We start from the raw sequence: 288,358 nt of genomic DNA, 5'->3' as shown, positions 1-288,358 counted from the left end.
GTTGATTGTGGGGAACATGAAGGTGGGTATTGCAGGTTGTGAGAGCTTGTAGCAAAGTATGCAGGTTTGCTTGGGCTTCAGTTGATTGTGGGGAACATGAAGGTGGGTATTGCAGGTTGTGAGAGCTTGTAGCAAAGTATGCAGGTTTGCTTGGGCTTCAGTTGATTGTGGGGAACATGAAGGTGGGTATTGCAGGTTGTGAGAGCTTGTAGCAAAGTATGCAGGTTTGCTTGGGCTTCAGTTGATTGTGGGGAACATGAAGGTGGGTATTGCAGGTTGTGAGAGCTTGTAGCAAAGTATGCAGGTTTGCTTGGGCTTCAGTTGATTGTGGGGAACATGAAGGTGGGTATTGCAGGTTGTGAGAGCTTGTAGCAAAGTATGCAGGTTTGCTTGGGCTTCAGTTGATTGTGGGGAACATGAAGGTGGGTATTGCAGGTTGTGAGAGCTTGTAGCAAAGTATGCAGGTTTGCTTGGGCTTCAGTTGATTGTGGGGAACATGAAGGTGGGTATTGCAGGTTGTGAGAGCTTGTAGCAAAGTATGCAGGTTTGCTTGGGCTTCAGTTGATTGTGGGGAACATGAAGGTGGGTATTGCAGGTTGTGAGAGCTTGTAGCAAAGTATGCAGGTTTGCTTGGGCTTCAGTTGATTGTGGGGAACATGAAGGTGGGTATTGCAGGTTGTGAGAGCTTGTAGCAAAGTATGCAGGTTTGCTTGGGCTTCAGTTGATTGTGGGGAACATGAAGGTGGGTATTGCAGGTTGTGAGAGCTTGTAGCAAAGTATGCAGGTTTGCTTGGGCTTCAGTTGATTGTGGGGAACATGAAGGTGGGTATTGCAGGTTGTGAGAGCTTGTAGCAAAGTATGCAGGTTTGCTTGGGCTTCAGTTGATTGTGGGGAACATGAAGGTGGGTATTGCAGGTTGTGAGAGCTTGTAGCAAAGTATGCAGGTTTGCTTGGGCTTCAGTTGATTGTGGGGAACATGAAGGTGGGTATTGCAGGTTGTGAGAGCTTGTAGCAAAGTATGCAGGTTTGCTTGGGCTTCAGTTGATTGTGGGGAACATGAAGGTGGGTATTGCAGGTTGTGAGAGCTTGTAGCAAAGTATGCAGGTTTGCTTGGGCTTCAGTTGATTGTGGGGAACATGAAGGTGGGTATTGCAGGTTGTGAGAGCTTGTAGCAAAGTATGCAGGTTTGCTTGGGCTTCAGTTGATTGTGGGGAACATGAAGGTGGGTATTGCAGGTTGTGAGAGCTTGTAGCAAAGTATGCAGGTTTGCTTGGGCTTCAGTTGATTGTGGGGAACATGAAGGTGGGTATTGCAGGTTGTGAGAGCTTGTAGCAAAGTATGCAGGTTTGCTTGGGCTTCAGTTGATTGTGGGGAACATGAAGGTGGGTATTGCAGGTTGTGAGAGCTTGTAGCAAAGTATGCAGGTTTGCTTGGGCTTCAGTTGATTGTGGGGAACATGAAGGTGGGTATTGCAGGTTGTGAGAGCTTGTAGCAAAGTATGCAGGTTTGCTTGGGCTTCAGTTGATTGTGGGGAACATGAAGGTGGGTATTGCAGGTTGTGAGAGCTTGTAGCAAAGTATGCAGGTTTGCTTGGGCTTCAGTTGATTGTGGGGAACATGAAGGTGGGTATTGCAGGTTGTGAGAGCTTGTAGCAAAGTATGCAGGTTTGCTTGGGCTTCAGTTGATTGTGGGGAACATGAAGGTGGGTATTGCAGGTTGTGAGAGCTTGTAGCAAAGTATGCAGGTTTGCTTGGGCTTCAGTTGATTGTGGGGAACATGAAGGTGGGTATTGCAGGTTGTGAGAGCTTGTAGCAAAGTATGCAGGTTTGCTTGGGCTTCAGTTGATTGTGGGGAACATGAAGGTGGGTATTGCAGGTTGTGAGAGCTTGTAGCAAAGTATGCAGGTTTGCTTGGGCTTCAGTTGATTGTGGGGAACATGAAGGTGGGTATTGCAGGTTGTGAGAGCTTGTAGCAAAGTATGCAGGTTTGCTTGGGCTTCAGTTGATTGTGGGGAACATGAAGGTGGGTATTGCAGGTTGTGAGAGCTTGTAGCAAAGTATGCAGGTTTGCTTGGGCTTCAGTTGATTGTGGGGAACATGAAGGTGGGTATTGCAGGTTGTGAGAGCTTGTAGCAAAGTATGCAGGTTTGCTTGGGCTTCAGTTGATTGTGGGGAACATGAAGGTGGGTATTGCAGGTTGTGAGAGCTTGTAGCAAAGTATGCAGGTTTGCTTGGGCTTCAGTTGATTGTGGGGAACATGAAGGTGGGTATTGCAGGTTGTGAGAGCTTGTAGCAAAGTATGCAGGTTTGCTTGGGCTTCAGTTGATTGTGGGGAACATGAAGGTGGGTATTGCAGGTTGTGAGAGCTTGTAGCAAAGTATGCAGGTTTGCTTGGGCTTCAGTTGATTGTGGGGAACATGAAGGTGGGTATTGCAGGTTGTGAGAGCTTGTAGCAAAGTATGCAGGTTTGCTTGGGCTTCAGTTGATTGTGGGGAACATGAAGGTGGGTATTGCAGGTTGTGAGAGCTTGTAGCAAAGTATGCAGGTTTGCTTGGGCTTCAGTTGATTGTGGGGAACATGAAGGTGGGTATTGCAGGTTGTGAGAGCTTGTAGCAAAGTATGCAGGTTTGCTTGGGCTTCAGTTGATTGTGGGGAACATGAAGGTGGGTATTGCAGGTTGTGAGAGCTTGTAGCAAAGTATGCAGGTTTGCTTGGGCTTCAGTTGATTGTGGGGAACATGAAGGTGGGTATTGCAGGTTGTGAGAGCTTGTAGCAAAGTATGCAGGTTTGCTTGGGCTTCAGTTGATTGTGGGGAACATGAAGGTGGGTATTGCAGGTTGTGAGAGCTTGTAGCAAAGTATGCAGGTTTGCTTGGGCTTCAGTTGATTGTGGGGAACATGAAGGTGGGTATTGCAGGTTGTGAGAGCTTGTAGCAAAGTATGCAGGTTTGCTTGGGCTTCAGTTGATTGTGGGGAACATGAAGGTGGGTATTGCAGGTTGTGAGAGCTTGTAGCAAAGTATGCAGGTTTGCTTGGGCTTCAGTTGATTGTGGGGAACATGAAGGTGGGTATTGCAGGTTGTGAGAGCTTGTAGCAAAGTATGCAGGTTTGCTTGGGCTTCAGTTGATTGTGGGGAACATGAAGGTGGGTATTGCAGGTTGTGAGAGCTTGTAGCAAAGTATGCAGGTTTGCTTGGGCTTCAGTTGATTGTGGGGAACATGAAGGTGGGTATTGCAGGTTGTGAGAGCTTGTAGCAAAGTATGCAGGTTTGCTTGGGCTTCAGTTGATTGTGGGGAACATGAAGGTGGGTATTGCAGGTTGTGAGAGCTTGTAGCAAAGTATGCAGGTTTGCTTGGGCTTCAGTTGATTGTGGGGAACATGAAGGTGGGTATTGCAGGTTGTGAGAGCTTGTAGCAAAGTATGCAGGTTTGCTTGGGCTTCAGTTGATTGTGGGGAACATGAAGGTGGGTATTGCAGGTTGTGAGAGCTTGTAGCAAAGTATGCAGGTTTGCTTGGGCTTCAGTTGATTGTGGGGAACATGAAGGTGGGTATTGCAGGTTGTGAGAGCTTGTAGCAAAGTATGCAGGTTTGCTTGGGCTTCAGTTGATTGTGGGGAACATGAAGGTGGGTATTGCAGGTTGTGAGAGCTTGTAGCAAAGTATGCAGGTTTGCTTGGGCTTCAGTTGATTGTGGGGAACATGAAGGTGGGTATTGCAGGTTGTGAGAGCTTGTAGCAAAGTATGCAGGTTTGCTTGGGCTTCAGTTGATTGTGGGGAACATGAAGGTGGGTATTGCAGGTTGTGAGAGCTTGTAGCAAAGTATGCAGGTTTGCTTGGGCTTCAGTTGATTGTGGGGAACATGAAGGTGGGTATTGCAGGTTGTGAGAGCTTGTAGCAAAGTATGCAGGTTTGCTTGGGCTTCAGTTGATTGTGGGGAACATGAAGGTGGGTATTGCAGGTTGTGAGAGCTTGTAGCAAAGTATGCAGGTTTGCTTGGGCTTCAGTTGATTGTGGGGAACATGAAGGTGGGTATTGCAGGTTGTGAGAGCTTGTAGCAAAGTATGCAGGTTTGCTTGGGCTTCAGTTGATTGTGGGGAACATGAAGGTGGGTATTGCAGGTTGTGAGAGCTTGTAGCAAAGTATGCAGGTTTGCTTGGGCTTCAGTTGATTGTGGGGAACATGAAGGTGGGTATTGCAGGTTGTGAGAGCTTGTAGCAAAGTATGCAGGTTTGCTTGGGCTTCAGTTGATTGTGGGGAACATGAAGGTGGGTATTGCAGGTTGTGAGAGCTTGTAGCAAAGTATGCAGGTTTGCTTGGGCTTCAGTTGATTGTGGGGAACATGAAGGTGGGTATTGCAGGTTGTGAGAGCTTGTAGCAAAGTATGCAGGTTTGCTTGGGCTTCAGTTGATTGTGGGGAACATGAAGGTGGGTATTGCAGGTTGTGAGAGCTTGTAGCAAAGTATGCAGGTTTGCTTGGGCTTCAGTTGATTGTGGGGAACATGAAGGTGGGTATTGCAGGTTGTGAGAGCTTGTAGCAAAGTATGCAGGTTTGCTTGGGCTTCAGTTGATTGTGGGGAACATGAAGGTGGGTATTGCAGGTTGTGAGAGCTTGTAGCAAAGTATGCAGGTTTGCTTGGGCTTCAGTTGATTGTGGGGAACATGAAGGTGGGTATTGCAGGTTGTGAGAGCTTGTAGCAAAGTATGCAGGTTTGCTTGGGCTTCAGTTGATTGTGGGGAACATGAAGGTGGGTATTGCAGGTTGTGAGAGCTTGTAGCAAAGTATGCAGGTTTGCTTGGGCTTCAGTTGATTGTGGGGAACATGAAGGTGGGTATTGCAGGTTGTGAGAGCTTGTAGCAAAGTATGCAGGTTTGCTTGGGCTTCAGTTGATTGTGGGGAACATGAAGGTGGGTATTGCAGGTTGTGAGAGCTTGTAGCAAAGTATGCAGGTTTGCTTGGGCTTCAGTTGATTGTGGGGAACATGAAGGTGGGTATTGCAGGTTGTGAGAGCTTGTAGCAAAGTATGCAGGTTTGCTTGGGCTTCAGTTGATTGTGGGGAACATGAAGGTGGGTATTGCAGGTTGTGAGAGCTTGTAGCAAAGTATGCAGGTTTGCTTGGGCTTCAGTTGATTGTGGGGAACATGAAGGTGGGTATTGCAGGTTGTGAGAGCTTGTAGCAAAGTATGCAGGTTTGCTTGGGCTTCAGTTGATTGTGGGGAACATGAAGGTGGGTATTGCAGGTTGTGAGAGCTTGTAGCAAAGTATGCAGGTTTGCTTGGGCTTCAGTTGATTGTGGGGAACATGAAGGTGGGTATTGCAGGTTGTGAGAGCTTGTAGCAAAGTATGCAGGTTTGCTTGGGCTTCAGTTGATTGTGGGGAACATGAAGGTGGGTATTGCAGGTTGTGAGAGCTTGTAGCAAAGTATGCAGGTTTGCTTGGGCTTCAGTTGATTGTGGGGAACATGAAGGTGGGTATTGCAGGTTGTGAGAGCTTGTAGCAAAGTATGCAGGTTTGCTTGGGCTTCAGTTGATTGTGGGGAACATGAAGGTGGGTATTGCAGGTTGTGAGAGCTTGTAGCAAAGTATGCAGGTTTGCTTGGGCTTCAGTTGATTGTGGGGAACATGAAGGTGGGTATTGCAGGTTGTGAGAGCTTGTAGCAAAGTATGCAGGTTTGCTTGGGCTTCAGTTGATTGTGGGGAACATGAAGGTGGGTATTGCAGGTTGTGAGAGCTTGTAGCAAAGTATGCAGGTTTGCTTGGGCTTCAGTTGATTGTGGGGAACATGAAGGTGGGTATTGCAGGTTGTGAGAGCTTGTAGCAAAGTATGCAGGTTTGCTTGGGCTTCAGTTGATTGTGGGGAACATGAAGGTGGGTATTGCAGGTTGTGAGAGCTTGTAGCAAAGTATGCAGGTTTGCTTGGGCTTCAGTTGATTGTGGGGAACATGAAGGTGGGTATTGCAGGTTGTGAGAGCTTGTAGCAAAGTATGCAGGTTTGCTTGGGCTTCAGTTGATTGTGGGGAACATGAAGGTGGGTATTGCAGGTTGTGAGAGCTTGTAGCAAAGTATGCAGGTTTGCTTGGGCTTCAGTTGATTGTGGGGAACATGAAGGTGGGTATTGCAGGTTGTGAGAGCTTGTAGCAAAGTATGCAGGTTTGCTTGGGCTTCAGTTGATTGTGGGGAACATGAAGGTGGGTATTGCAGGTTGTGAGAGCTTGTAGCAAAGTATGCAGGTTTGCTTGGGCTTCAGTTGATTGTGGGGAACATGAAGGTGGGTATTGCAGGTTGTGAGAGCTTGTAGCAAAGTATGCAGGTTTGCTTGGGCTTCAGTTGATTGTGGGGAACATGAAGGTGGGTATTGCAGGTTGTGAGAGCTTGTAGCAAAGTATGCAGGTTTGCTTGGGCTTCAGTTGATTGTGGGGAACATGAAGGTGGGTATTGCAGGTTGTGAGAGCTTGTAGCAAAGTATGCAGGTTTGCTTGGGCTTCAGTTGATTGTGGGGAACATGAAGGTGGGTATTGCAGGTTGTGAGAGCTTGTAGCAAAGTATGCAGGTTTGCTTGGGCTTCAGTTGATTGTGGGGAACATGAAGGTGGGTATTGCAGGTTGTGAGAGCTTGTAGCAAAGTATGCAGGTTTGCTTGGGCTTCAGTTGATTGTGGGGAACATGAAGGTGGGTATTGCAGGTTGTGAGAGCTTGTAGCAAAGTATGCAGGTTTGCTTGGGCTTCAGTTGATTGTGGGGAACATGAAGGTGGGTATTGCAGGTTGTGAGAGCTTGTAGCAAAGTATGCAGGTTTGCTTGGGCTTCAGTTGATTGTGGGGAACATGAAGGTGGGTATTGCAGGTTGTGAGAGCTTGTAGCAAAGTATGCAGGTTTGCTTGGGCTTCAGTTGATTGTGGGGAACATGAAGGTGGGTATTGCAGGTTGTGAGAGCTTGTAGCAAAGTATGCAGGTTTGCTTGGGCTTCAGTTGATTGTGGGGAACATGAAGGTGGGTATTGCAGGTTGTGAGAGCTTGTAGCAAAGTATGCAGGTTTGCTTGGGCTTCAGTTGATTGTGGGGAACATGAAGGTGGGTATTGCAGGTTGTGAGAGCTTGTAGCAAAGTATGCAGGTTTGCTTGGGCTTCAGTTGATTGTGGGGAACATGAAGGTGGGTATTGCAGGTTGTGAGAGCTTGTAGCAAAGTATGCAGGTTTGCTTGGGCTTCAGTTGATTGTGGGGAACATGAAGGTGGGTATTGCAGGTTGTGAGAGCTTGTAGCAAAGTATGCAGGTTTGCTTGGGCTTCAGTTGATTGTGGGGAACATGAAGGTGGGTATTGCAGGTTGTGAGAGCTTGTAGCAAAGTATGCAGGTTTGCTTGGGCTTCAGTTGATTGTGGGGAACATGAAGGTGGGTATTGCAGGTTGTGAGAGCTTGTAGCAAAGTATGCAGGTTTGCTTGGGCTTCAGTTGATTGTGGGGAACATGAAGGTGGGTATTGCAGGTTGTGAGAGCTTGTAGCAAAGTATGCAGGTTTGCTTGGGCTTCAGTTGATTGTGGGGAACATGAAGGTGGGTATTGCAGGTTGTGAGAGCTTGTAGCAAAGTATGCAGGTTTGCTTGGGCTTCAGTTGATTGTGGGGAACATGAAGGTGGGTATTGCAGGTTGTGAGAGCTTGTAGCAAAGTATGCAGGTTTGCTTGGGCTTCAGTTGATTGTGGGGAACATGAAGGTGGGTATTGCAGGTTGTGAGAGCTTGTAGCAAAGTATGCAGGTTTGCTTGGGCTTCAGTTGATTGTGGGGAACATGAAGGTGGGTATTGCAGGTTGTGAGAGCTTGTAGCAAAGTATGCAGGTTTGCTTGGGCTTCAGTTGATTGTGGGGAACATGAAGGTGGGTATTGCAGGTTGTGAGAGCTTGTAGCAAAGTATGCAGGTTTGCTTGGGCTTCAGTTGATTGTGGGGAACATGAAGGTGGGTATTGCAGGTTGTGAGAGCTTGTAGCAAAGTATGCAGGTTTGCTTGGGCTTCAGTTGATTGTGGGAACATGAAGGTGGGTATTGCAGGTTGTGAGAGCTTGTAGCAAAGTATGCAGGTTTGCTTGGGCTTCAGTTGATTGTGGGGAACATGAAGGTGGGTATTGCAGGTTGTGAGAGCTTGTAGCAAAGTATGCAGGTTTGCTTGGGCTTCAGTTGATTGTGGGGAACATGAAGGTGGGTATTGCAGGTTGTGAGAGCTTGTAGCAAAGTATGCAGGTTTGCTTGGGCTTCAGTTGATTGTGGGGAACATGAAGGTGGGTATTGCAGGTTGTGAGAGCTTGTAGCAAAGTATGCAGGTTTGCTTGGGCTTCAGTTGATTGTGGGGAACATGAAGGTGGGTATTGCAGGTTGTGAGAGCTTGTAGCAAAGTATGCAGGTTTGCTTGGGCTTCAGTTGATTGTGGGGAACATGAAGGTGGGTATTGCAGGTTGTGAGAGCTTGTAGCAAAGTATGCAGGTTTGCTTGGGCTTCAGTTGATTGTGGGGAACATGAAGGTGGTATTGCAGGTTGTGAGAGCTTGTAGCAAAGTATGCAGGTTTGCTTGGGCTTCAGTTGATTGTGGGGAACATGAAGGTGGGTATTGCAGGTTGTGAGAGCTTGTAGCAAAGTATGCAGGTTTGCTTGGGCTTCAGTTGATTGTGGGGAACATGAAGGTGGGTATTGCAGGTTGTGAGAGCTTGTAGCAAAGTATGCAGGTTTGCTTGGGCTTCAGTTGATTGTGGGGAACATGAAGGTGGGTATTGCAGGTTGTGAGAGCTTGTAGCAAAGTATGCAGGTTTGCTTGGGCTTCAGTTGATTGTGGGGAACATGAAGGTGGGTATTGCAGGTTGTGAGAGCTTGTAGCAAAGTATGCAGGTTTGCTTGGGCTTCAGTTGATTGTGGGGAACATGAAGGTGGGTATTGCAGGTTGTGAGAGCTTGTAGCAAAGTATGCAGGTTTGCTTGGGCTTCAGTTGATTGTGGGGAACATGAAGGTGGGTATTGCAGGTTGTGAGAGCTTGTAGCAAAGTATGCAGGTTTGCTTGGGCTTCAGTTGATTGTGGGGAACATGAAGGTGGGTATTGCAGGTTGTGAGAGCTTGTAGCAAAGTATGCAGGTTTGCTTGGGCTTCAGTTGATTGTGGGGAACATGAAGGTGGGTATTGCAGGTTGTGAGAGCTTGTAGCAAAGTATGCAGGTTTGCTTGGGCTTCAGTTGATTGTGGGGAACATGAAGGTGGGTATTGCAGGTTGTGAGAGCTTGTAGCAAAGTATGCAGGTTTGCTTGGGCTTCAGTTGATTGTGGGGAACATGAAGGTGGGTATTGCAGGTTGTGAGAGCTTGTAGCAAAGTATGCAGGTTTGCTTGGGCTTCAGTTGATTGTGGGGAACATGAAGGTGGGTATTGCAGGTTGTGAGAGCTTGTAGCAAAGTATGCAGGTTTGCTTGGGCTTCAGTTGATTGTGGGGAACATGAAGGTGGGTATTGCAGGTTGTGAGAGCTTGTAGCAAAGTATGCAGGTTTGCTTGGGCTTCAGTTGATTGTGGGGAACATGAAGGTGGGTATTGCAGGTTGTGAGAGCTTGTAGCAAAGTATGCAGGTTTGCTTGGGCTTCAGTTGATTGTGGGGAACATGAAGGTGGGTATTGCAGGTTGTGAGAGCTTGTAGCAAAGTATGCAGGTTTGCTTGGGCTTCAGTTGATTGTGGGGAACATGAAGGTGGGTATTGCAGGTTGTGAGAGCTTGTAGCAAAGTATGCAGGTTTGCTTGGGCTTCAGTTGATTGTGGGGAACATGAAGGTGGGTATTGCAGGTTGTGAGAGCTTGTAGCAAAGTATGCAGGTTTGCTTGGGCTTCAGTTGATTGTGGGGAACATGAAGGTGGGTATTGCAGGTTGTGAGAGCTTGTAGCAAAGTATGCAGGTTTGCTTGGGCTTCAGTTGATTGTGGGGAACATGAAGGTGGGTATTGCAGGTTGTGAGAGCTTGTAGCAAAGTATGCAGGTTTGCTTGGGCTTCAGTTGATTGTGGGGAACATGAAGGTGGGTATTGCAGGTTGTGAGAGCTTGTAGCAAAGTATGCAGGTTTGCTTGGGCTTCAGTTGATTGTGGGGAACATGAAGGTGGGTATTGCAGGTTGTGAGAGCTTGTAGCAAAGTATGCAGGTTTGCTTGGGCTTCAGTTGATTGTGGGGAACATGAAGGTGGGTATTGCAGGTTGTGAGAGCTTGTAGCAAAGTATGCAGGTTTGCTTGGGCTTCAGTTGATTGTGGGGAACATGAAGGTGGGTATTGCAGGTTGTGAGAGCTTGTAGCAAAGTATGCAGGTTTGCTTGGGCTTCAGTTGATTGTGGGGAACATGAAGGTGGGTATTGCAGGTTGTGAGAGCTTGTAGCAAAGTATGCAGGTTTGCTTGGGCTTCAGTTGATTGTGGGGAACATGAAGGTGGGTATTGCAGGTTGTGAGAGCTTGTAGCAAAGTATGCAGGTTTGCTTGGGCTTCAGTTGATTGTGGGGAACATGAAGGTGGGTATTGCAGGTTGTGAGAGCTTGTAGCAAAGTATGCAGGTTTGCTTGGGCTTCAGTTGATTGTGGGGAACATGAAGGTGGGTATTGCAGGTTGTGAGAGCTTGTAGCAAAGTATGCAGGTTTGCTTGGGCTTCAGTTGATTGTGGGGAACATGAAGGTGGGTATTGCAGGTTGTGAGAGCTTGTAGCAAAGTATGCAGGTTTGCTTGGGCTTCAGTTGATTGTGGGGAACATGAAGGTGGGTATTGCAGGTTGTGAGAGCTTGTAGCAAAGTATGCAGGTTTGCTTGGGCTTCAGTTGATTGTGGGGAACATGAAGGTGGGTATTGCAGGTTGTGAGAGCTTGTAGCAAAGTATGCAGGTTTGCTTGGGCTTCAGTTGATTGTGGGGAACATGAAGGTGGGTATTGCAGGTTGTGAGAGCTTGTAGCAAAGTATGCAGGTTTGCTTGGGCTTCAGTTGATTGTGGGGAACATGAAGGTGGGTATTGCAGGTTGTGAGAGCTTGTAGCAAAGTATGCAGGTTTGCTTGGGCTTCAGTTGATTGTGGGGAACATGAAGGTGGGTATTGCAGGTTGTGAGAGCTTGTAGCAAAGTATGCAGGTTTGCTTGGGCTTCAGTTGATTGTGGGGAACATGAAGGTGGGTATTGCAGGTTGTGAGAGCTTGTAGCAAAGTATGCAGGTTTGCTTGGGCTTCAGTTGATTGTGGGGAACATGAAGGTGGGTATTGCAGGTTGTGAGAGCTTGTAGCAAAGTATGCAGGTTTGCTTGGGCTTCAGTTGATTGTGGGGAACATGAAGGTGGGTATTGCAGGTTGTGAGAGCTTGTAGCAAAGTATGCAGGTTTGCTTGGGCTTCAGTTGATTGTGGGGAACATGAAGGTGGGTATTGCAGGTTGTGAGAGCTTGTAGCAAAGTATGCAGGTTTGCTTGGGCTTCAGTTGATTGTGGGGAACATGAAGGTGGGTATTGCAGGTTGTGAGAGCTTGTAGCAAAGTATGCAGGTTTGCTTGGGCTTCAGTTGATTGTGGGGAACATGAAGGTGGGTATTGCAGGTTGTGAGAGCTTGTAGCAAAGTATGCAGGTTTGCTTGGGCTTCAGTTGATTGTGGGGAACATGAAGGTGGGTATTGCAGGTTGTGAGAGCTTGTAGCAAAGTATGCAGGTTTGCTTGGGCTTCAGTTGATTGTGGGGAACATGAAGGTGGGTATTGCAGGTTGTGAGAGCTTGTAGCAAAGTATGCAGGTTTGCTTGGGCTTCAGTTGATTGTGGGGAACATGAAGGTGGGTATTGCAGGTTGTGAGAGCTTGTAGCAAAGTATGCAGGTTTGCTTGGGCTTCAGTTGATTGTGGGGAACATGAAGGTGGGTATTGCAGGTTGTGAGAGCTTGTAGCAAAGTATGCAGGTTTGCTTGGGCTTCAGTTGATTGTGGGGAACATGAAGGTGGGTATTGCAGGTTGTGAGAGCTTGTAGCAAAGTATGCAGGTTTGCTTGGGCTTCAGTTGATTGTGGGGAACATGAAGGTGGGTATTGCAGGTTGTGAGAGCTTGTAGCAAAGTATGCAGGTTTGCTTGGGCTTCAGTTGATTGTGGGGAACATGAAGGTGGGTATTGCAGGTTGTGAGAGCTTGTAGCAAAGTGATGCAGGTTTGCTTGGGCTTCAGTTGATTGTGGGGAACATGAAGGTGGGTATTGCAGGTTGTGAGAGCTTGTAGCAAAGTATGCAGGTTTGCTTGGGCTTCAGTTGATTGTGGGGAACATGAAGGTGGGTATTGCAGGTTGTGAGAGCTTGTAGCAAAGTATGCAGGTTTGCTTGGGCTTCAGTTGATTGTGGGGAACATGAAGGTGGGTATTGCAGGTTGTGAGAGCTTGTAGCAAAGTATGCAGGTTTGCTTGGGCTTCAGTTGATTGTGGGGAACATGAAGGTGGGTATTGCAGGTTGTGAGAGCTTGTAGCAAAGTATGCAGGTTTGCTTGGGCTTCAGTTGATTGTGGGGAACATGAAGGTGGGTATTGCAGGTTGTGAGAGCTTGTAGCAAAGTATGCAGGTTTGCTTGGGCTTCAGTTGATTGTGGGGAACATGAAGGTGGGTATTGCAGGTTGTGAGAGCTTGTAGCAAAGTATGCAGGTTTGCTTGGGCTTCAGTTGATTGTGGGGAACATGAAGGTGGGTATTGCAGGTTGTGAGAGCTTGTAGCAAAGTATGCAGGTTTGCTTGGGCTTCAGTTGATTGTGGGGAACATGAAGGTGGGTATTGCAGGTTGTGAGAGCTTGTAGCAAAGTATGCAGGTTTGCTTGGGCTTCAGTTGATTGTGGGGAACATGAAGGTGGGTATTGCAGGTTGTGAGAGCTTGTAGCAAAGTATGCAGGTTTGCTTGGGCTTCAGTTGATTGTGGGGAACATGAAGGTGGGTATTGCAGGTTGTGAGAGCTTGTAGCAAAGTATGCAGGTTTGCTTGGGCTTCAGTTGATTGTGGGGAACATGAAGGTGGGTATTGCAGGTTGTGAGAGCTTGTAGCAAAGTATGCAGGTTTGCTTGGGCTTCAGTTGATTGTGGGGAACATGAAGGTGGGTATTGCAGGTTGTGAGAGCTTGTAGCAAAGTATGCAGGTTTGCTTGGGCTTCAGTTGATTGTGGGGAACATGAAGGTGGGTATTGCAGGTTGTGAGAGCTTGTAGCAAAGTATGCAGGGTTTGCTTGGGCTTCAGTTGATTGTGGGGAACATGAAGGTGGGTATTGCAGGTTGTGAGAGCTTGTAGCAAAGTATGCAGGTTTGCTTGGGCTTCAGTTGATTGTGGGGAACATGAAGGTGGGTATTGCAGGTTGTGAGAGCTTGTAGCAAAGTATGCAGGTTTGCTTGGGCTTCAGTTGATTGTGGGGAACATGAAGGTGGGTATTGCAGGTTGTGAGAGCTTGTAGCAAAGTATGCAGGTTTGCTTGGGCTTCAGTTGATTGTGGGGAACATGAAGGTGGGTATTGCAGGTTGTGAGAGCTTGTAGCAAAGTATGCAGGTTTGCTTGGGCTTCAGTTGATTGTGGGGAACATGAAGGTGGGTATTGCAGGTTGTGAGAGCTTGTAGCAAAGTATGCAGGTTTGCTTGGGCTTCAGTTGATTGTGGGGAACATGAAGGTGGGTATTGCAGGTTGTGAGAGCTTGTAGCAAAGTATGCAGGTTTGCTTGGGCTTCAGTTGATTGTGGGGAACATGAAGGTGGGTATTGCAGGTTGTGAGAGCTTGTAGCAAAGTATGCAGGTTTGCTTGGGCTTCAGTTGATTGTGGGGAACATGAAGGTGGGTATTGCAGGTTGTGAGAGCTTGTAGCAAAGTATGCAGGTTTGCTTGGGCTTCAGTTGATTGTGGGGAACATGAAGGTGGGTATTGCAGGTTGTGAGAGCTTGTAGCAAAGTATGCAGGTTTGCTTGGGCTTCAGTTGATTGTGGGGAACATGAAGGTGGGTATTGCAGGTTGTGAGAGCTTGTAGCAAAGTATGCAGGTTTGCTTGGGCTTCAGTTGATTGTGGGGAACATGAAGGTGGGTATTGCAGGTTGTGAGAGCTTGTAGCAAAGTATGCAGGTTTGCTTGGGCTTCAGTTGATTGTGGGGAACATGAAGGTGGGTATTGCAGGTTGTGAGAGCTTGTAGCAAAGTATGCAGGTTTGCTTGGGCTTCAGTTGATTGTGGGGAACATGAAGGTGGGTATTGCAGGTTGTGAGAGCTTGTAGCAAAGTATGCAGGTTTGCTTGGGCTTCAGTTGATTGTGGGGAACATGAAGGTGGGTATTGCAGGTTGTGAGAGCTTGTAGCAAAGTATGCAGGTTTGCTTGGGCTTCAGTTGATTGTGGGGAACATGAAGGTGGGTATTGCAGGTTGTGAGAGCTTGTAGCAAAGTATGCAGGTTTGCTTGGGCTTCAGTTGATTGTGGGGAACATGAAGGTGGGTATTGCAGGTTGTGAGAGCTTGTAGCAAAGTATGCAGGTTTGCTTGGGCTTCAGTTGATTGTGGGGAACATGAAGGTGGGTATTGCAGGTTGTGAGAGCTTGTAGCAAAGTATGCAGGTTTGCTTGGGCTTCAGTTGATTGTGGGGAACATGAAGGTGGGTATTGCAGGTTGTGAGAGCTTGTAGCAAAGTATGCAGGTTTGCTTGGGCTTCAGTTGATTGTGGGGAACATGAAGGTGGGTATTGCAGGTTGTGAGAGCTTGTAGCAAAGTATGCAGGTTTGCTTGGGCTTCAGTTGATTGTGGGGAACATGAAGGTGGGTATTGCAGGTTGTGAGAGCTTGTAGCAAAGTATGCAGGTTTGCTTGGGCTTCAGTTGATTGTGGGGAACATGAAGGTGGGTATTGCAGGTTGTGAGAGCTTGTAGCAAAGTATGCAGGTTTGCTTGGGCTTCAGTTGATTGTGGGGAACATGAAGGTGGGTATTGCAGGTTGTGAGAGCTTGTAGCAAAGTATGCAGGTTTGCTTGGGCTTCAGTTGATTGTGGGGAACATGAAGGTGGGTATTGCAGGTTGTGAGAGCTTGTAGCAAAGTATGCAGGTTTGCTTGGGCTTCAGTTGATTGTGGGGAACATGAAGGTGGGTATTGCAGGTTGTGAGAGCTTGTAGCAAAGTATGCAGGTTTGCTTGGGCTTCAGTTGATTGTGGGGAACATGAAGGTGGGTATTGCAGGTTGTGAGAGCTTGTAGCAAAGTATGCAGGTTTGCTTGGGCTTCAGTTGATTGTGGGGAACATGAAGGTGGGTATTGCAGGTTGTGAGAGCTTGTAGCAAAGTATGCAGGTTTGCTTGGGCTTCAGTTGATTGTGGGGAACATGAAGGTGGGTATTGCAGGTTGTGAGAGCTTGTAGCAAAGTATGCAGGTTTGCTTGGGCTTCAGTTGATTGTGGGGAACATGAAGGTGGGTATTGCAGGTTGTGAGAGCTTGTAGCAAAGTATGCAGGTTTGCTTGGGCTTCAGTTGATTGTGGGGAACATGAAGGTGGGTATTGCAGGTTGTGAGAGCTTGTAGCAAAGTATGCAGGTTTGCTTGGGCTTCAGTTGATTGTGGGGAACATGAAGGTGGGTATTGCAGGTTGTGAGAGCTTGTAGCAAAGTATGCAGGTTTGCTTGGGCTTCAGTTGATTGTGGGGAACATGAAGGTGGGTATTGCAGGTTGTGAGAGCTTGTAGCAAAGTATGCAGGTTTGCTTGGGCTTCAGTTGATTGTGGGGAACATGAAGGTGGGTATTGCAGGTTGTGAGAGCTTGTAGCAAAGTATGCAGGTTTGCTTGGGCTTCAGTTGATTGTGGGGAACATGAAGGTGGGTATTGCAGGTTGTGAGAGCTTGTAGCAAAGTATGCAGGTTTGCTTGGGCTTCAGTTGATTGTGGGGAACATGAAGGTGGGTATTGCAGGTTGTGAGAGCTTGTAGCAAAGTATGCAGGTTTGCTTGGGCTTCAGTTGATTGTGGGGAACATGAAGGTGGGTATTGCAGGTTGTGAGAGCTTGTAGCAAAGTATGCAGGTTTGCTTGGGCTTCAGTTGATTGTGGGGAACATGAAGGTGGGTATTGCAGGTTGTGAGAGCTTGTAGCAAAGTATGCAGGTTTGCTTGGGCTTCAGTTGATTGTGGGGAACATGAAGGTGGGTATTGCAGGTTGTGAGAGCTTGTAGCAAAGTATGCAGGTTTGCTTGGGCTTCAGTTGATTGTGGGGAACATGAAGGTGGGTATTGCAGGTTGTGAGAGCTTGTAGCAAAGTATGCAGGTTTGCTTGGGCTTCAGTTGATTGTGGGGAACATGAAGGTGGGTATTGCAGGTTGTGAGAGCTTGTAGCAAAGTATGCAGGTTTGCTTGGGCTTCAGTTGATTGTGGGGAACATGAAGGTGGGTATTGCAGGTTGTGAGAGCTTGTAGCAAAGTATGCAGGTTTGCTTGGGCTTCAGTTGATTGTGGGGAACATGAAGGTGGGTATTGCAGGTTGTGAGAGCTTGTAGCAAAGTATGCAGGTTTGCTTGGGCTTCAGTTGATTGTGGGGAACATGAAGGTGGGTATTGCAGGTTGTGAGAGCTTGTAGCAAAGTATGCAGGTTTGCTTGGGCTTCAGTTGATTGTGGGGAACATGAAGGTGGGTATTGCAGGTTGTGAGAGCTTGTAGCAAAGTATGCAGGTTTGCTTGGGCTTCAGTTGATTGTGGGGAACATGAAGGTGGGTATTGCAGGTTGTGAGAGCTTGTAGCAAAGTATGCAGGTTTGCTTGGGCTTCAGTTGATTGTGGGGAACATGAAGGTGGGTATTGCAGGTTGTGAGAGCTTATGTTGGGGGCGGGGGGTGAACAACTTGCTAGGTCTTAAAACTATGACAGCTAAAAAGTTATTTGGCGTGCATAGGCAATGTTGTGGACTGTAAACCCCACAAAAGGAATCCATATAAAATGCAAGGAAGCCCAGTACATGCTGATAGCCAAAAAAGGAATACTTTTAATTGTTACAGCACCCCACAGAGGATCTTAATTGACATAAATCAAAATATACCAAATAGGTTCTTCTCACATCTGCTGTATTTGCATTCTTCCTAAGGGGAACAGTGTTTTTATGGGAATACGTCACAGGAGTACACTTGGGTCTGTAATATCATCCGGCTGAGAAGGCCTTCTTAAAACCCACAATATTAATGTTTAGCACATAAACAAATCGAATCATGCACTTTTAGCCGTCCCAATGTATGACCAAGTAAGACATTTATAACCTCACTGCTGTTGCTCTTATTGATCCTTATGCTGCTACACCTTGGGTTTTAAAAGCAAAGAACCTGAAAGGTGAAAAACTGTCACTGAATGGTTTTTGTAACCTCGCATCTCAGCAGCCACAAAAGTTTGTCCCTCACACTTCCAATTTAAAATACTGTTTTTCAACAGTGTATTTATTGTGGTATTACAAATATTTGTATGTTTACAAGATTGCACCCAAAAGCCACAATCAGTCACATTAATACCAACTCCGTCATTTTCTAGGATTCGGCTTTGTACAAGTGTCACAGAAAATGAAGTTGCACGAGCCAAGAATCTCCTAAAAACAAACATGTTGCTTCAGCTGGATGGTAAATGTCACACATTTTAAGGTATCTCAACAGAATGCTATAGATGAACCTTTATTAAGTATATTTTTTGTCTTAAAGGCTCTACACCAATCTGCGAGGATATTGGTCGACAAATGTTATGCTACAATCGCAGAATCCCACTGCCTGAACTGGAAGCAAGAATTGATGTAAGTCTTCCTTTGGAGGTGTTAGATAATTTAATGAGTACTGCACGGATTGCATTTTTATTCTGTTGATAAATCACTCATTAATGGCAAAATATTTTGCTGTAGTTATGGTCTGAAGTACTGTTTTAATACACTTCTAAAATTAATGTCAATCCCACCTTCAGTTGAGCATGTTATTGAATCTAGGCCTATAGACAAAGTACAGTTGGCTTGAAACTTGTATTTTGCTTCAGGTTACATTGTTTACATTTAGATTTGATAGTAGAGACTGCCATAGATAAGACAATAAAAATATCAATTTGGATTTTTTAACATCCTCACTCTTTTTCTTCAGTTGATTGATGCCCAGACCATCCGAGATGTTTGCACAAAATATATTTATGATAAGAGTCCAGCCATTGCTGCTGTAGGTAAGTAAATGCTTTATGTGAAAGGGGATTTAATTAAGTGAAGATAATGCAGATTTTTTTTTTCTGGTTTTATGAAGATACTATCATGGATTATGTGTTTTGGAGATAAGTGATTAGAGTAATTTTGATTTCATGTTGTTTTACTGGCTAAATTCTGAGGTTGTAGGTGTTAAAGACCAACATCGTTGATAACCTACAGAAATCTGTTTAAAGCCCACCTTTGATTTTCTGTGTTTCTCCAGGCCCCATTGGACTACTACCGGATTACGACAGAATCCGTAGTGGAATGTACTGGCTGAGGCAATAGAGAAGATGAGTCTGGTACACATGACCTTGTGTCTACCATGGAGAATTCGCCTTCCTGGGCTACAATTTATAGCTGAACCCTTTTGTACATTTAAAGACAATGTTATAATTTATACAGTCAAATACTGGTGTAGTATTTCCTTTTTTATTATAAAATATAACAGTTTCAACTGCCTCATTTCTTGGCCTTTGTAGCATTCAGCACTTGTTCTTGAGCAGCTTTCTTGGCTTTCACCATTTCAACCAGTTCCTAAGGATAGAAGCAATATACAAAATAAGAAGCCACAAAAAACAAACACTTAAGGTGTAAGAGAAGCAGGGTGACAGGATCATTTTACAAACGTGACCACTTAGTCACACTTTACACATACAAACAAAAGCATCCACAGACCTTGTATCTCTTCATGCAGTCTTTCCTGGAGCGGCCAGGGACAGCGTCTGCTATTTTTTCCCACCTCTCTGGGGTGTTCACAGGGTATGTCTTTAAAGCTTGCTCCAGCAATTTTTGTTCTTCTGTGGTCCAGGGAGTGGAGTCTCCAGGCGCTGTGGGAACGGTAATAACGATTACAGAAATGAACATCTAGCTAGTAAGCTAGTTAAAAAAAAAAAAAACTTAATACAACAATATCATTCCCACCAGTGTCTGTACTATATAAAAACTTACGTTCAAAGCGTTCAGAAGGTACGGCGTTATCTACAGACTGAGGTACAACTTTGTGTTCCTTCTTGAATTTGTCAAATGCTTTCTTATTTATGTCATCCTTTTGGTGGGGATCTGCAATAAGGTTTACATTATTAATATAAAAATAACTATTCTCAGAAGTTATAAATAACAGTGCAAACTAATTATATACATATGTTTTGCATTACCTAGTTTCTGCAGGGACTTTGCTTTATTGATAACATCCTTTGCATTGCGTTTAATTCCAGAGCTGGAGTGTAGGTTCATATAATTGGCAATAACTTCCCACCTGGAAACACAAGCCAAAAATTTGAATCTTACATTCTCTGCTTTTACACATACTGTGTAATTATATATATATATATATATATATATGCATATCTATAAATTACAAATTACACTAATATCATGAAACCTGTAGTTTATTAATGCAATTCTAATACATCTGCTTCTGTACATCACTGCCCTGAATCTAGGATAACAAGGACCGATTAATGTATCAGGAAAAATTAACACCACACTCATAGTAATTCGCAATAGAGGGCATAGGGTAACCTTAAAAGTTTTCTATACTTTTTACCATTCGGTGAATAGTGCTTGTAGAAAAGATATAATTTCAATATAATGAGTGATGTTTGATGACAGAGAAAAAAGTTATTGTAGATTTTTACCAAAGTGGTAAAATTAACATTTTAAAGAAAAGTGATACTGCTTTGTTGCCACAAAACCATAACCGACTAACCTTGCATTAGTCCCAGCTGGAAACAAGTTGACAGCTTTTATCAGTAATTGTAAGTCATCTTCAGACCAGGATTTGCTGCTGCCTCCCCCTCCTGCTGACGCAGACTGATCTGCTCCTTTTGTAGACTGTCGCATGCGAGCCTCTTCCTCCTCTTTCTCTTTTCGCAGTTGGGCATTCACTTCTGTAATCTGTGGACAGATACAGCACATTCTCGTAATTCCAAGTGCACATTCATCGGTTTTAGGAGAACCACATAAAATATGCAATAAGTTTGGCAAAACTGGTCTACTAATGCATGCCTGTGAACCTCTGCCTAGTAAGAGGGGCCTATTAGGTCAATGCCTATAATAAATGCCTTTGTCTCTCTACCATCTATGTCACTCAGCAGGTTGGACATGTGTGCCTGAATGATTGCACATTATTTCTATTTAGTGAAACATAGCTTGCAGCACCGCACAATAGGAAACTGCCGAAGACAATATATTTAACACGCAGATAACAGTCCAAATACCTGTTTTTCTACTGCAAGTTTCCCTTCTTCCTTTGAGCTGGCTGACAAGGTCTCATTCAAGGACTGTAAACTGAAAATGAAATACAATAAAAATTATATGACCTAGTGACATATTTTGATTTACTGCTTGTGTGCCATAAGAACATTGATTAACAAAGAATGAAACTGACAAGGTGGGCCACTGTAAACAATTTGTTTGCTGGGCTACAGCCTGGGTGCAGAATATGAATATAATATGAAGCAACTCTCGGCATAGAAAGCCATAAAAAGGCCAGGATTTATGTGTATTCTTGCCTGAACACAAGTAATTATTTTTTATTTTTTTTAAATTGAAATGCTCATCCCGAATATCCAAAAACTGCTGCCTGTTTTTTGGCCCTTGGGGTCTGAAGGTCCAAGCAACATTAAAAGCTGTGGTCCTGGCATCTTCATATCATCTTCTGCACATTTCACATGGAATTAAGAAAATCTGGATTACCTAGCTAACTCAAGGCGGTCACACAGTTTTTCAATTTCTTCCATCATTTTCACACTTTCGGCTTCATTATCGGAGAAATAACTCCAATTCTAAAAAACAAAACAAAAACAAAAAAAACCGTTATCCTAAAAAGTCATGTGTTTTTCTGTTGATAAAAGATATGTCAATGTAACCTGAAAAAGTGTTTTTTAAACGGTAACAGCAGTTTATCATTCAATTATGATTCTGAGAGGTTGTTGAAGTGAGTAAGGTGTGAAGGCAGTCAGTCGCAGGACTCTAGAGAAGCAGGCACTAGCTTTACAGGACTTTGGCCCTTTAGTGATGCCCTTGGATCTAACATCCACCCAATAAAACAATGAAAAGCACTGCAGCAGCAGACCATTAGAAGTGTTTTGGACATCATTGGCAATCACCAACCTTGCATGATGTCCGCAGCCTCTGCCGTTCCTTCTTTATGGCTTTCTTCTGTATTTCTTTTTCTTTTTTTGCGAGTAGGGCTTGTTGTCTGGCCTCCTCGTCTTCTTTCTCTTTTACTAGCCGTATAGCTTCTAGCTCTGCTTGTTTTTGCTGAAACACAGATTTGCAGATTAATTCATAACTACTCCTCTGGCAACTTTTGACATTTCAGGTCTAATGCATTATTAAAGATATTTTGTGTGAAACAGGCAGCATTTATCCTATTTTATAAGGAGGCCAGATTTAGCTTCAAAGAAAACACCAATCTATTGAAGTAATTTTGAAAACAGAGTCCTCATGAAATTATAGAATTTGCAACTAGAAAGAAATGTTCCATTTTTACCACTTTCTAAAGGTAGAAATGTTACATACACTGCTCATTTATTAAAATTGGAATGGCTTTTTTCTGTAAGTATAATTAGTTTAAAGATCAGTGACAAATGCAGTAGTAAAAACCACAAAAATGAACTCATTCCCCTGCCCTGAACGTGCTTTCTTCCTCCTTAAACACAGACTGCGTAAAACAGAGGAATAATCATACATTCCAGGGGAATTCAGAAGACTCTATACCCTATCTCTCCGCTCACCTTTTCTCTTTCTTCCTGCTCTTTCCGCTTGGCATCAGCTTTGGCTTTCTTTTCTGCTTCTTTCCTAGCCTTCTCTTCTTCTTTAAATTTCTTTATTCTAGGGTCGCTGCTATATGCATTGTCTAGGCGCAAGAACAGATTCACAAAATATATATAAAAATAAAAAACAGATTGCAGACAGACATGCTAAAGTAAATAAGGATAACGCTTGGACATTTTCATTAAAGAAAATTTCAGTTCACTTTGTAGAGCATAATCATTTCATATAGTCACCAAAACAAATACTATTTTGCATCATCTCATACTGTATCTTTCAAAATAGTTACCTACTTCACCTTGTCGAAAGGATAAATACAACGCGAAGAAGTTACAGGCGGTACATTGTTTAACATGGAAATTCGTTTCCTTGCAACATGAAGTATAGTGACACTGATGCAGGAAACAAAGTTATGTTTTCTTTACATAATGAAATTACATTTAAATATGGAGATAGCACAATGAGGATCATGAACAGTCATGTGACATTAAGGACAGTCAAGATTATTCCACTATATCAGGTCCACTATATTCAGGAAGGCAGTGCAATGAATTCACAACACTTTCTGTGATAAAGGGTTTCCTAAAGCTGATCCTAAAACCCTAGGCAGCTATTTGAATTTTACCTTTCACTCGTACATTTCTTTTACGTTACCCGTATCCCTTTTCTGCCCCAAAATAAAAATGGTGTGCGTTTTGAAATCATTTAGTACCCTCTTTCTGAATTAACACTAGTTTATTTTGTCGTTCTCAGAATTGTCGGTAAGCAGAATTGGATGCCACGTGTTTGCGGAAAGTGGCACACGACGTTCGCAGTGAATTTCTTTCAAACACAGCTACTTGCCCATGCTTTAACTTAAGTCAGCAGGGATATGTAATAACATAAAGGTATAACTGGGTATAACTTAACATCTATAACAAACATATATTTGTTAGTTAAACAACCAACATGCAAAAACAGGATACATACCAACTAATGTTCTTATCCTGTTCATCTCTTCTTTTTTCCTCTGTGCTCTGGCTGCCCTGTTCTGTTTCTCAATCCATCGCCTCTCATCACGGCTATATACAATTTAAAAAGTGTATATTATATATATATATTTTATAAAAGTACCAGGATAAAGCACATGGTTCACACACACAAGTATATTGCATGTTAGAAATTGGACAGTTACTAATCATTGCACTTACAAAGAATCAGAACAAAAAAATTGTGGGCATATCACTTAAAGGTGCACTTCCACCTAATGCGATGAATGTAATTCTTTTGTAAGCTAAATAGCGTTAGAAATATCAATACTTATGCTCTTCAATGCCCACATTATAACCATAACTAATTCTTTAATCATTTTCAATGATGCCTTATTCATAATACTTTTCATGGCAAAGAAACTGAAAAGGCACTTTGAACATCTGTTTTTAAATTAGCTTTAATGGAGGGGATGCATTAAACCCCTTAGAAACTTCAATCTACTCAGCTGGGGCACAAGATAAATTTTGCATTTTTAATATTTACTGCACTGAATTGCTACAAATGTTATTAATATTTATTTATCACAACAATTATATGTATCTACAAATAGTTTACATAATGTTCCATAATGGGGACTAAGCATATGAAATGCTAAAACTTACCACTCCGCCTTTTCTTTTTCTTCTTCATCCAAGTATGAAAATTCTCTCCAAGAATCGAAATTATACCTTGAATGAACACAGGTTAAATGTAAATTCAACCAAGAATAAGACTGCTGTGCACAGCATGTAGCCCTAGAACTTAAAATCTCAAGAAGAAATCCTTCTGAGCTTACTTAGAGACTGCATTCCTCACTTAGCTAACCAAAAGGTTAACATTTTCTCACTGGTGGTGCGTATTATACACACACACAACTGGTGTTATAAATCAAAATGGTAAAATCACAGCGCCCATGGACCACCAACCAGTTCCAGACCAATCTATGACTCAACTGGAGCCATGAAAGCATCAGTGACGTATTAACTGCAAAAGTCTGTACATAAAATGAGATATTTCAGGACCTAATTTATGAAGAAAAAAAAATAAAAATAAAACTGAACGTTCATTTTTCACTTCACTCTTTATGAGAGGTTGGTGGGGAACCTTCGTGGAACTAGCCATAGTTTCTAGCTTTTTAGAAAATATAGACTTTTGCGGAGCATCTTTGGACTGAGAGCATAATAAGTGATGCACATCTTAATATCTGTTTGTAAATACAAAGGGTAGATGAACATCACACAATTATGAGGTGTTTTCAAACTCATTAGTTGGAAAAGTATTTTTTGATAGAGCACACATTACAAAAAAGGTAAGGACCAGTGAAATATTATTACAATTTGACTGCTCAACTGGAGAGAAGGTAAATAACACACTGGTTACTCCGTTCACCTTAAAAGCTAATTTTACAGACACTTACCAGAAAGAATAAAAGGCATCCACATCTTCAATAGATGTATTCATATCTCCAAGTTTTGGGACATTTTTCTGGTTTGACCACCTGCAACAGTCAAATATCCAACAACTAGTAAGGAGGAAATATTGCACAGAGTTGCAAATTTCTGGTTTCTCTGTAGTCAAGTAAACTTTAATGTTCTACAGAAACCATAAATGATTAAAAGTTTCTAAATGTAAGAAAGTAAACCTGATATTCTTCCATAGTCATGCACAAGGCTGCTTGCTTTAAGGCAGACCACAATATTATGAAGTTCCAACAGGTATTTCTTGTTGGTTGAATTAATGGTCGAATTCTCCTCAGAAAGAGTTTTCCTTTATTTAGATCATGCGCATAATCGAGACAAGGCACACAACACACAAAAGTCGAAGCGTTGTCTGATTACATGGTTTATATAACCTCTTATCTACTTCTAATAGCATGCATCATTATGATTGGTTACTTTTCAAGCAAGTTACACCTCTTTAAGCTGCATAATTAAGAATGGCCTAGACTTGACCCTTTGCACATATATATATATTATTTTACCAAACGGCAAACTGCTTTCACATGTCCATTAGGAATGTATTTAACATCTCTAATATACTTGAATTCACTAGAACACTTTTTGCTCTTCTGTGCATATCTGCTGTGGACCTCATGGAATTTTTTGCAACTATATACAAGTTTTGTCTGATTGCACATACAAAATCTTCAAAATGCTTTTATTTGGGACTTTGCAACAAAGAAAATATGATTTTCATATGGCGGAACAAAGTCTTTCAAATTAGCCCTTGTTAATCCACTTAAAGGAATATTTTATTATACTTCAACCAGTAAAGCAATAGGAAGGATAATGGATATTCCACAAGTCATGACCACTACACCGTTTTTACCTGCTGTTTCTCTCAAACACAGGTGCAAATGCTTGAAAGAAGTTGTCTTTGCCTTCATTTTTGGAAGGTACAGAGTTGTCAAAAGTTGGATCGATGCTGTTAAACGCTCTCCTCTTCAGTGGGTCAGACAGAATTTCATTTGCTACAGATTGCAAAACAAACAAGTTTTACTATTACTAACAGCTCTACTGTGTTACATATGATACATATAATGCAGCTAGTTCTTTTGACTTTCCTCTCTGTGATTAAAGTATACTAATTACAGCTGCATAGATATCCTAAAACGAGATACCCCACACTGTCACACCCAATTCATACAATTATATTTTATCTCCTGATTAAGCCAGGCCCTACCTTAAAGACTTGGCAATGTTGACAGAACCCCAGCCACAGTTTTTTGTTTAATAGTGCATTTACTTTCTGCTTTGATCCCTCAGCTGGCTAAAAGTAGCTTTGGACCCTGGAGTGGACATACTAGGAGGACAGCCTACTGGAGTCAGGGGCTTTCTTCTGCTGTTGCAGTGGGGTATTGTGTTTTATTTATTTTTAATATCTATTCCTTAACCTTACTTAGGTACTGAACAATTTTATCCAACAGAGGGAAGACTGGTAGTTATTGAAAATACTTTTTTTGTTCTTCCCTTGTGAGTGTATTGCACTTTGTTCCTTGTAGTGGTGTCCTATTACACTTTTTATATTTATTTTCTTCTGTTGTATATGCACCGTGTTAAGTTGCCATCAACGACCACATTCTGAAGGAGTGTGTTGTTTTCACAAAGGGATTTGTTTTATCACATCCCATTGTACACTGGTATGTTGGATATTCAGTAAAATATACTATTTTCTCAATTTCAAATCAGAAAGCAAAATCCTCCAGAGTACAGAAGGGGGAAATACAAAAAATTGCGAGTAGCCTGCATACTGCTCCTGGACACTCACCCTTGGTGATGCATGTGAAGTAGTCATTGTCACCTTCAACAATCTGCTCCCCGGCTGCTTTTCTCTTGTCTGGATGGTGTTTCAGGACCATTGCTTTATCTGTTAATAACCAGTAATTATGTTTAGTTCACATGTAACTGAAAAGACATGCTTGCCTTCGTTCTTGGAAGGTAAATTTCATAAATGCAAGTCATTTGCTATTTTGTTCTGTTTACCAATGCAATAAACATGTCTTTAAACAATTATTGCTACTGATACAGTAGCCTAAAAACACTTGAAGTTATGTTACTGGCTCGAGAAGAACTGGCATCTACATATTTTTACAAATGAATTTCATGAAAAACTAGCATATTCATTTATTTCCTCTTTGCCTTTTCCTCAACACAACCTTACAAGGGCTTGCAGAATCAATCAGCTTCCACAAAAGGAATGAGTGGCTGCATAAAAGAGGATCAATAAATGAGGGAAAAACAAGCAAACGAATACTGCAGAATTGAATTATTTTAGTGTACCTGTAAAGTTCATTTGCGAAAGTTTATTATCACTTACGTGCTGCTTTGATCTGCTTCTGTGTGGCCTTATACCTCAAATTCTTCAGCCCGAGTACAGCATAGTGATCTTGGTTCTGCAAGAATGAAAACACAATTGTAATATTATACCCTTAACCCATCCAAATACTTCATATTACAGCACAGATGGGGTATCTTGGGGTTGCGGAAATACATTAGGAACACAAGAAACAGACTCCCAATGACAGAGGGCAAATGTGCAAATAACAAATAAGTGCAGCTGACATCACGAGGAAGCTCTCATAAATGAAACTTTGCTCACATTGCACGGCAAGCAGGATTGGTGAAGTAACTTCTGGTATGACTACCATTTGAGGAGGTACATGTAACATTTAACTGTATATTGTAACTTTGTACTTTAGAACAGTTTATTAATAGTTTACAGTTGTTCTTACACAAGGAATTTTAACAATAGCACATAATTATGCTAGAATACCAAACGACCTTTAGTTGGCAATAAGTAGCGAACACTATTTCAGATTTCACATAGAGTTAAAGGGAATATGAACCTTCCAGTCCTTGGGATCGAGCGTTTTCAAAAGTGCAAATTCTTCTATCTGAAACTCTTCATCCTCAGACTCTTCAGATGACTCCTTCTCATCCTCTAACTCCTGGAACGAGGCGGAAACGTTCCTGTTTCTTCGTTTGATGAAGGCTTCAAACCATCTTCCCACAGGTTCGACCTGGCATAGTACTGAGGCTGATATAGAAATAACGCTGCTTACTTACAGGAATAAGCAATTCATGTTAACATCAAGCATGCATATATATGTTTGTGTCAGTCGGGTAACATTTGCAGTATATTTAAGAACTTTTCCAATGTGGAATCCATCCTCAGCCTTGCAGTCCACCTAGAGTATTGTTTACAGTTCAGGAGACCCCATCTCCAGAAGAATATTGACATTTTAAAGAGTTCAGAGGAGGGCTATTAAAGAGTTTAACAAAGTATAGGAGGAGAAAGAAGAAGTCATAATCTAAAACTAGAGGCTTAGATGTAATGTAAGAAAGTTTTACTTTACTTCAAACATGCATGGGACAGACAAAGCTATCCTGAATCTAAGATGAGACTAAGGACTGATTAAGGGCCGAGTCTTTACATCCGGAAAAACAGGTAAAGTAGACGGCCCGAATGGGTCTTTTCTGCCTTCAAATTCTATGTCCAAGAAGATTCTATTGTTTTACATCCACTCTTTAGAGATGATTCAACACCTGTAATTATGGGAAACAATATGTAACCTATAGAAGAAATCACTGCGTGTGACAAGCACAAACTCATAAGTGTGCATGAATTAACAGTACACCTGATGGCCCTCTGTTCCATTTGTACTTATGTGTGATTTAAATTATTCCACGGATTGTAACAGTGCTACGGAAACTGTTAGAGCTATATAAATAAATGTCATGAAACATTCTGGTAGGCTGGTTGAAATCTTTACTGCAGGTTTAAAAAAAAATACTGTAATGTATTGAAAATGTGATAATGAATAACACATTAGAATCCAAAAGAATATTACAATTAGAGAAATTAAACAGTGGTCAGATTGCAAGCTGAACATCACTGACAGTATATGTGCTTTAATGGTTTATTTAGAGCTCTCATATTCTGCAACGCTGTACAGGTGGCAGAACACATAACGTGTATTTACAGAATCAAAAGGTGAGGATGGCCTGCTCTGTGGAGCTCAAGATCTAGAAGAACATGACGGCACTATATCCCATTTACTGTACAGCTATCACATTGACCCCTGCTGCATGCGAGTCCAATGGTACTAGTACGGACACAAGTCGGAACCTAAGAGGGGAGGACCCGCTGATCCGTGCCACAGTACCTGCACTCAGGGTCCTGGTGACCACGGTGACATGCTCGGGTTTGGCTTCAAGGAGCATGGTGCAAATCTGCCGGACACCGGGGAGCGCTGCAGGAACCTTTCTCTCCCGGCACTGACGGACAAAGCCGCATGGAAGCAAGAGATACACTTCCGGGTAACAGCCGTGTTCCACAGACAATACTGTCCGGGCGGCAGCAAGTACGCAAATCAAGCGTTCCGTGCGCTGCACTGTGCTAAGATAATAGATGGTGCGTGCTTCCTAGTAACAGTGCGTGGCTTTCCCCTGTAGATTGATACGTGAAATGCATCAAAACCTGTATGCCAACACATTCCTCAGTGTTGTTTGTTATATGGAGAGTTATATACTGGAACAGCGTGAAGAGAGTCCTTTCCAAATGTTTTCTCTGATGAATTGTTTCTTCCCGCTTTACACCGCCGGCAGATGGCAGATGAATATCGATTTCATTGAAATAACTCTTGAATTTAGCTCTATAGACTGAGGGGTCGTCAGTGCGTTGCTCACCTGTAACCTCAGTGGGACTGAAAGAGTACAATTTATTTGCTGATATATATATATATATATATATATATATATATATATATATATATATATATATAATTTGAACATAAAGAAGAAGGCAGAATATATGACTATGGAAAGGCTGTGTAGGTGGATAGATAGACTATTTTCCTTTTACCCAATGCTGGGGCAAGAGACGCGTATAAAGTATAAACACATTTACCAAACCAAACAAGTGACTGATAGGAAACATGATACAGAGTTATAGAATAGAAATAGATTGTAAGCCCAGAGGAGCCTTTTATTTTCAGTCAGTGTTTCTCTGCATGTTACTGCAGCAGGCCGATAGCTGTCAGTTTGTTGGGCTGATTTGAAGGCCTGTGTTTGTTACCTCATTCAAACTGTAAAATGTCAGTTATTGTTACATATGTTTTACTACATTTTCTACTATTGTGCTCAAAATGTAATGCCGGTCTGTCAGAAGTTTGTAGGGAGGGTGACTATGCTGACCTAATGCACAGCAACTATGCTGAACTGAGATTATTCAGCTTTTCTTTTTGGACAAAAGAGTGTTTCCATCACAATTTTCTGTGCAGCGACCAGATATCTCTGGACCCGTAACAGATTTGTTTGGGCTTTGGTGTGGCAGATGGAAGAAGCTACACATAGCATTTTAATGATCCCAACCAGAAAACCAGTCAATAGTACGAAAGGCGAGCAGATCAAATTGAAGGTACCTCGGATAAGTCTGCATCAAGACAGGTCTGAAAGAATGTACTGTGCCTGCATTGTCGAAAACATGGCTGAAGAAACAGCATGAAAAATGATCTGGGACATAAAAAAAACTACTGTGCCAAGTCCATAGAGATGAAATCGGGAGACTGGTAACAGAATGTCAGTGCTTCAGTTAAAGAAAATGATGTGCATGTTACCGAGCATACTGGTGTTTCCTACTATCATCAAATGTTGAAGAAATATACAGAACTAGGAAAACAAATGAAAAAGTATGGCAGTACCTAGAAATTTTACACCAGTTGCAATGGCCCAGTCCTCAACCCGATTGAAATGCTGTGGTGAGACCTTAACGCATCTCAAGAAACCCTTATGGATGTACCGGTACGTCCTGACCTTCTTGCTGCAGCAGGGACACATCCTGGACTCCCCCTGTCAGCATTGCTGGCTTTCTGCTGCCGGATCTCCTGTAACAGCTTTTACTGTAACAAATGTTACTATTTTAAATGCCTCATCACGCCATCGGATATTACCTTCCGGGTTGCGTCACTGCTGACATCACCTGAATGGTCATCGGAGGACAGGATATCCCCTGCAGGGTCTGTCTAGAACATGCTCGGATATCCGATCACTCCAATGAGGCACTGATCATCAGGGCCGGCCCAAGGCAAAATGCCGCCTGGGGCGAATTTTAAAATGCTGCCCCCCCCTTTTTTTACCCTTCCTCTCCCTCTGTCCCTGCCGCCCCCCCCCCCCATATTATCTACCCTTCCTCCCCCCCTTGTACTTACCTTTCAGCAGTCCTGCGGCGAATCTCCCTGTTCAGTCTCGGTGCCGGCTTGTAATGCTGAGCGCCGGAAATCTTCCGGCACTCAGCATTACAAGCCGGCACCGAGACCGAACAGGAAGACTCGCCGCAGAGGAGAGAGGGGCGCCGAGCGGGTACTGACAGCTTGGTAAGCGAAAACCACTCGGCGCCCCTTTCTCTCTCTTTCACTTTAGAAAGAAAGAAAGAAAAAAAAAAGGGCTTGGGGCGGCAAAGTGCCGCCCCTTCAAAAGTGCCGCCTGGAGCGGCTGCCCCACTCGGCTCCATTGTTGGGCCGGCCCTGGGTGTTGGTGCAATAAGGATCTGTGTATAAGTAGCCCTCAAGCAACATTTTGTATTTCTTCATCAACCTCAACTCACGAGCGTGGCTCTGACAGGTAAAGGAAGGTGGGAGTTGTAGTTCAGTGAAGCCCAAGGTCTTGTGCTTCTCATCCTCCGTATGAAGAACAGCAGCTAGTGGAAGAACTCAAGCCCTAGGCAGGATCTATTTAAACAGAGCGTGTGACACAAGGACACAATATACATACACTGGACACAGGGCCGGCCCAAGGCAAAATGCCGCCTGGGGCGAATTTTAAAATGCCGCCCCCCCCCCCCCTTATCTACCCTTCCTCTCCCTCCGTCCCTGCCGCCCCCCCCATTATCTACCCTTCCTCTCCCTCCGTCCCCCCCCCTTGTACTTACCTTTCAGCAGTCCTGCGGCGAGTCTCCCTGTTCGGTCTCGGTGCCGGCTTGTAATGCTGAGCGCCGGAAATCTCGCCGCAGAGGAGAGAGAGAGGGGTGCCGAGCGGGTACTGACAGCTAAGTGGTAAGCGAAAACCACTCGGCGCCCCTTTCTCTCTTTCGCTTTTTTTTTTAAAAAAAGGGCTTGGGGCGGCAAAGTGCCGCCCCTTCAAAAGTGCCGCCTGGAGCGGTTGCCCCACTTGGCTCCATTGTCGGGCCAGCCCTGCTGATCATAGACACTGTGATCTCTATGCAAGTCCCCACAGACTTGCATAGAGATCGCAGGGAGGAGATTGAGAAACAATTACAAAAAAATCACTAAAATAATAATAAAAAAACAATAAAGTGAGCTAAGTTATGTCATTGTGATATCACTGGCATTAATAACATGTTTAAGAGGTCCCTAAGAGGACCTCTAACCATACTGTGCTGATAACAGTGCAATTTTGTTTTTAATACAAATAATAAAATAAAAACATTATAAAAAGATAATAATAAGAAAAGAAAAAACCCTTACATCCCATTGCCCTAACTGCCTAATACAACATCTAAAAGGTATAACCCTCCTGCTCACATTCACAACCCCCAAACCCGTTAAGCCATACGTATAAAAAAAAAAGGGGATGGATATGGCCCTCTATAAAGAAAAATACTAAGCATGTGGGGTATTTCCGTAATCAGGAGATGCAGCTAAACCATTTTGGCTGAGTTTCTCTGCCGTAACACATACCCTGTGCAATAAAATCTAAGCAACACAGAAGTGTTGGTGAAAAAAAAGCGCAGGAAATAATTTCTGCGGCCACCTTTGACAGCAATTGGTGGCCAAATAGCTACATGAAGAGTGCCCAAATACTCCTGATATGATAGTCTGGGTTGTCGGCTTTACAGAAATATATACTTTTGTGGGTATTTTTGGTTTAATTAAAAATTGCAATCCCATCATACCTAATGTAAAAATTCTACGGCTTTGTAAAGAGTGCATCTCAGAGTGGTGTTTGCGCAATCGGGCATTTAAAACTGTAACAGTTTTCCGGTGTTCGCGCCGGCAGCTATTACAGGAGATCAATCAGCGGGATGTGTCCCTGCCGCTGCAAGAAGGTCAGGACGTACCGGTACGTCCATAGGGGTTTCTTGAGATGCGTTTTATGGACCTACTGGTATGTCTATAGGGAACTGAAAGGGTTAAGGAAAGTAAACCAAATTATCACGACTTACACATACTTAACAACTTTCGCTCCAGGTGTCTGGAGCTCATTTCCCAGTGTTTTACAGATTAAACTCGATGCTGCCTGTGCATAGGCAGTATTTTTATAGAGACAGGACACCAAAAAACTGGGACTGTCCCGGCAAATTCGGGACTGTTGGCATTTATGGACTGACAACAATGGCAACGTCCATGATTGCAGATATAGGAAGTTTGCTATATTCCTGTATACAGCGATGTGTTTTCCAGAGGACTTCCTATTTAATAATAACTGGATGCTGACATGCTAAGAACTTTTATCCTGTGTATTGTTCAAAACATCTACTGGAAAAAAAGAGGGAACGAGACAATGTATAAGGCATATTGCTGGGAGGCTGTATTACAGTTGCAGCGATCTTTTTTTTAATAGAAATACCTTTATTACAGAAGATCATTTATCATAAGAAGCAGGACTCTGTAATCGCTGAGTTACGGTAATTATCTACTGCTTTTTCCTAACACCTGTTTCTCTCTTATAAACAATATTTTAATACTAATAACCTTATTGAGAAAGACTGAAATGATTTCAGAATTTATTTTGTGCCGTGACGGAAGTGGCTGAAAATGTACACATCGTGCACAGCAGCTCCACACCAACAAAACGGCCTAAAACACGCTCTAGCGACAACGTAAAACATAAAACGGCAATGCGCTGTCACGTGACCACGTCCCTGGTGACGCAGTTCCGGTGTCTTCCGGAAGGACTTTTTCTTTGCTGTGTAATTGTGGACCGAAGAGTGAACCGGTAGCTTACATCGGAGTTGTGTGCGTTTGACAGCGGTTATCGCAATGCCTGACTACCTGGGAGCGGACCAGAGGAAAACCAAGGAAGAGGAGAAGGAGGATAAGCCTATCCGGGGTGAGCGCCGTTATATGACGGCTCGCGGAAGTAGGCCTGTAAACCTATAGATGAGGATCATTAGAGCAATAATGGAATCTACGAAGTATAGTCCTGATCTGTTACACGAGTATCACTGGGGTATTAATCACTGGGGTATTAATCACTGGGGTATTAATCACTGGGGTATTAATCACTGGGGTATTATCTCATTAGCATACTGACGTATGGCCCTGATTGTTTTTTTTATACATTTCCTTTCATATGCTCTGCCCGTTTTCTGGCCCGTGGTAATGATTAAGCTGCCAGTCCTTGTCATGTTGCAATACCTGGGAACTCGCAGGGTTTTGCCCCATGCTCAGTGTGAACGGGATAACTCTCAGGGTCACACAATCTGGAGCTGCCTCTTCTCTATTCTGTGATCATATAGAAGACTCCCAGTATGTTATGGTTGGTAGTCCTACTTGATTGCAGGTAACAATTAAGTGGATCTTTAAACAATGACAGGTCAAGGTTTCCACGACAACCGGTATTGGAGAGATTTGGGCAAGGCATTTGACAAGTCAATACAAAAAAAAAATCATGATGAAATATTAACCCTTTAATAGCCCAAGTGTGTCAGCTCATTAAAGAAGTTCCGGGTTTGCTTGTTACCCTTTGCTCTTTTCTCTCTGGAACAAAATCAAATTGATTAAAATTAAGTTTAAAGCTGGTGACAGTGATAGGGTAGCCATCGCTGAAGTGACCAAATGACAGGTGCACCCATTGCATCGTATCTCATATGGAACGCTAAAATAGAATTAGCTGTGGGTTTCATTGAAATACCCCGCATCCTATAAAATGCAGCTACTGTGCACAATGTATTTTTCTAAAGCGTATGTATTTCTTTTTTATATAAATATCATGTAATATTTTGTGAAATACGTGATTGTAAAATACATTTCCTCTGTTTACGTTTCAGCGCTGGATGAAGGCGACATCGCGTTGTTAAAAACCTATGTAAGTTGCTGATATAATTCTAACATTTCCAGCTGTGAGATAATTTGGTTATTTTCCTTTGGTCCGTGGTGATTGCTATACTGATTCTGTAAACCAGTTCCTATAAAATGTGTGTTGGCTTTCCTTTAGTTAAAACTAAAATTGATTTGTAAAAGAAAGAAACACTCTGCAGTTGAACTCCCCTGTAATTTTTGGAACATTGTTTTTTTTTTTAAATGTTTTATTTTTTTATTACAGGGACAGAGTACATATTCCCGTCAGATTAAGCAAGTAGAAGATGATATACAGCAGCTTCTTAAGAAAATCAATGAGCTCACAGGTATGCATTATATCAGCCTATTAACCATTTTTACCTAAACATCCAACCACATCTGGACAGTAATATGTTAAATGGAGAGGTGGGTTGTGGGTGTTGTAACAGTGTTACTCGATGTCCATCCTTTATTCCACGTTTAAAAAAAAAAAAAAGTTATCATAGATCCTCCTTTACTATGTTACTTGCTATGCTTTGTTTCCAAACTACTTTAGAATTTTACGGTACTCTTTTATATCACTCAGTGGATTTCTCCCAAGTGACTGACTGATTCTGTGTTATTTCAGGAATTAAAGAATCTGATACTGGACTTGCTCCCCCAGCTTTATGGGACTTGGCTGCCGATAAACAGACTCTTCAGAGTGAGCAACCACTTCAAGTGGCCAGGTATTCCATCCATTAAAACATTTTACTTGGGTCAATTGTATTCTTTGATGCTAGTGAACTCATGCTTTGGATTGAAGAAAGGAAAAATAAATAAATTATATATATATATATATATATATATATATATATATATATATATTCAAACACCAAACTTTATGCGCCTATTGATCTGGTATTCTGCCCCACCGTTTTTTGGCTATGTGAGGTCAAGAATATTCAGTTTACAGACTGGGTGCATTTCGATGTTTAATTAGAATCTTGTCAATGAACAATTAGTTTCATGGCTGCTTTCGGTACACATCATTCTGTTGAGTTCAAAGATTATCAGCATTTACACGTTATGATTATGTTTAATGTATAAACACCCCTTTAACAGGGCACCAGGCCCAGTGAGGGAGGTATTTGTAAAGATTTGGCTCCAATATAGCCTATCTTAGTGACAGAATAAATGGGATGAAATGTTGTTACTTTCACAGCCTGTCTCTTTTCCATACTATCACATGTGACGCCGTCCTGTTATGTTGCATGATGTTTGGGTTTTCATGTGTTCGTAAATGTAATTTAACATGAGGATGGCTTGAAAAACAAAATCGGCATTTGATTTTGTTTTCAAAGCTGTTTGCAGAAGCTGTATTATACTATTGTGTATTTCTCTTCTGACTGAATGAACTGTTAAAGTATTATTTATTTTATTCTCCCCTCTAGATGTACAAAAATAATCAATGCTGACTCGGAGGATCCAAAATACATTATTAATGTGAAACAGTTTGCCAAGTTTGTGGTGGATCTCAGTGATCAGGTTGCTCCTACAGATATAGAAGAGGGCATGAGAGTTGGGTAATTAAAGCAATAATTGAAATTGATATCTCTTTGTTACAGCATATTTGTTCCCATGGGCCATCTCTTTCTTCTTTGTTCTTCTGTGGAATTGTAATAGCTGTGTATACTCGCCAAGAACTTCTGTAATATTGAGTTTACTTTTGTTACTGCAGTGTGGACAGAAACAAGTACCAGATCCACATACCTCTGCCTCCTAAAATTGATCCAACAGTTACTATGATGCAGGTAACGTTTGAGTTTTTTTAATTATAGTTCTTTTGTTTATTGGTGAATGTTATTGCACATAGCTTTCATTGTCTTCTGAGTTGCAGATAGTAAAATGTGTTTCAACTAGGCCTGTGTCCATGTGATTTTTTTTAAAGCCATCAAAATGGTTTAAATGTTTCTGTTCTAACCCCAAATAATTTATTTGGAATCGGTATTATTAAGCTCTATTAGCCCTTAAGTAATCATTCTTTATTGTGTGGATCATGTATTACATGTAATATTGCACATTAACGATGAACTATATTTTGTGTTTTCTAACAGGTGGAAGAGAAGCCTGATGTCACATACAGTGATGTTGGTGGTTGTAAGGAGCAAATTGAAAAACTAAGGGAAGTTGTTGAAACACCACTTCTTCATGTAAGTGACGGGTTCCCTATGTAAATGGGGAGAGTGTGTGAATTAAATAGAACCATGTTTTTTTTTTTTTTTTATTTAGTCATTTCCTTTTAACCTGTGGTAAAATATATCTGCGCTAGAGCATTGTAGTTTGGCTCGGTACTCTATATAGGCGCGGGTGGTCCAGTGTAAACTCTAGTCTGTGAACTTTTATTTATTTATTACACATTATACACTTTTTACTGGTTTATGTTTTTAAAAAAATATCTTTCTACTACAGCCAGAACGATTTGTCAATCTTGGCATTGAGCCTCCAAAAGGAGTACTGTTATTTGGACCCCCTGGAACTGGCAAAACTTTGTGTGCTCGTGCAGTGGCTAACAGAACTGATGCCTGCTTCATCAGGGTCATCGGGTCAGAATTGGTTCAGAAATACGTTGGAGAGGTAAGAAATGAATGGGTAACACTGTCCATACCTCTGCTATACAGTAAATATTAAGCCATTTTACCTTGTGTCCTGTATGAGTCCAAACTTTCTACTTGTTATTTCAGGGAGCGCGTATGGTGCGTGAACTGTTTGAGATGGCCAGGACAAAGAAAGCATGTCTTATTTTCTTTGATGAAATTGATGCAATCGGCGGTACGTTTTATGTCTTCTTCAAAATACATAGAAGCCACACTTTTGAAAGCCCCTAGAAACCTGTGCAAGGCTTTTTTGTGTTGCCTCTTGAACCCTGCACACCTCGTTATTTTTTGTGCATACCAGTATGGTTTGATATGGCAATGTTGGTTTTGTATAATTGGCGTGCAAGTAGGGAAACATCTGTTAATGTAGTCATTGTGCAGGGTGTTTTTATTTTTTTACTTCTCTCTTTTGATCATATGTTGCTTAAAGCCTAACAGTGACTTCACAACCCCTTTTTGTTGTTAGGAGCTCGTTTTGATGATGGCGCTGGGGGTGATAATGAGGTCCAGAGAACCATGCTGGAATTGATCAATCAGTTGGATGGATTTGACCCCAGAGGAAATATTAAAGTACTAATGGCAACAAACAGACCTGACACCTTAGATCCAGCACTCATGAGGCCTGGAAGACTGGATCGAAAAATTGAATTCAGTTTACCTGATCTTGAGGTAAAATGAATGTTTATTTTGAGGGTATATTCCGTGTTTATGTGCAATATCCTGGCAGCTAGCAGCACCTGATCTGGGCATTGGTGGTAAAAGATTGCTCTTTGCAGGAGGGTTCATGATCGATCTGCTACTGCATCTGTCTACGGGCTACAGTACCATCATTCTTACAGGGCTGCTGCCGACTGTAACGGTTCATTAAATGTTAACTTTTTTTTCCCCCCCTCTCTCAATAGGGCCGTACCCATATATTTAAAATTCATGCTCGTTCTATGAGTGTCGAGAGAGATATAAGATTTGAACTGCTGGCTCGACTGTGTCCCAATAGCACAGGTATTTGTATTGTTGATCTGTTAACATGTGTGAATTTCTTGTTCGTGTATTTTACTAATTACCTGAGAATCTGCATAAAATGGGCTGCTTACACATTCTGTTAAACTTTTGGGGTGCTAGAGGAGTGTATAATGCAAGGCACATATATTGCACTTAGTTTATATATGTATTTAGATTAACTTCTTGTTTCTCATTGTAGGTGCTGAAATTCGTAGCGTGTGCACAGAGGCGGGTATGTTTGCTATCAGAGCACGCCGCAAAGTTGCAACAGAGAAAGATTTCTTGGAGGCTGTGAACAAGGTCATTAAGTCGTATGCGAAGTTCAGTGCAACCCCTAGATACATGACATACAATTAGATGATAAAACACGAGGTATAATCTGCATTAAGATGTTCTGTACTCATTGTGAACAACTGTTCCATTGTCTCCCTGACTGTAAGAAGAGAACCCTGTTTAAGTGTAGATTGGAATAAAAAAAATGTTGTAAACTATCGATGTCTTTGTACAGTTTATTTTAATATCCATGTAATTTACACCATTAAGTAATGAAGAAGCCAAGGTCATTCCGAAAACAAATCATTTTATTACTTATGATCTGGGAAAAGAATCGTACATCTTTTTTTCTTTTAAGCATACATCTCCCCTACGAAGGCTGTTTAACTTTTAGCATAAAAATATATGTCTAGAAAAATATACTATCAGCAAATAAAGTACACTAATATTTTGGTAAACATAACATGTGTTATAAATTTTAGCACACATTTAAAACTAGTTTAATCTGAGACATAGTCCCCCCATGTGGTGTGTGACACCACTGTGAAACGAACACAACTTTCCATCACATGTGGCCTCTGTAACAGACCCGTTTATATTTAAATCATACTGTCTTTACCAATTATCCTGAGTACAGGTCTGTCAAATTGACACAAATAATATTAGGCTTACATGAATTTTACTAAAGGCAGAGTACAAACAATGAATAAAGTATACAAAAGAAAAAAGAGCATCTGTCGCTTTCTAAAGTCATTCTCTTTACTGGTCCATATACCTATCCCCTAGAGCTTTAATGATTAAATTAAATTTATATACAATTTTGTTGACAGTATGTGGGACTAGTAATATTTAACTTTTAGGATTTGTATGATTTTAATGTAACCATAATAATAAATGAATCCTTCAAAATATAGGGTGAGGAGACAATTTTTTAAACCAGGTATTTTGCCATCTACCCCCCCCCCCAAAAAAACCACTGAGGCAGATTATTTGAAACACAACATCCCCATAATAATAATTCTACTATGACAACAAAATCACAAGATATATGTAGCTAGACAAATTATGAATTTGATATTTGCCATGTGGTGTGCTTTACATTCTTATGATTTAGGGAACCATTTGTCAGCAATCTGCACAAGACGTGAACTCTAAGAGACGCTGCACCCCAAAACTCTTACAATTCCAGATTTGGCATCTTTAATGACTAGTTGTGTTTATTCAGCTACTAGCTACTGGTGTGTTACTTTTTTCTTCTTCACCATTTAACTTTTTTTGTTTTTTACTTTATACAAAACACCCATGTATCATTAGATCCTGTAGTGTTATGGCGGCTTGACCTGTTTAGTTTCAAAGAATACACTTATCAAGGTTGGCAAACAGCATTGGCCTTTTAAAACCTGTACTGTCCAGCATCATGACATGCTTAAATATACACTTACATATTAACACAAGCTCATAATAAAACACACATTGTATAAACATGAAATATGTAGATGAAAATGTACGTGCCTCAGTAATTCTGACAATACCAAGACTTGACACTGACTGTACAGCCCATGTTACCACATCTTCATGCCTCCGGAACACTTGTCTCCTCGCTGAGACTACATGTTGGAGACAGTGAGTGTATACGTCGCTACCACTCTGTGGACAAGGTAGGGCCTTAAGTACACCTTTCTGTAACAGCTGATAGAGGTCAAAGTCACCAATCCAGATATTTTTGTAGATACCTGTTTTTTTTTAAGGTTAGTACATTTAAAACAAAAACAAGCAGACAAGATTAATACTAGTGAGACTTTTACCAAATTGTCATGAACAGTTTTGCTACCTTTTTCTAGTTTTAGGAACTGGGAATCCAATTGAAAATAATGGTTTTACATTATAAAACACACACTTTGTGACCGCATTGTGCACACTTTGCATAAGACTGAAATGTTATTTCAACTAGTTTTAGTAATATCACATTTGAGAAAAAAATAAAAACTGGCATCATGGAAAATACATTAACAAGGATTCAGATATTGCCAATGCAATGATTTTTATAAAATCTGATTCTAATGTTTCTATTCTCCGCAAAGTCTTCCAACAGTTATGGCTTTTAGGAATATAGCAAAATGGTCTGATTCCTAAACCTCTGCCAACCCTTCAGTCTTCCCTAACTTTAAAAAACGCATCCAAAAATATATCCGCCGTTCTCGATTACACTAGACTCATACACATGCAGTGTAACAAAACATATCTTTTCAAATAATCTCTATAAACCTGTGGTATATATATATATATGTGTAATAAATCAGGGCTCTGAGGTTTGTCTGTACCAACATATACATCTCAGTGCAGTGAGAGGAATCTATAGTAAACACTGGTTTGATTTGTCAATAAGAAATATAAAATTTCAGGGGTAAAAATAAGAAAATAACTATATTAACAGTGCACTATTTATATTCCACTAACTGCTGATATAAAATTCTGTACCATGAGTTCACATCTGTAAGTATATAGTACTATAATTAACATAAGCACCCACGAACAAACGTCAAAACCCACTTAAAACAAACTAAAACTAGAGACAGGCTCATTAAAACCATTTCTAACGCAACAGGTGTAACAGACACTCGACAATTACAACAAATAAACAATTTTATGTATCAGGAAGAGTAAAATGGGTAATTGGCGATTGGTTAAGAAGTCACAGTTTAACGGCATTAAGGCTCATTTTCTATCTTCTTGCCCATAAGGATTATTCTAATTTTTTTAGGATCTAGGTGAGTGAACTGCTAAGGTCTTCAATTCAAATCTTGACTGGTCTTGTCTAAACAGGAGGGGATGAGCACAAGGTGGAACTGGCTTGACCTTATACATGCCCTGTTGGTTTGCCAACTCCAGAATATCTCCATATTATGTTTCCCACTATTTATGAATTGTCTGCTCAGTGGTGTCAGTGTTAAACTCCTGAAGCCTCACTAACACTGGCCCAGGGCACACGAAAAGTAAATCAGGTTAATAATTGGCTCGGGATTAGACGTACACTTACAAAGCCTATTCCAAGGATGGCTAAACTCAGGCCTCAGAACTCTGATGTAACAACATACATTTACGCCATAGGCTCACAATGCCCGTTGCTGAATGGAAATTTACTGCAGCATAAGAGAGCCTCCTTGTGTATTTTAAACCTGTAAGTTTCATCAGATGTGTCTCTCTCCATTCACTGGCACAGATGGTAACGTAGAAGCTGCCATGCCATAAAATCCAATGTCTCACTCAAGTCAGGACACAACTTAATCCACAATAGGATTGAAGTATAGTTTGGCTGCCTGCACAGCTGCTTTGTACCAACATGGCCCATTTACCAGCAGTTCAGTGCCATATTTTCACCACCATGGCCAAATAATAATTTTGTTGCGGCAAGGTGTAGCCGTCAAAAGACTACACGATAAAAGTAAAGGAACGTCCCACATGCCCTTAAATTTTCCTCTGCAAAAAATACAGAAGAGGACTAATAAAGAAACCAACTGGGACATATCTATCACAGCAATAGTGACGCAACATGAAGAATGTTATCATCTACTAAAAATATATAAGACTGCATTATTTCATTTGTTTATCACATACAAAAACCTTTTTTATGAGTAACTGAGCTTGGAATGGATTGTTGAGAGAACCATGGCTAGCCCTTGTTGTATAAGAAAAAGGTTTAAAAAACAGCAGATGAGCAAGTTAACTTGCTAACTACTTTTCCACAAAATCATAAATTGTCTTCAGATGACGCAGGGCACACTAGAATAAAGCAATTTTAACCCTTTGTGCACTAGAGAGCGACCTCCCTCTGGCACTAAAAGGTTTAAAGAGGTTATTGCACTGTTGCCTTAATGCAGAAGAGATCAAGTCTGGCTTTGTGTGTCTGAGGTCAGAACCTGCTCCTCTGAAGATGTGAGAGCTGAGCAGGATACCTTAAACTTGCAGTGGATCACGGCATCATGAACACTGTGGAATACACAGTCTCTCTTGATGGTTTGGTCAAAAAAATTTAGCCTGGTCAAATCTTGCATGACAAGTCCTATAGAAAAAAAAAAAGCCAGAAAATGTGGTTACCATAACAATACCCGATAAAGATAGATGTTGCATTGCTATGAGACCGGACATCAGGCCCGGACTGGCCATCGAGCACACAGGGCCGGATTGATGTAGGGGCTGATGGAGCTGCAGCTCCAGGCCTCTACCTTAAAATAGGCTCAGTCAGGACCGGACTGACTGGGCCTATGCGGCCGCATTACTGCAGGGCATAAGGGGCACCTGCCCCTTAAGCCCGCAGCAACTGCGACCGTGTCCGCCTCTCTAGGAGGCCGGGCAGCCCCCACCAGGGCCGGCCTTAGGGGTGCGCGGCCGCTCAGGGCTTAAATTAAAACATCGGTGGGTTTTTTTTTTGTTTACTTTATTTAACATCCTTCATGTTAAATAAAGTTTGTTTAACTTTATTTAACATGGAGGATGTTAAATAAAGTTAACCCCCCCCGATGTTTTAATTTAAGCCCTGTGCGGCCGCGCACCCCTAAGGCCGGCCCTGGTGGGGGCTGCCCGGCCTCCTAGAGTGGCGGACCTGGTCGCAGTTGCTGCTTACTCCGGCAACAAGGTAAGTAGGGTAAGGGAGGGGGGTTAGATAGAAAGGGGTAGATAGAGGGGATAGATAGTGAGAGGGGGTACATATTGAGAAGTGGGAAAGGGGGTACATAGTGATAAGGGGGAACATAGTTAGAAGGGGCAGATAAGAAGGGGATAGGGAGAGGGGGTAGTGTGAATGCGTACAAGAATGAATGAATAAATGTGTGGATGAATTGTGTGAATGCGTATGAGAATTAATGAATTCATGTGTGGATAAACTGCTTGAATGATTTGTGAGACTGCATGAATGAATATGTGTTAATGATTTGTGTGAATGCGTGAGTAAGTGTTTGTGTCTATCATGAATGTTTAAGTGATTTGGGGAAATGCAAAGCTGGTACATGAAGGGTGGGCTTTAAAAATAAATAAATAAAAATGGGCTGCTCAGTCTTAAATGCCCGGGCCTATTTTTTGTCCCAGTCCGGGCCTGCCGGACATGTAATAAAAGCATCCTTATGAATCCCTGTAGACCTCAAAGCATAGCAGACCTTTATTAGGGGAGCTGTCTACAGCATAACATCCCATAAATATCGTGAGTAAATTGCAGCTGCATTTCTGTGAAGCTGCAATTTTTTTTAGGGAAAAACATCTCTCCACACACCCTATATTGTACATGTTACCTTCATTCATAATGGATGCCTATGCTGATCAAGGACAAAGAGCAAAACTGCCTTTCTATCGCTGCCTTAAGGTAGGAGACCAACAGTCAGCATTCTGGGGCCGCTAAAACAATTCTAAGAAGCATAACTGAAATGGGACACAACCTGCAATTAAGCCGACATTCTTTTTTAACAAATATTATAAATGTAAGCCAGAAATAATCATATCACCCACATTACTACTGTTACATAGTATAGGAACTTGTCAAGCAATTCCTTATTCCTTTGGGCCACTATTCCTTTACTTAATTTTACTATTACAGACAAATTTCATTTTGGTGATGCTTCCAGGGTTACTTACTGATAAATATTTAAATAACAAGCGAGAATGTATAGCAATTTATTTCCATAAAGAAACAGAAGGAATGACTTACCATTGCAACCAGATATGAGGATATCGACACCAATTTCTTTATACTCCTTCATTAGCTGTAGAATCAGCACAAGAACAGTTACTTACTGCTGCCAGAGCAAAAACTGAACATAGAATGTAGGGGCAAGGAAGCAAATTAGGAGCAAAGAAAGGGTTCTGGATAAAAGAAGAATATATAGAACTTTTTCTATCAATGTAGAAATGTGTTATTTTATGTTAAATGTAGACCAGCACAAATTTAAAGGGCGGATTGCATCCAAATGTAAATATGCAGGAAAAAACTATAAATATTAGAGGTTACAGGGAAATTAGTTCAACAATACTCTACCACCCATCTCTGTGGATTGAAAAAGAGACTTGAATAAGTGTTTAATTCTAATTTTTTCCTCTTCACTGTTTAGACAACCAAAATGCAGTGGTTACAGCCCTTTAATAGCCCTTACATTTCTGCCCCTCAGTCATGCTCAGTTCTGGCTTTTTGCATTTGTTATTTTTTAACCTCTCTCCCAAACATGCAGCGTGTTTACTGAACGGTGATATCCAAATTCAAACTTCAATGGTGACTGGCCTTTTTAGTTAGGATTACCAAGCCTTTCTATTCAGAAAGTTGCTAGAGCTCCCATGTTTGCACCAAGAATCTAATACACTTACAGATTTTAGTGTTTTCGCTCCAACAGAGTCTATAAAGTTGACTGGAGTAAAGTCAAGAATGATGGAATGGACATTGATGACTGGGGTCATAAAGTATTCCAGCTCTTCTGATGGGGTGTTATGTGTGTTTCTTTCAGCGGATCCATTTTTCACATTAGCAGACAAATCCGTCATTGGTTCATCATCCATTAGTTCATGTTTTACTGCCATTTCTACATCATTGGTCTGACAAAAGAAAGAGATACAAAATAAAATACATTAAATGTCTCTTCTCAGTATGCCTACTTTACTGACACTGGGTTTAAGCATAAGTGAATTCATTTATTAAAACCAACTGTGGCTTATCTGTGTAATTGTTATGGAGACATGTAAATGTTAACCTCATGTAAGCATAGACCAGTGGCAAGGTATGGCAGGGCCAACATTTATGATCAATTTTCTGTCCTGAACTTCTCTTAGCTGTCCTCACACTTACAAAGATTTGAACCAGTCAGAAATAATGTTACAATTACATTACATATATATATACATATAATGTTATATAATCTGTCAACACCATTAGATAGGTTTCTTTAGGGTACAGAACTGTAAAAGTGTCAGATCCACTTTAATGATTTGGATAAGCAGTTCTGCCAAATTTTTCATTATTTCATATGCTAACCTCTTTTTTGCTACGAACATAACCCACCGTGTTAAAATACTAATCGCTGGTGATATAATAATTTAAATAACCCTGGCAGCAGGTGAACAATGACTTACAAGCTTTAACACAGCTCTCTTCTCAGTGCTCTTTGCTTTTTTCAATTCTTTGGCATGTCTCTTCTGGGCCTTTTTCTTGGCAATCAGTATAGCACCAGGATCAATTCCAGTCTTGAAGAGACAAAAGAACCAGATGTTAACCAATGACAATAATACAGATGTAGTAGTAAACCCATTTTCTCTAAGAATCCCAATAGATAAAAGATTGTATCCAAAAGAAAAAGATTGCTTGTTCAGCTGCTCATCCAATGTCAGATTCATGTTAGACTGTGCCTTCCAAGGCATAATATTAAGGGGAATCACACGGGTTTGAGTGTACCAAGTTTACATGCATACCTTTTTCCTAAGGGCGCTCACGTAAAGTTCACTATTAGCAAAGTAAAGGGATGTGTTTGCCTGAAATATTTTTATCCCGGAGAATTCTTTAATCTATGGATAAAAAACAAAATTTAAAAACAAATGAGACGATTATCATAGATTATCATCAATTCACGTTTTAGGAAGTTAGTAAAGAGAGACAAAAGGAAAGAAGATTGGAGGATGTCAACTTATATGAAATAAAAAAAAAAAAAGCTGGCAGAAAGACATTTCTCCCCTCCGACTGTCTGCATTGTTTACACATCCTGCCATTAAACGTTATAAGAGCCAATAACTTTGACAATTCCATTTATTTGAATACATTTCAAACGTCTCTGTGGGAAAATTGCCTCTTAGGAAACTTTTAGCAACAATAACTGCAATCACTTACTAAGGTAAGGTAATCGCTTACCTCTTCATATTCTTCTACATCACAGTATATGTCTGTGTTTGGAACCTGACCGAGGATTTGGTATCGTGCACTGGAAATAAATAAATAAAAATAACAGCAACAGCTTAACATAATCATTATAAAACAGAAATCTAACACAGTGCTTTACTATGTATCTATACATTCATGAGGTCTGGCAATGAAAACATTTGGTGAATGTTACATTGCCCTGTAATGCTGCTTCTGTCCGTGGTGAAGTGTAGGTTATATTCTAACCAGTGTTAATACCCCTATTTAACCTGTCCTCTCCCAATGCTGCCCATGTATAGTTAATGTATAACGTTACTGAAACCTACTGGTAGTTCTACATGAGATCAAAAGCAGAGCATTGCCCATAAGGTGTCAATTACAACGTTCTATAGCAGTGCTGACCAAGGCAGTGACAAATAGGCTAAACTACCAAAATAATCCATCATCTCATGTATAAAATGTTGATTCAGGTATGATAATTAATGCAGGTGGCTCAAACCATGTTTTTAAAATATCTATTAATAAAATAATATTGAGGACCTAGTACAAGTAAAAAGGTGTATTTGGATCACATGGTGTAGGCTAGGATGTTTATTACAAATAGATACTCAGGAAAAGCGGAAGAGAAACATGCTTATCCCCCACTTGGGATTTACAGGACAGGTGTATATACCCTAATTAGTTATAATCCTTACACACAGGATTCTCATAAGCACTAATCATGATGGACATTCGTATGTAACAAGGAGATCTTCCTACTGAGACCTAAAATGACAACCAATGTAATATATGTACATGCTCTAACAGTTCAGGCATTATTATGTTATTAAAAGAAGTAAAAACCTGTTGTCTCAAACCTTTGTGTACGGTAGATCACTGTTACGATTGCAAACGCCACAGCTACAAGCAAACCATAATCCAGTCCCAGGGTGACAGATGCCAAAAAAGAGACTACCCAAATTACCTGAGTAGTAGAACAAAACCACAAGTTTTCAATAATTCGCAAGCAATAACAATTTATTATTAATATTGCATTCATAAGATTATGTATGGATGAACATCAAAAAGGCCTAACATTATTTAGGAACTCCCCTTATTCAGAACTCCGTACTGTTATGAGAAAATCAGTGCTATTATTGATGATTACTTTTATTTGGACATCCTGTAGTAGAGAGATGGGCACATGTGGCTCTAAAACTCCCATCACAGAGCTGAATCAAGAATTTGGAGAGCCTTGCTCAGGAAATTGAATTAGAGTCCTCCATTGTTGAACTTGAATCTAATTCACACTATATAGTTGCAGGAAAAAAGTATGTGAATCCTTTGTAATTATCGGGATTTCTGCAGGTATTGGGATTTGATTTGATCTGACCTTCCCTTAAAAGTCACAACAATAGACATACAATTATATGTTTTTATGTCTTTTATTGAACATACCGTGTAAACATTCACAGAGCAGGGTGGGAAAAGTACATGAACCACTAGACTAATGACATCTCCTAATGTGAATCTAAAGAGATTTCTGAACCTAATATTAAGAATAGTTGAATTACATTCATCAGTCTACAGAAACACAAACTGTCTATAAATGGAGACAGTTCTACTGTTGCTACTCTCCCAAGAAGTGGGCATTCTGCAAAGATAGCTACCATAGCCCAGCACAGAATATGCCACAAGGTTAAGAAGGATCCTAGAGTTCAGCTAAAGACTTCTCTGTTGACGAACAAGAACAGTGTACATGGCAGGACACCATGAAGAAAGTCACTGCTGTAAAAAAAAACATTATTTCACATCTGAGGGTAATAGAAAAGCACAAGGATGCTCCACTGTGCTCCTGGCATAATAATCTCGAGTTGTTTGGATGGAACACACAGCACTATGTATGAAGAAAAAAGGCACAGCACAACAACATTAAAACCTCATTGCAATTGTAAAATATTGTGGAGGGGACATCATAGCTTCCTCACAGCCTGGACAGCTTGCTATCGTTAATGGAACAACATTCACAAGTTTATCATTTTTGATAAACTTTTGCGGAAGAAAGTAAGGTAAGGTCATCTGCTCACCAATTGAAGTTGGGTGATGCAACAGGACAACGACCAAAAGTACAGTTGTAAAAAAACAGAATGCCATCAACAGAAGAAAAGACGCATTATGGAGTGGCCCAGTCACAGTCGTGAGTTCAACCGGATTGAGATGGTGTGGCATGACCTCAATAGAGTGATTCCCACCAGACACCCCAAAAATATTACTGAACTGAAACAGTTTTTGTAAGGAGAAATGGTCCCATATTCTTCCTGAGTGTTGTGCAGGTCTGATTCACAGATACAGGAAATGTTTCTTTGAGGTTATTGCTGCCAAAGCAGGGTCAATCAGTTTCTAAATCCAAGAGCTCAGATACTTTTTCCAACAGCCCTGTGAATGTTTAGATGGTGCGTTCAATAAAGGCATTCAATATATAATTGTTTAAGTGCTGTTATTTGCTGTTATTATCAGGCTGTCTTTGTCTATATCTATTGAAGATCCGGAATTGAATGACCGACATGTGCAGTAATCCAGGCAATTCCAAAGGGTTAAATTTATTTTATCCTGCAACCGTAGCTATGAAAAGCCAAATGCTGACTATTCTTGCCCAATGCCGCACCTCCCACATTGTAGCCTCCTCTGGCAATAGTGCACATTTATTTACTTTGTGTAAATGAAACTCAACATCTACTTTTAGTTTGTGCTAAACATACTATTAATTGAATAGCCAAGTAATAGAATTAATAGATTAACTTGTTTGTCTCAACATTAATGTGTTGCCACTGCCTGTAACCTCATCAGTAGTGTAAATAGTTAATTGCCAGTACTGATGTATTCATTTTATTAAATTAACTTTGAATATTTAATTGATATTATTGTTAGCACAAATAGAAGAAAAAAATAAGTTTTATTTACACAGAGTGGGTACCTTTGGTACATTTTGTGTTAGAGGGAGTTAATACAAAGTGTCCTATTCTGAGAACCTATAGAATTCTTAACCTCCCATTTTTTTTTTGGGACACTGTAGCCCCCTGGCTGTAGACCCTGTTTCCTTGTGGTAAATTCCTAATTGCCCATGGGGTGCAGTGGTACCCTGCAAACAGCTGACCAGTAACCCGATGCTGCGCTAAGGAAATCATGCTTAGAGGGTTTACAATCTTATGGTAGTACCTGAGGCAAAGGGAGATAAAGTGACTTGCCCAAGGTCACACGGAGTTGGTCTTGAAACCAGGTCACTGGTCACTGTCCAGTGGTTTAGCCGCTGAGCCTCTCCTACCCCCTATGACAATCTGCATGAATAAATGTTAGTTTATGTCAGCTCTGTATCTTCTAAAACACTCAACACTAAAATATTAGAGTGAGAAAATGTTCAGTACACCCAAAAATGTGTTTTGTAATTGTATTAGTAATTTAATATTAATTCATAAATCAGTGGCGAGCAAAAACATATGGACAACCTGGAAATATCCTTTTGAAGGCCATCACTTATAAATAGAATAAAAGATAAAGATATTTTTTGAGAAAGGAAGACATACAGTATTTGAAAATGTTGCATTCATACACATTATATGTATTTACTACAGCAAGAACTAACCAGCTCTATTTTGCTACTTCTCCATAAGTGTGGAATATCAGCAAACTGCTTAAACATCCCCTTCAGGTTCACCATCACAATGGCAGCCAGCACCGTCTACGACAAGGGACATTTGCAAACAAGGTTTTAGTATAAAATGTCAAAAAAATGTATGTTTTGATTTACTTCCCTACTAATAGCGCTTATAAAAGTACTGCAAATCCACCCAATATAACGGTCGATAAACAGTATCACACATTAATCATCGAATCATTTGTGGGACTGATTTGTGGGAACAGCATTTTATTTACATAAACAGTTCTATATTAGAGACATATATTTCACAAGTATTTAACATCTCCATCATTTTTAAAAAAAAATATCTTGAATTTTGAGATAAATTTCAACTTTATCTGAGAAATAAACTGCAATAGCACTGTTTAATAATATCAAATTGTAAATTATCAGGACTGTCCCTCTTGCTGTGGTCTGACTACAGTTCTCACAATACCCCGCAAGCCTCAAAAATCTGCCTCCCCAGAAAGACTCCACTAGTAGCTCGGGATTTGCTTTATAAACCCTAGGTGAACACAAACAGAAGAAAAAACAAAACATTATTAAATAACATTTATCAATGTAGCCATGAGAATTCCCTCTAGCTAGGCCAAGAGTTGACACTTAATCAATAAGCAAAGAACACACCCACAAAGGCTTCCTATTTATATAAATGATGACATAATTTATATAAATTGATAAATTCTCAGGGCAATTTGAGCCAGAATATGGGTTTCAAACTATTTAAGTGTCTGATTTTTTTTAAAACCTACCTGGGGTAAAGGTTCAAAAAGATAACCAAGGACCAGAATGACCAATAGCACCATAATAGATGACAACAGGCCTGCAATCTAAAGAAAAAAAATATATAAATTATTACTAACTTGTATGTCCACAATAGATCTACTAAACATTTTGCTATATGATACATAAGTAAACTAGATGCTCTTGCAGCAAAAATAATCTGACAATGTTGTTCATTTAGTCCATCTGGACAAGCAAATAATTTACATTCTGGCAAAGGAAAAAAAAAGTTTTACTGTACTATGCTACCTGCGTATTTCCTCCAGTGCTCTCCTGTACAAGGCTCCGAGACATTGAACAAGTCACTGCGAATGTTTGGAAAAATGAGCCTACAGAATTGCAGAGCCCCAAAGCAATTAGTTCCTGCAAATAATACACATGAATTGAACACACATATTATAAATATCACATAACATAAATATTAATACTACAAAAAAATGCACTTTGTTTTTTTCATTCATTGTAATAGCAAACACTATGGATCCTTTCGCACCAGGTTATGTCCCCAGAGATTTGGACAAATATAGAAGATAGAAGATGAAAGAGAGACGATATAAGATGAAGAATAAGAAGATGGGGAAGGGGTCAGCAGAGACGATAGGAAACATTTAGAGAGTGTGAGGGAGAGTGAACCAGAATGAGAGCGTGATTGATAGTATAAGAGAGTGTGAGTGAAAGAGCTTGCAAATTTCGCAAGAAAATTCAGAGCTTTTTCCTCATTGTTTTGTGGGCAGTCTGGCCTCATTTTCCTGGCTTCGTATAAATTGCAGAATTTGGTAAATTTGCAATTTGTACAAATCCAAATGCACACGTCTTATGAAAACCCTAAGAACAGGAAGATACCATGCTCCACAGTATAACGTTTGACTTTTAATAATAATTTAATATATATTGCTAAAGTGATAAGTAATTAGAGAGGAATAATTATGCAAATCCAGAGGAAGGAAAGTTAAGATGTGCAACAAGCTGTCTTCTCGTTACAGATATATTACTCGTTATTTTGTGTATGGAACTGTTAAATGTAAGATTTTGGAAAACTAACAGATCTGTTGTTCTGATTTTAACGTAATTATTAATCACACATGGCCGATCAATAACAATAGCAGTATAATTATGTTACTGTCATCTAATTAAATTAGAGCAAAGGGCTCTTCAGTCTTACTGTGGTGACGGATAAGAAAATGAAACAAACCTGTGTTATCTTACCTGATTCCCATTTACTGCGTAGCCATGTTTAAGGGCAAATATTTTGGCCATAGAGATTGTCATGGAGAATCCAACAACAGCAATGGCCACCGCGTCCACAAACACAGCTGAAAAAAGGTTGTAGTCAGGTAAAGCTGGAGGCCGAAACCTGTTGTGGAAACCCATACAGTCACACACAGCTAAAATCTCCTCACAATTTGAAAAGTTCCTTAATAACATAATTATAATAACGGTCAGCGGCACAGTAGTAGAGATAATTTACACATAATAATAAAAAACCTTTTCACTTAGATAGACAGTGTGCTCCTCTATATGTTTACTAATATAACCACTTACCCCGTTGGGATATTTCCAACAACATCTACTCCATAAGTGTCTTTGAGCGTTAATCCAGCTGAGATTCCGGTTGAAATGATTACCTAGAAATAAGCATTACACTTTTATACGTTCCAGTATTAGTAAGGACAGTCCTGAGACTGGCAACTGCATCATTTCTGTTTCGGACCCGGAGCGGTTTGCATTTGCCTTATATTTAATATTAAAAGTGGGTCAATACGATCCGTGGATAGACCTACGGACTTATCGAGGACAACTGGAAAAGCATTGTGCAATTGGTCCTCTCAACCCCACTATGGAAGTTATTAATCTAGTTTTCCTGCATAGCTCTGGAAGGTACCAAGTATGAACTATACTGACCCATCAAAAAATATAAGGAAATATACTTACAACAATAATCTCCATAGGAATTGGGACCGGTAATTTCTTCTTAAATCTATCGTTAATTTCCTTTGCTCCCAGAAGTAACGCAACACATACGAATCCCACAATCAAGGAAGCAATATTTGTCGTTTTGATATTGGAGAGCACAGCAACTAAGCTCTAGAAATCACACAGGCAACACCTTATTAATACTTATTTTATACATAACACTCTGCGGCTCTTTACAAGAAGATATAAGCAGTGCCTCACAGAAAAATGTGGTCTTACAAGAACAAAAATACTATCAACCTGGTTTTTTTTTTTGTAAGAATTGTGAACTATCGTAGTTATGTTTAGACAAAGGCAAAAACAGCAGCTGCTATTTGCAACAATACCAGATGAATCCGACTGGTATAAATACATAATGCACTTTCATAGAAAAAAAACTGGGAAAAGGCAATGCCCCAAATCATGGATATAAAAAACCCCACTTTCTTCATAGAAACCATAAGCTAAACTATAGGAACATCTTTCTTTAATCTAAAGCAAACTTTTAAAATCATGGGTTGGCTGGCACCGTCTTGCCCAAGGACACGTAAAACCAAGTAGTCATAGGCTCTCCCCAGCCCTCTCATAACCAACACACATACTTACACCATACTGAAACACATACTTGCACAAATTCTGTCTTTACGACAGCTCTCGGGAACACTACTATGTGATCCAGGGACAGGCTGGGCCGGGGGCAATGGGGGGAAGTCCTATGCTTCAATTCTGGGTGTTGGGCAGATCCTGTGAGTGAAATCTGGGTGCTAAGGGGGGGGGGCATTAATTAATGAAAGGGTGCTAAGGGGGGCATCACATAAATCACTACTAAAGGGGGGCTGGGCGGTGGCATAAATAGACAATGTGGGGCTAGCCGGGGGCAATATACAAGGGTGCGGGCGCATTAGGGTGACTGCATTGGCCATGTTTTCCAGGACACATATAGCTTTTACATTCTGCTGACCAGCCCAGATAAAATGCTGCCCTGCAGTATGGGGGATGTGTAGACTCGTGGAAGGAACAAAGTAGTCAGATATACATCCCCCATACTGCAGGGCAGCATTTTATCTATGCTGGCGGCATCAATACACAAGGGTAGAAACTGGGGCCATTACACAAAAGGGGCAAAAACACTAAAAGGGGGTCCACGACAAAGCAGTGTGGAAAAGACTTTTTTTTTTTAATTATTATTGTTGTAGCTTAGCCCGTCTGGTGGGTGTCAGAGCATGTCCTGGTGCGTGTCTGGGTGCCAGTGTGACAGGGCCTGTCCTGGTGTGCGTGTTTGGCTGTTGGTGTGGCAGAGCCTGTCCTGGTGTGTGTGTTTGGGTGTCGGTGTGGCAAAGCCTGTCCTGGTGTGTGTGTTTGGGTGTCGGTGTGGCAGAGCCTGTCCTGGTGTGTGTGTTTGGTGTGTCGGTGTGGCAGAGCCTGTCCTGGCGTGTGTGTTTGGTTGTCGGTGTGACAGAGCCTGAACTAGTTTGTGTGTTTGAGTGTCAGTGTGGCAGAGCCTGTCCTGGTGTGTATTTGATTATCTGTTTCTTGGCACTTTACTTTCCATAGGAATAAATTGAACTATAGTCACTTTAAAGGACAAAACTTTCTAGGCCCAGAAATCAGTAAGCAGAAAAGTGAAGGCTTTGTGTTATTTACTGTATTTCAATCTGCATATTTTATTAAAAAGGATTAGTCGTGTTAAATTGTGGCTTCAGGCATCCCGTGTATGATGACTGGCGTACTCTCAGTCCCATAACATTACATCAACATGTGTAAGAAAATCAGGAAAAGATGGGCATGGATGGTGGGCTGATTCAGCGGCGCAATGGGCCACTTGACTAGACTTGCCCCCCCAGGTCGTAGGCTGCCAGCCCTCCCCTGATGTGATCCCACTATTCCCCTGCCTAGTCCGCCCCAGTTGGAAACGGATCCGATTCCCAATATTAAGGCAAAAAATGCTATGCCAGATTATTATATTATATCGGTCAACAACTCCAGGTTCTGTCAACACAAAAAGAAAGAAACAAACAAAAAACTTACGTAGATCACTGAAAGCGGTCCACTGTATCTTGTAGTTTTAATTCCTAGGAGGTATTTTAGTTGCGATGTAAAGACATGGACGGCAGCTGCTGTTGTAAAGCCACGTACCAAAGGCTCTGTCAAATAGATGGCGACAAAGCCAAACCGAAGGATACCTAGACATAGCTTAAAAAAATCCAGTTATTAACGTTGGCTTCTTTTATTTATTTTGAAACCTTAAGAAAATGAAAAACTATGTACTATATAAGTGTGGTGACAGCCCATTGTCTCAGAGAACAGAAACAACAGGTGATAATAAATAATAAACACACTTTGCTACCAAATCACCTCACCTCCACCCCAGTACTTTCTTGCCATCTCATCATGTCCTCTTTTAAGTTCTTCTTTTCTGTGGCTGCCTCACGCTGCGCACTAATTTCACACAGTCATGCGTCAGTAGCGCTGCCGGCTGTTCTTTTCAGTCTCATTGGAAAGCTCAGAATTGGTCAGTTTAAAGCCAATCAAATCCGAATCTTCATTAAAATGAATTGAACTTAATTTGGAACAGTTAGGTTGCCCCTTAATAGGTTAATGCCTTTATAGTAGCACACAGAAGAAGAGGCTTATGCCTCTACTTTACCACTTACAATAAAAAAGTATTTCGACTGGTCGACGTAAGAACACCAGATTTTGATGAAGCCCAACAGTACAACTTGTGGGCAATCAGACACATGAAAATCGTAAAAATCCCGTAACTTGTCTTATGTTAACAGGTGAAACAGATAAAAGATTTAGTACCTGGATGAGGCCAGTCAGCAGTGTGATGGCGACAGCTACTTGCACCCTGAGAGCGTCTCTTTCATAAATCTTCTCTAGTTCTTCAGTGCTGTTTGTTGAATTCATTCCTCCAATTTGGAACCTCTCATCTGGGGCTATTCTTACAGCAACCCCACCAATCATTAAGCTTATGACTGCGAAGGTACCTGCAATACATATTTCATTAATATATACTTCTTATAAAGAGTTTTTTTCTCTCTCGAGATGAACTGGAACCACATATTCATTTTTTTCTACTAGCTATATTTAATTCCTAATTTTATTATTCCTAAAAAAAATCTGTCTTTATTACTATGTACAATATAATGCAAGATCAATAGTCAGTAACAAAATTGCACTTTTTACTCTAATAGCTTGTAGGAACAGGAATATATAAAATATATCTAAAAATGTCCAGGAAGGAAATTTGGGTGCAAAAAATAGCTTTTTTTTGTCTGCATAAATGGAACTTAATTTTCAGGACTGTTATCAGCAACAGTTTATAGTTAACCGGCACATAAGTTGAATATGAGTGGTGCAATTAAACAAATTATGGCTGTATATATAATGTACATGTACTTTACCTGCAACATTTGGTCTAAATGACACATCCGTTCTAATCAGCCGTAAGCGTTCTCCGGGAAATGTGATGGTAATACAAACACAGCCCTGCCCAGCTATCCTTATATTTCCGGCTGAATGTTTTGTGAGCAGCTGCCAGGCAGCATTATCTAGGTGAGGTGCTGTGCAGTTTCACGATAACGCAATCACTTTTTATCTCTCGCGCTCATTCAACCATATTCAATGCTAATTTGTCATATCTGGTACATTGAACAAGTCAATACAGTTAGCCCGATACTATAATTAAGATTCATGTTAATGTTTGCACTTACTCCACACCCTTTGTGTAATATATGGAATACTACTATATATATATATATATATATATATATATATATATATATATATATATATATATATATATATATATATACCGTATATATATATATATATATATATATATATATATATATATGTCATGTCCATTAGACATTGTGAGTAATTTTAGTGCAAGGTGGTTAAAGCAGATAAATTCCCATAGCAACTAATGCAATGACTTTGCCGAGTGTTCCAATGGTAACACAACACAGCAGAACTGTTCTTTATACATTGCCCTCATAGTGAAGTCACTATTGGTTAACAGGTTAAGTATTGTGCTGGAGGCAATAATAGTTTATGAATGTGCATGGTATGTATGAAACCACAGAAATCTTGGTTTTGCAATCTCAACTGTAAAGGGTTTCCAATCAACAGGTACATCAATCAACCAGGGATAAGTATATTTAAGCAGTTTCATGTGGCAATTAAGTTGCCTCTGGAGTGATATTGTTCAGCATTCACCTACACTCCATCGCCCAGCAGAGTTGCAGTAGAGTATATTTTCGGGTCTTTTTACTAAATTGAGAGTTTACAGAAGAATTGCAGTTTCAACTCCCTCACTTCACTATTCATTATGAAGGGTCAACCCCAGTGATCTTATCCATCAGGAAGAACTTGGCTGGCCCAGTATAATGTACAATTAAATCTGTGACATTTCTTCAGTCTCCTCACACTTTGAATTATCCATTATATACGGCCAGCTCAGCCCTTTATAATGAATATTGAAGTAAGGGAGGTAAAACCACAACTCTCCCTTTAGTGAATTAACCTAATTTCCAGATTATAATTATCAGATGACTGAGAACCTGGTGCAACGCTTCAGATTTTTTAATATTTACCTATCGAGATATGTCTTGATGTTCCAAAGAACGTGTAGAGGAATACTGGATAGAAGGAGGAATACAACCCAAAGACCGGGGGCACAGCTGCCAGCAAGGCATAGGCTAAACCTAGGAGACAAAATGCAACACAAAAATAGTCTTTAACACCACATACAGTGTCCATACACCTGATAACGTCTCACACTCCTTGGATGACATCCATACCTTACTAGTTTCTTCAATACCTGGGCAGCATTGCGGCACTTGGTCACACCATTTCCCACCCAGAAAAGTCAGACTTCTAACATATGATGACACTTACTATGGGGGCTTCAATATTTAAGGAGCATGACACTTACCTTGAGGAAGCTGCATGACTCCAGTACTCAACCCTGAAACTATGTCTCCTAAGAGATATTCCTTCACTGGGTAACGTGGCAGCCATTTCAAAATCGGGAGAAAACTATAAAGTTGGGACTTTGCCTTTTTACCAGAGCAGCTGTGAACAAAACATAGGTACATCACACTTATGTTCATATATCAATTAAATACCATGTCTGAAAGATATGACTTAGCATCTGGGTTAGTGTCCCTCCCACCAGGCCACCACACATGTGTCTCATTACAGATGGCCAAACAGGAGATAGTCGAGGACACTTTAAACTGCCCCCTTAATTTCAGTACCAAAGAAACTCCATGTACACAGATATGTAATGGTATTCTAATTTCTTACTGCATTACCAGGGCTTTTCATAAGAGTTCATTTATACCCCATATTTTTCCCCAACTTTTCTCACCGGCAAGAATGTGATATTCTACGAACAATTGATAGCGGTTCGTTCTTCCTCAAATGCAGCTGTTCTTGTAGATATTCCTGGGTATATATTGGTCGCTCAACACAATATCTTTGTCTCTGGCAAAGACATTCATCTTCCCCTGAAACTAATTCCATAGCACATTGCAGTTCTTGGCTGAATATTTAATGCCTCTGTAGAAGATGAAAACAATTGTGGCTGTGATACATGACAGAACCAGAACATTTCATAAATGATTTGATATTTACTCAGCAAGGTTTGGTGCTTATTCTAAAATGTACCACTGCATGTAGTCATAGGTGATTTTGTTTTAAACTAAATGTTAAATCTGAGCTATTCTGCACTTTAACTTTTGTATAGTATTCTCCATGTACATCCACCCCCTACCGATCACGTCATATACAATTGCATGGACACATGGGTTGCACATTCAGATGTCCGGAAGAATGAAGGACGTACTCTCCATTAATGAGACATTTGGCTTTTACAGTGTGCAAGGAACAGTGGACAAAACACACAGTAATTTAACCCCTTAAGGACAATGGGCGGTCCCTAAACCCATTGAAAACAATGCATTTTGAACCAGTACATGTACGGGCTTTGTCATTAAGGGGTTAATAGGGTAATCATATGGACTTGACATCACAGTCAATATGTACATACAGCGCTATTGATATTTCACAATATTTTATTATGGATATCTCAGTCTGCCATTAAAGCAGGAAGTGTCTTCATACTTCTCTGCCATGATGAATAAATTGCTTCCTATCTTGAGAACCAGATAAGTGTTATTACTTAGTAGTGTAAACATTTCTTAACTTTTTCAATGGACTCACTTAAGTTATATGTATATAGCTATAAATCTGACTACGCAGCTTACAATGATATACATGTCATACATGTATGACTCAAGTGTACTTAAATTATATTGATATGTTGAGCAAATACATAACTCTTGAAACTTAAACAAAGAAATATCTTTATAAGGCAAATCTGGCAGAAATAAACAATAAGCATTAAGCAAAGTATTCCTTTGGTTTCTATAGTAATTGCATCACTATTGAATACTGGTCTGTATATCTGGGAAATTCCCATGGTAGGGTACCTGGTGCTCTCCCTCTTCTAGGGGAGCGGTGTCATGAGGGCGCAGGACTAGCTATGCGTGGGAGCCAGACTGGCCACACGTAGGCGTGGGGCTGGGTCATGACATTAATTCTGACTAATTTTTCGTTTCTGGTCCATTCATTTCCAGACAATAAATTCTGCTTCCTGTGCGTTTGCTTTGGGTAGCTTTTAACATTCTGAAACTAAATTTGTTGTCATTCACCCGCATTCAGACTTTCATGCTATTAGCTTGTATCTTCGTCTACTGCCCTAAAAAAAGTCTTCTTTCTTCATCCGCTTCTCTGCGGACAACAGGACTAGGACATTATTTCAATGTAAAAGCTCATGGGTGGTTACTAACTGGGAGGTCATGTTCCTGTCCCGTTGTCTACAGAGAAGCTGACAAAGAACACCTTTTTGGAGCAGTGGAAGAAGACAGAAAAGAGAAGAAAGAACACAGAAGAACAAGACAATCCAAGACACAGGGACAGAGAGAGCATGAGAGAAAATTATTGAGAGTGTGACTTTGTTTGTGATTCATATCAATATCTAGTAGATACATTTATCTAAAAAGCTCCTACTTATATACCTGCAATTTAGTATTAACATTTAAGAAGAGAAAAAGAGTTGGCCCGACCAAAAATATATAAAAAAAAAATTCCTCTTTTTTGACAAATATATATGTATATATACACATTTAAATATACTGTATTTGCTCGATTATAAGATGAGGTTTTTTCAGAGCAAATGCTCTGAAAAATACCCCTCGTCTTCTAATCGGGGTCGTCTTCTAATCAGACCTCAAATAGAGTCTGATTATGAGACTAAGATCCAGATCCCCCGCACCGCTGCAGGGGACCTGGATCCTCCTGTCTCCCCCACACACACACTTACCGGTGCTTCCTGCTGTATTGCCGGGGCAGCGGGTTGACGTCTACGAGATCCGCGTAGACAACGTCCGCTGCAGCCGGAAGGAGGTGTGGCTAGCAGCGGGGGTTGTCTGCGTCCGTCGACGGACGCAGACAAACCCCCGCTGCCAACTCCACCTCCTTCCGGCTGCAGCGGAAGGAGACGTCAACCCGCTGCCCCGGCAATACAGCAGGAAATTGGAAGCACCGGTAAGTGTGCGTGTGTATGTGTGTGTGTGTGTTAAATGGGGGCATAGGGCATTTCTGGAATGCCTTATACCCCTATATGCCACTCTGGCACTTAGGGGGTTAAAAGGCATATTATGGGGCAGAGTGGCATATAGGGAGGTATAAGGCATTTCAGGAGGCAGAGTGGCGTTAAAGGGGCATTTAATAGAGCACTCTGCAGTGGCGGATCTACCGGGGTCGCAGGGGTCGCGACTGCGACCGGGCCCCGGCGGGAGGGGGGCCCAAGCCAAGGGGCCGCCCGAAATCTTTTTTACGTTTTTTTTTTTTTTTAAATAAGGCAGGGGCGTCCAACATGCGGCCCGCGGGCCAAATGCGGCCCGCGAGACCTCGAGGTGCGGCCCGCGTAAGATCGGCAGCCAGGGCAACCGATCTTACACGAGCCGCACCTCAAGCCCTGCTACTTACTTGTGGGAGGGTCTTCTGGACAGCACAGAGGAAGCGGAGTTCACGTGACTTCCTACTTCCTCTGTGCTCTAGCAGAGAAGGCAGAGGGAGGCCGCGCCCCCCTGCTGAAGTCTGTGAGCGGCATCGAGGGAGCTGCAGTACAGGTAAGGGGGTGGGGAGGGTGTTTGAATGAGTGTGTGTGATTGAGGGAATGAATCTGTGAATTAATGATTATATGAATAAATGAGTGTGTGTGTGTGATAGCATGGATGTGTAAGTGCTGGAACCTAGGCATGATGGGACTGTGATTGCTGTTAGCAATCACACTCCTATCATGCCAAGTCAGCCAGTACATGCTGAAACCTGGCCAGCTGCCCCCCTTGTGTAGTGATAATGCCAGCAGTATGGGGTCTGCACTTACAGCCACCCTGAACCAGCATGTACTGGCTGACTTGGCATGATAGGAGTGTGATTGCTAACAGCAATCACAGTCCCATAATGCCTAGGTTCCAGCATTTACTGGATGGATGTGTAAGTGCTGGAACCTAGGCATGATGGGACTGTGATTGCTGTTAGCAATCACACTCCTATCATGCCAAGTCAGCCAGTACATGCTGAAACCTGGCTAGCTGCCCCCCTTGTGTATTGATGCTGCCAGCAGTATGGGGTCTGCACATCACTTACAGCCATCCTGTACTAGCGTGTATTGGCTGACTTGGCATGATAGGAGTGTGATTGCTAACAGCAATCAGAGTCCCATCATGCCTAGGTTCCAGCATTTACTGGATGGATGTGTAAGTGCTGGAACCTAGGCATGATGGGACTGTGACTACTGTTAGCAATCACACTCCTATCATGCCAAGTCAGCCAGTACATGCTGAAACCTAGCTAGCTGTCCCCCTTGTGTAGTGATGCTGCCAGCAGTATGGGGTCTGCACATCACTTACAGCCACCCTGTACCAGCATGTACTGGCTGACTTGGCATGATAGGAGTGTGATTGCTAACAGCAATCACAGCGAGCACAGTCCCATCATGCCTAGGTACCAGCATTTGCTGGTTGCCTAGGCTAACAGCAATCACACTCCTATCATGCCAAGTCATATTGCTAATTTTGTCCAATTGCGTGTTACCTACTTTTATTAAACATGTGAGTTTTTATTATTATTTTTAAAGGTGGGGGTCATTTTCGGTTTTGGCTAAGTGAACCCTGAATGTTTTGGTCCAGAATTTTCATTTTAGTTCATCCCTAGAATAAATCTAGGGAATCCTGAATTTGTAGTCGCAAAACTTTCAAGGCCCAGAAATCAGTGAGAGGAAGAGTAAAGGTTTTGTGTCATTTTACTTTATTTTAATCTGCATATTTTATTAAAGGCCATATTTTTTGTCACAGTGAAAAATGAGTGCGGCCCGCGCACGTATACAATTCTGATGAAGTGGCCCACTGCAGAAAAAACTTGGACACCCCTGGATTATGCCCTTTGTACATGCGCCCCTTTTTCTTTGATTATGATTCAATATGTAAATTGAATTTGTTGAATTAGTTGAAAAAAAATTGTTGGGTAAAAATCATGTTTTTTGGGTGGGGATTCTCGCACCCGGGCCCTGAGGCGTCTAGTTACGCCCCTGGCACTCTGCCTCCTGAAATGCCTTATACCTCCCTATATGCCACTCTGCCCCATAATATGCATTTTAACCCCCTAAATGCCAGAATGGGATATAGGGGTATAAGGCATTTCTGGAGGCAGAGTGGCACATAGGGGGTCAAAAGGCATACCATGGGGCACAGTGGCATATAGAGGGTTAAAAGGCATATCATGGGCCACAGTGCCATATTGGTGTGGCAAGCCTGGGGGCAGATGTGCGTAACTGGGGGACAGGTTGGAAAATACAAGGAAATAAAAACAAAAAAAATATTTTTCTCAATCATAGCTTTTATTTAAAAAAAATAGTTTACATGAATTAACATTTACTGGTAAAACTTTTTTCCTTTAGGGTCGTCTTATATTCAGGCTTTTTCTTTTTTTCTTAAGTTAATATTCAGATTTTGGGGGGTCGTCTTATAATCAGGGTTGTCTTATAATCGAGCAAATACGGTATATATTTTATACTAAAACTCAGCACACAGAACTTGCTGCAAAACACTTTGGTCATAAAGGGATGGACATGGTCAGCAACAATAAGTTGTCACATTTAAACGATGCTCAATTTGCACTAAGGGGCCCAAAGTGTGCCAAGAAAATGTCCCCCACACCATTGCACTACCACCAGCCTGAACCATCGATATAAGGCAGGATGGATCCATGCTTTCATGTTGTTTACGCCAAAGTCTGACTCTGCCATCTGAATGTCGCAGCTGGAATCGAGACTCATCAGATCAGGCGATGTTCTTCCAGTCTTCCATTGTCCAATTTTGGTGAGCCTGTGCGAATTGTAGCTTCAGTTTCTTGTTCTTTGCTGACAGGAGTGGCATCCGGTGTGGTCTTCTGCTGCTGTAGCCCATTTGCTTCAAGGTTTAACGTGTTGCACATTCAGAGATGGTATTCTGCATACCTCGGTTGTAACGAGTGCTTTTTGAGTTACTGTTGCCATCTGTCATCTCGAACCAGTCTGCCCATTCTCCTCTGACCTCTGACATCAACAAGGCATTTTCACTCACACTACTGCTGCTCACTGGATAAAAGATTTTCTCTTTTTCGGACCATTCTCTGTAAACCCTACAGATGGTTGTGCGTGAAAATCCCAGTAGATCAGCAGTTTCTGAAATACTCAGACCAGCCCGTCTGGTACCAACAACCATGCCATGTTCAAAGTCACTTAAATCCCCTTTCTTCCCCGTTCTGATACTCGGTTTGAACTTTAGCAAGTTGTCTTGACCACAACTACATACGTAAATGCTGCCATGTGATTTGCTGATTAGTTATTATTCTTAACAAGCAATTGTACCTAATACAATGGCCAGCGAGTGTATATTCTTAGGGCATTGCACACAGGAAAGTGATAAAAGTATAGAACAGCATGTTATGTATTTTCGCCTAGAATGGCTCATTCTCTGTATTAATACAGGGCAAATGTCATCGACCTCCTTCAACTCTGTTCTGCTGTTTTCCCTGTTTTTCAAGAGATATGTTTCGCAATGCTACTGATGATAAATATGTGCCAAAAGGAAGGCACAGCAATGTTTAATGTGGCTGTTCTCCAGACTGTTAAACATTCTAACATGGCCAAAAGAAGGGAATCCTGGTTCTTATTCAAGTTCTCTTCTTGGCTTTAAATCAAGTCCTGGAGCAAGGTTAAAAAAAACACTGTAAATGGGTAAATGAGGTGCTAAGAACTGGGTGAAATACGGTTAACTTCATTTTTTTCTTAAAATGAAAACTTTACAGTAAAAGAACCCATCAGTCAACACAGAGAAGCTCTATTAACTGTAATTTGAAAATACCATCTCTTACACGGCTCAACAAATTCACTGCATCTGCAAATTGCATCCACAGAAACCTACTACTGTAGCCTAATGTGATATTGCATCACGTTTACTTCATAGTTGCCAACTGTCCTATCTTTCCCGGGCCCGAGGAGCAGAGCCGGTTGGCGTCCCTTCAGACCTCTGCTTTGATGCCCCCACAGCACTGTGTGCCGGCGATTGATGCTGTGCTGAAGCAGAGGTCAGAAGAAACAGACATCGCATTCCCACCACAGGATTGAAGGAAAAATGAGAGGGAAAAGGGAAAGAGATGGGGAGAAAGGGGGCAGATGATAGTGAGAAAGGGGAGAGATAATGAGAAATGTGAGAGAGAATGAGGGAAAGGGAACAGATAATGAGAAGAAAGGAGGAAAGATTTGTTTTCGTAAGTTTTGTCAGAGATCGCCCTCACTTCTCGTTGATTCGTATGAACGCACAAAACAGACATTTTTCGTTAAAAATACAGTCTGTACAAAAACGAATGCACAAGTCTGGTATAGAGTGAGAGAAGGGGGAGTGAGAAAGGGAGAAGGGGGAGTGGGGAAAAGCGAAAGAGAAAAGGGGAAAGCGAGAGGGAATGGGAGGAGCCAGAGAGTGTCCTAAATCCTCTCTTAGGAAAACACGCTCCTCAAGGTAACATAGTAACATAGTAACATAGTTCATAAGGTTGAAAAAAGACCAAAGTCCATCAAGTTCAACCTATATACATATTGTGTCCCTACTGTGTTGATCCAGAGGAAGGCAAAAAACCCTTATGAAGCAGATGCCAATTGCCCCATACCAGGGGGAAAATTCCTTCCCGACTCCAAATATGGCAATCAGAATAAATCCCTGGATCAACGTTCTGTCCCTATTAATCTAATATCCATAACTTGTAATATTATTGCTTTCAAGAAACACGTCCAGCAACCAACCCAAACCTTCTACCTTTCTCAAAGCAGCCTCCAAATTAAATACAACCTGCACAAATATGAATAAGCAAATATCACCTGCAGTCCATTTCTGCTGCTATCGCATGAGCTGCTGTTAAAAAACAGATGCCAAGAAGGAGCTTAAAACACACTGTTTGACAATTTTGGTATTAAAGAAACCTCAGATTACCTCAACCTGTTTAGTAGTATCAATTACACTAGCCAGGTGTACTGTCATAGGGCAGACATATGTAAAATGGTAACAGGGTGTCAATACATACAGTACATCATTTGCCATTTTTAGTACAGAAAGAAAGTCACCTTAGATCAGGGCTCGACAAATCGCCTAGGTCACAGGCGTCCAATGTGCGGCCTGTGGGCCAAATGCGGTCTGCCGGACTTCAATGTGCGGCCCGCGTGAGCTCACGGTGCAGCACGGTGTGTGCAAGCCAGCCACCTAATAAAATGAAAGCCACCAGCGTGCACACACGGCGGTCGTACCACCTCGCCTTGCAGCCGTACCACGTGAACACCAAGGACTGGCTCACCGGGTGGGCTGGGAGACCAATGTTCACGTAGTGCGGCCGCAAGGTAAGGTGGTAAGACCTCCATGTGTGCACGCCTTAATTTTTTTAGGCGCCGGCTTGCACACATCGTGCTGCTGAGTGGCAGTGCCTCAGTGAGGCTCTTCGTCCCGCCGCTTTCAAGACGTGACGCTCAAGAGGGCGGGGCTCACAGAAGAGTTCCTCGTGACGGGGAGAGGATCGTCACGTCGGAGGAGAGCGGGGGAAAAAGAAAAGCGAAAATGTAAATATTTAAAAAAAAATAGGGGTTCGAGGAAAATGGATCTATATTTAAGGGAGTGGGAGGGGGGTTCCCTTGAGACATCATTAATTTTTGTCATTGAAAATAAAACGTTGTTAGTTTAAAAATAAATCCTGGCTCCTAACTTTTTTAGCTGGCCCCCAGATTCAATATAAATTTGTCAAGCCCTGCCTTAGATGGAAAGCAATTGTACGGAACCACCATGAATACAGAAAAATATAAATACTTAAAAGTATTTGTTAACCCCCCACATAACCCATCCTTTTGTGGTGGACACTAATGATTTTTACAAGTTGTTGTTTGGACATTTAGCCACTCCAGGTCATCATAATTTACGCTATCCTCTCCCAACATGCCAAGGTTCCTGAACTTAGTTTCAAACTGTTTAACCAAATGTTTGTGTGTATTGGCAACAATACTATCTCATCAGTCCATCTCTGAAGTCCTCAACACATGGGAAAGACATACTTCTCTTGGGAAAGCCTTAGTTCCAAAGTACCTTAAACCCACCGAAACCAAGAGGCACATGGAAAAATACTGACATCCTCAAAGTGCCCAGAAGGAAGCCAATGTCTTCCCTGTTCCTCTGGGCTATCTGCAATGCCAGCTGCGCTATCGCTAGACTTTGAAGTTTGTTTAGTAAACTGCAGCCTGGTTTAGCAGTACCTGGCACTTCAACCATGCTGGCACCAGGCCTGGACTGGCCATCTAGTACTGGGAAATGTCTGGTGGGCTGCTGGCCAACATCACCCCATACTCACCTGATCTACCACAGGAGCTGCCGTGTGTGGCCGCTGGCTGGACATGCCCAGCTGCATGCTAAGAACATAACACTTGTCCTGTTTATATCCTGATTAACTCAGATTACCCATAGGGTTCTATTCCACCAGAGTACACTAGATATAACTGCCCTCTACACCAGATAGCAGCCACACGCTCTATAATTGACAATGTTCTATGAACTTAAAAACACATTGCGACCACCAAACATGCACAATCAATAAGCAGATTTCTTAAGGCAGCCATGTCTCATTAAAAACAGAGAAACACTGTAACCAAATACATACAGGGGCACTCCAGCTACCATATGCACTTTAATTATGCATGTGACAGCTGCACGGCCCCTTACAATGTTCATGCTGTCCCTTTTGAAAATGCTCACTTTAATATACATTTGACAGTAAATGGTCCCTTTAATGTCTAGTTCTAGATTTTCATGGGGTGATGGCGCGTAATATCTCCGTGTGGATATCCTGCACATCTGCTGGATATGAAACCAACAGATATTTAGGAATGGGAGATTTTTTATGATTTCTGAACATCCGGTACACACGAAAAAGTGCTGGCATCAATAAAGGGAAATCAACAGTACAGAGAAAAGCTGAGTCAGATATGTTGTTCGCTCAGAAAACAAGCACCAAAACAATAACTGTTTTTAAAAAAAATTTATATATATATTGAACTGAGTTGACCATACTCTACAGGTGACAATTCTTGATGAATGGAAACATTGTAAACATGCACATGAGCCAAAGGGGGCATTTACTTTTCTGTCTGTAAACTGAACCATCCCAAATGTAGAGAACACATCGTATTACAGTATCCAGATTTGACATTACATTTATTTATATAGCGCCAGAAGATCCCGTAGCGCTCTAACAATCATTTCTATCACAATTGGTGAATTTAATGAAACAGCTCTAGGAACGTCACATTGAAAGAAAAATCATCATTCCATGGGCAACATCAATACATAAATCGAAGTGGACATTAATGAGGTAATTACTGATATGTAATCTATGGGGAGCCCTGGGCAGAGAAGATAATTATGTAATACCTGTGTGCACCGTTCAGTTCTCTCTCTGGATCACTGATAATGGATGAATATTTTATCTCTAAGAGAGAAGGGTCATTCCGGGTCACTTACCTTTATGACTCCTTGAAGCCTCCCTTCCGTCTTGCGGCAGGACAGTAGCAGATAACTATGGTTACAATTTAACAGCAAGCAGCTCCCACTTCTCACTTGGAGAACTATCAGCTCCTTGAAACGCGAGAAGCTACTGATAGGACATCACTACGCCTGTGTAGCGCAAGTCCCCTTCCCGGTGCATCATGGGAAACGTCGTTCTTTTCGCCAGCAAAAGAAAAGCGCTGTCCGGTCAAAAGAACTTCAATTCCCACAATGCAGCGCTCTCGAGTGAAAGGTTAGCCATACAGTAATAGAGGTGGATCCTCCCATACTGGTAGTGTGACATTTGGTACAGAACTCGCCGAAGCTGTGTCATTGTGACATTTGCGGAAACGGCAGTGTGGGGGCTCTCTAATTTACTAAAATAACATTTTATGTACCCTTTTGAGGTTGGGGTCTAGTTATTGACATGCCACTAAATCATACAAAAATATTGTAATTTATTTAATATTTCTTTAAAATTACATATTTAATATTTATAATGATTGTATTTAAATATTCTGTCGTGAAATACTAATTCTTAATATTTGCGGTTTGGACCCTTAACATAAATTGGATCATTTTCTTAAAATATTTCCCAACTGACCTGCTATGATATTAGCTGCAAATTTCAACAGACTGTTAATGGCTAATAGTCCTTTTTTTAACCTCTGGATTGCCAAAGGGATGTGCAATGATTTTGCAAGGCATTTGCACTTACAGACTCGTGTCGTAGAGAATTCTTTTCAGCAACACAGTAACTGTCCCCGGTTTACGGTTATCTTCTCATACTTTACAATGGCTAATTCAGCTAGATATATGCGTTTCCCGGTGTGTTATTACGACATACAAACCATTAGATATATCGGTAAACTCTATTTACTGTCTCCTGGCCCACTGGGTCGTATCAAACACCAGACAGACTACAGTAAATAAAATCTGAGATATAACATTTCCTGGGAGCAGACATTTTGCTACCCTAGGTGGCTGCACATTGAGATATCGTCAAGGCTACCTCACAAATAATCAACTTCTTACCATTTTTAAGATAATATCTCCCATAAATGAATAAAAAGCTATTACCGGCTTTGTCTCACCGCTTAGATCAGAGACATGTAGTGGTCATTGAACTATAACTCACAAACCTTAATTACCAGCAAGACTGTCTTGACACCAGGCCTATTAATAGTCATTTGCACACTTCTATTGCCAACACCGAAACATTTCAGTGACACACAACTAGTGTTTAACCCGTTCGCTTGCACTGATTGACCTTGAGTACTGGAACCCAGTCTAAAAGTGACATGATACTTTGTGCACAGGGTATTCACAGTGCCTCCTGGTGTTCCGTGTGTATATGAGACACTTTACGTTTGTCTTATGTCCCACTTCTGTCATCCTCTGTTTGAGGAAGTGTGACAAAGCAGATTTAGTGTTCTGTGTACAGACAACAATGCGTAAAATGGGTGTGATCTTTAATATATTTTGTCACCTTCTTCATGAATGACGTGCTATGCCCACAAAGATCTATTGATTTAACCCGAATCGGGGTAACTTCTTCTCCGGTCTTTATAGGGCATTGAGAATAAATCCGGAGTCACAGGGAGAGGCTTTGACACGACTCTGTATCTCAGGGTGGTCTTCTGCACAGCAGCCCTCTGTCTGGTAGTCATTCAAGGAGAATATAGATCTGTGACTCTACAGGTGCAGATAGTGACATTAAAAGTAATGGGGTAAAAAAAAATTGTTCCTAGTCTGACCTTTTTGAGTTACTCTTTACTTTGTTATCTTTAATCTTTGGTTTTGTTGTTACTATGTACTGTCAATGACACTGTGGGCACAAGGTCATCATCTCACAGTCCTGTGCCTAATCGTTTCTTCCCCAGGAGGCTGGAGAAGAGCGATATACGCAGAATAGGAATGTATTTCAGTGTTTTTAAGATGGACCACCAGGTACAAGATGCTAATCTCATTGTACAGCTCTACGGAATTTCATGGCGCTATATAAAACAATAAATAATAATAATAGAGGGAGGGAGTTGATATCACTGTACAACTCAAACAAGAATCAATAATGTTGTATCTTAAGCATACCTGAAGAAGAGACCTAAACAGTATATCCTATATGATTTGTGTACAGAAGGTAAGGATATGATTTGAGATATCCGCGTTCCATATGAAATGGTGTTATCTGTTGGGTGACAGTGGAGGACGGTGTAAAACAGAACTACCTGCCATCATCAACCTTATCTCAAAGCATGTGTAATCACATCAGACATGAACCAAAATGTACTAATTTATATATCCTGCATATATTCATAAAAAAAACCCTGTTTTAAACATTTCACATAGATACGTTTTCTCCATGTGTAAACCTGTTTTAGAAACTTGTCACTGTAAAGGACATTGAATTTTAGGCTCTGCTTTTTTTGCTCTATACTTTGTCCTCCTAAAATGTCATCCGTTTCAGACTTGAGGACAATACAATCTTGTCCTATAAGTTCTTTCCAATAGTGAGAGTACCTTTTATCTAATAAACTGAAATTATAATTTTATCTGTATTCATTTATATTGGAAGCTGTGTGCTGCCTAGCATTCCAGGGCATTTGCTGCCCCATGTTTGAACTGCTTTTAGTTGCTATTTCAGTTGTAGTGGACACTCAATACTGGTGGAGCTGACAGGATAGTACGGTAGTCACATTAAAGGAACATGCCAGCCATCATTTGCATTTTAATGCATATGGTAGCTGAGGAGTCCCCTTTAATGTTTTTGGTGTTTCCCCCTTGCAAATATATGGAGAGATTCTACAGAAAGCCATAGTGGCTTTGGATTTTCCCTACCCCACAACACCTAAGCCTGTTTAATCACAGCTCCAGAGCCGGCTCATGTCAGAGTTTCAGGAGGTCTGATGAGATCCAATGGTAGCCAACAGTGCTACCACGAACAGGGCCACAATATTTAATATTGCAAATATTTATGTTTTATTTTCCAGCCTAAAACTATATTTTAAGAAAAAAATGTTTTTTTTGTATGTGTATTTGTGTATAGAGCATACAATTACGGAGAATGCTTGTTAAGGCACTGGTCCATCCAATCTAGCAATAGAAGCGTCATTCTTGGAGGTGAAATTCCAGTGCAATTAACATATGTTAAAACCCGCTTTGCATTCCCAGAACATAAATTAACCAATTATACTTGATTTAAGAGTTAGTAATGCCCAAATATTCATGGTTTGACGGTTTATGACAGCGACATAAGAGAAGAAAAGCTTTCGCATCTGAATACATCTTTATCAGGCCACAGCTTTGTATTAACCATACAAATCCTTTTCCTAGTTGGTTGCTTTGTACATTTTTTAAAGTAAGTTTTTAATTTATAAATTAGTGTATATATTAAGAAACAGAGTATCAGAGGGTACTATTTTGCCGGTAGTGGTGATTTATAGCCATTAATTTGCATCATGAGAAAAACCATTCCATTCCATGGAATGTTTGCCTAATTGCTCAGTATTTAAAATCTTGGCTTGAAAAATGGACTTGATTGTCATGCTGATTGAACATTCTCAGGGCAACAGCGACATCTAGTGGATATAGTTAGGTATGCTCAGGGCGTATATTTTTTCCTGGTCTTCCAGCACCATTCTTCACCATAGGCAGTAGGCCCTGCACTATACACAGATAGTGTATAAGTGACAAACACATCTGTGTAAATCCATTTTAATCCCACCTTGTAACAAAATACAATGCAGAAATGTTTAAAAAGTGCAAGACACTGTTTGTACTTGAATAACTGAATTCAAATTTTACATTTTGCGCATCATCCATAAGTGGCAGGTTTGATGGTTGAGACAAGTGTGTTATCTCATTAGAAGGTGTCTGCTACAGTGATTTTTAAGAATAGCCAGACTGAGGATTTAATTTTACTGCAGTTCCTAGTATAGAATACACTGGGCACCCTTTTGAACAAGCATGGATACCTACACTGCGACACGTGTGATCAAACCCAAGATAAAAATGCTACACAGCTATGTTTAGGTCAAATAATGAAGAATAAAAAGGTCAAACATTCAGAACAGTTTATTTCTGCCATAACGTCATTATAACAGTTAATCAGCTAAAAGGAGATCCATGACAATGGCGACAGTTGCAGTTAATATGTTCAAGGAGGTCAATGGTATGTACAGATTAGAGTCCACAAGACTGGAGGTCAATTATTGTTCATGTGAGAACTGCATTTAGACATGTAAACATGGCTTTAGTTCGGTTTATCATGGAGTTATGTTTGTGAACTTATAATACAGTAAAACATTTCTAACAAAGCCTGATATCAATGGATCCTTTGCCTTGCTACTGTTGCTGGTGTAGGTACATAAGCAGAATATACACTGACCTGCAATAAAAACAATTCACAAACGGGAACACAATGAAAACAGTCACTGAGTACAATGCGCTCCAAATGCCACAGACACCACGAGGCAGGTACTGTCAGGTATATTCACCTTCAAAAACTAGAACACTTGTTACTTTCAAACTGGTAATTGGTTTGGGAACTATTCACAACTTTTTATTGGGGAGATCTTTTGAGGTCACATAAGCCTAGTCACAAATGTAACATTACTTTCCTAGTAGCATGTCCATGCGACTGCAAGATACACGTGTCTTCAAAAGTGAGTGCACCTTCAGCTTCATTACGTAGATTGTACGTACTACCCAACATGTACATTCAGGAAGCCGAACTACACGCGGGAAATTGTACAGCTACATGACAAGTTGGGGCAATGTTGGCACATGATGTTTGAGAGTACATAAAAGACAAAAACATGATAATTTAATCTTATAAAATATGATACATAGATGAAAAACACCGCACTTAAATATTTCAGTGGCAAAAAGGTTGTTTAAATACTGTAAATACTGCACTTTTAATCATTTTAAAGATTCATCGTCCTTGTGCTCTATGTTGTTTTCATGTTAAACAGAATACATTGCTTAGTTTCAATACTGCCGATTAAACTGATATTACAACAGATCACATTTTCCACGGACACATCAACATTATAACATTTACCGATGAGAAAATAAGTCACTTCTCATTAGTTCACAGTGTGAAAAGTGGTGCATGGTCAGTCTTAGACATGGCTCTTCGTTATTCGAGCCAATTACAGGAAAGTCTTGATACCAGATGCGGTGTTTTGATTGTATAGAATGAAAAGCGACACATCACATGATGAGAAGGGATAGACATATTTTAATTCCTCATGGGTATCGTCTCAGAGACCTTCGTCTTCTGTTGTAGAAATGCCTGAGCCCATGTTGCCGTGAAAAATTCATCATGTAATTTTGTTTGCGTGTGCTGTTGGAAGAAACAAACAGAGGAACTTTTCAAAATAATTGCCAAGACTTCTATGTCTGGGAAAAAAATGGGAACTTTAAGAAATGAAAAATAAAATGGTAGCATGCAAAGTTTATGTTCTGTAAACATAAAAAAGCCCACTCAAAATAATTATTAATTTTAGACATAACAGTCTTTTATCTACTAATGTATAAATCATGGAATATGCACAAAAAAAGAAAAAATCCATTTTAAATGAAACATAATTGCCAAGTTACTTCAGAGAAAGTAAAGTGCTTATGGAGGTGACAAGACACTGAATCCAATGAACTTTTATGAACCATTAATTGAAAATGGAAATTAAAGCTATGTTTTTTTAAATATATATTGGAGTCAATTTTGCATGGACTTTTTATTGGAATTAGAAAATGTGACCCCCATCTTCCTTTCTTCCTCTTCTGCCTGTTTTTGCTGACCATGGACATGCTTGCGAGATAAGCGCCAGTGACATAGAAGTATGCACGCTGACACATGTGCAGGCAGCATACTTAAGGACTTTTGCTGCGTCAGTAAAATCAGCCAGGGGATAAGGAAAATGAGACAGAAGTAAACATCCAGTGAGAAGTTTACTGGGACGGGGCACAGAAAAGAGCTCCAATTTATACCAATGGGAGCGCTTACCCCATTACCATCGATATAAATCACCCAAAAATCATCCAATCACCACTGATATAAATTCAAACACCCAAAAATCATTCAATCACCCAATACTTGAAAAAAGGAGTGGTGCACTGCAGCTCCAGAGCTGTAGCTCTTTAGGATTGTATTTTTTTTTGCTGAAACTATGGAATGAATATTAAAATACTGCATTCTTCTTTGATATGGCAATATGGGAGATTATTTGTTATTTTTTTACATGAAATCTGGAATTAAAGGGACACTCCAGTGTCCCATGAAGCTTCCCCAACAAAGAACGCATATCAAAGTACTTTATAAGTATGCATTCTTAAACAAGTTCAAAATATCACTTGCCCTTAGGAGAAACTATACTTTCAAAATGGCAATGCAAGCGAAAGCATTAAGTTTCCTTAATGTGAATTAAAAGCTGTTTGTGTCAATATTCCAAAAGGTTTCTCCCAATTTATGGCGAGGTTGAATGCCGCTACATGGAACTTTCACTTTAAATCAATGCACACAAACTGAAAGGGGATAGTAAACGTTGAAGCCCACTGCAATAAAATGGAGGCTTACATGGGTACAACGCTCCTATTAAGCCAGGGATTTTTGAGAGGTCCTGATTTTTTCAGATAATTTTTTTAGTCTCGATATTATACTCTTACCTAAAATTAACATTAAGTTAGCTTGACTTGGAGCTAACAGCAGGGAGGGTTTTTTTATTTATTTTTTTTTAAGTGTCAGGACATCAAATCCCAAAGTTCCTCGCTATGGGCTTCAAAATTTACTTATCTTGTTAAATCCAGATTTAAAAGAAAAAACATGTAAATAAACAGTTAGCATTACTGTATCATGTTGCTACATACCTTATGGTACAGTAACACTAAGAACATCAAGTGCTATTTGCAGACCAATGCCAGAAATACATTTTTAAATTGCTGTTAGTGGTTTTTCCACATGTCGGTTTCATGAATTAACAATAATGGTGCACTTTACTGTGAATAAGGATATTGTTAATGTTGGTGTTTAGGGGAAAACAATGTTTCTTAGTATTCCCTGTTCCAGAGAAGAAGGGACCAGAGTGTTTCCAGTCAAGTTATGTCAGTTACTACTTCTAGCGGAGAACCAAAAAGTTTACAAAAAATCAATAGTCAAGTTCTATATATATATGATATGTGATGAAATGTTTAAAAGACCAGTGGGTGCATAGGTCCTAGATGGCTTACTATTTACTTAATATATGTAAACAGTAATATCATCTATGGGAGATCCAAAATTAAGCCCCACTCCTATGCCTTGATTGAAGAAAGAACACCCCTGTATATTTAAGTGATACAAAATAGTACAGCAGTAATACACAATAGTCATGCCCATTTTTGTATATCTGTAAAGAAAACTGAGCTTGCCTGTCTGGTCACTATTGTAGAGAAAACCAAGAAGAGTTTAAACGAGGAAAGATGCTCATTCACTTGCCCAGCAGCTGCCTGTCGTATAGTAGACTGTTAACTAGTGGCCCTACCGGGGCATAAAAAATGGTGGTTCATGCTCGAAAACCCTCCAATGTGGCTAAATTGAAACAATTCTGCCAGGAAGAGTGGCCAGAATTCCTCCACCGAGATGTAAAAGACTCATCGCCAGTCAAATGTTTGATTGTACTGGTTGCTACCTTCGATAAATTAAATAATTTAAAACTGCATTTTGTGTAAACTCGTGTTGCCTGTCCTATATTACAATTAGTTGGATTATCTGAAACAGTGAAATGTGACAAGAAAGCCAAAATACAGGAAATCGAAAAGTGGCAAAAACTTTTTGTGTTTGTATGTATTGTGTTTGTATGACCAAAACAATACTACTGATGAGGAATAGACTGTTTCATCTACAGAGAACTAAAAGTAACCTAGATGTTTCTTAGAGCACTGGATTTCCAGGAAATGTTCATTCCTGACTCATGTCATTCCTACACTCGGTGTCTCTTCAAATACTCATCAAGTACAATGTATTGTAATTGTTCTGTGCAATAGGAAGTTCTAAGCCCACAGCAGATGACCCACATTGGAAATATGAATTTGGTCTTTTTTAGTCATGAAAACAGATCCAACATATGATGACCTTAATGGGACTTTAATCAATTTAATTATATAGATCTTCTGCTATAGCCTAGAATATTGGCTTAATGCCAGCTAGAGGAACCTATTGAGATCTTCTGATTACAACACATGATGCTCAATGATTTGATTTGTGGCCAACATAATCTCATCCATTTCATACACAGAAGTTTTGTCCATTTTCCTCCCCTATCTTTACAAAGGTTACCTGAGCCAATCTACAATATGATAGTGATAAAAAAATGTTAGGAATAATCTTGTAGATCATAAGAACATGAAACTTAGATGGCTACTCCCATAGTATACATAAAATGCAAGAAACCTTTTAATATTGATTCTGCACCTACCTGGATCCTCTCATTGTAATCAAAGCAATACACTAATAAAATATTAATAAGGAATTACTGAAAAAAAGGTTTGCTCTGTTGTGGACCATACCATCATCACAAACACGTGAGGGCCCCTGGATAAGCTCAGTGGATAAGGTAACCCTCAATGTAATACTGCTGATTTTTTGCATTTTACCTAAGCAATGAATTATAAGTCATATAATCATCCCTGTCATATGACCATTGTTTTAAATTTAAATCATAAAACAAAACACTCAATGATTTATGTAGATGAACAAGAGCCCCCAACGAAACATTTCTATATGATGCCCAGGTAACCTCTTCTTAATATATGGAAATTAAATGCTTGCTTTACTTTTTTCAGTTGGGTATTGTAAACAAAGGGGGACAGAAAAGTGCACTTACCTTACTCTAGTGTAGAACCAAGGAAAGCAAATAATGAAATATAACACAAGTTAGAAAATGCCTTTCTATGCATGCAGCACTGTCATTACTCATAAAAGACGGATGAGGTTTAGAGGCAATAAGCGACTTTTCATCTCTTATGAAAACAGAAATTGGAGATAATACTTTTGTTATAATATGTAACACATAACGTTTACTTGCTTTTTATGCCCATGCAATACAGAGATAAAATCACAGCATACAGAAACATCATGAGATGAGGAATGAGGAATAACAGATGTTTGTGGATGAGAGTGAGTTTTATTTACATTTTTATTAATATTTTAAACAAAAGTAGTTTAAACACAAAGCAGCCAAATATATATATATATATGTAACTATTAGGGTACCAACAAATTAAAGCTTTAAATTACTATTTCTGAACTGGCAGCATGTCATGTAGAAACCATTGGCGTCATAGATGAACACACAGATTTCTGGTTTTGTAAATGTCAAATTTTAAGACTTAAATATGTCTTGTGGAACAGTAATGCAATATATTACTCTTGTAATGGTTTCCAGATGCACACGCCAACATTAAGTGAAGTTACTGTGCAGCAGACAAGCGAGTGTGTCTAACAGCAGCTTAGAAAACAGAGAATGTGCAAATGGTACGCACAGACCATTCCAGCAATCTACAAGTGCATATCAACAGATAGTGGTTGCAATATAAAGGGACCTTGTATGTGCATCACATGAAACCTTATAAGCACATAAAGATAAAAAAGAAATATCATAGAGAATTATACACTTTTGGGTTCAATGTATGGGAATATACTACACTAGTTTAGAGTTTATTCATTCTCAAAGGCCATGCCGGCCTGAAAATGTCCCTGAGATGAAATCATTTATTGAAGGGTGTTTTTTGCCAATAGGCTTGAATGACCTACTTCTTAGCATTTTCTACAAGTGTGTCATTAGTTAATCCCTATTTTTAATAAAGTCCTATATCTCTCAGAAAGATGTGTTGTATTGCTTTGTTACAACACACAGTGAACTATCATGCCATAGACTAAATATAGTCCTATAGATTGGATTTATGACCATGGCTGGTACTGAGTATTAAAGAGTACCGAGTAATCTTTTCTATAAGAGCTGTTATGAAAACATTTTGTGGCCACCAATGAATGACTACAATATGAACTTGGTGATGGACTGATAAAGAGCTAATACTTGAAGAATCTTAGGGTAAGCTCATATCCAAAAATCTCTCACAGTACATCATAAGTGAAGGGCTCTGTCTGATATTAAATTCTCAGATGAAATCAAATCTAATTAATTTCATTAAATTCATTTGTCAAGTTATTTCTTCATAATATACAGTAATTATTATGAGATTTATTTGCCATCAGGCTACAAACAGCTTCAGTAAATGGACAACAAACCCTTTGCCTTCTCTTTTTTGTCTAGTTGGGGTTAATAATTTTCCCTTATTAACCATATAACCACAAACCATTTGTTGTTAGTGGGCAAGTAGACCTATATTAGTTACAGTTCTATGGCTAGCGTGGGTCTCTTCCCAAAAGAGAGGAGTAGATTAAGAAATGCCTGACCTTCAGATATTTATAGTGAAGTTTGAAGAAGCACAAAAGACAGTAGGAAGAGATAGGACTGAGAGGTGGGTGTAGAGTTATGAGAAGTAGAGAAAAGCATTATATGAACCAGGTGACCAAAGCTGAGTATGTTGTGACTTGATAATTACATTATGGCAACGCCATGAACACATTGGCTATTTTTACTCAAGGATACGTATACATTTTATATGATGTTTTTCTGTAAATGTATGCTTATAAAAATGACTGATGTGGTTGCCCTAACATATATATATGTGTGGGGCACCTATCCATTTGACATTTAGTTGAAATAATGTCTGTCTGAAATCCTATTATATAGCTTTGTGATGTCACTTAATATTTATATTTAATAGTTATTATAATGGTTTGACTAGACTCCAAGTTTGTACCCTTTTATCACTGACCTTTATGTTGTTTCAATAAGACTGTCGATTCTTACATACCCACATGGTAAGCATAGTGATGGAGAGTGGATGTGTCTTTATAATGACTGAGGCGGTGCAGATACTCACAGTACAACCTCTACATGATCCAAAGCCCATTGATCATGACCTGTTCCACCGTGCCGTGGTTGCCACCAACGTAGTAAGACTCCTTTCACTCGCGCTTCCCTACAACAGAAGACCACAGTGACTCAACTGCAATAATATCACAGTTAACAGAACATTTACTGGCCATATTATGACAATAGGGGAGGCTATACATTTAATAACTGGGCCGCTAGAAAAACAGTTTTTTAATGGAAACTCAGTGTCAATATATGCAAAAATATATATATATTGTGGCTGTTTCTTCTTTATCTCTGGATATGTCGCTCAATTTGTTTTTTATCCTTTTTAATCTTTACTTTTAAAGTTTTGAATAACATGGATGTAAGAGAATAGCACAACAGTTTTGAGTGGGCACAGTTCTGTAAAAGAGTTGACTCAATTATACACCAATGCTGTTGTATAACATCCATAAACAACAAATAAAGAAACAATAATAAAATACAAGCAGCATATAAATATATATATATATCAGCAGGATATAAAACACAAGGTACAAATAAGCGCCTTATGCACACCTTGATGAGTAGGTTTTGCTAAAAGACAATGTTAAGATATTACAATTGATCCATGTTCATATTTTATATTAAATCAAAAGAATCAATTACTTACAGTGGGATGTTGTAAGATACTCGCTGGGCCTGTATAAAGTCTTTTGGCTGGTGCTGGGCAATGACTTGCCATGTGATCCCATTATTGACGCTATATTGTAACAACACAGCCTTATCTACTGTGTTCGAGTCACTGAGGTTGGTATTGCAGCTCTCGGTCTGTGCAATGCTTCCAATTTGAAGGACAAACATAATTTTGCTTTAGAAGGAAAACAAAGGTACAGATGAAAATATAGATTAGCCAACAGAAGCATCTCCAGACTATATAACACCACTACAATTAAAGTATAATAAACAACATGCTATAAGGAGTCACAGAGACTGTTTAAAGTATATCATTAAATGTCTTTAAATGTCTTTCGATAAAAAAGAAGTCTTACTTTTCTGGTTTAGTTTATATATTTTACAAGATTATAAAAGGTTAGTTATTTGTAGACACAGTAGATGTTCAATAGGCAGTTTCATCTTGCATCTGGCAATTCTAGCTTTGCCTTACACTTTGGATACATACAATACACTGACATCCACCATATGATCTAGATACAGATACCTGCTAACACTGGCACTCTTCCAGAGATCAGTCACAAAAACATCACATTATTTCCTTGTGAGACACTTTCTTTTTAATTTATAAAGTTTATAAATGAACTTTACTACCTGCTTTTTATGCTGCCTTCTGTTCTGTTTTTGCAATATTGGCATTTAACTACTGTCAGTACATCTAAGATGAAAAACCTCGTTAGTATGCTATTTTATTCAGACCATGTATGAAATTAGTGCTCTCATACGATAAATTGTCTTTTAATCGTAAGATATGGTGATTGGTGCTTTTTCCATCATACATGTGGATAAAATAGGCTTGATCTAAAGACGCATCTAAACCTTACTTGGTATTAATGTTGGTAGAAATGGTTACCGATCTAACTACATGTCTTAATTTCTAAAAAAAACCAAAACAAAACACTGAATATCAATAGAAACTGACAATTACTATGTGACTCAGGGAAATGTACATATACCGTATTGGCTCGAATATAGGCCGCACTCCCCCCCCCACACTTTAAGTCTTTAAAGTGGGGGTGCGGCCTATATTTGGGGTCTAGCGCCCGACGGGCGGGACATGCAGTGCCGGGCAGGCAGCGGGGTTAGGATACAGATCCCCCACAGCGGTGCAGGGGACCTGCATCCTACTCTAATCCTATCCTAATCCTGTGCTCAGACAGCCTCCCCTGCCAGCACCTCCCACGGGGGGAGTGCCGGCACGGTAGATTGTCCAAGCGCATCGTGCAGACGTTCACCGGCAGCGGCGATGAGCGTGCACGACCTCCGCTGCCGGCACGTCTGGTCGATGTGCTTTAACAATCTCCCTTGCCGGGAATTCCCACGGGGGGAGTCCCGGCAAGGGAGATTTTTATAGCACATCTTGCAGACGTGCCGGCAGTGGAGGTTGTTTCTGCTCGCATCGCTGCTGCCGGTGAACGTCTGCGTGAACAATCTTCCTTGCCGGTACTTCCCACGGCGCAAGTGCCGGCACCGGAAGTTGAAGTGTTATGTGTAGATGTCCCCTGCCGGCCCCGCAAGACCCCGTGGAGTCTGGTGGGGGTTGGGGTGGGGAGACATCTTGGGGACAGAGTGGCAGCATATCTGGGGGGGGGTAGAGTGGCAGCATATCTCGGGGGGGATAGAGTGGCAGCATATCTTGGGGGGGTACATCTTCGGGACAGAGTGGCAGTATATCTCGGGGGGGCAGAAACCTTTTTCATAAAAAAAAGCACCTAACTTTTAGGGTGCGGCCTATATGCGGGTGCGGCCTATATCCGAGCCAATACGGTATTATTTTGTTGATACTGGATACTTATTTATAAATACATCATGGAAAACTTTATCTAGAAAACTTTAGACAGTCTAAAGAAACAGAAAGCAATTCAGCATCTGCAGAGAGAGAGAAGAAACACTAAAGCGGTGATAAACTAACCCCTCCAAATGTATTAACTGCATTTGTTATGAAGAAACATACTGGGATGAGCTAACATCTAACTAAAATTACTTTGTGTTCATTGGGTGCCGTGTTTTTTTTATCTTATAAAATACGCATTGGTTTTAGACAATCAATGATCCTAGGCTGTGATTACAAAGGCTTAACATTTATATAAATCTTGTCTCCGTATCAAGCCCAATATATGCACATTTGAATGTAGGAATCACTGAATCACTAGATATTATTGCTTATTGTATTGCACATTAGTTGATTTGGAAATTATAACCTACACTTGAGTATCTCTTGACTTTTTGTTGCAGTGAAATATTAATTAAGTATAAAAATATGGACACAAATTAACAAATTAACAAACATACCTGGCTCGAGTAAGATCTAGTGGTTTTGTTATGGCTTGTCTGATCTGGCATCCATTGAAATAAAGTGAGTCTCCATGTGCATAGGGAGCCAGCTGTCCACATCCATTTCCTATTACACCTCCTTGAATATTTTCCCAATTTATTTCTGTTACTTTTTCAGATTCAAAATTGTCTTTGATGTAACTTGGGAGGTCATGGTTAAATATGGAGCAGTCATCACCTGAAAACAATTGTTAAACTTAAAAAAATCTTTCATCCAAAGTATTACATTTTAAATATGTACATATGTATTAAGTTTTTATATTTTGGTACTTTATAGCATAGAGCAGGGGCGTCCAACATGCGGCCCGCGGGCCAAATGCGGCCCGCGGAACCTCGAGGTGCGGCCCGCGTGAGATCGGCAGCCAGGATCATAAGAGCCCTGCTGCTTACTTGTGGGAGGGTCCATTCTCTGCTCCAGTCCTGCCTCCTCTGTGGGGAGAACGAGGGAGGCCGCGCCCCCTGCTGAAGTCTGTGAGCGGCATCGACAGCTGTAGAGCAGGTAAGGGGATGGGGTAGGTTGTGTGAATGAGTATGTCTGATTGAGGGAAGGAATCTGTGATGAATGAATTTGTGTGTGTGTGATAGCATGGATGTGTAAGTGCTGGAACCTAGGCATGATGGGACTATGATTGCTGTTAGCAATCACACTCCTATCATGCCAAGTCAGCCAGTACATGCTGAAACCTGGCTAGCTGCCCCCCTTGTGTATTGAGGCTGCCAGCAGTATGGGGTCTGCACTCACAGCCACCCTGTACCAGCATGTATTGGCTGACTTGGGATGATAGGAGTGTGATTGCTAACAGCTAACAGCAATCTGCTAACAGCAATCACAGTCTCATCATGCCTAGGTTCCAGCATTCACTGGTTGCCTGGGTATAAAAAGAGTGTGTTTTCTGTTAGCAATCACACTCCTATCATGCCAAGTCATATTGTTGATTTTTTTTGTCCAATTTTGGTGTGTTACTTTTAATAAAAGTGTGGCTACACACTAAAATTGGAGAAAAAATACAATGCCCAGCCAACCAGTACATGCTGGAATCTGGGTATGCCTGAGATTGCTGTTAACAATCATAATATATAATTTTTTTTGTACAATTTTGGTGTGTAACTTACTTTTATTAAAAGTGTGTGTGTGGGGGGGGTCACTTTCAGTTTTGGCTAAGTGAACCCTGAATTTTTGGTTTTGGTCCAGAATTTTAATTTTAGTGCATCCCTAAAATAAATAGAACTATTTTATCTTTACTTATACAGAATCCTGCTGTAGGCCCAGAAATCCCAGAAATCAGTGAGAGAAAAGTAAAGGTTTTGTGTCATTTACTTTATTTTAATCTGCATATCTTATTAAAGGCCATATTTTCTCTCAGTGAAAAATGTGTGGCCCTCGCACGTATACAATTCTGTTGAAGTGGCCCACTGCAGAAAAAACTTGGACACCCCTGGCATAGAGGAAACAGACTGCTGCAGGTTTCTAGGGACCTAAAAGATTGTATGGGGCCCAATCTAATACTTAGAACCATGGAATTTGCTATTTTTCCTAATATAGAGACTTGGGCCTTAATCAGTCATTGGACTTGCCTTAGATTCAGGAAAGCTTTATGCCTTTCCCATGCATGTTTAAATTGCCTCACTGTATTAGCCTCTACCACTTATAATGATTAAAACAGCCTCACTGAGTATTTTGGACAATATGGTGAATTTACTTGTGTTTACAAGAAGCTGGACCATATTAAAGAGGAACAGCCATATAGAAAACAAGTACATATGTGGGCAGGCTTTAAAAGGACCCCTAAATAACGAATTGTAAGGAGGGCCGACTGCGTGATCTAATAGAGATGCCTGATTCACCAGTATGACAGGACTGGAGTCTCTTTGGACTCATAAGAAAGACCATATGGGACACTTAGTACCTGTGAGCTAAAGAAGATTACTGTGTCCACTAACAAATACATGTAAACTAATGAATGCAGTAAGGGACACAGATTTATCATGTTTTCATATATATAAATGAACCTCGGTATTGCATATTGTAAGTTATGTTAAGTCCTTAATTAGAGCTCTTCTAAGCCTAGAGTCACACTTGTCCCATTGGTGCCAACAGTGACACTGCTATTAAACTACATACTACAAAAGAACTAACCTTGGTAGCCCTCATCACAAATACAAACAGTTCCTGTTGTACAGTATCCATGTCCGCTGCAGAGCTTAGGACAAGCTTCTCCAATATATACATGGTCAACTGCCCAACTCTGCTTTTCCGCCTCATCGCCTTTCTGAATCCAGCGGAACTGTGTTGCACTGTAGGGAAAACAAGGTTAATTAATGCAGCGCACCGAGTACACATTGAACAGTTATATCACCATAAAAAATAACCGAAACATACATTTCACAAAATACACCATAATATGATACAGATTCTGCTAATAAGGAGGACCTACCTTGATGATACGTAATCTGGAAGCTGCAATGTTACTCTTTTCCAAACCGAGCTATTGACAGAGTTATAGATGGTGGCTTCATGGAACTGAAATGGAGAGCAGCCAATACTATTGGTGGAAGAAGGAAGACACTGGGTCTGCACCAACTGCCATGAGTCTGTCCTATTTCAAGCAATACAAAAGGGCAAAATAGTCAACATACCTTATTTTCTCTTCCTTAATTGTGTTAACATTTAGCTTTCTTTAGTTATTTTTTCCATAGTTTGACAAACATAAGTCTAACATCTGATCAGTTGGAAAAAAAGAAAAGTTCAATAAACGATGGAAAGTAATAATCAGCCCCTAGCGTTCAAGCGTTAGCAAGAAATTTATGATCATGTGACACCTGCTAGTTCTAGTCATACATTCCTTTAAAAGCTGATTTTTCTTGTTACATTATTGAACAGTGCAATATTAGCTTCATAAAATCAAATAAAGTGAGTTTCAGGATACATATTTCAAAATTTGATGAAGCCCTTGTGGAGTTAGTATTTTATCCCATAAATAATTTGATTCTGTCTGAAAAGAGACCTTAAAAGAGGTCGTAAAAGCTTATGCCACACTACATAATTTTCTGTAGTGGCAGACTGATGATCTAATATAATTTATTAAGAAATATACAGAAAGCATGCATATTGCTATGGTCCATAGGCTGCAGAAACACACAGAGCACTATGTCCAAGTATGGGTCCTTACAAATTATCTCCAAACATTGTAATAAAGCGCACATACCTGGCATCCTTGCTATATTCAAGCATTACAGAGTGAAGATCTACACATGAGTTGACATCACATCCAACCACAATCTGTAACCAAGAGGTAAAAAATTATGGTAATCAACTCAATTCTGGAGCTAAATTTACACAGAGACATGCTATATGTTCTATGTAGCACGTACATTTGATTGATACCATGTTGTGATGTTTTTCAGGAATTCAAGAAGTAACAACAATTATCATAAACATAAAAAGTAATTCAATATTCTGTAACTTGGATTGCTGAATAATAACACTATAGAAAAAAAAGGGCGGCACAGGGCCAGATTGCCTCTTTACTATATTTTGTCATATTTGTTCCTTCAGCAAAAGTGCTTTCCCAGACACACATTATATATTGGAATATTTGTTTACGTACACAGTTTTCTTCTTGTTCTGGGGCTGGTCTTCATAACACATAGTAAAGTCAATGAGTTGAAGCTACAACTCTCTTGCAATCTAACCCTTTAGTAAAAAAACATAATGACTGAATATGAAGAAGGCATCTTAGAGGTCTTGAAAGCTATTGACTCCATGTTCTGAATATGTTGGCCCCTAAAAGCATCACATAGTTCCAAGAGTTATCTGTACATATTGTAAGATTTCAGTCGATTGTCAGAAAAGCATCTAAAACAAAATTCTACCTTGAACTGCATCATGTAACCTGGCTGGATAATCAGCTCTCTTGAGGACAGTATATTATGCGTCTTGTCTTTCTTTTTGTTGGGCCAGTAAAGGTGAAATGATGGGTTTCCACAGAAGCCAGCAGTTCTTACAGCATTAGGAAAAAAGCTCCAGTGTTCATCATGGGAAGTACCTTCTAATAAGAAAAAAGTGATATATTTTAGGTACAGGTATACATGATGAGATATAGTCACAGTTTTACACATTACAGGCACATTAATGTCTGCTTGGAATGTGCAGTAAATTATTTTAATGGAAAAAAAGGATTTAAATAAAAAATGTTTTTCTGAGAAGCCTACCATCATCAAAGGTGTCTACAAGTTGACTAGGATTGATCTCAGCTCCTCCAATTAAGATATTATCAAGGGCCCACTGAGAACGATCCTGGCCTGTAACGACTAGGCTGTTGCTGACTGTGAATGGCTGCCACCAGCGAAATCGTGTTGTATTAGTCTGTGCATGTTCTGGCAGAAGAATGTAATCATATCGGACTGACATGTATTTTTGGTAATCCAATTCATGAAGCAATGTCCATGTAATTCCTAAGAGAAGAAAGACAAAACAGCTTCAATTCTTGCTGGCTATTATATAATACTACAGAAGAGAGATAAGTACATAAAATATTTCATCTTCTTCCTACAGTATTTATTTCAGTGCAAACTTTCTGAAGCAAGAGTCAGCGGGTATACAATATACACCTGCTGCTCTTGACAGATGTTGAAAAATTGTTGTTACCAAAATAGCCATTAGGACGTAGGCCTTAAAAGCTTTCAGCTGATAGCAGGAAAAGTACAACATACAGTGGCAAAGAAATTTGAACTTGCCTCCATCAATAGAATAATCCAACAGGACGCCTTCTTTTCTGCATGTGGGTCTGCGACATGATGTCATGTTCTCGCTGCCAATTCTTGCCCAATACTGCACAAACCTAGGGGATTAAAATAATGTAATCACATAATCTGTGTTTTCAAACAAGGGCTAGCTACCAAGTTCTTGGCAACTGGGTAGAGTTGACTAAATCTTCCCACATCCTTTGCTTCATCTACGCCTCATGGAGTGAAAACTGTGCAGATCAACTGACAAAAAAAGAAAGATACCTTGAGATTAAAATTTTGCTTCTGTTCCCTAAAATATATCTAACAATAATCACTGCATACAATGGACAGCAGCTTATTAATATAGGTTAGAGAGGTTTGTAGTCAGGCTACTCTAGTGGAGGATGTCTGATTGCCCAAGGGACAACATCACCACCATGAATGAAGCCCATGGAACAGCGCAGCTTAGGTGGAGTGGGCCTTGACAGAGCTAGGTGGTGTGCATAAGGAGTGATTTAATTTGATTGGTTCAAATCTGTTATGGGTGGGGTTACTATCAAGGTATATAAGTGGCAACCATTTTGTAAACGGTCACTTAACTGCTTTTCTAAATCCTGGTTGTTCAGTTATTTGAGCGATTCGGAGAGGCTTTTGCTTTCTTTTTCAGATACGGAGCAAGAAATTGAGGCGATTTTGGAAGGAATTCGGATGGCTACGCGGGAGCGCGGTACCGGATGGCTGAGGGAGCGGCTGGCACCTGTGCTGGATGTCGGGGCGATCCCTTCATCGGGTCAGCCTGTGCGGTGCACGAGGCCTCCGGAACGGCTGAGCCCGGAGAGGTCAACGGGAGGACGGCGTGTTCGAAGTCGCTCGGGAGAACGGCGCGACGAGAGTGGAGGAGGCCGGAGCGGAGCTGGTGTTCGTGGGAGCGGCACTTCACGGGCACCGCGTGGTCTGCAGCAGGTCCTGGCGGAACGGCGGAGGATGGAGGGCGACCTGGCTGGTATCGATCACGGCTACGTCAGCAGGTATGAGGAACCGAGTGCGGCGGGCCCCGGGAGGTCGAGGGGTGCTGTCAGGTCTGCGAGGGGTGAGACAGGTGGCAGTGTGGTTGGTGGTGCGTCTGCCCCTGAGGTACGAAGTGGCGGGAATTCACCGTCGTTCACCTCAGAAGAGGAGGGAGCGGCTTATGCAGCGGTGAGGGTAAGTGGCAGCCCCCGAGCGTTATCTTCAGGCCTTCGGTGCGGGGAAGGTGCTGTTTCTGCGACGGCGCAGCTGGCTGAGGATGATGGGAGTTATGCGATGGGCCATGGGCGGCCTCGTGGTGCTGTCTCCGGACTCACGGCCACTTCGTTGGGCCGGGCACAGCGTATTACACAGGATGCTAGGGTTTTTGAGGAGGCTAGTGGGAGGCAGGTGGGCCGTGTTGGCTGCACTTCTGATTATGGGAGCCAGTCTCAGGATGTTTTTCTGCTCAGGGAGGATGTCGAAGCATTGGTTTCGTCTGGAGGTTTAGGTAGGGGTTTAAGTAGGGCTTATATTAGATCTAGGTCTCCTAGTAGGAGCCCGGGGAGGGATGGTAGGGAGGCGAGTAGTTTTCGGTCCAGTATTTCTGCAGTATTCCGGCAGAGTTCTTTATCTCGTGGGGAATCTCTGTCTGTGCCTCGGCTTTTATCTCCTTTAAGGTCCACCAGTGAGGAAGGAGTTCATCGCCTAGTTCATCAGAGACGTCCAGCTGCGGCGGCTGGGAGTGATGGGAGTACGTCCTTGCCGGAGGAGCTTCGTGAAGGCAGCGGCCAGGATGCAGCCTCGGGGCCATGAGCTACGGCCGGAGGTTCCGGTGGTGAGTCTCGAACATTGGTTGAAACTCAAAAGTTGTTGGATGGATTGAGGGGTTTGTTGGGATCTCTACAGAAGGGGTCTCATGTGGGTTCTGGTTGTGGTCAGGTGTGGTCTGCGGCTAGCTCCGGACTGGGAGTAGTGAGGTGTCAGCGGTGGGTGCTAATTCGTCGGTGGTTAGTGCCGAGCGGGCAGAGTTGACAAGTGGAATTCCTGATTCGGCTAGGCAGAATGCCTATGTTTCTTTTGCTGGTCCCTTAGGGGTCCATCTTAAGCAAGATATAAAGGATAAGATTTGGAAAGGGGAGTTTGTGGAGATATTTTCTCTGTTACCTTTAGAGGAGTTTATTGATTTGAAAGAGGAGGATAAGAAGGATGCTAAGAAAGAGGAGGAGGAAAAGAAAAAGCGCTATAGGAAGATTCCCAAGTCGTTTGGGAATTGGTTGAGGGGTTTTTGTATTTTGGCTAGTGTTAATCGGTTAGAAATCACCTAACTTATGCTCCCCCCTTTTCGGGGAGAAATCACCTAACTTATGCTCCCCCCTTTTCTGCTACTTGGATGGTATCTGGGAGGCTTATAGGACGTATGGGGGTTTAGCATGGTGGAAATACGACGAGCAGTTTAGGCAGTGGTTGTCGGCTAATCCAGGTGGGACCAAATGGACCTGCCATTATGGATGAAGCTTATGATGGCGCAAAAGGCGCAGCCGTTTCAGTCGGGGGCCGGCGTGGGCGGTCACGGTTCCACGTCGGCTGGTAACAAAAAATGTTTCTGCTGGCTGTTTAACAACAGCCATTGTAAGTGGGGGTCAGCTTGCAAGTTCAAGCATGAATGCTCAGGTTGTGGGGGTTCCCATAGTTTCGCGAAATGTTTTAAGAAGGGTAAATCTGGAGGAGTCTCGGGCACTACACAGTCCGGGTCCTGGGCCGCTTCCTCTGGGGCTAACCCCGGTGAGGTTAAACGCGATGCTACCTTGGCTAAGCCGCTACGGTGATCGCGGAGCGGCACAGTTGTTTGAGGGTTTTCGTTATGGTTTTTACATTCCTTACTCTATTCGGCAGTTTCAAAGTTGTAGTCGTAATTTGAAATCGTTTTTGGAGTTTACGGAGGTGGTGAGGGACAAGTTGGCAAAAGAGGTTTCTTTGGGCAGGATGGCAGGTCCTTTTTCTTGTCCCCCTCTGGATAATTTACGTTTGTCACCATTGGGGGTTGTACCTAAGAAGGAAGTTGGGAAGTACAGGTGGATTCATCACCTGTCGTACCCGAAGGGTTTATCGGTGAATGATGATATTGATGAAGTGTTATGTTCCGTCTCCTATGCATCATTTGACCAGGCTGTCGAGTTGGTTAGGAAGGTGGGCCTGAACGCCCTTATGGCTAAGGCGGATATTGAATCGGCTTTTCGTTTGTTACCGATTCACCCTGATTGTCATCATTTGTTGGGTTGTTCCTTCAAAGGTCAATATTTTGTCGACTTGTGTCTCCCTATGGGTTGTTCCACCTCTTGTTCTTATTTTGAGAAGTTCAGTTCGTTCATTGAATGGGTGGTCAAGATGGAGGCGGGGAGTCGGTTTTTGGTACACTATCTTGATGACTTTCTTTGTGTGGGCCCTTACGGCTCGGGTGAATGTGGGTATTTATTACGGATGCTGGAGTGGGTGACCGGGACGTTTGGTGTTCCACTGGCTGCAGACAAGGCCGAAGGTCCCACTACCTGTTTAAGTTTTAAGTAAGGCAGTTACAATCCTTGATTGGCCATTTGAATTTTGCATGTCGGGCAATACCTATGGGCAGGATTTTCATTCAGAGTTTGTCTAGAGCTACTTCGGGCGTAAAGTTTGCGCATCATTTTATACGGCTTTCGGCAGCTATGAGAGCTGATTTGGAGGTTTGGGATGTGTTTTTAGAACATTTCAACGGCAAGGTGTTTTTTCGTAGGGAGTCAGTGTCCGCTGAGGAGCTGGAGCTTTATACCGATGCTTCTGGGAGCATTGGTTTTGGGGCGTACTTCAGGGGCCATTGGTGCGCGGAACGTTGGCCTGATTCCTGGAGGGACAGTTCGCTCATGCGCAATTTAGCGTTTTTGGAGTTCTTTCCTTTGGTGGTTGCCTTGACCTTATGGGGCGATTTGTTTCGAGATAAGAGAGTGGTATTTTTCTCGGATAATATGGCGGTGGTTCACGCAGTTAATCGGCTGTCGGCTTCATCTATGGCTCTGGTTCGGTTATTAAGAAAATTTGTTCTGCTCTGTATGTCTCTTAACCTGGTGTTTCTGGCTGAGCATGTTCCTGGTTTCTTAAATGTTATAGCGGACTCCCTATCTCATTTTCAGTGGGAACAGTTCCGCGAGGTGGCGCTAAGGGGCTCAGGTCTGGTCTGTCTAGACGAGATGTGGCAATTAGGGACGAGTTGCTTGCTGGAGGTGTGAAGGCATCATTGGCACCGGTAACGTGGTCCGCTTATGGTAAGGTCTGGGAGGAATGGGACAGGATGGTTTCCTGTGTTGGTTCTGTTAGTTCGGAGGCGGAACAGCTGGATGTGTTGCTGTGGTTTTTGTTTGATTTGGTCTCGAAAGGGGCTTCACCTGCGGCCCTGGGGCGGAATATGTCGGCTTTGGCGTTTTTGTTCAAACTTAAGGGTTGAAAGGATCATACTAAGGAATTTTTGGTCCGCCAGGCTTTGAAAGGATTTCGGAGGCAGGTTGGTGTTGGGGACACTACTCTTCTGGTTTCTGTTCAGGTGTTGCAGAAAGTGTTGGATGTTTCACCCAAGGTGTGTTACTCGGTTTATGAATCCAGGTTTTTCGGACTGGCATTCATTCTGTGCTTTCCGGATTGGAGAGCTGGTGACTAGGAGTCGGGCAGGAGGTGGCGGACTCCAACGGTCTGATGTGGTAGTCAGTGAGGAGATGGTGTCTATTCGTTTACGGCGGTCCAATACGGATGCGCTTGGCAAAGGATGTAATATCGTACTGTATCCATGGCTTGGGTCAGTGCTGTGTCCAGTTCAGGGTTGTTCTGAATTTTTAGCATGTCGACCTGATGTGGTTGGACCTCTGCTACTGCATGAGGACGGGACAGCTTTGTCCCGGTATAAATTTTTACGGATATTTCGTATTTGTTTGGAACGTGTGGGGCTGGATCCACGACAATTTGGCACTCACTCTTTTCGTATTGGGGCTGCTACGGAAGCAGCCCGTCTGGGTTTTAGTGATGATCTGGTCAAAAAATTGGGGCGTTGGGAGTCAGTAAGGTTTCGGTCGTATATTAGGCCGGAAGGACTGTTATGAGCAGTGATCTGCTGGTTTGTTTAATTTTGTTTTAGTTTTCCAGGTTTGGTGGCATGGATCCTGGGTCATTCATACATCTTCTGGGCTGGTCAGAGAGCCGCAGTTCGTACAACGGGTCAACAACTGGGCTTTCCGGAGGATCGTCTGTTACTACGATGGTTTGGCCTTCGTGGTGCGGGTTGGAATGACGTGTGTGCGGAACTTTGGCGTCTCCTACGGGTGGAACGGGTTCTGGACATTGTTTTGTTTCATGCGGGAGGTAACGATTTTGGTGTGGTTCCCCAGCGGGAATTGGTCTGGCGCATGAAGAGGGATGTGGAGAGGTTAAGGGATTTGGTTCCCGGGGTTTTAATTTTATGGTCGGAAATAGTTCCGAGGTTGCATTGGCGATACGCTCGTGATGCGGTTGTTTGCTCGGTGTAAGGGTAAAGTGAATAAGCTCATGGCGAGCTTTATCAGGCGATGCGGTGGCCTGGTAATACGGCAGTGGGAGTTGGAGTCCCTGTTGCCTGGTTATTTTCGTTAAGATGGTGTCCACTTGACTGATGTGGGCCTGGATTTTCTGAATTTGGGTTTTCAGGACGCGTTAACCCAAGCTTTGTTTTTTCAGTGTGGTGGGGCTCAGACGGCTTGAGGGGGTCAAGGTCTGGCCTGTGGCGGGGATAGTTGAGGATTATTGTTTAGTACGGTGGTTTTTATGGTTTGGTTTACTAATTTGACTTGGTTCAAGTTAGTTTGGTAGGTTTCGAGCTGGCCTGTGGCTCAGAACCTGGGGTGGTGTAGGGGTGTCTCGGTATGCCCCTGCATTGGTGGTTTGGTTAAGTTGGTGGTGGAGGGGTGTCTCGGTATGCCCCTGCATTGGTGGTTTGGTTAAATTGGTGGTGTAGGGGTGTCTTGGTATGCCCCTACATGGTTATAATTTGGTTAAACCGTCTGGTAGGGGTGTCTGGGTATGCCCCTATTGTGGTCAATGTGTTAATGTGGAGGCACCTGGTATGTGTTGGTGCCATTGTTATACGGTTAATGTATTTGTTATGGGAGGTCATTGTCATTGTTAATAAAAGGGAAATCTGTTATTTATGTTCTGATCGTGGTGGCCTGTTTTGACAATGACCTTTAAATATTGTATAAGTTCATAAAGCTGTGGAAATTATATTTGCACCCAATAAAGTGTGTGTGTCATTATTGGGTATGGGGTACAGTCATCCTGGGCACAAACTCAACTATGAGCTTGTCATGCTACTGTGGAGCATGATCCTTTCACCTGTTTTGTAGGCAACAGAGTCCAGAGCTCCTTATATGCATATTATACACTATATACAGACATTGAATTGAAGCATATACCATATAGACAAAAGTATTGGGACACACCTCTTAATTATTGAATTCAGGTGTTTCAATCAGACCCATTGCTACAGGTGTATAAAAATCAAGCACCTGGCCATGCAGTCTGCATTTACAAACATTTGTGAAAAAATGGGTCAATCTGAAGAGCTTGGTGAATTCAAGCATGGCACTGTGATAGGATGCCATCTTTGCAGTAAGACGGTTTGTGAAATAGCATCCCTGCTAGATATTCCACGGTCAACTGGAAGAGGTATTATTGGAAAGCGGAAGCGTTTAGAAACAGCAGTGCTGAGGCGCATGGTGCGTATAAGTCTTTCATACCTGAAGTGTTCCAAACTCCCACTGGCATTAATATCAACACAAAAACTGTGTGGTGGGAGCTTCATGAAATGGGTTTCCATGCCCGAGCAGCTGCATGCAAGCCTCACATCACCAAATACAATTCCACCACTGGACTTTGGAGCAATGGAAATGGAGCAATGGAAAGGTGTTCTGTGGAGTAATGAATCACGCTTCTCTGCTTGGTGTCTGATGGGTGAGTCTGGGTTTGGCGGATGCCAGGAGTACGTTATCTGCTTGACTGCATTGTGCCAACTGTAAAGAAGGGAAATCTTAATGCTTCCGCATACGAAGACATTTTGGACAATGCTATGCTTCCAACTTTGTGGGAATAGTTTGGGGAAGGCCCTTTTCTATTCCAGCAGGACTGTGCCCCAGCGCACAAAGCAGGGTCCATAAAGACATGGTTGGATGAGTTTGGCGTGAAAGAAGTTGACTGGCCTGCAGAGCCCTGACCTCAACCCCATCAAACACCTTTGGGACGAACTGGAACGGAGATTGGGAGCCAGGCCTTCTTGTCCAACATCAGTGCCTGACCTCACAAACGCTCTACTGGATGAATGGAGAAATATTCATACAGAAACATTCCACAATCCTGTGGAAAGCCTTCCCTCAAGTTTGTAATATGCTATAGCTGCAAAGTGGGGGACCAGCTACAGATTAATGTCTATGTATTTAGAATGCAATGCCATAAAAGTCCCTGTTAGTGTAATGGTCAGGTGTGCCAATACTTTTGTCCATATAGTGTAGTTCATTGTTTCCACTTTAAATACATTTGTCAGCTTCATATGATAAGTGAGCCATCTACTAAATCGTTTTTTCAAGCTGTCTTATGTATTTACAATTCAATCATCCAAAATAAGATAAAGATGCCACTCACTTTGCACCTCTGAGATCCAGATCCTGAGTTACAGTTTGCCTCACTGCAGCTGACCCAAAATATAAAGCTGTATCTTCTGCTAAAACCCCACACTCCGTACATGTCTTTCCTCCTTCCGTGGATAGCCAGGAATCTGATTTCATTTCCTCACTGTCAAATCGTTCCTTCAGAAATGTCTGTAACACAGAGCAACATACAATTCAGTCCTGTCTAGATTAGCTTTATTCTAAATATGTCATATTTTTTGTATACTTGTTACGGGTGTCATCAAAAACACACAGAAATACTCAAAGGCAGATAGAAATAGACCACATGCAGATATACATATCCATAAAAAACTATATTGACCTTTCAGCAGGAGCACATACATTGATGTTTAGAAACCAATATTCCTTGGTATACATACCTTCAGAGCTTGTGAGAGGTAACAGTTGGGGCCAGAGTATCCTGGATCACAGATACATTGCTCCTTCAAGCAATCTCCATGTCCCTTACAATTGTCTAAACACCCTGGTCCAATGTAGAAGTTGTCTATTGCCCACTGCATATCTGAATACTTCTGGTAAAACCTAAATCTGACAGAACTGGAAAGAATATCATGTAGAATTATTTAGAGTAAGCATTGCAGAACCAAATTTACATATATGTTAACCTGAGTTAATTAGAAGATACTAATTTGTAAAGCCAATAAGCTTTTGCTGTAATTACAACCAATGGAAACGTGTATTCATTCAAACACAACTAAGATGTTACCTTAAATGTTACACCATGATTATGAGCCTATGATAGTGTTCTTTGGGGCATGAAACACTTTAAACGATTGTCTTTCTATCTGTATACCTCATTTTCAGCAATTTACAGCTTAACAGTCTTATGGTATTTTTGTACTAGATGGTGGTTTTACTGTCCCTGGATTTCTTCTTTGTTAGACCATGTATTATACACAAAATTAAAATGACGATAACCACTTACTTGCCAATAAGGTTATAAGGAAGCGGATAGATGACTCTTTTCCACCCTTTAGCTGGAAAGAAAACGGATGGCTGTGACACACCACCAGAGCACTTTGGATCAGCAGGTAAGCATTGTGGCACTAAGTAACTCCAGCTCACACCAAAATCAGTGGAGTACTCTATATGCACTTGGTTTTGCACAATCTTCTCTGGGTTCCGGCAGCCAACGGCGATCTGATGTGACAATTAACAGGTACAATCACATCTTTGGGTCTAGCAATGACTTACTACAGCAATCTAGCTGTATATGAATTAGTAAAATAAGAAAACATTATTATCAATTTATGGATAGTACACAGCAGGGACAATCAGTAGTTTGATAGTAAGTATTCTTGTTTTGCTTTTTTGTTTTAAAATCTTAGAGAAATTATAGTGCTAATGGGTAATAAAACAATATATTTCACAAAAAGGGAGTTACTATAGAGAGGAATAATCTATTTATTCTCATGGTCTAAGTATTAAGCAGTTATGTACACAAAGTAAACATTCAGGTAAATATTAATGTATCTGTATTAATTTGCACTCTAAATTGATTATATAATTAATGCCTTCTCCTTGTTCCTCCTGTTGTCCTGTGGGCTGGTTGAGGCTTTCTTAAAATGCTAATTATAACTTACAGATGTGATTACAAACACGTACATTTTTTATACTAGTTTAAAAACAAAACTGCAAAACCAAAAAATACATAATACAAGTTTTGGGGACTAACTTTGAACTGCATGATCCAGCCTTCTGCAGGTGTAAGATCGTGAGTAACTGTATTCACTTCTCGCCCATCATGGCTTCCGCAAATCATAACTCCATCTGAAGAATCGCAGAATCTCTCTATACTGCAGTCATCGTGGAACAGCCAGTGTTCGCTTACTTGCAATTAAAAAAGCAATTGCTTGTGAGTGAATACAGTGATTATCAAAAGGAAACCATGCCTAAAGTTCTTCACAATAGACTTGTGCAAAAAATATTGGGATATTTTTTTTTTGCTTCATATTTAGTTTTCAGACAACTAGAGGTGCAGAAACACTTCTTGAATCCATCTGCAATATTCTGGCCTCTAAGAGTACTTCCGCAAAAGGGCGGAGCCACTGTGATCCCAGCATGATCACCACCCTTTGGCAGAAGGGGCCTGGTTAAAGGAGCTGATACCAGGAGTAGGGGACAAAGAAAGAGGAAAGAAGAAAGAAGAACAAGAATAGGCAAGAGAAGAAGCTTAGCTGTGAAAAAAAGATACTGAAGCATTTAGCAGAGAAGGTAGGGAGACACTGAGAGTGAGCATGAGAGAGTGAGTAAGTGTGAGAAAGCATGAGAAAAGTGTGAGTTTGAGTGACAGTGAAAAAGCAACAAAATCTAAACAAATATTTGGAGCCCCTTGTTTTCAGACATTTGTATGAATTAACAAAACTGGCAAATTTTGTTAAAATATAAATTCATACCAATCCACATCCACAAGAATCAACGTTAAAGTACAGTTTAATGTCCCAGAGAGCTTTTCTAAAGTTGATATATACATTATTGACTTTATGCATTATTCAAATTGCACTACAGACCTGAAAAGAGAATTGGTAAACATTTTCACATGACAATTTGGTGGAAGGTTACAGACGGAAGCAATGCAGATTTACTTTAAGTGTTTTTTTTTTTTTATTCACTTACCTTATGAAGAAGCAGCAGCTCTTTGACTCTGACCATTCGTGCCACTGGTGACAGGTTCAAGCAGCCAATCAGGTTTCATCATTGAAATCAATAGGAGTGCTTTCCATGCTTGTGCATGGGGGGAGGTGAGGGGATCTTGTAAGACCCCCATGCCATTCACAGACCCAGAGGTGACTAGCAGTGGACATATAATGTCTTAGCAAATGTGTTCAGCTTGACAGACCTCTTGCACAGCCAATAGCTGGGAGTGGAGAAGGGGCAAATGCATATAAGGGAATTCTGCAGAATCCACCCATGCATTAGCAAAGGGGACACTACCATTTAAAGAGGCCACTCAGCTATCATACGCATTACGGTGGATGGCTGTTGTGTCCTTTTAAAGATACCATGCCACATTGAAAAGAAAAAAGTTATCTCTAATGTTTTGCTTGGCTGTCACATTGATTTAGGGAGATTTGCATGGCCATGTCTCTGTTTAAGAAAGCTTTGTGTTGCCTTCAGAAATATAAATCAGAAAGGCATACCATAAAATGTATTAAACATAGTGTCCCCAGGCACTGTGTAAATTGCACACTTTTTAATATAAATAATATAATATAAATAATATAATTTAAAAAGTAATTTTTGTGATTGATTTGATAATGCCGAGTTGGAGAAATTGTCCCAGAGGAAAATAATGGATTTGTTATGCTTCCCCTGACTCCAGGGGAACTAAGGGGGAACTCCTTCAAATCTTGTGCTGTTTTTGTTTTTTAAAATAGTTCTAGATTTTGCATAATATGTTTTCAGGAATATGCATATAGGCCGTTTGTATGTGTTTTAGCTCTGTTATCTTAGCCCAGTCTACCATTCACAACAGAATGATTCACCCAGCAATGACTTATGAGAGTTTGTGGATGATTGGACTTCATTAGCATTGCCGTAAAGAACCAGCTCACTGCGGTGTTTGACCAGGGAAAGTCCAAAATATCACATGGTTGACAACAATGTCAGCCTCCAGGAGTTAAAGGATGTTTATTGGAAAACAATGAGAAAACCCTAGGTTTTTGTCACTGCTAACCTACATTACTGTATACAACATTGCATTTTATGTTCAAAATATTTTTTTCTGTTACTTTGCTCTTTAATTTATTTTGATAAATTAAATGTGAACAAGAGACATATCCTGCCCACAGTCAAAATAAACTAGAGACACAAAAAGGAGAATTGGTAAACCTGTTTATATGGCAGACCATACTTTAAAAAGTATTCTTGTTAAAAGCATACTGTGGCCTCATCTACAAAGCTTTGTGTGGCCCTCATCCTGATCTAAAGAGCTTGAATGGCTCTCATCCTGATCTAGGGTGCTTGACATTCATACTGATATAGCATCAAGAACTAAAACAATAGCAGGTACAAAACATATTCTAAAATACTCTAAATATTAAAAGCTAATAATAACAGCAAATAATAGTAGTTGGAAGAACACTAATAATGCATTCAACAACTATACCTGAAGTTCTCTCTTCACCAAAAATCTCAAACGATATCCTTCCTGTGGGTCCTGCATCAGCAGGTGTGCGCTCGTGTTGTGGAAGTAGGGCCCCGCTGAATGTATCTAACATTACTGTGCTCTGATCTGCAGAGCCAGATACCAATACGTTGTCAATGGCCCAGTCATTCTGCTCCAACCCATCGTGTTTGGGCTGCCACCAACGGAATCTGGTCCCCACAGTTTTAGCACTAGGTGGCAACAAAATGTTCACAAATCTGAAAAAAACGTGAAGAAAATGTTTATAATGTATTTTAAGAAATAATGTTTAAAATGTGCTTGCTTGTACATAGATACATACCCTGGCTTCCTGTAATCTTCATAGAAAATTTCCATTAGAAGGTGCCAACTAATGCCTCCATTCACAGAAAACTCTAGGAGAACACCTTGGTTTCGGCTGTGAGGGGTTATCAGACAACCATACATGAAATAAAACTGAATAAATTCTGCGCTGGTGAGATTTAGGTCCACAGAGACTAACATACGGGTGCATCCCTGGGGAGAAAAAAGACATTACATTCAGCAACAGCAAAATTTACAAAACACTGCATGTTCTTACATACAGTCATCTATCACTAATTGTTGCTGTGAACTCCAACCACTATTATACTCAACAAACAGCTGGGGGTTGTAGTCTGCAGCAGCTAAAACACTGCATATTGCCTCCCCGGGCTGTTACAGCTCGCATTGAGTTTCTGCCATAAAACTAACACTAACTCCAAATGTCATCGTGTAATCACATATGTATTCACTAATTTACACATGCGTCTTGTATTATTGCACTCATACAACTAAACTAATCACATACAAAGGTTGTGTTTGTATTTTTTTTGCCTGTAGGAACACTACTTCATGAAATGGTTTTCATTATGTTCCTAACCTTTTCCCAACACAAAGAGTTTCCTTCCGGCAACTCTACTTTGTTTATTTAATTTACGGTATATTGCGCCTGAATGCATCAGCTTTCTTGGGATTTTTTACATTTTCTTTTTTAACTTCTTTACAGAAAGTAGTGACTATACACTGTCCTATGTACCCATTTCCACTCACAGGTTGTTCAGTATTCAATTTTTGGAGGTAAATTGTATACCGACACACTGCTTTCTGATCCATAATGATGGGGGTCTTTAGCTGAGCTTGGTAGATTTTATTGGGCCAGCACAGAGAAATATAGACACATGCATTTTCAGGACCTGAGAAATCTCTTCTTCTTTATAAGAGGTCTCCTTCTTCAATTAAAAGCTCATAAAGTTCTACTTCTTTTTCTATGTTTGCCCAATAAAAGGTATCATCTTTAACTACAGACCCACTGTTGGCTAAATCATTTTTCCTTCATATTTATACATGTATATTGTATATTTATTTTAATAGTTATCACTTATATTTTTTTCCTATTTATTTCTAAAAATATTTCCTCAAAAACAGAATGAATATTTATTGACAATGTCAATCAAAAAATCACAGTGACAACAATTAGACTTACCCCACTGAAATGAAGAGCCATCCCTGATGCTACAGCCCCACACACGGTGCTGAGCTTCCCACCATTTACAGTCAGCCAGTTCTGGCTGGCCGGAGCTCGGTTAAACATGTCCTTCAGTTGAGTTGGTAAAAACACCTCTGGCTCATCGCAGTACATGCCACCCCAGTAGTCATCACACCTATAAATCAGCAATATTACATGTCAGCATATGTTTACAGGAATAGGGAGATCAAAAAGAAGACATGGTCTGCAAATATACAACAGTGAGTTATGTGCAAGTCAAAGAGCTCCCAAGAACAGATATTTGTTGTGTATAACTGTTTAATGGTAAGTCTTCATTGCAGTAAAACAGACCATGTAAATAATCTGTTATACTTACACACAGTTCCCTTGTACACATCGTCCATGGCCACTGCACATGTCCACACATCCATCTCCAATGTAAACATTATCAATAGCCCAGGTTTGCTGCTTTTCAAAAGGAGATGGTTGGTTCCATCGGAATCGAGTAGCTTGAGATCTTTGGGGAGAAAATATACATATTGTGATAAGTGAACAACTTAAACTGTGAATACGTTCATGATCTAGGATAGGTTTTGGAGTATGGCCATCATGCAGCCAGGTGTAGCAATCATCTTCTCTTTCAAAAGGAGAGTAATGTATTAACTTTGGGAGTAAGATACCTCCCAGGGAGGTGGGGGCTCTTTATTACCCTGTCCTGAAGAGGAAAGGATGGGTTTAAGACACTGTAGAGCTGAGTTACAAAGGACAATGAAGTCCAGTGAATAGAAGGTGGTAAGTGGCTTAGCTGCCCACTCTGTTAACTGAGGCTACAAAGTGAGCCAGGCAACATGGAAGCATTGTTAGTTATTTTTGTGAATGGTATATTTCATTTATTAAAGCATTTTAAATGGAAGTGGAAGACTGTGTTGTCTGTGTCCCTGTGCCTTAGCGCCTGTCAGACATACCAAAAGGAGACACTGGGAGCCTTAGTGGTTCATCTTATCCCAGGTAGTCTATAATAAACAGTATATTATCATGCAATACTAGATCATTTATCAGTTAGTTATTATATAAAGATGGCTTGAAAATGACACTATAACTGGTATATATTTTTATTTCTATAGGGCCTCTCTTTTACAGAAAGAATACGAATGATCTGATCAGCACTTAACAAGACGTGTTTTATTTCTCAGTGTCATAGATAGCAATTCTTGCAAAATTAGTTTGAGAAATAAAGGAGACCATTTTCTTGTATCTTCCAAATTTAGTTATTTGTTTACTTATAAAGTCTGCTTTTGTTTTAGTTTTAATAAAATAATAATAATAATTAAATATAACGATGAAAGGCAGTATCAGCAGCCTTAAAACTATCATATTAAAGTAAGTTCTGTTTTATTAAAGTTGTACAGGTATATTTATATAGGTAAAACATATTTGTGGAAGAAATATGTATAATATCGCCAAGCTTAGATCAGGTAATACAGGTTTGACCTATTGGTGGCAGTGTTTAGCCTGGTTAAACACAAAAGGAGAATAAAGGAATGTTGAAATATACAGTAAGACAGCAAATAATCTAAACAAGTTTCATACACTAACTCAAATTGAACTAAAAATCAGAGCAACAATTATCTCTACATTATCATATTGCATGATAAAAACTGAAATACAAAGGATTGTAAGATTACAACTTCTAAAATTAACATTTGGGGTAGGATCCTGAAAATAATGCTGTGAACGTCTTGACACCTGCTTGTAAGCAGTGTCAACCAATTGTCCAAAACTTAATAAAATGTATTTTGCCGAGTATGTCCTGTTTGCGTGAAAGGTTTTCTACTGTGACTTATATTGGTCAAATGAAATGATTTTTTACAATTTTACATAATTTACAGTGTTTTGAAGCTGGGTGCCTTTTTGAACCCTCATTAAGAATTTGGACATTTGTTGAAGTGGTTTGCCATAAAGTGTTTCAAGACATGTCCAATGGACCTTTTAAAAGTAGAGGTGGGCAAAAGTAAAGGATAATGTCCTTGTGTGTAGTAGGGCCTTGTACAACTACGGTTCTGTCCCATTGAAAAGATGGCTCTAAATCATCAGAATGTTTACAACATTCCTTCTGTGTTTGAGGCAAAATGGGTTAATAACAAATGGATAGAACTGTCCTATAGAATTGTTACAGCCACTGTCATTAAACAGATTGGTGAGTCAGTACTAGAACCACGAGATGCTAGGTAGGGGATATATTCTACAATTAATGAATGAATGGTTTAGTGTCAAAGACATTTTGAGGAAGAAATGGTTAAACCCATACAGACAATATCTTTGCATTGTTCTGTACAAAATTGTTTAAAATTTCAGTAAACCATCATGCAAAAACTTTCCATTCTATCTTAAAGGAGGAATATCTGTGTTTTGTAAAACTTGTTGTTAAGGAAACACAAATGTCCTCAAATCAACCTGGAGATCTCAATCGTTTGTAAAAGAGGATTATGAGAGGCATCTACGCCCTACTAATTCACTCATATTGAAAGCACTGCTATTTTTGTATCTGTCCTGTTTGTTGTAAAGATAGTTCCGTAAGCAGATGGGATTGTAGAAATAATTGCTCTAAGTGCAGACACAGAACAAACCCAAACCCAATAAACCTAACTCCAGTTGGCAGTTTGTTTAGTAAAACGTTTCCAATTTTTCAAGCTGCTTCCCAGCTTCGTATTTGAAGTAGTGTTTACCTAAACACAACAAGCACTAAATAATTGTTATGGGGTATTTTTCATTTAAAGGGATATAGCAACAACACAATAAGTTTTTCGTACCACAATCCATTATGATATTGAAAACAGGAAGATCTATGTACTTTTATAAATTATTTAGTCAATTAATATACAGACTGGTAAGTCTGTATAAAAAATAAAGCTGATTATTACACAATGAGATCTGGGAGTGGTCTATAGGCTGTTACTATGTGATTTCTTAGACATTGAAAGTGCACTCAAGTTATCTGACTTGCTATATGCCCACCGATCATGTGATTAACTACAGGAATCAAAAAAAAAAAAAAAAAAAATATATATATATACCTGGTGTATGGAGGCAGAGGCAAGGTGAACCTGGTCCACTTGTTAAAGGTGTCAGATACAAGGACCCTCTGAAGCTGATATTTATTGCATTCCACATTGGTTGGTAGGCAGTCTTTAAGAACTGGATTCCATGACAGTCCTAGATCCACCGAATATTCCAATTCAATGGCTATAATAAAAGATATAAAACAAGGTTTTAATTAAACATATTGAAAATGAACGTAACTCACAGTTTTCACTTGCGTTGAAAGACTTTACTTTAGCTGTTGGATGGCAACAACCTAATGACTCTTTTTACTACTATACCGTATAACTTATTTTGCATGATTTTCAAAATCACTTAATTATTGTAAATCTTGGATTTCCTTTATGTGAAATCTGAACTACTTATTTCACATTCCCTTTCCTAATATTACAACCACCTGCCATTGTTGCATTTTTAAAAATTATCTGATAACTGGTGAAAATATGACCAAATTCACATACGGTACATTGAAGTACAAAGACATATACTATGTCCCAAAAATATGTGGACACCTGACCCTCACACCTATATGTGCTGATTGGAAATCCCATTCCAAAAAGGTCCCCTCTTCTTTGTGGTTGTAACAGCATCCACTCTTCTGGGAAGACTTTGGAGTGTGTAGGCAAGTATGTGTGCCCATTTAGCAAAAAGAATGTTTGTGAGGTTAGGTACTTATGTTGGATGGGGAGGTCTGGCTTACAATTGGCATTCCATTTTATCCCAAAAGTACCTAAGTTCCTCCGCACCAAACTCGTCAAACCATATCTTTGTTAACCTTGCTTTATGCACAGAGGCACAGTTATACTGGAACAGGAAAGGGCCATCCTCAAACTGGTGCCACAAAATTGGAAGCGTACAATTGTCTCCGCAAAACATTCTCCTGGCATCCACCAAACCCAGATTAATTTGTCAGACTTCCAGATAGTGAAGCCTACTTCATCAATCCAGAGAACGTTTCCATTACTCCAGTGAGTCCTGTGGTGGTGTGCTAGACATTGATCATAGTGATCTTTGGCTTGTGTGCAACTGCTTGGCTATAGAAACCCATTCTCATGAAACTCACAACGCTTGTGTTGATTTTGCTTTCAGAGGCAGTTTGCAACTCTGTAGTCAGTAATGTTGCAGTAGGCAGGCAATTTTTATGTGATACACACTTCAGCAGCCCTGCTCTGTGACCATGCGTGGTCCACAGTTTCGTGGATGAGCTGTTGTTACTCCTAGACTATAGACTATCCTAGAGGACAGGCGACTTTTAGATGATGTGGGCTTCAGCACTCAGCAGCCCCACTCTGTGACTATGCATAGTCTACCATTTTGTGGCTGAGCTGTTGTTACTCCTAGACTGCATATATACTGTATATATTGTTCTGATCTACAAGCAGTCTTACCATAACATGAGTCAGTAACAGAGCAAGATGCAGCAAAATCCATCTGTATGTATGAGTCCTCATTTACAACAATGTCTGTGGTCACCACATAACGAGTGCTAGCCTTCTCTATGAAGACCAGGGCATCGCCAGTAGATCCACACACTGACATTTTAGTGCCACCTGGATGGAGAAGCCACTTTCGATAGTCTAGACTTGTAAAGTCATCTTCCAAAACGGTGTTTCCAGAGATATTCCCACCAATAAGGATCTGTAGGATAAGAATATATTGTATGACTTGAAAACTTGGGCTGAAAAGCGCAGTTTTGTATGTTTGCTTATCTTACTGAAAACATGCAAAATTATCAGAAAATGATAACAGAAAATCAAGACAAAACAGGTGTATTATGATTCATCACATCATTGTTTCATTTCTACACTTAATTACATGTCTTTTAACATTTCAATGTGTTTTCTCTTTTGTCAGGAGTTAAACGTAGATATGGGCCAAAAAATACAGAACACGTTGAGCATTTGAAATTTCCTCTTTCTTAACCTATTTTTATGAAACTTCTATTATTAAAATTGTCTAGCCTGTCTTTTCTACTCTATTCCATGCATGTAACCTGCTGGCTTCTATTAATTTTTTACTGTGGATGTAGGAAATTGGCTAGTTGAGGGTGAGCAGTAACTTAATTTAAAGTGCTACACATGCACAACCTGAAGATTCTGTGCATTGTCATGTCATGCCTCCTTGATAGAACTCATAGTGGATCTCCGTGTCCCCTCTGCTTGCTATTGACTTCTCTATTACATCCTGCTGCATCATGCTGTGTTAACCTGGCATTCTACATGAATGAAATGCACATCATTGTTTACTAACTGTAGTTAATCTCTTCAAGTAAATACACAAACTGACTTAAATTGAAGTAGTATGAAGTAACTGAAATCAATTGTCTTCTGTGAGACTGTCTGAAGATTTTTTTTATTGTGTGTAAAAAAAACCCCAGTTATTTCTTACTTGATCAATGACCCAAGGGCCGTAGAAATGCCCATTCTCAGATGGCTGCCACCAGCGGAGGCGGGTAGAACCTGAACGTGCCTTCAATGGGATTTCCAGTGCAACATAACGGCCCACATTACTGGAGTTGCTGAAGAGAAACTCCTGCAGAACGCTCCACGACAGCCCTCCATCCAGTGAGTACTGCAGAAGGACAGGCTGACTTCTGGGGTCTGGAACTGCTTTTCCACAGCCTAACCGCATGAAAAACTGCACAAATCTAAAAGGGGTTGATATAACATAATTGAAGCAGTATCCTCAGACAGATATAGCAGCTTTCTACATTTTGTTAAAAAAAATGCCACTTAGCCCACTAAAACACCAAAACACAAGTCAAAACGTTTCGGCTTAACTTTCCGCGTCATTTTTTTTTTCTAATTCATATCATAATAATTATTTTTTTCTAATATTTATTACTATTTTCACTGCCAATTCAAACTCTCCTATGTAAAAATTCACTTCTCAACAGAGACAAATTATTGACGGTACAAGTAGTAGTTATTGTTAGGAGTGACTAGCTTCTCAGAAAAATCATGAAAAGAAAATGTATCTTTCCTGTTGCTAATTTTGCAAGATACCATTCAGTTTACTGTTACTGAGAAACAAATGTGTGTTTAATCTTCTAAAGTGACATAGTTACATAGTTATATAGGCTGAAAAAAGACATGCGTCCATCAAGTTCAGCCTTTCCTATATCTGTTAATTTGTTGCTGTTGATCCAAAAGAAGGAAAAAACATCTGAGGTCCAGAAAGTTTAGGTAACTTTACATTATTCTTCCCTTTTGGACCAATAAAGGGTATCAGATTTCAGTTTATTTAGGGTAATAAATACAAAAAAAAATCTTACCTTGCTAGGGATAAATCCAGGTCTCGAGTCATGAGCATTCTCAAACCTTCTTCATTGAAAAACAGGTTATTTCCACTGGATAAAATTCCACATTTCCTAGAAGGCTTTCCACCGCTGACCAAAAGAAATCTATCAGATTCTAACTGGCCTGAGTGGACAGAGCATACAATAACGGGCGATGTGAGACCTATGGTACATTAATACTGATAAGACTCTTGTCTCAACAACCATATAAAATCCTCAACATTGTTTGCTATGAACATCACGCTAGCATTATTTAAGCAATAAATGTATCTTGGTAAAGCTTGTCCAGGCCTGGATCACTAGAAATATGTTGCAAAAAACCAGAATGTTGCAGAATCTTGTAATACCTTTTTTATTGGACTAACAGTATTTAAAATAATAGACGAGCTTTCGGGAGTCCTCCCTTTATCAAGTCAAAAGCATTTCTGACCAAGAAATATGTTGGAACTAGACAGAATATATTTGGTTAACATACTTTGCAGAATCAGTGTTGAACTAAAATGACTTCCAAGCCTTCAGTACTTATCAACGCAATCAATGATTAACCTAGCACTGGGGTCCAGCTTTAAACACATGAGATGGTGGCCTGGTCCATGTGTAGTTTATATTGCTAACACCAGATCACTCCAGACAAAGCTAAGAAAGGCTAATAAAAATAACATGGAGCAGACATATTAGTACTGTGATAAGAGTGGATTGATAAACAAATTCTTGGAATATACACCATGCAAATTTAAATTACTTTAAAAGCAGTCTCTCCATTACTAACACCTCTGAAAAAAGATAAGTAATTCATAGTAATCAAACATCGTAATAGTAGTAATAGTAATCAAGAAGTCTTGTTTAAGTTATCATTGTAGTAGCTGATATTAACTTCTGATGCATTCGTTTCATAGAAAAACACATACCTTCAAAATCATCCTTTAGAAAGTCTGGGTTCTTAGTGCTGATTTTACATGTTGGACCGGAATAGCCTGGGTCACAGATACATTTGGTCCCATTGATACAACTTCCATGGCCATTACACATCTCTTCGCACTGGGGCCCAATATATACATTATCAATGGCCCATGTGACCGGCTGCATCACGGTTGGGTAAAATCCCTGGTACCACCTAAATCGAACAGAACTGCAAAGACAGAAAATAGAAAAACTTTTAACTAACTCAAAATGACATCACTATTAAGTAAAATCAGCAGAGTATATTAGAGATATAGAGACTTTTAAGGAGTACTTTTTTCTCTCTTAGTTTTTACATTGTTGTCATAAAACAATAAAGACTTACTTTTGAAGAAGAGCCTGTGTTTTTTCCATAGAAAATCAATTTCTGAACTAATGTATTATGTAAAAGACTAAAATAAATCAACAATATATACACTGAATGGAAGCCAACATTATATTAGATATTAGGAAACAAAAGCTATAGTAACATGAAGATATTTGTAATACAGACTGCTGACAAAAAAATAACCTTAAATGTATCAGACCACTGCATTTCATGTTAAACGACTATGGTGTTTATTTACCAAATAAAACATTGTAGATGAGGTGACATGAAATTATAATGAATGCATTATGTAGGACCAACCACCACAAGTTTTTCTTGCAAGAAGGGTCAACCCTATGATATGACATTTTAAATCACAGTTTTATTACTAGTGATACAAAGTATAACCCATAATATGCAAGAGTAATGATAAAAGTATGTTGACTTACCCACAGAGGTGGAGTTTCCCAAAGCTGATAACTTCCCTTCTCCATCCTTGCATGGTCCCAGCATAATATGTGCTACTGGGATGGTGCTCGGTGTTGCACAAGGAGCTGATGTGACTGCTGCTGTAGCACAGAGGGAGAAGCAGGTGCCAAGTAGCACCAAAATCCCGCGAGAATTCCAGCCTCACTGGATCAGCAGAAGAGCTGTCAGTTGTGCACCCTACATTGATCTGAGTAGCATAAAATAATATCTCTCAAGATAATGGAACATACACTGAGCTTACATATAATCAGTGAGATGACTTTCAAAATATTTGAAACACTTCAGTTACTGTGAGTACACCTAGCACCACTTGTATAAAATAACAATAGCAACAGCACTCTTTTTACCTTTGCTCAGACCTTACCAAAATAAATGTAACTAATTAAAATATTGGCCAATTCATATTTTCCTTGATTAGATTGGTTATTTCTAAGGAAAATGTTTTATAGTACAAGGAGAATGCACTGAAAATGCATGTCAAAAGTACTTTGGTACTTTGTGAGAAAGGAATTAAATAAGAGATTTTCTTAAACAAAGCCATATTCGGTTTGAACAATGATAACGTAACCTCTATTTCATGTTCCCCCTAATACGAATACACAAGTCTAGTATTAATAATGACCACATGAGTTACAGAGACTTATAGGAAAGTGATGCAATGATCCAACCTCAAACTGGAGAATGGTGTTCTCATCAACATACAGATCCCTTGTGGTGATGGAATGTTCTCCAACTTCATTTGAAACAAATACCATTGCTGAATCTTCCTCCCTGATAATGAATAGAGAGTTGTTGAATGAATTCAATTTAGCAGGACAAGCAAATGATCACAAACATATAATGAATCTATCAAAATTAATGCATAAACAGTTTTAGAAGTCTCTAAGACCTTTCTTGAAGATAAGTAGCAAACAATACTTACGGTGCTCCCTTTGAAGAGTAGGGGCAATAGAGACCAATATTGCCACCAGGATAGAAAATCCAGTTATCTTCCTTTGGGCCAAGATCAAATGTATCCAGAAGGATTGCAGGATCATTAAAGGCATTCCCGTCAATGACAAAGTCTTCTAAAATCCATATCTCATCTTTTTTACCTATGGAAGATAGCATATATTTGCAACAGAAATGACAATAAAAGAAGTGCCCAAAAATAAGGACGTCCTTCAAAGCTGCTAAATTGAAAAAACCCATCAGCCTTAAGATATATATAATGTATATACCATTATGGTAAGGTTGCCAAAGTCTGAATCTCGTAGCATTGGCTTGTGCTGCATGTGGCAAAGGAACACTGACAAATAATACATCTGTGGTTTGGGTAAAATAGAATTCATCCATCAGGTGCCATGTAATTCCTCCACTGACGGAGTACTGGAGGAGAATCGAGTGGGACCTCTCTGGGGTGCCTGCAACACAAAAACAGTTCATCATTTGGAAGATATTCTATACACTGAAAAATTGTATGATGCATTAACATAATCCATTTTACTTTAAAATAATTCATAGCACTTCGACACATAAGAATCAAACAGCTCTATGTTATGTTAAATGTGGATTGTTCAGTTTGGATTAGTCTGAATAATCAACTATTTTTCTTCAAAGGGATATTTTCTACAAATCCAAACCATTGCGTTTGCATGGTAAATATGGTGTATGTAAGGACACGTTTGTGACCTTTTAAATGACAGCCACAGAGGGATGCACTGTATGTACACCACTCTGTATTACACACTTAGCAATACTAATGAGCTTCTCTTGCAAGATAGGCCGAACTGGCCTTGGAATAATTTACAATGAATGTAGGAAAATCTCAATCTCTCAGATTTAGCTATGCATTCTACAAGGGCAGCTTGGTACTCCTTTCAGAATGTTTTCTTCAGTAGTTAGGGAGTCTGTGAAACAAAATTTCTCAAAACTGACTTGGAATTTTGCACATGCAGAAAAAAAGAATCACAGAAATGATTAGGAATGTACAGCAAATTATTTTAGCACACATCACTTACCTTTTGTAATAAATTTAAATGAGAATTGAATGTATAATGCATGCACACAGTCGAGATCTCTTGAGATAATCATCCGTAATCCTTCCTGGAAATACAGAATACACATTTTTAGCATTTTACATATGAACAGCTTAATCCTATACTGACATTGTGTAGGGATCAGGTTTGGGCTATAAACTCAGTTTATTAGACTTTTCTAATGAATACCTCATTGCTTATCATGTTCATCATGTAACAAGTTACTTTGACATTTCCAAGGTTACAGAAGCATTACCGTTTTGCAACATAAACCGGCAATCATAGTATACAATATATAGTTTAACAATAACGTACCCCTTTAAAGATCAGCACGGTTCCTGATTTCATGGTTTCTCCATTCAGGTTTCCTCTCTCTGCCCCGTACACCTCAGGCCAGAGGTCAATATGAAGGTTACTATTGAAATCATCTTTCAGAATGGAGGGTAAAGGAACAATAGGGACGCAATATGGGCCTCCATAGCCCCGATCACATCTAAAACAAACAACATTTTAATATGGTGATCATACGTGTCACTAGAAATCTGTAGGAAGAGGTTGGAAGCAATTATATATAACCAGTGCTATTGCGGATTACAGTGGATTATGAAGTAATATTTGGACCTAATAGGATTTTAGTTTCTCTTCACTGCTCAGTGCTCTGCTCTCGTCATGTGCACCACCTTCCTGACTTATACACTAACACTATATGCAAACATATACATTCAGTCTAACACTATACGCTGACACTCAAATATAATACTTATAACCCTGTATACTGACACACACTCATTTTAATCAGGCATAGGATTGGACATGGTTCATGTCGGACATTTTTACAGTTGCTGAGCCCACCTGCTGATTAAGGTATCCCAGGCAGCTGCTTTGGCTGCCTAGTACTAAGACTGGCCATGAATATAACATACAATCCTCCATACAGTGTACCTCTAGACTATACCTGGTGCTAACATTAGGTGCTGATCTTCTCCTGTATTTGTATTTAAAATGCAAAGGCAGGAGATTTTTGAATTCTACTCCACATAAATAAATATTTGGTAAAACCCTGTTTGTACATTTTCACATTCCACTTTTGGAAACTTATTCTTTCATAACTTATTATTTCTTATGGAAATATATTCTTCAATAAGACAGCTGGTTGCTTTAATGATTGTGCCACTTTTACCACTCTGTGACAGAAACGCTCTAAATATGACCATTATGGGGCCTTATCACCATAGAAACCACCAGGATGGTTAAATGAATAAGATCATTTTGGTAGCTTTAGTAATAACACGATTTTTCTATACGGCCCACATCACTTTATATTCCTAACTCCTATTATATTTATACCAACAATGATGTTTCTCACTATGAAAATTTTACTAAGCTTAAGAAAGCTTGTTAACATTTCCATAACATCATGAAGAAAGGAAGAAAGGGCTACCTTGTCTTGTTGTTGTAGCCACTGCATCTGTGAAAACTGGGTTAAAAAGTAAAGTATTTTCTTTTACTCACACACAACGGCCTGAATCACATAAGCCGTGGCCTGAACACATCCAAGGACATCCTGATGAAAGTACAACATTATCAATGGCCCAGGCATCACCTCCATGGCCATAATTATTTTGGATCCATCGGAAGCGTGTCCTTGGGGATCTACCACAAATGAACAATAAATAGAAATTGAATAAATACATATACTGTATTATCTGGTCTCTATAAAATATGTTTTGTTGCAAAGTCAAGAACATAAAAAAAAAAACATGCCACTGGTCCAAACCTATTTTGTTTTGGTAAATTACATCATCATGTAAGCAGATAAAGCCAGCAGCAAGTGAACAAAGAAATAGGTTGACCAGAGTGGACAATGGTGGTGAGTAACACAATAAGTTAGGGAGACAGATAAAAATGACCAACAATAAAAAAGTTATATAAGCTTTCAGATCTCAGAGGTATCTTCTACTATTATGACTCCCCTTTCCTTGGGTTAATACATCTACATCCATATTTTTATTCCAGTTAAAATTTGATTTGTTCTCTCTTTGCCAGAAAAGCATTTTAATCATTATGAGCACGGCTCACAAAATGTAATAATATAATGTGCAAAATAGAAGGACTTACACTGTTGAAGGCGGAAGGTAGACAGTAATTCTTCTCCAGCTCTGGAACCTTTCAGGTGAGTACACAGAGCTTTCTGTATAATGCAGACAGCCAATGCTAGGCGGTACACATTCTTCTGTAACTTGTTGCCAGTCTCTTCCGTTATTCAGAGAGTACTGAAGCTGAACCGTGTGAGAGTCACTAGATGACTTACTGCATCCCATGTTCAACTCAAATTGCAGAGAAGAGGAAGCCATTACATGAAAGTCCCATGTCTCAGCATAGTGGGGTTTCCCTATAAAAAAGTACATCGATACATAGATAGTGACTGCAGAAAAGAACAAATTATCTGTCTTTTTTGAATCTTGTTTACTTTTTTGGGATAATATCCATATCCTTTCTTGAACTCCTTTACTGTGTCTAAATGAATGAATGAACCTACATTTTATCTAACTTAAAGTAAAATATTGAAAACTAAAAGCTGAATAGGTACCTGTAGCGTTCCTAGAATAGCTGACTAGGAAAAAATAAGATGACTAATAAGTTAGTGGATTTGTACGATATTTCTTTAAAATTGATATTCGCTCACACATCGCAAAATAGCAAAAATCTACCTACAGCTCAAATGGGAGAATCAAAAATCTAATAATCGTCTTCTTTGCATGCTCTGTAGCTTGCAAATCAAGCAATAAGAGCCTGGAGCTGCCTCTCTAGTCTGCTTATTTTCCCCTAGTCAGGCATTCTAGGAAGGATACAGGTACCTATTCAGTTTTTTGTTTATATCCCTCAGGGAAGTTTTTCTGTCCTTCAATATTTTATTTTGAGTTAAATACAGGTTAAGTTTTATATAATATTAAATTAAACATTTAAGCAGTCATTAGTTCTGAGATTTAATTCCCCCATTCTCTACATGAGGTCCTGGCAGTATTTTGTTCTTATAAATCAATAAATAAAAATGAATTACTAGCTTGAATACCAATCCTATTTAATAATTAAATCAAGTTAGATATTTAGAAAATATTCAATTTCTTGATGTATGTTGCTCAATGCATATGTCTAATATATACCTAGCACCGTGGCTCTATTTAGACTTCACATAAAATATCATTTTTTTGACTTTGACTTTTTTGTGTCCAATACCAGTGGGCCTCTCTTTTGATACCCATGCTGTAAATAAGCTGAACAACAGAACACTTGAGAGAAATGTGGTATAGGGCATATATTAACTTTTTAGCTCAATACTGTCGACTGAATTGTTGCACATGTGTACAGTGTAGCCACGCAGACTTTTACATATCCATGGCAGCAGTCAACTCACTTTTTCTAAACCCTATTTGCCACAGTGCAAACCATTTCTTTACAGAAGCTATAACGTAACAATGAGAAAGATAAATGATTTAACATAGCATAAGCAGTTGCTAATGCCTGATTATTTAATGCGCCCTCCACAACAGAATTATATATATCTATATCACAACTCATACTATATATATATATATATCAAAACTCATACTTTCCTATTATAACTACTTTCTTTATATTGGCTGAATCCCAATATCCCAGGCTTGGATCAATTTGTTGTTATAACACATACCTGTACTTTCACTGAACACAAGGGCAGTATCCCGAGACAGGCAGTCAACATCTACCTGACCACCCTGTATTCTGTACCAGTTGGCTTGCAGATCTACAGAATCGTCAAACTTGTCCTGAAATCCAGAACGTGAACTGTCATTCATCCCAATCAGGACATCATCAAGGGCCCATTGTGCCGACAGTTCTCCTAGAAAAAAGAAAGGCAACAGAGAGTAGTATCACGATATGTCAAATCATTGATGCAAATTACAAATAAATCGGTAATAAATGAACATCATAAGCGGGTCCAGGCATATTATTGTTCAAATAAATTCTGTGCGCCACATAAAACAATACATTCAGGACATGGCAATTTACAGCTGACAAGATGCATATCTCCTATAGGGCAATATGTTCATGAATATTTCAGTACTTTTATTCTTCAGGCTTTTTGAGATAGATCTATTGTCAAGTTCATATATGCAACAACCATACCTAGAATTCTAAAAAGGAAACTCACGCGGTATTGTGTCATATGCTTTCATTTCACAACACAGAGCATTTTTCGCATAATTTTACGCTGATCTCCTTTTTATTTATGGATTCATCTTACCTCTCTGTGGCTGCCACCATCGGAATGCTGTAGCAGGGGTTTTGGCATCTTGGGGTAAGTCTATAGAAATTATTTGTGGCTCTAAATACGACATGAAATCCAGTTCCCGCAGCAGATTCCAACTGATCCCATTGTCATTTGTATATTGGACAACAATGCCTGAGTTTCAGAAAAACATTATTAGACACACACACACACACACATACAATCTGATTGTGTCACATTAAAGCTAGCCTATCGCTAGCCTATCGTAGAATGTCCAGCAGTGCTGTAGCAGAATATTTAGAAATCCATTAAATATGGCCAGGTTTATTGTATATTATTTGCCTTTTTTTTAACCTCTGTAGTAAACGAAGCATACTTAGAATGGACCCAGACAGAGGTAAATGTGCACCTTATAAAAGATATTATTAAAGTTTGCAAAGAAGAAATGTGTTCTACATTTGTAACCTTTTCAGAAAACATTCTACATTGATGTGTTCATCCAGTTTCAAGTAAATCACGGGTGGACAGAAAGGTAACCACCTGGTTTTACACAATAAATAATACAGAAAAGTTAACAGTAAACTAAACTATAGAAAGCTAATGTATTTAATGTTAGATTAACTAGAAAAAATAAAATGCATGTTCATTTCAGAAGTGTGTCCTGTAGATAGTTTTGGGATGAGTGGCGTGCCTTGCTAGAATGGGATTGTTTTTGCTTGAGTTCCTTGATGTTAAGATTGATTTTGGGATATATAACTTGGCATTATATACCTTGACAAGCACAATATTTATCCAGAACTGTTTGGAGGGACAAATAAACATCCAAACCTCAATGACATTGCTACTGCCTAATTGTAAAGTGCAAAACACAAATTCGAATGGTGGTTTTGCCCTAATATCCACAAGTTTTACAGCATCTTGGGCACCCACATCTTCCTTGGGACATTTCCTCAACCAATTAACCTAAACCTTAATCCTGACATCCATCACAGAGCTTTGCGGAATGTTCCCCACAAGAGGATTGAATCAAAATTATATAATTTATATCATAAATATATATTCAACCTTGAAATGGTGTCAATTTTAAAATGATAATCTTCAGTATGCATTAGCAGTGTCCTATTTCAAGAACAAGGTGGTAGGCAGAAATACTATTCTGGAAACCAGAATATTTTGTGTACTAACTGAGATCTTTAGTTTTACTCCTACAAAGTAAAAGTAATTAGTTACTGAATAGAATGCATTGACATGCAATACATTATCCACAGTTAGGGGTGAAAGTCAGTTGTTTTGAAGTCGTTAATAATACATTATTATCCTTGGTTAATGAACAATATAAATCAAAAATATATTGCACTCATTTGTCAATTTACATGTAGGTTTGGTGACCCTTGGGCTTTACTTAATTATGTAGGCACCGTACATCTAATTAGCTTGCCGGATACACAGAAATAGAAACACCTCTATTTACTTTTTCACTCAAAAAAATCACATGGTCACATACGGGACAAGATGTATTATGATATAAAAAAGTGTAGTCATGGTTCAAACTAGACTTGTGCATTCGTCTTCGGGCGAACATGAAAACGAACACGAAGAGTGCGTTTTCGTGTTCGTTCCGAAGACATGAAGAAGAGAAGACAGTGCCGGTAAAACGTAGGCGAAGACGAAGACTCACACACGAAGAATCTTCGCCTTCGTCTACTATTCTCCCCGGTCCCTTCCCCATCTAACTTACCTTATCTTCACGGCATCGCGGGAGTTGACTGAAGTGGAAATCCGCAGGTTCGTCGTCAGGGGTTACAGGGCAGTGTGAGTGAGCCTATTGGTCACCTGCAGGGTCTTCCTCTGGCATCAACCAATTGGTTGATGCCAGAGGAAGACCCTGCAGGTGACCAATAGGGCTCACTCGCACGGCCTTTTTAACTCCTGATTTCCGCTCCCGTTAACCCCTGCGATGCTGCGTTGGATAACGGGAGCAGAAATCCGTAGGGTAAAGGGCTGTGCAAGCGACCAATAGGCTCACTCGCACGGCCCTTTACCACTAGTTGCTAGGCAGAAAAAAAAAATCAACCTGGGACCCTGCTGCAACAGTTAAAAGTCCGTGCCAGCGACCAACAAAGTCGCCGGTACGGACATTTAACTGACACAGCAGGGACACCAGTGGTCTCCCCGCTGTGTCAGTTAAATGTCAGTGCCAGCGACCAACAAAGTCGCCGGTACGGACATTTAACTTAGCATAAATAACTTACTATAACTTCGGACACAATGCTGCCCTCTGTTGGTTTTACATTAAGTAGCATATGCTTGAAATCCAAAGTTATTATGCTACTCAGTGTAAAACCAACAGAGGGCAGCATTCTGTCCGAAGATATATTAGCCATATGTGGCAGTGTGTTCATTTTCATTTATTAATTATTTAAATAAAATATATCCCCATGATCCGCTGGTCTCCCCGCTGCAACAGTTAAATGTCCGCACTCGCGGACATTAATTCTGTCGAACTTGAAAACTCTTTTTTTCTATTTATTTTGGGTTTTTTTTGTATTAAACTGTTAGACGAAAGCATCATGGGAATGTATTTTATTTGAATAAATGCAAATGAGCTCACTGCCACAGATGGCTAATATATGTTCGGACAGAATGCTGCCCTCTGTTGGTTTTACATTAAGTTGCATAATAATGCATTCTGTCTGAACATATATTAGCCATATATGTTCGGACAGAATGCTGCCCTCTGTTGGTTTTACATTAAGTAGCATTGTTCCATATGCTTGAAATCCAGTTATTTATTATGCTACTTAATGTAAAACCAACAGAGGGCAGCATTCTGTCCGAAGACATATGGCTAATATATGTTCGGACAGAATGCTGCCCTCTGTTGGTTTTACATTAAGTAGCATTGTTCCATATGCTTGAAAGAAATCCAGTTATTATGCTACTTAATGTAAAACCAACAGAGGGCAGCATTCTGTCCGAACATATATTAGCCATATGTGGCAGTGTGCTCATTTGCATTTATTCAAATAAAATATATTCCCATGATCCTTTCGTGTAATGGTTTAATACAAAAAAACCCCCAAAATAAATAGAAAAAAAGAGTTTGCAAGTTTGACAGAATTAATGTCTGCGAGTGCGGACATTTAACTGTTGCAGCGGTGAGACCAGCGGATCATGGGGATATATTTTATTTAAATAATTAATAGATGAAAATGAACACACTGCCACATATGGCTAATATATCTTCGGACAGAATGCTGCCCTCTGTTGGTTTTACTCTGAGTAGCATAATATTCTGCCCGAGAATATATTAGCTATATATGGTAGTGAGCTCATTGGTCCCCAGCAGGAGGCCCCCTGCTGGCGACCAATAGAGTTGCAGCAGAGCTGCTGCGGTACGCGTTAACCCTGTATTAACCCCTTAACCGGAAAAAACGAAGAAAAAACGAATATTCGCCCGAAGAGAAGACAGGAACGGGCGAATATTCGCGGAATACGAAGATTTTTTTTTTGACGAAGACGAGCACGAAGACGAACACGAAGAGCCCCCTGGTGCCCAAGTCTAGTTCAAACCAAAGGATGTGTTTCTGGAAAAAAACAAGGGATGTGGCATTGCCCAAGAAAGCAAAGAGGAAAAAGATCAGAAGGTCGACAATTTGTGTGGTCTTAACTGAAACCAATATGGAACAAGTAATATAGAGCAGGGGCGTCCAACATGCGGCCCGCGTGAGATCGGCAGCCAGGATCATAAGATCCCTGCTGCTTACTTGTGGGAGGGTCTATTCACTGCTCCAGTCCTGCTTCCTCTGTGTGGAGAACGAGGGAGGCCGCGCCCCCTGCTGAAGTCTGTGAGCGGCATCGAGAGCTGTAGAGCAGGTAAGGGGGTGGGGTAGGTTGTGTGAATGAGTATGTCTGATTGAGGGAATGAATCTGTGAATGAATGAATTTGTGTGTGTGTGATAGCATGGATGTGTAAGTGCTGGAACCTAGGCATGATGGGACTGTGATTGCTGTTAGCAATCACACTCCTATCATGCCAAGTCAGCCAGTACATGCTGAAACTTGGCTAGCTGCCCCCCTTGTGTATTGAGGCTGCCAGCAGTATGGGGCCTGCACTCACAGCTACCCTGTACCAGCATGTATTGGCTGACTTGGGATGATAGGAGTGTGATTGCTAACAGCTAACAGCAATCACAGTCTCATCATGCCTAGGTTGCCTGGGTATAAAAAGAGTGTGTTTGCTGTTAGCAATCACACTCCTATCATGCCAAGTCATATTGTTGATTTTTTTTGTCCAATTGTGGTGTGTTACTTTTAATAAAAGTGTGGTTAACACTAAAATTGGACAAAAAATACAATGCCCAGCCAACCAGTACATGCTGGAATCTGGGTATGCCTGAGATTGCTGTTAATCATAATATATAATTTTTTTGTACAATTTTGGTGTGTAACTTACTTTTATTAAAAGTGTGTGGGGGGGCACTTTCATTTTCGGCTAAGTGAACCCTGAATTTTTGGTTTTGGTCCAGAATTTTCATTTTAGTGCATCCCTAAAATAAATAGAACTATTTTATTTTTACTTATCCAGAATCCTGAATTTGTAGGCCCAGAAATCCCAGAAATCAGTGAGAGGAAAAGTAAAGGTTTTGTGTCATTTACTTTATTTTAATCTGCATATTTTATTAAAGGCCATATTTTCTCTCAGCGAAAAATTAGTGCCGCCCGCGCACGTATACAATTCTGATGAAGTGGCCCACTGCAGAAAAAACTTGGACACCCCTGATATAGAGGAAATTAAGACAAAGAGGGTCTAAGACAAGGACAACACATCCAGGAAACCAGAATTATTAACCAACTTATGGACAGTTTTTGGAGAAAGCTCTTGATGGAAGAAAGAAGAGGGAACCATAACAAGAGCAATTAAAAAAGTACAAAAAAACAACAAATGAAACCGTATTCAGTACCTTATGACATTAGGAAATACATTTTTATTCATTATATTTTTTTGTATTTCTCTGAGATTTTATGAAGCATTTTCAAAGTCTAATGTATAATTCAAATTATGTATATTTAAATACACACATTAAATGCAATTACATTGAAAAAAATAAATTAAATAAGCATTGTTAGCGCTGCTAAATAAGGTGTGTAAAAATAAGTATAATTAGAATGTATTTAGTATTTATACTTAACAACTAGATCATAAAAACAGCCATAGCAAATGACATGCGCTATACCTTCATTTCTTTCACTTGGCTTGAGACAAGAAGAGCCACCATTTTTACTTCCAATTTGTATGTAAAACTGGACCAGTCTGTTAAGAAAAACAGCCATTTTAAAATGAATAACTATATACAATACAACATATAAAAAAATGAACACAACAAGAAAGAAATCCTTCAAGATTTTAAGTGCTATTTTAATAATAAAATAATAATAATAATAATTCAAATGCCTATGGTAAAGCCACTGGGCAATTAGTTAGGCTAGACCATTCAGGCAGATGGCACTTATAGATATAAGTTCTACCAAAGTGGTCTCACACCCTAGATGAAACACTTGATTTAAATATCATGGTTTAGTAGTCTGCCTTTAAAGGCTATATGTCAGCTTAACACTTTACATATACGTGCACACATAAAGTTAATTAAATATATTTCCATTTCAATTACATAGTAATATTAAAGAAGGACTGTTAATAGGTTTTGGAAATGAGCAATGTTATTTTTTTTTTCTTTTCAGTTTCTCTATGTGCTAGTAGCTGGTTTACTGTGTCTTGAAGTATCTCTCCCCGATTGTAAACTGCGTTTACCTATAATAACATACCTAAGGCAAGAAATTATGTTTTTCTAGCTAGGCACATGAACATTTCAAAAATAACCAAAAGACACTATAATGTTGTCTGATTCATTTCCAGAGACAGAGGGATAGACTTTCATGTGCTAATAAAACTTTTATTGACCTTGTGAATGGAAACTAAATTCTGGGCAAACAGGAAAAATCCACAACTCTGCTGACACCTTTTGTTCTGTAAATGTTTTCGAAGATTCTCCTTACGTTTTTCTGAACTTGTTTCCATAAAGAGCATCTTTTATTCAAGCTACTAGCACAGACAGTAACAATAACTTTCTTTTGTTCCAAACGTTTGTTTTAACGTGCCACACCGCATTCACCTGGTATTAGTTGTGTCCAAAGCGGCCGTCCTTGCCTCTCTTTTTCCAGGCCCATTAAAATAAAGATATTTGCCATCGCTCAACACTCCGCAGCCAGTCCCCACCTGGCCTCCAGAGATTTTATACCACAGGTGGTTAAGTTTGCCTTCAAATCTGTCAAACATTTCACTTGGGTTAGGCCTGTTTGAGACGCATGTTCCATGTTCAGCTAAAACAGAAATATATAGAAATCTCTGAATGTGCTGCGGGAACATCATGGCAGGATGACAGGCCAAGTGTAGAACATTCTTTGAACACTAACCGAGATGGTTATCTTCACATTTAGATTTCAACATAGATTAAATTTGGCTGACATTCAATGACATATGACAAATGACTTATTGAGTACCTGTTGTCATTTTATACACTATGATAAAAACAGAATACTGGGAGATCCCCCTAGTTAAGGAGCTATGGTTATGTTCCGAAACAATATATTCTGTACTGTAGTGTTAAAGTGTTGCATTTTTTTAAAATATGTATGGTGCATTATAAAGCAAATCTCTGCTAAGATACGTATGTATGATCACGTGGTCTTCTTTGAGCTTCACAACTCGTGTATCTAGTACCTATTAAGCATGTCTGTATAACAGTCCAAAACATAATGTTGTCAAGTTGGGGATAAACATCAGAAATAAATTCCCTCCATTGTACTAAAGTATAACTGCTTGTATTCATCATAATACATGTTATAAAGCATATATTTACAGGTGACATTAATGTTCTAAATATTCATATTTATTATTATTTCTATCATATTCCTTAGTGCTGTGCAATGCATACTTTTCCTCATTCCTTCTAATGAACCTTCTAAACTTTTGTTTCTCCATATTCAAATTGTTATGTGATGTACTACTTATTATGCCATGCTTGCCCACTGTACAGTGCTTCAAATACAATGGAGCTATATAAATCAATAAATTATAAACAACAATGTGTTAATTGATGAAATGATTGGTAGGTGTCACGGACCCAGCGGTTAGACCTCCCGGTCAGCAACCGCAGCTGCCGCGAAGAAAGGGGAGACCTCCCGCTTCGGACCAGCAGCAGCAACCGCCGCGAAGAAGGGGGAGACCCCCCGCCCCTGCACGGCAGCCCCAGCCGCAACTGCCGCGAGGAAGAGGGAGACCCCCTGCCCCCGCACGGCAGTCCCAGCCACAGCCACCGCGCAGAAGAGGAAGACCTCCCTCATCTACCCAGCAGCCGCAGCCACCACGGAGAAGGGGGAGACCTCCCGCTTCCACACAGCAGCCGCAGCCGCCGCGAGGAAGAGGGAGACCACCTACCTGCACGAGATCCTCCCGGCAGCTGCAGCCGGGAGACGCGTCCTTCTCTGGAGTCCGGACTCGCTCTTCTGTACGCCACCCAGTGGCGCCGGCAGGTACTACCCCAACCTATATGGGAAGATTACGGAATCGCCAACCACAAGATGGCCACGCAGGAAGTGACGTAACGGCACTTTGAAAATTTGGCGGGAAATCTCCAATTAGTGCCTAACTTCCTGTGCCTATTTAAAAGACTTCAGAACTCTGAGACTTTGCCTTCTGATGGTCGTCTATGCCCTGTGCTAGCACCCAGATAGCATTTACCTGCTTGATTCCTGTATTTGACCTCGGCTTGTTCCTTGACTATGCTGATCTCTGGTATCCTGACCTCGGCTTGTTCCTTGACTATCCTGCTCTCCGGTATCCTGACCTCGGCTCTCTGGACCATCCCTGCCAGTCCTACCTGACTACGGAGTCTCCTCTGTACGCTGTGTCGTGACAGAATCAGAAGGCCATCATGAGACCCGCTTCGGTAGGACAAGGGTCCACTGAGGCTCGACTTGACGAGATGGATCATCGTCTGGATCAATTTGCTCAAGCTCTTCAGACCTTGCTTCAGCGTACTGATCCTACACAACAGGCACCTCAACCTGTGGCGGCTCCTACTCCACCGCCGTTACCAGTAGCCACGGTTCCTGCTCACCTGCCTTCACCCCAACGTTACGATGGTGATCCAGCAACCTGTCGGGGTTTTTTGAATCAGTGTGAGATACACTTTGAACTGTCTCCTTATGCCTTTCCCACTGAACGTGCCAAGGTGGGATACGTCATTTCACTCCTCACGGATAAAGCCTTGGCATGGGCTTCACCGCTTTGGGAGAGGAACGTCTCTACAGTGCGCTCCTATGCTGAATTTGTTTCCAGTCTACGTGCTGCGTTCGATACTCCGGGTAGAAGGGCCACCGCTTCTAATTCGCTCTTTACTATTCGTCAGGGGTCCCGTCCGCTTCTGGAGTATGCTATAGAGTTCCGGACCCTGATGGGAGAGGTGAACTGGACTAATGAGGCATTAGTGGCCGCCTTCCTGAATGGACTTTCTGAGACCCTCAAGGACGAGACTGCTGCCAGAGACTTGCCCACGGAACTAGACTCCGTGATTTCGTATGTTTCCCAGATTGATCTGCGTCTCCGCCAAAGACAAGCTCAACGTGAGAGTCTGAGGTTATGTGACAAGGGTGGGAGATCTACTACACGCTTCTCGCCTCAGTTTTCTTCTGCCGCACCCTCAAACGAACCGTCTGAGGAACCCATGCAGTTGGGAGCCACTCGGGTCTCCGAACGAGAGAGGAACAGGCGGAGACGGGAGGGATTATGCTTTTACTGCGGACTCTCGGGTCACTTCATCGGACACTGTCCTAGCAAGCCGGGAAACGCCCGCACCTTGGTAGGCCAGGGGAACCTACCATAGGTGTGGTGAATTATTCCCCTAACGTGTTCACCACCCGCATGACTGTTCCGGTCCGTCTGGTCTGGGAGGCTGGATCCGTTGACACTGAGGCTTTCCTGGATTCCGGCGCTGCCGGCAACTTTATTGATTCGGTGTTTTGTGAGCAGCAACGCATTCCCACCCTATCCCTGCCCGTACCGCTAGCTGTTGAGGCTATTGATGGCAGACCGCTTCGTCCTGACCAGATTTCTCGCTCTACAGCTCCACTCAACCTTGCCGTCGGGATCGTACACAAGGAACGATTACAACTTCTCGTCATCCGCTCACCCTCCATTCCCATTATATTGGGATTTCCGTGGTTACAAGTACATAATCCTGCTATTGATTGGACTACGACTCAGATCACGGCCTGGAGTGCGTCCTGTAAAGCACATTGCCTCACCCCTCTTAAGCATGCCACGGTTACAGCTTCTTCGAGGGAGACCTCCTCTCTGCCTGCACAGTACCGGGATTTCGCAGACGTCTTCGATAAGAAGGAGGCTGAGAAGCTACCACCACACAGGCCTTATGACTGCCCGATTGACTTGCTTCCTGGGACCATGCCACCCCGGGGGCGGGTTTACCCACTCTCCATTCCGGAGACCCAAGCTATGGAATCATATATAGAGGAGAATCTTCGCCGAGGATTTATCCGCCGGTCTGTCTCCCCGGCGGGCGCAGGTTTCTTCTTCGTGAAAAAGAAGAACGGGGAGCTTCGTCCTTGCATTGATTATCGTGGTCTAAACAAGATCACCAGGCGTAACACGTACCCTATTCCTCTAATCTCTGAACTTTTCGATAGGCTACGTGGGGCCACTATTTACACCAAGCTGGATCTCCGGGGTGCGTACAATCTCGTCCGGATCCGTGCGGACGACGAATGGAAGACTGCCTTCAATACTCGTTCAGGACATTACGAATATACTGTTTGCGAACTATTACAGACGCTTTATCCGTGACTACTCCAAGGTTGCGGCTCCTTTAACGTCCCTTACTAAGAAAGGGGCTAACACCCTGGAGTGGTCTCCTGAGGCCATTTCCGCTTTTTCTCGGCTCAAGACTAAATTTACCACCGCTCCTGTGTTGCGTCATCCTGATCCTCGGTTGCCATTTGTTCTGGAGGTCGATGCATCTGAAGCCGGAGTCGGGGCTGTCCTGTCCCAGAGAGTCTCATACAGTGGTCCTCTCCATCCGTGCGGATTCTTCTCCAGGAGATTCTCCCCGGCAGAGAGGAACTATGATGTGGGGAAGAAGGAGCTGCTGCCTGTAATCCTGGCACTGGAGGAGTGGCGTCATCTTCTGGAGGGTGTTCAGATTCCTACGTTGATTCTAACGGACCACAAGAACCTTCAGTACATAGAGAATGCCAAGTGCCTAAATCCCCGACAGGCCAGGTGGGCTTTGTTTCTATCCCGATTTTCCTTTGTATTGACTTATCGTCCGGGTTCCAAGAACGTTAAGGCTGACGCCCTCTCCCGGATACATGTGCTTCCCGAGGAGGAGGGTCGTGCGCCGGAGCCCATTATACCTACTACCAAGGTTCTCGCTGCTCTACACCTTCGTTGCCGGACTCCCTTGCTTGACCGCATTTCTGGTTTACAAGCCCAAGCTCCAGCTTCGTTGCCGGTTGGGAAACTTTTTGTTCCTGCTAACCTCCGTACCCACGTGCTTCGTCTGTCCCATGGCTCCAGAACTGCAGGCCACCCTGGGCTAGCACGTACCAAGGACCTCGTGTCCAGGACATTTTGGTGGCCAGAATGGAGCAGGGACACTGCCCTGTTTGTCCGCTCCTGCCTCAAGTGTGCTGCCAACAAGTCTTCTAGAAATCTCCCTGCTGGGCTGCTCCATCCATTACCTCGTCCTTCAAGGCCCTGGACTCACCTTGCCATGGACTTTATCGTGGAATTACCCAACTCCAAGGGATATACTGTCATCCTCATGATCGTCGATCGCTTTTCTAAGATGGCGCATATGATACCCTTGAGGAGACTGCCCACGGCTTCGGTGTTGGCTGACTTATTCATGCGGGAGATCGTCCGCCTCCATGGAGTCCCTACTGAGATTGTCTCCGACCGTGGCACTCAGTTTATTGCACGTTTTTGGCGCGAGTTCACTAGAGCCTTGGGTGTCACCCTGGCCTTTTCCTCCGCATACCACCCACAGTCCAACGGCGCAACAGAGAGGGCTAACCAGCACCTCGAACAGTACCTGCGCATATTCATTAACCATCATCAGGACGATTGGGTTGACCTGTTGCCATTGGCTGAATTTGCTCGCAACAATGCGGTACAAGAGTCCACTGGAGAATCCGCCTTCTATTGTGTGTATGGTCTTCACCCACAACCCTTTCCTGGCGCCTTCCCTACTTCCACTGATCCAGTACTGGAGGAGCGGTTGACGACTATCCAGTCTACGTGGGCTTCGGTGCGGAGGGCTCTGGAATTGGCTGGTGAGCGACAGGAACTCCAAGCCAACAAACGGCGTTCTAGGAATCCTGCCTATTCTCCTGGGGACAGAGTGTGGTTGTCTACGAGGTACCTGCGACTCAGAGTACCCAGCATGAAGCTGGCACCACGTTTTATCGGTCCTTTCTCGATTGTCCGCCGGGTGAACCCTGTCGCCTATGAACTCTCTCTGCCTAGGACACTCCGTATTCCTCGAGTCTTCCATGTCTCCCTATTAAAGCCGCTGGTTTGCAACCGCTTTTCGACCAGATCCTCTGTTTCGGAGACTTCGGCCACAGATATTTCGGGACGTACTCCTCAAGCTATCCTGAGGTCTCGCAGGCAACAAGGGAGTCTCCAATATCTGGTTCATTGGAGGGGACTTGGCCCAGAGGATCGTTCCTGGGTACCGGAGGCTCGATTTCATGCTCCTCACCTTGTGCGTGCATTCCTGGCTAGAGGGCGGAGTTGCTCTAACAGGGGCCGCCCTGAGGTCGCCCCTTTGAGGAGGGGTACTGTCACGGCCCCAGCGGTTAGACCTCCCGGTCAGCAACCGCAGCAGCCGCGAGGTAGGGGGAGACCCCCCCGCTTCGGTCCGGCGGCCGCAGCTGCCGCGAAGAAAGGGGAGACCTCCCGCTTCGGACCAGCAGCAACCGCCGCGAAGAAGGGGGAGACCCCCCGCCCCTGCACGGCAGCCCCAGCCGCAACTGCCGCGAGGAAGAGGGAGACCCCCTGCCCCCGCACGGCAGTCCCAGCCACAGCCACCGCGCAGAAGAGGAAGACCTCCCTCATCTACCCAGCAGCCGCAGCCACCACGGAGAAGGGGGAAACCTCCCGCTTCTACACAGCAGCCGCAGCCGCCGCGAGGAAGAGGGAGACCACCTACCTGCACGAGATCCTCCCGGCAGCTGCAGCCGGGAGACGCGTCCTTCTCTGGAGTCCGGACTCGCTCTTCTGTACGCCACCCAGTGGCGCCGGCAGGTACTACCCCAACCTATTTGGGAAGATTACGGAATCGCCAACCACAAGATGGCCACGCAGGAAGTGACGTAACGGCACTTTGAAAATTTGGCGGGAAATCTCCAATTAGTGCCTAACTTCCTGTGCCTATTTAAAAGACTTCAGAACTCTGAGACTTTGCCTTCTGATGGTCGTCTATGCCCTGTGCTAGCACCCAGATAGCGTTTACCTGCTTGATTCCTGTATTTGACCTCGGCTTGTTCCTTGACTATCCTGATCTCTGGTATCCTGACCTCGGCTTGTTCCTTGACTATCCTGCTCTCCGGTATCCTGACCTCGGCTCTCTGGACCATCCCTGCCAGTCCTACCTGACTACCGAGTCTCCTCTGTACGCTGTGTCGTGACAGTAGGCAAATGTCTATAAGCATCATAAACTTTTGTGTGTAACATATCAATGAGATAATATGTGTCCCGGGATATACAACCAAGAAATCTGCGTGTGTATGAATGTGAATTTTCAATTTTATATCTTGGAGCAATCAAAACCATTCAGAACAAATGCAAAATAAATAAATTCCCTTTAAGATGTTTTAATGTAATATTTTTTTTTTTTCTAGCGCACACGCAAGGTCTTTGTCCCAAATAGCAGGCGCGTTAATACTGACATTAGGGACACAGATTAACTTGTTATATTTACTGATTATAATGAAGCATTGATTAGCTTCTAATCTAAATCACTAAGGAAATGTATAGCGCATTGTTGTTTTTACACAGATATAAAAAACCCACAAATTTATACACTGCTTATTATTCAGCTATAGATGATTTCAAAGTAAAGCATACATAATGAATTATACATAGATGTTGGTTTAAGGAAAAACAATATAAAAAAAACCTGTAATGTTGCACAGAAGAACTGTCACAACATATGTTCAGCTCTGGTCACGTGACTTCCCAAGAGTCCATCCCTATGTAGGTCTCTAAATCCTTTTGAAGAAGCATCAACATTTTTAAGTTTATATATCACTCACCTTGATGAATTCTTTTTAATTACATTTCTAATTATCTAACCCAACATGATGAAAATTGCAACAAAAAAGGTAGTGGAATTGTAAGGTATTAAGGTATTAGTTATTTAAATAGCCCTGACTTTGATGTGGGAAACTGTTTGCCAATCACAAGCTTACAGACATATTTTATTAGACAGATTATATTATTTAGTATAAACTACATCAATAATTATTTACAACAGGCATATATTTTAGTTATCCCAAATTATCAATAAAAATATTGTAATGGATACCATGCCTACAGCTATTTTAAACCCTACGCTCATCCTCTACAGCCTACTCTGTTTTCAAAATCTATCTGGTTCTTGCTTTTCAGCGCCGCTCCAATAGTGGTCAGCAGTGCCAATCTTAGTACCAAGTGAGATAGGCAGCTGCCAACCAGGAAGGCACCTACACTCACTCACCCCCCAATGCGTAGTAGGTGCAGAAGAAGCCTCCACAATGCATGACAGATGTGAATGAGAGCTCTTTGTCTATATCGGCAAGTTAAGATCGGAAAATCTTGCCTGGGGTACTATATGGGTGAGGACAATCCCTTTTTGCAGAGTTCCTTATCCAACATCCCCCAAACAGTGAATGAGTGAGCCTTAAAGAGACATATGATCAAATAACTATTTGTGTTCATGAGAAGAGATCTCGAGAACCTGGGAGCAGGGATCTACTGGTCTAAATTTTACATATATTGGGGTTCATTACATGGAAACATTTCATCTCGCACACAGGTTTGTATTACAATGGGCTAACTCTGCTTATCATGAAATTAGTTTTGAGGTGGCCTTTTTTATGGATTGCTAACTGTTAAAATAAATTTTTTCAATTACCAAAATCCCCTATACACTAGAGTTAAACTTTTTCAGTAACTCAAGTAAGTGGAAAAACAGTGCTACCATAATGGAACATACAATTATTGATCTAGGTTCTATTGATGTAGGACTCATCTAAAGGGAAACCTGTATTTACCTGTATATCCCCGATCACAAAAGCAAACTCCAGAAACACAATCACCATGGCCGTTACAGTAGCTGGGACATGGTTCTGATATATATACTCCATCAAGGCCAAAAGCAGGAACATTTTTATGAGAGTTAGTCTCCTGTATCCAGCGGAATCTTGTCTTACTGCAATAAAATGTTATTTTGTTTTTTTTTAGAATAAACCATGGATCATACATGTGACTTTAACACATTAAATAACCTAATGCACAAATAACTTGCTTTGTTATATGGAACAGACAATTAGTTTAAGGGCATACCCCGTCCAACACACACTATCATACTAATAGTTTTAGAATTTAGTTTCATTATATCCTCTAGTGGTTTCCTATGAAGTTTGCTGGTGAGAGTATTCCTACATAACTGTTTCTTCATGGTTACTGTCTCCAAAATCAGCCTTTTCTTTAATGTAAACACTACTCACTTGTCCTGCCCACGCTTGCCTTTGTTCAACTCATATATGAACGGCATTCTATGTTTTAAACATTTTTTAAGACCTGCTTAGAAAACCTTTAAATTTTTCGGGATACAGGGCTCCAATAATTTTAGATGCCTCGGAGTGCCTAAAATGTAGATCAAACCACACCTTAACATAAAATATGTATACAGTTAAAGGCTTTGACAGAGTACTTGACATACAAAACCCGTCAGGCAGCATTGATTCAGAATGTTCTGGTGCTCACTATGAAACTGGTGCTTCTATGTCACGTGACTTATAATAATAGTTTATAAATTGAGTTTGTTAAATTGAACCAGTTTTCATTTGGGTTTCCACGTGGAGACTGGTGTTGGCGTTTGATTATTTATACAGCCACAGCTTGAACTTGTTCTTGGTAGTTACTGTCACTTGTGTTTTTCAGTTAGTAATACAATATATTTTATGGCATTTTTAGCAGTCTGAGTTTATGCATACAGTCTTCTGCCACATTTAGTTGTTAACTGCTGCGACTTTCACAGAACTGCTCCAGAAACAAGCTGCTGACGCTCTAGAGACGTGATAGTATTCTGTTACAAAAGGTACAAACAAGTCAATCATTTGCTTTCCTTTCCCTGGAAAGAGGGAAAACTGTTAGACAGATGTCCTTGCTGTGCTGGAGCTTCTCACCGTCTGGTCCATTGTCGTGCCAAAAAAGTGGATATTTCAGTCTCAACAAACCCTGTCTATCATAACTGATAAAATATGTTAACCAAAGATTTTGGTCATACATGATTACGCTGCCTTTATAAACGTAATACACAAAATATTATGGGTTCTTATGTAGGGAATGGTGAAATAGATATAACACTTTTTTAAAATTAAGCTGTGAATCTCACAAAGGCTTTTTTCAAACAGTTGGTTTACCAGTTATATATTGTATGTATTCTAAGTCCCCAAAATTGTATTTTTATTTATTTTTTTACGTTAGAGTCCATTTCCATGGATTCAATGCATTTTAATGGATCTAATTGTTTGGTTGGCATCACTGGTTACATTGGTAGCAAGCAGCCATATTAGATTCCTGTTCATTTCACTTCAATTTACTCAAAGAAAAGCTGTGAGGCATCATTCTTTACTGGAGACACTCCCCATTGTTAAGTAAATTTATATTCACGTGTATGAAAGTAGCCATGTAGGCAATGTTCAATTTTGAGTCTATAGTACCCTACACCTAAATATCGTACTTTGCAGTTTTACACTAACTTTATTAGTTTTGTGCTTCCTCACATAGTTACCTCCACTGGTTGAAGTAATTTTCATTCTAATTACTGTCATTTACAATTTGAACTACTCAATCTGTTAAAATATATACAGCTATATCTCATTAGAGAATTAATAATAATAATAATAATAATAATAACGCCCTACCTAGAAGCCAGTGATCTTGGAATGACAATGGTTATTCTTGTCCAGTCTTCATAGTCTCCGATGTAGTAAGTGGTGGGCTCACATAGCTCCCCAGCACCTCCTTCATAGTCTTTGATGGCCTGTGATGCAGGAGAGCAACCACCGCTCACCAAGGACCAAGACAAGCCAGCGTCATGTGAGTACTGCAGGAGGACTGGGGTTGTATTGCTGAACACATTGGTGCAACCTACAATCAGCTGAATCAAAGAAACACAGGACCAGTCAACTTTGTGATGTCTACATGCTATATAAAAATTGTATTATATATAGCATACATACATACATACACACATACAAACATACATGCACAAATAGAGAAACAACCAGATCCTTGAACCCCAGAATATACAAATCTAACAACTTGGTAGTTCTATTAGATGACTTTTATCATGTTAGTAAATTGCAAACACTATATACATTAACGTGTTTAGTGAGGAATGTGATTATGAAACACTTTTATATATTGCCTTGGCAATGTATGTGTATGATATATTCATATAGATGAGACTTGATTGAAAACAAAATATTAATTGTTAACATACATATTGTGCAAATAGAAGGCAAAAAACAAAACTTCAAAATTGTTCATAAAGCTTGAAGTAGAACATATAATGCCAACACAAATATATATTTTGATATAATTTTTACACATGTATGACTGAATCTATAACATTTTAAGATCAAAGCAAAGCAATGTTTCCATGTGAATGTGCTAATTCTGCATCTAAAAATTATACTGTAAAAATGTTCCAAAATAATTTTCCCAAAATATAAGACACAAAGCAATTAAAACGTGGTTAGTCTCATTCTTCGGGTTAATAGAAGATTCCTAATAACAGGAAATATCAGTACTGAATCATTGAACTTCTGTGCTGTCAGTCAGCATTATTCTCATTAGTCACACGGTTCAGAATGCTGCCAACAGCAGTTATGAAATATACATATTTTGCATAGTCACAGAAAAAAAAATTTATTTTAAGAAAAACACCTAGTGTTCAGCTCCAAAGCAACATGTTTGACCCATTTTCTAACGATGGATCTGCTTCAGTTAAGGATTACAATGTTGATCCATGATGATAAAGGTACTTAGGCATCTCCAGGAGCCTTGTGAGCCATTATACACGTTCCTGCGATGTCACAAGTTACACACAGAAATGTGTCAATGTGAAAGGTGTTGATGACGGTGAAAAATATTTTTTGTAACACTTTGGGATCGTGAGCACCAATTAGCATGTTAACCCTTTGTATAGTTCTGATTAGGGGCTTTATAACAGGTAAAATTAAGAACGGGTTTCTCAATGCTCCTGGCTACTTTAGCTTGCCCATCATCTGTTTTACCGGTTTATGGAGACTTTGTTATATCTCAGTGTTCTCACAGGTAATTTTTATAATTTACCCTTCAACTCAACTTCAAATACTATCAGAATCCTGCAAACAAAGGCACAAGTTTGCATTCAATTCCTAGGTATTTTCTCATCTAATACCCGGTCATTTGCAGGGTTATAATTCGCACAGTTATAGCACTTGGTTAACTGAACTTTACATGGAAAAATGTTAGCTTGCAAGTTCTCTATGAACGCTGCTGTCAAAATTGATGTTTTCAGAGCTTTCTAGCACAATAGTGGGATAATATGGCAGTTGAAGAACTATAATTCTCGTGTGTTGGCAGTTAGGAGTCCTCCATACCCGTTATTACAGCTCGATATAGCAAAAGATTTGTACACTGTGTAGATACCAAACATTACTGATTATTTCCAGGTAATGTCCTATATTTAGAACTGTGGAAATCATCTTTGAAGACTTCTCTGTAAACATCTGATCTCTTTAATAATTCCACATGTAAATTATTCATCATTTGTATTCACCAATTATGTAAGGGCCATGTAGTGGTGACTATCTCATTAAATTTACATTGCCGTCTACCCTCGGAAATTCACAAATGGGAATTCATTATAAACTAAATGAAAATTTGATCAGGGTTGAGAAACAACAGCTTGTCAAACCAAATAAAGCAACATTTTAGAGTCACATTGAAGTGTGGTTCTAGCAAAGAGATCAAAGACAAAATAAATAAGTACATACTTATTGAAACAATTATAAACCATTGTTACATATTACTAGCGCTGATTTCTATAAACAATATCCTGTTCACCTGATTTTGGTCTATCACTCAGTGGTTTGTAAGCTTAGGTTCCCCTTTTCCATCATGGCCCATGTACATCACATGCATACCACCACAGAAAGTGTACCTTGAACTGCAAAACATATCCAGGCTTTAAGGTGAGGTCCCGGGTCACTGCAAAGCGATCCCCATCTGATTTTCCAAATATCATGGCAGATGGAGTAAGAGAGCAGAAACTTTCATTTTTAATCATCCCTTCATTAGCCAGCATTAGCCACACACTCAACTGGTTCATTGGATAGTCAAAAGCAGGTTTCTCATAGAAGTTCTGTAAGGAAGTAAACATCTTTGTGAAACTCAATCCTTCATAAAAAGTTATATCACCAGATGACTTGGTAAACAGCAGTTAAGACAAAAATAATTCACTTACACCCAGAAGACAAGTGAAGACAAGTTAATTTCTTTTTTTTATTTAGGATAAATGGATGTCAGTAACTATACTAAAACATGTTATCTGTAGATACAATACCAACAGATTTCCCTTAAGCTTTACCTGTGGCAGTGTTGGGTAGGTAACAGGTATAACCTGCTTTTGGTTTTCTGATAAAATGATGACATCATCAACAGCCCACTGATCATAACCTTCCCCTGAGAACACTGGCTGCCACCAGCGGAACCTTGTGCACGGTGTCCTTGCAGCATTGGGTAGTTCAAGATACACAAACCTGGAGGCACAAAGATCATATTTTTATGTTTAACACATTGGAACTAAGATTCAAGGACTAAGCTATAAATCACACTGCTACACACAATGCTTCTCCATTATTTTGCACTTAAATCAAGAAGAAAGGTCTAGTAGCAACTCAATTACAGGGTTACAAGTAACATGTGGACAGGTTACACCTTGTTTCCCAAAATATAGATCAGCCTATACAAACCATTGTCCCCTTTATATGTTAGTAACTGAGGCCTCCTCCCTAGATAAATACCGGTATTAGAAAAGATCTGCTTGATCAATTCTCACAAGGTAGACATTGAACTTACTTAGGTGTACTGAAGTCAGAAAAGTACATTTCCGCCATCAAATGCCAGTTGATCCCTCCATTGTTACTGTACTGAAGTAATACACCTTCTTCTCGGCTGTCTGGCTTATTACAGGAAGAACTGTCTCCACCAATTTGGATATAAAATTGAATGAAATCTACCCACGTAGTGTCCATGTCCCAACTAACAAGTTGTCTTCTTCCATCCTTTAAAGACATGTCAAAAGAAAAAGAAATCGGTGAAATGCATTGGTGACACTCTGTATTAAAGAATGGAATTTGCCATCGACAGCAAGTGGCAGGAAATCAAGGTACAATTACACTGGTGGAATCATAAGGACAATATATTATAAACATTGTGCCTAGGTATTACAGATATCTGATATGTTTCCATGTATGTTAGGGATGCTAAAATAGATATAAAGCAATGTAAACCAGTATTATACCACTGCCAGATAATATGATGGTTTGATGTTTTAAATAGTCATATTTATGGTTTTGGACATCCAATTTTCTTCACAGTGAAATGGCATAAAATGAACTTGTCTTCCTGGAAGCCAACGGTTGCATTTATGCATGCCTGTGCCAAAGGCAATATAAACTAGTTACATCTTATCCTTATCTATCCTCTAATGCAACCTGATATAAATATGCTAAGGTTCATGATGTCAATGATTTTAAAAAACTCGACTTTGTCAACACAAGTTATTAACAGTTTAATATATGTTTCAAGACGTGATATACACTACTGTTAGAAAGTTTGGGGTCCTTGTTTTTTTAAAGAAACACAAATGCTGTCCATTAAAATAAAATGCATAAGAAATACAGTTGTTAATGTTGTAATTGACTACTGCACCTGGAAACCTGTTTTTAATGGCTAACTGATGATTAGAAAAACTCTTTTGCAATTATGTTAGCACAGCTACAAATTCCATGACCCCAAAGTGGTGAAAAACATGAAGTAGTAAAGGTACTTGGTTAGTTGCTAAACACTGAAGTACCGCTACTACAGAAACAGAAAGCCGAAAGCAATATTGTTTTGTTATATTGTATTTTAATGTATTAATCATTTTGTACTTTATAGGAGGGAGATACCTTACTATAATTATGAATTTCTACATTTACTTGACAAGTAATGCAAATGTAATGTTTTGGAATTTGTCACTTGGGGCTGTTTAGCTCATTGTCACCAATGGTCAGAGCTGTAGCACATGCTGTGGTCATTTTCATACCTTGTAGAAATACAGAGATGATCCTGATGAAATGACCCCACATCCTTGTTCGGGTTTAACAATCTCTCCTCCAACCACTTCCTGCCAGTCGGTTTCCCAGCCATTCAAGCCTTCAAAGTCTGATATTACAGTCGATGGAAGGGATGTTTCAGGGAGACACTGCGAGCCTTGGTATCCGGTATCACACCTAAATAAACCAAAGTACATACGGAAGGTCAAAGCTACATATCTTTGTAAATATTACAAATCCAAAACGTGTATTTTAAACTAAATAATGTGAGGGATGCTTTACCTGCAGCTACAGTACTTCATTGGTACACAAACATGTATCAAAAGTTACTACCATGTTGGTGGCCATCATTTATATGGTTTCTTAATGGGTAGATTTATTCTTCACTTGCATAATTAGCAAAATGCTACAGGAAAACTAAAAACGTAACAATTAGTTTAAGCTTTAGGCTTTATGCCAAGGGTAAAATTGGATTACAATTCCCATTATTCCTAGTGATGAGATGTAGTGAGAGTTGAAACAGGAGAATCTGGTCACCATCGCTGATGGAATTCATAACAGACTAATGCAGTAAATGAAGAAAATAAAAACAGAACACAATAACATGAATGTATTCTGCTTACCGGCAAGTGCCATGATCACACCAGCCATGACCGCTGCACATGTTTGGACATTGTTGTCCAATGTAAATATTGTCTAAAGCCCACTCATCTTCTGATGTGTAATATCGCTGGCTCCAGCGGAAACGCGTCGCACTAGACCTTTAAAAAATAATCAGAGTAAGGAACAATAATAAGCATTAACAACTTAAAAGGAAATATGCCAACATTAATTATAATTACTTTTCCTTTCCACATAAAATCCAATTTACCATAAATAAACTACAGTGATATTCTTAAAACAGCAGATGTTCTCTATAAAATGGTTAAAACTGTATTACATGACTATAGGACTTACTTGGGCTCCTAGTGCATAAAGAGTTATAGTTTTTTTTGCATGCGGTTATTTTACTAAATTGCCAATTTCATGTTTAATCTCGCAGTCGTGGCCCAATTTCAATATCTGCCTATCTCAGCCTTTAAAACTTTGTTATATTACTTGCAGGAGTGCAACATACATATTTTGCTTGACCAAAGTTTTGGACATATATCTTAAGATTTATGTATGTTGGACAAGTAATGTGTGCTGAATATGTAGCATTTGCTCATCATTGCTTTAATAATCATTTAAATGTGTTTCTGTCCTGGAAATTAAGTGGTGATTTTGAGAACAAAATATAGTTTTGCATAAATGCCTACAATTGGTTAATTAGATTTACTTAATTACATGAAATGGCTTATTCTAACATTAGGTGTTGATTTGCCTGTGAAGTCACAAGTTGACAACTGCATCGTTCCAAGCTTTCGTGTAAATTTCTCCTTATGCGAATTCATTAATTTACGAGGCAATCATTAAAACAGATTATACTGTTCTTTCACACAACCTTCTCTTTCTTAGCTTAATGCTAGATATAACCTGACTCTCCCATATTTGCTATTTATAATAAAACAAATTTCTGATGTGGTCAGGGAAAAAATAATCAAATAAGAAGATTCCTTCAATAACCCATCCCAACAAATAACTAGTACATTGGACAACAAGTACTGATATTTAGCAGACCTTTACCTAAATGAGTGGGTCAAAACATCTACTTTGTAAATATTAAAAGTAACTAATTGACTACAGGTAATGGCCTGGGTTGGGACTCAAAAGAATGCCAGACAAAGAAATGGAGTTAAGAAAAAAAGAAAATATATGCATTCATTCGTTTTGAATTCAGTATCCTGCTGTGAGCAAGGAACTGTTTCATCACATTAGCTATGGTGTTAGAAAGTTGTTGCAGCATCTTAGACACAATTTACCAATTTCCTTGCATCAAGTATTCTTTTTCACAAGTCTTCACTCTGTTAGTGAGAAGCGCCTTATAGAACACATGGTCATACTTATTTCTGGGTGAGATAGGCAGTGTTGGAAAAATCCCTGTCTTATGGGGAAGACAGCAGAGGGTAGACAATGGTGTCTTTAAGAAATTGGGCCTCCAGAATTGGCTTTTTATATACAATGCCGCATATGGGCATGTATATTGGCTCAGCCAGAAGGCATAAGCTCCAGAAGGTGCCAGCCCCGTGCTGGCCTAAAGTCAGTCCTGATTGGAGACTATCTGTGCTTACATTGATTTTTTTTGTTTACAAGGTGTGATTGCCAAATGTGTTTTTGGACTCATTCAACATTAACCCCTACTTCACTGATGCAGCATATATAAGCCAGACAGCTAAACAGCACATTTTCGTATGATTAAATATTAATAACAACATCTAGAATGAAAAACTAATTTTTACCCGGTCTTATCATCATGTCAAGTGAATAAATGACTTGTTTTATAACTATCTTATTGCATTCCTTGTGTTTTGAGTTCTTACCAGGTTTTTTGTGGCAAAGGCAAAGTTATCCTTCTCCAGTGAGTGAATTCACTTGAATGGTAAATACTAGATGATGTGAACTCCTGGCAGCTTGGCATGCTTGGAAGACATTCCTAATGAGAATGGGATTTCAAAATTACATCACAACCACAAAAATACAGCCTGATATGATGCAGAAGGCTCAAGACCAACAAATCACTTCCTAGACATACAGATTACAGATAAATGAAGGAAATTAGTAGAAATCTCTGTATTAAACCACAACAAGCAAAATTGAAATTTTCTATATGAGCACAATTAATGTGTGTTAAAATATAGAAATGGCTTGAATAGAAAGTTTCCAGGCTCAATTTATACAGGTGAAACATTTTAAAATTAACCCTTAGCATCATTGGTGGACAATGTATGCAGTGAGGTCTGCACGGACAAAGCGTATAAGCTGCAGTATGGTTTGTGTTTAATAGGGCACTGATATGCACCCTGTTCTTTACCATAAATGTGTAGTGTTAACAAGTCCACATTTCTCATGCTATATTGAGGTTTTAAAAGTAAATGAACAAGAAAGTAAAAGCCAACAAGTTTAAAAATAAACATTTTTACAGCAAGGAAGTATGCATATGGCTATTAGTTTAAAGTGTTTAGCCGTCAGTAAATAAGAGGTATGCTATTCAGCAACTTAAATTAAATAATAACAATATTTTACATTCTGAGTAGTCTGTCAACCACTTCTCACTTTATTTTGACAGATTTTGCAAGGGAGAGCTCTCAGCACTTGTTAAACCTATTATTTAAGCGTCTGTGTATACGAAAATATTTTGAACAATATCAGCATGCTCTCCTTGTGATCTTGCCAAATCACATGCTCCATCACTTACCACTCTGATTCACTAGGGACCTTATTTCAAGGGCAGAGCTTGCCACAAAGAGAATAAACACAGCTCTTAATGATGCAGTCCAAATATTTTCAATAATCATCTCTCCCAGAATGAATGTGAACCATTAGAAAGATGTTAAGCAGCATCAAAAACCTCTCCAACTGAAATTTTTGTTTGCTTTCAAATTGTTCCCAAAAAAGTCATTTGCGTTCATTATTATCCTTTTATCGAGAAAACACCTGGTGGTGTGGCAAAAAGTAATTAAGCGGCAGGCTTTCTGCTCAGCACTCATCAGGACCAATTTGAGATAACACAAAGCACAATGGGGACAGAACACACCATATTCCTCAGCACTGTAAAAAAAACTATGTCTAGAAAGCTTCATTGCAACTTTGTTTTTTTAAGATAATCAGACGTCTGCTCTTATATATTATATTTACCCATGGAAATGTGTTTTTCTAAATAAGTAGCATAAACACATTTCTTAAGGTACAAATACCTCTCAAATTCTAAATCTCACCGAGTAATATGAATAACATATAACTGATTCATTGATTCTGATTTAGAGAGAAAGGGTCAGTCTGGATATTTTCTGTAATTAGGATAGAATATTAATATTGTGATATATTTGTTATCTGAACTGCTCCTGTTGGCACTGGATAAACATAAGGAAGATTGATTTGAAACAATACAGAATAAAGCATAAATTCCTTTCCTGCAAAAGATATGTTTGTTAGCGATACAGTGCGAACACATACGCCAGTATTTTTGTTCTGGTTGAATCAGCAACCTAATACACTTTAGTGGAAATTATAGTCAGAACGATAATAAACAGATAGCCGTGCCATGGGCTGTATATCCTCTAAATTGAGAAAGAACCCTTTCCTTGATCACTTTCCGCCAACCTTTCATTACCTTACCATTAGCTAGCATACACTCCACCTAATCCAGAACACGTTACACTTTACACCAAGCCACTCTAGAACTCAACAGCCCTCATCTGAGACACTTAGGGAGATTCAAAATTGTTGCTACACGGTATTGCTTTATAAGCTGGCTGCAAGGCCGTACTCACAGACATTAGATAAAAAGGTTGCACAAAACACAATGTTTCTCATGGAACCTGACATACTACTCATTTTAATAAGTTATGAAATATAATAGGATAAACATAATGGCATAATATGCCCACATACAATTAGGATATTAATGTTGATCTTTTTCAGGTAGTATTCTATTCACTCTAGAGAAATGTACTGATTGAAAGCCTATACTGTTTACTCAGTAGTATGCATTCATTCACAAAATTCTACTTTCAGTGCTTTTGTTATCTTGAAGCAAAATGTACCTGGCCCCAAAACAGCAAAGCTTCATTTCTTTGGATTACTTATACTTGCATGACTTATTATTATTTAACCTTACCTCTTGGACTAAGTGCCACGTGAGACCATGGTTTGTTGAGTACTCTAATTTGACTTGATTGTCCATATGCTGTGTAAAGCGCTCACCACATCCCATCACTAAGTTGAACTGTATCATGTATGAAGCTCCAATTTGCATGGACTGTGTCTCCACGTAACGTGTGCTTGAGGCTTGCCTAGAGTCTCCAGTAAAACTGAAAAATACAGCACAGAATGAACATAGTACAAAGAAAGCATTCTGGTGTTGTGTCATAAATATGTTAATATGGCTCATGGCAGGACTGGACTTCATGGAATTTAGGAGACAGACAAGAGCACATTTCTATAAACCTTCTAGATGTCACCCAGAGGGTCCCTAAACCAGAACTGATTACAGAGTCTTCAAGTCATCATGTTTTATCTCAGGGTGGGGAGCATCACTTGGCCCTGGGCACTCTAGCTTATTGCCCACACAGGTCTGCCCACTCCCCCCAGATCTACCCAATACCACCTACTCTCACCCCATTTCAAATATATTGATAGCTCATTGACTCTTAAAACTTTATTTACAAAATAAAAAAATACTATTTGTTCCAGGAAAAAACCTCAAAATCAATGACCCCTACAAACCAACTGTAGTAAAACACCTAATAGCTTTATAACACAACAAAATAAATATATCATAACAAATATAACATGAGTTTTAAACATCTATCCATGCTCTCTCTCAGAACCTTCTTGGGTCACCCTACTTTATGTTGAACAAAATATGTCAGGTTGTGTTGATTTTTATTTCCATATTAAATACTATTTTTTTTCATTTCGGAGATAAGAACTTATACTGTGTACATTTACTTTGTCAACATTTAACAGCCATTTCTCCTATGCAGACAGTGATGTAGTTAAGCATGTCACAAAGCCCAGTGATTTATAGAATACTGATGTTAGTTATTCTAATTAAACAGCAATTGACAGGCTTTCCTAGTGAGGATAATTTTCACGATCATAAATCTAAAATTATGTGAGCCTGCGCTAGCTAGAGAAATGAGGACCAAAGTAGCCCACAGCTGGAAACAGCCCATCAGAATTAAACCACCAGCAATTTACTAGAGACCTGGTGTGACCTTGGCATGTTCTCTTGAGAATAGCAAGGTCAGTGATTGATGTAGTTTAAGAGATCCAACAACTGAAAAGCATAAGCAATACACAGAGGAACAGGAAGAGATTTCATTTAGGGTGGCCACATCAGATATTTCAATTGAGGACACAAATACATTTCTACCGTGCAATGTATTAATGAGATATACTGTATAAACTCATTATTATTAAATTATTAATACTCAGTAATGCATACTACATACAGCATGGAAGCACTTTACATGTGCTGATCAGTAACTGAAATGTATTTATATCCCAGAAAAAACTCATTTGAGCACCCTACTGTTTTCTTGGTAGAAACATAAAAGAATGCCTTGTGGTAGATGTGTCATTGTCACCACTGACAAACAAGCCGACACACTTCCATTACTCCGGAACGGTGAAGGAAAAACAACAACATCATAAACAGAATTGTATATTTGTAAACACATCTCCACCTCCAGGTTAAATCTAGTGTGGACAACTCCAGTCCCCCATTTTTGGAAATCTCAGTTTGCGAACAGGCACCCCAATTAAAGAAATCATTAAACTATTTGTTTTGAGGGGTAAACAGAATCCCTGACCTGATTGTGGCTATCAAGGGCACTGAATTAAAGAATAAAACACACAAAATAAGTTAACTTTTATATAAGAAAAAGCAAAACTGATGTGTTGAAAATACGATAACCTAATCATCATAAATTAGATGATTAAATTCAAAACAAACTTGAACACATAATAAAACACAAGTACAATGCCATGCACACGGTTTCTTATTTTTATTCCTTGATTAGAGGAATGAAAGCAATATGAGACAAGCAGTGTTGCCTCACTATAATGAGTGATGAGAACTTTGCATGTCCTTTTTAAAGTGGATAATGGTGCCTATACAACCTCATTATCACTGCAAGAGCATAAGCTCAGGGCTTGGCATATGCAAGCCCCTTCAGGCAGGAAGATGATCAAAAAGTGGAATCATATTATTGTGAAGCTCCTGATAAAAAAACCTCTCTGTTGTAGATGCCTATGGGGATATGACAATTATTTCTGCTTCCTAAGGTTTTTTTTTTTATACACAATTGCTCTGATTGTACACCTTTTATGTAAAGGGTATAACAATTAAATGTTAAAATAATTATGTATTAGATATGCATTTTGTGGTAAAATGCTAATAATTGCAAGAAATTACACTTTATCTTTGCCACGTGCTTCACAGTTTCCCTTTTTATTATAGTAAGTCAAATACAGCCAATAGATCTGTATGAGGTCAGTTTCGAGCTGCTTACATAAGAATAATAGATATTGTAGTATTAGCCTAGAGAAAATTAAGACTGCATTTTATTGGGCCAACATAGAAAAGGATGTTAAAGTTACAGAAACCTTTCGGGACCCAAGAAGATGAAGTACTTTTAGGAATTTCTTGGGGACATCAAAGGTGTAATCTGAAGAGACCACTAAGGCTTTGAAAGCTTAAGTAACATTACATGCATTTTTCTAAGTTGGTCAATAACAAGGGCTTTGACTGCAGACCAAAGCTGATAAACTAACACCAAATAATATCAGCAGGTGATACGGTAAAGAAAAGTAGTGGATCTCCTGTAGCAGATGAATTAGCCCTCACAGACTATTTTCTATTAATGTCTCATGAGTAAGTGTTTAGAGAAAACGCATGTTCATTTCATAACAGAGTTTAGAAATGTAATTACTTTACCAGTCACACATACAACATAGCCCTATAATGTATTTACCGTAATTTATTTTTTCAAATTATTATTACCATTAATAATTGGATTGGAGAAGAAACACACTCACCATAGAGTCCAGTCATGTCCACAATATGGCTGTACATTTCCAAGGTAGAACCCAAGTGACTGGGTGACATCTACTAGGTTGGTGAAGTCCAAGCTAATGCTGTTGAAGAGGACTGAAGTCATGATGATCTCATCAATGGCCCATACATCTTCACCTTGGCCGGAATGATATGGCTGCCACCATCTAAATTGAATGCCAAACTGCTTTGCTTCCTCTGGAAGTTGGACTGATATAATTCTAGGACAGGAAACACGTTTTTCAGTCGACGATATTAATTAGTGTATGTTATCATTACATTAATGTCACATGAATTCAGACCATTACATAGGTATTCACATAAAATCTGAAAAACATCTTGCATAAGGAAAATTTAAGCAAGTGTCCATATATAATCATAAAAAATTGTAAACATAAATCTGAGTACTCAAATTATTATGCAAATGTCTCTAGATTTAATTTGGCAGCCTTGTATTCCATTTTCATTATTCTACGATTGTAATTTTGTCAGAGATTAGAAAGTTTTCCAAATGCTTTTACTGTGCTACAGAAATCGGATTTAATCCCGTTCCCAGGAGTGAAGCAGGCTGTGTAAGGTCATTTGATTTGTTGTGGCAGCTATGACAACAGAGGTGTAGCTGACAAACTGCAGAGGAAATTAAGAGTAATATCTAATCTCCAGGAGCAATTACTGAATATAAGCACAAAGTAAACACATTCATTGCCAGGGCAATGACATCTCCTTGAATATTCAGTAAATCACTCACTGGCATGATCTTTCCCACTCGGGTGACGAGTGTAACATTTGTCTTCCCGAACATACTATGATGTCTACTAAGGGTTCTCCTGGTAATGGAGAATTAGTAGTAAAACAGCATTTTTACCTTTCCACTACATGGATTACTAATGGTAACAATTTATAGTATTAATGCGCTGTGCTTATTTTCAACTTAAACTCTCCTAAATGATATATCAAAGATATATAGAATTCTGATTAAAGTATTATTGCAAATGGGAGCTAGAGAAGGAAATTACAGATCTATATCAGATGCATATGGTAAATATGGGTGTAAGAAAGGAACTCTGTCCCCATAACATTGCAGAGGGAGGTAAGTGAGAGGATACATCTATAAAGTTGTGATCATCTCAATTCCGTCTCCGTTGAAATAAAGGAAAGCAAACCCAAACTATGTATTTCACCATCAGTGCTCCTTCAATTTTTCTTTAATCAGCGACAGAACATAATTCAGAATAATGAAAAAATGTCCCGGACTTCATTTCTGGAGTACTAAAAAATGTACATTTGCGTTTTTTAAGGAATAAAAATGAATCCTTTCAAGTTACTACATAAGAAATTTCTAAAACATAAATTATATAGGTGAAACTTATTAAGAGAAGCCACTAATATTCAGATGTATGTCATGTATTATTCAATGCCAAAGAAACACCTTAGTAAAAATGTTATTCTTTAATTAGCTGTGTGGTCTTCACAAATGCCACTGTCTGTGAGCTTAAAGTATTAAATGTCAGGGCGCTAGCCTAGGAATTCCATCATACTGACGGCAGATTTATGAATGAGTCTAGAGTGCTTTGTAATACCAAACACAGCCTACATGCAGACGTGTGTGATCTGGATGATGCATAATGCATGTCTCACTCCTTTTCATTATGTGAAATATATGGATCCTCAGTTGAAGGGAGTGTATAATGAATCCCCTTAGTGCCCTGGGATCTGGGAAATAAATCCAAAGGCAGCTCATCAGTACCATGGAATACACTGCAAGCCTTAATACTTTGAGGTCTAGGTGTTGGAATTGGAGTACCCCAAGCTTGAATAATAAACTCAAATAAAGAGAGTTAAAAAATACAAGTTACTTTTAAACTACCGGTTAAGTGGTAATTGAGTTCTAATGGTAAAATAAATTAATTTCAATTTACAAGCTTAGCACGTTTCCCTAAACCACAACATATCTCTGATACACACATCATTCATACACACAAATCCGTTCATACACAAACGGATACATACATATTGAAATGCACACATATATACACAAAAAGCTGCCTGGAAATTGGTGAACTCTCTGGACTTCTGTCAAAAGCATATACTGTTATTTTTCTCTGTAAACAGTGCAAACCATCATACCTGATTAGAGACAGAAACATAGAATTTGCATGTTTAAATTCCCATACTGCTCCATGGCAAAGAATGTGGAAAACTGACTTATAATTAATACATGTACTACTCTGCATTATTAGAATACAAATAAATGTATAATTCTATTTTTTAAAGAATAATTTTTCAACCAGAGTATATTTTTTAAAGATGATTTAGTGATTTGAGAAAATAATATTTTCAGCCTAGATTTCAATTCTCTACTGCATCACAAACGATGTATCACTCTGGTAATCCAAGCAGCATTATTTACATCTGGGGATGAAGATGAAAACTGATTGCGTCCAATTCTTCTCCACTATCAAGTGTATCTTTGTTAAAAACATTAAAAAAAAAACCCCTGGGCCTCGAGAGAGCTATATACATCACTTTTGACATGAAAACTCTTCACATACCTTGGCTCATGATAGTTGAGATAAGAATAATGATCCAGCAGTTTCCAAGTAATTCCATTGTCATGTGAATAGTGAAGCAGGATGCCTTCTCCAGGCTTGTCAGGTGCTTTGCAGGTGCTAAGGACAGACTTGCTTCCAATTCGCAGAGTAAATTGCAAAAACCTACAGGGAACAGGGAACTAAATTATGTGCAATCACTGGCCAATAGTACTTTTTCTGAATGGTTTTTTTTTTAAATGATTTATAACACATTGGTGACAGTGGCCTCAAAACAAGCCGCCAAAATCAACAAGACATCAAAGGAAAAAAAGGCACCCGAATCGCGTTTTATAGAGGAAACAGTTGGCTTTATCAGAGCCTGATTGCTCAGTAAAATATGCATTGTACATTTTTCTCCTTTAGTGTCTTGAATGTTGATCACTTTTAGGATTTTGAGTGTTAGTATGCATAGTAACTCTTTGCAGACCCTATACTGCACCTTGTTTTTAAGGGGATACAAGGTGGTTCTGCACTTTAGACAGGCATGTGTGATTTCTGTAAAAGTAGTGCCAAGCAGTTGGATCTTGAGCATATCATTTCATCTTTCTTTTATATGGTGTCTTTCTAGGGTGCATCACATGTGCTCTCCTTCATAGTATTCAAAATAGGGTTACCCCTCTTCCTGGATATCTCCCCGTATTTCTAGTTGTGTTTCTGCAATCTTTGTTTTTCTTGATTCAGATTCATTATTCAGATGTTGGACATTAGTTCTTTCTGTTTCTAGTGGTCAGAATTGCTTTTCTTTGCTACTTTCGTTCTGACTACTGTTTAACAAATGAAACATGCTGTAGACTAGAACACAAGAATGCCTTATTCTTTACGGAGGGCAGTAAAACATTTCATATATACTTTTTTCCAAAACATGTATTTTTGTTTATTGATAAGCAGTAAGCCTTCTTAATACACATTATTCATTCTACTATGTTGTGTTATTTTAGTAACACCACCATACCTCATAATCATCTATGCATACATGGTGGACATCTACGGAGATGGGGGTTATGACTCATATTGTGTGTCTAGTCATACACATAGACCCACAGTTCTCTTGCATCTGGGGGTTCTGGCACCTAATTATTTAAACTCAAGTAACTCTATAACTAAATGCTTAGTAGTCTGATTCCCTTCTGATGCTTGGTGGTCCTGGTTATTGGTCCATGGCTTGTTCCTGATACTCCCACTCATATCCTACCCTAGGCCCTTGCTTTACTTGTTCCTCAAATATTATGGTATTTAAAACAACCCAGCGTGCGGACAGATGCATCTATGATCACGGAATCAGGATCCTTGTCTTGGCTCACTTCTGAATGCTATTCTTTTTAAGTATTACAAACCTGCAATTTACCATAACGTTTTATGAACTTATTCATCCCTAGATACATTGTATTTTTATGACAAAGAAACATTTTAACATTTGTTCAATAATCTATAATTGTGGCACAATTTAAATACATTTACTGTTTTATCTTTATTTCAAGAAAAGTCTAACAAGCATTTTTCTTTTGATATGTAATTGTTTCATTTATTTTCCTTTCACGTACTGCACTACTCAGATTATTACAAAAGAAAATTATAGCAATAAAACCAAGTATCCTCATATCCTATTCCAGGGCACATAATAAAAAACACACGTCACTCACTTTGACTGGGAGCTGTCAAGAAAAGCGGTAATGAGCTGTCGCCTCCCATCCTTATTAAAAATTAAAGCTTTGCCACTTGCAAGCACACCACAACCAAAACTGACTTCAGCACCACGGATAGAGTAGAAACTATGGTATGAAGAAAGCCTGGAGCTAGTGAAACTTTCTGATATAAAGATGGGGTAGCTCTGAGAAGCCATTTCACACGCCGGACCAGAAAAACCAGGTTCACATCTGTAATGTAGAAATTAAAAGAAAAAAAACCCATATCATACAAGCATCTGAAGTGCAGTGCAATGCAATTTAAAATGACACATTAGAGTGAGAAAGAAAGCTGAAAATATATGGCCAACTAGATGTGGGGTCAATCTCCATTCTGAGATTCTATAGCAAATCTGCAATATTAGGCAGACACCTACTCTCTTAGTTAGGTACTTTGGTCTCATGCCAAAGCCAGCTGATAAATACCTTTATAGATCATGTTTGAAAGTAGAACTTTGATACTTATGCTAATTTTTTTCCAGAAGACATCTGCCATTTTGTTTCATCTGAAGATATGTACATTGCCAACACTGTTAGAAATATATGTGCAAAATCTGTTCTTGTTAATTTCTGAAGATATCACCTGAATGTGCATTATCCCAAACTATTTTTAAGTGCAAAATGTGGCATTTTGATGTGTCTACAAAGAAAGTAAAGCTGATGGATGTCAAGAATGATTCAGCAATGGAAAGCAGTAAAAATCAATATATGTAAATCTTGGTTTTCCCCCAGTTGAAGTGTCACGTGGGAAATCTGACAGACTTCATGGCAAAAAAAAATAATAATACAGCAAGCAGCACACGTGGCATTTACAAGTCGTGAGACCTACTTGCAGCCAGTCCTTGTGCACTGTCCGCGGCCAGAGCAGAATTTCAGGCACGATGGTCCAATGTAAACTGTAAAATAATTTTTGTATCATGTTATTATGATTGGGGATAAGTGACTTTCCATCATTGCCCTTATCAAGACACAAAAAGTATGATAAGGCTAATGATGGAAAGACAACCTGCAAATTAATTAATAGGTTTTAAAAGTCAGTACATAAGAGTGATCTATATTATATCAGTTAAGAAACATTCTGATAAAGTATATAATATCATTTAACCCTCTGAGTTCCAGAAAACAAACAATGCCTTACAAACCCTCTGATAAGACATTTTCTCATCTTGACTTAAATGCCTTTTTTATACTCTGTTGAGGCATCCTCTAGCTGACCTAGAAGGCACAGTAGGACAGTAATTCTGAGCTACCCTATTTGGGCTACATTCCTACATAAAAAGTTTCAGTAGCAATGGTATTCAACTGTTGCTCTGTTTTCTTATACTTTTTTGTTAACATAACAATACATTGCTTACTGTAATAATCATTGACAGAAATACCACAATGTTCCATATGAAGTGTTACTGCAAACACATCATGGTCTATATTATAGAATAGCTTCATGGATAAACAGTAAATGACCCTTGTAAAAACCCTTACTAGGCACTGATGATTAAATGCCATGCTATGTGGCAGGACTCTCCATATCAGAATCAGCAACCTTGAACATGGGTTGTTCACCTGCCCATGTCACCTACAGCAGGCTGTGTTGTTACTGGAATTTCTACCTCCACATGTCCATGTCATTCTTGCCTATTTGCTAGTACATCTGTGAATTGTAATCAGTGGCCTTTACATAACAGAGTTGGGCCCAACTTCATTTGTTGGAGCAATGTATCCAGCCTCTGATGTTTGTTCCTTGTTTGCATTCCTATGCCATTGCCTTTTTTTACCCCTGGCTCTGTACTCTGCTTTGTTGTCACCCCTTTGGTATCATTTAGGTTTGAGTCTTATTATTTGGCCCAGCTTAGACTCTCCACATGGTGTCTTGCCTTTTTTGGGACCTCGTTTGACTGATTACCCAGTTATTGACTCAGGCCTGGACTTTGTATAGTTCTTTGTCATACCCTTTTGTAGTGTGTTTTTGTTCCTACCGTATAAAATTTCAGCTAGCTACACCATGATTATGTCCATGCTGGCCTCCCTGGTGTCTGTGCTGCCAGTCTGTTGAGCTCCTACCACCAGTCTTCAGTCCTGAGAGATTCACTGCTGTGCACAGTCCCCTACCTTCTTGCCCCTGTCTACAAACTGGTTCCTCGCCTTGTCTGGTCTACATAAACTGTTCTAGCAACATGCATGAAAATATTAAGGCCTCAGTGCAACAGCCTCCATGAATAGTGACCTCTTTTGGACTTCATATATGTTCATAGTCCATTATGTGCTCTAAAGGGCAGTTAATTATTGCCACCATCCAAGAGCTGGTGCTTCTGTGGGTAGAATTCCCTGCCACCAGGTATCTTTACATAGTTTACTCTTCACCAATGTTTAACTAAGTTTTCAAAGCTATTCTTATATCACTTATTTGACTCTGATACTTTATTGATACTTTTACAGATACATATTATATTATGAAACATCTGATGTGTATATTTAGTGAAATTACATAGCAGTAAATGACAAAAATGTAATTAAAATATTTAATTGGGCCCTAAGACTGAGACATAATATAAAAGGAATACATGGAAAAGCTAGTTCAATGTAAAAATAAACATGTTTAGAACATGTGACACAAGAAGCACAATGGAGTGAGCTGCATTAAAATGTTCTTTCTTTCTAGATTGTATATCAAGACTACTATACTCATGGATATCGACTGGGGGTGACAGATTTTCTTTTGAGTGCCGTCCCTCATTTGTATTGCATTCATAAAACATTTGTACATACCTATTAATATTAGATGAGTTGAGTGATGGGGACCTGCATATGAAACACTATGAGATGACACCTAATGTTATGTGTTATTTAATGCGAGTATGTGGCTGCATCATGATGCTAGAAGTGAGAAGCATTATTCTACTAAGTGCATCCTGACACAAATAAACACTGTATGAGAGTTTTTGCAATACCACATGAGTATTTTAATGAGTTCCAAACCGATGAAAAAATGAACATCAGCATGCAGAATATCTTTACAAAAGAACAAAAACAACAAAAACAAAAAGCTGTTTTAAGTGTTGCTGGGTTCTTAAAGGGTTTTATGTATTAAGGGCAGGCATGAAACCCCAGTGTTTTTTCTTAATGTCTACAGGTCAATCCTAGTACAGAAGAAGAGTTCTGCTACACATTCATGCACATCAGCAGTAAAAATTAAATGAAGTACGTTCTCTGGCTATCATGCACCTCCAGGCACTGTCCATAGTGCTGAAAGAAGCTTCAACATGGAAGAACAGTGTCATTAAACACCTACTGTGGGAATACAATTATGATAATAATAATAATACTATGTTTTCCTCAAATGCATACATTAACCCTTTTCTTCTCCCTCTTCCCCAACTATTCACACATTTTGCTTTACTGTCCTTGGCTAGATGAGAGACTGGCACTGGGGAAAACAGGGTAGGAAAATACTTTTTACACATTAGAAGTAGTAAAATTAAAATTGTGAGGGAATTAAAGCATGAATGCCATAAGCATATGAGTAGTCTGATTACAATAGAAGACCATGTAATAACATAATTGTGTTTTTTACAGCAGACAAAAATAGGCAGAATGGATGGTTATCTGCAGCCATATTCTGCTTAGCCTTAACATATGGGAATAGGCTACTTTACACCAAATCAGTAATTAGGCTGCTTCATTCTAGCACTATGTAGCCTAATTAAGTATTGTACATTTGTATCAAATGCATTGTTTATTTATATTTTTGGAAATGATATCTCATACTGATGACAAAAAAGGTTCGGGGAATTAAACTAGAACTTGTTTTTTTTTCTATTTTGCAATCATAATGTATTCTTTTAATGTATGTGTGTGTATAGAGCAGATACAGCATATTTCATATAAAACACATTTCAATTTGTTACTTCTCATGAGGGAGGGAGAGGATGAAACTACATGAAAAGATTGGCTAATAATACAATCCTTTTAAAAGAGTCGTGAACAACAAGTAGAGAACGAGAAGAGAATGGTATGAGATTAAATGGTTGTCAGGAGTAAACCTTAAATTCCTCCTAATAATAATCCAAGGTAGAGACATAGCCCAGAAGACATGAAAAGTCTCCATTTGTCAGGCAGATTGAATCACACGTGTCACTGGATTTGCCTTTATTTTAGTTTAACAGAAATTACATGGCAGTCTGGCAAGCAGTGCTCATCTGAGCCACTTATCTAATATAGCGTGGAGAGGCGTAAGAATGCTTTACATCAGAGCCACATGGTCTTGTCTACATCAAATAGCTTATTGCTTTTTATTCGATTCACACGCCACCTCTGTAATCACCACCTCAGCTGGCAGTCTGAGCGCAGAAGCCAGCAATTAAATAGACGTGCTGTTGGTTTGCCTCCTGTCGTGACTGTCACTTCAGAAATTGCTGAGCCAAACCTAGATAGATCTTGAAGAGATATATTTGCTTTTCCTGGATGTCATCTGCACATGTGGTGGTTACACGCTGTTTTAAAATCTTCAAGGTAACATGCGAAAGTGGCTTCCATAAATATTTTACACCTGAGAAAATCTACATATTATTCAGTAACATCTTGCTTGTACCTCTAGCAATCAGAAGAATAACTCCGTTTTAAATTAATCTGTGTTTACCATGGCTGATTTTAAACCTGATGTAAACGTTAAAAGGATTTCCACTAAATAAAACTTTAAAACAGATAGGCCAATTCACATCTGCATTAAAATTATATTTTCCGTTATTAGAACCTTTACTTTTGTAGAAATAACAATGTAATAAAGATATGAAACATTCAGGAAGGGAAGACGTTATTAGAATTCTTTGTCATTTTCAAGATCAAGAAACATACACCAAGCATCATGAATTATAAAGAACTAAAAGCCAGCATAGGCTAAATTACCCTATCCCACGGGGAAGGCTGAATTTAGCACTTATCTCGGAATCTGCACAGTAAAGACCCCAGGGCTGGATTGAGGAATGTGAAGCCCAAAGACACAATTTAGCTGACAACTCCACAGTATCACATAATTCTCGTTCACCTCTATGTATAGTGTTATGTCAGCAGCACAGGTTGTAAACTGCCAGAAACACTGTTCTAATTCTTTATTTTGATATATTTTGATATGGAAAGCCAAGCATAGTACTTGTTAAAGCCAAACATTGGTTGGGCAAGTAAGGAGATCCAGAAATTGCTCCTATAAGATTGTGGAGTTTTTATTGCATTTAAGATTAACCGAGATATCAAAGCACGTAAAAAAACAACAGATCTGTGCCTATTTGAACAGGCTACTCATCAGGTGTTAGATTAAGATGCACAATACTAACTGTTGTCCAGAGCCCACATGTTTCCTTTAATTGGCCCATTCTGCCTCCACCGTATCCTTGTGTCACGAGTAAGAGCTGCATTGGGTAGGGGAATAGTAATTCGGCTCCACCTGCATTAAAAGGAAAGTTTCTGTTACATGTATACTTGCTTGTTAAAGATTTAATTTAAAACGTTGTACTCTCTTTAATATAGGCAAATGATTTGCTATGTGTAACTTCCACAAAGCAATTATATTCTCTCTTGTCTGAGTTGGCCAAAAATGCAGGTTTGCAACAGCAAGTCCACAAGTCCAAGTTAAGTCCAACTTGCATATTCTCCATTGCCAACTAACAAGAACACCATTCCACTAAGATACATGCAACTGCAAGAGAGTTGTGTTGATGATGTTGAAAAAAATAAGTAACACACACATTTGTTAACTAATGCGTTTGTTAATTAGCTTTCCCTTCAATATTGCTTACCCGCTGTAGTTATCTGATGAGTAGATGGTGCTGTGAGGGAGATGAGAACCAGCGCAGAGTTCAGGGAGACATTCAGAGTGCAACAGGGACCAGCTACGGCCGTGGTTAGTTGAAAACTCCAAACTTACACTGGTGACAGAAAATGGAACTTTTTAAAAATGTAATCACTGAAACAATATGGCAGAGCGATAGCACTACTCATTATTAAAAATCAGAAAAAAGGAAAGTGGATATATTACTGCAAATTTCATGGACACTGGGTAATTTGTACATAAGACAAATACCTGTGTAATAGTTCATTCTAAAAGTAAAACCAAAGCAGCAACAATGGAGCATAAGAAAGTTAGAATATAGAAAAAGCAAAATTGATATATGTGCTAGGGCCACCCATCAGCACCCCAATCAGGAGCCACTTGAAAGCAAGGCCCCTTAAACATTGGCCATAGTAGGATCTTACACTGTGTATGGACACTGTCTGTATCTGTACTCTCAAACAGAGAAAGCAGGAAAATAACTCAAAAGCATAAGATAACAATTGTGCAAGCCTTGCTTTTTATGGAGTGATATTTCCTTAGTATCTTTCTTAAGAAAGCAAAAGATAATTTAATGTCATTATAAACAGATAAAATGCTTCATCTTAACTGCAATTCATGTCTAACTGAACAAACCCCTTACAACTACAACAAGATTCTAGATAGCAGCTGTATTTATTCTAAATTATTAACAATTAATTATTAATTGGTGGACCTCCAGAGCAGCCTTTTGTAGCTTATGCCACTTTTTTTCTCTAAATTTGTTTTTAAAATATGAATTCATTTTAAAGCAAAATTGCACAGCCAGTGAGTATATCAAATAGCCATTATTTGTTTAAAATGACTACGTTCTGTAAAGACACATCAAATAAATGTCTAGCTCCACATGTGAATTATAAGAATACATCTGGTCTCAGTTGGGATCTTTTAGTCTATTACAGCAGTTTCACTGCATGTAGTAAATACATTAAATTGAGAAGGATTACTGATGACCAGCCATGGCTGTTGGAAAAAAAATGAGCATGTACAAGTATTCCTTCAAGTTGAGAGCATATACTTTATCAACAAGTAGTTATCATGCTGACAAACAGCCACAAAATCAGTCTGCAGATCAAGATCTAAATAGGTGGTACATTTCGATGGTGTGCAAGTCATGTGATAAGAGGTATATAGGTGGTAAATATGTGGAATACCCTAACAGAAGAAGTTGTAGATATCAGAAAGGCGAGTGATTTTAAGCAATGGTATAACATAAAAAGCTGTGTTAAGGGCCTCCGCTACATGTATGTTCCCTGTTTTGGATTTATATGGCTCTGACTGATTTATAAGTTCTATAAGTTATAATTTAGGAGTATATAAGTATGCACTTTACCTGTTTCCTGGTTGATGAGATCCACAGCCTAGATTAATTGAAAACTGTATCATATGTGATTCTGTGGAAGGAAGTACAGGAAGCACATGGAAGAAATCGACAGCCCAGACATTGAGGCTATGTCCTCTATGGCTGCTTTGCTTCAGACAAAACTTTGTGGCTGGAGTCTGTAGTTCTGGGTTTATCACAGCAGAAACCAACGATGGAACCTTCAAAAGGAAAAAATCAAATTAGCAGGGAAACAACATAACGTTGTTTCATGTGATTGTGCTGTGTTCAACCATACAAGTACCATATCACCCAGTTTGGGGTTGTAACTAGGTGTTGCATAGTCTTGGGTTCCCCGCTTGCCCATTGATGTCCTGTGCACAATATGATGTGATACATGCTGATGAACACACAAAAAATTCTGTTTGAGGTTACAGGGAAAGAATTTGATGCCCTTTAAATGCAACCTGTGGCAGCTTGCCCCCTAGATTGATTTCATATTTGGTCCGGTACATACCTTTCCTAAGAATGGAGTTCCTTATGGGGTTTGTGTTTATTTTTTAAACAAACTGTTTTAGGTGTGGATACATTTATATCAACTTGTCCCAAAGAAACCTGATTTCCCATGAAAGGAACTGGATTGTCATTAAAAAGGACTGGGACTGTTAACCAGGCAGGTCATTCTGAAAACCATTCCAACAGCAGATGTGCCTGCAATACCTTATAAGAGGAGTATGACAGAGTATCCATAACAATGTGTTCCTTCCTCCCATCTATTTGTGCATAAAGAACGACATCGTTGTCATGAGATTCTCCTGGATTACACAGTCCCCCTAAGAAACATTCAAAAGCACACAGAAATATTAACTTTTTTTTACAAGTTATGATTACACATAGAAAGTAATTACCAGCAGCACAAAAGTGTAATGATAAATAATTGAAATTTTAATTCCAAGATTTTTTATTTAGTTGCTTGGGATTATTACTAATGAGAGGAGTAGAAAACGCATAAACATGACTTCATACATTTACTTTTTATTACACACTAAATATGTGAATATCACAATTAAACTCTGGAATCTGTAAGAATGGCTTCATGTTGAAATACACTCTGCCTATTGCTGAACCAACAGTTTCCACCTCAATGTCCACAGGGTTAGGAAATCTCTTTTCCTGTTGTTCTCCCACGTGTTTAACTGCCTAGACAACCGGGAGAATTGCTATCCTGCTTTCCTGTGATTATTGAGGACAAATAAGTCCTGGAACTACCCAGAAATGCCATAGGCCACAACAGAAACATTGTTTCCTAACATGAGGAATTAATGTGTTCCTTTGGATTCCTGGATTTTAGATTTCACCTATGTTCATACCTAAAATGACTAATGGAAGTGTGGAAAAAGTTTTATGCATTGCCTCAAAACAGTTACAGACAAAAATAATTTGCTAAAACAAAGAGATTGCTAATCATGAAAACATATTTTTCTTGGTTATCCACAAGTTTCACTTTTGGGTGAATCTCATTCAACAGCAATTAACTATTTCCAAAAAAGTATAAAGTGAAAAAGTACAGAAAAACATGTATAGATAGATATGAGAACTGCAAAAATACTTCACATAGACATTTACTGATGACAAACATATTACAAGGACACATATAACATATCCCAAAAAGACATTCCCAATCCAGGAGACACCTAATTCAAATTCAACACAATAGCATTATGTCCTTTCTGAAAAAAGACACACTTTTGGGAACCCCAAGGCCTTTGTTGATATGGGTTTCCTGTAGAGTTACAAAGTACAAAAGTATTGAGATTTGTTCCGATACCCTTCACTTACCATTGCTTTCCAAACTGACACAAGTCATACATATGTAGGTGGCAATTATTTGATTATATGAAGGAATTAAATCCTTATGCATAGTAAGTAGCAAATGCGTTAAAATTCTAAGCAGTGAACTAGCATTTCTTATAAGGGATTTCCTTTCTTTTTTTTTGTAATTTAAATCCATGTTTTATTTAGATAATTACTTAACAATACATTCAGTATCTCTGTAAATAGACTACAAATGTTGCTGGTCCTGGTGGGACGAAGGATCTTTTGATAGGGAGTCTAGTTTTTAGCATGTAAGACCAGTTGAAATAGTCAATTAAGGAGCATGCTCATGGGCGTAGGAACCGGGAGGGACAGGGGGGACAGATCCCCCCCAGTAACTCATGCGGGGGGGGGGACCGATAATGAAGAAATCCCCCCCAGGGCCGTATGAACCCCCCCAATAGAAACGCCGCAAATGCGGCCCGCGAGACCTCGAGGTGCGGCCCGCGTAAGATCGGCAGCCAGGGCAACCGATCTTACGCAGTCCGCACCTCGAGCCCTGCTACTTACCTGTGGGAGGGTCTTCTGTACTGCACAGAGGAAGCGGAACCCAGCAGAGTTCACGTGACATCCCATCACATCCTGCTTCCTCTGTGCAGTACCAGAGAATGCAGAGGGAGGCCGCGCCCCCTGCTGAAGTCTGTGAGTGGCATCGAGGAGCTGCAGTGCAGGTAAGGGGGTGGGGAGGGTGTTTGAATGAGTATGTGTGATTGAGGGAATGAATCTGTGAATGAATGAGTATATGAATGAATGAGTGTGTGTGTGATAGCATGGATGTGTAAGTGCTGGAACCTAGGCATGATGGGACTATGATTGCTGTTAGCAATCACACTCCTATCATGCCAAGTCAGCCAGTACATGTTGAAACCTAGCTAGCTGCCCCCCTTGTGTATTGATGCTGCCAGCAGTATGGGGTCTGCACATCACTTACAGCCACCCTGTACCAGCATGTACTGGCTGACTTGGCATGATAGGAGTGTGATTGCTAACAGCAATCACAGTCCCATCATGCCTAGGTTACAGCATTTACTGGTTGGATGTGTAAGTGCTGTAACCTAGGCATGATGGGACTGTGATTGCTGTTAGCAATCACACTCCTATGATGTCAAGTCAGCCAGTACATGCTGAAACCTAGCTAGCTGCCCCCCTTGTGTATTGATGCTGCCAGCAATATGGGGTCTGCACATCACTTACAGCCACCCTGTACCAGCATGTACTGGCTGCCTGGGCATGATAGGAGTGTGACTCCTAGTGTGAGAGATGGGGATAAAGTGGGGATCTGATGGGGTAAAATGCTGTCCCCCCCCACATTTTTAGGGGTTCCTACGCCCATGAGCATGCTGGATGTTAGATAACACATTTGCATGTAGAATTTGGAAAAATAAAGATCACAACCATGTGGACTGTACAAAAAAGAGGGCTATAGTACTTATCAACAGGTATATAAAGTATGTAAATTGAACCCACCATTATAAAAAATAACAAAAAACCCCAAAGGGGGCTATTCAAATATACAATATACTACAGCCTGGAAATTCAGGAAACGGTAGGATATACATCAAATAACAAGATAAACAACACAAGGGACTGCAATTATTCCAGAGAGCTTTTAAGTGTATAACAGGTTTCTCACACTAAACTAAATTATAGCAATGGTTAGCAGTGAGCAAATGTTCAAGTATGCAGGAGCTAATGTAAGAGGTTGCTAAAGCACTCAATATAATCTGAAAAAGAATGAACAATTGCCAACAAGAGATCTCAGACACTGGCTCAGGAAAGCTTTAACCAAATCAACTGTAAATTCACATGTGAGATCCCAACAAATACAAAGAACTTAAATGTTGTGTTTTTTAAGTGAATCTCTAGATCTTCTACTGGCTGTCCCCAAGCTTCATAATAGACAAAGGTCTCTTTGGATTAGCAAATATCTGAAATATGGTTACTGATTATGCCACCAGTACATGACTGGAAACTTTCACTGCTGGAGGCATGGTATGTGTATTGAGAACAGTACAACAGGCGGAGAAGTTCAAAATTCTGTATTGTCTTGTTTAGCACGGACATAATCCTATTTTTATCCCGCTACTTCTATTTGACGTTATACAGTATTGCATAATTTATTGTGCTAGGGTATTAAATTGTTTAAGTCTGTTTAGGGAAGGACCTGTCATTATGATGCCATATTTCCAAACAGACCTGGTTAGATACTTATATTCCATATATTTATTTTGTGCATATAGCTATGTGGGCTCTTTTTCTAAGATATGCTCGCATGGTCTTATGTAGAAGGGGGCCAAAAATAATTTACAGTAATTATACACTTCAGCAATTCTTCCCCTTAAAATGAAAACATTTTGCTGGCTCAGTGCATATCTAAATTCCAAAAACAGAACAGAAAGATAAAAAATACACCTGTATCTTTTACTATGATTGATTGCTTTGTGACTAAGCTAAATTAATCTGACTTCACATTTGTTTTAGTTGTTTGTATAATGTCAACTTTGAGCTGGCAGTTAAATTTTATTATAAGAAGACATTTAATGCACTGTGTCTGAATTTTTATGCATTATAAATGCAGCCGTATATAAATTGTTTTATATCAGAGACATGTAACTAATGAATATAAAGCTGCTTGCTCTTTAGTATATCATGGCTCATTAAATAGTGAGAAATAGCACCTCTATTAGGCTGAAATGATCAGAACTGAATGGATAAAAAGCAGAATGAGCTTTTTGTTACCGAAGTGATGCACCGAAATTAAAATTCTGGACTGAAACCGAAAATTCAGGATTCATTTGGCCGAAACTGAAAATGACCCCCTCCTTAAATTTTTTTTTTTTAAACCCACACTTCTATTAAAAGTAAGTAACACGCCAAAATTGGACAAAAAAATGCAATAGCAATATTAATATTATATTATATATATATATATATATATATATATATATATATATATATATATATATATATATATATATATAATTGTTAACAGCAATCACACTCCTATCATGTCCAGGAATACCCAGATTCCAGCATGTACTGGAACGGAGCAGAGCAGAATCATGTGACTCTGCTGGGTTCCTGCTTTTCCTGTCTGGTACAAGAAACGCTGCTCACACACTGTGTGAGCAACACACAGGTAAGCAGCCTGGCCCCTGCGGACGATTATTTTCGGCCATTTTTTTATTTCACCATTTTGCCGATAATGCCCTTTTCGATATATCGGTGCATCCCTAATATTCAGGGCCGGATTAACGTAGGTGCTGATGGAGCTGCGGCTTCAGGCCCCTATCTGAAAATATATAGCGGCCTGATTTTGTGGTGGGCCGGCCGCGCACCGAAGTGTACTTGTGCTCTTGTACCGCCACACGGCAAGCAGGAACCCAGCGGAGTCGTGTGAATTTACGTCACATGACCCTGCTCTGTTTGTGCTTCCCCTGGGCGGTAAAAGAGAAGTTGTTTGCACAGAGTGTGTGCAACACAGAGGGAAGCAGCGCCCCCTGTGAAAGTCTGTGGGCGGCACCTGCAATTCAGGTAAGGGGTGAGGGAGGGTGTATGATTGAGTATGTGTGAATGAGTGAATTAATGAGTATCTGAATGAGTGAATAAATGAGTGAATGAATGTTAGTGAATGAGTGAAGGAAAATGTGTGTGATAACATGGATGTGTAAGTGGGGAGGGAAGCATGGAACAGGGAGGCTGTTTGAGGCTAGGATGCCACAGGCAGACTGTTTGGGGGACAAAGATGCCACAGGCAGGCTTTTTGGGGGGCAAAGATGGCAAGTCCTATGCTTCCAGTGTGGGTGTTGGGCAGGTCCTGTGGACACAATCTGGGTGCCAGGGCTGAAATTATACTAAATGCAAGGGTGTGGGGGCATTCATTCACAAGGGGGTGCTGGCTGGGTGGAGGGATAAATATACAATGTGGGACTAGCTGGGGGCAATGCACTAGCTGGGGGCATTAGGTGACCACATAGGCCATGTTTTCCAGGACACATATAATTTTTTACATATTGCTCACCAGCCCTGCAGTATGGGTATTTTATCTGGGCTGGCTACATCAATACACAAGGGGGCAGCTGGGGCCATTACATAAATCAATACAACTGTCCTGGTGTGTGTCTGGGTGTCAGTGTGGCACAGCCTGTCCTGGTTTGTGTGTTTGGGTGTTGGTGTGACCGTGCCTGTCCTGATGTGTGTGTTTGGGTGTCGGTGTGGCAGAGCCCATCCTGGTGTGTGTGTTTGGGCGTAGGTGTGGTCGAGCCTGTCCTGGTGTGTTTGTGTTTGGGTGTCAGTGTGGCACAGCCTGTCCTGGTGTGTGTGTTTGGGTGTCGGTAATTTTACTGAAGGTCTATTGTCACAGTTTAACCAAATTAAGTTATATAACTCTATATTTTGTAATTTTTGTTTGTCAATCAATGCAATTGTTTTAGAGATTATGGAAAATGGGAATGGTTATGCATACTCTGTGAAAGCAAAGGTAACATGTGAAAATCTGGATTAACAATGGATACAGTTTAAATAAATGATGAAGGGATTTTTCATAAGATCTTATCTGGTTGAAAATAAGTTTAAGTATCTAGTCGAGAATGGTATCTCGATGCTGCAAATAGATACATTTATTGTTAGTTTTTATGAAATGGCTTTTTTATGAATTATTATTTAATAATATATATTTATTATTTTTATTATTATTATTTAAAAAGGATAGAAGACCACTAAATCCAAAACTTTATAAATTCTCTAAGAACACCTCTAGAAATATTGAAAACAAAAAAATTATCTTTGTATTAGAAATTCTAACTATAAGCAGCACTCACAGATGTACCATAATAAAGAAATCATAAGCTATTGATATCACTGTCTGTGTTATTGAAATTGTGAAATCATACTAAAAGTGGCATACTAATTCACTTACCCATAGTAAAATAAAACCTAAGGTTCCCATATCCCGTGGTATCCATGTATGGCGTACATAATTTTCTCTCCCCGTCTTTCAGGAAAACAAGAGACATGCCTGATTCTATTGTTCCACATTCTGAACCAATGACAGCTCCAACAATCTCCCACCTGTAAATAGCAGCACATTATTATAGGAATAATAAAACACATACAAATATTATAAATATTTAAAATATAAAAATGTTGTTGTATAACTGTTAGCTAATGGAAAAGTTTTCGTTTTTTTTCAAGTATTTTAGCATGTGTGTTTGTACAATAAAACTGCTTAAAATATTGTTAGAAATACCTGTCACTCGTTAAATTTGCAATATTATCCAGCTACCAGAATGTGTGTTTACTTTCCTTTATTCCTTCCATATCATTCTATTAGCTATACTCAGATTGAAAAATCATGTATTAAGTCTCGATTTTTATGATTCGGCCTCTTAATTTCCATGGGGAGCGAAGCAAAGTATATTGAACATGACAAGAAGATCATACAATAAGAAACTGCTAATTCGCTGCTGTTCTTTGTTCTTCCAGTGTAATATATGCATCTGCATTGATGCTTAACCATGATTGTCATGCTTTATTCTAGAGAGTGGAAGTGTTTCAAAGTTATAATATATCATTAAAATATAGCTTAAAAATAACGGTACCTGCTATATATTTGCTACTCCTTTGTATCTGGCAAGTCACAACTATGACATTTACATTCCCAAGAAAATAATGCTTTTTTTTTTTTGGAGACAAAGACGAGATAAATGCTTGATTTAATTGACAGTCTGTTCCAATTGCCGTGATTGTTACAGATCACTGGCTACGAAGATGCTTCATTTACACTCAATGAAGTGTCAGGTTTACCCTTTGACCCAAAACATACCCTAAGATGGCAATGTAGGTTATGGAAATAAAGGGCATGTCGGAAAGAATGACATTTTATTGCCTGTCCTCTTCATTTGTGCTGGTTCCTCTTTGGGATCTCTTACTGAAACCCTAACAGCGGCAACATGCATGCGACAAAATGGCATTCTGCACACATTAGAACAATGTTAATTTGCACTTTGAGTGAGGAGCAAGCAAGGTATATAAACTACAAGCCTCCAAAGCTACAACACTGCCTCCAACAACCAACTTGATCAGCAAAACACAATTTAGCAGGACGGAATAACGTGAAACAGATTTCAACATACCAAATGTAAGTGAAAGTAAGGTACAAAAAACGTATTTCTAGTGTGGCTTAGAAACGATTAACTGGGGAACCTCCATTGTGCATGCTAAACACTATTCAGCATTCGTTGCAACCATGTTTTTTAGCTCTCTTAATACTTACCCAGCAGGATGACTTTCAAACTCTTCAGACCACTGATCCTGAATGTCTTCTGTGGAGAGATCTACATCTCGTGTGGTGGCAAAGTTATATTCACTGCCTTCTGTACCATGGAAATAAATGGCATTGCCATCCGACTGACAGCTATGCTATAAATACAAATAAAGACATTGTTCAATTAAACATATACATGTTTCACTTCATATAATTATTATTACTTGTCTACTAAAATGATAATACAATACATAAAGCTCCACAAAAGGAGGTCACAGCAGCTACATTTTTTTTTGTACCAGAAACGTTTTCAATATTTTTTGTTATTAGCTTAATAGCATAATAGTAAAATATCCTACTATATTTAACAAAAAAAAACTTGAACTTTATTAAAAATCTTAGGTTAGATTATTTGCTTTACAAGTACTGAGGTACTTGTTCTTTCATGGTCTAATAAGATTATATTTGTGAAAAGCCATTTTTCTGTTGCAATATATTTCCCCATATGTTGCAAATAATGTATGTGTTTTGTTAAATTGTACTTATCCATTAACAATTAACACTTGTCTTTTCTAACTTATATGCTTTGAAGATCTACATAAATTTTACATGATCTATGTTAGCTTTTTGGTAAATTCCAAGTTGCCTAACATTGCTACAGGATTATATGAGCCTAGTGTTCTACAGAAATATCACACACAGAATAAAGAGCTGCATTTTAGGATACCCATAAACTTTTCAATAAAAATAATGTCCAATTGCATCTATATAAAATTCTCAAACTGTATTAATGTTCAAATCAAATATAATGAGATTCAAGTTCCAAAAATGTTACTAACAATGTTGAATTTAATGCCATGCATTGGCAGAAACCCAGCTCAACTCTGTGGCCTGGAAGCACAACACTGTTACTGGCAGCATCCTGACATGTGAACCAAGTACATAGGGCCGTGCCACTGAATAATTTCAGGACCCCTTCCAAGTTCTCCTTCTTTATTTTGCATTCCCATTTTCAGTTGTTACCATAGTAGGTATGGTGCACAAATCCAATGGGTTTGCAACACTGCACATCCATCGAATCAAGAGTGAGACTCATGCCCATCTACCATACTCATTTATGTTAATTGGATGTAGTGAATGAAAAGTTTGTTAATATGGTAATATTATACCTATTGCCATCTTGTATTGTTCCTGTAGATTGGAATCTAGCAAAAAAGACATCTGCACCATTGCCATTCACAACTGCAACCCATAAGAACCACCAACACCGTCTCAACCTTCTCATTTGTTTATCTACTAATTTGGTTTAAAAAAATAGCATCACAGTTTAACTAGGAACTAACATATAGCCCTACTTAGTGCAACCTATTTCTGAAATAATATTATCTTATAAATAATTATAGATTATACAATTTGGACCCTGGTCTTTTATTTTATATTACAATTCAATTATCTTATTGTTAATGTCATTTAAATAAAATGTTCCGTCCAACTGACAGTATGGACTGCTGTGGCCATTGAACACTGTGCCCATTCCAGTGCCCTAGAAAAGCAATGTCCAGTTTAAAGGACACAGTTATTTTTAAAATGATATGTTTAAGTCCAGCCAGAAAATCACTGATCCTTGTTGTTGGCATATTACCAAGAGCTGAGCATCCTGCTTAAAGCTGATAACTTGAATTGTCCTCGGATGATTATAATCCATACATAAATCCTCACCAGCACATTTCCATTCGGAGTCAAATTTTGACTGCTCGCTATCGGAGTATTGCGAAAAGAGCACTGTGGCTAGCTGAAAGCTCTATGATGGACACTGTATGCAAGGTTTTTTCCTCTAAAGAGCCTCTGTTCCATGCCAAAGCATAATAATGCCCCACTCCTAACCAGTAGTTTATCCTTGTCAGACAGGGCTGAATCCTTTTTGCCTTTGTAGTTGTTTTGGCATGGTTGTCTCCTTGGTGATGATATAGCTCTTATTATACTCTTTACTAAAATGTAACAAATAATTATAATAATTCGAATCTTTAATAGTTATATTATAACACTGTGTTTTGCACTCACCTTTAATTTGATGAATTATATATATATATATATATATATATATATATATATATATATACACACAGTATATAAAACACATTCATTCATTCATTCATATACATTTATAATCACTTGGCAATGTTTTGCTGTTTTGCAAATTCTAATTTTAATGTATTATAAAATAATAATTTTATTTTACCTCATTTTTAATAACAAAACTCTGCCTTTCTTTCTTTCTTTCTTTCTTTGTGTAATGATTAAAGAAAGATTTTTTTTCTCTTTTACACTACATTGATTTATACAGCACTAGGGCTATTACAATGGAAGTGAAAATTAATTAAAATGAACACAAATGAACCTTGGTATAGAAGGAGAAGAGGGCCCTGCTTTTGCAAAGTACAATCTATTTGGAGGTTGAGAAGAAATGAGATGGAAGGAGACGACTGATTGGGTGAGGATAATTTGATTGTAGCGAGGGTGATGTTAAGAAGTGAGTTGGGTGGAGGTCAACACATGGTTTCTTCAGGATGCAGGTTGAGGATATCAGGTTATGTGCTTCTTTGAATAGGTTGGTTTTTAAGTAGATAGTTAAGAGAGAGTTTTACATAACCCAGAGACTAGGTCACAAGTTTATTCATTAGATTGGTCTAAAGGTCCATGATTAAAACCCACACATTTTGCTTTATCCCATAATAAGAGTAATCTCTAAGACAAAGGGTGCTTTTAGGCTTAGATTCTTTGCTCATGTGTGATGCATGCTGATGAACACACATATATGTCACGAAACAGGTGAGAAGGATCCCAGGTACAGAGGGAGAGAAGAATGTTCACCCCCCAACTACTTTTCCCCCAAGGGTTGAGCCCCTAGGTGAGGGCAGCCATGGGACTAGTGGAGGCTCCAATAATATAACAGTAGGCAAGCAGTAGTAGTCAATCACAAGCTAAGGTTAGTCCAGGCTGAGATAGGAGAATAGAGGGGGTCACAGCCAAAAGATCGGTCCAGGCAGAGATCAGAGAATGGTCAATAAGCAGGCAAGGGTAGAACACCAGGATACAATCAAGACAGCTAAGGGAACACTTAACAGGATGTGTCCCACACAAGGGCAAAGAACATAATGACTCAGGGGTTTAAGTAGGGAACTAGACAGCTGAAAGTCTGATTCAGCCAATAAGCAGGCAAAAAAAACCCTAACCATCTGAGGTCATAGCGCAAACCCAGGGAAAGGATAAAGAAATGAGGACAATGTGAATTTAAGTTTTTTTGCACATTATTAAAGCTTTCTATAACCATTAAATCACGGCTGTCAATTTACAAGCTTACCCTTGCTCCCTCACCTTTGCAACTCTCCCCTATCTTTGCAGCCTATATAGGACTGAAGCCTGACTTATCATGAGCCTCAAAAGTGTTCTGTGTACTATCTGCACTTTTGTTTTAATTCCTTGTTTTCAAACCTCATTCAGTATCAGGACACATAATGGGGACAATGTCGAATGCCTTACTGAAATCAAGAAAGGCGATATCAATAGATCCTCCCTGGTATTTTATTTTAGTTACCCAGTCAAAAAATAAATTAAGTTAGTTTCGTTTAGTCTCTCTGTAGTAAGCCTGTGCGGTTTCTGATCATGTAAACCATAACATTCCTATTCCTTAGCATGGTTTCCATGATTTTGCCAGCTACTGGCGTAATGCTTACTGCTACCTTTTTTGGTGAAGTGGTAATACAGTTGCCAACCATTCTCCTGAGACTACTCTTGCCAATATTGACAGACTAAGTAAGTCCACCAATGGTTTTGCCACACTTTGAAGCTCTTTTAATAACTTTGGGTGTATTCCATCGGTTGCCATGGATTTGTCTGTTTTTACATTGGAGAGTTCAAGTTGGAGTCTTCCTCCGTAAACACAGCTGTTTTACATGTCACCTTATTTTCCCTTGCAAACAAGGGTCCCTCACCTCTATCATCCTCTGTAAAAACAGAAGTATTTTTTAGATCTTTATCCTCATTTATATAATTCCCTTTGTTTCCCAATTATTATTGGTTTATGCTTCCTTTCTCACTTATACATCTAAAAAATGTTTTAGCAACTTTTGCTTTGCTTTTATTTTATCTCCTTTAATATATTTGCCACATCTGCAGAGGACCACAGTGGTTTCCTTTTTTCCTTTAGTCTTACTAACATGTTTAATGCGATGTTCTGCTGCCTTCTCTTAAATAGTTCAATTTCTCCTGGACTCCATCTAAAGATGTCCAGGACATGAAAGACTCAATTACAAATCTCTCCATTAAAAAAAATAAAATATTCTAATCGACGTCTTTTGTGTAACTATTATACAATTTTGGACATTAATTATGAACAACATTGTTGTAGCAAATGGAGAAAAACTCAAGCTTTTGTGTTGTTTGTTGTATTTTATAGCACCTCCAAGCAATAAAGCATTATGAAAAATGCATCAAGGATAAAGGTAATTGGATGCATAAGAAAAACGTTAAATATTAACGACCCTCCACAAATGGTTTAAACTATATCACTCCAACATTACATGGTTCTACTTTTATTACAATGTACTATGGCTATCCAATATATGTCACTGTTCTGAAATTATATATGGTCCAGAAAAAAAATGGGTGAATTATCTCTCCAAAATGCTGCTAGCTGGAATGATATAAAATTATTCCTTTTTATATAGAATGGCCATTTACTACATATGTGACTGTAGTATGTTGAATCAATCCCTATTGTATTTCCCCTGAAACTATTCTTTATGCATTACAATGAATGCTAATGACATAACTTCAAAAACATGGCTTCAAAATCTTTGCATAGACTGTTACCATTATTTAATTATGTTTACATCGGAAATGAACATTGATGCCTCTCTTCATTTTTCTCCTTGGGGCACTATACACAAACGAGTCTAACAGACAGCTGTAGCCCGGCAATTTACTTTTTGGCGACATTGCTTTGATTGGAAAGACTGCGCTGGGTATTTGGTGACAGCCAGCTTGCAGAGGCCTGGTGGCAGATGGAAAGAAATCTGTCCAGTTTGCCTTTACCTCTACATGAGCATAAAGTCATCAATTTCTTCCATTAAGAGGCTTGTCATTCAGCCCATCTGAGTAGGAGAACATTTTCTGGTGACCAGATTAGCTGATAAACAATGCAAATGCGGAGGACACCTTGGGACTAATGTAAAACACAGTTTGTGTGCAAATTGAAAATGCAACAGCCAATTTTTGTAATGACTGTAATATTTTAAGTGATTATGTCACTTCAGACATCTCCTTAGAGAGAACTTTTTTAACCCCTTAACCCATTAAAAACAATGCATTTTGAGCCCGTACATGTACGGGCTTTGTCATTAAGGTGTTAATTAAAATCCAGGCCGCCAATGTGAGAGAGATATTAGAGGTAAACTAAAAACAGGAAGGTGTTAAGTGGTAACCTGCAATGCAATCATATAATTTATTGTGGAGCAATTAGATCTTTTATATTTACATGTCAACATCTAGTACATAAACAATTTATATTCTGTACTCAAGAGTAACATTTAACCATTTCAGTACCAGGAGGTGTGAATTATTTGCAATGCCTCATTTAAACTGTAGTTATTGTGTTATTGATTATGTACTGGGATCTTGGTGTAGCTGGAGCATTTAACGTAACAAAAAGGTATTATTATGTTACTATCTGAGAAGAATTGGAATATCATACACACTTTGATTAAAATAAAATACCCTCAAATCAATATGGGCATTTCTAAAACAATTCTGAATATAAATAATATCACCAAAAGTATATGATCTCTGCAATATTGTGTACTTGCTTTGTAGACCAGGTCCTATACATCTGGCCTCTATAATCAGCCTAAATAGAGCGCCTTCTACAATATTCTGCCGTGTTGACTGTCCTATCCTTTAATTATGTTTCTTATTGTTCACAATGGTTATCCAGTAATGTTTCAAAATGTCTGTGTAATAACAGTACATTTAACAGTTTAATCAAACTCTTAAAAATACATAAAAGAACATTCAACTATACTTCTAATCACCCACCCGAAAACAGCATTCAAAAAAACAGGGTTAATAGAACCAACAGAGTACATTATTGTGTGAACTTTCCGACATGTCAGCATATTACTTAATTGGCTCATCTTGAAACCATCACACTACAATAACTGATCTCATTGTGACAAGAACACTGGGAAGCAATCTATAAATGAAACACTGCTATGCTAGTCACTGTCAGACTGCATGGGGATCACAGGATCTGAACAATTCTAATGAATAAAAATCAGCTGTCAATTACTCTCAGTATATTCCTTCCCAGAAATCTTTTGAACATCTACTACATTAAAGATGTATGTATGTATGTATGTATGTATGTATATATATATATATATATATATATGTATATTTATTTATACATCAGAATACAAAAACAAGAAACTAAGTGTTTATTATTTTAATTATTTCAAGTCTATTTTAGTTTAATAAAAAAACAATATTTTTTTAATTGCAAATAAAAATATTGTTCAGCATGGTAAGGTTGGGAGATTGGTTATAGAAATACTTTATCAAAAAACAAAATTGAATATGTGGTTCATGTAAATGATTTCTATCAGAGATAAGACTCACCATCCCAAATCCATACTTTGCTCAATCCTTGACATTTTATTAGATTCAGTATAGCTTAAACTGGGATAGTCAGTACCACTTCTGTGAGTTTGGTGCTTGTTTCAATTCCTTGATGTGCTGATTAAACATGCAATGTCTAGGTGTGAAAAAGTTATTCCTCACCCTAATGAAAGGGGTTACTAGGGTCAGGTGTTTGAGGACCTCATACTAATGCTCAGGCATGCTCAGGCACTGTCCTATTGGGGTTATTCAAGAAACTATGAATTTTGTGTTGTTTTAGAGAATTCTGCAGGGGACTGTCAGGCCCATCCATCTATCAGCTTAAATCCCATTAAGATGTTGATACACAACCTGAAATGAGTAGTTCAGGCTCAAAACTCCGCTAGTGTCACAGAGTTAAAGCAGTTCTACATGTAGGAAAGGGATGTTAGAGATTCCTACTACAAATGGCCTAAACATGTTTTGAGTCTGATTACCTTTTCACACATGAGCACTGGGCTTCATACATTTCTTAAATAAATAAATGACAGCGGTATCAAAACCATGTGTTTCTGTCAAGATCCTATTTATCTAAGATTGGGTTTTAGTTGCATAATAATGCTTCACTCAATCGGAAATATTAACATTAGGTAGAGAGTGTCAGAGTACAGCAGCTTAATTTACCGATTTACAAAGCTTTCTACAGGGCTCAGCTACACATGTATAAAATGAAGACAAGAGGATAGAAACAGATCTCTTTCATACCCTCAGTTAACTATCCATGCATATCATACTGAAAAATACAACTGACAGCCAACAATCTAGCAAATTTAGGAAAGAGGCCTAAATGACCTGAACAGGGAAGATATGAATGGTGTTCCACATGGTTATATGTTCTACAAATTAGCTAAACCTCTACAAGGTATGCTATTGTCACACTCTTAAAGACAGAGAAAACAAGTCACACATAATTCAAACACAGCACACAGGTTTCCCCCCAAAGCACCTTTAAGCTGTGGGTCTATTAAGAAACAAAACTAAGTCTTTTGTTTCCTCAGTTACATTAAACCCATACATTGTTTAATATTCAAGATCGTAATTTTATGATTGATCATAACCAAAGTAATGTTTATAGACTGAGCATCTTGTCTTGATCTCAAATATGTAATAATGTCACATAATGTTCCTCATTACAAAGTATTATATAGTCAGAATGTGCTTGCACAGCATAAATATTACTATATTATAAATTAATATAAATAATTATTTAAGCCAAAAAATAGCAAGCTGGTATCACACAGGCATGAAGAGAAATTTAACATGGTATAGTAAACATTTTGCTAAGTTAATCTGAGTATATATATATATATATATATATATATATATATAAAAATATATATTCATACACATATATTGCTAATCAAAACAACGAAAGATCGTCACTGTAATACATTAACAAACTCTTAGGAATACTAAAGGACAATGCGCCCTCTACCAGTTCAGTTCCATCATACATAGGCACCCATGCTTTGACATATTTTATATTATGCACATATAACACATCTCACAAAGCATGCAAACTCCTAGAGCAAGGTCACATCTTCCTGAGATGATACATGTGGAGACAAACAGAGCAGAACATCTGTCTATTATCACAGTCAGATTCAGATTAATGGATGAGAGAGGTGAGGTATAATTCAGTAGAATGGCCAATAAAACATTTAGTCATGCTCAACCAAGGACATATAGCTTCTGATCATCTTGTGTTAAGGCTGAAATATGTATTAATCATTTCAATCTTAGCTGGAAGACATGATTAAAAACCTATTAAAAAAAAAACCCGGGGCTGCCGATGAAACGCACGTGAAGTTTGTAAGACTACATCCACCTGTGGAATATACCCTAATAAAGCTACAATACAAAATAATTGAGATATAACCATAAGATTTTAAAATATCATGTATATGGCACCTTTTTTTTTTATAATGTCCCTAAATGCACTAAAAATAAAAGTGACAAAGAGGAAGGGCCATGACAAATATAGGAATAGCTTATAGAAAAAAAATCAACCCCACCATATTTTTTAGCATGTCAATGTTTTACCATCTGCCAAGCTAAAAAAAAACAAAAAACAAATGAATAAATGAATACAGAGCCACATACCTTGACAGTAGCTCCAGGAAAAAAGAGCCAGTTCCCAGTGTCCATTGGATCTAAATTGTCTTCTAACACAACTTGTTTGTGAGCGGCATTAATGATCAGAATGTTGTCCAAGGCCCAGCAGGCTTCATACACATCTCCATCCACAGTGTTCTCTTGTTTCCAGCGAAATTTCACATTCTCACCCTTGGCTTCGTGGGGAAGATAGATAATGTGGATAATTGTTGTAACGTTTGAAGGTGCACTGTAAAATTATAATAAGGAAATGTAAAACACTAAATCTAGAAATGCCACTTCTAGAAATAATGTAATTATTACTAAGAATTATTAATACTAATAATGTATTTACCCACCTCTATATAGAAAATTGTCATTGATAATAGCAGTGACTTAGCAACAGCATCCAACACTATGCACCGGCACACCGTTATTTATGTAATATCACCATCGTTCTAAATAGCTCTCTATTCTATCAATTAGGATTTTATACCCAATTTAGGAAACCATACAAACTGACATAAAGGATTATTTTTAACTGATGCAAAGTGATTGTCATCTATTTTCAGACACATAATTAATATATTAAAGAAAATTTCTTGATATCTGAGTGATAATCGTATTAATGAAAGTGATTAAATGTCATCCACCTTTTATGATGTAATTATAATTTTTATCTTATACTGTTTTATATTTTTTTAACTTAAAACTAAATCTTAATTATACCTTTAGAAGACTGTTTATTAAGTTTTATAACTGACTTTTCAAACATTTACATGTCAGTGATATTATTACATATTTATTTGCATGTTTATTTTTACATCATTGAATAATATGCTTATACATAACGATAATACAGTATGTCTTCATACTAATATCTTATGAAATAATAACCAATTTCACTGACAAGCTAACAGGATAATAGTCTGAGTAGCACGATTGATAGGACAATACAAAAGAAAACTTTGCAAGTATTTTAAATGTAATTTAAACCAGATACAAACAACAATAAATAATCCTCTTAAGAACACAGACAGTAATAATAAACATCTAAGTAGACAAACACACCTGATTCTTCCCAGAACAGACCAGCTTGAATTATTATTTTTTGTGTAGGACACCACAATACCAGGATCTGAGTAGCTGAATCGACAGGATCCCGAGCCTGTAAGATATAACCGTGTTAAGGAAACATTAATTGTACCCTAATAGCTCCAAATGGCAAGTGACCCCAGTACACAGAACTCATTTTTTTCATACCTTAAATTACTAAATCAATAATGAAATGTCATTAGAGCTTTCGCTGAGAGTAAGCAGCTGATTTGCCAAAGTCTGAATTGATATAAAAGTGATAAATCATGACTCAACTGTGTAATCTAGTACAGATTTCCCAGGGGAGCAATATGAATTATGTGCACACTATGAAAATGTACACAGTACTGACATGTGACCTAAATAATCAATTTCAGAAAATCTATTGAGTTATATATATATATATATATATATATATATATATATATATATACACACAAACAGACACAACTCTAAAATAATAACAAACTGTAGTAACCATTAATTTAAAAAAATTGGCCATACTGGATTTATTTGTTATTGGATATATGGGAGTTTGTATTTGTGAAGGACAGAGTTTGTGCATATGCATATATATATATATATATATATATATATATATATATATATATATATATATATATATATATATATATATATATATATATATATATATTAAGAGAAGGGGGTAGGGTGAGAGAGAGTCTGTATTTGTTTTATATGGGGTTTTCATGCTGTCAGCAACACCGTCTGAGCTGAGGAGGCGATCAAAGCTCTTTTAAAGCAGATGGCTGCCGCCATTGTATATGGCGCATGTTGTGCAATCACATGGGGCTCCTGAAGCAGTTTTCGGTGTTGCTGAATGCCTCACTATCCTGGCAATAGAGCAACACCGTTTGGGAAAAGAAAGCAATCTTTAATCACTTACTAAGCTCAATAAATCCCATGAGGTGCCAGGCATAAAAATTCTTCCTTAAAAGGGTTAAAGTGCCATGAAAGGTTTAATTGTAGCAATTTAATTTTAGTTTAATTGGCTGTGTGCCTCTTGTCAGCTATCCTATGCCTACAGAGAAGGTGTGAGGCATCCATTGGTTTGATGGCCTTCCATATTTCATAACACTTTTCTTGCACATTTTAAATGTATTAATGGTGCTTCATAGACAATAATTTAAAACTTATACATGCTGTGAGCTTAACCTGAAAGGAGTTTGGTCACAATATACATTTAATGACACGCTTAATACGTTTCATCATTTATAAAAGTTTATAAGACTTGTATGAAGCAAAACCGAAGGGTAATGAAACCATTTTTTAAGCTTTTATTAAGTATGTACTATTTTGAGGTAAAGCGCTGTCAACTTGTTCGATTTTGTATATAAATAAATGAAGCAAATGAAGGGCAGTTGAAAAGTCAATTCATGTTTACTTTGAGCCCATCTGCTGCCACTGCCAGTGTTCCACTAACTGAACATCTGCCATCCATCTTTATACTTTGCACCACACTAGGGTTCCGAATTTTAATCATATTCATTTATTTTACTTAGATGAGCCACGTTCATAACCAATCAACCTCATCCTTAGTTTGTCAAATACATTCATACAGCATGAAAGATGAAGCTAAGCTCCGTTCTATACAGTAGAATGAATAGACACATAATGAGAGGAAGATTAAGACATCTCCCACTGTTTTAATTTGCAAAAATTCTGCATCAATGCAAAATCACCGTTAGTTATTTCAAGCAATGAATTCTTTTGGGTTTATTGAGTCACTACATCTATTGTTTGCAGAATTTAAAACGTAATGGTTTTTAGACATTTAAACATATCTAAGAGTGTTTGAGTCAAAGTTTATGTGCTACACATCAAAGTTTGATACAGTATATGATATATATATATATATATATATATGTCCAGAACTGAACTTAAATCAAATGCTATTTCTAGCCTGAATGCACCCTTCATATCATTTTGTTATATAAAATGTAGAACCATGCATCAATGTGTTACCGCAGTATTGTATGAAGTGTAGAAATAATAGAGGTCAGAGGGGGTAAAGCTATGAATGGGCTTTGAGTCCCAAGAGATACAAACACTCTGCTTCTGCTGATAATCTATAGATTAGATTATATAAACTTCAGTCTCTACCAAGCAAGAGAGAACATGCATGTCTAAGGCATAGACCACCATACCTATAGACCAGACCTGGGCAAAGCACGGCCCGCGGGCCACATCCGGCCCGCTGAATAGCTCGGACCGGCCCGCAAAGAGTGTCCTGGTGACTCACCAATGAGTCCGGTGTCCCCCCCCGCCCCGGTCACTTACCTTAAACTCCTGTGTTGGAAGCGTTTGTCTCGGGTGCCGGCGCTTTACGCTGGGCGCCGGCATATGACGTCAGACGCCGGCGATCAGCAGTGAAGCGCCGGCACCCGAGACAAACGCCTCACGCTTCCAACACAGGAGTTTAAGGTAAGTGACCGGGGCGGGGGGGGAGATCCTGAGAAGGGGGGGTTAGGGAGTTAGAGGGGAGATACTGAGAAGGGGGGGGTTAGGGAGTTAGAGGGGAGATACTGAGAAGGGGGGTTAGGGAGGGAGGTCTTACTGTGTGTGTGTGTCTTACTGTGTGTGTGTGTATCTTACTGTGTCTGTGTGTGTCTCACTGTGTCTGTGTGTGTCTTACTGTGTCTGTGTGTGTCTTACTGTGTCTGTGTGTGTCTCACTGTGTCTGTGTGTGTCTTACTGTGTCTGTGTGTCTCACTGTGTCTGTGTGTGTCTCACTGTGTCTGTGTGTGTCTTACTGTGTCTGTGTGTGTCTTACTGTGTCTGTGTGTGTCTCACTGTGTCTGTGTGTGTCTTACTGTGTCTGTGTGTGTCTTACTGTGTCTGTGTGTGTCTCACTGTGTCTGTGTGTATCTTACTGTGTCTGTGTGTGTCTCACTGTGTCTGTGTGTGTCTTACTGTGTCTGTGTGTGTCTTACTGTGTCTCACTGTGTCTGTGTGTGTCTTACTGTGTCTGTGTGTGTCTTACTGCGTGTGTCTTACTGTGTTCATAGCTTATTCAGTTATTGTAATAAATATTTTAGCCCATTTTTTAGCTCAAAATATTTTTTCCTTTTTTTTCTCCTCTAAAATCTAGGTGCGTCTTATCAGCAGGTGCGTCTTATAGAGCGAAAAATACGGTATGCACTCCGAAGCCTTGTTCATTTTGTTCACTTCTGTGCTGTGCTAATAGTTATTCAGGCCTTACTTATTCAAGCACCTCTACCAATGACGTAGGCTTGAATAACTTTATTAAACAGCACATAAGTTAACAAAATGGACAAGGCTTCGGAGTTTGTAGTTTGTAGAGGTCTGGCCCTCTAAAACCATTCCAATTTCTCATGTGGCCCCATGGGAAAATTAATTGCCCACCCCTGCTATAGACGTACCAGAGCTTCCCCCTTGACCCCTTAAACCAGGGTTTAGCCAGTTCATTTATCCTGCACCATACTTTGTGCTATTTTAAATGCATTTATGCCATGTGTTAGTAGCTTTAAAATTCTAATTCAATGTAAGAGTGATGAATCATGTATTTTATTAGTCAAACATTGTGTAAAATGGATGCACTGTTTGTTAACATGTACCCCAAACTTACCAATAGAGAACTGCAGAATGGATGCTGTGCTTGTGTTAAGGTTCACTGTTGTCTGAAAATAAAATGTTGGTATTAATAAAATAGTTTCCCAGGCAGCCCACAATAAAGAATACATTTCAAATCAAGTACGCATTCCATAACACTGTCCAAATTTCATGCCATTATTGGCCGGTGAAAGCAGCCAATCAATGGCAATAAATCATTCTCATTGAATTCAATATGAGTGTTTTCTGCACATGTAAGCAGGGGTCTTTCCACTTGGAATGCTTGCACTAGTGAGTGCTGGACCTGGTTTGCTTTTAGTATACCACACGTGTGCACTGACAAGCAGGAGATGTGTTCGGTCAAACATATATCCTTCAAGCCGTGAAGCTGAGGGTTAGAGGGAAGGCAAACGCATAGGAGAAGGGAGTCTGCTGAATCCCTCCATGTATTTGCTACTATAATTTAAAGGGGAAGCTCAGCTAGTGTTGTTTCGGTCACTGAATCTTTGCTAAAAATTGGTTTTTATATTTAAAGGCCAAAGTGTCAAGATGATCAAGGATTACGTTTCCTTTTATAGCAATGTGTACAAAATAATTCTTTAATCAAGTAAATTATTCATACTTTTTGGCAGTGAATACTGTACTATTAGAAAACCCAAATCTAGTTTTTTATTTATATTAAAATGTGTGCTTGTGGATTTTTCCTCTTGGATGATTCTCTCTTTCACCAATGTGCGCCCATTATGTGAAAAAGGGTTTGTTGGTTGTTTCTTTTTTCTGTCTAAAATCCTAATATCATCAGCCATTCTAGAAAACCATATTTATTCTAAAAATGGAAAAATTACTTATAACGTTAGCTGGATGCAGAGGACTTTTTCATATATAGTCCACAAACTCTGTGCTTACTTAGTGGGTACGCCATATGTTCTTACTCATTGTTCCCTGCAATCATTATAGGTTAGTCCTGCATTTGTTTTATAGACAATTAGTAGAAATTAAAATTCAGTACTAAATTTGGTGATTTAATACATACTGTAGTGTAGAGGCATATAATTATAATGGCTGAATTTAATTTAACCAGCTATTTTTTCAGTGTTGCGAGGATCACACCTTACTAAAAGTAGTTCAATCAATTTGTGATCATGCAACAGTAAATACGTTATTTTGCTTATCAGAAGTTATTAAAAGACAGTAGAAAATCCATGAAAAACAGAAAAAGTGTTTGAATAATTACTGTATATCAAGGATGAAAAAAGAACATTTAGCCTGCCAGTGTTTTCTTTTTTTTTTTTTACTCCATAACATACTTCATATAAGCTGGATGGTATTCAACGGTTTTTAGTATACCATTAAATGTCTTGGTAATCGGTAGGAAACAATTGCAAATTCTTTTGCTTCCTGAAAACATAAGTATTCTGGATAGACTAATCTACCACTAGTGAACTCTGATTACAAAATTGGGAGCAGTGTCCACCCGGCTACAATGAAACATAATTTGGTAACAAGAACTTGACGTACTTCAAGCTGTGTTTGGAGTTGAAATTGAATCAGAAGAAAATTACATACATTTGTGATAACGTTAAATGTAGTTGGAAGTACAGATAATGTAGATCTGGAGGAGATAACCTTGAGATACATGGATCAAGAGGACCCAATGAACAAAGGGTGCAAGAAACAACTAAAACACCAGCATGAGTAGGAAAGAATATGTGCTCTTTCCATTTAAGACAGGGACATGAAGTAGCCCGTTCCGAACTTCACTTACTCAATTCATATAGAAAAGCAGGAAAAGAAAGAACAATATGCTGCTATATGTGTAATGCACACAAAGATACTAAATTATAGGCCAGGATGATGGGGAAACGTGGCTTGTCTCCTCCCTTTGCGGTGGATGTTTTGGCTGTACCTGTCAGATATTCCACATTTAGATCATAGAGCAATGTAGCTAATGTACACATTCCATTATTTATTTAAAAATAAAAATAAAAAATGATGCTATCCTTGGCCTTGGTTGAAACAATACATTTATGGGCTTATTTGTTGCAAGGTAAAAAAACCCCAACTTTTGATGTGATTCTTTTATTATTTGACTAACAGTGTTCTGCCCTTTTCTTGAATGTTTCCACCCATCATTTACAAGAAAAGACCAACTTACCAATTCTCTTTCCCCGTAAGGATCACAGAATGTGACAGCGCTCCCATGCATAATCACACCACATTGTTCTCCAACCCCACAGTTCCTGCACTGCATCCTGCACAAACAAAAATAAAATCTATGACACCCATACACCCAGAGGATGTGCCAGGAAGATAAAGAGCATTATAAAATATTAGCACTTAAAACAACCACAATGCACACAAAAAAAGACTATAAATAGTTATTTTAAGCAGTAAACGGCTGCTGCCTTTACTTGGGACTTCCTGGGTGGCTTTCATTTTATGGGGCAATTTGATGTCATACATATTTTAAAAGTTTGGATGATGACTCCCAATCTGTGTCTTTTTACTCATATGCGCTTGAATCCATACAATGGCAACTTTTGTCTGTGAATTTTCAAGTTGCTGAGTTGGATTTACAGGTGTTAGCCACGTTAACCCAAGGGAATGAATCAGCCCCTCTGAGTGCAATCTCTTATCCATCCCTGTAACAGCGCACAAGGCCATTTCTTATTCGGCAAGGCTTTGCTGCCTCTATTTATGCTTTTAACAGGCACAGAATAACTGTGATCTACAACATACCTAACAACCAATTTGTGGTTACGATATATATCTATATATTGTAATGTAACAGACATGACCAATTCCTGGCACTACAAAACTGCTGGTAATGTGTATGCAAGAAGGCCATGAGACATTCCAGCAAGAGGACGACTGCAGGAAGGCCTCGGGCTAGAAAGCTGCACCTGAGACTCATTAGGGGCCTTTTCAAAGCTTTTCAATATGCGTCCAACATTATTACTGTGGTGCTGCTGGGAACAGATCATCATCAAGGGCAAATTAACATCTAGTTCCAGGCTAATGTTTCATCCGGATTCAGATAGACACACAAGATTTTCAAAGACTCGGGCAACCTTACCGCAGGGAGGAAGATGACACTTGCTTAACAGCAACACGTGCCCAACTTGTATAAAACAGTGATGCAGGCAATGTATAAACATTTGAGTACAGGCAGCAATAATGGGGCATTTGTGTGGATACTGATGGAATTATGGGCAGTACACCGCTATAGGAACAGGGCAGTGCAGTATGCTTGGTACATTGGTATAGGCATATGTACAGTTACATATACATGAGTACGGGAAACTGGTTCGTATGGAATAGGTATTTAGTGGCGTCATACTTGTGAGCGCAAGGCACGTATTTAGGAAAGTAAAGGAATATTAGCAGAAAGATCACACATGGGAGCTGTTGAAAATGTAAGTTATTCCCTAATTAGTTAACACTAGCTAATTTTTAATCAGTTATGTTGCTGAAATCTTTGCTGAACACTTGCTATGCTTCATCTCACATTTAAGATTCACATCTAGAAACCTGCTGAGCTGCAAGAGAGCTAAGATAAAACATTTCTTCTGCACTGAATCAACTACGCATGAAATAGGGTCAGCCCCAGCTCTGCATTATGTATACCTATTTCCAAGCGTGATTTCTTAAAATATTTAACTATGTATTATATATGGTCAGTCAGGGCTGGCACTGTATAATGCATAAAAATATTCAATATGAAGTTGAGCAAGCTATGGTTTAATGAATTAAACCCTAGTATGTGCCAGGCAGAGACTAGCGATCACAGTAAGGGACTGCTTTTTACCCTCAGGAGGCATGACACCAGCTGGCTTATCATTAATAACCCCTACTTTGTAGATACTCCAATGTAGCCTGAGGTTCATGGTTCACAGCAGTAAGTGTTTTACCCTCTTGAGTGCCAAAAAGCATGTGCCAGACTTAGCAGTGTATTACCTTTTACTCATGGTACCCAAAGAGCTGGAATACTTCACTAAATGTTAGAATAAGAAGCTACTCTCTGTTTGGAGACTGATTACAAGTTTGCATGGCAGACTAGGGACAGTACTAGAGTCCCAAGGAAAGGATGAATCTTTTCAAAGAGAACCTATGATTTAATGGACACAGTGCTTTTTTGGGTAACCACATCAGGCATTTTTTTCAGAATACATATACTTTTTGCAGGTTGCTGATCAGCACATATGTGCCCACGAAACAATTATTCTATATATTTTATATTATGTGTAGGCTGAATGTGCGAGGTCATTTTCAAGAATCCTTTCAATTATGAATGGCTGTTTCAGTCCTTCTTACAGAAGAAACACGCAAAGTTTGGCCCTTCATTACAATGGAGTTGGTGGCTTAAAATTGCTGATTTCCATGAAACTCATCTACAAGCTCCCACATTACTGAATAAACCCCTGTATTTGATGAGAGTGCTTCAAAGAATATCATAGGAATCAGAGAGATTTCATGAAATCATTTTCTCATTCACTGGGCTTTAAAATGTAAACCTCTGTGATGTGAGCTTGGTCTTTCCCCAGCTGCTTAATATAATGTTTACGGATGAGATACACTAACTTGCCTAGACATGAAGCATAAATGTTAGGTCATTACTATTGCCAGTCTTGGAGTTTAAAGCCTTTGTTTTTTTATTCTTCATCCCTGAATGTTTATACAGTAGTCCAACTGGCTTTCAAATATGTATGACCTCCAAACGGCACTGTGTATCCAACTCTACATGTCACTGAATCCATTGACACTTGTCTTGCTTATCTTCTAATATCCATGCCTGGTTTCCAGGATGTTACCTTTTTGCACCGTATCTCATCCAGCATTGTAACGAACGGGAAACATCTGCTGCCTCTCATATATCTTTCACACTTTCATTTTCTTGCAGTTCCAAGTGTCAGCAATGCAATGCAGAACACAAGTGGACCGGGAGAATTTTCTAAATACTTTTACTATTTGTAACTAAAAATGGGACGTGATGAACAAGAGCTCATAGTGTTTTTTCCTTCTAGTAGGTCATGTATTTTGGCTAAAATGAAATCAAAACAGTAAACTTTGTACCTCAAAAGAAAGCCCACATTATAAACATGTAAATGTTTCTATTTTTCTGCTACTGGCCCAAACAAGTCATAACTAAAAAAGGAGCTTTTGATGGCAGCAGGGGTTGTTACCATGCAGGGCCGGCCTGACAATGGAGCCGAGTGGGGCAACCGCTTTTAAGCGAAAGAGGGGCGCAGCGTGGTTTTCGCTTACCAAGCTGTCAGTACCGCTCGGCACCCCTCTCTCTCTCCTCTGCGGCGAGTCTCCCTGTTGGGTCTCGGTGCCGGCTTGTAATGCTGAGTGCCGGAAGATTTCCTCATTTCCGGCGCTCAGCATTACAAGCCGGCACCGAGACCCAACAGGGAGACTCGCCGCAGGACTGCTGAAAGGTAAGTACAAAGGGGGGGGTAAGGTTAGATAATAGGGAGGGAGAGGAAGGGTAGATAATGGGGGGGGGGCAGCAGGGACGGAGGGAGAGGAAGGGTAGATAAGGGAGGGGGGGGCGGCATTTTAAAATCCAACCCAGGCAGCATTTTGCCTTGGGCCGGCCCTGTTACCATGTCACCTTTTCCATGAAATGAAGCTACTGATGTCTCCATGTTGGGATTTAGATGCCAAAAAACCTGTACCTACATTGCACAATGTTTCAGGCGAATTATTTGAACTAAGGCTGACATTTGTTACAAAGGTAAAAAGCTGTCACATACCAAATGTTTGGATTAAGTTCCTGCTTGAAGGAGTCAAAGTCGTCTCTCAAAATGATACCATCTTTGTGAATTTCAGCTGAAAATAAATGCATGGATATTTAATAATAATAATTATAATATGATATAGATAGATAGATAGATAGATAGATAGATAGATAGTGGTAGGTAGATAGAAAAAACCCTTTTCTTGTTAAGTTTCCTGTAAGCCACAAGGAACTGAGTTTGTAATGGGGGGGATCACATTCTTCTATCTATTCGCTATTTATAAAATGTATAGAAAACAGTAACATGAGCACTATGAAATATTACATTGACAGTTACTGTGTAGGGTATTCAAGATATGGTAACTAAGAAGTATATAAAAAATCTGTTGAGCGTCAGCTAATAACATATAGCTAAATGCTTAGTACCTAGAAGTGCATGCACCATATAGAGGAGAGCATGTTACTGTTGCAGAGCTCACCTGGGGTCCTGTTTTTAAATACACTTTTGTGGATACACAAACATGTTAATTAAGAAGAACAGGGCATTTCCTTACATTTTTTTTCTTTTTAGGTAACACCTCCTCAGTGAGGCCACAGCTGCCTTCATTAATACTGGTACCCAGGACATGCATCTGCTTCAGGGTCTACAACCTACCACAGGTGCTCTAAGCATTGGTTCCCTCATTGTACTACCCTACTGTTTCAGAATGTCTTCTCTTCTCCTCATTCCTCCCTTCTATCCCTTTATAGGGAGGATTCTCTTTAGTGGCATGAAACAAGACTGCTGACCCACTATGACCAAATATGATCTGTTTTATGGCAGATGGAATAGCATATTGACCTATTCAAGACATTAACAACATCATCATGAGAAGAGTAACAGAGGAAAGCTAGCACCATATCTTGTTCATTATAAGGTAGACCATTTTGTCAGCAAATGTTAATGTTTTGGGGGAAAAAGTTATGTTTTGGTTCCGTAGAATGTGTTGGTGGCACAGATCCAAGTGATAAAGTATGACTGCATAACTCTTAAAAAAGTCCAAAATGTAATTGATGGCAGCTTACCTAAATTTGGACGTAAAGGGGCTTCTGTTGGAGCTGAAAAGATAAAATGAAATCTTTGAATGAAGTCTTTGAAAACGATGTTTTTATTATATAACCACCTTAAACTATCAAATCAAAAGAACTTTCTTTTATTATTTGGAAAAAATGCCATAAAATAAACTCTTAGTCATGGTTTTCTTTAAGACTTGACGTGACTAACACACATCATTGTTATATTATAATTGATGTTACCTTCAAGAGACTGCAGTATTTGATTTTTTTTTCTTTTAAAGCTTCATCATTTGAAAATTCTGGAAATGTTGCCTAAGGTCCTCCTTGTCTTAACTTGGAAGTCTGATTAAACTTCTTTATCTTAATATTGTAAATTATATAGAAGTCATAAAAAAAATACAATTTAATGAGTTCTCAAATTAAGTTTTATTTTACCTCCATGAGATTAATTACTTTATTAAATTCAATGTGTGACAAGTTTCAGCAGCAATGATGATGATCATTAATTTTATATAATATACATCTCCCACACTGTTTTTAGCTCCTTTTCAATAGTCTGTAAAGCAACAGCTTTTGTGATTTAATTGTATCTGTTTTTTTGTAACACTTGCAACTTCAAGCTTTGGTAGTCTAATAGATTTTAATAAAACTAGCTGTGCACCTGGGAAACTAATACTAAAACCGATGCTAGCTAAATTGTTACTTTTGGTAACTGTTGCATTTGACAACTCTTAGTAACTGCTGCCATTGACATTAACAAACACCACCAATCTATTTCTTTTAATTTTATGGCAGAGGCAGGGAAAATATATACAATGTATGTACAGTGATTGGGAGAGATAAATATAATAAATACATACAAAAATACATAATGAATAATGATAATCAACTTATAAGTTCAACTAATTAATCAATCCATTTATAAATGGTATATGTGCGTGTGAATCGTTTTGGCTGAAAGTTGTCTGTGGGTTTGTGCTGAGACAGCGGTTAAAGTTAAAGGTTAGGATTTTGAATGTTTCTGCTAGTAGTGGTGCCAGTGGAGTTATCCTCCATAAAAGAGTTTGATGTAGTGTGCTCCATACGTAAAAAATAAATAAAAAATGTTTTGTTTGAATAGTAAATCACTAAGAAACAGACAAACAAGTTTTTAGCCCTGGCTACAGTATTAAGTGAGGGGTATTTTTTCCATATTTACAGTTAATGAGCTTAATGGTTGTAGTTGCAGGTCATTTATTGATCTATATAGATGCATATTGAGAACAATAATACCAACAGCTTTCACTATCATAATAAAATGTGTTAGGTTTGTCATTTAGGTACTTAGAAACATAAAATAATTAATAGTCTCTCTCCGTATATCTGGGGAGAGCAGGATGGTAAGTAACCAAGCTTGGATCAAAACTCAAAATGCATACATACAGGGAATAGTGAAGCATACTAGTGTATATTACTAATCCCAGAAAACAAAGCATTACTTTTCCTTGACTCTGCTGAATGTACAATGTCATTAAAAAGAGATTGTGAGCTTTTTAGCTCTAACTTCCAGTTAGACAAGTATGCCTAAACTGAACAAAGTTAAAAAATATATTGGACACACCAGACAACACAAAAGCAGGTTGGATAACTAGATAAATATTGAACGTAACCATTAATCATCAATTTCAAAATGTACATTCCAACACCGTGCTATACAATAACACACCTAGCATGTTTCATCTAAACAGACATAGTTAAAGGCTTACCTCATATACAAAATGAAAGTGATTAAACACACACACCAATACCAAGTGATTTGGATGCTGAGTCCTCCTTTTAATTAAAAGCTTAATCAAAAGGTCTAATGTCTACGTTGCACCTACTGTTAGTCTTACATAATGAGCTTTGCATTAGACACACTTTAATTAGCATTTGATTTATTTTTTAGAACCAGCTTTGATGTGGCCCATCAGACATTTAAATTATTCTCCTTACTCAAGGCTAGCAGATTTCACATCTGAGAATGAGTTGAGGACAATTTGGCCCCAAGAACTGTAATCATTCACTGTTTTGGATTAAAGAGTGGATGTTCTGAGGGGAACGCAAGAGGTAATAAGAGCTCAAAGTCTTCTTTCTTTGTCTTTGGGTAATAGTAGGAGGTAAGGATGGTTTTAGTGCTGTCTTTCTGATCCCAACAAATATTGTTAAAAAATAAGAAAAAAACTAAAATGTAATGTGGTGGAAAAATTCACTAAATTATTATCAAGACTGTGTTTGTCTACATGCTAAGTACATTTGTAAATGCTTTGCAGGCATCAAGAATTTTATAAATATCTCTATTTTGTTCCTAAATTTGTGCAAATGTATAAGCCAAATATGAAAGCAAAGCAAAGAGAATATTAAGCAGCTAACATTTTTGTACAAAGGGTCTTGTGTTTCTTTACTACATGCCTCCAGATAATCAATTTATCAATATGAGAACTAGGGGGCCATGCTTACTCTTCATAAATATGTAGATATTCTTTATATTTATTCTGGCATTTATGTGTATTATGATTAAATATTTACTATGTGAACACAGCTTAACCATGTTTTCATATTACAAGGTGATAACCAGTAAACATTAACACTACCTTTACTTTTTTTCTTGTTGGTCTTAAAGCTGAAGTCCCATGGTCCCTCATTAGTAGACATGAAAGTTAACAACCATGAGAATTATAAAAGGACAAATGCCTTAAGCGTTTACAAAATGATGAGCTGTTGTCTTCTTTGATCACTAAAATACTGCCTTACAATGACAGATATTAAAAGGTCCAGGGAAAACAAAACAGATATTAGATTTTAATGTAACTTAACTTACCACCGTGCTCACATAGCTGCTGTGCCAGGGCATCCTTGAATATCACTTGACCCCTGTGAGTCGCTGTAGCCCTGCAACATAGAAGAGTTAGTCATTGTTATGAGTGCAATGCGTTTACTGGTGTTATCTTGTATACAGTTTAACTATGTTTTCTATGTTTTAATGCAAATGATATATGAATAATCCCTGCTCATTTTCAACTGGGAGTATGGAAGATCTACTCAACCCCTAATAATGTATTAAGAGGAATATGTGCCTCTGATGACTCCTTATGACAACATTGTGATATCACATATACTTTCTCAAGGCTGTCTCGGCAAACCTCTGCTTAAAGGAATATTAATATGGCAGTGAGGATCAACAAAATAATTAATAACACTCCTAGGAAGATAAATATATCTGCAAGCAGCTTTTTCGAGGGCATGGTTTATATGCTGTTCATTTCACCTTCAATAAATTCATAGCTATGCCACGTTATCCTGTATACCTTAAAAAAATACTGTGAAGGTCATAATGAGAACAATCTTCAAAAATAGTAAGTTTAATTTCAATGTTGACACGATGCCAAATACCTGATCATTTCTTTTCTGAACATGACTTGAAAGGCTCATTTCAATATCTAGGAAACCTCATGAGACCTCTCTTCTGGCTTCTGTAAGTCTATAGTCTGCAATGTCAACCTCTAGGGTTTATTTTTTTCAACCCAAAGCTGTCAGCTTCATTCTATACTAGCAGGAGTAGGAGTTTATTTGAGGCAATAAACTACATGGAATGCCTGAATATTTATATTATTTGCCCTAATTTATAGCTCTTGGTATCGTTAAAGATGATCCCAAATATTGATGCTAATTGGACTTCTAACAACCTTGAAAGAGTGAAGAAGCTTCTGCAATGTTTGGAGAACAATACAATTACAACCTTCCCAATTTGTTAGCAGAAGAAGGAATACACATCTTGACCAATGTGCCAGCCTACTGCCTCAGGATCTCTAAAAACTACTGATGTAATTTCATTGTTTAAATTGACCACTATGTAGAACACAATGCAGACAGTTGATATGCCAGTATTTTTGTAGGGTCCTCTAACGCGTATTGCGTCAAAGATATTGAGAATGGTCCTAAATGAGGTTCCCTAGTCTAAGCTTATATGTGGTTCCTGATTCCAATTTTTGTGACATAGAAGCACAGTGAAAGACATATATATAGGAAAGCATGAAACACACAACCGTACAAACACTGAAGCAGATGATTTTTAAAAAATGTAATGATGAAAATACCACATACAAAAGATTATTAATATTATTAGATTATTTCAATAATGAAAAATGCAATGGGCATTTCTGTGCACATTTGGATTGCTGAAACTGTCAGAACGGTATCCCTATAAATCCCATCATGTTATATCCATCCAAGCTATTTTAAAAAAATGCATATCTCACATTTTACGCCAATCAATCTATCCTGGCACAATTTACTCCCATCTTTGTCCTGACCTAATTGCAGGGGCCCTTAAACACCAATAGAGCATTTGTCTCACAGTGTCAAAAACAATAATAAATATATGATGCTTTTTGGAGGCAGAATGAAAGGATTTTGGAGGGATTTTGGATTTTTAAACACTTTCTGTCACAGCAAGTGTCTCCTGTAGACCATAGACAGTTTCAACAAAATTTGATGAACCCCTTCACTATGTTTATAGGACATCTCAGTTAAGATAAGCATTTTATTTCAAAGTAAACCAAGATGCCAATTCAAACACATGTTTAAGAAAAAGCTTTAACCAGATTGATCACAAGATGAAGACGGGGCCGGATTTACGGTGGAGCATTTGTTGTGAGGGCTTTTTGTCTAATTGCTCAAGGGCCTTAAGTGTCTTAATCTGACCACAGAAATTTTAGGGTATGTGTATTAGGAGCAATGATATCAAGCTAGGGAAATATGGCACAATAGGTTTGACATCTGATAATGATGGGTAGCTATTTTTAAGATACACTATTAAAAATGTAGACCATTTATTGAATTGTTTTCCCTAGCATTTACTCCCAGAAAATGAAAGTTGTATTATTTAGTTATAAAGCAGATCAATTATGGTGTTTAAAATTCACAATACTTGTTTCCTGGGTTCTAATAACAGTGATACAACATAAGTCAATATAATATTAATTTTCACTAATATTTAATTCATTTTAATAAAATTACAAGCTAATGTTGCTTTTGGTTAAGAGTGCATTGCTTATCTTGAGTGACATTCTATGGAAGAGTTTAATTAAGTTAATAAACGTACATTTAATTTAACTCTTGTCAGGTCACATTATTCTAAAGATTTGCTTTTAGCTATATATTGCTGAGTCCAATTACCTTCATAATCTCTTAATTCACTGTCACAAACTGTTTCACATAATTAGGATAAAAAGCGTCAATTATTTGCATGAATCTGTGACATTTTATATTGTGAAGCTGCTGGCATGGTCAAACACAATAACATAATGCAAAATCTGCTGACATACAACTATTTAACAAGTGGAGATGAATCAACAGCAATATTAATATTTAAAAAATAATGATAATATTACAATATTCTTTTCTCCACCTATTTTTTTCTTCTACATTAACTGTTATATTTACAGTTTCTGAAATAAGAAATGGCAGAAGAAATAAGTAACAAATCAAATGAATTCTGATAACTCTGATAAATTTTCAGTTAAAAGCATTACCAAAATTTAATAGCACCTTCTGAATGGTAGGCATGAGCCATTAAATGGTGCACTCCAGGCTTAGACAGGTAAAAACTTTGGGCTCAATTCAATGACCTAACTAACCTTAAAAAACATTTAACAACCTGACTAGACTTTATACAACAACTGACACCCTACTGTACAAATTTACAGAAAATGCTACATTGAAACCATCAAAACCCTGCCCTTACAGCGATTCAATGATATGTGCAGCGTGTAGGAACTCCTAAAGTGGATACATTTTTGCCCGTATATTTAAGATCATCGAATACATTTGAGACAAGGAAACCTGACACTTTTCAAACCAATGGGAAAGAAGCTATGGGGACACGTAACATGTTAAATACATTAAAAACATGAAAATAATGAAATTGCATACAGACACTCAAAAGCAAATATTGACACTGATTCATACTTAATTAGAAAACTGTAAGATTCCAAATTCCTGAAAAATCATGTGGCTCTGATGGCATTAAAAATACTTGAAAGCTAATGGCTAAGATTTATAAAACAAGAGAAGCCATGTGAGAAACTGGCTCACTTCTGGTTCACAATCATACAATATCTGTGTTTCGGAAGTCAGTCTTTATTTAGTAGTGGTTTGGAAACCCTAGGTGTTCCCTGTATATGATACATTTCTTGCATCAGTATTAATTACTGTTCATTCATTACTATATATTTAAACATAGAAAAGGTATAGATTATTTTTTTTTACACAGTCTATCCTGCCATACTTTGGAGTAGGTAAGTTTAATCAAGCATTGGTACCTTGCGTACACATATCACGTACTAACCAAGCTTCCCTTGGAAAACTGTACTTTTGTGTTATAGCCAAGAACATAGCACCATCTGGGATAACAGTGTATGTATTTACTACGCTCAACATGATGTTTTCCCCACAATTACCATATGGGTAATTATCATTACAAACAAAATCATGCGTCATTTATACATATCAATAATACTGCAAATTTGTAAATGGAGAAAAGAAGATGTTATGATAAAATAAATTTAATATCTGTCATATTTTGCATAGGTCTCAGATGTAGGTTTGATACCTTGATTTTTTTATTTTTATAAAATAGTCAATACCATGTGTGTGATCCTTAACGTTATTGATATCTTTAATATCTTCTCTAACAAAGCGAAAAAACTATTAGCACATAATTTTATCATACTCAAAGCATTTATTCAGCCGTTGGCCACACTAGGTGACCAGATCTGCTGCTCGGGAGGTGGTAAAGGAAAGTGCATGACTAAATCCTGTATTTGTGTTTCCCCAGTCACAGTATTTGTGTTCCAGTCTAGAACACAATAAGAAAAGTTTTAATTTAGTTCTATGTGAGAGTACTGGTAATTTTCCTGTTAAAATAGTCCCTAGAACAGGATTTACCTAATAGACTGCCAAGATTTCTCTTAATGGGAGCTAGTTATGTTTAATAAAGAATTTCAACAGATGGTATAGAAAAAATGGAGTTGGTTAAACTATATTAAGATAGGTTAAGAGAGAGATACAGCTCTACTTAACTACACACATGGTGTATTTACGTCTCTTTATTGTTAGGGGTTAGGGTGTAGCACAAGCTGCTCTGCGACAGTCTGAGAGAAAGATGTAGCTCATAAGCTACCAGTTGTAGAGTCTATTAGAAAACCCTCTGATTATACCTGGAAACACAACTCTCTCTGTGTGTGAATGCTGAAGGGCCATTTTTTAAACCTATTCGCCCATTTACTAGTTGGTCCTAGTGGGGGAAATTGATTCCTCAGCAGTCATGGACATATTTTCTGCTGTGTGCTACCTGTCCATATGTGTTGAAGTATTTGACCACAATAAATGTTGTGCTTGGCTTACTTTTCTCCCCAAAGATTTCGGACAATGAAACATAATTTTGAAAACCAAAATCCTTGAAATGCATTTATCAAAACTTTTGTGTATTATTCTTGGCATAAACATTGTTATTATCATTTTTATTCGCGACCCTTTTACTACATTTACCTGCAGCAAGACATAAATGTATCATTAGCATGAACCATTATTTATAAGAAAAAATAATCTACTAGGGAATGAAATATGATGATTTTCTATTTTATGTTGATCATAAAAGCAATGAATCACAGAACATGATGGATAAAGGCATTTAATTATGAGCACCTCAAAGCATGTTCCCTCCCCATATTTATAAAAGTACATAAGCTTATTGGAGTCCAGGTCCCAGTAAATGTGGTAAATGAAGCCAAAGTACTGATTGATGATCTGGACAGCAGCCCAGAAGCCTCTGTTGCTTCCCTGTGTACTTTCATTTCCAGTAAACAAAACCAATAAAACATAATAAAATTAAAAAAATACTTCCGACTGATGACAAATTAGTCACAGAACTTTCACTTAGCAATTAAAGAAAACTTGTTTTGCATCTTCTATGCTTTAGGAGTTGTGCCCAAATGTAAAATTAAATTCAGGAGTATAACCAAAGCATTCAGATATAACATCTGTTGCTGGACAGTACAATACAAGTTTAGTGTTAATGGTCTAGACCTGTTTTGTGTGTCGGGGGGGGGTGACAAAAAGTATTTACGTCATGTTAAGTTATCACCAATTTATACTTTTTTGTCCCTATTGTAACATTTTATAAAAAGACAGAATTGCCAGCAAGTGACTTTGTGTTGGCAGACTTTGCTGATACTTTCAGAAACATATTTCTCATACAAAGCTGGAATGTGGGGTTATAACAAATTAATTACAGAAAACATATTGATCTAGGCCAAAATATTATTAGACTTGAAACTGTTTTTCTTTCGGATTAACTAATACAAAAACTTGAACATTTGGAAGCAGTGAAAGGGGTATGAATAACATTTTAGATGCCTTCTTCTTTCAACCATTTACCAGCATAGATGCATTCCATCTGAGGTCTGGACAACCTATGTAACTTTACATCTCTTTCTAGGTTGGCCCAATAAAAAGGTATTAACTTCAACTAAAGACTCTATTTACTCGTGGACTAACCCGTTTCTATAGATGTACAATAAGGTTTAAGGTCAAACAAAACATTATTGTATTTCCACTGTCTCTATAAAAAAAAGATATGATTCCACAATATTCTATAAAAGTAGAGGAGGATCAACAATTAAAAAACAAGTAACAGATGTTCCACTGTAACTGTGTCTTGATTGAGCCACTGACTAATATAAAAATACATACTCAATTATGTTGCCAGGTAACAAATGATCATAATGCCGAAGAAATGTTCACTGTTTCACGAACGAGATGCAACATGAAATTTAGGACATCCTAATCTTCATGTTCAAATGACATTCATATTTTTTTGGGGGGAAACTATTTTCTAGATTTTGTTACACATAAAGATTACGTCACATTAGTGCAACATAAGTGCAACTTTTAGGAGCAGCACAAGCCCAATAAATCCTACATACATAGCTGCAAAATATATTAAAAGAATGATTATATATTTATATATATATATATATATATATATTACACACTGCATATCTGCAAAATATATTAAAATAATGTCTTAATTTGGTGGCAAACACTCTAAACTGTATGTATTAGGTTTGCATCACAAAAAGCAGATTTTTGTCATTTTCCACTATTCAGGATGTTTACTTGATATGCTGCTTTCAGAGGCCGAAATGCAATAAATATGTATATTTTGGTTTACTTCCTTTTCCCCCCCAGCTTAGACATAATGAAACATGGATCTAAATTTGTCACTATAACTATTATATGTTTTTTGTTTTATATTTCCAGATTTCATCTTTAATCAGTGTTGGTTGCAGGTCTTTAATGATGTCCTTCAAAATATAATAAATTACTGTAGCAAATGACTGGGGGATACAAAGGGCTTGGATGGTAGTTTATCTGTACTGAAGCAAGTTCTCCCAGGGCAGTCTAATAGCACATTCTATTTTCGGTTATCTTGTCCCACCAAATGTCCTTGTCAAATGAAGGACTTCCTTGGGAAGGGCATTTTTTTTGCATACCATTCAGAAATGACATTTAGGTAGTGGGCTCTCTGTATAATAAATGAAGGCTGGCTGTACAAGAGCATATGCGGCTGATTTTGGATCTTTGCAAAACCATTGGTAACAGTGAGTTAATGCAGCATTATTATGCCATAAACCTTAGTTATGTTATACTTATGCAGTATTCTGTACCTCAATGCACATGCCTCAATGGGAAAAAAGGCACCACACAGTCTCTCCTTGGTTAAGAAGGAGTCAAGGGCAATTGTACCCAATATTGTCCATGAAGGACTCCACAGACAATCAGATTCTTCCCTGGATCAACATTACCTACACTAACAATTAAAACCCTGAATGTCTGTGTTTGCTAGAAAGGGCCTCCCATGGACTTAACGAAAGGTGCGTATATGACTACTGGGCCAGGCCAGTGTGTTTATAGTCATAACGGCGGAAGATTCCCCACCTGAGAGAGTGGAGAAGTGGTGTTACCTGGATGCAGCGCCTGTATGGGCTTGGAGAGGCGGGCACAACGGACGGCACTCACTGAGCCAGAAGTCTTGGTGTTAATGGTTTTGGAACCGTCTGTTGGGATTAGGTCTCACAGCTGGTGAGTTGTTATTGGTTAGTGCGTCATGTTATTATGTTACGGTTATACTGGCATGGGGAGTTAATAACGCTGTGGCCCACGCTCTTACCCACGTTGATGGCTCCTGTTGAGAATTAGGACTCTGGGCCTAAGCGGTCAAGACATCCAACCTTTTTTGGTTAAATGTTAACTGAAATTGCAAAGTATCTTGAATGGGGAAAAAGATAAAATACAAAGAGATTTTTGACACATCTCCCTATGCATTTGGATAAAAAAAAATTGTCAGGAAGCACTCAGCTGTCATATGCATTAAAGTGCATAGGATGGCCAGAGCGTACCTTGACTGTCCTGTCCAAGACAGGTTTTACTGATTTACTAAAATAAAAAATATTGGAGTATCATTATTATTGGGTAAAGCACAGGTGTACAGCATGTAAAAAGGTTCACTATCAGTGGCGGATCTACCGGGGTCGCAGGGGTCGCGACTGCGACCGGGCCCCGGCGGCAGGGGGGCCCAAGCCAAGGGGCCGCCCGAAATCTTTTTTACGTTATTTTTTTTTTTTTTAAATAAGGCAGGGGCGTCCAACATGCGGCCCGCGGGCCAAATGCGGCCCGCGAGACCTCGAGGTGCGGCCCGCGTAAGATCGGCAGCCAGGGCGACCGATCTTACACGAGCCGCACCTCAAGCCCTGCTACTTACTTGTGGGAGGGTCTTCTGGACAGCACAGAGGAAGCGGAGTTCACGTGACATCCTACTTCCTCTGTGCTTTAGCAGAGAAGGCAGAGGGAGGCCGCGCCCCCTGCTGAAGTCTGTGAGCGGGATCGAGGGAGCTGCAGTGCAGGTAAGGGGGTGGGGAGGGTGTTTGAATGAGTGTGTGTGATTGAGGGAATGAATCTGTGAATTAATGATTATATGAATAAATGAGTGTGTGTGTGTGTGCGATAGCATGGATGTGTAAGTGCTGGAACCTAGACATGATGGGACTGTGATTGCTGTTAGCAATCACACTCCTATCATGCCAAGTCAGCCAGTACATGCTGAAACCTGGCCAGCTGCCCCCCTTGTGTAGTGATGCTGCCAGCAGTATGGGGTCTGCACTTACAGCCACCCTGTACCAGCATGTACTGGCTGACTTGGCATGATAGGAGTGTGATTGCTAACAGCAATCACAGTCCCATCATGCCTAGGTTCCAGCATTTACTGGATGGATGTGTAAGTGCTGGAACCTAGGCATGATGGGACTGTGACTACTGTTAGCAATCACACTCCTATCATGCCAAGTCAGCCAGTACATGCTGAAACCTAGCTAGCTGCCCCCCTTGTGTAGTGATGCTGCCAGCAGTATGGGGTCTGCACATCACTTACAGCCACCCTGCACCAGCATGTACTGGCTGACTTGGCATGATAGGAGTGTGATTGCTAACAGCAATCACAGCGAGCACAGTCCCATCATGCCTAGGTACCAGCATTTACTGGTTGCCTGGGTATGATAGGAGTGTGATTGCTGTTAGCAATCACACTCCTATCATGCCAAGTCATATTGCTAATTTTGTCCAATTGTGTGTTACCTACTTTTATTAAACATGTGAGTTTTTATTATTATTTTTAAAGGTGGGGGTCATTTTCGGTTTTGGCTAAGTGAACCCTGAATGTTTTGGTCCAGAATTTTAATTTTAGTTCATCCCTAGAATAAATCTAGGGAATCCTGAATTTGTAGTCGCAAAACTTTCAAGGCCCAGAAATCAGTGAGAGGAAGAGTAAAGGTTTTGTGTCATTTTACTTTATTTTAATCTGCATATTTTATTAAAGGCCATATTTTTTGTCACAGTGAAAAATGAGTGCGGCCCTCGCACGTATACAATTCTGATGAAGTGGCCCACTGCAGAAAAAACTTGGACACCCCTGGATTATGCCCTTTGTACATGCGCCCCTTTTTCTTTGATTTTTTTACAGATATGATTCAATATGTAAATTGAATTTGTTGAATTAGTTGAAAAAAAATTGTTGGGTAAAAATCATGTTTTTGGGGGGGGTGAGGGGGTGGGGGGGCCCTTAACGGATTCTCGCACCCGGGCCCTGAGGCGTCTAGTTACGCCCCTGTTCACTATCTTTGACAACTATGGTTTGTTTATCTTCGGCGCTGCCTTGTGCCTAACCAGCTGCCCCCTCTGCGCCACCATTCCTGCTAAGTGTTAGTATATGATGCCTTTTAAGGATGAGTAGTATTAAGTGGTAGTAAACTGTGGACAACGTGCCGATTTGACACAGTCCCTCATAATGTCAATGATGTCCCATTATACTGGCATATGGAGCAGTGGCACTACAGGGAGCCTGTTTCCCAGTAAGGAGATAGGCATCCTGTTGTGACAGAGGGGCTGTCACCCCTATACCTGCTGCCCTAGGGCAAGTCAGCTTAGGCCACTGAATGTGGTATGATCGTTACCTAGAATGGTATTAGATATGCAGTTAAGAACATGTCAACCAGTACCGTGGTAATCAACAGAGGACAACAAGATGCACAAGGTAATCCGGACTTCATTATGACCTTAGTGAAGACTTAGTGAAGCCCATTGTATATGCCTTTTATTAATTCCACTTTACTAGTAGTAGTAAATAGTAGTAGTTTTATTATGCCACATGTGTTTGCTTTTCAGATAGTTTAGGATCCAATTTTTCTCCCAAAGGATACTAGAGTTGTTTAATCAAAACATAGCCTTGAAAAATACATAAAAAAGCAACTGAACCAGTGTCACTGCTGATATTTATAGTTTTTTCTCTCACCTAATTTTGTCTGAAGCTGATGAAACAGATTTATTTTCCAAACGATTGCAGTGCTTTGCACATTTACAAAACAAACAGACATTAATGTGTGTCTGTAATAAATAAGCACCCGAAGACTATAAACTGTATTTTGACATTTCAATGGAGGAAAAGGCAATGACAGAAAAAGTCTAGTTAGATTTCCAACTTCTAAGAGCCATTATCTATAAGACTGTAGATGAGGCCAAATCAGATCTGTAACTATTACCGAATGCTACAGTTCATAGTTCAGTACATGAGCAGAGTAAATTTAGCAATATTTATTTAAATCTATTCACATGTACACCAGATACCTTCATTTCCTGTTCAAAGAATCTGTATGTTTATTCCTCCCCAATAAGTTATCCTCATATTGTAAGTTTATTGTCATTAATTGGTTCAGGCATCCATTGTAAAGGAGTAAGGTGTAGGTATAGGAATTCAGCACAGGAAACTGATGAGATTATGCTGGTTGATCTACTTTATGCATCATATAGATTTTCTACTCTTAGCCACAAAGATACTAAGACACCATTGTCTTCTACTTTAGTAAATCTCTTAAATATATATATAGCCGTGTCATTTTGTTTCATTCCTTACCTGTGTAAGGTAAGGAATGAAACCATTTCAAGAGTCATTCTGCAAATGTTTTCTGTTCTGCATCCAGTATTCTGGTATTAGGTGGTTTGATATGGTAAATTACTGGTATGTTTCATCTTCCGCTGGCATCAATAAAACTGACCATTTCTTGTTCATCAAACTTTTTCAACAAGAAGATACACTTTGCTTTTCTTTTCATGCTTGATATAAATTCAGAACCACAACCTTTTAATGCTTTTTGGGAATACAAATACATTTAGCCACCATCGTTTGATAATTTGCAATAAAAGTAATTAAACAAACAGCAGTGGCATTTATCCATATTTAGCCTAACTGTATTCCAGCAAAACTATATTTGCAAGTCTGTAGAATTATGCCTATTCCCTTTTTTTGATGTGCTGAATGTAACACTTTTCTATGTAAAGTCAACATTAGAAATGTAATTCCTAGCACTGTTGAATGCCCACAATCTTCCCAGAAATAAGTATTTAATTATGTAAAAGTCTGCCTCATTCATCGCTTGTGCCACAAACACTTAATCGTTATATGACATTAAAACAGGCACTGATAGGTTGTTGACTTAGAAATAGAAAAAGCTTCTTAAATGTTTTTGTATGGTTTTTAGGTGATTAAACTTTCGAATGAAAAAATAAAATGACACATATGGTTTATCATTAACACAATAGACTGCCATATTAATGGTTTGGCTTTGGTGAACAGCACCTTTAGGTTATGCAGGCATAGAGTCAACACATGAAAGCATGTTCACTTTCAGACCGTATGTAGTTTTTATAAATGGTCGATGAGCATGCCTTCTATATCACAAAGCTAGATGAAACCCCAATTTCACTGTACACAGAGAATGTATGAATATATCTTTTGAATGTAATCACAAAAGGAGCAGCAAAATGTATTTATGGCAACTTTAACCTAACTTCTGCCTATTCAAGGGAGTAGTACACCTTATGAATTAAACATAAATCTAATTTATGTTCACAGTTCCCGTCTTATCAAAGCTAGGATTGCACAACGGTGCCACTGAATTCATTTAAAGATATTGATGTTTCAAATCAAACAGGAATCCAAAGCAATATATATAGTACCTCTGGCCCTTATAAATCACTAGTCTGTAATAGTAACGGTAAAATAGGATACACAAAAGCAGTGTTGTGGGCTTTAAGATACCGATATAGTGGACATTGGTGAGATGGAAAATAAGTGTTGATCTGCACTTAAAAAACAATTCCCTAAAATATACATTCAGGGAATTTATATATTCCATATACATTCATATCTATATACCAGGGGTCAAGAGACATTTTCCATGTGATTCCAGGGTAAAATGTGTTCACTTTTTACAGCTTACGCTCTTTTCAGGATGTTACGCTATTCATATATGGCTACTTTAGGGCAAACCATGCACATCACATGATATAATGATACAAATGCCAATTATTAGCCCAGTCCAAGGGCCAGGAAACAAGTAGAATAGAGTAGCATGTAAGGTAATTTCTAAGGGGGTGGAAAGTGCTCCTTTTTGCCCTATAGTGTGGATGCCCATGTATATGCAGCTGATATAAATTGCATATGAAGCCTATATTGGTAACAGTGAGAACACATTCTAGCCTAGGCTACCAGAACAGCTGGAAACAGAGTGGCATGGTTATACTCCTGGGAACAGAGAAACTGAGGAAAAACAACGCCAACATAAAGAACAGTTCTCTGCAGCCCTTGTTCCATGACATATGAATTTGTAAATTTTATATTTATCAGAGGAGGAGGACTTGATGTATTTTGTACCTGTGGTAAGACAGTAATAAAAAGGTACTATTCTGTTCGGAGTAATTCGGGGCATTTTACAGTAAATACATGGCTGTTCTCTTTAACGGACGTCTTGCACATACTGTTAAACGCATTAGACTTCAGTCTGGAGCAGGTAAGCCTCCCCTACACTACAGGAGTGTGAGAGAAGACCCAAACATCATGGAGAGAAGACCCAAGAGTGCCACTGTATATGTGTAACATAGTTGGTGACTTGGCTGTTTTGGGCCAGCTACGTATTTATCCTCAACAATAATTACTAAATGGCTAACACAAATTTTTCAGACAAATGTAAAACATTACATAATAGACACTGGTCCATTTAAAGTTAATATAATGAGATAATGCTACACTTGTTTGCTATGCAGGATTTTAAAGACCTCTTAGTTTTCATTCCACTTTGTTTTACATTATATATTTTTCAAATTACTAGTAATATTTGGATAACATCATGCACGTCTACATTATCCCATGGACAGAACCACCTAAACTTTGTTTCTTTTAATACATTTTAATTATTTTGTGGGGATAAATACACTTTCAAAATCTTATCTTTTTTAGTTCTCTCAAAGATTGAGTGATAATTTCCATAACACAACAGGTTTTCTTTTAATTTGGAAATAGCACAGTTAAAGAACATTCCCGTTCTGAACAGTTAAATGCTCTGAATGAACTACGGTCCGTTTGCAAGGACTGGAGACCTACGTTTAATATACGAGCCAAACTCAGCAGCAAACCAATTACAAGGGAAAAAAGTAAGAAATAAAAACCAAAGTTAATATTGGAGCTCGGCAGGCCCACTTCGTGCTTTGTACAATACAGTGCCAGAAAACCCACTGCGTATGCAATTTAACAGTCTGCTATGAAAATGATAATTACAGTACTGAATAGATTGCTAGCTCGAACAGTTTTATATTGTACTTAAATATTACAGTCCATACACGCTATACCTTTAGAAACAAAGCTAACAGTACACCTCTAGAATGTTAATAGGATTATTATTATTCCATGCCTACTGTTTGCTTAAAATTGTAATTAACTGCATAATTCTATTGCCAGTTACGATTATAGCTAAAGCAATGTCTTTAAATAAGTAACATAGCTTTAATTATTGGTTAGTTTTGAATGTGAACCATCTTTTGTGGGGTTTTTTTTATATGTAACATCACTAAAATAACACTGGCTTGGATTGTATGCGAATACTACTTCTAAGAGCACATACCTTGTATCTTTCCTTGCAATGCTATGCCATCAATTTAATAGTAATGTTCATTTATCTGATGAGACTGAGTGTCAGCAACCCAGAAGCACATGGGAACGTGAAGAGATATCACATGGTTGACCATTTTATGTTTAAAAATTTTTGATTTCAGCGTAATTAGCTCAAATTCTAGATAAGGGCAACACCATAATCTTACATAGAATGGAAACCTAGAATTTGATGCAGATAAGAACCACTCAGCCCATCTAGTTGGTCCATTATTTCTCCTGTAAAGACTCAAACATTAATCAGTCCTGTCTAGCAGGCCTGGACTGGCCATCGGGCACACCGGGCATTTGCCCGGTGGGCCGGGCCGCGGCAGGGCCGGATTGACTTAGGGGCTAATGGAGCTGCAGCTCCAGGCTCCTACCTTAAAATAGGCCCACTCAGGACCGGACTGACTGGGCCTATGCGGCCGCATTAACGCAGAGCATAAGGGGCACCTGCCCCTTAAGCCCGCCGCAACTGCGGCCGGGAAGCCCCCACCAGGGCCAGCCTTACGGGTGTGCGGCCGCACAGGGTTTAAATTAAAACATCAGGGGTTTTTTTTTACTTTATTTAACATCCTCCATGTTAAATAAAGTTTTTGTTAACTTTATTTAACATGGAGGATGTTAAATAAAGTTTAAAAAAAAACAACCCGATGTTTTAATTTAAGCCCTGTGCGGCCGCAGACCCCTTAGATTGGCGGACCCGGTCTCAGTTGCGGCGGGCTTAAGGGGCCCTGCGTTAATGCGGCCGTAGAGGCCGCATAGGCCCAGTCCTGACTGGGCCTATTTTAAGGTAGGGGCCTGGAGCTGCAGCTCCATCAGCCCCTAAATCAATCCGGCCCTGCCGCGGTCCCAGTCGCAGTTGCTGCTTGCTCCAGCAACAAGGTAAGTAGGGTGAGGGAGGGGGGTGCCGTGAGAAGGGGCAGAGGAGGGTGAGAAATGGGGAGAGGGGTACATATTGAGAAGTGGGGAAGGGGGTACATAGTGAAAAGGGAGAACATAGAAGGGGCAGATAAGATGGGGAGAAGGGGTAGTGTGAATGCTTATGAGAATGAATGAATGAATAAATGTGTGGATGAATTGTGTGAATGCGTATGACAATTAATGAATTCATGTGTGGATGAATTGCTTGAATGATTTGTGAGACTGCATTAATGAATGTGTTAATGATTTGTGTGAATGAGTGAGTAAATGCAAAGATGGTACATGAAGGGTGGGCTTTAACAATAAATAAATAAATAAATAAATAAATAAAAATGGGCTGCTCTGGCTTAAATGCCCGGGCCTGCTGTCTAGCATCCAGAAAATCCATATGCCTACCCCAGGCATGTTTAAATTCACTCATTCTATTAACCTCAATCTTATCAAGAGATAAAATGAGGCCTTATAATTTAATAATTTTTCAAATATTAAATTTCATTAGCCATGCACACGATATCTGCGGTATAGGTATTTGGTTCTTTAAGAAAACAGAGCCTGACCAGCTCGTTATATGGAAATGAAAGCAGATGCACAATGCCACCTAGTGCCTTCACGTCTAACGGACAAGTGGAATGCAGTCACAGGACATTGTGTATGTATATCATACTGTTTGATGTTTTAGGGATATGTCTCCTCAGCTTCTGTACAGTAAGTTTCTACCATACTCATGAGAATAACGATTAATAAAAATGTTTATTCTGACATGGGATGTAAATCAGCGAAATTATGATTGGTAAGAAAATGATGATGATGATGATGATGGGTGTGGCTGAATGGAGGTGATATAAGGAAAATGATTATCTCTGAGACTGAACAGGCCCAGAGTTGCCATTGGGCTTATAGAGCTAATACAAAGTGCACGAATACCCAATAACCTCCATCCAGTTTCTTGGCCACTCTAATAAGGACAAAGTAATTTTGTAGCGGGCAGGGCTGCCTTCTTGATATGCGGGGCTGTAAGCTACACCGCTACACTGCTACAATTAGGCTGATGTAAAAGTGTAGCCTGCAATCTATGGGTCACTGATCTTTAATGTGTGGGGACATTTTATGACCAAGTGTGGTCCTGGGACTGAATCAATAATCCCAAGGTTTGAGGCACAATTGGAAATTGCTTCAGTGTGCGTTTTTTGGCTCCTTCTGGATCAAAAGAAAGGTTGAACTTGATAGACACGTGTCTATTTTCAACCTAAACACATATAATATATGTAGTATATATTATTTACTCACGTACTTGTGTGAGCGCATAACAGATTCAATATTCCATATTATAATATATAGGACTCTTGTATGTTTGACTCTAACTGATCTCCTAGTAAAGGATCCTGACACCCTTGTTTTATTATTATTTATGCTTAAGTTGGCTGAAGTTGATATCTTTTACTGAGCCAATGGTAAAAAAAAAAAAAGATGTAAAGTCACATAAGCTTAGAGATGTCTTCAGCTCAGAGATTTAAAACTGGCTTTAAGTTTTAGTAACATGGGCCCTTAGCGAACAGAACACAAACAATAAATTGCAAATCCATTTACTTAAACCCATTAATGGCAATCCAGTACATGTACGGGCTTTGTAGTGAAGGAGTTAAGAAAAGACATTCTAAGGCATATTTGTGCTTTAGGCCTGACTGCCTTCCATCTTGCTTCACATAATGCGTAAGACATGTAGTAAGTGAGTAAGTAAGATTATCTAGTAAGTGTGTATGTGTAGACATTGGGTAAGAATCCTGCAAATGCCTATGTTCTTTAAGCCTAAACTAGACTAAACTGCTGCCTTGTTTGAATTCAACATTACATTACTTGCATCACATCGCTGATAAAAGAGCAAGCTAATTTAAAAAATGTGACAAGTGGAACAGGTTTGATTTTATTAAGCAGATTAAGAAAAATGCACACTGCATATATGTATGGCAAATGTGATTTAATTTATCTCTTCACACACACAACAATGCCTTGACAGGTGTTAAAATAATTAAAAGACAATAATTGTATTTTTTCTTTTAGCATTTAACCAGAGGCTGGGAGAGTTTTTTTCCTCGCTGCCCTGGTTCCACTATTTCATCTCTCAGTGTTTGAAATCTATGTTCTAATGCAATTGAGTACACCTCTTGTGTATCGCTACGGCAACCTCCAGGGACCACTTGCAGGAAATAGGACATTGAGTCCATAATTAAAGTAATCTCTTTCTAGGCAGATGCTTCTATTGGCTCTGTTATCACATATTACAGACAGCATATTGAGGCCTATAAAATCTGAACCAAATGGTTTTAGAGATGAGACGCATGGTTTGTTTGTTTTTTCCCCCTACTAATTCTGAGCTATGCACATGGAAGTACTGTATTGCCATGATTTGATTAGAGGCCAAGGATCTATTATGGAAGTTGAAGTGAGCCTGGCAGTAACCAAAATTAATGTGTACTTCAGCTTGTATCATCAAAGTCAAAAAGTCCCTTTGTAACCATATTAGCAAATAACTATGGCAACACACCCGTATATATGCGCAATAGAAGCGGAGGACCTTGTCAGCGTAATTCCCACAACAGTTTTAATGCGTTTCCTATTTTTTAAATACACAGTTTAAGGGATGAATCTTATATTACGATCAACTGATATCCAATTAGTATAACAGGCACCGAGATGACCTACAAAATGTATGCATTCTTTATGCCTTTAACCATAGGGATGTTTAATGTATACAAATAAATTTAAATTTCTGCATTTTAAAAGATCCTCAAGAACTCTTTGATCAGAAGTAATGATGTATTTTGGATGGTTAGTGTACAAGGGTCTGAGGTTGATCTCATTGTGATGCATTGTTGGAATGATAGTTTGGTATTGGTATTATCAGAATCACTACTTGAACCACATTCAATTATTTAGAAAAATAAAAAATAATTTGAATTGTAATCATTAGAAAATGCACAAACAATATGAGCCAACAGCAGTAAAATCTACAGAATTGCTGAAATAGGTTGTTTGGTGTGTCTGCAGTTTATATCTAGGGTAGCTGATTTCTTTATGTTGTTCATGTTGTTATAAATTGGTTGACTGACACATGTTATGACATGACATGGTAAAAAGTTGCATATAAAAATGTATCATTCAGCCAAACAGTACAAGAATGACCTGAGGGGTTTAGGGTTCTATTATGGTGGTAACGAGTTTGCTCCTTTCCAACTGATGGCTATTCTCACATATAAATGCAGCATCTTCTGCTAATGGGTCTGACTGTACTATTTACACTCACAAACGACACAGGGAAATTATGTCGGACAATAAATTTCATTGTTTATTGCAAGAAACTCGACACTTGACTGTAAATGCATGGCATGCCCTTATGTTCTGAACACTTTTGATACATAACCTGTACTACATGCTACGGTTTATTGACTCTGATGCTGTCAGTTCCTGTTCTTTTATACTCAAACACACTAACATTCCAAGGTCCCTTAACCAAGAAGAAGGTTCAACCACCAGCTTAATTACCAATGATAGTATAGAGGAAGAGCATCTATTTCTTTTCTGGTGGACATCTTTACCTGTTCTAGATGTTATTGAATAACCAATACCTATACATGGAATTGAATGCTCGTTATTTGTTCTTTGCTTTTAAATATGGGTGCATTTCATTCAATTGCTGCTGCCCAGTAAATTGGGATAACACAGATTAATAAGCCTGCTAAGGTGAAACGTGTGAGGCTATATTCTCCCCATGTGGTGATGCTTTTATGATGTGGCAATAAAGCCTGAATTTGTATTTGGATGATGCTGGTACTATTTTGTGATATATTAGTTCCTTACAAGGTGCACAAGACTTTGCTAACTTTTTCTGTGAACTTCTTATTGTAGCGCAAGGAGACACTGCCTTGTGCTCCACTTAGTGGAAGAAAGCCATTGGCTACAGACATTGCCTATCCAGGGGTGTTACAACACTGCTCAAAATAATAAAGGGAACACTTAAACAACACAATGTAACTCAAAGTCAATCACACATCTGTGAAATCACACTGTCCACTCAGGAAGCAACACTGATGGACAATCAATTTCACATGCTGTTGTGCAAATGGAACATACAACAGGTGGAAATTATAGGCAATTAGCAAGACACCCCCAATAAAGGAGTGGTTCTGCAGGTGGTGACCACAGACCACTTCTCAGTTCCTATGCTTCCTGGCTGATGTTTTGGTCACTTTTGAATGCTGGTGGTGCTTTCACTCTAGTGGTAGCATGAGACGGAGTCTACAACCCACACAAGTGGCTCAGGTAGTGCAGCTCATCCAGGATGGCACATCAATGCGAGATGTGGCAAGGAGGTTTGCTTTGTCTGTCAGCGTAGTGTTCAGAGCATGGAGGCGCTACCAGGAGACAGGCCAGAACATCAGGAGACGTGGAGGAGGCCGTAGGAGGGCAACAACCCAGCAGCAGGACCGCTACCTCCGCCTTTGTGCAAGGAGGAGCATGAGGAGCACTGCCAGAGCCCTGCAAAATGACCTCCAGCAGGCCACAAATGTGCATGTGTCCACTCAAACGGTCAGACACAGACTCCATGAGGGTGGTATGAGGGCCAGACGTCCACAGGTGGGGGTTGTGCTTACAGCCCAACACCGTGCAGGACGTTTGGCATTTGCCAGAGAACACCAGGATTGGCATATTCGCCACTGGCGCCCTGTGCTCTTCACAGATGAAGGCAGGTTCACACTGAGCACATGTGACAGACGTGACAGAGTCCGGAGACGCCGTGGAGAATGTTCTGCTGCCTGCAACATCCTCCAGCATGACCGGTTTGGCGGTGGGTCAGTAATGGTGTGGGGTGGCATTTCTTTGGGGGTCCGCACAGCCCTGCATGTGCTTCCAAGAGGTAGCCTGACTGCCATTAGGTACGGAGATGAGATCCTCAGACCCCTTGTGAGACCATAGGCTGGTGCGGTTGGCCCTGAGTTCCTTCTAATGCAAGACAATGCTAGACTTCATGTGGCTGGGGTGTGTCAGCAGTTCCTGCAAGAGGAAGGCATTGATGCTATGGACTGGCCCGCCTGTTTCCCAGACCTGAATCCGATTGAGCACATCTGGGACATCATGTTTCGCTCCATCCACCAACACCACGTTGCACCACAGACTGTCCAGGAGTTGGCGGATGCTTAAGTCCAGGTCTGGGAGGACATCCCTCAGGAGACCATTTGCAACCTCATCAGGAGCATGCCCAGGCGTTGTAGGGAGGTCATACGGGCACATGGAGGCCACACACTACTGAGCCTCATTGTGACTTGTTTTACATCAACGTTGGATCAGCCTGTAGTGTGGTTTTCCATTTTGATTTTGAGTGTGACTCCATATCCAGACCTCCATGGGTTGATAAATTTGATTTCCATTGAGAATTTTTGGGTGATTTTGTTGTCAGCACATTCAACTATGTAAAGACGGAAGTATGTCATACGATTAGTTAATTCATTCAGATCTAGGATGTCTAATCTTAGTGTTCGCTTTGTTATTTTGAGCAGTGTATATATATATATGATATATATATATTATATATTGCCATTGTTAGATTGGGCTTACAAAAAAAACCATATGCACATGCATGTAAATAAAGCCAATATAATATCTTCAATACAATTCTTCTTTATTTTGCACCACTCCACTGTCACCTTTTCAACACATTTCTAACAAACTTACAATTTTATAACTTTTTCCTTTATGTAACTATGCATCCATCCCTCAATTTCTCCATACAACAGAGGTATAACTATGACCAGGTAACAAGTTACTCGTTACAGAAATGTACCCTTTCCAAATATTCACTATTATGTGTAGCCACAGAAAGAAGATCCAATCTTTGTGATATCTGCTTACTCATGATATACACCTGGGTTGAAAATGAACCTGCATAGTAAAGAGTATCAATAAATTACTGTATATGATGTAAGTAATTCCTGTGGTTTCATTCCCCCCCATTACAATATTACAGTTTTGATGATCATATAATTAAAAATCAATCACATTTAAGACATATAAACATCTGGCATGCGTGACACACTTATGTTATTCAAAGCATTATTTGAAACATGCCTGATTTGAGTAAATATTCTGTTCATAATCTGCTTATATATTGATGCAGCTAAAAGCAGAGAATTCCACAAAATCACTTTTCGTTCCAAGCCTGATCATGATTTATAGGTTTTCAGAAACATTAACCTCAGATTTTCACATTTAAATCATCCTTAAGAACAGATTGCATCCCCCCTGTCTTCTTTAGTTCTTCCTACGTGGGTACAAACTAAAAAGAACTGCTAATTGGTCATGTGTTTCTTTTTTTTGTGTGTGTTATTTAGAAATGGGTGGTAATTAATGCAAAAATGTTTGTTAACTGTATTCTGTAAAAATTCACAGACAATGTGGTAAATCCCCACATTCTGTTGCACCCACTCCTTTTTAATGTCAGCAAAAGATGCCATAAACTGAAAATCAGAAGCAGTATGAAAGGACATGCTCAACTATACTTGTACAGTAGGGAAGTATATATAAAAGAGGGTAAATGTTAAAACAAAAGCTCATTATCTAAAACTAGAGGGTCAGATGCTTAAATGTAAGTAAGTGTCCCTCTTCAGGAGGGACAGTCCCTTTGTGGGACTCAAGTCCCCTATTGCTCTATTCTTCCCTGATGCCCCTCTGTTATATGAACTCAATGTTTGATCAATACGAGTATATTATTATTTTCCTAAATGTGTTAATCAATTACATATGAACTTGTTAAAGCCCTGCCTGTCCAGAAATTGCCCCTCTTTGGCCTTAAGGAAAAATGCTTTGGACACTTCAAATGTTGTAAGGTACCGAGGTGGTGGTAGATAAGTGAAACAACCTCCTGGCAGAAGCGGTAGACGTTAATACAGTGATGCATAGGTTCTAATCTAATGTCAAATTCTACGTTAAATGTCATGTGCTCTGTTTAACAATATTGGTGTATTGGGGGTTATTCTTCTGAATTCTGTAAGGACAGTAAGGAAAGTAAGGTTCCCAAACTCAGTACTGGCTAACCTATCACTAGGACTACTTGAATAAGAATATTATAGCTGCAAATAGGAATAGATAGAGGAACAAAATAAAAACATGCTCCGATAAATCTCTACAGGAAGAAAAATTCAGGAGCTATCCCAGTTACTGCTATGCAGGAAGGAAAGAAGGCACGGTCTTTGCACGAAACAGGAATGGCGTTACTGAGTGATTTACTTTCCTTTTTTCTGGTTCAACAACAAATTGATATGTGTGGAAGGATGATCATCACAGGTTGGTGTTTTTGACGTTTTTGTGGAAGAATAATCATCATAGGCTTGTGTTCAGAGACACCCAAATGTCCCAACAAAGCAGGTCATGTTTTTTAGTATGCAGAGTATGTTAAGTACACAAGCAAAGAGATGTTGGAGCTAAAAAACACTCAAAGCATGCTTTTTGGTGATATCTCTCATCAGTCATTTTATTTTCACCCACTGTACTAATATTGTGTTTAAATGTAGTCGCCTTCTTGCCCTTCAATTGCACCTTTATTCCTGGGCATCTTTAATTCTAATGGACATAATTGTTTAATAATGTATAATTAAATCAGTGAGATTTCTTCACTGTCTTCTCATATATTGAACTATACATTATGAAGGTCCAGGTCAGCCCTTCTCGCTGGAGAAATAAACCCACAGTTGAATTTAAAAATGTATATTTTTATATGTTTAGAGAAAAATGTATAGACTTAGAAACTACCATTACTAAATATTAAAGGTCTCCCATATGACTTCCACTGCTCCTACTAGGTACCTCATCTCCGAATAGCATTCTATACCATAACAATCCTTGAGCTGGTTGTGTGTATGTTGTTTTTTGCCCTGCTGCGCTCTGACTTGAGAGATGGATGATAGGAAGAATAAACTCTCTGTACTTCATCGTACACAGGTGTCCAATAAAATGTTAGTGTTGCCTGCTAGGAAGAGCCAAGGCCTCAGCAAGACATATTTAAGTGTCCTTCCTAAGTGAAATAAGGTCACTCCATGCACAGAAGAAGTACTATTATCTATAAAAGCTCATAACTCTGCAGGAGGCATTCTTTGTCAGCACCTACTTTATCATTTTTTATGTCCACAACCTGAAAAGCACAGTGATCAGATAGGAACATATGTTATAAAATCATTTATTTATACTCTGAAATAAAATGCACGTTTCACTTGGAAATGGAAATATGTTATGTGTTTTTTTAAATATTTAAATGCCTAGTATGGGTTTAGTGGAAGTGGACAAAACCTAAACAATAGTTTTCTGGCTGTCTGAGCCCTAAAGTTGCTCTTATCCTGAAGTTAAAATACAGGATAATGGGTTCCAGGGTTAAAAAGTGGTTACAAAATTATTAAATAATGTTAATTTCCATATAAGTGTTTTAGAAATGATAATGTGAGTTTTTCCTTTCTCAATAAGGCTTACTTACTAAGAGTGCAAAGGCACAGTTTCGATTTGCATGTCACAGTCAGATGGACTCAGCAGACAGTGACAAGTAAGTAGAAGCAAGCTTTAACATTCCTTGCAAATATCATTGAATTACTATTGAAAGGAGATTTTATCAGAAAAAAACAGACATTCTTATATTAGCTGCAGAGAAAGTGTAGCCATTCCATCTAAGGGTGAGAACTTTGAGGTCCTGAAAGCTTGTATGTTAGTCTACATATATTTCTACGTTTGCCCATTAAGAGGTAGCAACTTCATCTAAAGGAGAAGTTATCCAATCCATAACTCATAATTATCTTTTTGTGGACCAATCCCTCTGCCTCTCTGTCCTAGGAGCTCAGAATGTACTGTGATTATGTGTATCAAAGTATTCTGCACTCTTGAAGGTCACAGTAAAGTGTGTGTAAACAAATGAAGTGTGTTTATAAATTAAATTGTGAAATTTTTTTTTTTCCTACTAAACACATTTTATTAATAACATAAATAGCCATCAACACATAACAAAGGCACATAAAAAAAAAAGTTAAAGTCTACCCCCTTGTCATCAGAAAATGCAGTTCTAAACATTCCATTGTACAAGTGGTCTAGGCAAGCCAGTCTTCGAGTTCTCATCCATTAGCCTGTTCATCTTTAATATAGCCAACACATTTCCGTATGCCTAAAACGTATGTTTGCCTAAGATCTACATATATCTTGGAGAAACAAAATACACTGTAATGATGGAACTAGCACGTGTACACCTGGCAGAGTAAAGAGCTCTTTGTGCCAAGGAATTTCACAGGGACCTACACGTATTGGCCATTGTGTCAAACTAGGGGATTTAGATAGAAGGAGCGAAAAAAAGGATGATGTGATAGATGAAAGAGTACTGAGAGGAGAAGCATGGGCACCCAACCTTGAGATGTTCCCAGGCAGATGCGTCAGTTATATTAGTAATAATATAGGATAAGTACATCCCAGAATTTATTCTAAAGCACTCACACCTCGCAGTTTTTACTTACATAAAGTTCACACATCCTGTTCCTGCTGGCGGGGCGATCCATACAAAACTCAGGTTTGTGGTTGGCAAGTGGCTTACGTGGGAAGCGACAACACTGCACATGAATTGTGTGCCAAACTGATGATCAGACATAATACCTGAAGAAACAAAATACACACAAAATTAAAAAACTGAGATATGCAAAAGTAACTTTTGGTCAAAACCTAATATGTATATATATTATATATTATATATAATATTTGGCTCTTGAAGAGATATTTATTTCACACCTGAAAAGAAATGTAATGAGTTATCTTACATTTGCATTTCAATGGCAAGTCTTAGATTCCTTATCCTTCTCCTCTAGGCAAGATATATGGTATGAGTACTTTGATAAAAAGTAGTATTAAATTTTACAATAAAATGAGAACTCTGCTTCGCAAAATCTGAGGAAAACCCACTGTTTCTGGTCAAATTGGTTTAATTGGTTACTGTGCTGATAAGACTATTGTTTAGCTGTTTATATGAGAACAATGTTCAATAAAAACATTTAGAAATATGTTGTATGGGGAGAAATAAGAAACAATAGTAGCAGTGAAGTAGGGGAATATGAAATTAGAGAAACGGCTTGCTCAGCCACAGAGCAACACTTTTTGAAAAACCCCATTAATCTCACAATTTCTAATGTACCGTATTTCACCTTTTATAAGATATTGAAGAAAAGAGAGGGTTTTTAATGTGTTTCAAACATCATCCAAGGCACTTCATACCGCTAGCTCTTTGTTAATAACAGTTTTGTGTTACATACAGTAAACTATATTTTTATTTTATATAGCGCCATCATATTCCAAAGCACTGTACAATTGATAAACAGAACATAACAAGAAGTATATATAACATAACAATTCAACTTTGAGAAAGAAGAGGTAATGAAACAAGCTCACAGTCTATAATAAAGTTGTAAGAACAGTTTATAATCGTCATTTTTGAAAGCTTTATAGTTAGTTTTAACCATTTTTAAAATGGGAATATGATTTGTGATTTAACAACAATTGTAGTAGGAAAGCCTTTTAACCAGCTCACTATATGCTAAACTTTGGGTTCCCCCCAACACATTTCCCATCGAGTGTGTTCAGTGAATTCACCATTTACTGATCATCTCTCATTATCTTTTTAGTTCTGAAAGAGACCCAAATTCATATCTGAATCAATTTAACTTGGGAGTTCATTGGAACGTGGCTAAAACCTTTACATGTGGTCTGTTTGTATTCCCAGTGTCCCCTAAATAAAATGTAAAAAATTTCCATAAAAACCTTCCCATCATCTAAATTCCCATCTGATGTTGTTAGATAAAAACTGTAGCAACCAAAGGATTATGTGATAACATGCAAACCGATGGGTGCTTCACATAATCCTAGTAGAGGATAACTTTGGTTATCACTAGTCTAAAACATAGCAAATGCAACCGTTACTTAATCAAAACAGACCTATAATGTATCTGGAGTTCATTGAATGAGTTGTTACACATCACTGCTTTTTAAGGATCAGGTCTGTATTTACCCAAATATAGCACAAAATAGGGTTCTCAGGAAGTATCACCACGAGAAAACGTGTGCTCTGCTGTGCTGTGATTGATACATTGAATGCTCTTCTTGGGTGGGGAAGAGGGGCTGATAGAAGATACAAATGTTTAAGGATCATTTACTGTAAAATATCCTGAATCTTTAAACTTAGTATACATAAAGGAAGGCAAGATGTTAGTCAACAAAGAAAACTGTAAATACCATTTGTTCATTTCACACCACTCAGATGATATAATTTCCTCCCAAGAGTCAGTCTTCTGAGACACACTGGGCATTGGGAAAATTAAAGCAATTGGAGTTGTACTGATGTTGTCCTCTTGGAATAGAAGTTTTCTTGGACTACAAAGAATGCTTGGTAACAAAACTAAACTTTTTTCAGGGATCAGTGGAGCTGTCTTTCTGTCTGTCAGATAATGTTTCGCAGAGAAATACTGCTTGGTTGTTTACCCGGCAGCTGCTTTCTGAGGTCATTCAGACAAGAGCATGTGGTTGGTGTGGATATATAGTACACCTGCACAGGAAGGTAGTCATCCAAATAGCTTTCCTAACTGTGACCATATTCAGAACTTATCCCATGGGCATCTGTCTATGCTATTGGCAAAGACCCCTGTTACAGCACAGCTTAATATGCCAGTATAAACAAGGGGATCAAGTTTAAGAGCCATGGGTAATGTTTCTGTAGAAACACTATGGGGAACACATACTTTTGTTGGTGTGTGTGTATGTATGTATGTCTCTATCTGGAAATTCTATGCTCAGATATGTTATTATGTTATTACAGGTGTGTACATTTTGTACAGCACTTCCGGACGGGATGCAATATAAAAAAATAGAATCTTTATCATGTAGTAGTGGAGGAATGACACTGTATGAAACTGGAGGCTAGAGCATTGAACGTGTAAATGTGAGATTAGCTCAAAAAGTTTTGCCTTGATCAATGGATTTTAAGAGACAATTTGGCAGGCAAGTCAATTTGTAAGTAGCAAACATCAAACCAAGCCCACTAAAGGTATTCCTTCGAGTAAAATTGTCACATTTGACATTTTATTTTTATTTCCTTATGCAAACGATGATGTACATTCTATGTGCATTCAACTTCAATTACAGGAAGCATCTACAGTCCTTCATAAGTAGAAACTTAAACAAGTAATAAAACAAACACTAAAACCGTTTGCATGGTCATGCTCTCAAGTGAATAGTGCTAAGCTGTGTAAATAAGAAAAGGGCTCAAAAAGTGCCTCACATTTTAGACATTAAAAGGATGGCCGCATGCCTTGGTCTGCAGGATTCCAGCTGGGATGCCACCAGTATACACAGTCAGGGCGGTCAATTACATTTCTGTATTGATCTAGACAGTATATAAAAGTGCAATTGTCCATAGCTATATAGTGACATTTTGGTAGTTACAAGGATGTGAGAGAGAGAGTTTTCAGTTATATTTTTTTAGTCTTTGCATGTAGACTTTCCATTGGATGTGGTTCAGGCAATACAATTACCACTTCATATAATATAATATAATATATATATATATAGCTACGGTACAAAAATAAAGTGTGCTTTTGTAAGAACCAAAGGACTATTTCATCTGTGATTTTCTCTCCCTCATGCCTGGAAACTTCTAAGGGGCATGTCTAGCCACAGCAAGCCTAAAGTGGGTGGAGATTAGACTGGAAGTAGCCAGGAAGAGGGTGTGGCCATAGTCTTCCCCAGCCTGTAGAACAAAGAAACTGACCTGGAGACCCAGGAAAGCAAGGCTTCACCCTTATACCCAAGGTAAAAATAATTCTGACTTCCCAAACTATTTTTATACGATTTCTTGCTTACCTAGTAGTGTTTAATTTAGACGTGACAGCATTAGTAGGTGTGTTGAAAAAAACACAGTGTTGAAAAGTGCTGGCATTTATCTAAGTTGCCTCAACATCAAATACAGGCAAACAACAAAAATACCACCTGACCCTTACTAACTTATTAAGTAGGGGGAGGTTATTGAAAGTATATTAAATCCCCAAAACTAAATGCCAAACAAAAAAAAACAAAAAACTGCTAAAATGTCATTTTATTAGCTAAAGATTAAAACTCAATTTAAAAAAAAAAAAAAAAAAGAAGAAGAAAATGGTGGGGTAAGTCTAAATAGTAGAAAAAAAGGGCAGCTAGTAGAGGGGAGCTACCAATCCTATAGGAGAAACTCATGCCTACAATATAATCACTGTTACCGTTAGTGCCTGTCCTTCTAGCCCAGGCATGTCCAAACTTTTTTCGAAGAGTGCCAGATTTGATGAAGTGAACATGTGCGAGGGCCGACCATTTTGCCTGACATTCTTTGAACCATTAAAATTAAAATTTAGACATGCCTGTTCTAGCCTAACCATTCTTTTCATTCTTCCTATGACATGTGTCTCTTTCCTACCATTATCACCCCTTACCGCTTGTGTATTCAGGATTTTAGGGCTGCTATACCTAGACTCTGGAATTCCAGACCCCGTTTTGTCTCCTTACTTTAGATTTAAATGCTTACTAAAAGCCCACTTTTTCATAGCATACAATCTAGCCTCTTAACGCTCTCTATCTGAATCCTAAAGAAACCACCAATCCTCCCCACTTTCAAGATCCCCACACTATTGACTTCTCCACGTCACCCTTGGTACAATCAAATCATGCTTGCTGAAGCGGTCCCTTGCCCCCTTCCATCTCATTCCTGCTCAACAGATTGTGAGCGTCATCTCCTCCTTCTGCACCAATATGTAATTCATGCTATCGTCAATCCCATATTTTGTTAATTTAATTTGGTATTAAATATTTTCAGAGTCCCTTATTGTAAAAGCTCTAAGGAATCTGCTGGCTCTATATAAGCAGATGTGATATAATGCAATATGCCAAAGATAAGGCAAACTGTGGTTTTTAATATTACTAGTTTAGTAATATTACACAGTTGAAGGATTAGTAAAAACAGGTTAGGGCTTAAGGTGAGGCTGTGAGGGTCAAAACTGATATATGTTGATATGAGTTGTAACACAAACCCAAATTACATGTTCAACTGTGACAGCCTGGGGAAAGATCTCTTAATATTGCATTAGTGGTCTACCCTGCCAGCAGCAATGGTTAGAAAAATACACTTTGATTTTTATGGATTAAATGGTATTTGGACCCTTGTTACTGACATTGATGCTGTACTATGCATGGAGCTGGTTAGCGGTAAAAGGATCAATAACATAAAATGCCATCCCAAACAGAATTAGCCCACATCTTCTAAATATGTTAGTGATTTTTTTTTGTACTGAAAATAATACATTCTGCTGTAACATACTCCTGTATCATAGGTTTCATTTTCAATTTCCCTGTTTGACTAATACTTTTAAAATCTTCATATACTTCTTTCTTTTGTAATATGTCCATGTAATTAACAATCACATAACTGAGTGCTATGTGAGCCATTTGATTAAATATGCAAAATATATATAAAATACTGGTTTATTTTTCTCCTGAACAAAAAAACCCAGCATTTTGCCTGCACTGTATAGACTGTTTCAGTTTTGTTCTTTAGTAAGACGGAATGAAATCTTCCCTAAATTACTTTAATATGTGCTTGTTTCTAAACAAGCAGTGGTTTGCATTAAATTGTACAAATCTAAAATCAGCGCCCCATGTAGTCTTGTTAATGCTACTAAAAACATCAAAGCTTCACAAAACACTGCTGGAAATTAAAAACACTTCCACTTTATAATGGTTTTTAATATCCAGGGAAAACAGGCAAGGCACTAAGAGGAGATCAAAAACCCCAAAAATCAATATTTAGCAAAATAAATAAAATGAAATAAGCTGGTCTAAAGTCCTTATTGATGTTATTCTGTTTTCTTGACCAGCCATTACTTGGCAGCTTTTCAAATTCCAATGCCATCCAAATATGACTATTACAAAGATACTTTATGTTACCCTTAATTAGTAATAATTTACTAGCAGCAAATTACCTACGTCATTCCAATTACTACTAAAGTCAGTTTGTTTAAAATACATTAATTAAGAGTGGTGGACTGGTACATGTTTTGGGCATAATGTGTTTGATAAATCCTAAAATATACATGATCGTTGTTAACCTGAAACAAAAAACAGTATTTCAAAGGGTTAGAGGCAGACCAGGGAGGCAAAGTGGGACCCATTACAATTTTCCCATAGCCTTAATGAGAACGCTGTGGGTCATTTCCCACTTGTTTACCATCTGTTGGTTTCTGGCATGTGTGTCTGCTTAAGCCAAGGGACTTTCATCTCATTTAACTAGTCACAAAGAAGGGTTGAAATCAGAAACAAGTAAGAATTTACTTCGGGCCATTTTCACAAATAATACTGAACATGAATATTAAAAAGCAATGTTTATGATTTTTGCAGTCCTACCTCTATGTCGCAGGCTCACAGGTTTGTATGAGTCTGCTGTGGAGCACTGTCTATGGAGTAAGTCTTTGCTGAGGCTGGGGAGTGTCTTTCAAGGGCACTGCTAGCTAGCTGGACTAGATTACTAGGGAACAATTAAGCAAGTCCTGGAGGTGCAGAAAGGTAGGGGGAATGCTGGCATAAAGTAGTTTACAAATGTGTGCAATAAATATTTTTGCAAACATTAATCTGCCGTGGGTGTTTTTACAATTTTAAAGTGGGGTGGGTGCCAAATATAGGATCTTCCCCGGCTGTCAAATACTCTAGGCACGCTCTTATGTGTGCCGGTGCGTATGTGAGTTAACTGGGGGGGTGGGTAATGTGGCCATTTAATTTTACCTTCCCCTCTGGACCAGAAGGTGCTACCCCTCCCCTGGCACCCAAGAAGAAGTCCTAGGCTGCTAGACACGCCTGAATTTACCAGCCGCACACGAGGATCTGAACAAACACCTGTCCCTGCACAGACATTTACCTGATCTGGTCATGACATAAGCAAACAATAAAATCAGAGTGTTTCTTGGTTTGTTTTGGCTCAAGCGTATACAGTTTACTTGAAGAGGACAACAGAGTTTAATGCAAGCATTCTTCAAGCTGTCAAAAAAAGATAATAAATCTGTGCATCTACGAGTGTGAATCGTACATTAAGCCTTTACCACAGCTTAGATTTACAACAAGATTTTATATGTGCTATGGATATCGCTTCTTTGGTAAATCCCTATCCTTTCTATGTGTCTTTACTGCTGTAACACCAGAAATGCTAAGACATTACTCTCCAAGAGTTGTAATCTAATTTCTCCCCTTCCACTTGTAAACTAAACAAAATAATACACTCTGATACATTCCAAAACAGCTATTACAGTGGCAGTGGTTAGTGTTTAGGTAGGCTCACAGGATTAACACATTTCTCTTAACCCAAGAAAGGAGGTGTCTCATTTGCTGTTTATTCAATGTGATTGCCTTAAATATTTCTTCACTATTTCCAAAATGTTTGCAGCCTGTATGAGTAACTCTCAGCCAAGCCTGAAACTGTCAAAAAGGCCACATAAAGACACAGGATCAACTCTCCAAAAGAAACTGACATATATTGAACATAAATATCAAAATGTTAATCCGTTGTATGGAGAAAAAAAAATAAAATGTGATGACTAACTAACATGGGGTATTTTGGTTAATTTTCTGCTTAATTAGGACATGATTATATTTGTTCCAATTCATTTTTTTTGCTAATCTTCATCTGCCTATATTTAATTGGATTCATGTCTAATGCCCACCTCTTGCCAATCCTTTCTTGGACTAGGAAGGCCTCAAATAAGGTAAATAAAAAAGTATCCCTTTATTTTAAATATCTCCTTTCCTTGTTAGGTAACATTTGATTGTGCTTTATTATAGTGAACAGAAGGGACTTTGTCCAAAAACACCCAGAAATAATAAATTCAATACTAGCATAAACTCAAACACCATAGCTCTTGATGTGCATTCAATTGGAGTCATTACTCCAACATAATCATGCAACAAAGAAGGGTAGATGAAAAAAAGTAAAATATATTTGACATTAAAATTAGGAAAGGAAAAGCCAAGGCATATCACAGATTTTTGAATACCCAGCATATTTATGGGGCACGTGCTTCTTCATAAGCTAAGGAATGCAACCAACTTCATGCAAAAATATATGCAAAATCAACAATATGCTTATATGCTTGTCTATCCTGCTTTGCCACATGATTAATTTAATAAATGTGTATTTCATTCCCAGTTGGCACTAGGGACACCGACAAAACCCTCTAATAAATACATCAGTTGGTAACTGGAAAATGCAGAATAGGTGGATGAGTAGGAGGGCTTACCTTTAAGCCCTAGGTCTCTAAAGGTGTGCTCATGATGGCCCCCACTTGGACTGAGCCAAGCTTAAGTAATTACACATTTGGGAATTCTCTGCATTTGACCTGGAGTCTCAAGGTTAAGCACTGCTTTTCCGGGTCCCTTTCCACATTACCAGTACAAGGGACAAGGATTTCTCCACTTGGAGAGGTAGGTGCAACCTAACAGGCGTTCTCTATTTAAATGCAGCCTTCCACAACATGTGGCAAACAGCTCCAAGGCCCCGGTGTGATATGGAGCCCTGAGTCTCATCTTGTTGTAGCCTTAGCTGCCTGTGAGCTCTACATTAATGTGAGGGCACTGCCCTGGTCAGATCTTTAATATGCATTCCTCATAGCTGGGGCTAGAGGGGAAAGCTTCTCACTGTCTCAAAGATTTAAGTAATTTAAATATTTTACTATGTTTAAAAGACTGGCAGCGTGGCAAGGAACCCATGTTTGATATGTATCCTTGATAAGAAAGACAATATTCCCAAAGAAAGTCTTCAACTACGTTGAATTTTTGTCAAAGTTATGAAGTGTATGCGATGCATAAGCAGAATCGAAAATACCATCCAAAAAAGAAAACAAGACTGATCACAACTACTGAAAAGAAATAAGGCAGTAAATGAGCCTTTAAGGTTGGTGATATAAGCAATTGTGAAGCATAGAAAGGGAACGCTTACAGATTTATATGCAGTAAGCAAGCCTTGTAAATGCGCAGAGGACAATCTTTCCAGATTCATACAAATGCAAATAAAAAGAAAATTAGATATTCTTTATGATGAATCTGTCCTGACTCTGCTGAGTGTCAATAGACCGTTATAAAAATGTAGATTCTGCTTCGCAAAGAACAGCATAACTATTCTTCTATAGGATTTACACTTGGTTTGTTTGTTTCATAATGTAAAGGACACATCTGTGCAGCTCCAGCAATACAATCTTGAAACATCTGGTAAGATTTCACCTTCATTTCTGTTATGCATTCTGTTTACCTATAAATATATTTTGTATATTTCACATATTAACATTATTGTGTTATTTTAACTGTCTAGATGCTCGGGTAAATTTCATATTTTCATGTAATTTATATTTAAATGTGTAATAAGTTGCTTAAATCAGTGTATTTATTCACCCTCTAATATATGCACTATATATAATATATATATATATATATATAATATATATATATATATATATATATATATATATATATACACACACACACACACACACACACACATACATACACACATACATATATACATATATATACACATACATACATACATACACACACACACACATTTTAGGACGGTGTAAAAATCATGTAAAGTAAGCATTCAAAGCAGTAATGCTTTCAAAAATAAACATGCTAATAATTTGTTTTTGTCATTTAACAAAACACAAAGTGAGTGAACAGAAGAAAAATCTAAATAAAATCAATACTTGGCATGACCACTCTGCTTCAAGACAGCATCAATTCTTCTAGGTACATTCACACACAATTCTTTAAAGAACTTGGCAAGTAGGTAGTTCCAAACATCTTGGAGAACTAACCACAGTTGTTTTGTGGATTTAAACAACCTCCGTTGCTTCTCTCTCTTCATGTAATCTATGACAGACTCAATGATGTTGGGATCAGGGCTCTGTGGGTGCCATACCATCACTTCTTGGACTACTTGTTCTTTTTTATGCTGAAGAAAGTTCTTAATGACCATGGCTGTATGTTTGGGGTCCTTGTCATGCTGTAGAATAGGCTAATCAGATGCCTCTTTGATGGTATTGCATAATGGATGATTATCTTTCTATACTTCTCAGCGTTAAGGAGACCATTAATTCTGACCAAATCTCCAACTCCATTTGCAGAAATGCAATCCCAAATTTGCAGGGAATCTCCACTGTGCTTCACTGTTGCTTGCAAACACTCATTCTTGTACTACTCTCCAGACTCTTGGCGTATAAACTGCCTTGTGCTACAGCCAAATATTTCAAATCTGAACTCATCGGCCCAGAGCACTTGCTGCCATTTTTCTGCACCCCAGTTCCTGTGTTGTCAGGAATGATTGAGTCACTGGGCCTTGCTTCCACGTTGGAGGTGTAGCTTCCTGGCTCCTGGCTGCATTCATTAAAGGTATTTCTTTAACGAATATTACCATACACAAATAACCACTGGTTAGTAGGGTGATCACATTGGCCATTTTGGACAATGTTTTTAGGATCACACATTTTCACATATTGCTGACCAGTGCAGAAAAAATGCTGTGTGCGGTTGGGCAAATCCAGCCAGATGCCACACACGCCTGATCTGCCTATAGAGTGGTAGATTGGATGATTATGGGGCACTGTCAGCCATGCACCCACTGGAATTTGCCCTGTGTGTATTGTAATGTGATGTTACTGTTTATTGTTACAATGAACATCACATTCCCCTGTTAAATTATTAGACTTTCTATGTGTAGTTTTGTATGAACTGATTGCAAGTTACTGCTTCCCAAAATATTCTGTAGGCCCTCACCTGTCCCACTAAAAGAACAGTGTTTCTGTTTGTGTTCAAATTTTGCTTGGATTAGCCTCAATAACAGTTATGAAGACAAACCATAATTATTCACAGATACTCTACATAAATAAAACACAAACATGTTTTCTAGGAGGCACTAAACATCTCCCATTGTGACCAAAATAGCAGCTTATCGGCTTTTTTTTGTGTGCTGCTAAGCATCATGAACTGCCAGAGCACAGGTACAGCCACTTCTAGGTCAAAACCACTGTCTTTGATGTACATAGTCTGGTGCACATGTCCGGACCCCTCCTGTCAAACACCGCTGCCCATGGTATCTAGAGATTTTATTCCATGCACACTGGATTTCTTATCAGTGGGGAATGATTACAGTGCAAAGCCTTTGCTGAATTGCCTTTTTGTCTTTTTCATCAATTTTCCTAATAGCAGAAAGGTATTTTATAACACGAACACCTACATAGATTAAATTCATACTGTTCAAATATAACACCTTTTATTATTACCATTATGACTTGAGTTCTAATACAGATGCTCAGCGCCCAGCACGAAACACTTTAAATTAAAATAGACTGCAACTCTGAAAATCATTTGGGGAGAATTTTAAATTACACTTAGGCAGCAATCATGTTTATGACACCATAATAATTTACGAGATGAAAGACTTGAGACTAGAACTGTTCTGGCTCTTTCATGATTACATATCTTGTCTGAGTTCTCGTAAGTAAGGGACTGATCTCCCATAAATAGGAGGATGGCAATGAGACAAGTGTTCTGGAGAGATGTAAATCACATCCGCTTGTGAGTCGTTTGTCAAAGACTGTGGCAATGGCTACACTTCTTACTTGACATAATGAAGGAACGAAAACCAGGGCTAGTAGAAGATTAAAAACCTTAACCAAGATTTAGTGAGTCATTTTCATAACAGTGATAGCAGGCTCTATAATTTAGGCGATCATTTGTCTTTTTGGCATTAAGAAGAGACAAATAGGTATGTTCCAATTGTTCCCATTGATTGGAATTTTTTTTGCTTCTTAATCATTCCCAAGTGTTATGGCTTTAACGGTCTGGAAATTCTCATCTTTTTTGACTAATACAAAATAAACACAGAGATAGTATCTATTTAATCAATTATATAATCTAGTAGATGAAATATAGATCTACATATGAAACCAAATAGATGAGACTTTTTATGATTAACATAAGATTTTTTTTATTTAAAAAAAACCATAAAATCAGACAAAAGAACATTATAAAAAACCTGCGCCATTCCTGTCTTAACCAAATATTTACCAGGCTAAAAATAACCTGTTGGTTACATGCATTTTAAATGCACACATGACTAAAGTGTTTTTATAATGCATAAAGAGATATTCATAATTAAACAGTAAACTCTAGAGCTTTATGTTTTTAGATTCATATTGACAAGAGAAATAAACCCATTCAACATTGAGTATGCATCACTAACAGTGATCTTACGTACCTGCTAACCTTAATGTTCTCTTGGCCTTCAGGCTTGTTGTGGGGCAATGGTGCATGCATAACTTTCATATTTGTACCGCTTGCTGTTATAGACACTGATTATATTCTTAGTGGCACTGATTTTGGTTTATTTTAGCTTAATATATTTCCTCCTAGCTTAAGGTTGAATGTATGTCTTCAATTCTACAGCACCAAGTACAACCACATTCTTCTGAAGCCATCACATGAAGAGCCATAAACATCTAAGCATAGTCTTTCAATGACAAATGATATAAAGCACACCTTAATATTAAATCACAAAATAAATTCTGATCAATGCTTGTTAACACTTACCAAATCCAAATGCCTTGGAGCCTGCAATGCTTTGAGTGGCCTGCACGCTAGTAGAGGTGTATAATCCAGTCACAAGAAGCCCATCAAAATAAGTACTTGTTGAAATAGTCACTGGAAAAAAATGAATACAAGGTGATATATCTAATAAATATAGATCTATAAATATATCTGTTTAGAACCTAAAATAAATATATACACAGTATTTAATTTTAATTAGAAGCTACATGTTACTTTTCACCCCAAACTTCTAGAATAATAGGCTCAAACAACCACAATAATCCATAGTTTACCAAACTAACCACACAGATAACAATAAATATAGTGCAAACATTCATAATTGGTGGGCAAACTCCAATGTGAAGACCAGTGGCTTAGACTCAACACACCGAGTAGAACAGCTAAATTCCCCAGCTTCAAGACACTAAAACACATTGAAGCTATGGGTTTGTATTTATATTTCTAATATAATAATAATATTGAAAAGGTTAAAAAGGAGAAAAGTGCCATCTCACAATATATACCATTAAATGTAGGGTTCTTTAAACTTTGAAGGCATTTTATAAAAGTGGAAATTAAATCACACAAAAAATATTGATAAACAAACTGACCCCATTTTTACCGATAGTAGCAGAAAGTGTTCAAATGGGACTGGATTTACCAAAAAAAGTTGCTGAACAGTTATGAAGTGCCATCACATCCAAATTATAGCTGTGACAGATACAACCATAGTCTGCTCATCATTGAGCCTGTTTCACTAATTTTGAGGGACTTTGCACCAGCCACATTGTCCAGCTATTATGCATTTCTCAGTAATGGACTGAACTTATCTACAAAGTATCTGCCTATCTTGAGGAGTGTAAAATAGTGTGTCTCATTCTTCTATTAAATATTTGGTGGGTAGCAACTAGTTACATTTTCAGATTCAGAGGGAACAAACTAATGATTGAATGTTTAGCTTAAACTTCCGAGGTTATGACATATTATGGTATATTAAACAGTTAACAAAATATTTTTAATAACCAGTACAAACGTTTTGATGATAACATTCATGAATATGAAGTGTTTTCATTTTGTTTTGACATGAAAGCCCAAAGTTTTTATCTTGTATGTGTACAGATCTACTTATACATGCCCTCTGTCTCACACTGAGCTACTGCTCTAAAGGCCCTTGACCCAAGGACATCACAGACCTGGGTCTGTGTACCTACTGTGAACAAAGCTGATAGACTGAATCATATCCCTGTATAAATACACATGTATACTCTGTTTAGTTTTGCTCAAACAAAAAGAACATGAAAAAGCACCTGTAGAGTAGTACCGGATTTAATGAATATATGTAGCAGCAAATGTTAGAAACATTATCAAAATTGTACTGTTGCTTTACATGCATGTGACTACACCTAAAAGAAATTCTCTCTTTTTTTTTATTTTCTAAACAAGATAAATTATAAAAGAATTTTGAGGCCCCACTAACATTCCATGGATCAATGTACTGTTTCTATCAGCATCAGAACTACTATGCTTAGCGTTTAGGCGTTATCACTTTTTCTGACATCAACATACTAAATATGTTTTACAGGCTTCTGTACAGGCAGCGCTGACAGGGTTCAAGGCTGGGTTCATTAATGGAGATTGAGAAAGGAGCTTTATTAATAAACCCAGCAGCGGAAAAATTAAATGGGAACAGGGAGTAAGCAGGTGCCAAAGTAGTGTTTCTATTAGAAACCCATAACATGATATCTCACAAATAGATCCAACCACAATAGAGTGACAACATTGTAGCATCATGGCACCCTCCACCAATGTTACTCGAGAAGGCATTTTGCTTGATTTTCTAGGTTGTAGAGAAGGTATATTTTTTTAAACTTAAAAGTAAATTACGGTAGCTTGGTGGACAATTGAACTAACACACTAGTACATAAGCACTAACTGGTTTTCCGTTCGTTGGCGTTGGAGACTGGTATAGGTGGGTACTACTTTATAGTCGCTTATACCAAGGTAATGCAAGATCTATTAGAAAAAATTATAAACTATACACATGCAGCATCAAATCATGTCTCAGGCAATTCTTGACATTTAATTTTTATTTCAGTTCATAATAGTTAATGTACTATTAGTCAACAAGAATATATTCATGATTATCAAATGTAAATTTAAGGTATAAGTAGCAGTAACCAGCAACAATGTCACAGTTGAAGGATCCACAGGCATAAAACAAAATAGACATGTTTCTCTGAAAGGGTAATCCAAGAAACAAAAGATTGTGATCACATCTGCTGTATACTTACATCAGTCTCACTAGAAAGGGTAACTGGGCCTTCCAACCACAGAAACCCTGTGAATCTAAATCCACAGAGCAGATTCCTGCATCCTATTGTTTATTTCTTAGGAATCCCACAGTGGGATTGATAAGAATCTTCTACAAAAGGAAACATGATAAAGGAGGAGAAGGCAGTATTGTGAAGACACTTCGAACAGAAGGGACTACTAAAAAGTATGTGTGTGCAGATGGATGTATAATAAAGCAAAAAGAAAGCAAAAAACAGAGAAAGAAATAGGGAGCAGCTGTCACATAGCAAGCAAAATAAGCAATATTTTGTATTAGCCATATTAGTCCAGTAATGTTGCAGAATCTTGTAATAGCTTTTTTGAATTTGACTAACAGTCTGTCCGTCCAATAAAAAGGTCTACAAAAGATTCTACAACATTTTGTTACTTTGTATGTGTATATATACATATATATATATATATATATATATATATATATATATGGAGAAATAGAGAGAAACATCTGCGCTTATCATGTTAATAAGCTTCAGCTGTCTACAGAATGACAAATATAAGGCTACATGCTTCAAACTGAATAAGAAAAAATGTTAATTATCTATGAACTCTTTTATGTCCTGTGATTGTGATGCGTGATTTTGCATTGTTTCAGCAGTCATATATATAAACCCAATAATTAAAAGAAACAGCTCATTTGAAATCCTTCAAGTGCATAGACAGAGTGAAATGTTGACATACAGTCACATACTGTATATGACCAACCACTTTTTTGCAAGTAGAAATGAATTACCTCTACATGAAATGTAAAAGAATATTTCAATAGCATCTAATAAATCTGCCCGATGATTCTCTTACCGATTTAAACTAGGAGATCTTTAAAATGTGAACTGGGATGACTTCTATTTGTGTACAAATAAACTAACCAACAGTAGAAAAAGGTAATGAAAATAGCACTGATCATATCCAATAAGCAAAATATGGATATTAAACATTCATGGGCTGCTCACAAATATTCAGAATTAATCAGCTACTGCACATTTATTGTTTAATATTTAATGTCTTGGCTTCTACAATCCTCTGGAAGAATTCAGCATTATCATCTAACTCATCACAAACAGACAGGATCGATTTGAATTCTAGAGATACACTTAAATTCCAGGTGTTTGAAGTTAAATCAAACATGTCAACACATTGTATTTGCAACCTCGAGTGGTTTTCATCATGTTTAAAGGGAGGTAGCCAAGCTTTTTTCCCAAACATCTGTCTGAAGACCATTTATTTAAGATATTATTAACAGTAGCTTAATGGCAGTGCATATATGTATATATCTCTGTCCCCTGCTTCACATGGATGTTTAGGTGGAATGTCTCTTGAAGTAGAAAGTGAGAGTTCTAGAAATTGTGACACTTCAGACTCCTCAATAATGACACAGCTACAATCTGTTAACATTCTCTCTTATGCTGCTAACATGTCACATTATGTCTGCTGTGACACTTAATTTGGGTTTTAAAGACTAGCTATGCGAGTAAGCAATAGGATGTGTGGTATTGGGATGGCAGGTGCTGCTCCACAGCTTTGTTATGGTAAATGACTGATAGCATCACGGAAAAATAAGTGCAGCTGTCTCCAGCCTCACAAAAGACACCGCATTATCTACCCAGCAAAGCAACCCCAGCACCTGAGTTCTGGGTTTTAAATAGGTAATCTTTAATGACACTGAAAATCAAGCAATTAACAAATCACACGCATTAGAGTCACAGCATCTCTCATCTTACATAGAAACAGATTCTGTACACTGATCCAAATCGTAATATCCGATCACCATATATAATATCATACATATTTATCTTTTGAATAAAATTAAACCCAAATTATTTTGAACACAAGAATGATATCAACTGTTAATTTATGTCATGCTTCTTAACCAGTTAAGGATGGATCTGCATCCAGTACATTTTGGGGCTTACTCCTGGTTTACGCTATGAAAAATGTTAGAATCTTTATAGGTAGAGCCCAAAATGTCACAAAAAAAACAAAAACCTGTGCATATATTTTGGAAAGCAGGATATACTGCCAAATCTGTTTATTCAGAAAATATTTATATAAAGCACAGGCAAAAGTTGCCAAGAGGCCACATTTTCAGATAACCTAACTATTTGGAGTCGTGCACCCCTGCTCCAACCTATAGTGTTCCTAATAAAAATAAGATGAAAATAAATTTAGATAATGCCTGCTACTTATCTGCAATCTGCTTATATTGATTGATAGCTAAACAGTAATACTTTTATTTTATTTTGTAGAAAAGAAAGATATCCCAAATGATTTCAGATATAATACTGGTCTGTGTGTTCCCACCTCCTGAAATAAAAAGCAAAAAAAAAAAAAAAGTTCTTGTTGGACAGAACTGGAGAGCCACAGGATTTAATTCCGAAATGCAAAAATGCAAATGAGTATCTCTATGAAATGTAGCATGAGATTATACAATTTAAAACGCTATTTAAATTAGAGGGAAAAAAATGATAGATTCACTTTATCTTAATAATCACAAGAAACATGGGGAAGGCATTAATAAAAAAAAGAGAGTCTTTGTGAAATGAAAAGAAATGTTTGATTTACGCATGGCTTTAGCATGTTGCTTTACCCCAAGGATCATGCTAGTCAGTGCAACAAACAACCCAAGTTTCTGGAAGAATAGATCTTGTATGTGGCTGTTTCCATCGTAAAATATTGTGTAATATGTGGGTTTGTAAGGATTATTCATTGTACCAATTGTCACTATAGTTTTTTGAGCAGATGGTTTACCAACAAGCACTACCTACCAGTACTCAGAGGTTTAAGCCTACATGGGGTTATTGGTTATTATATAATAATCTGCTGATTAAAGGGTTTGTGCATTCTGTTGGTAACATGACCACTTCATAGAACAGCAGACATAGTAACTCCACCATAACATTCTCTACATTGCCATTCATGGTGCCATTACAAAAGTGCTGTAGCATATTTATAAAGAGTTACAAATCTTAATTTCATGTATAAAAAATATTTGATGAAAAAGCTTATTGGCCAAGGTTAGTTTATTCAATAAAAGGTCGGTTCTAGGAGGTCTGTTCACAAAATCTGTTTCTATGGTTGCTAGGTTAGAAAAAAGTAAAGATACACGGCCATTTGGTGTCTGGTTGAAAAAAGGTTTACAAAGTAAAGTCTTATTTAGGTTCATTTTAATTGGTACAAATGTCTGAAAAGACTACAAGAAAATCAATCTTAGCAAACATCTAACATGCAGCTGCAATTGAGACACCATGCAGCTTTTCTCAATTCTACAACTAGGAGCACACACAGGCAGGGTTTACTTAAACATAGCACACGCATCTAGCATCATGTGAACTCAACTAACTTGGTTTTACAAAACATAACAATACAAACAAAGGAGACAGAACACAAGATAAAAATAAATATCCTGGCACCCAAAACTTGAAATCTAGTGTTTGTGCCAGAATACAGGATAAAGAAAAGGTAAGATATTGCTGTATAATTGCCATTTCCAGCTGACCTGATCTGCCTTTCTGTATTTTACAGTTTGTGTATGAGTAATTGGTTCCCATGGCTCTTATATTATACAGAGATGGTGTACATTAATATGGCTGAAGAGCCATTCGGTAGCTGGAAACACCCTCTATATTGAGTCTATTCACTACTAGGTTTCAAGAAAAGGGTGAAGATTTTATTAACTAGAGAGTACCAAAATATAACCCCTCAGTCCAATTCTCCACTCATAGGGGGCATGAACCACAAACATGCTTCCTCTTCAAGGTAAATAAATTAACAGCCCTTAGGTGGCATAATTGCTCCCTGCCCACTAAGGGGAGGGGGGCTTAAAAAGTACTCAAGCAATAAAGACTGCCCTGGCTGTAAACAGTGACTGGAAACCAGGGGCATACTGGTCCACACTTATGATGAGATACTGGCTTCTTTGCAATGTAAACTAAAATAGATAAATTTTAGTATTACATTATGTCATCCAGCTTAGAAGTCCACTTTATGGTCAAAAGGTGTGCATGTGAAAATAAAGTCACATCATGATATGGTGAGGCTTGATCCTTTACTAATCAATATAGTGACAGTTATCTTTATGAATAAAATATGTCTATTAAAAAGGAGAAACCTTATTTTTATGAATCTTACCCATAACATCATAGCTATGAATCCTATATCTGCACATTTAAAGCATTATGCTGGTACACATTGTTACAGGAGGTAATTTCCATGCAATAGTGGGAATTGGGCAGATACAGTTTGCCCAATTCAAGAAACACTGTAATAAGCGCCCTAGCACTACAGCCCTATCAGTGACCACATAGTTATGTGAATTGAGTTCTCTCATACCTAGTGGTTATCAAAATGATTAAACCTCCAGTCATCAAAAGGGATTTTCAGAGAGCACATGGTCATCATTTTAGACTTCAGCAAAGGAAATTTGAACATCAGTCCTAGAGACTGAAACAAAAATTACTACCCACAGAGGTGGTGCTGCCAAATCCAATTGATGCCTTTAAAAATAGGATGGATGCTTTTTATCAGCAAAAATGAATCTTTAGATATAAAGATTAATTATAGCTTGTTGATCCAGTAAGAAATCAGATTTGATTGGATACGTCTATGTTACTGGAGACCACTATTTTTACTCACATAAAAGATGGCTGCACACATTAAAAAAGGGTGCTTTCCTACCAAACTATGCTACAGGAGGACTATCGGTTCCTTATAATGCCCGTATGGTATTTCCTTAGTAAATAAGTCTATTAGTATATTTTCTTGGTAAATAGAGTATTATAGTCATATATTAAGCATCAATTGCTAAATGTGGAGATATGGGAAAATATCTTTATCTTCTCCACCTGTTTTTGAGAATGTAGAAAAAAAACCTCTGCATGTGAAGAATTATCAGACAGATCAGTTTCATTAAGCAATATGTCTGTTCACCTTTATTGCCTAGATATAAAATCAGGGTATGCATTAAAGAGATATAAAGAGAAATAAAATGTCTCTTCAATCACAAATAGGTATGTAAATGATTGGTAATGAATAATTTTCTGTTCACTGTGACTTATATGATACCAATGTCATTAGGTAATTTAAAAATGTTCACTTGGTTCTGCGATTACACACTCAATTTTTAAGACCTTAAGATTAAATACAAGGCGATAAGAACATTACAGTCATCATTACGATGTGACAGCTATCACTTAATAGCTGTGTCATTAGGCACCTCGTATTTAAGCTTCAAATGCATCCCGGCAGAATGTTCTATAATTGTATATGCCCGTTCATAGCACATAGAGAACTCTGACAAGCATCAAGAAAGATGGACATCCACTAGCGTAAACCCGGTTTATATATAGTGAAAGAGGAAATGTATAGTCACGCTGCTCAAGCAGTGTCTGATAAAACCTCACAAAATATCGGGATACATTAAAAAGAATATTTATGCAAATAGTTTGTACTCCAACCGTAGAAATTATTAGTAAGCCTCCGATAAAACATGCTGCTCTATTGTGGACATTAATTGACAGGGCCACCATCAGTACTCTAAGGTCACTGTAAAAGTGTAAAGCCTGTACCCCATGCCCCTCCCATCAGTCCACCCCATTTCTATTCCACCCATTGCTCCGCCCACATCTCACCTATAACCCCGCCTTAGGATCCTCCCATAAGCACACCTTATGGTTCTGTTGCACAGTCTCTTCCCATCATCCTGCTTTAGATGGGCCTGTTAGACCAGAGTTGAGCCTATGGTAAGTGGCACGTGGGTGCAGTGTTTCTCCAGTGCCCCTCATAATTAACACACATACATACTAACACGTAAACTCATAAGAAAGACGACTGAGTTGGAAAGAGTAAAAACACCTTGTGTTTGGTATTTTTCCGGAGGTGAGAAAGGGTAGGGCCAGTACAAGCAGTGGGCAGTAGGCATGGTCACCCTGCCCCACCTGAATGACCACCTCGCTGCAGACAATTGCAAGGTGGCCGCATGGGAGCTGCAGTAAAGGTCTGTGCAGTTGCACAGTTGCAGTCATTGATTTTATATCTCCCTGGGTTGGCCAGGGGATATCAGAGAATCCCCAGATCTGGCCAATGATCCCTACCAGCTGAAAAATCCTAAAAGTGCTGTAGCTACCCAAGACAGTGTCCAAAAATTGGGATGGTTCTGCAAAAATCAGGTATGATATACTCTTTCTGCCAAGATCAGATTCAGTGCACTGGTCGGGTTAATGACAATGTTAAAGTGTTTATGCATGCAATATAGTAATTAAAGTTGTGTATTACAGAACGTTGGACTGTTGTTTAGTGCTCCTTTCCTAGTTATTACAATTCTCAGTGATAATAAAAAGCCATGTCTCTTTAGCAAATTTTCTTAGTTTTGTCATTCTATATAAAGTTATCCAATCCTCACATTATGTAATAAGGTAGAACATTAAAGACTAAAAGGTTACAATAAAATTGCCTGAACTAATTATATATAAAATGTTCTTGAGTTGCTTTTTCTTGTTACAATTGTATGTGCTCATTATTAGGCTCACCCGAAGGTGACCTTGAGGAAACTAGAGCAGTGGAAACCAAACATTAGCAGGTTGTTTCTGTAAGGTAACAATTAGAATTTTTTTTAATATTATAGAAATTACATTTTACACAATTGAACTATAAATTCATATTGTATATAAACATGCAGTGACCTGTATTGTGACCTGTGAAGAGTATGAGTTCTATGAAACAATCATTATGTATCACTGATATGACAAGTCTGTATGAGCAAATTAAAATAATAATTACCTTGATGGCTACTAACTGGCCAGTTATGCATTTTACTTCCCTTTGTGAAGTGTGGATTTTATTTTATTTAATCATTTCATGTTTTTTGTATATATTGTGGATTTTTTCTTTTTTCGATTTTTTCTTATTTGTGTTCTGTGTTAGTTTTTTCCATCTGTCTTATATATTTTTGCCTTTTATATACGATATATATTTATATAAATATGGATTTTTATACTTATACGTTGTCTTAGCACTGTCTCTTTTTTGTTCACAATCATGAAAATATTATTAACTTGCATGGATACGTAGAATTTCTGGTCTGTTTGCAGCCCTTGACACCTCTAGTATCATTTTAACTATACTTTTCTCCTGTTTTCTCAACGGCTAACACGGTACAAAACCTTTTTATCATCTTGACACCTCTACTAAGAGAATCTTGAGAATATGCATAGGGTAACCAATCTATCATACAAACCTTTATTATTGTGTAGTAAGGTATGCCAGTTATTCTTGGCTTTCAATTTCAGTTATTTAATTTAATTGTTTTCATATTACATTACATAGCATAATATAATTGATCATATATTAATAATTAGATATTATGATTGAAGGTAACAAGCTTGCTGACCATATACAATAACAAGCCACCTGACAAACCCTGCATAAGTACTCCAAATCCAGCTTGATATATCAAGAGTATAGTAATGGATTGCCACTGTCTGCTACCCCACTTAATGTTCATTGTAAAGCCTAGTTTACAAGTTCTAGAGTAACAATACTTACATATTACTAAAACTCTATAGTAATACAGCTGAAGATTTTTAAATTTTATATGAACATTCCAAATGCGAGCGACATGGAGGTAAATAACAAAATATAGTCATTAATTTGGATAAAATAATTATAAAATGGATTTATATAAAAGATTATATACAGTATATGTATATATATATACATACACATACACACAGCAGATTAGTTCCAATAGTCTTACAAGCCCAGCTGTCCTTGTGAAAGTCAAAAAAATCCAGATCCAGTTGGCAAGGAACACACAACCATTGTAGTGATATATACATTATAGTGATGTTTAGGAATTTTAATATAATTACATTTATCCTTTTAAATATTTCCATAGTATCCTAAAAAAAGTCTCTTTTTTTCTTATGTTCTAATGAAGTTATTAGTACCCACTTAACAAAAGCTAGCATATTATTTAAAACACATGGAAGCATTTGTTAATATCATCAAAACAATAACATTTCTTAATACCATGCCAAATTTTCACATAAAAGGGAAATTTAGAAGAGTTTGAGAAGATATTGCAATATCAATCTAAATCTCTTTCTCTACATTGGAACATTTTGCTATTAACCTAACTTGTAGAAAGTGGTAATATTTTGTGCAATATCATCAGTAACGCTCTCTCTTTAATAAATGTGCCCAATGTAGTATGTCTAATTTACTCTTTATCTACTGAATCAATACTGCAGGTCAAAAGGAGCAAAGGTCATATAATAGCTGTCATCTACAGATAAATGGCAAGTGTTAGTAAACTCATTATTGCACAATGACTGATGACAGTGTACAATTATTTTTTAAGCTATGCTCCTAAAACTCAGCAAAAGTTTAATCTCCATATCATGTGTGCCCAATTTCAAATCAATAACAAGCCAGATGCTTTTCCTGAGTAATATAAAACAACAAGTGCTTGCACGAAATTCTAGAATAACATTTTAAGAAACAGTTATACCAGAAATAAATGTATTTTGGATATGCATTAACAAAATACGTTTACAGAATAGCAGAATATTCGTTCTTTAAAAATGTATTTTCAGTCCAAGACCAGAAACCTGCATAGGTAATAATGCAACTCTGGGCACAATGCTTATTAATACACAATATTAATAGGTTTATTATATGTGCGTTGGAGAAATCCAAAGGTTTTGTCATTTATAGGTACATAAGATTCATTGACCACGTTTCTCAACTTTCGGGAGCAGTTTCTTATTAAGACCTCTGTATCCTGATACATATTAGTCCATGGATATGTTCCCCAGAACAACACTGGTGTCAACACGGGTGTCACTGGTGCCATGGCTTAAGAAAGATCCCATAGTAGGATCGAAACTCTACTTTTCAAAAGAGCTGAGCTTGATCCTTATTTGTTTTCCATTGGATCTGTTCCCTGAGTCTCTATGTGTGGTCAATGAATTGGAATGCATTGGCCATTATACTATTTCCCAAATCCAATAGCTAAACAGCTATCAATAACACTGAAAGTAAGAGGCAGACAAATGCTATGGTTTTCTCATATTGGAAGCACAATTTCTAGTACACTTTGATGCCCAAACATTTCACAGTAATAATTCTGTAATCATGTTAAATTCTGTCTCATTCATAACTTTTGCTGGGAACACTTTATTTTCTTAGGACACTAATGTAAGCGCTTATATGTTGTTGTCATAGAAAATGAAAAGGCTTTTTAAATGTTTCCCTGCTTTTAAATTGGACTTTAAACAACATAATGATCATCACACTTTTACTTAGTGTGGTCCTATAGTATAGCCTTTTGTTAGCAGACAGACCTTCTAAGGTTATTTACTTAACATACCAGAAAATGCAATTAACATTGTGTGGAACCACAACAGGGTGATTTCCCATTTGATTGGCAGTGGTTATAGAAATATATACTGCAGGGCTGCATTTAAATCCTGGTATATGGGCTTGATGTTCATACTGCTTAAATTTAAATAGAAATGCTTAAAATTAAGTTTTTTCAAACATATTGGAAAACTAACCACAGTTAGTTGCTTTTCTCTCTCTTCATGTAATACCAAACATACTTGATATTGATATCAGGGCTCTATGGGTGCCATACCACCACTTCCAGGATTCCTAGTTCTTCTTTGCACTTAATGACTTTGGTTGTATGTTTGGGGTTGACGTGCTGCATGATAAAATGTGATGCCTTCCTGTACTTTTCAGGATTGAGACCATTAATTCTGACCTACAAACACTTGTATAGTTCTCCAGCCCTTTGGCAAATGTTGACTCTTCAGCCCAGAGCACCTGCTGCCAAATATCTACACTGCAGTTCCTTGTTTTTTTCATGAATAGTTGAGTGGATTGGCCTTGTTTCTATGCCGGAGGTATGGCTTTTTGGCCGCGAGTCTTCCATGAAGACTACTTCTGATCAGTCTTCTCTTGCTGAGCTGATGGCGCTGCTGTACTTCTTCCTACTGTGAAGGGATGTAGTCATGTTGTGTGTTTCATCTAGTGCGCTTAGTTTCCTTGGAAGACCACTGCGTCTACGGTCCTCAACATTGCCCGTTTCTTTGTCTGGAGTCTGGACAGAACATCTAGAATCCCCTGTGTGCCTTAAAATTCTGTCTGGGAGAGATCTTGCTAATGCAGTATAACCACCTTTTATCTTGTTGCTATACTTAGGCTTGCCATAGTGTATGAGTTTTGACATTAACATCATTTGAGATCAGCAACCTTACATTGTTAGTGAATTTGGGTGCTGCTCATCCAATTGTATTCCACCTGCACAGCCTTTTCTGTTTCAGTTAATGATGTTAATGTTTCAACCTAGATATTAAATGGATGAACATTAGCACCTGTTTGGTATAATTGTTTGATCATACACCGAACTATACACAATGTACCTAGAAGAATTGATGTTGTTTGGGTATTTACATCAAATATTGATTTGATTTATTATTTTCTTATCTTGACTTTGCATTTTGTTAAATGCTAAAACTAATCTATGAACATGTTTTTGAGAGCATTCTTACTTTACAACATTTTTTCACAATTGCCTAAAACACAGGTACAGTAATTAGAGAGAAAGAGAGAGAGTTTTTATAAATAACCTTACTGTTGCTTTCCATGTTAATGTTTCTTTTTATTTTGCAAGCAGGTAACTATATAGTTTGTCTTACAGCAAATGTTATTCTTGCTGCGAGAAGAACATACATTGTTATTCTAAAACATATACAATTTACATAGTGTGCTGTGGAAATATTATCCCTTTTTCAGTAATTAACATTGTGGTTCTTATCTGTCTGAGCAGATGAAGTGCATAGTAGAATATTTTTAATAAGATTTAATTTATTTCTAACATCTGTCCCAGGGTCTACATTTCAAGCCTAAATATTACCATTACTGATCAAGATTTAACATCTCTTTTAAGATGGGTTTAATTTTCTCACTAATTTGCAAGCAGGTGTTTTATGTGCTTACCCTAAGTAAATCAATGTAATTAATCTTCGAACTACATCAATCACAAAAATAATAAAAAAGTACCCAAGCTTACACTGACATATATGAGGGGCTTATTGTTTTGAACCGTGTACCCCAAAAGACACATATACCCCAACACTCTAGGCTGTAAATGAATTAATGAAATCAAAATATAGCCAAAATCATGTAGTGAGGTGATGATAAAGGAATTGTGGTGTCATTATTTTTTCCTGTGAAGTTATTATAGACATGGCAGTTTTAATGTGTGTTAAACACATTTATATCTTAATGCTCATGAATATTCTATACAAGTTAAGTCTAATAGACAGAATAATGATATGATGGATAAATCTGCCAAATTCGGTTCAAGCGATTTGGGAACATTTAGATCTTCTCATAAAGAATGTTCCGCCAATGAAAAAGTGTTGTTTTTTTCTACAAATGGATAGCTATAGCCTAAAATGAATGTATTTTTAATAAAAACATTAAAACATATTAACATATGTTCTTATATTAGGCAAAGGCAACCTCTGTCCTATTTGAGGTTATATGGGCAACCTCTATCACCCTCAGCCATTCATGATTGAATTTATAACCCTCTCATCTCTGCCAGTGGTGTAATAGACCTGTTAAAATGTATCCTATTTGTGCCAGAAGTGCAGCATTTCCATACAGTACTCACAGGTGTAAGGTAATTTGTATTCCATGTTATTTTAATGACTGTAAAGCACCGGTTACACTGATAGGTGGTTCATTTAAATCACTTAATCCTTTCTTCTGCTGAGCTTTTGTCTCCTAATGTGTGCTGAAAAATGCAATTGTTTGGGAATGTCCTACACAAGTACTTGCATTATTCCATTTACATCCTACAATTTTCAGTTCTTGTCTAAAAATGGATTTGCTTTAAAAAATAACACTTGCCACCTGTTCACAGCCAGTGAAGTGAAATATTAAAGAGATCAATTCCCTTTGTGCATAACAAATATGTATATATTCCAACATAGCTGTACATGAAGCCTTTGTAAATATGTAAATTAAGGTTTAAAGGTCTAAACTGGGAATCTCTGTTCAGTTTATATTTAGTGTATTGAATACTTTATAAATTACCTCTGCCCCCAACACATGTACCTCTTAATTGTGGGAGACAGTATTATGTGAGATGCCATTGGAATTTCTGGCATTGTTTTCATCTGTGTCATTAGAAAATAACTTCATTAAAAAAAAAAAAAAAAAAAAAGAAGAAGAAGAAGAAGAAGAGCATCCATATAATAATGGGAGTATATCAGAAAAAAGGAGGAGGTATGACCCAGGACACTAGCAATGAATGTTTGAAGTACCAATTTATTAGTGATTTTCTTATCAATCTTTAGGTTCTGTTCATATCCCAATCAGCAACATTGCAATTAGACAAAGAAAAACAAAATTTGAACTCCATACCCTGGTTATCTGAGGACAGCTTGTACTGTGGGCCAAGGGGAAAGGCAGGTGAATATAACAAAAGGGCACAATACACTGATTTAGGTAGTAAAGATCCACCCAATAAGCAGCCTATGATTAAAAAAAAAACTATATAGCTATACCAAAGGTTAGTACTATATGTATCATACAATAATAATAGTAAATAAGTTAATAATAGTCACAATTTCCTAACTGCAATACAATTATATATTTAAGTGGGTTAACTAATATCTAATCCATTGAGGATGATGGACATTGTAGTCCAACACTAGGCAGAAGGTTAGCCACATTATGATCAACATGGATTCTTTAAAATATAGGTAGGTTGGAGTTCCTGTGTCCTCTCCAATGGTATTTTTTGCAAAAAAACTGTAAATCTGTATCATACAGACTAAAGCATTCATAAATTCTGTGTATGTTTGCATGGCAGTGTGCACTGTTCTGTCTAGAACTATGTGGCTTTTTACTGTGTTACAATTACTTTTAGCTGAGTTTGTTTCAGAATTGTTCCTGGTTTCAATCTAAAAAAAGGGCTAAAGTTTCTTTGAACAGAAGATAAAGAATAATCAAAAATGTGCGGAATTCTTTCCAAACAGAGCATCTGGCACTGGTGCACACTGGCACACACAGTGTTTTCTGTGCTAGGATACATAATATAGCATCACACTGTTACATATATCTCTTTTTTTTAATACTAAAGAGCATGACAAAATTAGAATAAAAAATCTGAATATTTAACAGTAGTTATATCAATAAGTAGGGATTTGTGTTTTACATTTAAACCACCTAGTGCTTTGGGATTTATGTGAAATTATGGCAATAGAACACCCCTATATTCATGTCAGCCACTATTTTCAACAGGTTTACTTTAAATGGACATAAATAAGTAAATAAGACATACTTTAATTAAGAAGGGAATATGTGTCTACAGGCGGTGTATGGTGTCATCCTGAAGAAGAGCACAATGATATAAAATGTGCCATAGGAGTATATGTATACATTATAAAATCATATAGTAAAAAAAAAATATAAACACTCACACAATCTGCTTTTCTTAACATTAACTCCTGTTAAAAGTGAAAAAAACTGCCAGCCAAATAATGGCACAGGACACAGGAAACAGATAAAGCAGGTTATCTCTCAAGTTATTGTTTAACACCCCCCCACCCCAAAAAAACCCAACATATTTTCACATTTTATGTCTCTCAATATCCAATACCACAGAACATAATAATAATAATAATAACAACAACAACAATCACCAAAGCAGAAATAAATAACACCATGAGAACCATTCAATTTGCTATTTGCTGATAATTTCATAGTATTCCTAAATTATTTGGCGTTTAGTAAATTGTTTAATCTAATGAAGCTCTCTGTTGCTGTACCCTTGGAATAAACAATCAACTAAATTGTTTTTACCAATTGGCTGATCATAGTGGAAGCATGAGTTCACCACACCTTAAAGTTAGTTATCTCTCACTGAAATAATGATCATTAGTCTGCTAAATATTGTGTTCCTACAGTATAGCCTTTTGTTAGCAGACCTAAATGAGGCTGTCTCGTTTCCAATAATTATGTCTACAGTCTAATGGAAGGATGATCACTTCCCACTCTGACACTCAGTCACCCTAATGTTTAAATCGGTGCCCAGTCTTTGCATAGATTCTCTCCCAAAATGAAACCCTTCCCCACCTGTGATAGCGGATCATTCCTGTTGCCCCACTGCCCTGCCCACGGTATAACTTACCATGATACTCTTGTCCAGGTACATAGTAGCTTGGGTTTCCTGCGACGTGTAGGGAGATGAGCACCTCTCCCTGCTCCCCATCTCCTTCCAGCTCTCCGTGATGGGTGCAAAGGAAAAAAAAAGGGGAAAACCTGGGGTAATACCCCACTGCTCCGCGTGCAGCAGCACAATACATGATCCCCACAAACACAAGCAAAGTCCATTGTGCGCTGGGGCAGGTGTGCATCTTATCCATTATTGGGGGACCCCCTGAGGAGCTCACACTCAATATACTGCCTGCATAAGAGACAATAACGGAGGTCTTGGAGGGGAGGGGGGAGAAATCAAAGAAAGTTTCAATACATAAAAGTAAATACAAACTTCAGCTGCAAACAGAAATCAAGTCAGATGCACAGATGTCTACTCCCCAGCAGGCAGCATCAGTGCCAGTGATCAGGTTGCTGAAGGGAGAGCAGAAGCGCTGTACAGGGGTCTCACACACACATAAGACATGCCTCATATGCAGATCATGTTAACTGTGCTAGCTGGACACACCCCCGGCAGCTGATTGGTCCGCTATCAGCCATGAGCAGAGAGATGGAACGCAGCCCTGGAAAAAGGTGAATGGCTCGTAGCTGTTCCAGTTGCCACGAAATACTTCGTTGCATTCCACATTCTATAGGGTATGTTTGCATTCTGCTTTCTTTGTGTAAAACTGTTGCTATTTTGCTTGTGCGCAATTGGTACAATATCTGATAAGCTGTGGGGATCGGAATCCTATTTATTATAAAGGTTAACAACAAGTTAAAAAGTAATATTTTTGTTAAAAAAAACTATTGAACTGGAGAAATTGTGGGGTAAACTTTTGGAGCAATTTCCTATACAAGTATTAAAATGTGCCTGCTTTACTGCTTGCAGATTTAGTGAATTGTATTGCTGGTATTAACCTTCATAAATATGAGTTAATAAGTCATAAATTTAATCCTAGGACCATACATCCTAGGACATTGGCACATATTGCAATATATAGGGCATATTTTAGATTGACATTTTAAGATCATGTTCTAAAATTGGAATTATTTTTAAAGGACATAAGCAAAAATAAATAAATCACTAAGAGTAGATACAGCTATATATATATGCCTGATGAAACTTTGAATCTAAGACTTACTGGACTTAGCACTAGAAATCCCAGGACTGCCTGAATAATGTGGGCACCAGCAGTGGTATGTTCTGCCTAGAGAGACAGGTCTGATGTGATTACAGACCCTGAGATGCTTTACTTGGACAGATCGCTTATTGGGGCCAAAATGCCATTCTTTTCTCCCCCTTACATGCCATCTTTACGATGTAGAATACAGCTCTAAAAAGTCATAGTAATTTTTAGAAACTGGGCAAAGTGGAAATGTGCTTATAAACGAAATTGTGTAACTATATATATTTAGATTTTTCAAAATTCTGCAAAAATATCCTTGCCTGAGTGCTATTTGGTATAGGACCAGCCCTGTTATTGTGTAACAAGCCTCAAGGGCCAAAATGGCTTTTTTTGTGGGGTTAACACACCTACATTACACCCTAGCTCTATCTAGAAAAATCTGTTTACTATCATTTGTTGCTTTCTAATAAGTATTATTAAATAAACAACTTCCCGCAAACCCATTGTTTGACGGAGCTTAAGTATATGGTAAACACATTATAATAAAATATAAAAAATTGGCATGGTAGGAAGTAATACATTTGCCCCCATCCTAGAAAAAAGGAGCAGGAAAAATGTGACTTTCTTGAATAACAGCACCATTCCCAATAATGTGTAATTGACTTTTTATAAAGTGTGTATTACCACTGGGAAGATAATTGTTAACCTTATTTGCATGTGCCTACCCAGAATCCCTTGTGGTTGTGAAAGCATCATGAGATTTCTGAGGGAAAAGCAAGCCTTCTGGCTTGTCTGGTGTCTGTAGATGAGTGTTTAATAATACTTCTACTACCCCTTAAATTTTAGTGGAAGGGTTTCCATCACCTTTTACCCACCATAACTTATGTAATGATATCACTGGGAAGGCGTAATAAACATCTCTACATGTGCATAGAAAATGCGTTTTGAAATCTGCGCCTAGTTGCATTTTTCCTTTGTCTGTTGACAGATCTCTTCCCCTGCACCTGAATGTCCTACCTCTCCCAGGGGCATTTGCATTGTTTGCTGTGCTTCAACGTACCCTGCTGGAGGATTGTTTTTATTTCCCGTGACTCAAACTAGACATGATAACGAAAGAGTTAACGTGCGTTGCTTGCCCGATTATGGCATCGCTAGTGTTAAAGGAAAGATGGTTTGAGATTTAAGCTTTTCAGAGCCATGAAGCGCATGTAAGAATGTTCTAGGTAGTTACATAAAGAGCTCGTTGGTGGATGCGCCGTAAATGTGATAACTAATTTGTTGACAAATCCTTATTTATGCAGTAATTTGAAAGCATGTTGTTTGTAGCCAAATCAAAGGCCAAGAAACAGATTTACACATACAGGAGCGCAGCCTTGTTCATTAATATTGCTTTTAAACAAGGGGATAGTGATTTAATGAAACATTAATCATAGCTAATAATATCTAGCATAAAGTAACCTTCAGGGGTTAGTCAGTTTTCTAAAAGGGTGATATGCGTTAGGCAGTGAATGTTGCCGTAGCTGATTCTTTATGGCATTGTGATGGATGTTGTGGTGTCACAAGGGATACACCACATGCATGAGTACTAGTGACAGGGGGAAATGAAGCAAAACTGGGCCGAAATGTCAATCACTGGAAAAAGCCTCGAAACAAATGTAGCGTTCTCTTCCTGTTCCCCAGTCAGCTGTATTTGCTGAATTTTTAAATATGCTAAGCCGTATGGCTTATTTAGGTTTTAGCAGTTTATTTACCGGGTCTTCTTTGTTAGAGAGCAAAATATAAAACTAGTATGGAGGTTTGAAGCTAGGCCATTTATTATATGCGTGAAATTTGTCCTTTCAACCGTTTTACATTTCTACAAGGCCTTGAAAAAAGCTTTTGTGATGACATTGATTGTGAGGTGATGTGTACTTTGATCCCAGTGTGCAAAATTATATACAGTCAATGAATGCAGTAAGTGATGACAACCTTTTCCTGAAGTATGTAAAAAAATGTGAATAGAGGCGAGAGGGGGTTAAAGAAAAAACATTAAGGGGTAGAAATAAAGGTGACAAGAGGGGTAGGGGAGCGTAAATCTGTTACATCGGAGCTTTTATAATAACCAAATAAATTTTTCAAAATATATAACATACGCCTTTTGTTTGGCAATTGATGTAAATGTTTTAATTTAACGGTTTACATCAGGGAAACCGAAATCTGTGGTAAAAGGTGGCAGAATCAGAATACCTCTAACAGACCAGGGCTGTATTCAGATGCAAAAGGAAATTTTTTGTGGCAGTTTCCAACATATACACAGAGAAGCCACATAAGCATGTTGCAGTGGCAGGCTCCTCTTAGAGGCCACTCTTAAAGTCTTCTGACTCCAGGTAACATTTTGACTTACTTTCTATACCCTCCCGCTGTGGAACCTGCTGGCAGGGCCGGCCCAATGCCGCCTGGGGCGAATTTTAAAATGCCGCCCCCCCCATTATCTACCCTTCCTCTCCCTCCGTCCCTGCCGCCCCCACCTTGTACTTACCTTTCAGCAGTCCTGCGGCGAGTCTCCCTGTTCGGTCTCTTCGGAAATCTTCCGGCACTCGGCATTACAAGCCGGCACCGAGACCGAACAGGAAGACTCGCCGCAGAGGAGAGAGAGAGGGGCGCCGAGCGGGTACTGACAGCTTGGTAAGTGAAAACCACTCGGCGCCCCTTTCTCTCTCTTTCGCTTTAAAAAAAAAAAAGGGCTTGGGGCGGCAAAGTGCCGCCCCTTCAAAAGTGCCGCCTGGAGCGGTTGCCCCACTCGGCTCCATTGTCGGGCCGGCCCTGCCTGCTGGCGCTCTATAAACAAAATGGAAAGTAATATAAAATCACCACCATGATCTTGTGGTCACTATGCAGTCCATTCTGAAAAAAGCAGGGGTTAGACACTCTGCTGCTATGAGTGAGGGATAAATCAGGGACATAGTAGACCACAGAACTGCATTTGCCAAACAAGAGACAGGAGAACAATTTGGTATCCTGCACTCATCTGAAAGAGATGTCAACAACACTGACAAAAAATACCTAAAATAATGAAAATTAACTAAATTATTTCATACGGCCCAATGCAGTACCCAATGCATGCAATAATTCAGATATAGTTCAGTATACAGCCCACACATTTACATGGAAAATATGGGGGAAGCACCAATAAAATCTTGCACTTGGGTGTCACGGATAAAAGTAGAACAAAATACTAGCTTTACTGGTCTATAAAAAAGACAACGGGAAATCACTGACTATAGCTGGATGGCTTATCCATTTATCAACATGAAAAGAACAGGCCACAAGAATAACATTAAAAAAACAACTGTGTGCACACTTTCAAAAGCTCAACAGGTCCAACAATTTACCATTCGTGGAGATTATCTGACTTTCCCAGTGTTGGACAATATTGAAATACCTCTTTCATTAATTAGCACACAAAAAGTGTTGAAACTCGTTCTTCTGCTGCTTGACAGCAACACTTTATTATATAACATAAACATATTAATAATTCCCAATATGTATTATTCAAATTGCTTTACATATCAGTATGGTATATATATATATATATATATATATATACACACACACTGGGAACAAAAGATACACACAAAACATTATTTATGGGTGAATAATTATCACACATGAATCAAATTCATACAACAAAGGCATATATTACAAGTATAGTTCTTTGTAAGCCCTAAAATACATTGCACACAAAAACATTGTTAGAAAACCTTATAAATACACATCTCATAAAAAAACATGTATTTTATATTTGTGAGATATCCTCAGGTTATATAAAGGGTATTTATTTTCACTGTGACTGGAATGATCAACTATACCAACTCTGCTGTTCAGGATGGTCATAGTATGGTTCATGTAACATTTATATCTAATAACCTTCTCAGACAGCCTTGAAGAAGGGCTGCTTCTCGGCTGGGGTTTGCACTATGTTCACTAGGCATATATCTAGTGGTGCCCAGGGTACAGGGCCCACAGTCAGTGGCGACTCTAGACACAATATATAGGGTGGGCACACCAGAGACCACAGTCAAACTGGGGGGGCATTAATAATTTCCACCATTAAATCATACCACTGAAAACACACACACACACACATATATATATATATATATATATGTATTGCCAAAAACAAGTAATGTGCTATGGAATGATACTTTTGTTATTGGACAATACAATACTTGATCATTCAACATGGGAAGCCTGAAGCCACAATTTAGTACGACCAATCCTTGAAATCCTTTAAACAACACAATACCTTAACTTTTCCACTAAATGATTTCAGGGCCTAATATTAGTCCCTGCTGCCGATATATATATAAATATATATAGAAACATTAGACCCTGCTGCCGATAGCAGGTATAGATCAACACATTAACACACAAACCCAGCTTTGCATGTATAGATCAATTGAAATTCACTTGTGATCTCAGCACTGAAGGTATATATCAAATAAACAGAATCAGACATACAAATCCTGTATTTGCAGGTATACAATAATAATAATAATATATGAAATGTAGCACTGCAGGTATAGATCAAATCAATACATGGAAACAGCATTGCAGGTATTAATCAACTGAACAAGACATACAAACCCTGTATTTGCAGGTATACATAAATAATGTATGGAAACATAGCATAGCAGATATGGATCTACAGAAGAACACACAAACCAAGCTTTGCAGGTACAGATCAATTGGAATTCACATAAAAACACGGCATTAAAGGTATATTTAAAACCCCCTAAATTACAGGGATAGATCACAGGTTGCACACCCCAACCACGCTGCCCACATAGAACCTGGCCAGCACCCAGATAACACACATAAGATTTGCCATCTTTGTCCCATATACACCCTGCCTGTGCCATCTTGTTCCCCAAGGCTCAAACATCCTGCTAGTGCCATCTTTGCCCTTCCACAATTATACATCTATGATACACACAATCACATTAACTCATGCTCTCCCTCATTCAGACAAATCATCCACATATTAACTCATGCTCTCCCTCATTCAGACAAATCATCCACATATTAACTCATGCTCTCCCTCATTCAGACAATTCATCCATTTTAAGAAACTACATCCCTTGGAGCTTCAAATGAGGGGCTACATGTATTTCTAGGATAAAAGTTGAGTGCACAAATAATGATGGAATATGTCGCTTTGGCTTGAAAATATGTTTTTTCTAACCATAACGACATGTTCATTTGTGTCTTGCGTACTCCAGGTTTGTACTAGAAACACATCGGCCCCTCATTTGATGCGCCAAGGGATGTCGTTTTTGCAAATGTGTACTTTTTGTGCCATAATTTAACTTCTTACGTGAGCAGTAATGCCACGTCAAGGCTTCAACCCTAATTACTGACCATTCACACGCCTTTCATATCTCCATTCACTCACAGAAGCACACGCCATTCTTTCCATACATTTACTCACAGTAGCACACACCATTCTTTCCCCTTACAATCCCAAAGAAATGATGGTAAAGGGAGAAAAAAAAATCACTTTTACAGCAAAAATAAGTTTTGCAGTAAAAATGCAAGGTGCTCCAGGGATGATATGGTTACTCACGTACCGCACAGGCTAAATGGCTGATTTTAATAATATTTGCAGTTCATCAGGATTTCAAAAATTGCCTCCCTCTACCGTTGGCTAAATTTAACCCCATGATCAAAGGGATCATAGGATTAAAAATTAGTATCGGCCATTTTTAAAAAGGGAATGTGACTTTTTATAGCTATATGATCGCTGTGGTAACATTGGCTACCACAGTGATCATTTAGCTAGAATACTTAAACTTTTTTTTTTATTTTAAAGTTAAACTACTTTATGTTTAAATAATTTAATTTGGGGGTCTCTAGGCAATTTTGATCTTTTTTTATCTGCCTTTAGAGACCCCCAAATAATTTTTTTTACATTTTTATTTTTTTTAACTTAATATTTTTTATTCCTTTTTTACAATCTATATACCGTTGGAAAGGTGAGGCGATTACCTTTCCAATGGTATATGTTGGTACAGGCATCTAAGCAGCATGCCCCCATACCTCTTTAACTGACAATTGTCAGTTGTTAATAAGTTGCGCGGTGACGTCATCGCGTCATTGCGCGAGACGTCACCGGGCAGATCGGGTGGCCCCGGTGATGCCCTTCAGTGTGAGGGGCAGATCGCCGGGGTAGGTGGTGATGGAGGTCCACAGACCTCCATCAAGGTAAGATAGTGCTAGTGACGGCATGGTGCCGTCGTTAGCACCTGACTGGGACTGCTAGCGACGGCACCATGCCGTCGTTAGCAGTCAAGGACTGTCCTGGGTGGTTACAAATTCGACGGGGGGCAACAGGGGAGGCAAGGAATAACCTTGCCCCCCTGTAGCGACGCCACTGCCTACAGTGCTTTTAGCCACAATGCCACTGGTTTTGGGGTTGCTATCTAATTCTTGATGGACAGTCCCATATTATCATGATAGGGCCGAATCAGGTGTTCAGCAGGGTGACTTTACACAATGTGGCTTTAAACACAGCAGTGTGCATCTCCATGTGAGAGTTAATGACCCTAAAACATAATCAATGTAAGTGTGCATTAGTATACTTTTAAAGTGGTTTCACTTATTACCAAATTTGGTTTTACTAAAACATTTCAGTTTCTTCATTTGGAAACACTGTTAAACAAAAACATATGCAATAAATTTTCCAGAGTTTATTTCACAAAGGTCTTTAAACACTCAATGTAGTTATTCCTCTTGTTCATAAGCAATCTGTGTGCAGATAAGGTGCAGACAACATATAAACAAACATTGTTTTTCTTTGCCACCAACATGCCTGCATAACAAGAATATGTCACAATAGCACAATACTATTAACATATGTTTTTAAACATACATTTGTACATGAGAGAGACCCAAAATCCATGCATTAAGGGACCCAGAGGGTCTCAATATAGCACTGACATACAGTAGGGAACACTGACTTGTGTGCAACAGCCTATTGGAGATCTCACTGGTGACATCTAATGGGATATAGTGGTACTGCAGCACTCTAGTTTACACATTTTCAACTAAACACCTTAGAAATAAAATCTCTTAAACTGGCTCAAATTTGAGGCAGCTTGCCATATCTAATTCAGAACATCCAGATCCTTCTTACTTTTACAGAGATCTATAACACAAATGGTGTCACGTCCACCACCACATCTTAACATCTTGGTCTCTTTGGACCACAGGACATGGTTCCAGTAATTCATGCCCTTATTTTGCTTGTCTTCAGCAAACTGTTTCCGGGCTTTCTTGTGCATTAATGCATTGTGCGGCGTATGGTCTAAGCACTGACAGGCTGACCCACCCCTTCAACCTCTGCAGCAATGCTGGCAGCATTCATACGTCTATTTCCCAAAGACAACCTCTAAATATGACCCTGAGCACGTGCACTCAACTTCTTTGGTCGACCATTGCGAGGCCTGTTCTGAGTGGAACCTGTCCTGTAAAACCGCTGTATTGTCTTGCCCACGGTGCTGCAGCTTAGTTTCAGGGTCTTGGCAATGTTCTTATAGCCTAGGCCATCTTTATGTAAAGCAACAATTCTTTTTTTCAGATTCTCAGAGTTCTTTGCCATGTTGAACTTCCAGTGACCATTATGAGAGAGTGTGAGAGCGATAACACCAAATTTAACACACCTGCTCCCCATTCACACCTGAGACCTTGTAACACTAACATCACATGACACCGGGGAGGGGAAATGGCTAATTGGGCCCAATTTGGACATTTCCACTTAGGGGTGTGCCAAGGTTTAGACATCAATGGCTGTGTGTTGGGTTATTTTGAGGGGATAGCAAATTTACGCTGTTATACAGGCTGTACACTCCATTCTTTACATTGCAGCAGAGTGTCATTTCTTAGTGTTATCACATGAAAAGATATAATAAAATATTTACAAAAAATGTGAGGGGTGTACTCCCTTTTGTGAGATACTGTAGATCCACACACAGCATCACAGAATGGTGCACTGAATCTAATGGAAACTTCTATAAAGCCCTGGTGGTAGTGTCCCAACACCCGCTGTTTCCTTTTGACTTCCAGCTTGTTTTCTGACCATGATAATCAATGCGTGCCTTAACCCCTGTCTGTTTAACATGTTTTAGCCTTATCTGTCTGTCCTGTGACTTTTGGAATGTCCAACCAATGTCTTCCCTATTCCCTAGTACCATGTGTCTGACTGTTGGGCCCCCATGCTCACACTTTTTGGGATGTTCTGTTCTTCACCAGACTGCTTGGGTCAGTGGTGTCTTTCAAGGGGTGTTGGTTCCTGCATCGTGACAAATGTCTATAAACATCAAAGATGTGTCTAACTATAGTACCTTGAAAACATTGAGTGGGACAAGGAAACCAAGTCCACTATGACCTTAGCTTTAAGCCTCATCTAGGATGACTGAAATAGAGACATGTTAAAGTCAGCAAGTTTAACCTGCAAGTCTCCTGGAGCCTCTCATTTAAGTGTAAAAACACCCTTGTAAGTAGCACCAGGGATTTCAGTCACACTCCTAGTTATATACATGAGAACATCTGCCATATGAAAGGTGCTACAAAGTAATGACATATCTGTATTTAAAAGTACCACCCACAGTACAAAGCAAAGACAAGCTGGGACAAAGCTTGCATATTGAGAAAAGTGATATGAAAGGTACTTCTTTGGAATCGTTTATAAAGAGTTTTTAGATTGTAAACTCGCTTGAACATGGCCATCTTCACCTTTTAGTTCTGTAAGTGTAAATTACTTGTTATGTCCTTTTGCACATCTTGCGCAAATGGTGCTACCTAAGGGGGGAAAAATATATATATATATATATATATATATATATATATATATATAGTATGGGAAATTCATCCATGATTACAGATTTTTTTTCTAAAATGCATTTATTTTAGACTACATTTTTAAAGTTATAAGCAGGTACTCCAGAAAACAGACATGCCAAAAAAACAGGTGTGAAATATTTTCAAGGCAAATAGTCACAAAAAACAAATGTTTGCATGACATGTTTACTACAATAAACATTTCAAATTTACATAGATAAATGATCACCACTATATTCAGCGAATGGAACAAAGTAATATATAATATAAAACACAGCAACAATTCTTGTATGCCATGAATCATTTTGATGGAAAAATCACTACTCATTAGCCAAACATTACTTCAAACTCACCCACATTATACATAGTGTTCATAAACAAAATTGTATATTTATAGAATGCTAGCATTTAAAATGGCTAAAGGGTATGTATGATAAAGCCTTCCTAGCCCATTGGAAAAACATTCAGCTTACAAGCATCACGAGCTCCCAAAACATATGAAAACACAACATCTGGTGTGTGGCACAGAGAGTGCGAGGAACATGATAAGGTTAATTCATCGGACATACATTCTATTATTTTACAAGCATTTAGTAGTTAACAACCTAATTAAGACTGGATAAATGTCTGTGGTTAGTCATACCATGAATAACAAAACTGTTCTATTTCAATTTGTTAAGGTTTAAAACCACTTGTGTACAAGAGATTTGAACAGTGTTTCTATATTGTTTCATAGATCCCTATTGATTCATAAAGTGGTCCATCTACCAAACAGTAAGTTGACCTCTGATTGGATTATGAAGTGCATTTTGAGTAAAACTTTGTCCTACAAGAGGGGCTGAACTGATCCTGTATCTTAGTTATTTGTGGTAACTTCTTGAAAACCATGAAAGAGGGCACACTCAGCTGTCCTTACAGTAGAATGTCTCTTGCATTCCTCTATAACACATGTTGAAATGTTAAACTCACCTGCAAACTCATGGTATAGTCAATACATGAAAGCAACTTAATTGGGGAAATCACACATTTGACAGGATTGTGTACTGTGGCTGTCATTTAATGTTAAATTGTTAGCTGCGACAACAAGAAAACCCAAAAGGCTACAGCCTGGTAAAGCAAAGGGCCTGCCATAGAACCACACCTCAACATGTTGTAAATTAACTGATCCTGCTATTCTTCAAATTATTAATTTTTTAATAACTCATCATACACAAATCTACTGTAGTTACTTGCTAATGGTTCTAATAACCACACTTGGGAAATGCTGCCTTCCCAAGTCTCTGGGGCAAGGGAGTGATGTTCAGCCAAACCTGCTTCATGCCCAATTCCCTTCCCACTCCCAAACAATTCAATGCTATCTGTGACCAGCCCCACCCTTATAGGCACACTTACTTAGATATAAGTGATTAGAGGTGTTTTGAATGAAATTAGTAAAAAAAACAAAAAAAAACAACTATCAATTGGGGTGCCCACATATTAATCAGAGTGGAATCAGATATGAATGAGTAATTTCCATACTGTGTAATTACGGTATATTCCCAGGAACTTTAACTTCATGAAAATGATAATGTACATAAAGCTGTAATTTACTACCCTGGCTAGGATGAGGTGGAGCCTTCATCAAACTGTTATAATTGAAACCAATTACCATCCATACTTTTGTACAAGTGTGCATTAGTTAGGAGCATTATCAGTGAATTTTTTTTCAGAAGACTGTTCTGACAAAGCATTGTCTGCAGAATGTGGTGAGTCATATGTGGATCCAGTGGGGTGCAACAGGACAGTTGTCCAACAAGAAAGACTGAGAAATGCTCCACGATTAGGGATAAGGAGGTTAGTCCCAAGTCCCAAACTTTACCTATCTAATTTCTAGAAGGAGGCAACGTTGAGTGGCATCACGTAAGATCATGTTGTTTGGCCCTGTTGTAGTCGCTGCACTGAAGACAGGCTGAAGCTTCAGATGGTAAGGGAGTGAGTTGCATGTGTGTGGGTATTTTACTGTGTGTGTCAGTCTGGTTGCGTTAGTGTGTCTGGTTGTGTTAATGTGAGTGTCTGGCTGTGTTGGTGTCTGGATCTGTGTGTTAATGTGTGTCTGTATATGTTGGTACATGGCTGTGCGTGTCTGTCATTATGTGTGTTTCTGGGAATGTTAGTGTGTGTGCATGGGTATGCTAGTGTATGTATGTGGGTATGCTAGTGTATGTGTTTGTATCTGGGTATATTTGTGTGTGTTAGTTTGCCTCTGTTAATACAGGTGTCTAGTTGGGCTAGTGTCTGGAGGTGTGTGTTATTGTCTGGGAATGTTTGTGTCTAGTTGTGTTAGTGTCCAGTTGGGTTAGTGTAAGTGTCTGGGGGTGTGTGTTAGTGTGAGGGTTTGGATGTGGCAGTGTTAGTGCCCCTCCTGAAGTCAGACTCTAGATTGGCCCCTGGCCTGAGCTCTAGTTAAAACCTTGAGTTTATCATGCATGCTGTTATAACACAAACACATAATTCACAACAAAAGATGTAGGTGAAAATGATAATGCTATTTTGCACATGAATAATATAAACCCACTCATGACGTATCATGCAGCAGGGAGAAACTTAAAGTATCATACTCAATTTTTTTAGTATTTGGAAAGAAAACAAAAAATTTATTTTTTAAAACTTTTTTAAAATATGGTATACATTCAAAATGTTACATTTAAAATACTGTTATTATCTGTCTAGGTTCAACTTTTATAGTTTCTTCAATTTTAAGTAGATTCTTAGGACATTCTTACACAAGATAAATCATGTCCTTTATTAAATGATCAGTTTATATTTTTCCCACTTTTTTCTGTATGTGTTTATACAGAATGTTTTAGGTATCTGGAATACAATAAGATTGACGTATAAAAGCATTCTGCAGCACAAGAATAATTGTCATTGGCATTTACGCTTTCATTGCAAATATTTTTTTAATATACTGTTATATATTTTACTTTAAATATTGACTTAATGACTTATAAGGTTAAATAGATTAAACATAATATAACAGAACCATAATAAGGGACTGACTATATTTTAGGTATAGCATAGGGGGAGGATGGCACATGCTAATTGCTGAACAGATGTGTCCTTTTCACTTGATCACGCTCTCCATTGTATTCTTTTTCAGAAAAATGCGGAGCACACATGTTGAGATTTGGTCTTGGCTGGTATATTGCTCCCTTTTCTTTTGAGATGTGAATGGATAATGGAAAGACTTGCAGCAGGTGACATTATGTTTGTACACAATGGTGTTTGCCTTTGATGACCTCTGTGTCCCTTTACTGAGAACTGGGCAATAAGTCAGAGCACCAGGCTTTCTAGAGCAGGGGACTCTAGGAATTTACAAGGAAGTCAACGTTAGGTAATTCACTGTCCAGTCGAGAGGTAAAAGAAATCACCCCTATAACCTTTTTGCATCCAAGAAAAGTCATCATGGTACATTTTAGTTCCATCATCCATGGTCCATTCTCCACCAAAATGTATTACCAGATCAATTTACTTCATAATTCAGACTGCAAGTTCCAAGGACATGGACACATTTTTTATACACATATAACAGAATATATGTTTATATGTTTTGTTTGCATTAATTAAACAATAGTAAATATGGAACATATAAGGTATGCTAAAATCATTATATATACATTTATAGCCAGTAACATTTACAGTTAAGCAATCAAGTGGATAGTCATTTGCCTTAATATATAATCTAATCAAAAGTGGTATTAGTAAATTTAGTTGGGTAAGGCAAATGGAGAAATTGGCAAATAGAAAAAAGGTTGCAAGAATGATTATTGGGCAATAAAGTGACCTAGATAATAATAATCAGTAAATATGCAATTGTATCTTGTTAACCAAAAATCTAAATATCACACCTCACACTTTGTTGGACTCTTTCTTTTTTGCAAATTCAAACTGTAGCTTCTATATTTGTCATTGGTGACAGAGTACTTGCTAATTTATTAAGTGCAATGTAAGGCTTCGTATACAATAATTATTTCATTGCATGTCTTTCAACGACTTCTTACAAAATATTGTGCTGCACATCGATTACTCCAGGGTTTTTCAAATTTGTGGTGGGGACCCAGCACATGATGGTGTCACCTTAGGAAATGGGTTTAAGCTATGGGGAAGCCAACAAGTTTAGCCTCTAAATTTCACACTGTAATATATTACTAGTAATATATTTGTTCATACTCCGTGGCGATAATTAATAGAGATTATCACATCATTTTACAGTGGAGCCAACTAAAACGTTAGTAAGAAGGACCACCACTAGCTTATCAAAAAAAGACTGACAGGTAAGAACATAGTAGGTACTCAGCCCCATCTATTGTTGATGAACCAACTAGAGGAAGAAAGAGATATGGTAATGGAACACTTGTAACTGAAGTGCCCCACCCTGTACCCTGGATAAATCCATTGTTGCTGCAGCAGACACCGTTTAAGCAGCATCACTTAGTGTATAAAACATATTGCTATGCTTTCAAAGTGACTAATGTACTAACTTATTTAACCTCCCCATTAAAATATATAATACTATTGATGTCCATACTTCCTAGCTCAGTATATTGGTCCATCAGTTAAATAGGTAAACATTTTCATTAACTAACTTTAAATTCAACTAAGGCTGCACTCAAAGACTTACAGTTATTGAACACACTTTGTAATTTGGGAAGAATTTTAAAACCATGGCCAGAGCTGCTGAATTTATGTTTTCAGGTCAGAGAACGAAGAGACTTTCGAAATAAAGCTGTAATGAAATAGCTTCTCTGCTATTAAGCAAAGCTTTACTAGGAAAAAAGGGTGCCTCCTGTAGATCTTTGTCAATAGTAAAGGTGTAAGGTTTAAATAAAAAATAAATAATACATTTTTGTCTGTAATGGCTTTATTAGTATGTGCTCCATCCCAACATTAGCCAAAATGTAGAAAGAAAATAGTAATTGTTGACACCTTTGTAAGACCTGACATTGATAATGATGTTTAAACACCAATTTTAAAAAAAGGACATTTAGGTACTGGAATGTTTACACATATAATAAAGGTAAAAGGTTTGGGGGAAAATGGAGAGAAAGCTTTTAAAACAAAATGAAGGTTTATGAAAATTACATAAAAACACACTCAAGGTAAATACAAAGAATTCTGTGCTGAGTCTTTCATCAACAGAACTGCATAGGAGGTACAAATACATCTTTTGGGAAATAAAAAGATGGGAGATTTAAGCTTTGATAAAAAAAAGAAATAACTTTACATTAGGGTGTGTTTATTAAGTAAATGTCTTGATATAGTATTAGTTCTGCAGAATATATATCAAGCTTTATGCTTTATGCATAAGTACATTGCTGATTCAGATTGAAATGCCGTTGCCATCTTAAATTCATTTTCCAATGCAAAAGTATGGAGCCTGAATTATATTTTTGTCATGTTTTTGGATGAAATTGATTTACGTAGATATATATATAACACATAATTTGTGAGGCTACACATTGTTTGGACGTCAGATACTCTAGTACAAATTTCTTCTGCTATTGGTGACCAAATGTCAACCTATTGTTGTTGGTCTTGAGCTCACGTAAAAAGGATGAAAAATGTTTGGACAAAAGGTCATATTATGAAACATGGGGAAGTAATGTAAGGAAGCTATACTCCCTGATTAATAAGCAGAACATCCTCACAGTAGAATTGGTAGAGGTTATCACGTTAAGGGAATTTAAACATGGATAAGATAGGCATATCTTAAATATGAATAAATAAATAAATCTTAAATAAAATAATAAATAAATACAAAAATCTTAAATAAAGATAGGCATAGCTTAAATCTAAGATAAGACCAATAGTTTAATTAAGGTTTGAGTCTTCACATCAGAAAAACTAAGTAGACTAGATGTTTCTTGATTTCTATGTTTCTGAAACCAACAATATTTCTGCAACAAAACATACCCATGTTAATTGCATTGTTTTGATTAGTCTATGAAAGCCGTTTCAAATTACTATAAACTTACATGAGAATGGGGAAAATTATAAACTTTATCCAAAAAGTAAAGAAAAGTTATTGACTTTTTTGGCTTTTTTCTTGTGTTTCCAATCCATGATAAAAATACAGTAAAATCAAGAATCAAGCTTGTATATCACACTTATGTAATTGCACTCAAAGTAGCAGGAACAAATGTATTATATTTGAGATTATACTGTATTTATATGGTAAATAGAAAATTATGGAATACCTCATTATTAGTTGATTTGATGGCAGTTCTGCAAGTATGGATCCCACTTTCTTTTTAATCTGTAATTAACGGATCTGTCTTCTGGGCATGGCTGTGTAAAAATTATTTTCAAATTAATCAATGCAAGGGAAATTATTTTCCCGAAATAATATGTTTTCTTTGAAATAAACATGCAAGTAGCTTTTCCTCCTGACATTCTTACTGAGCAGCACATTAGCAGTCATTTGATTTATTATGAGAAATGTATTACAACCTCAGGAATTGAGAAATAGTTCATGGCAATCCAGTCATTTTTTATGCAGCACTTTATAAGTAGCTATAAGTAGTTTATTTGCAGCATGAGATAGTTGGACGTAGCTCACATGTACCCAGCTAAAACTGCAAAATTAAGATAATTCATTCCCTTGACCTTATCTCTTGGATTCAAATTTCACATGATGCAAATTCATAAATGGTGACAGAATGGGCAGCATAACTTTTGAAATGTATTCTCCTTCCAAAAGATATTTTTCTACTAAAATATATGGTCAGGCAAACTAAAATTATGTGGTTAGTTCTTAGCTGTTCTTGCCATCCAGAGTTCAAATGGCATTATTCAAAAAATTTAACTAGGGAGGAGGAGATAGACATGATATATAAATCTTGACATCATCCCAAATTATCTTACGATGCCACTGAAATGTGAAACAAAGTATGCAACCTCTCTCTGCATTATTGTATAGTACATCTAACTTTGACAGACAGAAATAAACAAGGCAGGTTATGAGAGAAAGATTTGCAACAGTGGATTTCCCCAAACCTTAGACATTCTACAGCATCATCTTTTTTTATTATTTAATGTATATCAGTTTTTACAGAAACACCGAAATTTTATATCATTTCTTGTGAATTTTATTACAGGAATAATTGGATATTGTTTGCCTCTAAAAATATTTTTTAAGCATTGCTATCTTTTGGTCCTCTATATAATGTATTGTCAATGATTGTGATGATATCAATACTTAGTATTGTTAAAACATACAGGTCACAATGGGTAGGAAAATAGTAGATGGTTGTCTGCTTGTCTACCTGTCAATCAATGACTAGATAATAATTAATCACCTGGTAAACCGGACATTGAACTTTCCCTTTTTACCAGAATTGCAATATACATAGAGGTTTTGCAATCAGGAAACCCCAGCTTTACCAAGGAATCCTATGTGTCAGTTTACACACCGTCATCCAAAGCATTTGACCTGATTACAAGAAAAACTGGAACCTTGGCATGCACTGGGTAAAATAAGGCAAGATGATAACATACGTGTGCAACCATTGATTTGACTTGAGCCTGTCTAATGTATTGGTTTAAAACTCAATAATACATGTCAATTCATTTTTAATGTTCTATTACCTTAAATAAAGATTCTAATTAAATAACTTTGGATATCATTAATTATCTTGTGTAGTTCTTTTAAATACTGGCTTCATTAAGTATGTAATTATTTTTCTTATCTAAGCATTTCATTCTTGATAATAGTTAATCCATTCTTTCTAATTAACGTATAGTATATTCACAGTACAAGATGACATTATTAAAATACTGACTGGGAATCCCATTCTACTGATTTTTAAATGCCTTCTCATTTAGTCAGATTTAGCAGGTTATTTAGCAATGTGCGATCTAACATATGGTGCTGAATAGTCAAATAAAAAAGAAAGCATGAGATCTTTGTGGTGGACAATATGAGGCGCATGGAATTTGCAAATTAAAATGTATTTGTCTAAGGAGCTATAAAATAAGGATTGTTCCACGCATCCTGGCAATTTGTAATATGTGGCAGGAATAGTCATTTAGGCTGAAAAACAATGACATTTTGATGCCCATATGTCCACATTTGACCAAGACAATAAATGTTAAATGGCTCTATAGTCACAAGCTACCTGACCCTGTGTCCTCCACACAAGAGGACAATGTGGGCTGCAGTAGCAGATATTTCGAAGTCAATAAATAAGGTCAAGGTTTATAAATAATGAATATAAATAAGCTTTAAATACAGAAGGTATACGCAAATCCCACATGAAAAATGGAAATATTCATGTTTGGTAATTAAAAATTAACTTTCAATATCTGTAAAATGTCTATAGTGTTATTATGTATGTGTCAATGCTTCATCTTAGAACAGTAAAATATAATAAATAAACAATTGTACTTTAGTTCAAATTGAACACTTATTCTAAATGTAAGGAATTGTCAGTTTTTTTCCTCTAGAAAGCTAATGTGCCTTTAATGTCGGAATATACCCCAAATGTCTTAATATTTGTGTTTTATTTATTACCAGGCCAGAGCTTTTTCTCATTTGTGTGATTATCAACTCTCAATTTGCTTATGCTTATTTGTGCTGCTGTTGTGTAGTATACTTACAATCATAATTACACCTAATAATGTTTTACCATTTAGAGACAATTTAGTATTATAAAGTATTATAATGTAATTTAATATATTTTTTAATTATATATATATATATATATATATATATATATATATATATATATATATATATATATATATATATATATATATAGATATATATATCCTCTTCCGTAAACACCTCAATAGGCACTATGAATGCATGAGATTATTCCCTAAAGTAAAGTTAGGGAGTAGTCGTATATAAAGTACCAGATTAGTCGTATAAATGAGTAACTTTAAGGCCCTACTGATGATCTTTTAGTACAATGCTCTTTAGGTGAGGTCAAGCAGAACTGATCTAAAAATCTAGAACTAATAAAGTGCAGTGAAAAGGAAATTAATGGTATGATTAAAGATGAACTGTATTAAGAACAAAATTGGGTAACACTTTTCTGTGATGGCTCATTAAGCATGTATGTAATATAACACAGTTATGGTGCATATAACATTATAAAATGTACTAGATTGAAATTTAAAGTTAATAAATAAGCACCTAGATTGCTGAAGAATCCGTACTCAAGCATGTTAAGCCAACTTTAGCCATCAAATTTGTGTTACTTTCCCCTACATCGGTCCTCTAAAGTTCTGCATGCCACTGGTTGGCTCATCAACATTACATTCAACAGTGGCTTACTCTTCTCTTTTTTTGCATTGCTAGTATATGAACTGGTGACAAAGCAGGTGCCACCTAGTGGCAAAACGGCATTGTGCTTGTGCAAAATGGCCATGTTATTATTATTAATTACCGTATTTGCTCGATTATAAGACGACCCCCCAAAATCTGAATATTAATTTATGAAAAAAAGAAAAAGCCTGAATATAAGATGACCCTATAGGAAAAAAGTTTTACCAGTAAATGTGAATTCATGTAAACTATGTGAACAATTGTTTGTTAATAAAAGCTATGATTGAGAAAAATATTTTGTTTTTATTTCCTTTTTTTCAACCTGCCCCCCCAGTTATGCACATCTGCCCCCAGGCTTGCCACGCTGCCACAGAAATGCCTTATACCTTCTAAATGCCACTGTGCCCCATGATATGCCTTTTGACCCCCTATGTGCCACTCTGCCTCCAGAAATGCCTTATACCCCTATATGCCACTCTGGCATTTAGGGGGTTAAAAGGCATATTATGGGGCAGAGTGGCATATAGGGAGGTATAGGGCGTATAGAGGGTTAAAAGGCATTTCTGGCGGCAGAGTGGCATTAATGGGGGTTAAAAGGTATTTCACAGAGCACTCTGCCTCCAGAAATGCCTTATGCCTTTCGCTCTATAGAGCTCTACACGCTGCCTGGACTAAGCACCGGGGACTCAGAAGCACCGGTGGGTTGGGGGGGCATAACACAGGATGATCCAGGTCCCCTGCATCTGAGTCCCCGGTGCTTAGTCCGGGCAGCGCGTAGAACTCTACACGATTCGCGTAGACAACTTCCGCTCTACGCAAATCGCATAGAGCTCTACATGCTGCCTGGATTAAGCACTGGGGACTCAGAAGCACCGGTAAGTTGGGGGGGGGCTAACACAGGAGGATCCAGGTCCCCTGCATCGCTGAGGGGATCTGGATCTTAGTCTCATAGTCAGACCTATTTGAGGTCTGATTATAAGACGACCCCGATTATAAGACGAGGGGTATTTTTCAGAGCATTTGCTCTGGAAAAAACCTTGTCTTATGATCGAGCAAATACGGTATGTATTGTTTTATATAGTGCCATATTCCACAGTGCTGTGGAATGGATAAATAGGACATAACAAGTAGTATATACAACATAACTATACGACTTACAGAAACAAGGGGTAAGGAGGTCCCTGCTCAAACAAGCTTACAATCTTGAGTCATCTCTATAGAAAGTCTTCAAATACGTAAGCACTTGTCCAATTATATATTTTGATAAATATTGGAAGAGGAATTGTTGGGTTAAGGCCTATTTCCAAATTATTTTTTTACAGAAAATGTAATTACATGGCCACACAATTATGGACACTATAAATAATGAACTGTATGAGCTCTAGCAGATATCTTACGGGGGTTGTGTTTTGAAAACAGCAGGTGATTGACTGGTTGCCTAACCTTTTTATCTATGTACATGGTAGCAAACATTGAATGCAACATTTGCTGCAGATAACAGTTGTCCCCTCTTATCTGTATAGTACCTACAGTATGTTACTAATAAATGCTATGGAGAGAAAGGCGCTTCATGGATTTTGTGGCCAGCCCAAGACAAAATGCCGCCTGGGGCGAAGTTTAAAATGCCACCCCCCCCATTATCTACCCTTCCTCTCCCTCCGTCCCTATTATCTAGCCCCCCTTGTACTTACCTTTCAGCAGTCCTGCGTCTCCCTGTTCGGTCTCGGTGCCGGCTTGTAATGCTGAGCGTCGGAAATGACGTCATCTTCCGGCGCTCAGCATTACAAGCCGGCACCGAGATCGAACAGGGAGACTCGCCGCAGAGGAGAGAGAGAGAGAGAGAGGCGCCGAGCAGGTACTGACAACTTGGTAAGTGAAAACCACTCGGCGCCCCTCTCTCTCTCTCTTCCGCTTTAAAAAAAAAAAGGGCTTGTGGCGGCAAAGTGCCTCCCCTTCAAAAGTGCCGCCTGGAGCAGTTGCCCCCACTCGGCTCCATTGTCAGGCCGGCCCAGGGCTGTAGTTAGTTAGTTAAAAGAAATCACCAATTATTCTGACTGCACATGTACAAAAGCCAATTTACACTTGAATAATACTTGTAATATAATTAGCAGTATATTTATCCTTACAATGCATGTATACTAAGTTTTTAGGAATTCACCCTATAACCTTTAGTTTTTCTGCTTAACCCCTTAATGACAATTGCCGGTCCTGGCACGGCACGGAAAAGCATGTGCTTTACGACAATTGACGTGCCAGGACCGGCACGTCTTTAAACGGGTGCAGAAAGCGATCTACTATCGCTTTCTGCACCCAAAAAGCGTTGCTGAATGCCTCGACCTCGAGGCATTCAGCAACGCCGCGATCGGCACGAAGGGGCCATCTCTGGCCCCTCCACGGGGCGTCAACATCCGCCATACTTTGTATGGCGGCGGACGCCCGTTTTAAAAGCATTTAGGAGGCGATCGACGATCGCCTCCTAAACTTAAATGGTGTCGCTGGAATGCCTCGATCAGGAGGCATCCAGCGACACCAAACACTAACCTTTTGATGGGCTGTGACCGCTCCGGAGAGCGGTCACAGCCGCAGCTGCCGGCAATCTTCGCCATCAAGGAAGATGGCCGCCGTCCTGTAACAGGAACCACAAATTTTAAAAGTTCGCTAGATGGTCCAGACCATCTAGAGAACTTTGGCTCCACTTGCAGGTTGAATACAGGTACTGCATTCACCATGCAAGTCAATGGAGCCCAGCTTTCTAATCACAGTGTGATTAGTAAAAATAAATTAAAAAATAAAATAAAATTAATAATAATTAGAAAAAAATAGTAAAAAAACAGTAAAATGTAAAAATCATTTCCCACTGATGTCACTATCAGGGGAACCTCCAAGTTGAAAAAAAATGTTAAATTTTTTTTTTAAAAAAATAATTAAAAAAATATATATATATATATAAAAAATATATTTTTGTGAGCAAGTCCTAAAATTAGCATATTAGCTTAAAACAATTCTCGCATGGAAAGAGTTAAAATACTGGCATATTAAATGCCCGTGGGGTGTCTACTTTTAAAAAATGTATGATTTGATGGGGTAAATTGAATGGGCCAGGTTCAACAACGTCCCAATTAACACGGGGGGAAGGATGGCCACACATCTAATTTCCAATTAGAAAAATGCACACGTACCAAATGTGGCCTTTTAGTTCCCCCAAAAAATGACACACCCATGCATGTGGGGTATCACTGCACTCAGGAGATGTTGCTGAACACATTATGGGGTGTCGTGTGACAGCGGCATATACCAGGAGCTGTAAATTCATACATAAAATAGGTGTGTGTGGGAAAAATACACACACAAAAATATTACTGCAAACTTTGAAAAAATGCTGGTGGTAAAATATGTGCATGCAAAGAGTTAAAATACCAGCATTTAAAATACCCTGTGGTGTCTAGTTTTGAAAAATATATGGTTTTGTTGGGCACACTGAAATGGCCCGGCTCAAAGATGTACCAAATAGGGCATGGGCAGTGGATCCCCAAATGCCAAAGTTCGAGGGGCGTGGCTTGGATGGCAGCCTGAGCAGACGTGCTTAGAGAGAGCTCCTAGGCCCGGGATCTAAATCGCACGCCATCCACATCATTTTTGGACTCTTTTTTTTCTCCAAGTGCTCCCTACCTCATGGCGCACTCCCGCTCACGCAAATCTGCACTTATGCCCGGTTTTTTTGAACCTAAAACCCGGAAAAAGCAGTCATCCCGAGACAGCGGCCTACCACGTGCACCAGATGAAGACTCCGAGGCTTCCCAGGGTCCGCACTCACCATCCAGGTCGGATCCACCCTCACCAGCCACACACTTATCATATCCTACCCCAGACGACCAGGATGATCAGCAGCTCACCTCTCAAATCCTCAAATCCCTGCTTCAAGACATGAGGGAACAGCTCAAACGGGATTTCCAAGAGATTGCATCCTCTCTCCGCAAAGACATCGACGACATAGGTGAACGCACTGATCACCTAGAGAGGAAGATGGACGACTTTGCAGAAGCCCATAACGCTCTTTCCGACGGGTACACCACTGTACAGGCAGAGCTGGATGATCTCCGCACTAAGGTCATGGACCTCGAGGATCGGTCCCGCCGCAATAATATTCGGCTGAGAGGCATCCCGGAAGAAATCTCTACGGCAGACCTGCCTCAATTTGTTCAAAACCTCTTCCAATCTCTCTTGGCTGATGAATCCTCTTCGCCTGTCAGGCTAGATCGCCTTCACCGGGTCGCCAGACCCAAATCAGTCAAATCCAACTTACCTCGTGACGTCTTGACCCGGATCCATTACTTTGATATCAAAGACAAAATCATGCAGGCTGCACGCCGCAAACCAGAGCTACCCGAACCATTTCGAGATATCTTACTCCTAACGGATCTCTCGCAGCTCACTCTCCAACGGCGACGGCTCTTTGCTCCCATCACATCCATCCTAAGATCTCGACAGATCTCCTACCGATGGGGCTACCCGGTTCGCCTCTACATCCATAAAGACGGTTCCACATCCACCGTTACATCGCCTGAAGACGGGCTCACTCTGCTCGCCTCCTGGGGTCTTCACTCCGACCAAACGCCCTGCACTTCATCTTTAACCACCTCGCCTCATCGCTCTTCATCGCCAAAAAAACTCCACAGAACGTGGACGACCCAAACGAAACCGTGATAATACCGAGCATCTGTGTCTTCCATCGCTTGCCTCCTAGCAACACTCCATCTTCGCAACCTGGGACTCTCCTGCGCTTGAACTTCCACCGGCTCCTTCTCCCACCTGCCCTGCGTACCTACAGCGCTAGATAGTGCTCGATCCCGGATTCGGCTGATTCCCCGTCTCCCTGCAAGACTGCTACGCGGCACATAACTGTATGGTGGATCGTTTGCCTTCGATCGTGTCTTCCGTTCCGGGACTCTATCCCTTCACCGCTCAGCTAAGTGCCTTGCCAGCTCTAAAACTGTACCTACTGTGTTTACCTCTGATGGGGAGCCTTACCCTACACATTTTATTCCTCATGTCCACTCGCCTTAGTTCTCGGGCCCGATAACGGCTCTCTCCCCCCGACCCTTTAGTGCTACCCACAGCGCTGGCACTCACACTGACTCGTGAATTCATTTGTTTTTGTTTTCTCAAGTTAATTTGTTATATGTATAGTTCTTTTTTGTTTTTGTTTTCTTTATTGCATCACACCAATGGCACACCACACACTGGTCAGGCGCAGCTCACCTCCATGAGATTCACTTTATACTCTCCTTTCCTTATTTCTGTTGTCCTTCTGTATGCCTTTCCTGTGGGTCCTGAGCATACATCCAATCCGCCTTAGCTTCACCTTCAATTTCCTGACTTGTCCACATGGCCAGTCTTAATGTCTTGTCCCTAAATGCTAAGGGCCTTAATTCTCCCCACAAGCGTCATCTTTTATGGGAGGAAGCTAAATCTTCAAAAGCAGACATACTCTGTGTACAAGAAACGCATTTAAAGAAATCTCCCAACCCGTTTCTTTATTCAAAGTTCTTCCCCACACAATTTCACTCCATGGCTTGTTCTAAAAAAGCTGGAGTCTCCGTTCTCATTTCCAGACGCCTCTCATTTACACTCACTCATAAGCTCCTGGACCCACGGGGGAGGTATGTCATCCTTAATTGTACTATTAATTCTGTTGAGTACACAATTGCCACATTCTATGCTCCAAACTCTGGCCAACTGACCTTTTTTCGCTCCTTCTTAGAAAAACTCGACCGACATACGAAAGGCCAACTTCTCCTATGTGGCGACCTTAATGCCGCTCTGCACCCCCCCTTGGACACCCTCAAACCCCGCAACTCTCCCCACACGCAACACTCTCTACGCCTGGGCCACGACTTAACAAATCTGCTCCACTTACATCGACTCTTTGACTCATGGCGTGTTTTTCACCCTTCCGATAGGGACTATACCTTTTTCTCCAATCCACACAAATCATACTCCCGTTTGGACTATTTTTTTTTAGACAAGCTCTCCCTTCAGTTGACACTTTCCTGCCGTATAGGCACTATTTCCTGGTCCGATCATGCCCCAATAGTACTCACAATAAAACTGGACCACCCAATAGCAGGCAAAGGCTCATGGAGACTTAATGACACACTCTTACATTCTGACGCTCATAAATCGCAAATTCACTCCCATCTCACCCAATATTTTCAAGAAAATCAGTCTCCTGACGTCTCTATCACCACCCTCTGGAATGCCCATAAGGCGGTCATACGAGGTAGACTCATTAGCCTGGCCTCTCATGTCAAGAAACAAGCCGCACTTTCTCGAGACACCCTTCTTCTAAAACTTTATGACCTGGAAACAACTAATAAACTATGCCCCACAGACTCTCTCCTCGCTCAGATCAAACGTCTCCGGCTTCAACTGGCCGACCTTAACTCCCAACGCACTTCCTACATGCTTATGAAGCTTAAACAGAAATTCTATGCCAAAGGCAACAAGGCAGACACTCTCCTTGCCCGTAAATTACGCCACGTCCTGGCTCTGTCTAGACCCCCACACATACGTGATCGGACCGGACGAAAAATCTCTAATCCAGCTCAAATGGTAGAGGTTTTCGCAGACTTCTACACTCACCTATACAACCTCCAAAACACGCCAACATCTCCTCATCCCACGCCCGCTGACATCACTTCTTACCTTTCCACAGTCACCCTCCCTTCCATATCCCCAGACGTAGCAGAGAGCATCAACACTCCCATAGAACTCCGCGAAATCGAAAGAGCAGTAGCCCAACTCAGGAAAAATTCTGCCCCAGGCCCCGATGGGTTCACTTCCTTCTATTACCGCACTTATCTCTCCACATTAGGCCCTTTTATGTTGACCCTCTTCCGCTCTTATATGTCCTCTGGCTTAATTCCCTCAGAAAACCTACGTGCCCATGTTGTTACAATACCCAAACCCAATAAGCCCACAGACACTTGCTCTAGTTATAGACCCATCTCCCTTCTCAATAATGACGTTAAAATTTACGCTAAAATTCTTGCCAACAGATTAAGTCCTCTTCTCCCATCCCTATTACATACCGATCAAGTGGGTTTTGTCACAGGGAGACAGCCCTCTGACAATACCCGGAAATTCATCGATGTGATCTGGGCAGCTAATCGCCGCAAACTCCCCACACTGTTAGTATCATTCGACGCAGAAAAAGCCTTTGATAGGCTCCATTGGCAATTTCTAGCAGCGGCCCTCAATAAATTTGGCCTTCCCCCCCTATTCATTCAAGCTGTCTTAGCCCTTTACACCTCTCCATCAGCCTGTATCTCCATGTTAGGCTTCCTGTCTCGCCCATTCCCAATCACAAACGGAACCAGGCAGGGATGCCCTTTATCCCCCCTCCTTTATGCACTCGCACTCGAACCACTAGCAGAGCATATTCGTATGGACCCTCTTATATCAGGCTTCCCTATGGGCTCCGGTCCCCCTTGTACCCTCGGTCTCTTTGCCGACGACGTATTGGCCTCTATCACCTCACCCATGGTTTCCTTACCTGCGCTTCTACGCCAGTTTGATATTTATGCGGCGGTCTCCTACCATAAGCTCAACATTTCCAAAACACAAGCCCTATGCCTTAACATAGACCCATCCCAAACGCGAACCCTCTCCACACTTTACTCTTTTGATTGGCAGTCAACCTCCCTAACCTATCTGGGCATCCAATTGACCAAAACCGTAGAATCCCTTAACACTCATAACTTACTTTCTGTTTGGCGACAAGTCAAACTGGACATATTGCGTTGGCGGAGCTACGAACTATCGTGGCTAGGACGTATCAACGCGCTAAAAATGACTGCACTCCCTAAACTCTTATACGTTCTACGCACTGTCCCTATCCAACCCCCCCCCTCTCTACTGCACTCCATACAATCATACTTCATAGACTTTACTAGACTTAAAGGCAAATCACGCGTGGCAAACAACACTAGATTCTCTCCCAGACTTTGTGGTGGGCTAGGGATACCACACATCAAATCATATCATGAGGCATGTATTCTATCTCCGATCTTGATGTTTCATGCCTCCTCCAATGCACCAGCCTGGATCGCCCATGAGAATGCTTATACCTCCCCTCACTCCATTCCACAACTTCTGTGGACCAAACGTACATTACATCCTCCGTTGCCCCCGCTTCCCCCCACTACCTCATATATGCTCACAATTTGGTCCAGACATTTGCGACGATTTCCCTCCTTGGCTCGACTCTTTCCCTTCACCCCCTTAGAGATACTTGACCTCATGGTCCCTGATTTGCATATCTCCAGCTGGCGGCGCCCGACCCTGCGAACTCTGGGTGACCTGTACCATAATGGTAGCCTGAGACCCTTTGCACATCTCACTCAAACACACGACATTTCGCATCGCGACTTTTTCAAGTATTTGCAAATACGACATGTCCTTACATCTTCTACTTCCCCGATGGCACCATCCCAATACGAACTGCAACCTATTCTCTCCTTGTTCCGCTCGGCTCCAGAGATAAAAGGAGCAATCTCCCGTTGGTATTCTTTGTTAGTTTCTAGTTTCTACGCCGACAAACTCCCACATATGCGAGCCTGGGAGAGAGAACTGAACCAAACTTTTCCATCTGATTCCTGGCTGGAATCGGAAACGATGATGAGAGGTGTATCCCATTGTTTGAACCACTTAGAATTGCAGAAAAAGGTGAGCTGCCGTTGGTATCTAACACCATCTCGATTATCCCACATGATCGCTAATTACCCTAAATCCTGTTGGAGAGGTTGTGGTCAGGAGGGCACCATGCTCCATATGTGGTGGTCGTGCCCGCTGTTGGTACCTCTATGGCTTCAGATATTTTCCACCATACACTCTGTTCTCCGCATCCGTCTGGAGCCCAGTCCTGAAACCGCTCTTCTCCATATGTTTCCAGATCCTCTCCCTACCTCCAAACGCAAACTGATAATACATTTTTTCCTGGCTACGAAATTATGCATTGCGAGATGTTGGAAAGCCAACTCTCCCCCACTACTCACGGAAGTAATTTCGACTATTGACCATCACAGTGTCCTGGAAAAGATGTCTCACAACGCCTCACACACGCCACTGCAATTCCAAAGGGTCTGGACGCCATGGCTCCATTATGACACCAGGGCGCTGACTGCCCCTTAACATTCTCTGCACCCATACTATACCGTGTCTCTCTGCCCACACATACATCGGCCGCGCCTGACCAACTTTCGCCATTGCACATGCCGAGTCTTACCACTCGATGTACGCGTATTGGGGATCTTTTTCTCCCTTCGATGTCCTCTGCGACTAGGTCGCCTGTGTGCATTCCGCTGCTCTCTAGATCTCCGTTCCTTTCGGACCTGCATCACGTACTTAATTGTGCCATTATATATGTTCTGTTGGAATGTACCTTATGTTTTAGGTTCTTGTTGAATTTTTATTTATTTCTCTTTTTTCCTTCTGTGAGCACTTTATCTGCATCAATAGAGGCGTTATCATCACGTCTTTATCGGCCTTCTTCCTAACGCTGCTCACTTGTTATACATAAACAGCAAAATCTCAGATCCTACTCTTTACATTGTTACGGCTTATACATCATACGATTTCCAAGGTTTCTGTGTTTACCACGACTTACTAATGTCCAATTTTTCATCCTCGGGATGATGTACTCTGTAACATTTTAACGAATGTCTTGGAGTCTGTACCGATGGTTCTTGCTGTATTTGCCCTGTTCACTCGGATCTGAATAAAAATTTTATTCACAAATGCCAAAGTTCAACATTGAAAAATGCGCATGCCCCAAATGTGGCCCTTTTGCCCCCAAACAGCCAGGCAAAATCATTCATGTGGGGTATCGCTGCGCTCAGGAGATGTTGCTGAACACATATTGGGGTGTTTTGTGATAGTGACATAAACTAGAACATTTTAATTCATACCTGAAGTAAAATGTGTATGACAAAACAAATGCAAAAAAATGACTACCATAAAGTTTGACAAAGACTGGTGGTAGATATGGTGCATGGAAAGAGTTAAAATACTAGCATTTGGAATACCCTGGGCTGTCTAGTTTTCAAAAATATATGACTTGATGGGGTAAATTGCATTGGCCGGGTTCAAAGATACCCGAAATGGCACATGGGGGGAAGAATTACCAGATTTGGAAAAAATGGCTTTGAAATAGCAAAACGCTACCTGTACTTATTGCCCCATAATGGGTAGAAAAAAGCAAAAAAACATAAAAACATTGGGTATTTCTAAACTCAGGACAAATAGTAGAATCTATTTAGCAGGTTTTTTCATTACCTTTTATAGATGAGTAAAAGATTTTTCAACTAAAAGTTAGAAACAGTCATTTTTTTCTAAATTTTTCACCATATTTTATAATTTTTTTAATAGTAAATAATATGATACAATCAAAACAATGTCATCTAAAGAAAGCACTTCTTGTCCTGAAAAAAACAATATCTAATGTGTGTGGGTTCAGTAAACGGGAAAGAAGAAAATTACAGCTAAACACAAGCAGCGCAGAAATGTTAAAAAGGCCATTGTCACAAAGGGTACAAAAAGTAAAATCAGCCTTTGTCTCGAAGGGGTTAAAGCACGAAATAGCTCAACATATGGATATTGCGTGCAAACATTTCATTAATTATAATATATAAGTATATATTATAAAACAGCTTACCAAAAACGTATAATGCACAGTTATGGCATAAACAAACAAATGTGCTGAATTTGCCAACAGCTGTTTTGCGCTATCAGTGTTTTTCAAAGGTAATCAGTCAGCACAGAGTACAAAGCATGGGCTAATAAATATGTATGATGATGGACATGTTTACAGGCCTTCCTCTCAATGTAATAAACCAATAAGCCAAGTACCAACACAATCAAACACTGTCGACTTTTTAAGTAATTCCAGAGTATTCAAAAGAAATTAACTTGCACACACATATTGAACTGGGAAGATTTACACACCTTATACATTATGTAAGAGTTCTGAGAATTCAAAAGAAATTTATAAGGGTATGTTGAGTAAATGAGCAGTGGCTGACAAAATCCTAATGATAAAAGCATTAACACTTTACTGATTCCACAGTTATGGGGAAGCTTTGCACAAACCCTTTCAGTGCTGACCAGTATGGTAACAGATCATCAGTATAACCAAAGGAGATTTGTTCTCAGGAAATGGCTAGACTACCATGGGTAAAAGAATTGTCCTTCAGCATGTATTGGGTGTGGGTGCGTGGCCAGGCGCACACGCACTCCCATTCCCACAATATTTTTCTTCAACACGTAAACTGAGGAGGGATTTACAGTGGCTACTAGGAAAAAAAGGTTTTTCCCTTTCAAGGATACCTCCTCTTCTACTCCTGTCCGCTAGGCTGCAAAACCGGATCCCCCAGGTCTCATGTGCCCAAGTCTGTCAAGGGACTCCACTACTGGGGTTCAGTCCCTTCTCCGTTTAGTGGCCCTACACCACAAGCAGCAAGGGGAGCACTACCCTGACGATCTGGCCTGGGGGCAGATGTTCAATTGCCCTCTGGGCTGATCCACAATTGTTATCAAAAAGTGCCAGTTGAACCTGGAATGGGCCAGTCTGACCTTCTTTGTGAATAATTTTGGACTAGCCTAAGGAGGCAGAAACTCAGCAGGGTCATGTAACACAATGTTACATGATTCCGTGGTGAAAGAGAGGCTGCTCACGCAGTGTGCAAGCACCAGGAAGAAAGCTGTGAGTTAGTTAAGGGGTAAAAGGGAGATGGTAAGGGAGGAAAGGTGTATGTATGTATGTATGTATGTATATATCAATGTATGTATATTAGAGTAACAGTGTGAATGTGTAATTATGTGAAAGTGTCTCACAGTTTAACTCTTGGGGCTGTCCAGAAAAAAGCATTTTTTTCCTTGTTTTTTGTTTTCAAGTTGGCCAGTTCTTGTTCTTTTGTTACCCGTACTTGGACATTGTCATCTTAAAGACTAGGTTGTACATACACCTACTACCCGCTATAGGACAAATTGTTTGGTATTCTCAGAGAGGCCTGCCATCTCCCGCTAGCTGTTGGTAGGATTGGTGGCAATCCTTTTAGGTAGATCAAATGAGATTTGCAGATCATAGATTCCTGCCAACTGCAAAGTTGGATGTGAACGGTAAGAGCATGGGGGTTGATGGTGTCGGTGCTCACCAAGAAATATGGCATAGATGTAATTATCAGTTATATAGGAAAGGCAAACAAAATGAAGATCTATAGCATAATAAAGGATTGCAGGTCAATTTGCCCAAAACATTATGGAATAGGTGTGAAGTTTCATTAAAAACACTACTTAGTTCTGTTATGTTTTGTTGTAATGCTAATGAGCTGTACATACCAATAAAACTCAGGTGCCAATTGTGGGTAAACCGGTGTAGGTTTATTATAGGTGTAAATAACTGTTACTCATAGAGAGATTACCAAATTCCAACTGCTTCAACTGAAACTAAATATGGAATATCACAATTTAAATACTGCTATGTGATTGGTTATAATATATATATGCATATATATATATATCTCCCTACTTTTAAAATAAATAAATAAATGTATGTATCTTGTTTTAAAACATGTTAAAACAATATACATATAACATATACCTAAAGCAATGCAGAATAAGTCCATCTAACTGGGGCGCTTCAATTGGAAAATTCTTAAACAAAGATCAGATAATGATAGCTGTTAGTGTGTTAGTGCACAGTTACAGATCCAGGATCTCCCTGAGTTTTATTTGCTGTCCATATCTGGTTCTGTAGGAATGTGTGGTTTTCTTCTATTTTTAATATTTTATTATTAATAAACAGTATTTGGACACAGATTTTTAACACTGAAAAGCCAAGATGGAGCCGGGACCCCTAAAAAGGCCCAGTTTTTCTGGTGAGGAGGGGAGTTAGGTAGCTCTTTTGAGCTGCCCCCCTCTTCTAACGACTGTTCCAGTGATCCCAACCCTTGTGGAAAGGGACCATAAAGATCCGGCCCTCCGGCAGGCCTTATGTCTGGGGGTGGGGGAGAAGGGGCCACATATCCCTTGTGGAGTGCGACTCCTGAAAAAATGAAGAAAGGGACCTGGTGTCCACTGCGGTCTTATGTCACTTTTTTGTTTTTTCTTCACAACTGAGCCACTAAACTTGGGGCTTCAAAGTAAATAAAATCTGGCATAGGCATAAATTGCTTCCAATAACACTGGGTCATTAGTATTTATTGATGATGTGACAGAAGCAGCTGGATGAATGCTGAAGTGTATTGTCTGCTCAGATTCAGACTAATTCAGCGAAGTTTGGCGGCGCTTCACTTTACAGATGGACAATGACGGGAAACATACTGCAACCCAGGAGTTTTTTAAGGCAATGGCCGAGTCAACCTTGTGGTGATTATCTCCCTCTGCAAGACACAATCCATCAGACTAGAGCCCTGCGTGGGACTGCTTTTTTAATCCCACTCCCGCTGATTTTTTGCCCAATCCCGCCCACTCCCGCAATGTGGGTTTTCCACTCCCGCCTGCTACCTACACATTTGTGGCCAATCCCGCCCACCTCCTTACCTGAACTGCAGATTTCCCGCGTAGTCCCGCAAGGCTGCCCTTGAGTTGCTCCCTCACAGCGTCTCTTCTCTTGCTCCGCCCAGGAACAAGGCGGAGTCATGGGAAGTGACGTCACATCACGTGACTCCGCTTTGTTCCTGGGCGGAGCAAGAGCAGAGACTCTGTAAGGGAGCAGAGCGAAGGTAGCCTTTGCGGGACTGCGCGGGATTACCGGGACCCGCAGGTACAGTACCTGATCGCCCACTCCCGCCCGCAACACCAGCAAGACCGTCCGCGCCCGCAAGCTTTTTGGCGGGTCCCATGGGACCCGCGGGACCCGCCTCCCAATGCAGTCCTCTACATCAGACATAATTCATCACTACAGAGAACATGTTTCCACTGCTCCAGAGTCCAGTGGCGGTGTGCTTTACACCACTCAATCCGATGCTTGGCATTGCTCATAGTTATCTACAGCTTGTGTGCAGCTGCTCACCCATTTTAGTAAGCTCTTGATGCACAGTGATTCTGCTGATGTTGCTTCCAGAGTCATTTTGGAACTCTGTAGTGAGTGATGCTACAGAGGACAGGCAATTTTCCCATGCTACATGATTCAGCAGCCTAGGTCTGTGAGTGTGCAGAGTCTATCCCTTTGTGGCTGAGCTGTGGATTGACTCTTCCACCTCACTATTATAGCACTTACGGTGAACTGGGCAGATCTAGTATAACCCTTCTACCTTCTATTCTACTGCCAATGTTTGTCTGTGGAGATGGCTGCCCATGTGCTTGATTTTATACACCCGTTAGCAATGGGTGTGGCTGAATCATCTAAACTCGAAAATTAAGAGTGTAGCTGTACATGCAAGTAGTTGTATTTTGTTAAACTCAGAGATATTAGCCACTCTAGCCTATATAGTGGAAGCAATTAAGTCAAATAATAGTACTCAAGCCATCCATGGTACCATTTTTACTTCAGTGGTGGCTTTAACTTTTAGCATAAAAACATATTCCTTGTTGTCAAGAGCTTTATATAGGACTCAATAATACAAGGTGTTATCCACCAACTTGAAGTCACCATGTTACATCTATGCAAGCTAACGACAACCTTACTTTAATGTGAGCTACATTTTGACAATTTGAATATATGCCATCTGAAATGTAAGCGTTTGTTGTTTCTTGACTTCTCATAATAAGTGCTTGCTAATTTAAACCAAGCACACAGCTGAAAACACAATGGAAATATACATAAGTAAAAGGCAATGCTTTGGTACAGGATGTTTGCAAATACAGATGATCTGCTGGGGGTTGTACAAACAGAGGATATATTTACTCTGTCTGCACTCCTGCAATGGCCAGAACTGTCATTGTTACAGCACAGCCATTAGTGATTTAACAAATCTAGTACACATTAGAAACAATGTTATTGGCCAAGTTTATATTTGTTTATAGAACCGTCAAGAATAGATAGATTGTGTTTATTTTAAAGATTGTGTCACAATTATTTGTATTTAATGCTTTTTACATCTTTTCTTAATTAGGGTAATGAAATGGTAGTATTAAGAATGCAATGATAGGGTCAAGTATAATGCTTGAATTAAAATAACCTCAAAAGATATAGAGGTGAACTGCTTGCCCCCATCCCAAATGTTCAGTAGTGTGGGGGAGCAAATGGGACCTTTATTTTTTAATTAAAATGTCCTTTTTGTGAGCTAGAGTTGAGGACATCTTCTGAAACGCTTGCTTGGATCCACATCAACCTACAAGGACCTCATTTATTATGGAATATACAGTATGAGCTGCTTTGTGCTGTTGGATGTGGATCCAGCACTAATAAATATTTGTTTACAGTAACTGTGCAATGTTTTATATTTATTACAGGTGGGATGGCTAAGCAACAAAGACTCTGCTTTATTAGAAAGTTCAGGGTGACCTCGCAGTTACAAATACACTTCTAGAAACCCACAGCACCATATACATTGCTACATAGTTCACCAAGACATATTTAGTTGATTAAGAATAAACTTAACTGGTAGGTGGGACATTTATTTTACAAATTTGTTAAACAGTGAGTCTGACAGATTATTTTCGGTTATGCATTTTTTGGAACATAAAATAATGGGGTTTTATAAACTATGTGCCTCATCTTCTAAATATATGCTTCAGTAGTAGCCTGGAAGAGTGCCACAACTGGGAGAAAAGGAGAGGAGCAGAGATGTCACACTGGAACAAGGTGAAAGAGCCAATGGATATAGGAGAATGGTAGAGGGTGTAAAGGACATGGACATAGACAAACAATTCAACTCAAAGTAGGAGAAACTGTGTTTAAGTACTTCCTTCTAATGGTAATTCCCTATTTAAGATATAGTACAAATTATACAAAGGTACTGTATTTTTCCATGAGCCAAAACTGTACTCAAAATGCCTTAAACTTAATGTCCAGTGAGTGATCACAACTGGCCAGTTCTTTAAGCATAACTAAAAGCCACTGAAGCCACCTGGGCTTTGCACGTCAACCATAACTGCCAGGGTCTCTAAAGCCAATCCAGAGAATTCCCGTTTATGACTACACTCCCACCATTGACGTTTGCTTCCTAATGGTTTCATCCTATTTTAGGAAAAAATTTTGGTGGAGTTGTGGTGTTAAAACCAAATATAACACAAAGGTTCGTCTACTTTAACAGATATTTAATAAGAGACAAAAACACAGTAACATACAATAAATGAGTGACAGCTCATACAATGCAACACTTTCCAAGACTAACCTGCAACCTTAAGGTCCAACATAACCCAGCACACCACCGGTAGCCCCATCCATGCAGGGTGGTGGGCAGAGAGATACTGAACTAATATTTTGCATTCAACAGACATATTGAATCCAATACTTGACAATTGACAATGTCACCATACAATCATACAATTGCTTCTTTACATGTGGTAATAGTAGCCTCTGTGATGGGTCCAGATCAGTCCAAAGGGGTGTTTTAAAACCTGTTTACATGGAAAAGTGGAAGATATTTGATAGGAGCCATAAGTATGGATGTTTAAGCAAGAAATTATATGCATTTGACTGTTTAATTAAGGTCCTAGAGGTACTTGGATGGCAGAATGTTGAAAAAATGCTGTCTAATACCACTTTCACATATCAAATGTGAAAGTGGGAGATGTTATGTTACTGATGTTAGGTTATTCATGTATGATGTAATGTTATTTCTATAGCTCATATTTGCTTTACCATATTAGAATATTTCAGTATCACTACAAATGTATATTGTTTTAAACATACATGCATTGTAAACGCTGTATCAATTGTGTCTTGTTCAAAGCCTGCTATTTCAGAAATCTTCAAATTCTTCTGCTGTCATACTTAAAGCACAAGGCATAGCTCTCTCCATGCAAGTGGGTACTAGGAAAATTTATAGTTAAGAGAATAACATGGTCTGAGTAGAACAGATTGTCCTCAAGTCCTGCTGTTTACAATTTACACATTGCTTCCAAATACTCCAGGGTTCCTGGTCAATAGAATTCTGCTTAGAGTGACTGTGTCCAATCAGAATACTTTGGTTAGATTGCATGCTGGGACAGCACCTGTTTGGACATGCTTGGCAGAGCCAGAATTCTCCTCTGTCTGGCCAGTTAAGCCAATGGTTGAAAAAAACCTTGGCATAGCCAATGTTACAGTATACATATGGCTTTGACATAGGTTTGCAAGTCACAATAATTGCTGGGCTTTATAATTACTGTAAGCAATACACTAGATTGCTAAAAACAAAAACATGGCCAGTTGATGCCTTTGAATTATAGTAAGTAAAGGAATATATATATATATATATATATATATATATATATATATATAAAGTCCAAATATTACAATTGCACACCAACCTCAACTTCTCTGCCCGGTGCCGAGCAGCTGTAGCAATAATTCATATAAATTCCAATGATAGTTACCGGCACTCCTGGGACTTGTATTAAATGATTGCACAAAACTCCGATTTTCTGGTCAAAGTTTCAGTCTTTTCATTTATAGACTTTCATCAGGACATGTCCTGATGAAAGTCTATAAATAAAAAGACTTAAACGTTGACCAGAAAATCGGAGTTCGGACGACCCCCCAAAATCTGAATATTAATTTAGGAAAAAAAGACAAAGCCTGAATATAAGACGACACTATAGGAAAAAAGTTTTACCAGTAAATGTTAGGTAGAGCTCTACACGCTGCCCGGACTAAGCACCAGGGACTCAGATGCACCGGTAAGTTGGGGGGGGCAGGAGGATCCAGGTCCCCTGCATCGCTGCGGGGGATCTGGATCTTAGTCTTAACCTACAGGCAACTTTTTAAAAACATTAAAAAAAAATTAAGACTGTTTCCTTAAATCTTCAGGAAAAAAAACTGCACAAAAAAACAGGGATAGTTTTGGGGAGGTGGTCAGTAGCGATGCTTTAACTCGGCATGTGGACTCGAGTAACCTTTAATGCGAGATTGTATCTTTTTCTTCGGGCATCTAAGAATTCCCCCCCGTACGTATTTTGGTGTTATGCCTGTTGGACATTTTTCTCTTTTTTTTTTCTCTTATTTTGAGGTCTGATTATAAGACGAGGGGTATTTTTCAGAACATTTGCTCTGGAAAAAAACTCGTCTTATAATCGAGCAAATACGGTATATTCAAAAAATATCAAGCAAGACACAACAGGGTAACAAGGGTAGTAACATATGTAACACAGATTATTAGTGATATTGAACTGTAAAATGTTGCATTTTGGAAAGTAAAAGGCCCCTTTTAATGTAATATTACACTTAAACTTTTAAAATGCACCTCAAAGTTTCATTATTTGTTGTGATGCAAAAGTTCTGTGTATAGTGAACCTTGCTGCTATTTTAGAAGGTTGTTTGTGTAATTTAGTTTGAAATGGTAGCCAGTTTTATATAAATAATGTGTCTGCTCAATAAGCAATAGATATGCCCCTCTGCTAAATTTAGATAAACATTATTTATACACACAACCACCTGTTATCTGTTATTTACAAGAATACCGCTTATTTGCATGTGCAGTTTTCCTTCTTTAATTTATTCTGACCTATATATGCCTCATAATTTCAGAATTCCCAAACCCCTACTCAGTGGAACATAAGATTTGCTTTTATAAATGAACACTTTGAAAGTAGTAGAATAGAACATTTACAATAATGAGACACAATGCATTCTTTCCTTACCAGCAATTAGTTGGCATAGTAGAATCTTCAGCTCCATAAAAGATCTTTTGTTAATTTAAGAATATCCATTTTCAATAGCATAACAAGTTTAAAATAAAAAGAGGGAAACTTAATATGGTAATAACATGTAACATTCATTGCACTAACTACTACTTTTGTTAACTAATGGACATATTAGACTATTGTGGTAATGAAATAAACCTTAAAAATCTCTCATGTAATTCATAAAAGTTCTTGACTTCACTTTTTAAACATGTCTTCAGAAAACACATAGACCAGGAATAACTGGACATTTAGAAGCTGCTTAAATAATTGCTAAGATTTGCATAAGGTTTGTGCTCTTCCTTTTACATGTCAGAAATACAATAATTAAAACACTGTATGCGCATCTCAGGAACTAGCCCACTGAGTTAAACTTTTTCCTACTAGGAATAGTAATAGCTGGGGTTGCCTTACCATATTGGTATTTGGTATACATATAAATCATTAATTAATGGGAAAGACTGGAAGGATACATTCTTGTCCTTAGGTTATAATAAAACCGGTAAGACCTGAAACAAGTACAGGAGTCCCTGGAAACTGATGAGTTTAATTTGCGCAGTTCTCAAATATGTTAGATTCAGTTTATCCTAATTGTGCCGTTCCATCTTGGTCTTTACACCCAAGGAATCTAAGTGCAAGATACTCCTCAAAATACCCATGTTGTGTGAGTTCAATGACATTATCAGGCCTTTTGTTTTGTTTAGGTTAAGCTTAAAAACCATTGGGCCCCACTTATTTAATGAACGTAGGTTCTGAAATAAACAGTAAAAGATTATCAATAAAGACGTATATGTTACCTTCCTGAGAACCCATACTAACCCCTTTGAACAATGGTGAATTATAGAGCACCCTTATGATTGGATTTAGACTAATAACCCCTTGATGACAATTGACATGAGTTTAACCAGGTTTAGAAAGCCATCTGGCATTTGAAATATCCAAGGGGTGTTTGATGGGGTAAATTGAATTAGCCAGGTTCAAAGATGACCCAAATATGACCTGAGCGCAGACTGACCAGATGTCAAATATCCCCCCCAAAAAATGCGCACCTCCCAAATGTGGCATATAACAGGGGCTGTAAATTCATACCTGAACTGAAATGTGTGTGAAAAAACACCAAAAAATACGACTACAAACTTTCACAAAGGCCGGTGCTAAAATTACTGCATGAAAAGAGTTAAAACAGGGGAAAAGAGGGGGCAGAATGACCAGTTTTGAAAAAAGGTTTTGAAGTAGCAAAATGCTACGTGTACTTATTGCCCTATAACTAGCAAAAAATGGCAAAAAAACATTTCTAAATTCAGGACAAATATTAGAATCTATTTAACACATTTTATTTTTCATTAGCTTTTGTAGATGAGTAAAAGAGTTTTCAAATAAAAGTCAGAAAAAGTCATTTTTTTTTAATTTTTGCCATAATTTAGTTTAGAATTTATTTTATAGTAAATTAGATGATATTATCAAGATGAAAAAAAAATATATACCGTATTTGCTCGATTATAAGACGAGGTTCTTATAATCGGGGTCGTCTTATAATCAGACCTCAAAGTCTGATTATGAGACGACTAAGATCCAGATCCCCTGCAGCTGCAGGGGATCTGGATCCTCCTGTCTCAACCCCCCCGCCCCACTTACCGGTACTTCAGAGTCCCCGGTGTGCAGCCGGTGCGGCACCGGCGCCGGCGCGGCACCGGCGCCAGCGCGGGGAACTCTGATCTCTGACAGCTGGAAAATGTCTGCGCGATGCACGCAAACAACCCCCGCTGCTAGCCACGCCTCCTTCCGGCTGCAGCGTGAGTCTACACGCTGCCCCAGCTACATGACAGGACACTCAGAAGTACCGGTAAGTGGGGCGGGGGCGGAGTGTTAAATGGAGGGCATAAGGCATTTCTGGAGGCAGGGTGCTCTGTGAAATGCCTTTTAACCCCCTTAATGCCACTCTGCCTCCAGAAACGCCTTTTTAACCCTCTATACGCCACTCTGCCTCCTGAAATGCCTTAAACCTCCCTATATGCCACTCTTCCCCATAATATGCCTTTTAACCCTCTAAGTGCCAGAGTGGCATATAGGGTTAAAAGGCATATCATGGGGCACAGTGGCATATAGGGTTAAAAGGCATATCATGGGGCAGAGTGGCATTTAGAGGGTTAAAAGGCATATCATGGGACACAGTGGCATATAGGGGGTATAAGGCATTTCTGGGGCAGATGTGCATAACTGGGGGGCAGAAAAAAAAATATTTTTCTCAATCATAGCTTTTATTAAAAAAATTGTTTAAATGAATTAACATTTACTGGTAAAAAAAATTTCCCATAGGGTCGTCTTATATTCAGGCTTTTTCTTTTTTTCCTAAATTAATATTAAGATTTGGGGGGTCGTCTTATAATCAGGGTCGTCTTATAATCGAGCAAATACGGTAATTTGTGTGGGTACTCTAAATGAGATTATGAGAAAATAACAGCTAAACATGAGCATTGCAGAAATGTTAAAACAGCCATTGTCACAAAGGTACAAAAAAACCCATCTCTTTCCTTAAGGGTTTAAATAATGGGGGGGGGGGGCATCCTTGTCTCACTTCCAATGGAGCATTTTAATTACTCTGCTAGGTTACACTTTATTTTTATTTTGTTCAACAGCAATAACCTTTAAAAAATGTTCTCACGAGAAACACAAGGACATAACTGACAGTGTAACCTTGAACCTTAGTAGATGCAATGCAAGTTATACAAATATATTGTGATTTGAGGAAAATAAAAAGAGTAATAAAAGAATCTGAGGATGACATATATATATATATATAAGTGAAACATGTTAAATATGAAAAATGTGGCACCTAGTAAAATTGATAGCCAAAAAAGCATGCCAATGCCCATGCCTCTATATCATACACTACATTTTAAATAGGTGACATTTTTAATTGTCTTATTGTATGTGTAGTAAGTAGGTTTCCTTGGGTATACACAATTGCATGTGGACATTTACTTTTTTTTAGTCAAAGGTACTCTGATCATTGATAGCATTTGAGATCAAATAGATCATCAAAAACTAAAACTCAATGTATTGAATATAAAATTATTCATTTGCTATTACCCATAAAATGCCACACAATTAAAATAAACAAAGTGAAATACATGTTGATTATAAATGCCAATTGACGAATCAGCTAAGTGTTTGGAGGGAAAGTTGTTTTGTTGTCTCTATTAAATATACTATTAACTGAAAGCATTTACTATAAGGACAGTAGTATAGGCAATGCCATTAACAAGCTACTCATGTTTTAGACATTCACAATAATCCTGGATGGCCTACTGGTGCTGGTGATCAGGAGAATCCTTTGTATGATGGCTCAGGAGCAGTGGCGACTCTAGAAACAATATATAGGGGGGGCACACAAGATACCACAGTCAAACTGGGGGGGGGGGCATTCATAATTTCCAAAAGTAATGTGCTATGGAATTATACTTTTGTTATTGGGCTAAAATAATATCATTCAACATGGGAAGCCTGAAGCCACAATTGAGTGCGACTAATCCTTGAAATAAATAACTTTTCCACTAAATGATTTTTTGTCCCCTGAAGTCACTACAACTTCAAGAGGGCATTTTATCACTGGATAAATATAAATTAAATAATTCCTACTGTAAGTTAAGTGCCAGGAAACAGATGACCAAACACACACACCAACACAGGCTCTGTCACACCGACACCCAGACACACACACCAGGACAGGCTCTGCCACACCGACAACCAAACACACACACACCAGGGCAGGCTCTGTCACACCGACACCCAGACACACACACCAGGACAGGCTCTGTCACACAGACACACACACACACCAGGACAGGCTCTGTCACACCGACACCCAGACACACACACCAGGACAGGCTCTGTCACACCGACACCCAGACACACACACCAGGACAGGCTCTGTCACACCGACACCCAGACACACACACCAGGACAGGCTCTGTCACACCGACAACCAAACACACACACACACACACCAGGACAGGCTCTGCCACACCGACAACCAAACACACACACCAGGACAGGCTCTGCCACACCCACATCCAAACACACACACACACCAGGACAGGCTCTGACACACTGACACCCAAACACACACACCAGTGTCGCTCGTGTATCACTAGAGGTACTCACCGCAGGAGTTATTCTGCCCAGAAAACTGCTGAATAGGGAGAAGCCCCAACAGTGGTAATCCAGGACTTAGATGATCCCAACAGTGAGACACTCTCCGTGAACACAGGTAGCAGGTAAGTACTGAGTATGGCAAACAGGTACAGGTGAGGATGTCAGACAAGCCAGGTCGGTATACAGGAGCAGGTAAGCAGGCAAGCCGGGTTGGTACAAAGGAGCAGGTTAGCAGACAAGGCCAGGTCGGTACACAGGAGCAGGTTAGCAGACAAGGCCGGGTCGGTACACAGGAGCAGGTTAGCAGACAAGGCCGGGTCGGTACACAGGAGCAGGTTAGCAGGCAAGCCGGGTCGGTACACAGGAGCAGGTTAGCAGACAAGGCTGGGTCGGTACACAGGAGCAGGTTAGCAGACAAGGCCGGGTCGGTACACAGGAGCAGGTTAGCAGAGGTACAAAATCACAAAGGCAAAAGGGAGGTCAAGCAGGCAAGGGTCCAAAAACAAAGATCAGCACCAAAACTCAGAGTCACAGGCAAAGACCACAACAGGGTGCCTGTGAAAGGACAGCAAGGATTTTAAATCTGGCGCCAAACAGAAGATCCCGCCTCCGAGCAGAGTCAAGGCCACGCCTCCAGACGTCCATCACGTCCACGGCACCAGCCAGAAGGAGTAGCTGCGCCCCTAGTGGACGGACCGGCGGCCGGACAGCAGGTAAGGGAACCCCTCTGGGAACTCCTGCATAGACGGCCAGCCTTAGATCTGCTCGTCGAGGAGTTCCCGGATCCGACCCTCCTTCTCCCGTGTCGGCGGTCGGTCTGTTCGCCGCCGGCACAGAGAGAACGTGTACGTCCCTCGGGTGCCCGTGCGCCGTGAGCGGTAGTCCGCCCGCCGACCACGGGTCCGGAGAGAGAAGTATCGGGTCCCCGTGATCTGCGAGCAGACCCCCGCCCGCGGCTAACAGGAACCGAGGACGTGACAGTGACAACCAGGACAGGCTCTGCCACACCAACACCCAAACACACCCGAGGACAGGCTCTGCTACACTGACAACCAAAACACACAAACAGCAGGACACAATCTACGTCACAGACGTCTACATCAGAATGGATTTTTCACACTGCATTGTCGTTTATACCCCCCTTAGTGTTTTTGCCCCTTGTGTATTGATGCCCCTGCTGCCCATATATATATTAACATTAGCCCCAGTTGCCGATAGCAGGTATAGATCAACACATTAACACACAAACCAAGCTTTGCATGTATAGATCAACTGAAATTCACTTGTGATCTCAAATAAACAGAATCAGACATACAAATCCTGTATTTGCAGGTATACAATAGTATATGAAACGTAGCATTGCAGGTATAGATCAAATAAATACATGGAAACAGCATTGCAGGTATTAATCAACTGAATAAGACATATTATTCCTGATTTGCAGGTATACATAAATAATGTATGGAAACATAGCATAGCAGATATGGATCTACAGAATAACACACAAACCCAGCTTTGCAGGTATAGATCAACTGGAATTCACATAAAAACACGTCATTAAAAGGTATATATAAAACCCCCTAAATTACACACATAGATCACAGGTTGCATACCCCAAAGCCAGCCCTGGCGTCCACACTGCCCACACAGCAATCACACTCCTATCATACCCAGGCAACCAGTAAATGCTGGTACCTAGGCATGATGGGACTGTGCTTGCTGTGAGCAATCACACTCCTATCATGCCAAGTCAGCCAGTACATGCTGGTACAGGGTGGCTGTAAGTGATGTGTAGACCCCATACTGCTGGCAGCATCAATACACAAGGGGGGCAGCTAGCTAGGTTTCGGCATGCACTGACTGACTTGGCATGATAGGAGTGTGATTGCTAACAGTAGTCACAGTCCCATCATGCCTAGGTTCCAGCACTTACACATCCAACCAGTAAATGCTGGAACCTAGGCATGATGGGACTGTGATTGCTGTTAGCAATCACACTCCTATCATGCCAAGTCAGCCAGTACATGCTGGTACAGGGTGGCTGTAAGTAATGTGCAGACCCCATACTGCTGGCAGCATCAATACACAAGGGGGCAGCTAGCTAGGTTTCAGCATGTACTGGCTGACTTGGCATGATAGGAGTGTGATTCCTAACAGCAATCACAGTCCCATCATGCCTAGGTTCCAGCATTTACTGGTTGGATGTGTAAGTGCTGGAACCTAGGCATGATGGGACTTTGATTGCTGTTAGCAATCACACTCCTATCATGCCAAGTCAGCCAGTACATGCTCGAGGTGCGGCCCGCGTAAGATCGGTTGCCCTGGCTGCCGATCTTACGCGGGCCGCACCTCGAGGTCTCGCGGGCCGCATTTGGCCCACATGTTGGACGCCCCTGCCTTATCACTTTCTAACCCCCTCTCCCTAACTTATGACTTTCTAACCCCCTCTCCCTCCCTTATCACTTTCTAACCCCTCTCCCTCCCTTATCACTTTCTAACCCCCTCTCCCTACTCACTATCTACCCCCTCTCTTTGTAGTTGTCTCACCTTTAGGTCCAGCGACGGGAGCACGAGGCTTCTGTCTTTGTTCTCTGCTGCGATGGTCGCTGCTTCACCACTGAGCGCCGAAATATGACGTCATATTTCGGCGCTCAGGATGAAATGCCGGCACCGCGACGGAGGTAGAGGCTTCGTGGAGGAGAATGGGGGGCGCCGAGCGGTTGCTAGGCGCCCCTCTCTCTCCTCCGCATAAAAAAAAAAAAGACGGGATTTAAAGTCGCATTATTCCAAATTCGGCAGGGGGGCAACAGGGGGGCAAGGATTAACCTAGGGGGGGCTATTGCCCCCCTGTAGCGACGCCACTGCTCAGGAGCTGCCTTCCAATTAGTATGTGTATATATATATATATATATATATACCGTATTGGCTCGAATATAGGCCGCACTTTTTTCCCCCACTTTAAGTCTTTAAAGTGGGGGTGCGGCCTATCTTCGGGGTCTAGCGCCCGACGCCCGGGACATGCAGTCTAAGCGTGCCGGCATGGGAGGTTGTCTAAGCGCATCGGGTGGACGGTCACCGGCTGCGGAGGTTGTTTAACCGCATCGCCGCAGCCGGTGACCATCCGCACGATGCGTTTTATCTCTGCCCCAAGACCTACCAGAGCAGACTCCCGGGTGTCTTGCGGGGCCGGCGGGGGACATCTACGCAATACGCGTATACAACTTCCGGTGCCGGCACATCCGCTGAGCCGGCCCCGCAAGACACCCGGGAGTCTGCTCTGGTAAGTCGGGGGGGGGGGGCAGAATGGCAGCATATCTCGGGGGGGGGACAGTGGCAGCATATCTCGGGGGGGGGAGGACAGTGGCAGCATATCTCGGGGGGGGGAAGTGGCAGCATATCTCGGGGGGGGAGGACAGTGGCAGCATATCTCGGGGGGGAGGACAGTGGCAGCATATCTCGGGGGGGGAAGACAGAGTGGCAGCATGTTTTTTTGGTGCTTTTTTAAAGAAAAAAACTTTTTCTTTAAAAAAGCACCAAACTTTTAGGGTGCAGCCTATATACGGGGGCGGCCTATATCCGAGCCAATACGGTATATATATATATATATATATATATATATATATATATATACAAATATTGATTAACCTAGCTGCATAATAAATATGCGTTAGTGGCACATTAATCTTTTCAAGTAAAATAAGAAGTAAACAAACAAAAACAGATTGAGCATTTAGGATTTTACAGATCTTAGGAGCTTCTCCTTTGCCAGCTTCATATTTGCAAAATACTATGCATTTTACATACTCATCACTCATGTTTGAATTTTCTATAATTTATTCATTATTTTGTGCAATTTTCAGTAAAACATATTTATTATTGCATATGTAATGAAAATGATAAATTACAAGTAAATAAATAATTTCCCTACTCTTCTATTTTCTAAAGGTTAAGGGGAGAAAAATGGATAAGTTAATTTGTTAAGATATCACCTAAACCTCTGTGATGTATTTATGTGGGGTCTCTGCTGGCAGCTTCCCCTGGTCCTCCTGCCCCTTGCTCCCTCCCTCCAGAAACTAACATACACACTTGCACACCCACACTATAACACATACACACTCATATTAACACACACTTTTAACACACACATACATACACTCCAACACACTTACACTAAAACATACTCCATTGTACTGTGTGAGCAGACACGCTATCACCCTGGGGTCACATCATATTGCATTATCTGACCCCACTGTGCTCCTGTCTCTGTGAGTAGGTCGGCTCAGCCCCCTATCTCTGCCCCTAGCTTTACTCAGGCAGTGCCCCTGAATGTAGAATGCACATACCACAGTATAAGTAGACTGGTTTCTACGCAGAGTTCATATCTGCCAAACTGGGCCCTATTACCCAATAGGGCACTTAGCAGCCCACAGCAATTTAGCATGCATTTCCTATGTACAGAAATGTGAAGTATTGCGGATTATACTGTTAACATTAGAAGGTACAGAGCACAGTTGCATAGTTATGTATAACAAACAGGTGCAATGCATAATTACCAAACTGCCTGTTCAGTGCTTTGGGATGTTAATAGATATTTAATCTCAAAATAAAATCTGCTTAGAATTTTTTCCAAACGGATGAGAGGATTTCACCAAAAGCACTGCCATTTGCCCTAAGGTGAACTTCCACCAAAATAGCAGCACTTTTGTTGATGTGCCTCTCCACGATTGGAGGATCAGGCAATAGGATGTCACTGGAAGTCTTGCCGTTTTGAAGGAAGTTCGTGCCAGATCACGTCCACGGAGATGCGGATGAAGATAGAAGAAAAAAGAGAGAAGATGAAGAATAGAAAGACAGGGAAGTGGTCAGCAGAAGTGGAAGTGTTGGCAGTAGCAGAAGTGGTCAACTGAGATGGTAGGAAACATTTACAGAGTGTGAGAGAGAGTGAACGAGGATGAGAGTTCGAGAGTGCGAATAAGAGTGAATGTGGGCACTGAGAAACAAATTTAATTCCAGAATTAAAAATGTCCCCTGATTTTCGTCCGGATCAAATGGTTCGTCCGAATCAAATAAACAGATACATTAGTCCAAATCGTTTTTGTGAAGATGAATTTGGTAAACTGGTAACGGTAATTGGTAAAGGTTCAGGGTGATATTACTTGGTATGTGGGTCCATTTTCAAAAAACTCAATAACTTCTAATATAAATGCTTTTTAGTTCTATAAAATGAAGCACAACAAACATTAGTGCTTTAGGTATATGCTGGATCAGAAAGGTCTAAGGTTTAATATATAGTCTATAAAAGTGCATGTGTGTTTGTCATTTTTGCTCTCATTACTTAAATGCTTAGTACAAAAGAATCAGAAAGCATCAATGTCGGTGGAACATAATGTGAATGGACCATTGTTCATTGATTAATTGATGCATTAACTCTGAATTGTCCAGATAAAATCCATCACCCAAAGAAAATTAGTTATCTTATGGAAATATCTAGTGGAACTGATAATTTGTCAGGTATGGGTAAAGTGATTAATTAACTTTTAGGCACTGACGAAAATGTTGAAAGTTAACCTGTTTGTGATCATTATAAACACAGTAAGCACCAATAACTGTGAAAGTCAATTATGCCCATGGGATCTTTAGTCAATTTTCCATAAGAAAGCGTGGAATAGGCTAAATGTAGGGAAAATCACAATTATCACCATGGATACAGTACGTAATTTTTTTTTCTCTTCAGAACCTCCTTAAAACTCTGGGCTCCCCCTGCAGGTTGAATACAGGTAGCTTTCTAATCACAATATGATTAGTACAATGTAAAAAAAAAGTCAAAAAAAATAATATATATACAAAAATTTAGTTTCGTGAGCAAGTCCTAAAATTAGCGTTATATCTTCACAAAAATTCTCACATGAAAAGAGTTAAAATACTGGCATGTTAAATGCTCATGGGGTGTCTAGTTTGAAAAAATATATATGATTTGATGGGGTAAATCAAATTGACTGGGTTCAAAGATGTCCCAAAAATAGCACATGGGCACAGACTGACCAAATGCCCAAATCCCCCAAAAATGCATACATTGCAAAGGTGACCTTTTACCCTAACTCGACAAACCCATGCATGGATGGCATCACTGTACTCAAGTGATGTTGCTGAACACATATTGGGATGCTGTTTGACAGTAACATATTCCAGGAGTGGTAAATTCATACATGAAGTACAATGTGTGTGGAAAAAAAAACATACAAATACCATGGATTTGAAACACCTTGGCGTTTCTAGTTTTCAAACATATATGGTTTTAAGGGTTAAATTAAATTGACCAGCTTCAAAGATGTCCCAAATAACACATGGGGTCAGGATGACCCCATGTCAAAATTGCACACTTCCCAAATGTGGCCTTTTAACCCCCAAAAAACAACAAACCCATGAGGGTATCAAAGACAAAGACTGGTGGTAGAATTGGTGCATGAAAAGAGTTAAAATATTATTGTTTGAAATACCCTGGGGTGTCTAGTTTGATGGGGTAATGTCAGGGCCCGGGTAATCAGGTTGGGTAGGAGCCTGTGCTTGTGGCATCGATTGCTTGATCGGTTCAGAGGTTACAGAGGGTTTAGGAGGTTTCAGAGGACATTGGGTGATCCAGTATCTTTTTTTTTACCACAGTAAAAGCAAGACTCTTCATCACATCTTTGTTGCAATTCAGTTGTGATAAAGGGGTTCATGTTTCTTGGATTTCCTTTTTAGTACTGGTTACAGGCTTGATGGATTTCTTAGTTGATGTAACATGTTTAGGAGATTTGTCTTCATGAGAGTGATTGTAGAGAAAAAGTTGGAGTCCCACATTTGCATCAATGCTTTGCAAAGTTCAAGTACACATTCTCCTATTAGTTTGATAACTGAAAGCAACTCCGCATATTCCTTGTAATAGCCTTTGCATTCTGGCAGGGCCCGGGTAATCAGGTTGGGTAGGAGCCTTATTGCAGGGCTACCTGGGGTTCTGTCTGCACATGGTAATGCATGGTAACCGAAGGATAAGACAGACAGGCACAAAGGAATACACCACAGGCAGAATTCCAGGTATTGATATGTATTGTATATTATAGCAGGACAAGCAAATACAGGTTAAACAGTCTCTTAGCAAGAAAACAGACATATGGCAGGAAGCCCACTGGCAGGGCAGACGGCAGGAAGCCCTCTGGAGTGGCGCACGGCAGGAAGCCCACTTAGCAGGGCTGAAGGCAGGAAGTCCACTTGGCAGGGCTGAAGGCAGGAAGCCCACTTGGCAGGGCTGAAGGCAGGAAGCCCACTTGGCGGGGCTCAAGGCAGGAAGCCCACTTGGCGGGGCTCAAGGCAGGAAGCCCACTTGGAAGGGCTGAAGGCAGGAAGCCCACTTGGCAGGGGTGAAGGTAGGAAGCCCACTTGGCATGGCTAAAGGTAGGAAGCCCACTGGCAGGGCTGAAGGCAGGAACAATACAGGATCAGGTACAGGGCCAGAGCAAAATGGTCCTATAACTTCAATGCAAAGGCCCCTA

General features: G+C 39.1%; 4 protein-coding genes across 5 annotated transcripts; 1 reads left to right on the top strand and 3 right to left on the bottom strand.

Annotated features, from left to right (window-relative positions):
* Positions 1-18,610: 18,610 nt before the first annotated feature.
* LOC149302905 (dnaJ homolog subfamily C member 2) lies at positions 18,611-28,662 on the bottom strand. Of its 2 annotated transcripts, none has more exons than XM_089482156.1 (17): positions 28,605-28,662; positions 27,285-27,475; positions 26,756-26,831; positions 26,207-26,305; positions 25,268-25,409; positions 24,357-24,437; positions 23,563-23,628; positions 22,898-22,989; positions 21,892-22,013; positions 21,266-21,415; positions 20,849-20,937; positions 20,371-20,440; positions 19,860-20,047; positions 19,306-19,406; positions 19,073-19,210; positions 18,827-18,969; positions 18,611-18,685 (listed from the first exon to the last, which is right to left on the bottom strand). In XM_089482156.1, exons 1-17 carry the CDS (start codon positions 28,660-28,662, stop codon positions 18,611-18,613), a joined length of 1,881 nt encoding a protein of 626 aa, XP_089338282.1. The 2 variants fall into 2 exon arrangements, with proteins under 2 accessions (XP_089338282.1, XP_089338283.1); XM_089482157.1 differs by having other exon boundaries at positions 18,827-18,978; positions 19,100-19,210.
* A 4,775-nt stretch (positions 28,663-33,437) lies between these two features.
* LOC149302904 (26S proteasome regulatory subunit 7) lies at positions 33,438-38,449 on the top strand. Its single transcript, XM_089482028.1, has 12 exons — positions 33,438-33,507; positions 34,448-34,485; positions 34,723-34,804; positions 35,086-35,185; positions 35,891-36,022; positions 36,178-36,250; positions 36,554-36,649; positions 36,909-37,073; positions 37,181-37,268; positions 37,560-37,762; positions 37,996-38,092; positions 38,292-38,449. The coding sequence occupies exons 1-12, from the start codon at positions 33,438-33,440 to the stop codon at positions 38,447-38,449; spliced, it is 1,302 nt and encodes a 433-aa protein (XP_089338154.1).
* A 3,800-nt stretch (positions 38,450-42,249) lies between these two features.
* Positions 42,250-58,191, bottom strand: LOC149302903 (prestin-like). The gene is made up of 18 exons (XM_089482101.1): positions 58,037-58,191; positions 57,599-57,738; positions 57,258-57,368; positions 55,462-55,646; positions 54,685-54,849; positions 52,636-52,788; positions 52,246-52,328; positions 51,910-52,057; positions 50,953-51,066; positions 50,673-50,750; positions 49,867-49,962; positions 47,105-47,211; positions 46,239-46,308; positions 45,806-45,898; positions 45,470-45,580; positions 44,711-44,935; positions 44,061-44,115; positions 42,250-42,425 (listed from the first exon to the last, which is right to left on the bottom strand). Exons 1-18 carry the CDS (start codon positions 58,189-58,191, stop codon positions 42,250-42,252), a joined length of 2,265 nt encoding a protein of 754 aa, XP_089338227.1.
* Positions 58,192-73,100: 14,909 nt separating this feature from the next.
* LOC149302902 (reelin-like) lies at positions 73,101-245,898 on the bottom strand. Its single transcript, XM_089482100.1, has 67 exons — positions 245,857-245,898; positions 243,813-243,829; positions 243,663-243,721; positions 238,525-238,674; positions 221,976-222,086; positions 209,804-209,939; positions 185,571-185,641; positions 182,741-182,773; positions 181,692-181,767; positions 178,088-178,184; positions 175,949-176,000; positions 172,315-172,411; positions 171,253-171,493; positions 162,445-162,590; positions 161,089-161,240; positions 155,016-155,128; positions 154,308-154,516; positions 152,904-153,032; positions 152,442-152,551; positions 147,947-148,013; positions 147,076-147,309; positions 145,397-145,558; positions 142,829-143,065; positions 139,902-140,094; positions 137,605-137,717; positions 135,769-135,906; positions 135,136-135,322; positions 133,905-134,110; positions 133,414-133,585; positions 132,988-133,188; positions 130,700-130,935; positions 128,822-128,979; positions 120,598-120,805; positions 119,662-119,738; positions 114,440-114,598; positions 113,846-114,034; positions 112,273-112,546; positions 111,667-111,807; positions 110,470-110,647; positions 110,137-110,221; positions 109,357-109,539; positions 109,059-109,230; positions 108,805-108,907; positions 108,097-108,323; positions 107,289-107,509; positions 106,357-106,504; positions 105,471-105,729; positions 104,471-104,720; positions 103,058-103,226; positions 100,360-100,500; positions 99,981-100,158; positions 98,799-98,992; positions 98,459-98,715; positions 96,026-96,180; positions 95,276-95,490; positions 94,710-94,887; positions 94,304-94,479; positions 86,618-86,721; positions 86,093-86,335; positions 85,754-85,929; positions 85,087-85,160; positions 84,316-84,477; positions 84,018-84,175; positions 81,839-82,058; positions 79,485-79,682; positions 78,837-78,935; positions 73,101-73,197 (listed from the first exon to the last, which is right to left on the bottom strand). The coding sequence occupies exons 1-67, from the start codon at positions 245,896-245,898 to the stop codon at positions 73,101-73,103; spliced, it is 10,413 nt and encodes a 3,470-aa protein (XP_089338226.1).
* Positions 245,899-288,358: the final 42,460 nt, after the last annotated feature.

Source organism: Sceloporus occidentalis, unplaced genomic scaffold (genome assembly GCF_023333645.1).
Source record: "Sceloporus occidentalis isolate IW3139 unplaced genomic scaffold, rSceOcc1.0.p SCAF_17, whole genome shotgun sequence".
NCBI lineage: Eukaryota > Metazoa > Chordata > Lepidosauria > Squamata > Phrynosomatidae > Sceloporus > Sceloporus occidentalis.
The sequence above is the reverse complement of the archived record's forward strand: the minus strand, read 5'-3'. Positions and strand labels throughout refer to the sequence as shown.

Excerpts from the sequence above, each read along its gene's own strand:
- LOC149302904 (XM_089482028.1), top strand. The coding sequence starts at position 33,438 with ATGCCTGACTACCTGGGAGCGGACCAGAGGAAAACCAAGGAAGAGGAG. Across the intron at positions 34,486-34,722 it reads TCGCGTTGTTAAAAACCTAT|GGACAGAGTACATATTCCCG; the intron begins GTAAGTTGCTGA and ends TTTTTATTACAG. Across the intron at positions 37,074-37,180 it reads TTCAGAAATACGTTGGAGAG|GGAGCGCGTATGGTGCGTGA; the intron begins GTAAGAAATGAA and ends TTGTTATTTCAG.
- LOC149302903 (XM_089482101.1), bottom strand. The coding sequence starts at position 58,191 with ATGGAATTAGTTTCAGGGGAAGATGAATGTCTTTGCCAGAGACAAAGA. Across the intron at positions 51,067-51,909 it reads ACGCAGTAAATGGGAATCAG|GAACTAATTGCTTTGGGGCT; the intron begins GTAAGATAACAC and ends TATTATTTGCAG. Across the intron at positions 46,309-47,104 it reads GTGATCTACCGTACACAAAG|TGCACGATACCAAATCCTCG; the intron begins GTTTGAGACAAC and ends ATTTATTTCCAG.
- LOC149302902 (XM_089482100.1), bottom strand. The coding sequence starts at position 245,898 with ATGGAGGTCTGTGGACCTCCATCACCACCTACCCCGGCGATC. Across the intron at positions 209,940-221,975 it reads CTCCAAGGCATTTGGATTTG|GTATTATGTCTGATCATCAG; the intron begins GTAAGTGTTAAC and ends TTGTTTCTTCAG. Across the intron at positions 185,642-209,803 it reads ACAGGATGTGTGAACTTTAT|GGCTACAGCGACTCACAGGG; the intron begins GTAAGTAAAAAC and ends TCTATGTTGCAG.
- LOC149302905 (XM_089482156.1), bottom strand. The coding sequence starts at position 28,662 with ATGCTCCTTGAAGCCAAACCCGAGCATGTCACCGTGGTCACCAGGACC. Across the intron at positions 26,832-27,284 it reads TCGATCCCAAGGACTGGAAG|AACCAAGATCACTATGCTGT; the intron begins GTTCATATTCCC and ends TCATTCTTGCAG. Across the intron at positions 25,410-26,206 it reads CTTCACATGCATCACCAAGG|CAAATGAAATTCTGTCTGAC; the intron begins GTGAGTGTCCAG and ends TGCAATCTGTAG.